The sequence below is a fragment of the Pithys albifrons genome, chromosome 4, assembly GCF_047495875.1.
Source record: "Pithys albifrons albifrons isolate INPA30051 chromosome 4, PitAlb_v1, whole genome shotgun sequence".
NCBI lineage: Eukaryota > Metazoa > Chordata > Aves > Passeriformes > Thamnophilidae > Pithys > Pithys albifrons.
The window spans coordinates 36629423-36917780 of record NC_092461.1 but is presented as its reverse complement, the minus strand read 5'-3'; the positions used below and the strand labels follow the sequence as shown (position 1 = coordinate 36917780).

General features: G+C 39.4%; 2 protein-coding genes across 6 annotated transcripts; one reads left to right on the top strand and one right to left on the bottom strand.

Moving 5' to 3' along the window:
* The first annotated feature begins 178345 nt into the window (after positions 1 to 178345).
* Positions 178346 to 256899, top strand: EFR3A (EFR3 homolog A). 5 transcript variants are annotated; one of them, XM_071553827.1, is made up of 25 exons: positions 178346 to 178420; positions 182988 to 183041; positions 201200 to 201276; positions 203117 to 203244; positions 204577 to 204727; positions 212885 to 213006; positions 216598 to 216747; positions 221160 to 221297; positions 227051 to 227129; positions 228123 to 228258; positions 229481 to 229645; positions 231891 to 232005; positions 233776 to 233827; positions 236635 to 236807; positions 237223 to 237298; positions 239942 to 240103; positions 241322 to 241453; positions 241925 to 241992; positions 243193 to 243320; positions 248382 to 248470; positions 250943 to 250991; positions 252094 to 252197; positions 252708 to 252757; positions 253910 to 254004; positions 255711 to 255801. In XM_071553827.1, exons 2-25 carry the CDS (start codon positions 183032 to 183034, stop codon positions 255713 to 255715), a joined length of 2454 nt encoding a protein of 817 aa, XP_071409928.1. In that variant the 5' UTR covers positions 178346 to 178420; positions 182988 to 183031; the 3' UTR covers positions 255716 to 255801. The 5 variants fall into 5 exon arrangements, with proteins under 5 accessions (XP_071409928.1, XP_071409927.1, XP_071409926.1 ...); XM_071553826.1 differs by having other exon boundaries at positions 221163 to 221297; positions 253910 to 255786; XM_071553825.1 differs by having other exon boundaries at positions 253910 to 255786.
* A 3943-nt stretch (positions 256900 to 260842) lies between these two features.
* Positions 260843 to 286870, bottom strand: OC90 (otoconin 90). Its single transcript, XM_071553034.1, has 15 exons — positions 286828 to 286870; positions 284203 to 284204; positions 283986 to 284055; positions 283709 to 283768; positions 283262 to 283436; positions 279757 to 279869; positions 279135 to 279263; positions 277592 to 277633; positions 277119 to 277175; positions 274759 to 274809; positions 272338 to 272481; positions 271879 to 271977; positions 269793 to 269967; positions 261675 to 261781; positions 260843 to 261153 (listed from the first exon to the last, which is right to left on the bottom strand). The coding sequence occupies exons 1-15, from the start codon at positions 286868 to 286870 to the stop codon at positions 260843 to 260845; spliced, it is 1578 nt and encodes a 525-aa protein (XP_071409135.1).
* Between the last annotated feature and the right edge of the window lie 1488 nt (positions 286871 to 288358).

Here is a 288358-nt window from a genome sequence, read left to right as displayed (position 1 = left end):
GAGGGTCTTGACGACCCCAGACCCAATTCCAGGGGCTTGGACCAGGGGTGGGACTGGGGCTGGACTGAGAAATGTGTAAAGCAATGATTGGAGGGACCTTATTATAAAAGTCATGGAAACAAGAACTAAGACACATGCATGTCATCCTGTATTCCTGTGGGCTGTAGGCCCTGTGTTATTAAAGGACCTTTACTTTTTATCTTACCCTACACTAACGTGGCTTGAAGTCCTGTTTTTCGGGGGAAGGGTCATTCACGGCATCAGCTCACTGCCTATTTTTCTTGCTTCCTTGCCTTCTGGATGCATGTTTACAAGAGCTAATTAGAGTGGACTATGTTATTTACAGTGTTAGACTTTAAAAGTAAAAAGTTTACTGTATAATCTCTTTGCCTCAAGTGTGTTTGAGCAGAGACTACTTTAGAGGACCTGAAAGGAGTCAGCAGGAGCAATCTCAGCAATTATTTTAACACAGTCAAGCATTTCTACCCCCTAAGTGGCAGTATGAAACATTCCTATACTGGTTACCTGATACTGGATTACACTGAGTGGAGATTTCTTTCTGTATGCATTGTATCACTTTGGGCTACAATTTGTTTCAGACCCCTGGGTTTCACATTAAGTTTTCAATATATGTAACATAAGTAACAGAAATCAGAACTAGAAAAGGTCATACGTTTTCTTTCTTGTCCTTTCTATGTACTTCCATTTAAAGTTAAGAACCAACTCCTCTCCCACAGCAACTTTTTTAATTGGTTTGGGGTTTTTGTTTGTTTGGGATTTTTTTATTGTTTTGCTTTGTTTTGTTTGTGGTTTCTTATGATTTCTACCAAGGTTAGTAGGAGCAGAATGAAACCTTCTAAAAGGAGGAAGGAAAAATAAAACCTCTATTTTTTTTTTAGGTACAAATTCAAAAACCTGAAATCCTAATAATTTCTTTGATTAAAAAGAATCCCTGGAGAACATAAACCTATCATCTTCACCAGAGGAACGTTATGTTTAGCAGCCCTAAGATTTCACTCAAGGATCACTTGGCAGTGAAGGGAATCAAGAAATGTTAGAGTCTCATTCTGACCTTCTTTGCAGGCAGATCAATTAGTGCTTCCTGTCATCACCATTCATAGACCTCAGCTGAATCTATTCAATATATGCCAGGCATGACAATGCCATTCATACCAACACCCTAGATGCTGGAGAGTTTTATATTTTCCAGAAAGTTCTTTTATCAAATAATAGCACACATTTTTCATCAGGGCCTTCACACGGAGTCACGGAAACAAGCAAAAGCGTTTGGAAGGATTTGACAATTCTGCTGGCAGTACTGCTACAGCCTCGGTGGAAATCCAGTTGGATGTAATCAATAATAACTGGAAACCTATAAAGCAATTCAGGATATTCCCACTTCCAGCCCACATGCTCAGTCCCAGTTTCAAATTCGACAGATTGTATTCAGCACAGAGAGGAGAATCTGAAGAGCGAGGCAAGAATTAAACAACTTCCCTTCTTCATGCTTCAGTTTGACAATCTAGATTTGTGTTTCAAATGTACTCTTTGCTATGGAGGTTATAGCACAGACTGACATATCTAAGAGAGGGGAAAAAAATCTGCCACCAAGACCATGTAAGAGAGGAAAGCTAGATTTTGATAAATAGGAATTTGCTCATACTTGTGCTTTCAGCACTTTACTAAGGTGAGTTCAGCATCACAAGAGACTGTTTTAGCACGTTCTCACATTCTGCCTGGTGATATTAGGTGTATGTAGGTGGAGGATCAGAAAATTTTGGAAGGTTTTCATTTTGAGCTGTTGTGGAAAGCATTTAAGCCACTTCTGTTTATTATAATTCACATTCTTCTTTTAAGAAGGATTTGCTTTATTTTGCTTGGACTGCTTATATATTAACATATTTGTTGGACTACACAACCAGTTGTGGAGCAGCTTCCAATGTATGTAGTAGTGATTTGTAGCAATAATGTTAATAATTTATTTAGTTTTCCCAGAAGATTTGCTGAGCTTGATAAAGGTAATATTCTGCAGAATATAACCTTACATCTCCAAATCCTGGAAAGCTTACTTTTAAACATGAAATGTGGTATCTGACTGTGCAGAAGAAAATGGGATAAAACAAGAATCACATGCCAAGCTGTGGAAACATTCTCCTTAACAAGTACATTACATATATATAAATATATATATATATATATATATATATATATATATATATATATATACACATACATAATTGGGAAAGAGCTTACAGATACTTTATGCAACACTCTGTACTCAGCAACTGTGAATAAGTGAGAGGGTATCAGAGTCCCTTGCACTGATGTTCTACTAACATTGGAGTGGAGTAGTGATTTCCTTCAAGTATCTGTGAAATGTCTTCTAAGCTTGGACCCAATTTAGTAAAAAGTAACAAAAATAAGTGCTCCTTTGAGGACTGTTCCTCTAACCAATGTGTTCCAAGGACAGTAAGAAAGCAAAAAGCCCGAATCAGGATCAGGTGTCAGATTTGGCCACACCTGGAGCCCCAAACAGACTTTCAGCTCTACTTGAACCATGTAGGAGTTTTCAGATCTTAAGTCCAGGCTCTCGCAGCTTTCTATGTGGACAGTGTTCATTGCCTGTTCCTCAGCCTTGCTTGAGTATGAAAGCAACTACAACTTTCTGCAGCCTCCAAAGCTTCTTCGTCAGAACATTTCTGTGGCTTTTTCCAGTGGCTGTCCAGCTCTGACACAGCCACCGAACATGACACACACTGATTTTGGAAGCAGTGTGAATTACAGCTCCAGTGACAGCCACCCTGTGACTGAAATGCCTTTGCAAGTTAGGGTGCTCAAGGAGTCACAAGCCCGGGAAAAGCACAGCCTGGAGAGAGGGAGCTGTGGTGAGCTGAGAGAGGCAAGGACAACTGAAAAACCTGACAAGAAACATCAAAGAAGAAATATGAAGCTGAGATTTAAAAAGGTAAATTTCAAAGCCATATCCATCTGGCTGCAGTGATTGCACAGAAGAAAAGCAAATTGAGATCAAGATTTTTCCAAGGGGTAATGAGGCATGCAAAGGCACAAGGCATGGCAGGGACATGCTGTCAATTTTTTGGGAGTGTAGGGACCTGCCTGAAGTCCCTGCCTGAGAGGGAGATAAAGAGACTGGGGTAATAAGAGGGTTAAACACACACTTGCATAATTTCACTGTCAACTAATTGTCCTACTCCTTCCGGAATGTCGTTGCCAGAGGTACAGAGATGTACAGTCCCCTGCCCAACAGGAGCAAAGGTAAATGCACATCTCTGAAGTGTGGCTTGTGCCTTGGTGTAAGGGATTAGATCCTCTGCTTCTCAGTATGTCAGCTCTGAACCTAATTTTCCTTAATATGTGAGCTTAAACCACCTTACAGTCCTAACTCAGAGCCACCTCAGAAATTGCAGTCTGTGTCTCCCAGCTTTTACTGAGCTCAGCATTTGAACAGAAAGTTTTGCTTCATATCTAAAACATGTGACTGCTGATGTTGACTCCAAAAGTGGCAACACTGCAGCATCAGCAAAACTTTGCTTTCTTTTGGGATTTTGGGGTCCTTCAGGAAAGAAACCTCTATAAAGATGATGTTTCCATACAAAAAAACATGTTTGTCAGGGTATTCATCTCTTCCCACTGCTGAAGAGCTCTGTATCAAACCTCTAAGCGTGGGAGGCAGCAATTTTAAAATGGGTGAAAAGAGTGCTTATTCTTCAAAATCTGACTATATTACTGTTTGGCATTTTGCTTGATGAAGCTCTAAAGGACAAAATCGAGGTATTCATATATGTTTGGACAATGTCTATCATATGAAGCGTACTGTGAAGAGAGGGGAGGTAGGTAACAGATGGGGATAAGTGATGCCTGCACAAAAAAGAAATTGACTGCAGCAGTATTGAAAGCCAAGAGCTAACAACTGAAAAGACATCTCCAGGAACTGCAGTGAAAGCTGAGCTGTCAGTGATTTAGCACCTGAGTGGCTGTGCTTGGATAGCATGGGCATATGTCCAGTGGAAATGAATTATGGAAGTTCCATTGGGAAAGCTGCAATTTAGTTTATAGTCTCAGGACTACACCTTGCAAGTTTCCCTCATGAGTATACAGAGACAGCCAGCAGCAATGGAAAAGTATTATAACCTTTGCACCTTTTTTTACAGAGGACAATTTTAATTGAATATCAGGAACGCCATGGCAGCTGACCACAGTAATCAATAGGCTGAGACCAGCCCACTTCACCACCGTCTGTTGTGGAGCTGCACACTCATACCAACCTGGTACTTTCTCCTGGTAGATTTGGAGCCTCCTAGTTTTCCTCCTGAGGAGAAAAGACTGCTGCATCTCCTTCTCTGGATTGCACCTAAACAATTCTATGCTGGCCCTACCCTATGAGGTCCTTAGTGCAGGGATTTTTCTTTTACATGTCAAATCATCCCAAATCTCAAAATCAGCTTTTAACAGTCAAAGCCCAAACTCAGGGTAAAGTCTAGCATTCATCCCTCTCAGCATAGTCTACATGAAAGACTTGTATAAGAGAGGATAGGGGCATCTTTAAATACCTCTAAAAGCACAAATGATAACTGGAACCTGAAATGTTAGAAGCAAAAGAAGCTGAGGTATGTAGCTGTCCTTACAATGTGTCAGAGGCTGATTTGATTCAGCCCTGTATATCAAAATCATTTTTAAATGTAAGTTTTCTCCATGCTTTAGTCAGAGATGTTCTGTGCTCCTTTAAAACCCTAAAGCTGTAGTACACATACAAGTGCTTCCTTTTTCAGTAACACTGTTTTTGTGATGCTTGTCACATTTTGCTGAACCCCAGAACCAATGACCACTCTGTGTTCAGGTCTTTTACCATGTAGCGGTCTCCACGCAATTTGAATTCCCTCCACTTAGTCCTCATCTCTACTGAAATGAAGGCAGTGATTCAGTCACAACTTCCAAAAAAAACATCAGTTCACTGAGCCTCAAAAGAAGCTGCAAACCCATTGACCCTTAGAAGCTACCTGGCACTGTGACAACACCTCCTCTCCCCAGTAATATAATATGCACTGGGAATGGATCTGATGGAAATGGGATTTTTTATGTAGTAAGGTTTATAAACATGAGGATTCATGTTTGTTGATTGTGACAATGCAGGATGCCAGTGCTGCAGATAACTGAGTTGCTGAGGATAAAACATCTATTTTTAGATGTTGCTCCTCCTACTGAGGTTTGGAGTTCTTTTTTTTCCCCCCTCATTTTCAGTTCACAAGAGGCAGCTCATTCTGTTTAATCACCATATCAGCAGAGGTAAGAACCCCCATCACCCTTAAGGAATTCTGCTGACTCATTGGGATGGGTGAGGAGGATTGTACAAGCCCAAGGGGAAGCCACAGAGGCAGCCAAACTTAGGGCAGAGTTTAATTGTCTGTTTTTATTTTGCTGTCATTTTTTCCCCCTGCATACACAATGGCATCATGGGGGAAGGGATGTTTTGATACCAACATGAATAGGCTGAAACAGACATTTGAAAAATTGACTTTGATTACAAACCTGTGATATGTTGTTAACTGAGCTTCTGCCTTCATATTTAGGTCCTAAGCTAAAATTAAACCTTCTGATTTTGGTGTTTAGGATCCTGAGACTGAACCAGGCTACCCAGGAGGAGACACAGCATTTAGATAGGGGCTGGAGGTCTATAATTTTCTGCCTTTTGTTCTCTACAGGCTCCTTAGCTGACATTTCTACTTTAGGATAACATTTCCTTAGGAGAAATGGCCTTCTCAGAAATAACTGTGCATTGTTCAATGGCTTTCTTGACCTCATACAAAATTGCTCCTTGTTTGCTGTGTTGGCTGTTGTGCCTCTCAGAGGGAGAAGTTCTGGCTTTATGAATTCATCACTGTTATAGCAAATGGGAAACCTACTGAGACAATGAGAAGCAAATGTTCCAGATATAACTGTACAGACTTGTGTGCATATCTACAAATATGCACACATACTTTTTATACACTTACATACAATTTGTGTATAATTTTTATTCATATTTTAAGTATTGATATTTAATTATATTTTATATAAGTAGGGCTAAGACTACATATAAAAGGTCATAAGCAGATCTCTCAGATGTAAAAAATACCTTATACACCTAGAATACAGCAAAAATAAGTTCTCATGTGGCAGCTATGTGTTTGCCTGATGCCTTTACAAGCATAACTTGAAATGAACACAACAAGCAGCTCACTTTAAAAATGCACATATACAACATTGTTAGCAACCAGACAGACTGGACCACTCTGTCAGCAACGTGTACAGCTGAGCAAACCAACAGCAAGGAGGTGGATATTTTATGGATGACTGAGAGGTTTAGGTCTTGCAGTTGGAGGCACAAAAAATTGAACAGCTATAAAAATGTTTATTTGCTCATGCAATTTTTCTGGTTGCATCTTTCAGAAAAAAGGCACTCAGCTATGGCTGCTCTCATGCATATTTGTCCATCAGTTGCAGGACTAGGAATAGAACAGCTAAAAATGAATCCAGGGAAACACAGGTGACTAGTGGACAAGCCAAGTAGAAAGTAATAGGTTCTGACAGGGATGCCAACAGCTGTCTTCACAGTTACCATAAAGTAATGTGACTTCCCTGCAACTTGCACCATGCTTTTTCTCCTAGTAGTAGTTTCCATGTCAAACCAAAGGAAATGGTCTCTGGACCACTGTTTTCACATTATAATGGTGAAGTAGATGTGGGAAGGTAGTTACTCCCAAACTGCAGGTGAGGGAAGAAGCAGGACTTTCCCTGCTTTTCTGTAGCTCAGCAAGGCACAGGGTACATTCCTGTGCTTACAAACAGGCACTGCCCCTGAGGCATGGACTGAGCAGAGAGAAGCCGGGTGCTGTGGGCTTGTGTAGCTTTATCTTTGTGGAGAAAAGGGTTTCTGAATTACAACCTTTCAAAACATGGCCTGATCCCCTAACCTTGCTGTGCTCCTTTCTATCCTTCCCTTTCATGGCAATGAGGTTCACAAATATTGAGGGCCTTATGTAATTAGTGGGTCATGACAGTCTTCCTCAAGTGCTCCTTTCATCAAAATACACATTTTGCTTAGGCATCAGTCTTTAAAGGAAGGGAGTTTATGCAGTGCTCAAGTGTCAAGTCTGATCGGCTGCAGTGATTTCAAAAGGGCTCTCGGAGTATCCGGGGCAGAAATGAACTTCCACTTCTAAAACTTACTTCCACTAAGTCAACCAGAGTTCAGAGCTCTCTGTTTCCTGCAGGCTGTGCTTAGAAATTTGCAGTGTTGGCCCCTAGTTCTACAGTTTACCTGGGAGCAGGAGGAGGGTTAAACAAGAAGTTCTCAGAAGTTCCATTTATGAATAAAACATTAGAATTTATTCTTCTGCACTCAAAATAAACCAGAAAATTTTACTGTCATCTGGGTAAAATTTTTCTATTAACGTCTTGCTATGTATTCTCTGAAGACTATTTCAATGCACCTATTATAAATATTTATGTGATAAGAAAAACTGTTGGAACTCCTTCAAGTAAATTAGATGAGAATGAGTCCACATATTTCAAAAATAAATGCAGAAAGTAAGTATTCAATCTGTGCTATAATTAAATCATTATATCCAGTGAGCTTAGTGAGAGATGGTTGTAGTGAGAATGGATTAGTATATTGTTATCTGGAGGTGAATCAAAAAATTAGATTACAACTACAAAATAGGAGTTTCAAATGAAAAAACAACACTAAGGTGCAATTGTGAATCTGTCAACAAGGTACCTTATAGATAACCTGGTTCATTTAGAAAACTAGCTTTACACTTGATAAATATAGTTTCCATAAACCTCATGAGAGTCTAGCAATTTAAACTAATACCTTTAAAAAAATTTTGCATAACACACTGAACACAAAAGTTAATGGAACTGTTAACTGTTTAAAAGAACAAAATAAAGATGGTTTGCAAAAAATAATTAAAAAAGCCGTCCTTCCCTGGAAAGCAGGTATGTATGGACTATTTTAAGTAAATTCCATTTTATGTGAGTTTTACCTGTGTCAAATGAAAACTTGCTAGTTTTGTTAGCAGAAAATAGATGACAATAGTCCATAAACCATTCCTCTGAATATTTTTGGTTTTTTCCCCGCTCTCTGTAAATAAAACAAAGATTCAAAGAGCCAAAGCCTGCTTTCAGATGTGGGCGTGCATCTCACTGAAATGTCAGGTAAAGCCAGGTGATCAGATCAGAGCAAAGAATTTAGCACCATGATGAGAGAAACACTCTGAAGAGAAGGCTGGTGGGGGAAACGCTCTCTAGACTTTTTTAAGGGAGTAACATTTAAACCAGAGTTGAAACTGGAAACACATGGAAAATCCTTCCATTTCAAGGAAGAGTTTTCCAGTGATTAACTTTTTTTCCTGATTTTTAAAAAAGTATTTGCTGATCAAGACTAAGCAAACTGTCCCAGAAACAGTTCAAGAAATCTAAACCAACACGAGTGAGGTTAATGTCAATTCTACTCCAGAAAGTAGATGATCTCCTCTCCATGTTGTATTTCCTACATTCCACCACGAAATTCTTTTTCATGCCATCAGCTTCAAACCCCATGGACATGTCAGTGTAAAATTTGTATTTGACTAAGCCTGGTCTGTGATACAATGCTATGGGATTTCCTCTTGCCATTTTTGAATGTCAGACTTGTGTAGCATCAGAAATCTCTTCACTCTGAGGTACTTATGCACACTGCTCAGGTCTCTTCTTAATCATCTCTTTGAGTAAATTCTGGATTGCATTGCTTGAATTACTCCAAAAGGCATTTTCCTTTTATAGTGCTTTCAAAAGTATTTACACACTTCTCTCTCCTCATGGTCCCTCCTAAAGGCAAATTCTAGATCTATCTATCTTAGTTTATTTAACATCACTGTTTAAAGGTGAAATAATTTCATATTTCTGTCTCATATATTAGGAAACTTTCAAAAGATTTCCAGTTCCACAGTCCTCTACTCTCCCAGCGCCTTAGGTTGCCAACACATGTGAAGAGAGCCCCTTATAGAAGGTGACAGCCAAGCACCCACATGAGGTTGATTTGTTGCAAATATGAAGTGCCAGAGACGCTCTTCATGTCAGAAAATGTTTTATGTAGAACAAAGCATAGAAGAATCAAAGAAAACAAAACAATAGCATTGCATAAAGCAAAGGTAAGGTTTGACCTTCAGACTCTCCAAAAAAAGCTCACTGTATTGTTAAAAAAGAAAACCTGCCAGATGGAATCTACCTCTAGTTATTATAAACTTGTTTGGAAGGAAGGAAGGAAGATTCTTTGGAAAACAAACCAAAAATATCCTGGATTAGGAGGTAATATTTCTTTTGTTTCTAGATCTGAAAATGAAATATTCTTTCTCTAAGCAGCCTGATGTGAGTGATGCTTGCTTTACATTTTTATGTCCTGAGTTTTACATGATAATGTAGCAGTTCAGCCAATAGATTGCTTCAGCAAAGACCTTATTGTCTTGACAAACGCCAATCATAGGGCATTAATGTAGGCTATTAATACAAAACCTCTCTCCATCTGTGACTTTGTTCCTCCTTTTGAAGAGCATCTACCATACTGCCCGAGGAGCTCCAGAGTTTTTTGCAATTACAGAAAGCATCATCTGTGATTGTTACAGATTCTTGCAGTGAGACATTTGATGTCAGGTTCATTTTGCCTGATTGCAAGTGTTTGTAATGCAAGTCCACCTGAGTTAGTCACACAGGGACCACTTGGGAGTCAATGTAAGAAATTAGCATTCTTATGCACATCTAACTCATTTCTTTTGTTTGCTGCAGGATAAATGTTGATACCTCTTCACTGACTTCAGATTTTGAGTGGTCAGACTGGTTATCAGAAACTTGTGCCTAGTAGATGGGGGTCATAGCATCCTCATGTTGCCATTTAGCTTTTTATTAACTCAGTAACAGTTTTATTAACTATAAACAGTTCAGATGAACTGTTACCTCATTGTCCTAGCGTGCCTGTCACTGGAGACATCACACTTTGTACTTGCTGACTCTCAGTTTTGAGAACTCCAGGTCAGAGTCACAATGGTTTGGCTTTTTCTGGTATTTCTTGGAGAGCATAAGCACATGCCTATGTGAGCACTTGCTGTTGTCACAGCAGCCACTGCCTTCCATGCCACCTGTGCCTAGGTACGGTGATGAAATGGCCAATACCATTTTTGGCCTGGTCTGACTCTGTTGCCAAGGTCACGTCTCAAGATAGAGATTTAGAAGGCAAAATGCTACTCTTCATGACCATCAAAAGCACATAGGCAGGACAAAATTATGTGAGGACAATAACATGTCACCTTGTTTTCCGCTGGAATAGTCTTAGGGTCTACACTTCTTTGACTTCATACCAAATCTTGCTATAGAGCTAACTTTTGTATCTGTCCCCTAAGATATTGTAGTCTTAGTTTGTTAGGAACACAATATTGCATAAAAGTTGGTTTATTTGCAGTGGCAGAAATTGGTTCTTCTTTGGTCTATGTGGGCATTTTTCTTCCCCCTTAATTATATAGAAATAATATGCCAGTTGAGCAAGGCATTTACTAAGTGCCTTTGCTCTGGCAAGTTCTAATGGCTACACACTAACAAGTCCTACAAATAAAACTGGTTTTCATCCAGGGATGACTGATTGATGGTAGACACTAAACGTTTTCTAGTGGGAGTGTGAAATCAATGAAGACTTTAATCTGATCTGATCTAGAAATTTGTCAAGTTTAGAAGACCCCAAGTGAGCCAAGAATGTAGAAGATGAGAAAAGGAAACAAGAATATGAGAAAAGGAAAAATAAACCTTGGACTCAGAAATCAAAAGTCACCACTCCCAGATTTGAAACAAAGAAGGGAGAGACTGAACTACATATTTAATTTCAACTCCACTGTTTTACTTATTTTCTATGTTTTCTGCAAACTCATGTCTTCAGAGCAGTTAAATACGACAGACTAAAATGACTGAGATGGATGTTGTTGCTTGCCTGCTTTTCTCTTGATGATGGGTAGCTGGGATTACCAGGAGATTACCAGGGGATGCATGGACTGTAAGAAATTCTGAAAATTTCTAAAAGTGGGGGAAATCCTTTGTCCTACAGTGGTGTCTATTTCAGTTCATTTATAAAAAGCACAGATTATTGATGAAGTTAGGGGAAAAATAAAAGACTCTTCCAAAGGTGATTTCACACATTGGAATGGAGAAGTAGCACTGCACTTGAGATATCATCAGTTGAAATTTTGTGAAAACTGTGAGATTAGTGAGTTTAAAAATTATTTAAGAGTCAGTTTGACCCACAAGAGTGTGTACACAGAGCAGAACTTGGAAAGGTTTGTTTGCAGTTTCTTAACATTAAATCTAGGCCAAGCAGCAGAGAGTGATGTTGTGCAAGACATTGGTGTATGGAGGCTGATGACAATGTTTGTAAAAAAACATTAAAAAAAACAAAAACAAACAAAAAAATACCTCAAAACTTCAGCACTAGTAAAGATTTTACTAATGATAAAATTTCTCTTCTCTATTATATTTTAAGGGCTTTGGGGATCACCTTTAGTCTGGATTTTGTTCTAAAATTAAGACTAGGAAATTCTTAGTTTCTGTATATATGAATATCCATCTGTTATCCTCAAATAACCTTTGAACTACTTAGCCAACTTCAATAATGTTAACAGAAATGTAGAAATTCTAATGAAAGTCTTGTGACTTTTATGAAAATAGGTCACCAGACTGAAAGCAGACCCTTGCTAAGTGCTTTAGCTAAGAGAACCTCTGCATCAATATTAGGGCCCAGGGACTTACCCTGAGGGAGAGAAAAGATCTTATAAATCATAGAATCATAAACTCATAGAGTGTGCCAGGTTGGAAGGGACACACAAGGATCATCAAAGTTCTACTTCTGGCCATGCACAGGACCATTCCAAGAGTCACACCATGTGCCTAAGACCTCTGGAAATCTGACAGGCTTGGTGCTGTGACCAGTTTCCTGGGGAGCCTGTACCAGTGCTCAACCACCCTCTGGGTAAAGAATCTAAACCTCCCCTGGCAAAACTTCAGGCCATTCCCTTGGGTCCTGTCACTGGTCACCACAGAGAAATCAGTGCCAGCCCCTCCCTGTCCCCTCAGGAGGAAGTTGTAACTGCAATAAAGTCTCCCCTCAGTCTTTTCTTCTCCAGGCTGAACAGACCAAGTGCCCTCAGACACTCCTTACACGGCTTCCCCTCAAGGGCCTTTACCATCTCTGTTGTCCTCCTTTGGAAACCCTCTAATACCTTAATACCTTTCTTGTATTGTGGTGCCCAAACCCACACACAATGTTCAAGGTGAGGCTGCCCCAGTGCAGAGCAGAACAGGGCAATGCCTTCCTTGACTGGACAGTGATGCTTTGCTTGATGTCCCCCAGGACACAGTTGGCCCTCCTGGCTGCCAGGGCACTGCTGACTCACATTCAACTTGCCATTGACCAGGACACCCAGTTCCATTTCTTTGGCACTGCTTTCCAGCATCTCATTCCTCAGTCTATACAAACACCCGGGGTTGCTCCATCCCAGGTGCAGAATCCAGTACTTCCCCTTGTGAACTTCATATGGTTGGTGATTGCCCTGGTTGGTGATGATTGCCTAGCCCTCTGATCTGTCGAGGTCTTTCTGCAGGGTCTCCCTGCCTTCGAGGGAGAGTCAACAGCTCCTGCTCCCAGTTTTGTGTCATCTGCAAACTTGCTTAGTATCCCTTCCAGTCCTGCATCCAAGTCATTTATGAAGATGTTGAAGAGCACATTTGATCTACCAAGAAATAAGATCTACCCGGAAATAAGCCATACATTTCAAATGGACTTATCAGTTCTGGCACACACAGTGATAGTTCCTTTTCTGGGTTCATCACAGAGGACACTAGGTATGCAAGTCTTAGTCCAGCATGTGCTGGTAAATAACTCTAACTTTTCTCTTTTCCTAACTGTATCTAATTCTTACATTACACTTTTAATTAAAGGTTCATACTCTGCTTAATTCTCTTTTTAGAAGTATCATATAATTTGGTTTACCGTGACATGAATATAATCTTGAGGAGACTAGTTTTGCATTAAAAGAATTTTTTTGGAAGTAGGATGAGACCTGATTATCTGAAATATGTTGTGGATATGATAATCCATTCTCCATGAAAATCAGCAAAAATCCCCCCACCATCTTCCTTGGCCTTAGGATTGGGCCCTCAAAGGATGGTGCACACAACATAAGTCTGTTTTCTGTCTGGTTTTTTGTCATTTGAATTCAGCCAACATGAACTTTTTGTCAGCTTCCAAACTAAGTGACAAGGCTTCATAAATTGTGAACATTTATTTTCTTATTAATTGAAAATGCCACAGTAGAGTTGCCCATCCTCTTCTTGACCTGCTAGTGTGAAAAACCCTAGACCAACACATCTTATTAAAGCTCATCCATTTTCTGTAGCAGCTTTTAAAAAAGACAGTTCAATGTGCCAGCTTTTTGACATTGCTGCTATATAATTTTTGTATTGTATGAACAGGGAAATTTCTGGTAAATTGGATATAACTGTACAACAACATCTATCATACTATACTATGGATTTTAAATAATAATATCTTTCTGTTACAGAGTATGTTCATTGAAAGCTATCTAAATTTCTTTTCAGCCCTGTTTAATTCAGTATCATGTAAATATGTTTGGTAATAAAAGCACAGAGAGATGATTAATGTTTAGATGCTATTGTTCAAATATGAAAGAGACTTGAACTTGCTTTTGACATAATTCCAGATTTAATTTGCATATTGAAATGATTTTCTGAAATTAAAGCAATGTAATTGTCCTTCCATTGGTCCAAGAATAGAATGAAGTAAACATAACATTGAGGGAAATAGCCAAAACGGGAAGCACTTATTGGAAATAAGAATAAGTAAGCTGTGTTGTTTGGGGTATTTCGAGGTTTAGTATGTTTTCTAAAGTTAATTCACTATTATTTCAAAATGTCACCTACTAGCCAGAAGTCTTTATATACCTTATCAAATTTTTTGTCCTTTTTTTTTTTTACCAAGTTCAGTAAAGATGCCCAAGTACTTTGCTAAAAATTAGCAACTTACAAAAAAGTTGTGGTGATACATCCATTACTGATGTATACAAATCTTGTTTTATGAAACAATTCTGAAAGTACACCAACAGGACATAAAACTTGATTGTGAACAAATTTCTCTGAGAAATGTCATTTGCATTCAGGACTATATGATTGCATTTTATATCATCAATAAGGATTCTTCCTATCAAAAATAATTTGTCCTATTTGACTGTAAGCACAATTTTGCTGAAAAGTACAGCCAAAGAACATAAGTAACTTGGACAGTAGTTAAGAATGGAAACAATTAATAGATAAGGGCTTAATGCTTTTTTCACTTAAAAATTTTAATGGAAACTGTAATCTGCTTATACAGACAGATGCTACAGTTTTCATTTTTCCTTTTTTTCCCATAATCTGAAAAGAGATGCTGTACAGTAAGAACTTGCTGAATAGGAAAAAAGTACCAAAATGAATGAAATGGTAGCCAAAAATGGTAGGCACACATGCAACTACTTTACTCCAAAATTATTGTGCTCCGTGAGTAAAATAATGGCTCATTCCAAAATTGTTAACGTATGTTTACTGGAATTAGAACACACAGAACAATAAATTATTTGGTCTACCACTAATCCATTTATATATTTGATATATAATCAACTGACTACAGTCTTCAATTATTTTTTCCAGTTACCATGTCTTTGATCCTGCCCCCAAAAATGTCATAATATGTGTGTCACAGTCTGGCCAAGCATCACTCTGTGTCCAGTGCATTGTTGTGAATGGAGCCAGTTCTCTGGGTATCATGTGCTTCCAAGCTGTTGCTGTTACTAGTGCCACTAGAACACTGTGTAAGATTAGATCATCTTCCTGGCAGTTTTCCATAGAGTATCAACCTTCACATCACCCTACCTAATCATCAGCTCATAACCCTTCTCCATGGTCTCTTGTATATGCTTCTCCAAAGCACCAGTGAGGTCATCAATGGAGCTGCCAAAGGCAAAAGATAGAGAAAAATTAAGATATTAGAGATAATTGGGAAATTTCTTAATTGCAGTCATTTATACTTAAAAGAACTCCTATTAATAATAGAAATGTCAAACTATACATACTCTTTAAGAAACCCTCTCTCCATATCTGATTCTATGTTTAATGGAAGACTTAAGTTTGTCAGTATCCAAACAAATGAGTCTCTCCTCTTGGTTTTCTCTTGCAGTCTTGGACACTCCAGTTGCCTACAGCTTTACCCCTCTTTCCTCAGCTCCACTGAACATAGCACATGAATTTTAGTAGAAGATCTTGCTTTTCATCTCTTGGACGGTGATGGTCAATAAAGCTACTTGATCCCAGATATGGGACTAGAAACTGGAATGGTTTATTGAACATGCGACACACAATTTAAAGGTATTGGGGCCAGGATATGTTAATAAGTAGGATGGATTATGGTAACACATGTCAACTAGGGGATTAAACAAGTTTCAGCTACATTGCACAATTAGTTAATATTTTCTATAACAGAGATTTACATGGGGAGGGAGGAAGAAAACAAACAGTTTCAACATGAATTCATAGCATTCATTTTAAAATCCATCTCTGTCTTGGAGCTGGAGACAGTTTATCAGCATAGTTGAACATCAACAGCCTTGTCTTTAGTGATGGGATTTTGTCTCAGCCTTTGTTGACAATGGCTTACTGCTTAAGTTTGTCAGGCTCTTGCTGCTGGAAGCTGAATTTCAGGTCCCAACATTGGACTTCTCCAAGACTGCCAGTGCAATAACTTGACAATGGACCAGGTGTAAATTGTCCACTTTCTAGAAAAATGAGCTGATTATTACTGGGGGAAAGCAATTTCCTTTTATATCTGTATCTTAACTATCAAGTCTGAATTAACAGTGTGTCCTAGTTTGGCAGCCAGGTCCAGTTTATCACTGTGGGTGTGACCAAAGCTGTGTATTCTAAATCCTCCATGTCATTTCTCATGAACTGTTAACAATGGACCATTTGCAGCAGCTGCCCAGGGCACACCTGACCCCTCAGGATGTAAACTGGGAGTTCAAGAAGCCTGTGAGATAGGAGCTGTGATAACTCCCTCCAGGAAGTCGTTAGCACCCCCACACCCAGCCTGAAGGGGCGTGTCTGCTAATGGGCCATCAATGATTCCAAAAATACCCCATGACTTACAGAGTCAGACCACCCATTGTGGAACTCCCTGGCCTGGGGGAGGTACTGGGCATTCCCACCTGAACCTGAGGGTATATAATCTTGGGGTCTGGAGACTTCTGGGACCACTCGTCAGATCCAGAGGAGGACCAGAACCTCGACAGGACTGTGACCACCACTCTCAGCCAGACTGTGACCGCCATCTGCACCAACAGGGTTTTCCCTTCCTTTTACTTTTGACTCATGGGAACCACGGGGGTTGCTCTCAGCACAGAGGCTAACGAACACCATTCTGTTTGTGCCCCAGGATGCTGGGTTATACCTCTGGGTTTTGTGGGGCAAAACCAATTTCTCTTTGAATCAGAGCATTTATTGTAATATTTTTATTAAATTGTAACTCTGACTTATAATCCCTTTTGTGTTGGGTTCACTCCTCCTGTCGGTTTAAACAAGCACACAGAAAATTTTCCTTCTACAGCCCACTGAGGTGGCTCTGTGGTGACAGCCACCACCAGCAGGTCAGGCATTTCAACTTACCTCTAAGATGAACATGGTGAAACTGTGGAGGGACTTCTCAGAGTCCATGCAATGTTGCTGTTTTCAGTAAGTTGACAAGCACACTCTTTAAACAATTCATCTTCCTTCATCATTTACACATGGTAAATAGTCCAGTTCATTACTTCGTATATACCCACCTCTGCACTTTGACAAGCACTTCTGAAGTTGCAACAGCTAAAAGCTACTGAAACAAAGAGGTAATATTTGTATCAATATATATCTGCATTCCCTGTCTTTTCACGCAAGGAGGAACCCTGCCTGAGATCTGTAACAGAGCTGATTCATTTTTATCTGTTTACTTCTGGATAAGACTGGGACTGAAAGTCCAAGCTAGAATAATAAAACTTTATCTGCCCAAAGAGAAGGAAAATACTGTTATTTTTCAGCAGAATTCTATAGACAATGACATGAAAACGCATGGTGATCATTGCTCTTGTGCAAACTAAATCTTTGACATTTTATCAGTCAGCAGTGTGCTGCGCATATCACATTGTACTGTATTTTAATGACTGCATTTAAGATTAAATGATGGGCTTTTTAAGATTAAAAAGTAGATAAGTTATAGGGTCTATCTTTATTCCTCTCTATAAAAAGAAAATTGGACTAATTACAGCACGAATGTCTCTAACTCAAAGCCCAAGGAAGGAGAAAAACGTATTTGTTTTTATTTTTACTAAAAATTATATAAATGTAATTCATACACAATTCGTGTCTTGTTGCCACAGCCAGAGGAATATAAAAAGGCTTTACTGTATATGAGAAACAGGAATCTTGTACTTTAAAAAGAGACAGTTTAAGAAGACAATGTGTTCTTTTCTCTCACTGTTTAAAGCATTTTATAATGCATATAACATTATAATGCAGCCTAGACTCTGTAAGTGAATCATAAAGTTCTAAAGCAAAATTACATCAATTATACAACAAGGGGAATTTGAGTCTGAACCACACAGACATAACTGAATTGATGTTTTCCAGAACTACGCTTGAGAACTCCCATAAACAAGATTTTTTTTCCTTTTCTGTCTATGAGATCACTAAAAAAAGTTGTAACTAACCAGTGGTGCTTGAACAGCAGCACAGAGATGGAGGATAGGCAGGTCCAGCACTGCCAACTAGTTGGTGTGAGCTCCTGGTTGGAAAAAGGCTCATACTCCTCACAGGAAACCAGCGGAAACAGACTGACATCCTTCCACCAGACAGTCCAAACACTTCCAGAACCTGCAGAAGGCACTTAGTGGCAGGTGAGAGTTTCCAAGTTATATTTAATATATACAAATATAAAGAATATGCTTCTAGTGTCATTCCATTAGGCCACTTCTCTGTGAAAGTGCTTATGTATGAGGATAAATAGCTGCAGAGGATGCAGAGAACATCTTTGAAAGAGATCTAAGATCTTTTTAAAGCTAAGACCCCAGAGTCTCAATTTATAGTACAACTGCCATAATTTACGAAGGCTGCACAACTGGTTTCCAAGCAGCCCTTGGGAAGAAGTAGCTCTCTTTTTCAACAAGAAACTATTGTAATGCCAAATGTAAAACACAGACATAAAACCTGGGACACAAATGAGAACAGAGAGAGACCCAGAATGAACTTCATCATGTGGACTCGTTGCACGTAGAAAAAATCAGGAACCACAGGAGGTGAATGACAACTTTGCAGCACTGAGTACATACCCTTTTCTTGGTGTTGATATTTCTTCTCTGTTCCAAAGCTTCAGGATTCTCCCTCAGCTGCAGATGACCCCAATTTTCACCTTGCTCCAAGGAGAAGGCAAAGTTGTGCTTCACTGGAACTTTCATTTTGGGGACTTCAAAGTCCTTTACGAACACAAAGGAATTTCACCACACATTCTTCTCTGAGGGTGAAACTTATTCCTACGAGTATTTGCTGACTGATTTAGTCAACAGCAACAAACTAGTAGGCAACAGGAAGGTGAGACAAGGGCAGTATTCACTACAAAATGTAACACAAACAACAGACAAATATTCCTCAGGCCTAGGCTGTCATCACAAGTCTTGCATCTAACTTCTTTTTTCTCTATCCTTCAGAAACCAGTTCTTTCTCTGAAAATAGCTGAAGGACTTCAGTATTTCTCTCTCAGGATAAATGGGAAAGGAACACATTGGGAGGCAGTGTTATTATGTGCTCTTTGCTTAGTGGAGAGACTCTCTGCTTCCAGTAGTCTTTCCATTAGACTTGTGGAGACATGCTTATTCAACAATTTATTCATAGTAATCTGAGTACAGCTGTTGAGTTTGCCAATTTACTACTGGTCACAGAGACCTAAACTGTGAACAGGAAAGATACCTACAATGCTTTTCATCTTATTTACAAAACCTGACATTCCTCTAAAGACTACATTGGTCAGGAGCGTGAGTGGGAGAGCTTCAGTATAAGATCTTGGTCTCAAACTGTTGCTATCACCCTCAGTAGGGTTCAAATGGAAAGCAGTAATTACCTTCATTAGCCACACAACTGAGGAATGGGGCTATTTATTTCCAGACATCTAATTATAAAACACTTTGTGCCCCTGTTGTCTAAGAAAATTGTCTACTTTCAGATGAGATGCACCATGAATTATAGTTTTGGTCCACTGTGATAGGAGTCTGTTCTCTGTTATCCTCCTTCTCTCACTTGCCACTAATGCTGGATTGCTTTGCATTACACGCTTATCACTGGTCACTCCTCCATTGCATCCCAGATTGAGTGTGGTTTGTCTAAATGCACACAAATAACAAAGTGCTGATTGATTTGTTGTGTTTTAGAGTAGCTGCTGGGCAGAGATCCATCATAATGGTAAGAAGCACTTAAAGTAAGATCAATGACTAAGTAGACCAAAATCACCTTTCCAATGAAGTGCACGGGAAGCATATGATAAAGTGGACGTGTAAATGTAGGGCCAAATATAGTAAGTATTTTTTTAACTTTATTTTTATTCAGCCAAATCCATTGAGCTTTTTGAAGTAGTAGGTTTTAGCTTACCATCAAATGCCATGTTTCTTTCTTCATCTGATTTAAAAATCACTGTGAGCTTTCATAATAGAAATGTATTTCTTGACAACAGGAAGCAGCCCCCGACTACCACCTGCAACATTCATATTTTTTCATTAAAAAAGGGTTTCTCTAAATAGAAAATATAGCAGACCACAGATACTCTTTTCTGCAGCATTTAATTCCTGCCCATGCAATAGTTCTGCTCAGTAATGTGCAACAAATTTGTGAAAGATGCTCCAGGAAAGCTACCTATTATTGGTGCTACACTGCAAGTACATAGACCAGTCACTGATTTTCAATGAATAGAATATTCCCCTGCAGACTGTGTTGGAGAGATCTCCCTTGTTTCTTTTATTTCAGTTATTCATTCTTCCTCTTCCAACGTGAATGGTAACCCTCTGTGTGTGTGGTATTTTCAGAAACATTAGGAAACTGGCTTTCTTTGCTCTCAGCCTTCAGACTTCCAGAGGGAAGTGTTACTCCGCGGCCTTTTCATCCCTAATGGGTAGAGCAGCACTTCTGTATTCTGCACAGGTGAAACAGAATAATAACCTGTGGGAGAAGGAACAATTTGGTAAAAACTGTGTGAAACAACTGTGCAAGGCTGTTGCTATTACAGTTTTCTTTAGGAGAAACTTTCACTTTCTTGAGCAAAGATGGGTCATACTATCTTCCTGTGCAGCAAAGGTATATCATATTGCTGCCATATGCACCAATTTCATTATAAAGACAGGGAAATTGGAGTGTAAATTGGAAACTGATTACTCACCACCATGCACCATCCCATCTTTGTCAACGTGGCTATTAGTGGCCAGAAGGCAGGCACAAGATCCTGAAAGTAGGAAGTACTAGCACTGTCTTAGGGATTGCTTTTGTTGCTTTGACCTTAAGAGGAAACTTGTTCACCTTTGAACTCTCTGTAAGTATTTTGCCAGCACTGGTTTGTGAATGGGATAGGGGAGTAGAAACTTCATCTGGTGAAACACAAACAATTGACAAACCTTCCCTAAATACTTCCTTGGTGTCATTATCTATTAAAATTTGTGAGGAAATTGCAATACACAAAATGGAGAAGATAATTTCAAAACACATAGCAAAAGTGCTTGTGGAGAACTCTTCTTCTATCCTGTCAAAGCCTTAAGATACACTGGGCATGTGATGCTGAGCTTGTTGCTTCACCCAGCACAGGATCAGCAGATGCAGCATTTTGGACATCAGTAGTGGATTTGTGTGGCAAATGAACTTCTGGGTCTTTTGTGTGTGTAATGCAAATTTTCCACCCATCTAATTCATACTAAATTGTAATAATTTCTCTATTAAGATGAAAGCAGCTGTCTTTGCAATCTGCTGCAATAAGAAGTCAAAGCATGAGCTCTTGACACTCTTTTCAGCTAGGCTGTCTCAAAACAGCAAACATGTTAGGCTGGTAATTGTAGGACATGTGCCAAAGCATCAAATGTAAAGATTCATATGGGCAGCTACTACAGCAATAGCCAATTTGCTCTTCTTTTTAAGGAGTTAGCAAAAGAAGCAGCAGCTTAATGGAAAAAGTAACCAAAAGTGATAAATGTCAGAGCTTCAGCTCTTATATCATAATCCACAGAGGCCAAGGGAGAAGATGTATGAAGTTTGGCTGAAATCTGGCACAACCACATAGCCTTGTACGATGCCACTAGAATTTACTGTTAGAATCCATCAATATTTCTGTCTCCCTAGAATGTGTTTCCTAGCAGAAACTCTTCAAATGAGTCTTGGTGGAATAATTATTTTATAGGAGGTTACAGATAGCACAGACCTTAATATCCTGAACTTTATATCTGAATATATCCATCAACTCTTTCAGTTATTCTGGTCTCATATGTCTCACCTCTCATCGATGGTTCAATTAATTCCGTAAGTTAAGGTTGCCTAAAGCTTATCTGTCACTTTTAAAGCTGTAATTTTTCTCACCTATAATAAAAAACAGATGCACGAATTGAACAAGGATGAGTAGTTAGGGAAATTAGGAATTTACTTTAAAATGGATTAAGAGAGGACAGTTTGGGCAACTTGGAAAAATGAGGACAGAGAAGAAGATGCTTAAGTTTCGAAGTTAATAATAGGGAGTAATGCAAAGTCGAAGAACTGTGTTCTATGAATAAAACTTTCTAAACTGAAAATTAGGATTCTAACAGCAAGGGAGGTTCTGTAAGAAGGTCTCAGATAGTCACGGATATTACAAACTTGAGTTATTTCACTGGAAGAGATTAAAACATGAAAACTTGGAGTGTGATTTGTTCAAGAGGAGATTGTAAGATAGGAAAAGGATGAGATAGGAGCTTGAAAATAAACCATGCAATAACAGGATAAGATAATTTGTTTGGCTTCCTAAAAATGGAATGAAAGGAGACAAAACATGGTGAGTTGGTTATGCTCTGCTCATAGGAGTATTTAATTAGTTCACTGAATCCTTCCTGAGTCTACTGTTGCCTGTAGGCAGTGGAAAGAAATAATAATTTCTTGCTTGTTGTTTAACTTTGCTTTGGGGAGACAGAAAATTGGTTTTCTTCTGAAATGTCAGAGATGTGCTATCAGCAAAAAAGATTCTCCAGACAGTAGTTTGGTGCACCAGTGACAGCCAGACCCCTTCCAAGGTTGTGACAGTGATGTCTCACTCACATGTTCCTGGTTAAACATTACTCTCAGCTTAAGGTTAGAAAAAACGTTCCTTTAACCAGAATCACAACAACCTTAGAGTTTTTTGTCTCCCTCCATGCTTAGGCCATGAACCACTTCATCAAATTCTTTGCCATTTATAGCTGGCATGCAGCTGCAGAGACCTGAGACTATCCTGTTCTTTCAGAGTAGAGCAACAATCTGTGCTTTACGGTGTGCAGAGGGTAGAAACAGCTTGTGTGGAACTCTTGGAAGTTACTGGATATTGCATGGTAACTTGTAGCTGGCTGGGTGGGTCTCAGGTTCCTAGATGGTCTCATCATCTGTAGATCTGCGGACCAAAGTTACTCACCTGCACGAGTTCATTTTGTACAGAAGAAAAAAAATTGTACTCTACATTTTCCATTGTATGAAAGTGAGACCTTGATCAGTCATGTACAGGACAAAAGGTAGGAAGCTTCTTGGTCTTCTGATGATGGATTTATGAGTTTTTTGTATCTTTTTGTGCTTGGTTTATTGCATTTCTACTTCCTTCTTCTTTCATAAAATTTTCTTCTAAAATTACAGGTAAAAATCTCTCTCCTTGTCATTAACAAATCATTATCCACTCTTTGTTGGAGCTAATAAAAAGCAAATAATAAGGGAAGTGATATCTTTCCATTTTTCCAGTTGGTTCCTAATGCCAAACATAAAGTCTCTTGTACAAGAAGAGTATTTGGGTTCATCTCTCTTATCCACTGACTGTGACAGGAAGTCAATACTTTTAGTTTACCTTTGCATCCTAGATATATGAGATAAAATTAAGGCCTAGCAGAATGCATGACTAATTTGCAAAATCCTTTCTCTCCTATGATTTATTGAGAAGTCCATGCCACCCACAGCAAGGTAACAAAAACTTTTGACATATTTTCAGCTTAAAATAGGCACACCCGGACTGACATTTTAGGATGGATAAATTGCCATCTTCTTTCTTAACTATGTGGGGAATGAAAGATGACTATTCCTGAATGGTGAGACTTCTCACTGAAGCCCAAAGTCTGAGCTATTGGATGTCAATCATCAGCTCCTTGCACCTTCTATCTAAAGAGTATAAACTATTCAGGGAAAAGAAACCTTACTGCTTTTGGGTTTCTGGTGAGTCAAGGAGACACCCCAGTGGGGTTTTTTTCATGATCATAATGTCACCCTTCCTTTTGGGCCAGAGCATGAATTGAAATTCAAAGCATTCATGACTTGTGGTTAGATTCTCTCTTTAGCTTTACTGTGCACATCTTTTCTCTGTGCAATGACAAGAAGGTAGGTCTGTGCATACACATAGGCCCTAACGGCCTGTGATACTCAAAACCACAGAACTCTAACATCATATTTTGCAGAGACCTGTTGTTGAGATAAAATCATAGTGATCTAACTTTTTTTTTAAATAAAGTTATAATTAACTCTTATTTTGAATGTAGCCAGCATGACATTTTCACTTAAATAAATCCCATGAGACAGAATGTGTTATATTGAATTAACACCTTTGCAGGCTATGTTCTTTTTAAAGCAAGTACATAGATTAAAAATACTCCAAAGGACCAAATCCTGCCTTTCTTGAATGTGCAATCCGAAATTTTATTTTCCAAGTTTTTCTCTGTGCTAATGATTTTATTTTTATTATTTACTGTGTACAAATGTTTAGTTTTTCATATTCCCTGCCCATGAAGGGAAAAGCCCTCAGTCATTTCAGTGGCTCATCCAACCTCTGTGGCTGCCTTGGCAGGCTCTTTCTTTTGCTGATGTCCATTGCCTCTGTTCTAAGCATCCTGCAAGGGTCAAGCTCTGTGACTGCCAGGCTGCAAGACCATCAGTTGCTTGCAAATTTGTTAGGAACAAAACAAGAATAATATTAGTTCACCTGAATGCCATGTCTGTTATCTCTAGAACTTGGGGTGCTGTACCCTGGTACCTGGGCAAGGGGATACAAGAGAGTCCGGAGGCAATGGAGGAATGGCTTAAAACCCACAGAAAACATCTGTGGTCACTATGGAAATACAACTCTCTTATGTCTTCTACATACTAACAGAAAGTTTCTTTCTGAGATCTTTGAAGAGCTGATCTTTTCCTGCCACTGTAAGGCAGGAGCGGTTTCATTCAGAATATGCAACAATTTCGCTGATACCAATAAAGATGTTTTCCACCCTCTTGTCTTCTGCTATTGTTAAACCATGCTGTTTGCAGCCTGAGTGATGTTGATTTTAAGGTGATGTAATTATGTTTCAGGGAGCACAATCAACCAGACAAAAAACTCATTTGATGCAAGGGTATGCCAAGTATCTGAAACTGTTTTTTCTGGTAGATTATGGAATATTATTCTGTTTCCTTTTCAAAGCATTTGGAATTTTAAAGGTTAAATATGCAGGAAATAAAATATAGTATTTTATGATTTTATTCATTAAAAAGAAACTGGAACCTGCACTTTGCTATAGATTTAACACTGTTACATTTGCTTAGGCATTCTCTGTCATCTTTTCTTCTTTTGATGTTGATTACAAGCAGCTAGAACCAGAATATAATGAAGAATTAAAAGATAAGAGATATGGAAAGTCTGCATATTAAAAGCAAAGCCAAATAGTAAAGAAGCCACAATGGCTGATATAAAGGAAGTGAAGAATATAATTCCTTCTCAACTAGGGAGATAGAAAAATATCCCTGAGGGACTTCCACACAGGAGGAGATAGCGATGTTTACTTCTGATAGGATAAAAATAGCATCTAAGCTGTACTGAAGACAAGAAATTAAGCTGAATTATTTTGAGCAGAACTCAGTGATCTTCTCCACAGTCTCCTGTGGAGTGAGTATTTACTGAGAAAAAAAAGAGACTTAAAGGTCCCAAAAGAAGTTGCAAACTAGCACAGCATCTAAAGATCTTGAGTATTAGCAACCCCACTGACAAATTCTGGGTTGCTACAGTCTCCTGGACCTTTAGCTGTACTAAAGTTAACACACCTAAATGCATACCTGTAAATGGATGAAATGGGAATGAAAGGACAAAGTTAAAGATGAATATTTCAGATGGGGAAAACCAGAGTGACTTAGGTGCTAAAATACTAGATTCAGCTTTCATTTTAGAAGCCCTGGGCTATTCCATTTGGTTTCCTACCACATCCATAGAAAGGCACAGTTTTCCTGTCATTTGTCATCATAGCTACCAGCCCTTGTCTCAGATTCTTTAGAGCACTCACAGGTGTTTAGACATGGAGGGATTCTAAGGACTGAAATATTTGATGAGCTGAATCCCAATGTAGAGCAAAATGGTCCATTGCCACTGTAGGGAGAGAACCTCCTTGGCCCTAGAGGCTCATCTTTGGATGTGGGATTGTAATACTCTGGGTCTCCATGAGGACCTTTCTGCACTTCAGGCACAATTGTTAGCAAAGGGGGAATACGAAAGCTGTGCCTCCACATCTGAAATCACAAGTATAAAGCTGAGGATCCTTCCTGTGTGTTAAGGCATCAGGGAGCCTGTCTAAAACACACTTTTAGTTGCTTTAGAAAGATTTTTTCAGCAGCTGTACAAACTAGCACAAGGTCAATAAAATGGGAAAAAAATATTCATTGTCTGATAGTGACTTTTAAAATATTTTTTGTCGTAAGGTCCAGAGTTAGTATTGAAATAAACTTTTTGAGCAATATGGTTCCTTATTGTTCTCCTTTATCTCTCTCCTTTTTCCATACACTGGGTTTGCTGAGAAAAGACAGCCCTGCAGAGCTTTAATTTCATGCTTGCTGTATATCTGGTGGATTTATCACATTGTAGTGGCAATAGACTCATCTCCAATCAACCTTAGAAACATACCTCTTTTTCTAATCACTGCTATCATTGGGAAAAATATAAATAGACAAAAGATCATGGATCATCTTGTTCTTGATGAAAGGGCCAGAAAGTGGCATTTGTGTTGCTCAGTTGTCCAGCTGCCAGCTGAGTGGCCAATGACTTACTTGCATTTCATCAAACGGTACTAATTTCAATAGTGAAGACAATTATGAGTCTGATAAATCTGGGAAAATGTGAGTAATAAAACTTTAAAAGTCATTTACTCACTGTTACTGGTATTTCTACTTGGCAATTTTCTGCTTCATAAACAGACAAGTCTTTCCAAAAGAACAGCTACTGAACCATAGTACTGTTGTTTTTCGTTTCCACCCTGTATAATGCACTGATCAGACTGTGAAGGTTTGTATGCTGTATTCCATTAGCAATAATCTGTGCCATCCAAATGATTCAATAGCTTCTGTTGTTGCTGTTGTTGAGTGACATTTTTAATCTGAATTTCAAACTAGAAATAACATTTTGAGAGCCTCTTGAGTACATAAAGGATTTCTAGTACGAGTGTCAGAGAAAATAGACTTGATCAGCAGAAACTATTTGCAGAGCTCTGTCAGTCTACAAAATAATGAAAATTTTATTGTAGTCATTGTTTAAACTTCAGAAGTACAGAGCTGCCCTGCCAGTAATATTCAGAACTTGATGGTCCTATAAAGATTTGAATATTTCACCAATATTTGAGAGCTTTCATTAACTTTTGTGTTTCCTTCATTTAAAAAGCTGTACTCTTGCCATGATCCTAATGAACATGTATTTTGAAGTCTCTTTGACTAAACTGAATTTCAAGGTATCATAATCTTTTGGAACTGAATTACTGCCAGCCTATTTTGAGAATTGTTAAACACTTTAAAATGCCATCCAGGAGGATATCAGTCCTTACTGTAGCCATCTGTTTTCAAAGAGATATACCTGGCAAACCAATGATAATGTACTAGAAATAAAACATCACCAGTCTTCCAGGAAAACTTCCATTAAACTTCCATTTTTTAGTCTGAAATTCTTTTAATCTTTTGGCTGATATAAGCAGCTATTTGAGATCTGATTCAAAGACACAATCAGTAGGTGTTCTTGTTTGGATATCCTAGTGAGGGCAGTAATTAGGCTCTGCGCTTTTTATTACTTTTTATGGGTTTTCCAGAATCCACTGAAATTGCTATTAGCAGCTCTGCTAACCATGAGATGGAAACTGCATGTGTCAAATGACTTTCAAATTACTTTTATCTAGGAGAATGGTTTTTAATTTTGTTATTACTTTTTAATATTGTAAGCATGGCAAGAAGATACAGATGAATTTTGAAAGAGAAGTTCCTCAGTGAGGATCAGATTCTCAGAGGTCTTTACCTTAATGCATCCTATGATATCAGAAGTACCTCACCAGTTCCTACTTCTGAAAATCAAGCTGTGTGTGTTCCTATTTTCCAACTTTTGGTTTTATTTGAATGTCCATCTCTTAAAAGCTCAAAATCTTTTGAACTTTAATGAAGAAGACTTGTTTATCAAAGATATTCAGGGCCCTTGTTCCCATTCAAATCATCAAATGAAGTGAATGCAGCTAAAACTTCTGGACAAATCTGGATCCAAGATTCTTACTTTGCTACTTTGGGAGATTAGGTTTTGTTTATTGGTGGGTTTTAATTGATAATAATATGGAAAGATTATTCAATTTTTTTTAAAAGAAGGTTTTCATGATGTCGCAGGTTTGGCCTAGCTTCTTACCAAACCTGGACTGCCCTCTCCCTCCCCCTTGAGTCTCCGTAGCAAAGGAAAAAAACTGAAAAAAAACTGAAAAGAGAAGAACTCAAAAGAAACTGAACTGAATTAAAAAGAAATTATATTTTCCTGACATTTGCAAACACATATATACAATGTGTACACACCACGTGGGACCCCACCCCCAGGGAAAAGGGAGACGGGAAAAAAGGGAAAAAACAAACCAAACAACTTGTTAACCAGAAAAGGGGAAGAAACAAAACCAAACCTAAATAAATGAAACAGACAAATGCAATTAAAGGAGAACAAGCATGAAATGATCTCACCCACGTCCCAGGCCAGGAACACCACAAGAACAGAACAGACCATCCAGGCTTCTCCCACACCCAGCTCCTCGGAAGAAGGAAAACATTAAACTCCTCCTCTGTTACGTGGAAAACACGTGTGGAATACTTGTGATGTCTGCTTCCTTAGTTACACCTAGTTACTGAGGAAGCCATGGGTCAAACCATTACATATGAAATGGACCCATAGCCTACAAAAATGGCTTTCCCCTCCCCTTCTCCCCCAGCCTTCCCCCGTGGATATTTCCTTCAGGGAAAATCCAGCTCTTGCTAAAAGAGAGAGTAGTGAGATGAGTATTGAAAATGCACAAATATTGTTTTAATATGAGATGGTATAGCAGATACACATTTGTAAAGCAGCAATTTCTTACATTTCTGCATAAAGATAAACATGGAAGAGACACAATGACTTTGAGGGTTTGTCAGTTCCTAAAAATAATACAGGAGTCATAAACACAACTTAAAAGCATCCCTCTTCATCTGCCTGACCATTTGCAAATTCCCAAGGGATTTCTGATGATGTTCTGCCCCAAGCTGTTCATCATCATCCTGGTATAAATCAGATCAGCTCATTAGAAAAGGCCCATAATCCAGGGGGGCCACCAAAGTGTAGGATATGATCATTAACTTTGACAGAAATATGAAGCCGGGAAACAGGAATGGAGGTTATTGGAGGCTTTTTGTCAAGAATAGCATATTTGCTGAAAAAGGAAATTTTAGAATCACAGAGAATAAACAGGAATTCTACTCAAATTGGATATGAGATTCTTACAAGAAAAAGGTATTTCTTTTTAAAAAAACCAAAACAAAACATTTTATTTCTACATGTTTTGGTTGAAGCAGTTTGACTTTTCATTTTGAAACACTTTTAAAATGCAGCTTGGCTTTATCTTTTGAAGTATATTAAAAAACAAAAAAAGACTTAGAAATTAAGACATCCTTGAAGTTTTTCCAAAACTGATTTCTTGGGTTTCCTTTATTTGTTTAAAAGAGGAAAACCAAGATTGTTTAATTTTGCAGGATTCTTTTATTTCTCAGCTTCTTCAGTTCATTTGACAAACCAACCTCTTACTCATGAATATCCTGTTCTATGCTGCTGAATGGTAAAAGTTTCCACCTTGATTGCCTATTTTCGGGAAGGCGGTGTCCATGTGGACCAATTCAGATGATGGCAATCCTAGTGCTTGTTCCTGATTTATAACAGTTCATAGAGAGAGAACTGTAATGTTGGGTTTTGGGGTTTTTTTTCTGATTTGATTTGTTTTGGTTTGGTTTAATACTGTTCATTTAGGTAAAATTAACAGTTGCTATTATGACTAAAACTGGAAGGGAAACTGTAAATCACTAGAGCTGAACATATAGCCCTGAATCTTGATCTAAGGTTTCTAATAATAGCTTATGAATGATGCTTAATATTTATAGAATTAAAAGGAATTTAAGTGCCAAACAATTACTCTTTTTTGCATTTCTGGGGTAATAAACTCTTATTTTCCTCTCATCAGAGCAGAGAGAGGAGTTGATAATATGACAGTGGTTAATGAAAAGGTCTTGATAATGAATAATTTACTATTCTTGGAGATGTTTATTAAAATTAAGTCTCACCAAGGATATAACTCTGCAGCCACTTGAGTGAATCAGAAAATGCACTCTGTAAAGTAGTTTCAAAATCTGGCTCAGAGCAAGGAGAACTTTCTTTCTGGATGACAGTTTGTTTTCACATAGCTAAAGGCTGTCATTCATTTTTGTAATGAATTTAATTCAGCTAAACAACACTAACATGATGACAGAAACACGGACAAGATAGCACATCCATCACTGGGAAGGTAAAATTTGCTGAAGAATTCACAAGCCCACAGTAAATATTTCCAACAGTTGTTGCAAATTATTTTGGATCTTTTGTTTACTTAGCACAACACATTCATGAAAAGTGGTTTTGGGAAAAGCTAACTTGCCCTTCACTTTTAAGAAAAAAAGACCCTTGAGAGTCAAGCCTGTTCAAAATATGCTAAACTGGAACTCCAGTTAGGGGCTGAAAACACCAACATGCTTTTGAAAGTGCTTAGTTTGGACAAAAGTGGGGTGAGTGGAGAGCACCCCCATGTGACTGCCAGCCAACAGGGCAGGTATTACCCAGCACTGGGAGCTATTGCTGTGTGCCTGCCCAGGATTGAGAGACTGCAAGCCCATGGAGCCCAAGAAGCAGAGAGGTTGTATGGAGAAAGGGAGAAGCAACCCAGGTGTTGTCTGGCCTTGCAAGTATCAACAGGGACTGAATGCTAGAAGTCAGCTCAGAGCTCAGATACTCACTGTGGGTGTTGGAGGAGGTAACTCTTCAGTGCTTCTGAGTCAGTCACAATCAGTATGTACACCTGTCAAGAAACCACAGCCCAGCTGTTCAGCCTGAAGAGAAGGCTTCAGGGAGACCTCATAGCAGAGTGCCAGTACCTAAAGGGAGATTACAAGAAAGCTGAAGAGGGACTTTTTACAAGGGAACACAGTGATAGGCAAGGGAGAATGACCTAACATAGGGTAGACTTAGATCAGATACCAGGAAGAAATTCTTTACTGTGAGGTTGGTGAGTCAATGGAACAGGTTACACTGAGAAGTTGTGGATGCCTCAAGACTGGAGGTATTCAAGGACAAGCTGGATAGGACTTTAAGGCACATGTCCTAGAGGAAAGTGTCCCTGCCCATGACAGGCGAGTGAACCTAGAGGAGTTTTAAGATGCCTTCCAACCCAAACAATTTCATGATTATGTGATTCTATCTACAAACACTAGTACTGCTGCTTTCTAATCCAACTGCAGGTAGTGATGGTGAACGGGACAGCAACCTGCAAGGATCCTGGTCCTGCTCTGTGAAACAGGTTAAACAGCACTGCTTCTCTGCTCAACAGCCTCTCAAAAGAGTCATATGGCCTAGTCACACTGTTCCTTTTACTCTCATTGTCTGCAACTTGAGTTTGAACAACTTGCTATTTGCTCCATGACTACCTGATCCCTCCCTGCTTTCAGAGAACTATTGTAACCATATTGTGAGCAACCTACTATATTCCTCCTCACCAGCTTCTTTTGAATTATTAACTTTTTTTCAATGCTGAAACAACAATTCTTATCCATTTGAATATGGTCTTTGCTGTTAAATCTCCACCTTTTTTATTTTTTTGTCCCTAAATCACTTCCTTTGCATGATCATGTTGAAAGTTGGGGGTGCAGAAGTCCAGGAGATAAATGAACAATCTTGTATAAAACTGATAGCTCAAGGCCTTTCTGATGTTGTGCAGCTGTACATGCCAACTAAAGTGAGGAGCAGAGGAACAATCATTTAAAGGGATGGATTGGCATCTCACTAAGAGGCCAAAACTGTCCAACTCATGCTTCCTAACCCACACACACCAACATTCACATACTGCAATTTACAGTCTCTTTCCTATTTCTCTAAAACACGTTGCTGTACCATAAACCTGAGTTACTTGCAATTTGCCAGGAAATAAAAAACCTCCAGTAAGATTTATTAATGTCATATGAAGCATCATAAATACTACCAAATTTAACTGTATTTATTTCCTTACCATGTCTGAATCATAATTATTCAGAATTACTTTGCCTTCATTCTTTTAAATTGTATTCCCTTCAGTCACAAGATTTTTGCACTAAAAGTCTCTTGTCTGATCCATTTTCCTATCTTAGGAATTAAAATTCAAAGCATGACCTTAGAGGACTCTAAAATTGCTTCCTGATTTGATCTTTAAATCAACATTCCGTGTTTTTAATCTTCTAGGATACTATCTAGAATAATGCAGCTGTTGAAAACATGTGAATAATATGGGTGTCACTTCCATACTCTTTGACTTGGAAAAGGTTTTGCATTTTAACACAGAAGAGTTCAATCTGTTGCAACTGTAATAGTTGCCAAGAAGCAGGGTGAAAAACCTTCCCTTAGTGTAAGTAAAGAACAGTCTTCTCCCATCTGTCTCACACAGCAACAAAACTGTTGTCCTGTCACTGAACAGGTCTTCAGTAAAGAATGAACAGATGTTAGGTCTGAAATTAAGAGAGCTATTTCATCCCAGGTGAATATACGGCATCTGCTGCAAGTGGAAGACTCTGAGAGATCAGTAACACCACCGCAAACGGAAAATATCTCTATTGTTTTACTCCCCATTACTCTCTCTCACATGCACTGAGACAGGCTCTGAACAACATCTCAAGCAACTAAGAGCTTTGACTAAGTTGGATGTAACGTGGATGCTGGAGTAGCTCCAATGAAAAACGTAGGTAACTCATAGATAGGGCTTACAAATGTGTTCTAAGGTAATGTTATGGGTTCAGCTAGGTGTAGGCCTAAATTTAGGCTTTAGATTTCAGAGTAGGCCTGAGACTATCAGCTGACTTGAGCTGGGCTGGGCCAGCTGACAGCCCACTACTAGTCAATGGTATTCCATGCCATATTCCAACATCATCTCAAAATATAAAAGCTGGTGGTAGGAGTGGCTTCCTTCAAGCTGTGGAGCCAGGAAGACACACTGTGCTGTCCCAGGAGGGACAAGAGGCCCAGGCCCAGCACTGGCTCACCACCACGTTATCTTATGGAAGTAAAATGTTCTTAGTCTTTCTCTCTGCTTGAGTCTGTCCCTCTGGAGACTGAGTTCTCTGGAGTGATTTGCTGCTAAAATAGTGGGATTTGTGTTCGATGGGGAGTGGGGAGTTATTTTTTGTTATTTCTTACTTGTGTGTGTTATATTGTAGATTGCTTTTAGTTTTCTTCTTTCTGTACAAGTATATAAACCTGTTTTGAATTTCCATTTTTTTTTCCTTTCTCCCTTTTCTCAGCAGGAGGAAGAGGGCAGTTTTGACTCTGTATTGGGAAGTTGGCATTTTGCCAGCTCAACCCAATTAACTGGTGGGATTCATGGCAGCACTTAAGAACATCAGGTTCCTTTGCAATTCCAGCAGTGACTCAGGTTTTCTCAAGATAAGAGAGTAGTTAAAACAAACCTAGAACTGTTGAGTACCCTGGCCAAAGATGTTAACCCATAGTATATGCCCCAGGCCCTCATTTTGCTGTGAAGATATCTAGGGTTGGGGATTTTTGTTTGTTGTTTTTTGGGGGGTTTTTTTGGGCAAGAGGGGGGTATTTATTTGTTTTCAACACTCTTTACTGCAAAATATCCACACTTTCTTCTCAAGACAGGTAACACCTTAGACTTGTCCTTCCCCAGGCTGGTACCCTAGCCACTGCCTCCTCCCAAAACCACACAGAGCCCTATTATCTCAACAGTTACCTGGGCTCTTGCAAACACTGTGAGCCAACTACGACTCTTTCAGGCTATCAGAGAGAATTGTTGCACAAAAAACTGCCATGAACCTGAATATCACTGAGCGAGTAAATCAGGTATTCATGCAAGCCAAGTCAGATCTGTACAGCACATATAAAAAGTGAGACCTGGGGGAGAATAAAAACCCATTTGGCACAATGTGTGAGAGATGATATATTCCCATCATCTTAATTAAGAGCTTTTTGAAAAACAAACAGAGGTGTCAAACGGGCCATATCTGATGGTGATGGAGAACTTCAGCTTTCTTTAGGAAAAATTTACAGCAGTATAATCACCCATCAAGTTTTGAAATGTACCATTTTGGGGTTATTCCTTTTTTTTTTTTCCTCAGCCAATTAGAAGGAATTGACTGAGGATCCAAAGGTAAGTGGTAATTTGTGGGAAAGTGACTGAAGAATAACATTCACTACTCTTAGGAAGAGGTGAAAAGAGTCTGTAGAATAAGGCTAGGAAGGAACTTGTTTGCTTGGTATGCACAGAGGTCGGACGATAACTGGGCAAAATAGTCCAGTTCAAAGCAGTCAGCTGTTAGAGATTGTATCACGTCCTAAGAAGTGAACTCCCCTAATGCAAAGGACATGTAGGAAGCAAAGCACAGTGAGAGGTGGTTATGGCTGAATGAAGAGACCTTAAAAGGTTTGAAACTAGCACTATTAAAAAGTTGTACAAATGACTAAGAACGAACATAAATGGATAACATATTGTGAGAAGAAAAAAATAACACCAGAAAAATATACAAAATAAGTTATTCTTAGTAAAGCAAAGAAAAATCTGTATAAATAATTTTGAAGCAAGGGGGGAAAAACAACTAGGAAAACAGAAGTTCATTAGCAGATGGGAAAGAAAATCCTGTCAAAAAGCTAGTGACACGCAGTAGGTTACAGTAATGTTTGCCATCTTTGAAAGGCCTCGTTACAAAAGTGGCATATGACCAAAAGTCAGAGTGAGGTTCAACAGAGCAAAGAAACAGAAAAAAAAGCATTAAGGAATATTTCAGGAAAAAAACTCTCAGCAATTCTTCGGGATTTCACTCTGTGGTACTTACGGGAGTAGCTGGGTGGTCACGTCGTCACTTGTTGGTATCTTTGGTACCACATGAGGGATGGGTGGTAGTGAGAACCAAGGAGAGAAAAACATCTGATCATCTCTAAAAAGAGAAAAGGATCTCACAGAGAAGTTCAGGTGGCTCAGCCTCACTCAGGCTGTTGGAATGAGACTTTAACACATCGTTATTACATAAGCTATAATAATAATAATGTGGCAAGAGCCAGCCAGCATGGAGTTTTCAAAACAAATCAAATCAAACCATTCTAATTTGTTGTTGTGGGAGGAAGGCGAAGGAGGTGCAGATAGTCTATATAATTTGCATTGCAGATAACTTATAAAATTGTATTTTTAAGAGTTTGACATTGTCTCCCTTTATACTCCTATAAAGCAGCAGGAGAAAAGTGTTCTAGATAAAATCATTGTATTTGCGCAAGTGATTGGTGAAAAACACTTGCATTTTACTGGGAGGTAATTTATTATTCCTGTGTGTGGCATTTCAATTAATAAATGCTGTAATCAAGCACATAGTAATGAAATACTAGAATGACCTTCCAGTGAAACAAAATTAAACTGTGCATGTCTTACCTTGCAAATTCGATGTAAGCCAATAAAGCAGCACTGGTGCACAAGGGGTGAGTATGTGGCAGTGTGGCATTAACAGTTGTGTTGTGTGTGGAAAAAGAAAAGGGGTAAATATTCTCCTTGACTTGATGTTTATGAGACTCCAACTGTAGTATTGGAAAACCTCAATGCAGAAAAGGAAAGAGAGGTGTGTTTTTTCAGGAAAGGTTAAGAGACCTTGGCATGTTCATCTAGGAAATGGAAAAATGAAGTAGATGTGGGTTTGCAGAGCTGAATCCACTCTCCTCGCTTTGCCTAATTCAGACTGTATCTATCCTTTTGTTTCTTAAAGGTTAAATTGATACTGATACCACTGTTTTCCCAAGATATTTATTCCAGCTCTCCACTTTTTTTAAGACACTGCATTTTCCCTTAGCCCTCTGATCTTTAGGTTAAACCCCATTTTTCTCTCTTCTCTTATAGGCTTTTTTTAGACCTCTGATCATTCCTTTAGCTCTTCTTTGAGTTCTATGCAATTTCCCTAAGCACAGAGCCCAGCACTGATTATCTTCCTTAATATCTCTCTTTTAAGGAGCTGCCAGTTTTCTTAAATCCTTTTGTGTGCATTGGTGTCCCATAAACCCTAATTTGTCAATTCTCTGACTGGACTGAAGTCTGCTCTCTTGCACTCTACTGTTTTATCTCTTTTTATTGTTCTTTCTTTATAGTCTTAGGATTGCAAAACCTGTCATTTCAATGACTCTCCTAATCTTTTCATTCTTCAGTTATTATTCCTTCTTTATTAGAAAAAGGTCTGGTAAAACCTCTAGGTATTTGTTATTTTAAGTTTCCCTACTCAAAATAAACAAACAAACTCAAATAGCAAACAAACAAAAGAACCCACTACAAAACACAGAACTTCCCACTGTGTTCCAAGGATTGGATGGATGGACTTCTCTTTCCAGAAGATTTCGAGAAAGTGAAAGTTTGCCAGTTTCAACCAGAACAAGCCTTATTTTCTGCAGAATTTCACCAGTTTCTCTTGGAGTTTCATACACCTGGATTTCAGTTTGATGTCCTGTACAAACTTCCCCCTGTGACAGTCACAATATTCTTTTCCTTTCTTAATTACTCAGACATTTTCAGCAGTTCTAACCCACTAGATTTATCTTGTACACATCCAGATATATAAAAATATAACCAGACCATAAGAAATGTGGCTCCTCAAATGTGTAAAGGTTTGGAAATCTGACACAAGCTCTAGCTTGGATGAGTGACTGTGAATAAAGTGAATGCCTCCACCTTTTCCTTAGTTTCTACTCTGTCAATCAGAGTTTTATTTTATTCATCTTTGAATTTTTCATATCTATACATACCTACAGTACTATATATCTATGCTTTTCATATCAACACATCCTATTTGGAAACCCTTCTCCAAGTTTTGGTAACTAGAGCTATCCATCCTTTCTTTCTGCCTGTCACCCATATGATATACTTCATTTTAATCAAAAGGTTAACAGGTAGTCCAGGGCTTGAAGAAGCAGAAATATCCACCATCTTCTAGTATAAGGAGGACAATGATAAATTATTCTGTGTATTTAGTAGAAGGGAACAATAAATATTTCATAGAATCATAGAATGACTAGGTATGAATGGACCTTAAAAATCATCCTGTTGCAGGTCCAACGCCAGTGGCAGGCACACCTTCCACTAGGTCAGGTTGCTCAAAGCCCCACCTAACCTGTCCCCATCCAGGGCTGGGGCATGCACAACTTCTCAGAGCAACCTGTGCCAATGCCTTACCACCCTCACAGTGAAAAACTATTTTCCTAATATATAAGTGTAAACCTACCCTTCTTCAGTTCAAAGTCATTCCCGCTGGTCCTATCACTACATATCCTGTGAAAAATCCCTCCTCACTAGACAAAGTACATATTAGAAAAATTTTCTGTCTCTAAGACACATGAATATAATAATGGAACTTGTGGAATATGCTTCACTAAGAGGTTTAAAAAAAGAGGTTAGACAAATGTCTGTTGGCAGTCATCTAGATTTATTTGAAATATTAATTTTGTTGTGACATATGAATACAGAACTACACAAAGGTCTTGGAGACCATTCCAAAGTGCTGTAAATATAGACATAATTAATGGTTTCATGCCATGCCATCTCAAAAAATAAGCAGCCTGCCTAAAACCAGAAGACATTGCCTCTACAACATAAAAATATTGAAAGAAATAAAGAACCCTTTAACATTTGAAAGAGATTTCACTGTTGTGATAAAGAGATTTCACAAAGGGTAATAAAGAAAATGTGAAATGGCAACACACCAAATAAAATGTTCCTTAGACTATTCACAAGATCCTGATTGAGTTTGAGCTCATTATATAAACAGTACCTTCTGCAGAAGGCAGAGGTCTGCACAGAAAAAACAAGTAAAAGAACATTCTGCTCTTATTAATAACTCTAGAGGGCAAGATCAACATTGTACTGTTCAAACCTCTCAAAGTTTATGGTTAAAGAAAAATGGCTGAAAAAGCATTTCTTTGGCTTATTCAGAATTTCAGTTTCAATATATTGTGAAAAGAAGTTCTAAGACCAGACTATTGTGGATATATGCAAGGTTAGAAATACAGCCTATCCCCACTTCTCTTGTACTTTCCCATCATCACAGCTAACAAATATATATCAGTGTATTACGGCTGATATAAATGACACTCAGGTTACATGATGTCCTATTTTTCTGCACCATTTGAATAGTAAGAATAGGGAGACACCAAAACATTTGGAACTAGATGCAGAGTCAGCATGTATTATAAAACACTTTTTTTTCATCTTCTGGACTTAGAGAAAATGATCCATTAAAGAAGTAGGACTCTGTCAGCTGGTTCAATTTGTCTGAGAACAGGCCTGTTTTCCTTGGCCATTTCTTCTCAAGCCCCTTGATATCAATCTTTACCATCAGATGGATTTCCAGACTGAAAATCAGAAGTCCTGAGTATAAAATCTGAATAGCAACCAGAAAAAATATGCTGTCAACCTTTTCTTTTAGAAACATTTAACAATATTTGTTTTAATTGCCTATCTACAAAATCAAGCTGTTTTACTAACAGCCCTTCAGGATTTAGGATGGAAATCATCATGAGCTGAATTATGGTTACCAGGCAGGAGTTGTGCTTTCAGCTAGAGGGTGAAAGCATAACTCTTCTGGAGCTTTTCTGAAGCTATGAAAATTTGTCTCTGAAACATGGTCCTTTATGACTCACATCTTTAGCCTTTTTGTTCTGTTTTGCTACTTTGCCTTTCTCTCTATTCTGGTGCAGCAATATATCATACAGGCATACAATTAAATGGGCATATGGCATAGATATATGTCAGATGTACTAATGTACAAAAATATTTTATTTATGCAAGTTGGTTATAGAACATCAGCATTGACTTCAGCAGCATTAATATTACTTTACTGTAATGTTGCAAAGGGCATGATTGAACTTGTAGTTCCATAAGACTGAATTCCATCATCAGAAACCCACTTTTAATAGAACCCTTAGGAATACAATGATGATAAATGCACTAGTTAGAAATGCCTGAAAAGAAATTATTTTATTGCCACTTAGCTTAGGGATCCTTTGGGAGAATAAATGGGAAAGATCCAATATTTTTTTCTAAGAGTTATAAAGTATTTTATAGTCTGTTCACAAATAAGGGCCAAAACATTGGGCTTCTCAATGTAAAACTAGTTTTCTATCCAGCCTTTTGCTTTTCAGAGCCAACTTTTCAAACATCTTGTTGATTACATGGAATAATGTGTGCACTAAATAGAATGTTAATGTTGTTTTCTGTGCTTGTGAGAAAGAAATGGTTCCAGACACCTGTCTCATATTCTCCAGACACATTATCTGGAAAATGTTATGATTTGTGGATATGTGCTTAAAGGATGATAAAGAAGCCTTTGGTTAAAAGGTGTTTTAAGTCAGACTTGGCAAAGTAAATGAAGTAGTTATTGTTACATCAGGTAAGGTTGTTTCAGTTTATTTGGGGGAGCTGTTTGTTACGATGCTGTGGGGGATTTTTTTTTAGAGAAACAAGCAAACATGTCATGGCTTTTATTTCTGAGAAGGTGAACATCAACAGCAAAAGACAAAATGAGACTACTGTGTCCTCCCTACATGACAGAGAGCTGCAAATGACTGAGAGTAGCTGAGACACTGGAAATTGCCACAGACACTCACCACGAATGGCAGAAATCTTGGAAATTCCAATAATGTAAGTTTCCTCCAAATAAGAACACAGCAGTTAATACCCACGTACTTGTATCTCTCACTGAGGATGCATTCACCTTCTAGTCCCTTAGCATAGACATTGACCTGATGGAGAAATGTTCAAACTTGTGTTACAGCTTTTGACAGCAATACTACTACTTGAGGAGGTCATCTCTACAGCTACATATCAGGGGTTTTAGTGAGAATAGGGGAATGATAAAGCATGAAAACCCATGATGACTGTGGACGCTCTCCAAAGCAACAGTGGCATCCCATTTCAAACACAGCTGGTGGCTTTGTGTATACCAAGAAGGTCTGAGAAGGCCCCCAGTGAGAATACCTCACTCTTAATGTGGCTGTAAGAACAGTTCAGGTGTCATTCTGAATAAAAATCAACAAATAATATGACAGAGAAAAGTCTCAGGATGAATGTGATATTTCTTTCCTGTTTACTGAATAACTCTGAGTAGATTGTGACCTTGAATGAACCCCCCATTGCTTGAAATATAAGGTATTTATGCAGAAACTGAAAATACTTGTGTTTATAAATTCAGGCTGTGATTTACACTAATGAAACAATTACCTAACTTAGAGTTCTCTTAGAATCATGGGTAGATGTAATAAAGCAGACTACAAATATTTTTCAGCTATATTTTGGCATTTGCAGTAAACAGAGGAGAAACATTTATTTCAAAATGCACCTCACTTTAACTACTCTGCCACTCTTCCCCTTTATCTCTGAATAAAAGAAAGCTGTGTAGGTATTGAATGGAATTTTTTTTTGTTTTCCCCACTGCTGATATTTTATTTATGACATTTCATTTTCATATTGCATCTTGCTTGAATTGAATAGTGTTACAACAAGCTGTACACATTAAACTATTTAGAAAAAGATTCCCACATATTCCAAGTCAATCTATATGATGACAAACTGAATATTAACTAAAAGAACTTATTGATTTTTTGCTAATATAGCACATCACATCACAGATAATCTGAAGTGATCTGATGCATTGTAATAAAATATGAACATTTCAAGGGAGATCAAGAACATTGTCACAAACTGAGGGCAAGAATGTGATTCTTACAACAAGCACTAGCAATTAACATAAGTCCTCAGAGTGCCACAGCAGACATTATCAGTCACATTAGACAGATATTAATTTGGATAAAACTCAGTTCATTTGATCTGATGAAAAGCAAAAAGATATTAAATTGCATTTTGAAGGATTTTCCAAACTAAAAGATGCTACCAACTTAAGGAACAAAAAGAAGCTTCTGAAAGATTAATAAAATAAACAGAAATGGATGAAAACAGCAATCTCAAAACAAGAAAGAATGTTAGAAAGGAATTGCAGGTAAGAAATCTCAAATAGGCAATAGGAAATGTGACATGCAGTAATGGGCCATGGTGGTTAGACAGGCTCACTATTGAACTAAAAAGGATAGTTTTGCTGTTTCTTTTGAGATCAGGGACCAGACTGCTGGTAAGATGGCAGGTGCCCAAGGGCAGCCTTAGAAGAAGCCTCAGGGTGCCTCATAGTCTCAGGACTATTGTGTCCAAACAGCTTGGATTTACGTAGGAAATAAGGACACAAAATGTTTCCTCTTTATGCAGCCCTCCTGAGGCTGCAGTTTGATTGCAGCCTGCTGTGGAGGGTAAGACTGGCCATCAAAGACATATCATATCAGGAAAGACACAAGAGAAGGCACAGCTGGAAGAGAGGAATGGGCAGCGAGAGTTTCCAAAACAAACTAGCCAAGATTAAACTCCACAGAATACTTAGTGTTACACAGTCACAGGCATAGAAGTCCTAAATCTTTGCTTGCAGTCACATGCAACTGATACAAGTTTATTTTATGTGAAAGATACTATTTTAATCCTCATTTGACGTTTAAAATCCATGTGGGAATAAAGATGGAAGCCCAAAATGTTCCTGGAAGCTTGCACTTTTCTTACAAAAAAAAAGAATAGCATATAAAAAACCACATCCAAACCCACTCAAACCAGCAAATTACCTTTATCATTCCCTTCTCATTAAGAATTTTACTTTGCATGAAGCCTAAGGCAGACACCTTAATTCCCTCTCGGTCCAGCACCTCCTGTCGCTCAACTAACAAAGGCCACAGATTTGGGTTTTGGGGTTTTTTTCTGAGAACCTGTCAGTCCTGCAGTCGCTGGCCTGTCCCTCTGCCAGCTGCGCAGCCGGGGGGGGAACAGTGCACAACACACAGAGCCCGGGAATGGCACCGGGATGGCCGTGTAGGAAATGACCAGCTGGTGCTGTTTGTGCTCGGGATGGTAGGATTCGGTCTCACGCCCAGGGACTGTGAGGTCCCACGGCACAGCCGAGCCCCTCAGCCAAGCTCGGGGTGCCAGAGAGAGTCAAAGGCGGCAGTGGGAGAGGAGGAGGGAGTGGAGAGGGAGCAGCAGCAGAGGGACACAGAGGAGGGCAGGAGGGGCTGCGGGCTCGAAGGGGTTTCCCTGCTCCTCGGCAGCCACAGAGAGACTCCGATGGAGAGGTGACCACCCACCCCTGCATCAAGGCGGATATTGCCTGCAGGAACTGCGGCCGTGGAGAGCCCTGACGGGAGCAGCTGTCCCTGAGGCGCTGCATCCCGAGTAGAACGGGGGGAGCAGTCCCATTCCCACCCCTTCGCCCCCGGGGGCGAGAAGCCGGGAGGGGTGAGGGTGGACCTGGGAACAAAGGGTGGGGAGGAAGTGTTTTAATTTTGCCTTTGTTTCTCACTACTTCATTCTATTTTAAATTACATTAAATTAAATTACTTTTCATAGAATAATAGAATGTCCCGAGGCAGAAGGGACCCACAAAGATCATCAAAATCCAACTCCTGGCCGTGCCCAAGGCAGCTCAATAATCACACCATGTGCCCAAGAGCATTGTTTAAATGCTTCTTGAACTCAGCCAGGCTCAGTGTTGTGACCAATTCCCTGGGGAGCCTGCTCCAACACCCACCCACCCTTTGGGTCAAGAACCTTTTTCCTAATGTCCAGTCTAAACCTCCCCTGACAGAACTTCAGCCCATTCCCTGGGGTTCTGTCATTGGTAACCACAGAAAAATCAGTGCCTGCCTCTCCACTTCCCCTCACAAGGAAGTCGTAACTGCAGTGAGGTCTCTTGTCAGCCTCCTCCAGGCTGAACAGACCAAGCGACCTCAGATGCTTCTCACACGGCTTCTCCTTAAGGCACTTGACACTCTTTGTTGCACTCCTTTGGACACTTTCTAATGGCTTTATATCTTTCTTATATTGTGGCTCCTAAAACTGTATTCTTCACTTCCCCCAAATCAGTTTTGCCTATGATGGTAACTGATAAGTGATCCTTCTGTCTCCATCTTTACCCTATTTTCTTCCCTGTCCTGCTGAGAAGGGGGAGGGAGGGAAGGAGAGACTGGGTTGCAATCTGGCTGCTTGCCAAGGTAACCCCACCACAACACTTAATGAAAGCTGAAAGACAAGAAATAGTAGCTGTCTCAGCATAGGCAGAAATGCTGCACCTGCAAATTTTGTAGTTATCCTACTAGCACCAATCATGTAAAACACAAAAATGTAAATTTTCTTATTTTGGATGCTCTCACAGCACACTTTTCCTCTCCTTTTTGATAATAACTCACAAACCTCAAGTATTTTAATTGTGAGGTAAAGTTTGTTGTAAGACTGAAGAAACCTAGCCTAAATAACATTGAAAGGGAAAAGAAAACCCTGCATTCAGGTATTTCTTCTTGATTTTATTCCCTTGCACATATGGAAGCCCACTTAGAAGGGTAGTATTCTTATGAAGTAGGCTGTTGATTAATAAATTTCAAAGCAAAAAAACCCAAAACCACAACACAAAACCCCCAAATAAAATCATCAGTTACTCGGGTAAACTTTCAGTGAACTTATTCTTGTTTAAATATCTGTTTCAATGTCTGTTTTCCTGTAAATAAAGGGCAAACAAAAAAGGAAAGCAAAAAACCAAAACTCAACCCACAACAACCCCAGAAACCAAACCCAGAAAATGCAGAGATAAACAAACAACTAAAGTGCTGCTGATGAAATTCAATGTGTATGATATCCACAGGCATGCATGAGAATCAGTTTATTACAGATTGGCGCTGGATTCTGTCATTTGCTCCCATTCTAATATCCACTGGAAATCATAGCAACGAGATTATTAAATCCTGAGCTAATATCTTAAATGATGTTACAAAAGCAGACTTTAAAGAGTTTTTCTGCACTAGCAAATTGGTTGGGTAGCCTTATTAAATAGCTATTTACCCTGTCTAATATTCATCATTAATATTGTTCTTTATATTTTTTCACCCTATTATTATTACGTTTGCAGTTTAGGTACAAATCCCAGCAATCTTCTACCATATTGCATCTACCATATTGCATCAGTTAGCTTCTCCTAACTCAGCAAAAAGAAGACAGTGTTGTGTGAGTATTACCAAGGCTGTATTTTTTGGGTATTCATAATTTAAATATTGATGGAGAATGCACAAACAGACAGTCTCTATGATGTGGTTACACAATATTTAAGGGAAAAAATCCTAAAAATGGCAAAAAGTAGCAAAGCAGGCCAGAAATGCAGCTCACAAATCCATTTTAGTGTGTATAAGTAATATAATCTTATTTTATTAAAACAAGTGGTTTTCAATAGTCTTGAATTGATACCACTACAGCTCTAAGAGAATGAGTTACTAGTCTGGCTCAGTTGTCATGGAAACAATTATTTCTTTCCATCTGGATAATCTTTATCATTATGGACCTGGAGCCAATTGAAAAAGTGAGTAAACTTCTGTGATTTCTGTAATTAAAAAAAAAAAGGAGGACAAATTGCCTATATCCTACTACACTTAGGTTAATAGAGCAATTGTGCTTACCGAATCACAGAGCAGTTGGGGTTAGAAGGGACCTCTGGCAATCAGCCAGCCCAGTCCCACTGCCCAAGCACATTCACCTAGAGCAGGTTGCGCTGGATCACATCCAGACAGGATTTGAGTATCTTCAGAGAAGGAGACTCCACATCCTCCCTGGACAGCCTGTACCAGTGCTGTGTCCCCCTTGAAGTAAAGATGTTTTCCTCTCCATGTTGGTTTCTCCACCATCTGTGTCTAAAAGTTATAATTTATGCTCTGCCAGAACCTCCTGGACTTTGTGTGCCCTGCCTCTAATTGGAAAAATGGAAGAAAAGATACCTTGGGCACCATTTCTCAGTTGCATCCCCAGGGCTTTACAATCTTCCTAGATTCTGCCCAAGCTCTGCTGGCAATGTCATTCATGCCCACATGTAAGTGTACCAGTGGATAGTAGTCTGTGTTCTTGACAAGCTATGGCATCCCCTCGGCAACATCTCAGACCTTAGCTCCCGGAATGCAGCATAATTTGTGCTGCTCCCTGTCAGGCTGGCAGATGTGTGCCTTGGCTTTAACCCAAGATTAAAAAAATAAAATAAAATTAATGTCTGACTAGCCCTTTACTCCTTGAATGTCTTTTCAGGCACTGATTGTGATATCATGGATCTGCTTAAGTACTGCTCTGAGTTGATGACAAGACTTACTGTAACAGAAAGGTTATCCCTGTTTTAATGAACTATGGTAGCTTTGGCCTTAGTTTTAGCTAGGCCTAGATTAGGCCTTAATTTTTTTTACCTCAGTTTTAATAGACCCAGATAGTGTTACGTAGATTAGAAGAGACAAGTGTTACCCAACTTAAGTTACCAAAGAGATATTTCATATCATCTGATGTCAAACCAGGTATAAAAGCAAGTGAGGAAGGTGCCTTTGTCTCTTTCCCTTCATGGCTGGGTGCTGAGTGGACCTGCTATCACTGTGCTGGGAGCAAATAGCCTCACCACTACTTACAGCTGCTTTAGTTCGAGAAGTAAACGTTTTTTATTGGGGTTTTTTTTCTCCTCTCTTACCAGGTGTCTCTTGGGAGGTGTGTTTTAGGGTGTTTTGTGGCTGGAGTGGTAGAATCTGTATTATTGGGTGAGCAACTAAGTGTAAAGTTATTGTTTCTTTTTACGTTTGTATATGTGAATTATAGTTTGCTTTTAATTTTGCCTTTTTTGTGTAAATTCATATCCCAGTTTCTGTTTCAAGTTTAAATTTTCCAGTTTTCTTCCTCTCTTTTTCACAACAGGAGTGAGGGAGGGAGCTTTGTCATTTTTGTATATACTTGGCATTTTGCCAAGGTTTCAAACCAAAACAGAACTTAGCAGTATATCAAAGGTGACCTGAATCCAGAGAGCCTGTGGAAGCATTTGTTTAAGACATGTTGCATTTTCTTACCAAGAAAAAAGGAGAGAATAACTGGAAAAATGCATAGCTAGATAGGGATAGTATCCAGTAGGAGTCAAAGAATCACAGAATCACAGAGTCGATCTGGTTGGTGGGTCATCTGGTCCAATCTTCCTGCTCAAGCAAGATCATCCTGGAGCACATTGCACAAGTTTCCATTCAGGCAGTTCTTGAATATCTTTAGTGAGGAAGATTCCACAGCCTCTGTGGACGAACTGTTCCAAGCCATGGTCACCTGCACAGCGAGGAATTTCTTCGTCATGTTCAGGTGGAACTTCCTGTGTGCCTGCCCATTGCTTCTTATCCTATTGCTCAGCACCGCCAAGCAGAGCCTGGTCCACCCTCTGACACTCCTCCTTCAAATACTGACAGGTATTGATGAGGTCCCCTCTCAGTTGTCTTTTCTCAAGGCTGAACAGGCCCAGCTCCCTCAGCCTTTCCTCATACAAAAAATGATCCAGTCCCTTAATCATCTTTGTTTCCCTCCTCTGGACCTGCTTCAGGAGGTTCTTGTCTCTCTTGTACTGAGAAGCCCAGAACTGGACACAGCACTCCGGATGTGACCTCACTAGGTCTGACTAGAGGAGCAGGATCACCTCCCTTGACCTGCTAGAAATGCTCCTCCTAATGCGCTCCAAGATACCATTGGCAAAGAAACAAAATTGATATTTATACTCTTGAACTATAACAAGAAACCTTCCTGTATGAGAAAATTCCCACAACTAGCTGGCCATCTCTAGCAGCAACGTTGCCTAAGGCATCAGTGTGTGAGTTGTAACACATCCCACTTGCATAGGGACATTTATTTAGTGATGCAATGAACACAATCTGGAACTCACTGAGTCATCTCATTAAAACTTGTGTTATCACTTTTGCAAGTTGACTAGTGAGACTAGACCTCCACTTCAAAGCTGCAGCATTTTAAATCTTAAAGTGAAACAAATTATGCTTATCTCTATGTAAGATATGACTGTTATGGGCTGACATGTAGGGGATTAAGGAAAAGTGAATGTTATGTTTGTCATTACAGAATGGTATTGCAAAAGTCATTGATTGACCGAGAAGTCTTATCTGGAAATAATTTGATTCAGGGAAATGTTCCTATTAATTTCTTTTGTAAGTCAACCATCTGGATCAATGATTGTCTAATGCAATGTTTGCCTAATTCAACTCTGCTCCAGTAGTACAGCTGCTAATTCTCTGTGCTGCTGGCTAAATATGGATTGGACTTCCCAAAACGGAAGTCAAACACAATTTGGTTTATTTATAAAACAAACAAACAGAATAAAAGGCTGGTAACTGAATAGAATGGCAAGAAGAATTTGTTCTTTAATTATTTCCTAAGCAAATGAAGAGTTACCTGAAGAGGACAGGCACTTGTAGCACACAGGCTTGGAGGGACTTCAATTCCTCTGCTGACTCAAATCTGCAAGACAAATTCAGGTGCTCTTGAGACACTGCAATGTCTTTGCTATCAGCTATCCTCTCTAAAATACCTTGCAAGTGAGCGTTAGATAATCCAGCTGTTTTAATCACATTGGGTTTAGATTTGCAATGAATGAAAAATTGACAAAAATGTAAGAAATTAACATTTTATGGATAAATGTTACACTGTAAGGACAGTAACATAGTATACACAATCATATGCTTATTTTAACTTTGGAAACCAGTAAGAATTATTATTTAATTCAACCAATATAAGGATATGGAAAATATAATTATGAAAAAACTGTTAGATAATAGGTCAACACGATCCAGCAATAAGTTCTTGCAGCCCAAAAAGCCAAACATATCCCGGGCTTCTTTAATAGCAGCATAAGCAGCAGGTCAAGGGAGAGGATTCTCCCCCCCCCACTCCGCTCTCATGAGACCCCACCTAAAGTACTGCATCCAGCTTTGGGGCTCACGACAAAAAAAGGACATGGACCTGTTGCAGTGTGTTCAGAGGAGAGTCACGAATATGATGAGAGACCTGGAGCACCGCCCCTGAGGAAACAGGCTGGGATACAACATATTAAGATGACAAAGATACAGATTCCAATTAGTTTCATTCTGTAAGAAAACTTGTGATGTGGAGTCTGTTTATTGGTGGGAATAGACTGAAAAATGCTTTACCAAACATACTCATCTTTGTTGAAACAGCACAGTCCATCAAATCCACCTAGAAAAACACTGTCATTGTATACATGAATCTGCTTGCTCCAGCTTTTGCTGTGTTAAAATTAAATGTGCTCAGGGAGCAAGCCATATATTTTATGACTTATAACAAAATTCACTACATATCCTGAGATACAAAGTGAAGTTTTGGTTTTGAATGGCTGAGCAGCTGCGTATTGGATGTAGATGCTGTAGACTAGAGTTTAAATGAAAATAGAAGCACTATTTTGAATGCTTCAGAAACAAAATAGGGACACTGGGATACTGTCCTATCTAAATGGCTTACAAACTCAGTGTAAAAAATTGGCTTTGCTGAGAAATGTCATGAAAAAGGCCACTTATTTCCTAGATTTGGTTTTCAGATTCACTACACATTACTGGTATTGAAAGCACAAGAAATGCCGTACTGAATTGTACTAAGATTGCATTGCCCTTATATCTTGTTTCCAACTACACAAGTTTGGGGAAGGTTATAAGAAACTTGCAGCAGCTGAATGTGTGTCATAATAACTTACGGATCAGAATACCATTCAAATATTATCTCAAGGCTGGAAGCAAGAAATTTACTTCCCTCTCAGTCTGTGCTGTAATTGTGATGAATGATGGCTTTTATAGACATAATTGTTACCAGTTCTTTTCTAAATCCTCTTTACTTGCAGCCTAAACAACTGCTTCCTGAAGCAAAGGATTCTATCAGATAATTACAGCAGGAAATGACACTTACTCTCTCTCTGTAGTTTTCAGTTCATCACATATCAACTCCATTTAACATCCTCACATTTGTTTGCTATGAAAAAATGGAAATATAACACCTTGTCTGACCTCTTAAAGATTATACAGTATATGTAGATTTTTTCTTATGACTTAATTTGTTTATTTCTCTTCCATACTAAATTACCCTGTTGTTTTTACTTCTGTAGTTTGATAGTGATTCGAGATTATTGGACCCTTGTTGGCACTTCTCAGGTCCTCTCACTGTGCTACAGTACTCTCTTTAAAATTAGATGAGGAACAGCATAATCCATTCAAAATGAAGTCACTTATTACGTAGCAAAGTAAAAATATTCTCATTCTTTGTTTTCATCTGTATCTTTCATTTTATTTGGTTTTTTTCTGGACCTGAAAGTGAAAGTAAAAAACAACACCTTCTGAATTCTCATTTCAATGTAGCATATAACTAGCTCAGTTTTATTACTGTGTTATATACTACTTTGCAATTAGCAAATAGGCAGCATTTTCTTGATTGCTAAAACAGCTTATTTGAAGTTTTCTAGTTTCTTTCAATCATCTCTTAATTTGACTAACCTGTCAATTTTGTGTCATGTATGAGGCATTCTGTGTTCTTACTAAACAATTCTAAATGAAAGGTTTTCATAGCACTTAATGTAAAGTGCAAGTCCTAGACTTATATTTGATCAGATAATCACCACATTAAAGTGAGATTCATCCCTTCTGTAATTTCAGTGACATAGTTAGTATTTTACTTGGGATGTTTTGAGTGCAACTGTAATGTTATATGTGTTTGCATATAAAATATACTAATAACTGATTTAGGTCCTAGTTTAGGACACCATTTGATATAAACCCAAAGATACTAGTAACTGACATAGATCCTAGTGCAGGGTGCCATTGGAAATGAATGGCTTCTGAGTATTTTCAAATGTCGTGTCAAACAAGGACAAAAAAATTAAGAACTGCTTTGAGTTGCTCAACCCATGCATTACTTTCCTGTCTCTAATCCGGACTGCCAAATTCTTCTTAAACATGAAAAAATGGTGCTACTGGGACAGAGAGATACAACTGCGTCCACCAGAAACAAAAGACAACCAATAATTTTTCTTTCACTTTTCCCATTGCAGACAAAAGTAGTCAATACATATTTGAGAACAAAACAACAGAACTCAAACCTTCCACTGAAATCATTGACAGGATTGCTTCAATGGCTTTTGCTTTGTGTAGAAATTCTTCAAAAGCTTTATGTGTTAATTCTTTAGCACTGATGTTCAGTTCCTTAAAGACATGAGGCAAACATAGTGAAATTCATGTTTTATAAAAGAGCAGATTTTAACCTTGAGATTTGGAAGCTCTTGGAGATTATTTACTGCAAATAAGCATCATAAAACTGCAGCACTTCAGATGGCCAATCACATCATTCAATGTATTTGTGACCAAAGTCTGTACTTTCTCAAATGTCCTGTTTTCACTAAGGCCAAGAAAACAAGAATACAATAGGAACTACCTCTGCTGGAAATCCTCCTCTAAGTGTCACTACTAAGAGCTTTGTGTTTCTAGACAGAGTATGACCAGCAAAGATAAAGAACAAGTCTCTTCCAGCAACTGAAGATCCAAGTACCTGGTCATAGTCAAGGTGACAGAACTCCTTCCAGTCCTTGGTGTAGCTGGGGGTCTGTCCTGGATCTCAGATATACATCTGGGGGAGAGTGGGAGTTTCACTTCTGCAAGGACAGTGTAGCAAGAACTTCTCTGCAGAGAAGAGATGGAAACCAACTCACCAAGATAGGGAAATATAAGTTCATGATGGACACCACTAACCTGCTGATGGGGCTTTAAATAAGGCTCATGGACAAGTGGGACTACAGCCCACAGGCAGAAGACACTTAAGTCTCTTGGGCAGTAACAGAAAGGAGCAACACTGCTGGAAGAAGTCCATCAACTTATGGATTTCTCTGGCCTTGAAGTGCACATACTATAGCTTACATTGCCTGGAACAGTTTAGAGGATCTGGACCCATAGTCCTATTGCTGGTTGCATGGGCATTAGGGAAACATTTCTGACTACAAAACACAGGCTGGGCCTTCCTCTGGATCAGTTTTTCATTATCATTTGCCTCAAATGGCTCATCCTATTTTGTTAGGCTTCTAGAGAGAGCTCCTCACTTCTTTGAACACAGAGATGTGGAAAAGTGGCACCCAAATGATAAAGCCAACACTATATTCCTAGTAAAAGTACAAATCTTTCTGCTAGATAAAATTTTGATACAGGCATTCAGTAGCATCCTGAGCCTTAACCCTATATTTGTTGCCATTTCCTTGGTGCTGTCCCCATTCAGTTCTCTCTCAGCTTGGCCCCTGTGAGCACTATTAACCCTGTTTTAGGAAATCCACTGGCAGGCACAGTTGTTGTGGGGATTCCCTCTGTCTCTTAACCTTTGGAAAAAGAACTATACAGGTTTGTATACCTGCAGTATCACCTCTCTGATTTGTGTAAACAACCTTTCTAACAATACCCAAAATGCCTGATACCAAATGCTGATAACTGAATCAAGCTCTTTCTCTCAATTCATCCCATGTTCAAAAATAAGCTGTTCCAGTCTTACTTTCCTTCATTCTAAACCATCGGTGACCAAACAAACAAGGGAAAAACAGCTTAAACAGTGTTCTGCACAATGTACAGGTTGTGGGATGTGGGTTGGGTTTCTTTTGGCAATGAGTGCAAATAATATTTAAATCCAGATTACTTTTAAAATAAGAATTTTTTTTTCCTTAGGGAATCCGTGATGGGAATCATTATATTAAATTTGAATCTCTAACTGTAGGCATTTAAACCAACACAGGCTCCCTTCATAGAGGAGAGATCTATTTGAGTAGTCCTGAAGGAGAATTTGGTAATTTTATTTATATCCAATGCTAACCTATTGACTCTAGGGAGATCCCAGAATCTTAAACTGGGTGAGGAAACACCATATTGGTATTCTGCACTTGTAACAAAACAGATTTATTTCAGAATTTCTGGACAACTTACAGAGAAGATCTAAAACAATAAGAAAATTTTGTGTATCATTTGGGGTAGCTGCAACTTCTGGAAAATGCTTTCAGTGTATTATCACAGATTTAGCTAAGTTGGAAAGGATGGGGATCTAAATGTTAGATCTCATAAGAATTTAAAGGATGGTGATAAAGGTTCATGTTGAAACATCAGGCTAAAAGGAGTCTGAATACAGAATCAACAATACTGTGGAGCACCTCCACAAAATCGTACATTTATAATTTAGTAAGTTGTTATGGGTTTAGCCAGGTGGGCCTAAATTTAGGTTTTAAAGTTCAGCTAGGCCTAGGATTGTCAGCTGATTTAAGCTGGGCTGAACTAGCTAACAGCTGACTTCTTCCAGCCAATAATATTGTATTCCATACCATACTACATCATCTCAAAGGGTGTAAAATCCAGTGTGTGGGAGTGGCTTAGTTAGTTCCATCATGGCTGCACTAAGAGGAGGACATCTAGCAGCTCCTCTACTATGCTAGGCCCTGCTCCTGTTGCCCGTGCTTGCATTTTGTTTGCATTCAGGGAGGTAGAAATATTTTGTTGTTATACTTTCTCTTTCTTGCTGAGTGTCTTTCGGAGTGCTTATGAACTTAGAGTAATGGGCTTTGTATTAATTGGGGAGTGAGAAGTTATGCCTTGTTATATATATGTAACTTGTGTAAGTGTGTGTTATATTGTAGTTTCCTCTTAATTTTCTCCTTTCTGTATAAATACATGTAGTTAGTTCCAGCATAAACCTGCTTTTAGAAGGTTTTTTTTTTCCCTCTCTCCCTCTTCTCGTCCCTTGGCTCTTTGGCTGGTTGTGGGGGTGAGGAACACTTTTTCTCTGTCCTGACAGTTGGCGTTTTGCCAGCTCAACCCAGGACATAAGTAGAAGGGAATAGGTAATGAAATTTGCGAAGAAGGCCAAGATGAGAGACATTGTTAACACAGCTGAGAATTTTAAAACATGAGATGATCTGGCATTATAATGCAATAGAAGTGGGACCAACTTCAATAGTAGCAAATGCAAGATCAGGTCATTGAGGACTGCTAAATCTGCAGCTACAAACTAAATAAGGCTAGGTGAAAATTACCAAGGAGAAAAAAATTATATCAAATAGATTTTGTAGCAGCAGATTCAACAGGATAATATTTGACATTTTTTCTAGTACCTTTATCTCAAATATCTATGTTTCTTTACCTGTTGTCACACATTTAAGAGCATAAAATACTATGAAACCAAGAAAGCAGCAGGTCTTTTTGTTAGAGAGTGATAGAGAGCAGACATACTAAACATTCAGATCACACTGAGCTAGGTCTATCAGTCAAACAAAAGGGCAAGGAAAGGACATACTTTAGTTGAAGCTTTATGAAAGACTTATGGCTTTCAGTAAAATTCCCCAAAGTTGTTTTCTACAGCATATTTCAAGTACATTCAGAGGTAGATCTGACCTCCACAGGTTTATGATGCTTCCACTTGGCAGCTGATTGGCTCATGATTCTCAGTCTTTTGAGCAGATGGGGAAGACTGTTGCATAGAAAGGTTTTTAATCAAGATATGCCATCATCCATCTTAATCTTCGATAGGCTGATTCAGCTCTTGACTTATGAAGAACATTACTGACAAAAAAAAAAAAGGTTTCTTCAGAATAGACTAGAGGACACTTCCTTTTAAATCAGGTTGTCTACCAAAAAAAAATCACCTTCCAGCAGGGTGAGAAGTGTAATATTCAAAAAGAGTGATTTCTTTGCTAGTACCAGCTTTCAAACATACCAGAAAGGCTTTATGCTTGCTTCTCTTCCAGTAACAGTGATCACAGTGGGTGCCAGAGTTGCTTTAAGTTGTGCAGTTCTTGATCTTATGGAGTCCTTTCCACTCCCCTTCTTATTACAGGAGGGAAGAGCAACAATGGGGGAAGGGAGACAGCAATGATATGATAAGAAATAATCAGATGTGTCAGACCAATGGTATAGCCAACCAAAGAGGAAGGATTTCCACAGTTAAGATCTTGGTTCTACTTGAGAAAAGTAAGTGGCAAAATTTGTCAGTTCAGACTTTATTTTCAAATATTGTCGTGTTTCGCATAAGTTGCAGAAGTCTCTTCAGATTGGATGAACAACTTCACATAAGAATTTTTAAACATCCAGCACACGAATGCCCTTAGGATCCTGTGACACACACAGCTGAAAAACACTTTTCCTCCAGAAAATATTCATCATTTACTTTAGAGCAAAATTTACTGCCAGCTAAGGGAGTGGGATTTGTCTGAACAGGAGCTGGAGTACTTGTGGAGTGTCACAGAGGCTGAAGCATCCACAGCTCCCACCAGCAGCACAGGGACAGCACAGCAAGGGAGGCATTTTTGAATCAGAGTCCATAAAGCCACATGCCACCACCGGAAGCTGCTGAAGACAGAAATGCTTTAACACTTTCTTTATGGAGTAATAAAGATAAACCTGTAAACACATCCCTGTTGGGTATACCTCTGTAGAATTCATGCATTATTGATGGTATAAGAGATAATTTTTATATGGTGTTTATGAACTGCTTTCCTAAATACTTCTCAGTAAATTAAATATACTATTACACAAAAAATATAGACTTTTATAACAGTGTTACCTAGAGAGAAGCAGCTACACTTGAAAAAGCTATGACACAGAACTGAAAGGTTTGTCTCTTTCAGTCTATTCCTTTTGTTTTGAATCTGCAATCTTCATTTTCTTGGAAATCCAACGACTGCTTTTGGGAAGTCCACAAAGAAAGAAAAAGAAAGCCATTCTTTCAGGAAGTCTACAGGCCCAGAGTCTCCTGAGATGGAAATTCCTCAGCCGCTCTGCTGAAAACTGTTTCAGTGGCTGAGCATTCCCTTTATGCAGTGTTTTTTTCCTTATATCTAGGGAAAAATACAATATCTTTGTGTTGCTTCTTGTGCCTATCACTGTGCACCTGCAAGAATACAGCTCCATCTTCAGTGTAATAACTCAAGAGGCAGCTGTAGAAAGTAATAATATCTTCTCTCAGTCTCAGTTTATTAATAAAAACAAATATATTTTATTTCAGGAGATATCCATGAATGAAGTTTAAAGCTTGTGCTCTCTCTTACTAATTTATTATGCCCTTAGTCACAACACTGGTTGTGCACATTATACCAACAAAGTCAATTTTACTGCATGTTTCTACCTGCTGCCCTGGATCCATGACTTGGGTTACTTCACCTCCGATGTGTTTTGTGAAAGTATTCTGCCACCTAAAGGAGATATGTCAGGCAATACCCCCTCAAAATGGTTGGTTATCCTAATTTTAATTTTTTGATTGAAAGATTCAGTTTTCACATTCTGAAACTATTTCTCCCTCAAACAGCTAATCCCTTAATGAATTTATTTCATTTCAGCAGGCTTCATGGCCTTGGCCTCTCAGTACATCATATCCTCATTTGTTAAATGTAAATGCCCTAGAATTAAAACGTTATTTGAGATTTTTGCCAATGACTTCAGAAATTACTGATTTTTTTTCCAGGCCTGGGGCTTCCATTAAAAGTTAACTTCTCTCATAGCATTTAAAACAAACATGTCTATGCCCTTTGGCATTCTCAAAAACTATGGCTTTATCCTTAATTAAAAAATCTAGAATTTCTGAGAGCTTGGCTGAAGGGAAGAGAAAAGGCCAACTTAAAACACTCTGGTCCCTGACCTTGAACATGAATTTAGAGAGGTAAAGATATAGAAAATTCTTCAGTTCCTTCACGTATGAAGTAGTTCATTAAACCAGCTAACTAATAGTAGATCTATTATTCATGCTTCCACCTAATGACCCAAATATACTTTGTATGAATTCTATTGCCAGACTTTCCTTATTCCCAGAAGAAAGCAGTGATATCCAAACTACTGTTTGACGTGAATATCCTCAAAGCCTGAAGTTCAGATGTAGCCCTGAAATAAATGAGTTTTTACTCCCCATATGAGTCCAAATTAAGTGAAAGGATCTGAGAGTTGGAATAGAGAGGGGGATAATTCAACATATATTATCTGACAGCTTTTCCATATTTTTCAATTATTATTGAAAAATAATTTTGTGCTTATTTTCTATCTTCAGATTGGTTGAACTCAACAGTTATTCTTACTGGAATCCATGCACAAAAGAAATGTATTTTTGGATATATTGTGTTACATTCACTGTAGTCTAATATTTATCAATATAATGCTAATTTCTTTTTGTTGATTTTTATAGATTTTCAAAATCACAAGCTTATGTGATTAAAACATTCTCAGGAGGAACGGTTTTTCATTCAACTTGTAGCAAATCATAGATCAGAAGGGGAATTGCATTTAATCAGTATTTTTTTAGAACATTGGAATAACTATTTAGATTTTTGCACTAGGGCATTAGGCAATTACTTACACTGAGATCCAATTTTCATGCTTGCATGGAAATAAAATTAAAACATTCCCTTATTTTTATGTATATTTCAATAATCAGAGATCTAAATAAATCTGTGGAATAGATAAGTGATTGTAAGAATAGTTAGGTGTGTGCAACTCATTCTTTCTTCCAGAATCAATCAACAGTGGTCACATCACCCTTGTGATCCTGGGAGGTACTGCTTTTTCAGTTTCCACATTTTGTCACTATTGTTTTCAACAAGGCAAAATGAATTCATATACCCAAGATATAGGTAAGAAAACCAGTTCATTCCTGCCCAAAAATTTAAGGAAAAAAACCTGACTGTTCAATATTCATAGACACTACAGACACATGTAGCAAACATAATGTCAGGTTTCTGAGTTCCTTCTTCAGCAAAATACTTAGGTTATTTTTGTATTCTCTGGTACATTTTTGCAGAGCAGAGATGAAACTCAGTTTGTATTTTTAAATGATCAAAGCAAAATGTCTACAACAACTTTCAACATTACATTGTTTGAAAGCTTATCAATGCTTTGTATTAGTAAAACCATTCCATGGAGACAAGGCTAAGTTTTTCTTAAAACTTTACCAAAGTTGTTCATTGATTCCTTTAATAATCTATGTTTTGTACATGCTGGTTAATGCTTTCTCTTAAAATTAGGGGAAACTATTCTTCGTACCTATAGCTCTGTTCATTTCATTTTTGTGGTGTCATCCATTTAATATGAAGGGAGTGGCTACTTTTTCCTTTTCTCATTTTTTTTTGCATAAATTCATTTTTTTCAAGGAAAACTAACCAAAACAATTTGCACAACTTCTTTTTTTGGCCATCTTTGTGATGTTGCTTTAAGATTTTTTTGATTATGAAAAGGAGTCAGGCAGGAACATAAAGCAAAGAAGTCAAGATCTTCTTAGAACTGTTTATGTTGTATTGAGTCCCACCAAGAAAATCTGGTGCCTGAGACCAACAGTGTGAGGTTCAACAAGGCCAAGTATCAGGTCCTATACTTGGGTCACAACAACCCTCTGTGGTGTTACAGGCTGGGAGCAGAATGGCTGGAAAACTGCCTGGTGTGAAGGACTTGGAGGTGCAGCTCAATAGGAGCTTGAGCCAGTGTGTTTCCAGGTGACCAAGAAGGCCAATGGCATCCTGGTCTGTATCAGAAATAGTGTGGCCAACAGGACAGGGCAGTGATTGTACCCCTGTACTCAGCACTGATGATGTCATACCTCAAATCCTTTGTCCAGTTTTTGGCCCCTCAAGACAAGAAAGACATTGAGGTGCTGGATAGTGTCCAGAGAAGGGCAATGGAGCTGGGAAGGATCTGGAGCCAAGTCTTATGAGAAGTGGCTGAGGGAGCTGGGGTGTTTAGCCTGGAGAAAAGGAGGCTTAGAGGACACCTTGTCACTTTCTACAACTAGCTGAAAAGAAGTTTGTAGCTGGGTGGGAGTTAGTCTCTTCTCCCACATAAAAAAACTAGGACAAGAGGAAGTGGCCTCAAGTTGTCCCAGGGGAGGTTTAGACTGGATACAAGGAACAATTTCATGGAAAGGTTATCATGCATTGGAGCAGGCTGTCCAGAGAAGTGGTGGAGTCACAATTCCTGGAGATATTCAAGAAATAAGTGGGCATGGCACTTAGTGCCATGGTCTACTTGACAAGGTGGTGTTCAGTCAAGGGTTTGACTTGACGATCTCAGAGGTCTTTTCCAGTCTAATTGATTCTGTGATTCTGTAAAACAGCGAGCCAGAACAATTCTTGCAAGAAGGTGAAAGTACTTGGTAGCAGCACTTCCTTCACACAAACATCCCAAAAGATATTTTGTTGTTTGCACTGAACACAATTTATGTACATTTAAGATATTAACATCAGTTTCATAAACGTCAGCTTAATCTTCAGACTGCTGCTCTCTAAATGAGATAATAAATACTTTTTATACTCAACAACTGCAAAGGATCTTATATAGGCTCCTGAGGAAGTGTCAACAAATATGAAATGCATTTATAATTTGAATCACAGAATCACAGAATATCCAGAGACAGAAGGGCCTCACAAGGAGCACTGTAATACAACTCCTGGCCCTTCACAGGACAGCACAAGAATCACACCAATTTGGTGTTGTACAAATGCTTTTTAAACTCAGACAGGTTTAGTGATGTGACCACTTCCCTGGGGAGCCTGTACCAGTGCCCAGTCACTCACTGGGTGAAGAACCGTTTCCTAATATCCAGCCTAAACCTCCCCTGACAGAACTTCAGGCCATTTCCTCGGGTTCTGTCACAGGTCATCACAGAGAACAGATCAGTGCCTGCCCCTCCTCTTCCCCTCAGGAGGAAGTTGTAACTGCAATGAGGTCTTCCCACAGTCTCCTCTTCTCCAGGCTGAACAGATCAAGTGACCTCAGTGGCTCTTTGTATGCCTTCCCCTCTAGCCCCTTCCCCATCTTAGTAGCCCACCTTTGGACACTTTCTAACAGTTTTATAGCTTTCTTAAGTTGTGGCTCCCAAAACTGTGCACAGCACTTGAGGTGATGCCAGTGCCTCAGCTGAAAGCTGTCCCTAATTGAAAGGCACAGCTTTCTGGGGCAGCCTAAATTCTTTTAGAACATCTGAAAATTGAGGTACTGCTCAATGTCACCATATCAGCTTTCTTTCGGAAGCAAGATTTCTACATTTGCTGCTGAGAATAGTGTAGAGAAATTCTGACAGGAGCAGGTTCATTAGCAGTCAGACAAAGTTGCAGTCTCTGCCTATCATCAGTGTCTTCCTAATGAGGTCTGAAACATTTAGGAACTGAGATTTTTTTTTAATCAATGTTTATCAACGTTAACCGTTAGAAATAAAAAATGTTCAAGTCCCCTTATTTATATTTGGAATCATATATTCATGCAAATGCCTCTTTAAACCCCTTTCTGCATTTACTCTCTGGAGAAATTTTTATAAAACTGCATTCAGTAAGATGCTGAAGCTGAGTGGAAGAGATGTAAGGAAACCAAGCGAAAGAAAACCAAAGCTGACTACCAGAGAACTCTCCCTGTCAGTGAGGGTGAGGATCTGTGAACAAACAGCAAGGAAACAGTGGAAGTTTCATTGCAGATTCTGGTGAAAAGAGGAATGAATGAAACAATGGGGCTGTGGAAAATCACCTTGTATATTGAGTGAGGAATCACTTAGCTCTTTTCTTTTCCTACAGGCCAAGCTCTAATATCTTTTAAAGTAAGTCCCATGCTGTTGTCCATGAGACATGTGCTTGTGTAATGACAGCTGGGTTTTACCTTATGATTTTACAGACCCAATTCACCTTGGGCATAAATGAACATAATTACTGTTGACATCAATGAGGTGAGACCTAGCATAGTGCATGGCTTAATTGGATGATGGGATTTGCATTTCTCATGTATGCAAGCACTGCTCAGTGGCACATAAGTGTGCTTAGAATACTATCAGGCATTAACCTTCAATTTGTGTGTCTAGTGCTTACAGTGTCTAGAATAAATTATTGTACATTCACAACTAAAATTAAAGCCAGCTCAGATACTGATGATTTTTTGTTTATTTGTTTTCAGATTTTTTCAAGGACAAGAAATATTTTTCTGTTGCATGTTCTGTCCTACAGATAGAACAAGCAGCTCTTCTGCCTGTGATATCTAGCAGTACCTTGAAACCTCACAGTCCTCTTCACTTCTACCCTGAATATCACTTATGACTTGAATTCCCTCAAATCCCAGTAGGAGAAATACAAGAAATTTACATTGCTCAGCCTTGAAGTGTGCAGCTTAACTGCATAAATAGAAATATTTGCAAGTCATAGTTGCCAGCTTTACTGGAAGGCACAGCTGCCTGCCTAACCCATCACAGCAGAGACTGCAAGACTCTTTCTACATAAAAAAGAGAAATGTAAAAATAACTATGAGTCTTCTAGCAAAAAAATCTTTGTGGCAGAAAGAGCACAGTGCAGACAAAGAGATGGATAATTGCTCAGGTCACTGCTTTTCTGCTCATTATAAATCAAAGCCAAGAGGAAGCCCTGTCTGGCCTTTCTGTGCAGTCCATGACTATGTTTATTCAGTTTTGTGTCGCCTCTATTCCTTTGCATACAATTCCAGTTATAACACAGCACAGTCCGGGAAGTACAAGGGCAGCAGCAGAAGAGCTCAGCTCCCAGCTAGGATGAAATCATAAAACATTACTTTGCAGCTTTTGCTCTGCCTGCTGGCCCTGGTGAGGGCAGACTGCCCATTCATCTCGTGAGCTGCTGTTGCACAGCTCAGACAAAGCCATGCATGCTGCTCTCATGATATAGCATGTTGGCACATAACTTGGCACATAAAGAAGGGCTGATGACTGTACAGATAGGGAGATCAGCTGAAAGGAAAGACTAATGCAGACTGAGTGTGGGGGTGACAGTGTGTGTGTGGATCTCTTAAGGTCTGAGGTGATTGATGAGTGCATCCTTAAGGATCAGAGAACCACCTGTAGGATGTGGATGCCTTGTAACCAGTAGAATCTTTCCATGTATGTTAGGTGAACTACTGACCAATAGTGTGCTGGTATGTTATATACAGGAGTAGTTAAAAGTGAAGCTATTAATAAAAATAAAGTCCTTTCTCTTTGGTGAGCCTTCTGATCACACTGCAGCCTGAGTTGTCTCTGCCTCCTCAACCGCCGCTAAGCTAATCTACATTACCCCAGTAAAGGGTGACCCCAATAATTGAGCTCAGATTAGCCAGCATATTCTCTCATCTCCTAACAGGACCTTTCTGAGAAGGGACAACAGGTATTAAGTGACCCCTCCATAAGTTTTTCCAACATTATATGTCGAATGAGATCAGGCAGCTCCTGAAAACTGTATTCCTTACAGTCAGTGGCTGGTGGAAGCTGGAGTTGTTTGTCATGACCACAGCATTTTAGTGTCAATTGCTTATCATCACTCTTCTGGATGCTCCTTAGCATCTCTGAGAAATGTGCTTATATGAAACTGTGACCCTTGTTGAGAGAGAAACAAGGGAAATGCAGGAAATATTCCAGGTCCCTGGGCTTCTCAGCTGGGATTGCTTCCCCTATGTCCTGAGTTTGATGGTGATCAGGTTTATGGCAGAGCATCTCTGTGCTGAGCCTGCTACAAGGAGCTGCTGAGAGTCTTAGCTTAGAGAACAGCAGAGTCATGACATTAGGAAATGAGAAGGTTGGGAGTCTTTAGAACCTCACAGAGTTAAGTGATTTGCCCCTGCTCACATGAAAATTTTGGAGCAGAGTTAATGTGATCCAGAACTACTCCATCGTGGTCCACTGTCTCCCAGTGTAACTGTTCTTTGCTCTGGGAGTGCACTGAGGCAGGATAATCTGTTATCCCGATTTCTGGGGCTGTCAGTGCTGGATGGTAACAGTAATAGCAATAGTACAAATGTCATCCTCTGGAACATCCACTTTATTTGTCCACGCAGGAACTGATCTATGAACTGGGGATATAAAATTCTAAGCCTGCTAATTTCAGAGTCATTGTCCTTTGCGGGAGTTGTCTATGTCATTGTACGTCTGCTAAACATAGATAAGAGTGAAATAGTGGATCTATGTCCTAATAATGCAGTTGCCATGGACCTAAATCCCGCAAAATCATATTTTGTTTTCAGTTTAAATAAGTAGTATGAGATGCTTCTGTATCCCAGTAGAGCACAGAAGAGACCAGGTACCCTCACGGGCCCTAAGAAAGAACCCTGTTGCACACTGTTGGCAGCCTGTTACAGATGTGCAGCTCTTATTGAATGGACTGGTGATTTATCATTGAGAGAGAGGTTTGTGGGTCCTGGGTGGGCACTGCCAGTTCTTCTACTGCTATTTCAGAAAATGGTAAGTGACTGAACTCAGTCATGTAATCTGAGACAAAATCAGCAAATGGCAATGACAAAACAGACATGTGAAAGGAGAAACATGAGACCTGTTATAATTCTTTTTATTTCTAGGTATCTCTCTGATACTGCATTTAGTTTTATTTAATAAGGATACATTCATGCTCCAATAAATGAAAATATGTCAGTGCTGTTAAAACATTTCTTTCCCTCTTGTAACAGTTGTGTTTGCCATAACTATTCTTACTCCTTAAGGATGCCAGTTAGATATTTTGATATCCTTACCGTGATGTTTTCTTAATAAGTTTGCAAATAAACTTTCCTTGGAACATTTCATAAAGTTGAATTTACTGCTGTCCTTTCTGTGAAGCCAAATATTCCTGCCAAACCAAACTTTTGCTTGACCACAAAATTCCAACATCTCTTTAATGCTTTTCAGACATTTTAGAGACTGATTCTCTGATGATTTCTCTGTTGTAGACCTGCATTCAGCTCCTGCGTGGTGTTGATATCATTATAGTGTAAACTGAGCAATGACTGTAATCAAAGTTTCAATGTTTTCCCCAGAACATAGCAGGTTGCTACGTGGGTGGCAGCAGGGCAAGGAGAGTCTGCAGGAATGGGGTTTTTTGGGACTTACTGTTGTCAGCAAAGATTTAGCCTGGAGGCTGTATTGACAGAAAAAGCAGCTAAACACAATAAATTGAAGAATGAACTGTATTTTCACAAGCTGCTCTCTGTTGGTCACAGAGAACTTCATGCTAAATATCTGCTGTTATCAGGTCACTGAGCTCGACAGTTCCTTTCTGCAGGTCTTCTTTCAATTACAAATGTCTCCTCTTACAGTAATAAAGTTGAGTTCAATGTCTTTACTGCTTTTGATGTCATTTTAACTCCCAAAGACCTGGATGAATATATTGTTTTTATAACTCAGAATCGATCCATTTGGGATTCACAAGTCACAGAAGTAACAATATTTTGAACAGACTTAGATTCACTGACAAAATAATACCCAGATACTTCATTTATTTAGTGACAGCTCCAACTCTGCAAGGTTATTTCTTTACCAATAACCTGCCAGAGTGTTCCCTGCTAGTTTGAACCTCAGTTTTTAAAAATATATGAAGCACCATGATAGCCTGTTTTAAGTGCTCCACAGTGCTAACAGAAATCTCCCAATTCCTACGTAATGCTGAGAATGTGTTCCAGATTTATGACTAATGACAGAGTGTTTACTTTGTTCAGTATCCAGGATAAAGTTTTCACTCCCTACTTCCAGTCTGTGAGAGCAATGATTGCATTACATGTCAAACATGAAATCAGACCCTCACCTGAATCCAAGACAGTTCAATGGCCATGTTGCACCTCTCAAGCTCTGGCTTTTGTGGATCCATCTCCAACCTGTGCACAGGCACAGGCATATCCATATGCTCAGAGTGCTTTGTGCTGCAGGAGGCTAACTTTACTGCACAGACTGCATAGGCAGTGATTATGCCAGTAAATTAGATGGAGCTGGGGAATGTTCTTGGTCATGGAAATGTGACAGACTGTACTGTGAGACTGTTTAAACAGTCTCTGGTGCAATTTTAGCCTGTGCCTATTAGGAGTTTCCCAAAAGCTCTAGAGCACTGTCTGCAAGTTAAAGCAGTCCAGGGACTATTCCCAGTACACAGTGTGTATGGAATCCCTCTGCTTTGGAGGCTCCAAGGGTTTATTTAAAGGCATGCCTGTTGGCTTCAGTGCCTAGGAATGTTTCTAGGCACATTCAGCTATGTTCAAACATTGCCATAGGGTATCCTTGGTAGACACGAATGAACTACAAAGGACATGTATAGAGCTCTAGACCTTCTGCCCCTGATCCAAACTGGCCATCTCACCCAGGGCTCAGAGAGACAAGGCTTTCTGTCTTCATTGTCTCTTATGGGAAGTGTCCTGGCCAACTGTAAGATCCCTATCAGTTTTGGTAGTGCCTTCTTACAGTTGTGAAAATCATCCCAAAAGCACTTGGTCATAGACACCAATGCAAACAGGACCACTAAGCATTCTGAATTATTAACACTGAACAGGAGGCTTAGTGGTAGATATAAATTATCTGGGCTGGATTTACAACTTCCTGTGCCAGCATCTTGGCATGAAGGTGGGTGAAGTCTCAGTGGCAGCACACCAAACTGAAGCCAAAACAAGAAGGTTCATTGGTGACCAACAGTGTCAACGTGAGTTGGCCAATGTAAATTATTTATCTGATGGCCCTTGTCACAAGGGCTCCAAAGTTCAACAGGTTCCAATGGTTCACGCAAGAGAAAAAAAGTCATCTTAAGGAAACCAGAAGCAGAAACTTTTGATTCATTCTGTCAATTAAATCTAACTTTTAAATCTGTGATATTATCAATTATTTTTACACACCAGGAGATTTCTCTGCTAATCATAGCATCATTTCCCTCTGCCTTACTTATTTTCTCCCTGATTATTTCTAAAGAAAGAAACTACAACATACATAAAAACAAAGTTAAAGCATGCATGCAGATGGTCAGACCTGTCCTGAAGTTAATCTTAGAAGGTAAAAGTGTGAGAATTTCTTCATCACTGCAAGCAATGGAAGGGGAAAAGCAAGTGGCCTGAGTCAAAGTGGAGTTAAACTAATAAAACAATAATGGAGAATCCAGGAGTAAAATGTATGAAATAAGTATAAGGAACTCTAATGAGTGAAAAATATCAAAAGCTATTAAAATGAGGGTACTGGCCTCAGTCTTTCAAGAAGGCCAAGATTATCATATGGGTGTTAAATCAGAAAAGCCAAACCCCATAGGAAAAGAGTAACACAGCAGTGAGCTATTCGCCTGGGAGGCGAAAAGGGGGAACTGTGGAATATGAGGTGGAGCAAACAATGAGGTCATGGTTGTTTGAGGAGTCCCTGTTGAGCAGGTTGGCATCCCTGCAGTGGAGAAGGAAAACAGAGCTCTAATCTGCCCATACCATGTGTCTGCCTTATGTCCTCAGCCAGGGGAACCTGGGGTGCTTTCTTTATCATGGATTGAGGGATACCATGAAGAAGATGGAGAGTGGACCAAGAATCCCAACATCCAATGTCTGAACAATGTGCTGAGTGCAAAGACTGGCATAATGTTACTCAGAGATTCCGGGCAGAACTCATTGCAGTGGGCTGAACTAAACTGTGGTGCCATTTAATTAACATTATTGCAGATAAAATTGGCCTGGTTTTAGCAGGTTGGGTCTTTTAAATCAGCTTTGATTTCCAGTGGGAACAAAAAAGTGGGCAAAGAAAAGTTGTCTATCTAGGCCAAATAAAAGACAAGGTAAAACCTAAATGATGCATTCTCCCTTCTGTTAAATAAGATTTTAGTTAAAAAGTACATACACACTTCTTGATGCATCAAGAGTTGCTCAAGAATAGAAAGTACAGAAGTGCACTGAAGTGAAATCTCTGATTTGAGTTGTTTTTCTACTGCAGGCGATGAGATTTGGAGCTGTGCCATATAATTCAGTGCACAACTACTAAACCTGAGGTATTAGCTCACAGAAACAGAAGCTGGAAAAGACTCAGACTCTGTAGATCTGCCTCAGAAAAAGTCATTACCCATGTTATCAACAACTCCACACCTCAAACCAAACAGAGCCCCAGGGAGCACTGTCATCCAAGACTCATGCACATGCTGAGGAAATTCTTCCAAGAAGTTTCTGAGGGTTTTTTTGTTTGTTTGGTTGGTTGGGGTGACTTTTTGTTTATTTTGTTTTGTTTGTTTGTTGATATGGTTTTGTTTGTTTCAATAAGATTAATCATAGAATGTCCTGAGTTGGAAGGGACCTATAGGGATCATCAAGTCCAACTCCTGGACCTGCAAAGGAAAACCCCAGGATACCGAGTCTTCCTCAAATCCACACTACAGGTGAGCCAGAGTCATGATTTTCCACTGTCTACATCCGACACAAAGGATGGGATTTGGTTGGAGAATAATTTACCTGCCTTTCCAGGCACCTGTGTGCTGCCTGAGTAGTGTCAGTGAAGATGAAGGCTTTAGTGCCAGAGCATAAAATTTCAATACCCTTGGAGATGTCGCAGGCTGTGTTGGTTGGCCTCCAGCTGTTCCTCCAGAAGAGCACAGATCTCCTGAAGATTCAGTATCATATCCAGCTTCTCCAAATAGATGTACCTGTCACCCTCAGGCATTCCAGTTGTCAGCAGACACATGCCATTCTGCACCAAAAGTCTACTTGAAGGAGACCCGAATAGCTTTGTAGACTCCACCAGCTTTAGAGACTGGATCTCCATGGGAGCCTAGGCTCTAGACCATAGACAGGCACATACTGCTCACTTTTTTTCATCAAGAAGTATATGTATGTATGGCCAAACTTTGCGAACAAAGATTTGGGAAGGGCTGTCCCCACGTGGATGTGCCCTTCCAGCCTGCGCGGTGGATTTTAGGTGAGGCTCAGCGTGCGCAGAACTGGCCCCACTGTTTAAGTCCTGAGGTTCATCTGCCACGGCCGAGTGAGCTTGGACTGTGCCAGTGAAGTCCTCAGGACTAAAACCTACAGCACCCGACATTTCCGAGGAGGTCTCCCATCCAAGTACTAATCTGGGGCTGACCCTGCTTAGCTTCCGAGATCTGACAGGATCGGATGTCAGGGAGTGCAGCCGCTTGGTAAGAAAGGAGACTCCTCTCTGTGTGCCTGTGTGGCACAGTTTGCATGTGGGTGTGTGTGGGTGTGTGTGTATCTAAGCATACACACCTCTGACTAAGACTGTGCCTGATGAAATGCTGAAGCCTCTGACCTCTCACTCCAGGCTGCTCAAAGCTGGTGTCTCTCAGGACCAAGTGCAATGTGACTCCTTCCTCTAAACCACTGCAGCTGCAGACATGCAGGTGCAGTTGTACAGCCATTTGTTACAGCTCAAGTTAAAGGCAGGTATTGAGATTGTCATCAAGGTGGCTGTTAATAAAAGGTATTATCCTACAAGTCTAAGGAATATAGAACCAGTACAGGAAACACTGGCTCAGGTCTAAGAGCAAGTCAGTGCAACCTCGTGATACAGACAAAGCAGCAGGTCCTGTCCTTCACCAGAATTAATTACTTCAGACACAGGGACAGTCTGGTTAGTTTATGCTGCTTCCTGGCCTAGAGGTAGTGCTGGCATCTCTGCACCATTCTCCACTGCACGGAGAAGACAATGCCTCTAGTGACCCCACTTGAGGTAAACTAGCTCCAGCAAGGCTATTCACACCAGGATGGAAGAGGAAATCTCGTTAAGATTTGCATCCAGTGAAATGAACGGATGAAACCAGGGTCTGTCTGTATTTGTGGTGCTGCACTTGGTGGCTGTTCCAGCACATCAGCCAGGATGACTTGAGCTTCATCTCACCAGCAGCAGCTCAGGGAATCAGGCAGCAGCACTGCAGCACATCTGTGCTGTGCCAGCTTACAAGTTGACCTCAAACTTAAGAGCTGACAGCAGAGAACTTAAGGTTCTATGGAGCCCCAGGCAGTGTTTACCCATCTTGTTGGGTGTCTTTTCAGTTTGTAAAGAAATCCAAACTGCTATACCCCTCCAGTAGTACCTAATGTATCTGTCCAAGGACTTCTGTCTATACGTACTTCCAAGAGTCATGACTTGCAGGACATGTATAAAAATCTGAAATACACTCCAAGCTAAAAATATTACAAGACAAATCCCTTCTAGGAATTAGAATCCTTCAAAAGATATTTGAAGCAAGCTACTAATTCTCCTGGACATTAATAAACTATTCTTTTTTTTCTCTGCTCAGACAGATTTGGTTTCCTGAAGAAAATCATCCCCCATCTGTCTTTGACTATTAGCTCATATAATGGTTCTGACAGCTGATGGAATTTGTGCCTAGAAGAAGTGCTGACCCTTTCCTGAGAAATGAATAAATCTTTCATTTACCAAACATACTCTATAGAAATAGGATAGCACTCAGTAAAAAGGGAGTGGTCTCCTGGGAAGATAAATAGCTGGTTGTGCTCCTGACAGTAGGAATACAGTTCAGAGAACAACACTTTCATTTATTTCACTTACAATAAAGGGGAAATATTATGATGGAAAGCTGTTTTCTGAAGTGATGTCTGTCTACCTAGGCCTAATCCATTTGGAAAAAAATTCTAAAATGGACAATGGCCCAGATGACATTCATTTGCATTGTAAAACTGGGAACCACACAGTTTCAGAACAAGTAGGACCAGCTTCACTTCCTTTGTGCATTGCACCTATTTGTAATGATTTACATGAGTTTGCTCTGAGTTTTCATCAATTCTAGTGGTCATCATCCCTGAAGCACTATTGCTGACAGAGGCTCAGTACTGAATATTAAACAGCCCAGATATTAAACAATTCTGACTTGGCTTTGTTCTACTTTCTCAGTTTCGTCTAAGGTTTTCCAGATCAACACAAACTGTTTGAACACGTGGATGCTCTCAATCTCTCAGATTCAGAGACAACCATCAAACAAATTTAAGCTTAAGTCAGCTGGGGTCATAATAGCACTCTCAGTTGCAAAAGGGTTTAGATAAGCTCAAAGTCTTGTCTGGTAGCATTCAAGTTTATTTCAAGCATAAGACAATAGTATTGCATTTGAATCAATCTTTTAATAATAATTCATATGTGCTTTGATTTATAAGAAAAACAAACAAAATTTTGCTATTCTGAGGTATAGTTTTGATTTCTCACAAATGTCTCACATGTATTCCCCGTTAGTTATATAAGCACACTTCCTTTTGGTTAATATACCCTTTGCATATTCTTTTTTTTTTGTCTGCATTCCTGTAACATAATTTGAAGGTAAATTAGCCCTGAACTTCACTGTATATAAATCAGTGAAATGAGAGGAATAATAACTATCTATCTTTCACATATACCACACCTGTGTGGTACTGCCAACCGGTTAGGGGGAAAGGATGGCATCCAGAGGGACTTGGGCAGGTTTGAGAGGTGGGACTATGCACACCGCATGAAGTTCTACAAGGACAAGTGCAAGGTCCTGCACCTGGGTCAGGGCAATGCGAAGGACAAGTACAGTCTGGGAGGAGAATGGATCAAGTGCAGCTGTGGGGAGAAGGACTTGGGGGTGTTGGTAGATGGAAAGCTCAAAACGACTCAGCAATGTGCACTTGCAGCCCAGAAAGCCAAACTTGTCTTGGGCTGCATCCAAAGCAGCGTGGGCAGCAGGTTGAGGGAGGTGATTTTGCCCCTCTACTCTGCTCTGGTGAGACCCCACCTGCAGTGCTGCATCCAGCTCTTGGGTCATCAGTACAGGAAGGACATGGAGGACCTGTAAAGACAAAGTGAGAGAGTTGCGCTGTTCAGCCTGGAGAAGAGATGGCTCCAGGGAGACCTTAGAGCACCTCCCAGTACCTAAATGGACTACAAGAGAGACGGAGAGAGACTTTTGACAGTGACATGTAGTGATACAACAAGGCAAATGGCTTTTAACTGAAAGAGGGCAGGATTAGAAAAGATGTTAGGAACAAATTCTTTACTCAGAGGATGGTAAGGCACTAGAACATGTAGCCCAGAGAAGCTGTGGATACCCCATCCCTTGGAAGTGTTCAAGTCCAGGTTAGATGGGGCTTTGAGTAACCCCGTTGGTGGAATGTGTCCCTGTCCATGGCAGGGGGCTTGGAACCAGATGATCTTTAAGGTCCATTGCTGCCCAAATCCCTCTATGATTCTGTCATATATTGCTTAATATTCAGGTTTGATATTAGCAATTATGGTCCCATCCAGTTTTATTTCATCCTCTCCTTTAATCTAGACTTTCAACTAAAACTCCCACTGCTTTCATTAGGAGCATTTCAGTGTGCATGTAAAAAGTAGGGATAATTTTAGAAACGACCTAACTCTCTTCACATTATGCACAATGCACTGAAACTTAATGTCATCCTAAACTGTTAATAAATTCAAGCGATTTCTGAGAATCCCCCTGATTCACAGTTGCTTTCCCAAGCCATCCAGACTAATAATTGAGACACTAAAAGAGTATAGCAGTTTTCTTTAACAAAATCTGATTCTTATAAAAGGATAGCATTTCCTTCAAAAAGTACAGAGAAATCCCATATCTGGTGCAACTCCTGGGAGTTCCTGACAGTTACTTGGGTGATAACTTGTTTTTTCTGAACTTTCTTTTAGTCAGAGAAAATGGCACTCTGAGGTTCACTATTCCTGATGACATTTACCAATTGGTTGATTGTCAGGATACTCGGGCTTGGCTTTTTGGTGGGGTAAGAGGGATATGTAGACATAAGCATCTTCCTGTAGTCCAAAGAGAAGAGACAGAGATTGGAGCTATATGAAATTTGTTACCCCCCAAAAAGGCAAAGAAACATGATATGAAATTTGGAATTGTATTTTTTCAATCTCTGTTTATATTAGAGTTTCTTGCCTTCTAGGCTATATGACAGCCTAGAAGGAGAAGCTAAAACTGGCCTGGTTCCACCTTTGAATTCTATGTGAAACCCATGTAAGTTCACAGTGTGTTGTCTACAGAAGTGGTACCAAAGAAATTGTCCCAGTTATTGCTCCAACAAGGAAGCAGAGAGGAGCAGAACTGCTACTTGCCTCTGTTCCCTGAGGCATCCTCCAGTGTGGTAGCCTCTCAGACAGAAGTCTGGAGTGATAAACAGGACAATCTCTCTGTCAGCATTTTGTTTCCTTTTTTCAGATTACAGAACAGAACACAGGTTAGAGAGGAGAGGAGAAGTACAGAACTAATAGGAAAGTAAATGAGACATGACAGTTAGGGCATGCACTAGATGTGAATGCACAAATCTTATTCCCAGTTGCTTTCCTTTAGGAACATTTTGTCTGAATTGCTTTAGATACTCTGGTATTTCTCAGAGTTGCTTATGCTGTGTTGAGTCCACCTTAGGAAGGTCTGCACAATGTAAAAAATTTAAATAATAATTTTTAATTACTAATGGAACCTTGTGGTTTCCATTTTAAATGTCCATTATTCTGTGACTGCCAATTGCTTCTGTAAATATCTGAGTTTTCATACATCCCTAAATAGCCTGAACTAAATGGACATAGCCTCATTGCCAGCTCCTGTAAATGGGTAGTTAGAAAGTAGTGTGAGATTGTCTCCATAATCACTGTTGTAGGTACAACTTGCTTGGAGGACTTAAATTTTCCTGATGCAGTTCTGTCCATTCCAAATGTCTTTTTTTTTTTAACACTCAGGAGTGCTGGGATTTGTATCAGCAAGAGATGAATGGATGAATGCTGCCGCCTAGAGATTTCCCCTCCTTTCCTCCCTTTGCGTGGGGAACCTCTGTGAGACTGAATTGTTACAACTGATTTTTCTGTTGACTCCTATGGAATTATATCAATGATAGTTTGCGATCAGGGTCCTATATAACAACATTTGCAGGTTTCTTGGTTAGATAATTAATAGCTGAAAGATTCTTTGAGGTTCAGTCTTAATATACTGCTTTGGTATAGAAAAAGATATACATGTCATCTTTTGTTGAACCTCCATTTTTGTCAAGATTTTTTTCAAAATTCTTAATATTTCATTTATTTATATTTTCTCCAGCTTCTGCTTTTTGTTCCTGCTAAAGAACAAACAAACAAAAAACCAAACCAAACCAAGAGAAAAAAACCAAAACCTCCAACAATCTCTGTTGCAATGCAAATCCTTGCAGGACTTCAGCCTGGAAACACTTGCTCGTGTGAGAACTCCCTTCATGCTCAGGTGACTTCAGTGAACATCAGCAGATCTACAGGCAAGGGTATGGATTCCCACATGCAGGCAAGGCACTGTCCTCTCCCTTGTCACAGGCATTGTGCATATTCAGGGATGGTAAACTCATTCTTGCAGTGTCTAGCAGAGTAGCTGGGATCTAGATACTCACTTGAGTTGCTAAGAAACCTAAAGAATGTTATAGTATGCAAGGTTACAAGGCTAATTCTGAAGTTAGACTAATACTGTGTAGCATCCCCATGGCAACCAGGAGTGAAAGGCATGTGAGGTGAAAGTAGAGGGGGAGACAGAATAATAACCAACAATAAATAAACCTTGACAGGGCCTGGTGCAATTATGTTGTCAATGAGTTAAAGAATGCTGCTGCCCTGCTGTAGTTCAGCTGCTCCGCCAGGGAGAGAGCTGCTCCTTGCAGGTGAGGAGGAAATGGTGGATGGCACCTGTAAAGCAAGGCTGTAGTGGCCATCTCTGAAAGGGTTGCTGCTTAAAGGGTCAAATGAAGGAAAGGTGACCTGCACACATGCCATGTAACAAAATACTCTCCTTTATCATTTAATATCCAGAAATAAATTTCCATATCAAATCTAATAATTTTGCCCCTCAAACCTTTAAAGTTCCTGCAGTCCTGATCAGTTTGCTGTGTTGTTTCCTCTAAAGCATAGTCTACATAATTCTGCCAGTACTTATACTATTTTATGTATGTGAATTACATCTAAAGCACAACCTAGGTACAGAAGTCAGTTTGAAAAATCAATTTTCCAATTATTGTCTTACAGCACTGGATTTTATCTGTTCATTTTCATGCTCCCATGTAACCAAGGGACAATGCTCCTGACTGAGGAGTTGTTTCCTGAGATCCTGAAAGTCATGAACAAAGCTCTCCTGAGTGGTTAATAAAAACATCTGCAATGCCTCACTCACAAGGTCTACTCACTTGGGAAAGGTCTGATTTATGGGTTTTTGAACTCAAGTTTATCTGAATGCTTTTGTTGAACTGAATGTTAAACCTGAACACACTGCTTAGACCTAGATAACAATTGTCCTGAGATGTCACCTGAAATCTTCTCAGTTCTCTTCAAAACAAGTCCTTGTGAAGATAACATTGATAAATCATTTGAGGATGGCTCTGTACACTGCAAAAAATACTGAGGTGAATATTCCTTACTCAGCCATCATCATTCATATGCTTCTGAAATTTGGATTTATGCAAACAGTAAACCAAGACTAGTTGACCCTCTCATCTTGACCAGCATAGATACATGTGGATGAAGTTGTATAAACACTACATGCTCTGAAATGAATGAAATGTAATCTGTGAGAGTTATGGGTACTCCTGAGCATCTGAGGCATTGAGACTCCTTTTTTCTGATTGGGAAACAAGGGTTCCACACTACTAAGCACAGTAAAAGACTCTCTTGCAAGTACCTGTTGCAGCATAACATTAGGGCATCTCAGAAATTGAGTTGTTCTGATTAAATGTGGATGCTTCCAGTGCAGGCACCTACATCTGGCCAAATTGCTTTCAATTCTCACTCACAGACTTTACAGGGTGGACCTTTCATGTTAAAGCAGCTGCATACAGTTGGTCAAAAAAAATCACGTCCCTGACTTCACCGACTATACTCACTGTATCTCCACCAAGTGTACTATGAGGGCCCCAAATCCTCTCCTCCCAGAGTTACAGTGTAATTTTTTTCAATGTAGCAATTCAGAAGATATTTAGAAACTGCTCTATTTTCTGCTCTTGAAAATAGAGCATGTAACTACCAAATCCAGATGGGGGTCACCTTGAAAATGTTTAGCCACCTGGAACCTAAGCAGGTTTAATAAGGTTTGCTGCCTTGATTTCATGACATTGGTAGTTTAAAAGAAGAAAAAACTGATCTGTTAATATGACAATTAATTATTTCCTTAAAGTTATACGTTAAGGCTGAGGCATAGCAGTGGTCTGAATTCAGTCTCTGTGAGCCTATGGATGTCAGAGAATCACAGACTAACAGAATGGTTTGGGCAGGAGGGACCTTAAAGATCATCTAGTTCCAGTCTCCCTGCCATGGGCAGGGATGCCACCCTCTAGACCAGGTTGCTCACAGTCCCATCCAATCTGGCCTTGAACACTTCCAGGGAGGGGGCATCCAAAGCTTCTCTGGGCAACCTGTTCCAGTGCCTCACCACCCTCATGGTAAAGAATCTGTTCCTAACATCTAATCAAAATCTCTTCTCTTCCAGTTTGAAACAATTACCCTTTGTCTTGTCACTATCTGTTCATGTAAAAAGTAATTCTTTCTTTTTTTATAAGCCTCGTTTAAGTACTGAAAGGCTGCAATAAGGTCTCCTTGGAGTTTTCTCCATGCTGAATAATTCCAACTGTCTCAGCCTGTCTCAACCTCACAAGAGAGGTGCTCCAGCCCTCTGAGCAACCCCTTGGCCCTCTGATGTCCTACAACTGCTCTGTCTTCTTCCTTACTGTGTTTTTCCCTCTTCAATCCAATGACAGCAATATGACTTCAGTCCACTGGGAAAGCTGTGCTTCCTGACAGAGGAACATTTCACTGGCTCTGGCTGACCTGGAGCTTCATTAAGAGGAGGGAAAAAAACCCAAATTGTGAAAATATTGAGCTCAACTCAAATTTCACAGATTTCAATAAAAGTCTTGCAATGAATTTCAGTGAGCTATGGATCCATGTTTAAGCAATAAAACACTCTGACATTCACATTAGATAGTCCATGGCCCATGATGTCACATGTGGAAGCCCTCTTAATACTATAGGATTAATCTACTCCATGATGGCAGTCGAGTATTTGTTATAACTAGAGAATCAAGGACACATAACTTTTTAATCAACCAGTCTTACCTGCTTCCTCTGAAAGAATTTATATTTTCTATGTTATAATCTACATTTCCCATACTTTCCATTTAACACAATATAATATTAATACTGACTGCTAGAAATGCTTGCAGAAAACAATCATCCATGGTCTTATTATGAAAGGAAAAAATCACTCATGAACTCATTAAAAAAACTAAATAATATTAAAAATTATTTGAATCTGATTATTCAAAAATATTTTTATATATTTGAGTAATTATGCTAAGTAAATAACAACTGACTTTGAGAAGTACCTAATTATACTTGCCAATTATAAATTTAAATCCAGAGAAGCTTCCTTATGATATTACTGCATAATTTCATTAGAATTTCAAGACTTGGGAGGGGCAAAAAAACACCAAAAAAGAAAACAGAAATCCTCAAAACACAACAAAAAAAAAGCACCATGGAACTTGATTCTTGATTTGAAGTGTGAGAAAATAACCCCACGAATTGTACAAGTTTTCAGACAAACCTTACTGCTCCAGGTTGGGATCCTCCAGGACTCATACTAAAGGCTAATAAATGGAGGATTTATTACTTTCTAGGAATGTGCTTTAGAATTTGGTGGAAGACTAGGATGCTACTTTAAAAAGTTAGCTGCAAACTATTTCCAGCATGGAAAATTCATTGCCTGAAGATCTCATATGTGATACACAGAGCTGGTTATTAGGGGAAGAAACAACCTGCTATTTTAAGCCCATGAGGACTGCTATCAAAATAGTTCCAGCCCTTAATTGGCTCTCAGCATTTTAACCTTGCAACGATTTTCTAACTAAAAAAAATTCACTTTTGCTTTGAGTATTTTTTTCCTTTTTAAAATGTTTCCTTTCAACATATTAATTTGTCCAACATAACCACAGGCCATTAGCAGGAAAGATGTCGTTCCCCTGTGGGGTAGTGTCCTCTTCCTTTGCCTTTGCAAGAGACTTTTTACAGATTAATTATCTGCCCATCGTTCTGTTTCCAGTGCACTTTACTGAATCTGGGTTTAAGGGCTATTTTTCTCCGCATTTTTAAAACATTTTCTCCTTAATTTGGAAGCTGCTGCTGTCACAAGCCATTCTTTCACTCAGCTGCAAATCCCAGGTCTGAAATTCATTCTGGCATCTGTTTCCTGAAACCTGAGCAGATGGAAGAGTCCAGTAGGGAGTACTGGTGCCAGCATAAGATACCTTTATCTTTCTGTGGTAAATTTTCTCCAACAGTAAAATTTAGTCCCAGATATACTTGTCAGGAAATCCGCTGTAGTTAAGGGAAGGGTTTTGTGAGTGTACACAGTAGTATGTGTGTCTTGTGGGGACAAGCTAATCTACAAAGCAACTATATTTTCAAATGTAATTATGGCAATATTGAGTCCTATTTTGATAGTCTATATGATCAGGTGTCCTTAGATAGCTCCTGAGCAAGAGGTAGTAGACAAACCATACACATTTTCAGGAAATGTCCAAGTAAAATAGGCAGTTGCTTGGTATGTTTAAGAAGGTAAGGACAACTCAGTGCAAACATATGCAAGGGCACAATATACCCTGTGAAATGGAGGGGGAAGTGGTCAGTATTTTGTATTTCTATGGTCCTTCTTGCCAAGCAAATCAGTAACCCTGAGAAACTCCAGAGAATTATGTACTTTCTCTGCACCAGACACTTGAGTGCTGAATTATGTCTTCTAACACACGACATTTTCTGAAGGTCCCTTTGTGATGATCTTATTCCATACCACTAAAAATGTGGCTCTGGGCTTCTTTAATTCATTAATTCTGAATGTGTATTGTCTAAGAGCCCAATCATGATTCCTTAGTCAGTGAGAGAGACCTGACTGCTGAGATGAGCTGAGTAAAGGGCATCAGTTTTGCATGGAAACAGTTATAGAGGAATAGCAGCTTTAGCTATGTTTAGCTACATTTCAGCTGTTCAAGTTTCTGTGCTTCTTTTGGGTGGAGTACACCACTAGCCTTCACATGTCTTCAATTCTGAATCCCAGGAGTGAAAGGCTTGAGAGGGATCTGCTGAATTGACAAGGGCATGCTCACTTTGAAGTCTCTCAAAAGTATCTTTCTTTTTATGGTTATTGTTCCAATTGTTTAAACAGAAAAAACAATATTGATGTTACAGCACGCACAATATAGCATAAGAAAAGTCAACAAATATATCCTATAAAGCACAATAGCTCCACTTCCCAACTGAGCCATTGACAACACCATTCAAGTCAGGAATCAATTCCCCCATTTATGTATGCCTTGTATTTCTTCTTACCATCTTGCCTTTACAGCTTTCACTGATTTATTCTGTCTTTGTTTTGTAGTGAAATAGACATACAGGACAACTTTTTGTAGACCAAATAACCTTCCAGGCCTCCTGACTCTCCCCCTGGGTCAGGATGCTGCCCAAGACAACTCCTGGAAGTTGAGAGCCCTCACCTTAAATGGATAAGTTATAGCACATTCTGGGTTACCCTTATAAAGGTTAGGAATTCTGAATTCAGTTGTGTAGTTATAGGGGGAGCCCCTTATACTGAGCTGGGCTGTGGACTGAAGGTCAGAAGAGCTCAGGCACAGCAGACATCAGAAGGCTTGATCAGAAAGCTCACAACTTTGAGAGTTTATTCAAGATAGATTGACAGATCTTCATAGCTTATAGTAGAAGTAGATAGTTCCTAGAAGTTCCTATTACATCATCTTACATCCTAGTAGAACTAACCCTCACACAGTAATATCCACACCTGTTATGCATTCTCACGTCCAACATGCTACCACATAATTGGTTAACCAATTCACCTTACATACACAAGCCACCACACATACTCCAGGTAGCTCTGTTTGCTTTAAAGTAGAACTCCAAACAACTTTCCTTAAGGGATGCCCTTACACTCACCCCTACATGTAGTAGAAATTCCATTTGACATCCTGAAACTGTAATCCATCAATATTGGCAGAGCTTTAACTGGTTTTGTAAAATAAATTTCATTTGAATGTATTATTTGGCTCACTTAATTTATGTCTCTGTGACAGAAGACATCAGCAATTTTTAAAAGTAAGATGAATTGACATATTTGACCAGAGAGAGCCCAATGACTAGGGATGTTCTGGAAAAGGGAAAAGTTGTTTACATTATCAAAGAACTAAAAAATATCCCAATTCCATTAAGAGGATTTTGCTATTAAAATAATACCTTATTCAGAGACTCGTTGCATTCCTAGATGAGCAATATACCAGGATTCTGGGAGCTGTGGTCTAGTTCAGCTGTTATGCTGACTTGCTTTGGGAGCTCAGAAAAATCATTAACATTTATGTATAGATAAAAGAAGATTAAAAAGTTTGGTGGAAGCATTAAGATTTCTATACTTCCTTGCAGTGCCCAAGAGAAACATAATGTTCCTATTTTTTGACTGGTCACATTGAGATAATCAGAAGACACTTTATGCCTGGATTTTTCCAGCTATATGCATTTATTCAGGTTATGATAAATTCATCCTTATTAAAAAGTTACATATATGAATAGATTTAAGAAAACAAGGTGTTTCCCTTACACTGTTTGAATAATGAGCGATTTTATGCCCACTGAATTTCATAACTTTTAGCATTGTAAACCAAAGGATGTTATTTTATTATTTTCTAAATGTCGCTTAGAATTTTTGCTTTAAAACTTCATCCAGTACATTATTAAATAAACCATATTCTTTCAAGTTCCGTCTAATAGGAAGATACCATTCCCACACTATCTTTCACTTATCAATCTTCTAGTTCACTTATCCCTGGAAATGTGAAAATATACTTTTTAGAGTCATCCACATAAAGAAAGATGAAAATGACTTCACATAGAACCACATGGAGGAAAAATCTTCAGTGATAGAAATGATTTTTACCTGACTTCAACACTTAAAGTCATGTGAGATGAATTTCACCACAGCTTCTTTCATTTAGTCCATTGCCGTACAGCATGAGCAGCCACCTCAGATGTACCAAAGGCCAGTTTATGCCCTACTAACCTGGTCACCTTCCACAACAAAATTTTACCTTCTGTTGACTTGGGGAGACCATTGGCTATTGTTTACCTGGACAGCAAAGCATTTCACAATCTCCCAGAGTTTCCTTCTGAACAAACTGGCAAGACGCAGACTGGAGATGGTCTGCGAGGTGGGTAGGAAACTGCCTAACAGACCTCACTCAGGGGGTGTAGATAATGGTTTTTACTCAGGATCTCAGCCTGTCACAGCGGGGGTCCTCTGGTTGTGCTCAACATTGTTCAACACCACAAATGATCTGGATCAGGGTTGAAAGCACCCTGATCAAGATTTCTGAGGACAAAAAACTGGATGGTGAGGTGAACACATCAGAAGGAAGGAAGAGTCCTCCCACAGAGAGACTTGGACAGGCTGGAAGAGTGGGTTAGTGAAAACCCTATGAAGTTTAACAAAGGCAAGTGCAAATTCCTGCACCTGGGATGACATAGCCAAAGAGCCCTTTACAGGGTCTGTGTGGATGGGGAGCAGCCTTGCTGAAAGGGCCCTGGGGTTCCTGGTGGACAAGCAGCTGAGAATGAGTCGGCAGTGAAGCTGCTGCAGCAGTGAGGGTAGATGGGATCCTGGGCTGCATTCACAAGGATGGAGATGTAATCCACACAGTCTGTGCTTTCCAGTGCTGGAGTACTGTGTCCAGCAGATAATGAAGATAATCAAAGGGCTAGAGAGCCTGTTCTGTGAGGAAAGTCTGAAGGAGTCAGGTCTTTTCACTGTGGAGAAGAGCTGGCTCAGGGGTGACATCATCACAGTATTCCAATACTTAAAAGGGCAACTAGAAAAAAGATGAAGGCTCTCTCTTCACAAGGAGTCACAAGAAGAGGACAAGGGTCAATGAGGACAACTTGCACTGAGACAGGTTTCATCTTGACATTAGAGGCAAACATTTTACAGTGACAACAATCAACTGCTGAAACAATTTCCTCAGGGATGTGGTAGAGTTCACATCACTGGTGGTCTTCAAGATGTGACTATGTTGTGTGTTAGATGTTCTCTAGGCTTTCTTTTACATGAAAGGTTGGACCTGATGATCTTTTGAGGTCTCTTCCAACCTGGGCTATTCTCTGGTTCTACCATATGGCTTTGCCTCAATCCCTCACAGTGGTGATTTAAAAGAAAATTCTGTCCTACTGTTGTAGAATATATGCATACCTAGCATCTACATCTCAGCTGATGATAAACAGTAATATCCCATGCCTTGACCTTAGATGAAAATCTCATAGCTGTAGGACAGACACAGAAACGCTTAATGAATTTTGCCAGACCATTTTTATAAACTAAGCCAGTGTCTACTTACCTGAGCTGTTTCATTCCATTGGAATAAGGATTGAAATGAAATTTCTGAGGATGGATTAAAACATTTGGCTGAATAAAAGAGGAAGAATCAAATGCCCCTAACTATTCCACATCTGAACAGGCTCTATAGTGTTCATACTAACTGCAAACAAGCAGATATAACTGAGAGACAGATGAAGCAATTGAAAAAATATAGTAATCTTCCAACACAATTTTAATGTAAACAAGAATCCTGTCTTTGTAGAGAGCAGCTGAGTGACTCCCAACAGATATAGGCATGGGCAGACAGAGAATGTAATCTATATGTTGTGTTACAGATAGCTTCTGCAATTTTTACTATTTGAAGCATCATATTGTCCTATGTCTCTGAGTCTCCAGAGTCCCAAGCCTGTTCTTTTTTTTTTTTTAAACAGAAAAAAATTTCTCCTTCATTTAACTCGTGGGATAAGGTCTTAAACTAGCAGTTCTGTGAAGCTGAATTAATTTGTGTCTGTGGAGGACTGTGAAGCACTGTGGGGAGACATCTCAAAACTGCAAAGTAGTTTTGGTGTTACAGTCAAACCCTCAGTGGAGTGATATAGAAAGAATGTCAAGTGTGAACAAATCTGCAGTTTATGAACGACGCAGACATCTACTGACTGTGGTGAGCAATCACGGGGGTCTGCCTCATCCACTCAGCTACAGAAACAGTCACTCAGCAGTAATTGCAGCTTTTCTCCTTGGCAAACAGGTGTGCTAAGCTCTTCTTAAAATTTAAGAAAGAGGGTGGCATGACAAGAGTTTATTGTTTTGGGGCTGACACTTTCCTCTGTTGAATTTCACAGTGTAATGACATACTGTGAAATGATTAAGTGGAAATTAGCATGTTTGCTTCTCCTCCTCCATTTTCATGCTATGAATAAATGTAGTTTCCCAGTTTTGCCTGTTTCTGTGGGTCACTGTTTCCTCAAGGCGTGAAGCAAACTGCTGCAAGGCTTTTTGGCTTTAGGGGGCTTTGATTCGCCTTTCTAGCACAAGGTCATGTACAGCTTTGGCTTTAGTGCTCAGTATCTGCTTCCAAAGCTAGGGTAGAATCTGTGTCTGGATAATACTTGGTCTTTTTTCACAAAAGAAACAACAAACAAGAAAAGATGCTGAAAGAGAAAAATCTGATACAGAAATTGATCAACTGTGAGAAAGACCAAAGACACTGATACCTCACCTACAAACAAGAACACTTTAGCCATTGGGGATGTAAAGGCTTCAAGATATTCATCCCAGAGTGCCTTCGTTCATAAAGAGGCTGATACTAAGCATTTAATTATATAAGCATACCCTGATCTGCCTGATAACCCCTATGCAGATATGACTCTACCAGGCACTGGGGAATTCCAGGGTTAAGTGGCTGCACTCAGAACTGCTCTGGTTTGACCAGCAAGGAGATGAGAAGTATGCAGGAACCTCTCTGTCCACAGCCTTTTGTGTTCACAAGGAAAAGGCTCCTCAGCAACCCTCTTTGGCACCAGTGACTACAATCGTGTGGTCCCCAAGGTCTGGAGACACAACAGCCCACCACATGCTTTCACAGGTTTCATATCAAATAACTGATAACAGCAATTTTATTGTAATCTGGATCAAATTCATTATGTAGATCTCTGCATGAAAACATTCTTATGGTTACATGAGTGAAAAAGAAGTGATAACATGATCTGTAAACACTCTCATATTTACTGAAAGCAGAAAAGAGCATAAGTTGTTCCCTTTAATGAAATCTGTTATTTATCTTACTCTGTGACTGGACATTCTCCTAAACACCACAGGGTAAGGTCAGTGTTCACAGATTCTGTAAGTGGGCTGGAAAGTGCCACTGAACTAATGATTCATTTTCTCTAGCTGCAGAAAATAGACAGAAACAGCAGGTGTTTGGTTTTTTCCTTCTGATGTATCATTTGGGAAGAAATATATGTAGAAAGAAAGAAAATAATGAAAAGAAATTCTTTGGACATGACATGGCAAACTTGTGATAAGCTGACGATGAGCAATCGAAGCATCAAAACTTGCAGAGCAACCACAGTTTACAGAGCAGTTAAAAAGAAAGGCTTTCTTTCACAGTCTTTAGCTACAGAAAATATCATCAGATAGCCCCCTCCCCAAATGATTCTGCCATTCAACTTACAACAGAAAGAATGACAGAAATCCTAGATGAGATGGGATAAAAACAAAGCACAAAGGATTAAGTGACTCATGCAAGATCACTAAGGAAATCTGGCAGAGATGCTGCAGGGTTCCCAAGGTCTATCCTGTTCACATCAGTGCAGAAATGCTAGACATCCAGGCAGGGTTTGGACTTGTTTGGAGATGTTCTGGTAGAATGGGGGTTTTGTTGTAAAATTACCATTTGTTGCAACTTTTCATATGACTATAAGACTTCTCATGAACTTTGGCCAGAAGGGATTCTTCAGCTTCAAAATAGAAATTCAAGTCAAAACCAGAGTATCAGAGCCTTCAGACAGAGGGAAAAAATACTAAATTGCTAATTCAATTAATATTTCACTATTACTAGGATGAGAGAGCTGTAACAGGAGAGTCTAGGACAGCCTGGAGTGTAGGTGTTAGGTGTGAGGGCAGATTTTTATATCAGAGGTTCTTGCATTTAACCATCATCTAGAGACAATTCTAAAGGGCTGTCACTGTTGGTTGCTGTAGCTGATGAGTCAGTTGTATTTTTTTAATGTTTTTGACTTAATATTGTTCTTTAAATGGGAAAAAATTATTGTCATCCTGAAATAACATACAACATTTGTATTTTCACCCCTAAAAAATATTCCCCTGGCAGAGATAGCTGTATCCTATATTTCTTCCCAGGTTTAGTGTTTATATGCTTAGAGTCCTACTGGAAAGGAGGTTCGTTAGGAACAAAAACTGTTTATGGATTTACAAGTTCAGCCTCCTGCATGTTATGACTAAGCCCTGTCAACACACTGTAAAAATGTCAAATTGTAGAATCATAGAATGGTTTGTGTTGGAAGACACCTTAAAGATCATCTAATACAACCCTTTTGCCATAGACAGGGACACGTTCTACTAGACCATGTTGCAAAAAGTCCCATCCAACCTGGCCTTGAACACTTCCAGGGAATGGGGCATCCAAAGCTTCTCTGAACAACTTGTTCCAGTGCCTCACCACAAAGTAATGATTTTCTTCCTAATATCAATCAAAATCGACCCTCTTTAAATCCAGTCAGCTCACTTTAGGCAGTCCATTTTGCAGATGTACTTGCTGTGTACAGCTTCCAGCCCCTCAGCCCTCTGTGCATCTTCCATGCTCCTGCAGAAACCTTGGAAGAGCTGAAATCTTGGATAAATTGTCCTTCTTCTTAAATGTGTTTCTAGGTCATGGTGGTTTATACTGTTTCAGATCTCTAGATGGTAATTGCTTTTCCTAGGTGGAAAAACTTCAGTGCTTAAACCGACAGATGTGTTGTTTGTTGTTGTTGTGGTTGCTGCTACCTTTTGTTTATGAGCTAGGATGCCAAACTTCCAACCTCATTTTTCATGCATTTTCTGCATCATTAAGTGTTTAAATTTCCCGTCCTTGGACGGCTGTTACTTCTCGCTATCAATTCCCTCCAACGTGGCTGTGTTAAAATGCAGAAACTGTTACACAATCACAATAGAAAAAGGCCCAGATGGCATCAATAACTGCTAATATACCCCCATGTTTATGCTCCAGCCTGTGTCTTATAGATGGGGTAAGTGCTAGCTACTGATATTCTGTTTGTGTCATCATTTGCTGAGTTTGTTTTTTTAATTAACCATATGCTCCCAAGAAAACCTTGGAAGCATTTAATGTGCTTCCCCAAAATACATCTGCAATGCACCTTAAAAATGGACAGTGTTTTAAAACATAGCACCTTTTTCTTTTTAAAAAAGAAATGCATCCTATGAATAGAAATTCAACTAATTTCTATTGCTATTTCTTCTCCAATTCTTTTGTAATGAAGAGCCATCAGTTCACATATTTGTTGGTCTCTAAGATGCACAGTCTCTAAAGACATGGTTATGGTATGCACTTTTTTAATCCAAACACCAGAATAATTATCAATATGACAAAAAAAGTTGGAGTCACTTCCACTGTGCAATCTCCTCAGAGTCCTGACTTGTGTATGTTTAGGAAAGCAGTGCAGGATGCAGACTATCAGACACCAACTTTCCGTGCAGTCAATGAAGAAAAGCAGTCACATCTCTGAAATCTGGGATTCATAGTAAACAACTAAATATGCCATCCTAGTTGTGTTTTTCCATCATTCATGCAGTCCCCTTCCATTTGGCAGCCGTAGATAGCAGGTTGCTGGATTTGCCCCATGGTTTCTCCACAGTACTCACTGCGCTCTCTCGCATGTACTCAAAGCAGAGAGGTGACACTCATGGCAAAAGGATTATTTCTGAGGTTTGTGACTACAGGTCATTCTTAGAGGGAAGGGATGGCTTGCCCTGGCAGGAAGAAAAGCAATTTTATGCAGGTTTTACTGAAGTTAGTTTGATTCTAACAAATGGGTTAGAGCAGTCTGGTTTTCATTGTCTTAATGGGGATCTGAAAGTACCCGAGAATCATAGAATATGCTGAGTGGAAGGGACCCACAAGGATCATTGAGTCCAATTCCTGGCCCTGCACAGAAAAGCCCACGAATCACACCATGGGCCTAAGAGGACTGTCCAAACACTTTTTGTACTCTGACAGGCTTGGTGCTGTAACCACTTCCTGGGGAGCCTGTTCCAGTGTGTGTTATTTGCATTTCCCTATGACTTTTAGGGCAGGGTTTGTATTTCCTAGCTCCCCAAAACTTACGTAACTGAATTTGGTGTCCAGCAATGTAACCATTGACACCTTAGCAAGTTTGTTGTCTTCCTATTTTAGTTAATAGAAAACAAGTCCACAGATTCAGTGAAGCATAGAATGAGTCATTTAACCAAACGTAGGTATCTACTTTAGGATTACATGAATCACCCCCTTCATTGATCATCTAGAAACTCAAGACCAACTTTTAAAGATGCTGATGCCACTTTATATTGTCTCATATGGTAACTTAATTAGTGTGCTTTGCCTCCCACCTTAATTTCTTGACTTTTGGAAGAGATCATACAATCAGCCACCCAATTTGTGAGAGATGAAGATAATGAGTTCATGTTTGGATAGCGCTGAGGAAATATTAAATCCTACACGCTGTGCCTTAACGATATACTCTTAGCCCATACTGATGAAGACGTACTGTTTATATACAGAGAGCAAGAGAGCCATAAGCTCTGGTTATGCTGGCAGCCCTTCAGGGTCTCTACATGGCTTTCAACATTAGGTATTTTGTAAATAGTAGGAACATTAGGGCAGATATGTTGGAAAACTTGCCTAAAGTAAAACAGGACATTATCAGCTGAGCTAGGATAGTGATTTTTTGTGTATGGCTCCTGTGACAATTGCTAATCATCAACTGAAATGTAACTGCCTTCAGCAACCTGCAATTCCCTCATTTATTCCTGAGGGAATACAGTTGATTTTTATGTCACATTTTCTATGTTGGCTACTGAATGTCTAAGAAATGCCTTCAAATATTTCAGGATGAAAAGAGATAGATAAATATTATTAATTATCATTGCAAGTAAGGTAATTTGTTCCCAAATTTCTTCAGTGTTCATGTATCTAATGAGTCAGTGTGTTTCATAACTCATCAGCCTTCAGCTAATGTTTTATAACTTTCCTGTGTCAGAGGGAATAACTGATTGTGGTTGTTAAAAGCATGGCTCAGTGCAGAATTATTACTATCGTCTATATATTATACAAATATCTTAAAACAAATCTTGGCTACAGTATTTCATCAAGGCAACTGAGTATGTAAATCAGTAATAGTTGAAATCTCTGGTATCAAGACACCAAAATTGTTCACTTATTCTCCCTGACAAAATTTTCAGCAGCAGATAAATTACCATGTTCTTAAAGGTGGGGTAAGATACTGTAGTCATGAGATAATCTCCGAGGTGATAAAGTCAAATGATAAAACTTTTCATTATAGCCATGTATATAAAATATGACTGGACAGCATATTCCTTTTAGAAGAGTAACACTATGACATACATCTAATCTGTTCAGTAACAGCCTGATTTGCCCTTCTCCTCCCCAAAGTAATCATGAAAATTACAGTCATAAAGGCCAAAGAGCACAATCACATGCTGATTTCATGGAATAAAGACAGGCAATCAGAATGGATTGTACAAACACATCAGCAGTAAAAAGAAAATAAAAAATAAAAACTTTTAAAAAAAAACAAAGGGAAATGTAACTCTATTTCTTACCTGAAAAAAAATGAATAACAAAAGAATTCAAATACTAGTTAAGTGAATCTAGTATTTTTAAGAGGATGAGTCCAATACATAATAAGAAAATAATAGATTAAGGAATATTTCAGTAAATTGTGTTCAACACAACAGTATATTCACCACCCAGTGACAAGTGGTGTTCCTCAAGGGTACTTACTGGGACCAGACCTATTTAATATATTCATGAGTGACATAGTGAGTGGGGCCGAGTGCACCCTCCACAAGCTTACAGACCATCAAGCTGAGCCCTGCAGTTGATTTTTCTTGAGGAAAAAGATGTCATCCAGAGGGACCTCGGCAGGACTGAGGAGTGGGAACATGTGAACATCGTGAAGTTCTACAAGGCCAAGTGCAAGGTTCTGCACCTGGGTCAGAACAATCCCCAACATCAATACAGATGGGACAATGAATGGTTTGAAACCAGCCCTGCAGAAGTGCTGGTGGAATCAAAATTAGACATGAACTGACCAGGAGCACTTGCAGCCCAGAAAGACAACCCCATCCTGGGCTGCACAAAGCAAAGAGTGGCCTGCAGGTCAAGAGAGGTGATTCTGTCTGTCTACTGCACTTCTGTGAGAGCCCAACTGGAGTGCTCTGTCCAGCTGTGAGACCCCAACAGAAGGAGGACATGGACCTGTTGCAGTGAGTTGAGAAGAGGCCATGAAGTTACTCAGAGGGCTGGAGAGAACCTCTACTAAGAGAGTTGAGTTTGCCCAGCCTGAAGGAGAAAAGGATCCAGGGTGGCCTTATTTTGGCCTTTCAATATGCAGAGGAGGCTTATAAGAAAGATCAAGAGAGACTTTTTACCCAGGCCTGTAGTGACAGAACAAGGGGCAATGGTTTTAAACTGATTGCACATAAGGAAGAAATATTTTACAATGAGGATAGCAGGACACTGGAAGAGGTTACCTAGAGAAATTGGGGATATTCCATCATTGGAATGGTTCTAGGTCATGTTGGAATGGAGCTCTGAGCAACCTGATCTACTGAAAGATGTCCTTGACATGAGGATTGGAACTACATGATCTTTGAAGGTCTCTTCCAGTTCAGTCCGCTCTTTGATTATAACATCGATTCCTGCTACAAAATAAATTTTGATTTTTAAATTATCTCCCATGTATTACACATGTAAAACACCAGTCATCATTATTCCACTATGACTAGTAGCAGGGGAATCTGAGTTAGAAATCAGTGGCCAGCTCTGGACACCACACATAACAAATATTTCTGAAAACTTTCAGAGTGCAGAAGATTAAAAAAATACAACCCACAAACAACAAAGAAACAAACAACCAAAACCAACAACAAACAAGATAGGGTATGCATGACCTATGGAAGAGTCAGAAAGATGTGAGTTTATGGGCAAGTATGACAGCAGTCTTCAAATATGCAGAAAACTTGTATTTCATGTTCTCAGTGAAAGAATAAAGGGAAATCAGTAATAATGTGTAGCAAGTATGACTTCAGCTACAGAATGCCATGTATGAAGATGATGGCGTGAAGTGGGCAGTGATCAAGAGACTTCCCACTGCAGTCTCTCAATCACTCGGTGGCTCTAAAAATGCATTAGACAAGGTCAGCAATATCTAAACAAGGAGATTGTCTAAACAGTCACTCAGGCACCCAGAAGCTTACAGCTCTGTTCCCTAAATATATTCTCACTCTCTTGTGTGGAGAGAGAAGAGAGGGCAAGAGCTATCATATGGGCTCTGCTCATAAGAATCTATAACTGGATCCTATATAGATTATCTGACTTAAATGAATGGATCATTTTAACGATATTCTTCTTGCCCTGTTCATAGGGGACCCAATATAGAGGTTGTCAGAGACAGCCTTGTTATGTGAAAAGCACTGAAAAAGGGAGTCTAGATTAGCCTGGGTTTGGAGCATCCTTTCAATTGTTATACAGAGGCTTTTTCTATAGTACAGGGAACAATATAATGAGTGTGTTCTGTCTATAGTTAGGAGTAATCAATTGAAGAAGTTGAATTACTGGAACATTAAAGGCAGGTTTTCATAGACATTACTGTAAATTTGACAACCAGTTGACAACCATTTCCAGTGGTATTGGAAATTTTTTCATGGGATTATATTTATGTTGTTTCAATCAAAGGCCACTGGAGAAAGTATATCTTCAGCTAGTACCCCAGCCCCTGGTTACCCTCCAAGCATTCTGCTCCAACTCAGAGCCAGCCTCTGCCTCCTTGCATCTCCTCTGGAGATTCTACAAGTTGCCATTCATTAGCAGCTTACCCTGCCGGGTGCTGCACCCTCCTCACTAGAGTGCATTCCAGCTCACCCCTGCCCCAGTCCATCTCTCTCTCAGGTCACTTCACTGCCTTTAAGCCCAAACAGATCTAAAACACAGCAATCCTTTTCTTGCTGTCTTCCAGCCTCCAGAAACCAGGGATGCAGAAGTCGCTAATTGTATTTGGCATCTTGCTGGCCTTGAATGGCATTGAGGAAAAGCAAGTGTGATTCAGCTAAAGGCTATGTGGGTTTGTCAGCAGTTACAAAACCCCACTTGGACAGCCCAGGAGTGTGAAATGACACTTCTTTACGAAAATGAGGCCCTTGAGGTTGTTTATTTAGTGACATGTTCATTAAGTGCAGTAGTGCCCAGAAGTTATTTTGGTTTCAAGCCTTTGATCAGAACAAGGTCACTCTCTACATTTGCTTCCTGGTCAGAGGAATTTGTTAATCTTGTAACATTTATGCTGTGTTTTAACAGCCTTGCTTCTTTTGGGGTTGCTTCTAGTGTGACACAGTATTTTGTCTTTGTTTTACTTATGTGAGGTAGATGCATCAGGACAAGCCAGTTGCAGATCTGCAAAAAAGTATTGGTACATATTGGAGATATACATGATTTGGTTCAGTGCCAGCTCCTTGAGAAAGATGGAGATGTATTTTGGAGGGATGTGTGGAAACAGACTATGCAAAGTCCTGTGGAAACAGGTTTTATGAATAATTTTGACACATATCTTCTTAAATTCATTAATTTTTTCAGGTTTCAAATAGGCAAAGAATAGACTGTCACACTAACAGGTCTCAAATTGCCATTCTGAAAAACTCCTTCAAATCTCCTTACTGTGGTATGAGATCCCTATCAGACCCAGCTACTCATTTTATAAAGTATTTATTGATTTTCTGCTGAAGACCAATGCAGCAGTTTCATAACCTCAGTTTTCATTTCTAGCTGAGGAATTCAGAGTGCTTCACACTAACTAATTTAGCTTAGCCTAAAGCAATGAATACCATTAAATATACAGGGCAAGAGATATGCTCAAAGTTCCATCGTGGTTTTCTGACTTGAAGTTACAGCTTTCAAGGGCTGGATGACGTTTAATTACCAAGTAAGGCCTAACCACATGAACTCAGTCGTAAGACAGTTGCAGATCTCAGATGGAAACTTTTAAAAGGCCCTTTAATTTAGATGAAAAGAATGATTGCCCTAATCAAGAGACTGTAGGCACTTCCTAACATAATCATCAGCAGCTGCCAGATCAGGTTGCACTTTCCTGGAACACTCTCCCAGAGTGTTGTTATGAGAAGAGCAGAGAAGCAGAACCTTCCTAAGGAGCACCTCTATTTTGCCTGATTACCCAGTCTGCAATAGCCCACACTAGCATGATCTCTCCAGGTTGGAGTTACAAAGGTATGAAGTAAAAAATACCACCTCCTGAGCAAACCACTCATCTCAAAAGTTAAACCCTTCATGGCAAAATCAGAGTGATTCCAAACAAGTTCAGATCCTAAGGGTGAATTCTTGGACTAAATAAAATCAAGGGAAAATCTACACCACAAATCTACAGCCTATTGAAGTAAACAGGACACTTTCCATGCATTTCAGTAGGGTATGAATAAACTGAGAAAACGAGTCCTTTTAGGTATATAAAAATAAAAGTGCTGAGTAGGAAGACAGCATACCAGACACAACCAGGTGCTTTAGCACAAAGCAACTGCCCAGACTGATGTGTGCTTGGCATAGGTGTCCAAAGCTCTTCCTTGAAATTATATGAAAGGGACAAGGCAGAAATTGAAGTGTTTTGAGTCAGGAAACAAAAAGGAGCTGCTTTCTGCTGAGAAGAGAAAGGAAAACCCGTTGCTGTTTTAAACTGACCCCAGAAAAAGAACTGAGTACTTACTGAAAGATTAAACTTTTAGAAAATTTTCCACTCTCTCTATACATGTCATTTTCTCCTTTGCCTATTGTTTCCATGACCTGGATGAAGACCTGTTTGTTGAGTAATGTCTCTTACCACAGTGATATGGTCCAGAGCCAGATTGTGGTGACAACTCTTTGCACCAAACCTTGTCACAGGCCTATACAATCTCATGGCAATAAACCCCTCCACAGTTGTGTTTCCTGTGCTCATGTCCAGTTACTCATCTCCCATTGCCAGTGAGACATTGCCTGCAATCCCCTTTCATCAGCTTGTGTGGGGTGACAGATGGCAGAGGGTATTACTGCCTGCACAGGGTCAGCAGTGTGCTGGTTTAAAGGCAAACCAGCAGGGGAAATGAACTCACCATGAGAGAGAGATTATAAGTCAGACCTAAAATTTAATAATAATATTACAATAAAAACACTGACACAAAAGGGAAATTGCTTTCAACTCACAAAACCCCAGCAGTATAACCCAGTGTCCTGGGGCACAAACCCAAAGGGATTTGTTTGCCCTTGTGCTGAGACCCCTGTGGCTCCCCCCAGTCCAGAGCAAAAGGAAATGAAAAGCCTGTTGGTGCAGGCGAGGGCTGTGGTCTGGGCGAGAGCGGGGATCTCCTCCTGTTGAGGTACTACTGCTGCTCTGGATCCGACGAGAAGTTTCCAAAGTCTTCTTACCCACCACTTATGTACCCTCAGGGAGGACCCAGTCCCTCCCCCCGGGCGGGGACTCACACAATGGGTGATTAACTCTGGGAGCCAGGGGGTATTGAACTGTTGATGGCCCCTTAGCAGCTCCGCCCCCTCAGGCTGAGTGTGAAGGTGATAATGACTCCCTGGGCAGCTGCTGCTAATGGCCCATTGTCCTTGGGAATGAATAGAGGGGGTAAAATACACAGCTTTGATCACCCCCACACAGTGTCAACTGGTCCCTCCTGCTCAACTAGGGCAAGCAATAAGAAATGCACAGTAACTGTGATGGAGCTGGGCACAGAGCCTACAGGGCAAACAGGGCACTTACCATCTCAGTACAAACCCAGAGCTCATCAGACACCATTTTTCTTGTCCAGGCTAACTGGAGAACATGTCAATGGCCAGAGAGTAAGCAGCCAAACACACAGAGGAAAAACTGCTGAAAAAAACGGAAGGCAGACAAAACTGGCATTTTGAACTGTTTGTACATCCAAACCATAAACCACAATTGTTTCTACTTTGATTTTGGGAAAAGAGCAAGCCAAGAAAATAATTTTTTTTACTAGATTTACCTCTGTCAGTTTACGTGTCATCCACATTCATTCTTCTGTTTTCTCCATCATCACCTTCCTGTCCTCATCTCGCTTGCAAACATTCTCATCTGAGACCTTCTCTTCAGTTATCCATAGGGCACTGACTACTCCACAGCCCAGATTTCTCAAGGACTGAGCATTCATTTAATAGATATTATTAGTCTCACTATGCCCATGAATTCTCAAGTGAGTCTAAAATTTGCACATTTATGGCAAAAAAACAAAATGAACAAAACCCAACTAACCAAACCAAACCAAACAAACCAAACACCCCAAACAAACCAACCAAAACATCCCCCACAATATATCCATAACTTTTCATAGCTCAGAGCTGAAAAAAATGATTACTCCTGGAGTAACATTCTACTGAAGAGGCTGAGAACACGGGAAAGACCAGGGGATCACAAGTAATTGTGTTATAGCAATTTAATGGGCCCCAGTCATCTGCAAAATCACGGTAACTTTTTATATTTATTTTCATATACTACCCCATCTACAGTATGAAATACATTCTCTGCAATCACTATTTGACTTGCTAAGTAGCTACACCACTCACAAATAGCTGTTAATACTCTGAGGATGTTTATTTACAATCAGGTCTCTCTTCATTTAGTATGCATATATGAAAAGCAATAGGAAAACATTGCTAGATGATTCACATTGTTTCTCTCTGCTTTTCATGAGGGCCCTGGTGAATAAAAGAGCAAATTATCAGTAAATTTCCCTTAAGAATTAGAAATTAACTTGTTTCATCTGTGCTTATGGAAGTTTCATTCTCCTTCCTGGAAATATGCAAGTAATTGCTTTTTAGTGTCTATGGAAAGTGAATTTAGAGATGAGGTTTCTAGGTGACAGTATTTGTGCTGGCAATGATTGTGTACATTCAGGAGCAGCTTGAGAAAGAGATGTGCATTACCTGAGTCAGCTGCACAGCTCAGCCTTTGAGTATATAAAATCAGTCTGTAAAGCTAAATATTGGTAAAAATAGTCATTAATTTTCATAGCAAGTTCATTTGAGAAAGTGAGAATCTGTCTTTTTGTATTCTGAACCTGGAAAAAAATGGCTAAATTAACACATTATTCATGTGCACTTGTCTTGAGATCTAATTGCTACCCTCTTTACATATCTTTTATATGCAGAAGGGTCTAATGACTATGAATAAATAATATACCCTTGGGGGAATGATTACATGATTTCAGATTTTACTTCCTTGAGCACAGAAAGAGGTGACAGATTAAACTTTATAGGCTGTCATTGCTCCACTCTGTTTGGGAAAACATTTTAATGACATTTTCCAATGCTCTGGTATCAAAGGCACAGAGAGTTCATGAAAGAAATTTGCTTTGAGATAAGAATTCTTGTAAAGTGCAGTGGCATTTCTGAGAGGGACAAGTCAGATCACATCCAATATCTTGCTTCCTCGGGCCCAAATGAGAGAGGCACTATGGTTTGTCAGGGCTGCACGGGAGTTATGCACAAGTCACAGGTGAGCCACTGCAATATGTCACCTCTTCTGCTCATCTCACCTGTTTTCACCAAGTTACATGGCCTGGCAGTTCCTCTGAAGTTGGTTTGCTTGCTGAATGCTGAATTCCCTGGGCAGTAGTTTATACATGCATATTGAAGGAGAAAGTAATTCTAGAACGATGTTATTGCTCAGGTACCATCATTACAATTTTGTCATTAAAAAATGACTGGCCTATATAATATATATTCAGAAATGGAAATTATATGGTAGACAACCTATCTCCTATTACATCCCAGCAAGGCAGCTTGGCATCTTTTTAAACGGATGCATTAGTATGTGTCAGATTCAGACAGCCACCTGAAATTACTAGCTATGATTAATATAATTAATTATCTACTATTAGGTGCACCCATATTTTGGTATAAACCTTTCAAAAAGTGAGATAATTTGATATATTAGCTGGAAAACATCCAGACAGTTTATATTTAAAATGATTAGGAGGTAATGAGACAAATTTCCTCCTTTCACAAATAATTCTGTAATGAGGTTGTAGAGGAAACAATGAAGTTTAGAAGTAATAAATCAGGGCAATGTTAAAGCTGTGGATAATTGCACTACAAATAGAACTTGGAAAAATTTTCTGGCAAAGAGTTTGCCATCGCTGAGCAATACAGCTGCAATGACTGACCCTATTCACTAACTGAGGGGACAGTCTGATCAAAGGAAAAGGTGATCATTTGCTGGAGATGACACAATATTAACACTGATGCTTTTATTTCTTAAAATGGCTTTTTGTTTCAAAAGTGAATAAGCAATTTGAAAAGGCTATCTGAACTCAAATCGATACCTTTCCTTTGTAATCACTCTTTTCTCTTCATGACACAAAAAGGGAACAAAAAATGCGTTTGTTCAGAAAAGTACTGTCAACTCCAAAATTATATATTATTAACATTTTTGCTTTCTCAAGAAAAAAAAAAAGAAAAATCTAAAATAACTTTGCCCCCTGCACTTTTTTTTAATGTTCAAGTGAACAACAACAATGCTTTGCTCTGCCTTAGGAATGACCCCAATAGAATTTTTTTACACTTTGACACAAAGTGTAAGCTGCATTCTATATTCCAATAAGAAGTATTTTAGGCAGAACAATAGTTTCTTCATCATATTGTAAATTTCACTAGTCTCTGCTGTGCTGCATTGAAAAGACACATTGTAACCTGCCTGTGAAAAAGAGAAGGCAAGTTATGAAGGGATTATTAGATAAATTTGTGCAGGAGATGCACAAAGGTTTTGTCCTTACAAGCAATGTAGTAATGGCAATAAACTTCTATTAATAATCATATGATGACAGAATTAGCTCAAAACACACAATTTTATCACATGAAACAATGCCATGAAAAACAAAACAATACCTCATTTTGTGCTGTCCCAGATGACATGTCCACACTATACAGTACTGTGGGGCAAGGTGCTGGCTCAGGCCTGAAACTTGTTTACAACAAAATATGGCTACTGACAGCACTGATGCTTTTTAGCTGATAGGGATCTTCAGAAAATGTTATAACAGTCATTAGTTTGTGTGCATGTTTATAACTCAGTGCAGGATTAAGAGAATGATAATGTAAAAAGAAAAAACACTCAAAGTTACCCTTTGACAAGATGCAACTAACAAGACAAGAGTGTTTATTTCTTATAGTTTTGAAAGCTGAGGTATGGCCATTATGTATAAAAGACCTTATAACTTCCTCCTGCAAATCCTTTTTGTGCCCAGCCCAGCTGGCAAAGTCCTCTCTGAGGGTTATTGTTCTGACACACAAACACCCAGGATCTCTGAAACAATTCAAAGCCTTCATTAAAGATATATCAATATGCAGGTATATGAACATTTGTCACATGTTGTATCATCAAGCAGTTTTATATCTTCACTTGGGGATTTTGCTGACTCCATCCAAGTTCACAGAAGGTGGAAATGCAGCAATAAATGAGCCCAAGGAAGTGTCTGTAGGATGAAGTTGCAAAGTTCTTCACAATAATTGGAGTCCTCTTCCTTTCTCCTCAACACATAACGAGTAACTATTCTCAACTTTTTAGTATTAGCTTGATCATGAACGGCATCTGCTGTTGCTGTTTCATACAAAACTGTGCTTTCAAACCTTTGCTGTGTTTTGTCAATGCTGCTTGCCACTGCTAAGGCAGGAAAGAACGATTTTATAATGTTCTAGTGGGATGAGCCCCACTATCCCACTGGAATAGCCACCCCTAATGTCTCTACATGCTGAGAATAACAAGTCTGGCTTTTGGTGGCTTACTGTGTGTTAAGGACATTACGTCACTGTGCAATTTAGAATGTCAAAGCATGAGACAGGCTGCTCATCTTAGAACAGGCTATCTGGGGCCACATTATGTAGCAGAGTATCCTGTCTCCAGCAAGAATCAGCAAGTGGATACAAAGGAAGGAGAAGAAGAAAAAGCAGGTAAGCAGTGATTCTTCTCCAGAGTGCTCTGCAAGTATCCAAATCACTTATGATTCACAGACTTTTTGGAGAGCTGCTTTTGCTTTTGGCAGCCTCTATTAGATCTGCATTCCATGAAGTTGCATCTAAACTTGTAGCACCCAGGGCATCCTAAAACAAGGAGTTTCCTGTTCCCACATGGTCCCCCACCAAAGAGCTTGCTGTCACATCACAAGCAGTTCTTTTCCTTCACACTGTCATCAGCAGCTCAAACTTCAAATAAGCCACAGCTCTAAGGAAAGGAAAACAAATTCCAGATGACCGCCTTTTGAAAATCAGAGTGCCCAGATTTAATTATTTTTGTCTCTGTCTACCCCCAATTCATATTCATTCCCAGTTCACCCATACATCTCTTAGGGCTGGGAGACATTTGAATTTTAATTTTCCCAAGGATAATGGACCTATTTCCTAAAGGAGGCTGCCAAAATCTCTCAAACCCCACCAACAGTAGGTTCCTTCTTGCTCTACCAGAAAGGTGCAACTTTATGCAGGACTGGTTCAGCCAAAACTGGGGCCACAATTAGCAGTGGGACTGATTAGCTGCTCCCAGCTGCTCCATATGCAGGCAGCTGCATTCTTCTGATGCCTGCAGCCAGATATGTTTGTTGGTTGACGTTTTTTGCCAGAAAAGACTGACTGATTTTAGAGATGTTTTTCCACCATTTTCTGCTTCTAAATTTGTACCATGATAAATATTTAAGTATAGATCATTTTTTCCTCCTTTGATAAAAAGTAAACTGCAAACTTCCTGTGTATAAGAAACAATGTAGTGATTGAAAATAGTTATAACAGATGACTCATGAGCCTACAGTGGGTTTTGCATCAGCAAATAAAATTGGTCAGGACAGATGGAAAAAAGTGCATTGAAGTTTAACTACCCATATGCATCTTCCAAGCCCTCATTACCAAACCCTTTTCAAATGAAGTCTTTTTCATCATAAATCACTCAGCTAACTTTTGCATTTGCAAATTTTTCTTTAATTAAAAAGCAAAAGAAAAATGGAATCAGCACTCATAGTGACACCTCTTGAGAACAAAGGGCTCTCCAAAATGCAAACAATTAGAGATGTCTAAGCTATATATTCACTCATACAAAAGGTAAAAAATAAAAAAAATAAAAACAGGGAAGGAGTAATTACTGTGTCCACTGAAGGGCTTTCCAGCTTTTACTTATTCACTATTTCTCCCTTATAGCTTTCTATTGAAACTCTTGTAATTCATCAGCAGCTTTTTAACTTAGGGACTCTGTTTCCCGTAGGATTCTAAACATTGCCAGATTGGACCAAAGAGGTCCATTAATATGCTAAGCTATTGTTTGTGTTCTGCTAAGAGTTGCCAGTACTAACTCTTTGAGGCAAATATTGAGTGGGTGAGGATGAATTAAAGGTTGGCTAGAATATTGGAGTATTGTCTGTTTTCTCTTTTAACAACAATTTCTCCTATTTTCTAATATTTGGCAATGGGAAGAAAGGACTCCTTCCCATGAAACAGACACCTTTTCCTTCATAGTCTTTCCTGGATATGTTTCTTCTCTTATCTACTTTTCTGTTCTCCATTATAAAATTCTTTGCATTAGTAAGCCCAGAGAGAACATTTCATCTTTAACAAGCCCTTGAGAAGAAAGTCAAAGAACACATGGGAAACACAATCATAGCGAATTTAAATAATTTGCTCAGGATTGTGTCAATAACAAATTCAAAAATATTTAATGAGAGTGAATTCTTGAATTTCTTTTGCTTGGGCACCAACTGATTTGAAAGAGTATCTAAAGAGCAGCTCTTTTATCTCAACTGAATGAAGCAGCAGGATTTTATTAGCAGGTATATTATTAATTTAACATAGACCCCAAAGGATGATCAAGGAGCTATGTAGAAATGGCTGAAAGGAAACATAGCTTTTCCCAAGGCAATACTAACCAAGGAAATCTGAACTTGCTCCCTTCATGATCACAGATTACTGAGCAGGACTCACACTGCTGTTGCCATTGCCCATGTCCTGAATATATCTTGGTGTTTATGGCATTCACCCAGCAACTTCCCAGGAGAAATCCTTCCTTAGCAAAGACCATTCCCACATACTTAACTGTGATTATATATCAAGTGGATAACCATACTGCCGTGCCTGTGTTGAAGGTGGGTCACTGTGCCAGACCACAGGAGGTGTATAACTGATGAGTGGGTGTCCCTCTTTCATGGACTATTTGTGCATTTCACAAATTGGACAGCTGTTGGTTGTCTCATCACCACCACTATTCTACAGCCTGCTGATCAGTGTGTTTGCTCAGGGTCTGAATCCCTGAGGGCTGCAGGCTACAAACCTCACAGAGATTTCTAAGGAGTTAGAAGTGCAATGAGTACTCAGCTCACCTTGGTACAGAGCACAGAGTGCACTGAACACCATCCCTCTGTGTTTTCTTTGTAGTCAACTATTCTTTGGTATCTTGCTGCAGTGCATTTTTGAGAGTTTTTTACTGGCGAGTTGATAGAATCAAGACATTGCTGTGGACATGCAACCATGAAGGCTATCCCTTTTCTGACCTGGTACAGCGTGGATATTTGGCTCTGTGCCTATAGGACTGTTCTTCATCCAACAGGTAAGGCTATACGCGGGATCTCTGCATGACTAAACCTCCTGCTACATATATATATGCATAGTGTCTTCCTGGAGCCACCCTTCCCTGTCTCTGTCATACCTTAATATTTCTATCACAGTTGTCAATAGGAACCTCCTAGACAATTGTCTGAAGACTTCTCCCCACTTCTGGACTGTCTGTATCTGTGGGTAGAACAGTCAGCCCTACAGGAGGCTTTGTAATATTGTTGTCAAACTGCCCTTGCTCGGTGCCTGTTACACCTCCAAAGTTCCTAGAGGTGACAAAAAAAAATTAGACCTGGAAGGTAAAAGGATGGAACAGACTAAGAATGGGAGTTCAGCAGAACTTGCAGAGTCAAACAAGATGGGTCCCAGGGTATGAGGCCAGGAAATTTACAATCAGGATAGCTGTTGGCTCTGGGCATCAGGCCGATGTTATTATCTTAGACACAGTCAGAGAGGATGAACTCACAGAGTACAAAACCTGCACTGCAAACCACTTATACAGCCCTGCTGTACTAATTCTATTAGTACTGGTTTCCTTTTCAGCCTAAGCAATTGCTGCTTCTGCCTCACATGGCACCTGGAGTTCAAACTCCTCCTTATCTCCCACACAAGACCTGGTCTTTGGTGTCCTGTTCTCTGTTAACAGCCACTCTGGTCGTGCCAGCAAGGCAGGTGTCTTATTTTGTTGTGGATGAATTTATTCCCATATACAATTGATAAAGAGCTCTGGCAAGACATATCTTCAATTATTGAGGCCAATCTCTTAATCTTTTTCTCAGGTTCCATAGCAGCTTACTCTCATAAAGAGCCTGAAAAACTTAATCAGCTGAACAAATAAATCCAGGCTGAGAGGACTGCACCAGTTCAGGCTACTCCTGCTAACAAGGCTCTGGATGAGCACATGGGAAAAGTTTCATAAAATGTCTCTTCTCCCACCAGCTGCTGTCCTGGCTTAAGAGAAAAAAATGTTTTTTCAACTGCCTGCTGCATTCCTTTCTCCCTTCCCTGAGTATCCCTGTTTAACTTTCGAGTCACAACATGAGCAAAGCAAGAAACTGCTCTCTTTATTTTGCCCACAACCTCAGAAGTAGACTCCACACAGAAAACAAATGCATGAGCACACAGACATCTTTAAGCACACACATGAATCCATGTTTTTAGACAAAGGCTTATAAAGAGCTCACATGTGGTTAATATTTTTGTGTAACTGGGCTCAGTACTATGGAAATTAACTCAGGGACTAGGATGTGGAAAACAACCAAATATGGGTTTTATTTTAATTACTAGCACATGTGTCTGAAATCATTGTCCCACAAGGCCATTTTAATGGTAGCTGGGCAAGAGAAATACAAAGTTTTCAATTGGCAGGTGAAATGTTTCAATGGAGATGCTATCCCTCTTAATCATGTAATATTCATGATTTTTGGATTCTCTGGCATCTAGCTTCTGGTGTTTGCTTAGGATAGGATGACATTTCTTCAATCTCTGCCACGCAGGCAATCCAAAAGCACAAAAAGTTACACACATTTGTCATGGGTCAAAATCAGCGCAGTGTGTTCACTCTTCTAAAGGCTTAAACCTGGGGATCCAGGCTAAGTTACAGGGTGGCAGCTGCTTTGTCATAAAATTGGAGTGCTCCGTCTCTGTAAGGTAGAGCTCTAGACTGCCTACTAATTTTAAATAAACATAGAAAATGATATAAAATAGTGATTAAAATCACCCTGTGTCTTAAAATAGGCATGCAGGAACTCTTTATGAGTTCTTCCACTGACATCTTTAGAAAAAAGATTTCTGCCACTCTTCCAAGGACAGATAAGTGCACAGACAGAGAGTCTAACATTAAAGTGTCTCAGCTTTGTTTTGTTATAAATATTGTAATAAAATTCTATTTCAGACTGGATACATTTGCTAAACAAGAATGAGGAACATTGATCTGAGCTACTTAGCTAATCAATAAACTTTTGAATGCTTATCTGGAGACTTGTGATCCTCTCAACTTCAGTTCCATTTCACCAATTACAGTAAGAAAGGTTAAGCTTGGATTTATTTTTATAAGCAACCTGATTAGGAAAAATACCTTTCTTGACTCCTTTTTAGTATTTACAAAGTTCATAAAGCCACCATCTGAGTAACAGGCATCATATTTGCTTCCAAGAACTTCATCTCTTCTTGATGGCTCAGTAAAACAGCATGCTTGAGTGCAGATAACACATTAATTACTATGGAAACTGATAACATTCCTGCATATTTTGCAACACTTTGAAGGCTGCTGTGCTGAGTAGAAGGATGCAGTGTTTCAGTGTGTTTCTACTACACATCCTTGGATCAAGAAGCAGCAGAGGAGGCCCTCAAATTATGGGAAGAAACATCTTAGTATTCTTGGAGGATTTCAATGACCCCAGTAATAGTCTCCAAGGCAGCAGCTCTCGTGCTGGCAGGATGGGCAGTGGAGCACAGAGGGAGTCCCTGAACAGACAGAACCTGAAAGAAGTGGAGAGATTCATCAATCGTGTACAGCTCACGCCACAGCCCCAGGAGACCTGAGTGGAGCCAGTGGTCAAACCCCTCTGCCCATAATAAAATTTCTTAGAAAGCACTGGCAGACAGGAGTGCCCTGGCAGTTGGCAGGCAAGAAGGACACTGTATCTCTGCCAGTATGACCAGGGAGAGTATGAACTCTCAATCTTCACTTACATCAGTGGACTGCAGATAAATTTGGTGAATTCACAATAATGCACTATCCTTGGCCAAATCCAACCAACAGGACAAAGCATAGCAGAGAGATTCCCTTTATTTTTCAAAGATATCCTTGAAATTCAAGCCTTTAAATTTTCCACTTTTCACAAAACTGACTAGTTGAAGCTTTCGTTGACATATTATTTCTTGAAGTTGCTGTAGATGGCAATGTTTTTAATTTTTTTTTATTTCATCCTAAGGTTTTTTCCTATCAAAGCTTATTTCAGTAATAACAAGAAAGAAAAAATGAATTTATAAAAAGGAGTTTTAAATAAAAAGAAGGTAAATGATCAATTCTACTTGGCTCTTCCAGGTCAAAGTGGACAGTGATATCACAGTGATGTTACCTTTGTAAACTTCAGATGAACTTTAAGGAAGACTAATAAATGCATGTGTCCTAGTTCAGCAGGTGGGACCAGTTTATCACTGTGTGGGTGTGACCAAAGCTATGTATTCTACACCCATGAACTGTTAACAATGGACCCTTTGCAGTAGTTGCCCAGGGCACACCTGACTCCTCAGGTTGTGAGCTGGGTGTGAAAGACACCTGTGAGATAGGAGCTGTGATAACTCCCTTCCAGGAAGTTGTTAGCACCTCCACACCGAGCATGAGGTGTCATGACTGCTAATGGGCCATCAATGATCCCAAAATACCCTGACTCACAGAGTGAGATCACCCATTGTGTAATTCCCCACCCTGGGGGAGGTATTGAGTGGTCCCACCTGAACCTGAGGGGGTATAATCTTGGGGGACCAGGATCAGAACCTTGACAGGAGGTGACCACCACTCTCTACCAGAATGTGACCATCATCTGCACCAACAGTTTTCTCACTTCTTTTTACTTTGGTCTCAGGGGGAACCACGTGGGGCTTCGTACAGGGATTAACAAATGCCATTGTTTTTATGCCCCAGGGGGCTGGGTTATACTCTGGGTTTTGTGGGTTAAAACCAATTTCTCTTTGTATCATTGCATTTATTGTAATATTTTGTTGACTGGGAAGAAGAAAATATTAACATTTTAGAAGATAATTCTCCAAAAAGAAATCAAATATTCTGAGTCCTTTAATACTTCAAATAAAACTGCCTTTGCTCAAATATTTTAGACTTTTCCGAAGACAGGAAAAATCCACCATGTCTAACTGTAAGTTTTCTCTTAAGTTGTACTTTAGTCATAGTATATAAAGCCTAAAATTTGCCTTCAGAAAAACAGAAGCTAACCTGAATCATGATAGAAAGGACTATTGACTGAACTTGGGCAAGCAGCCATTGTTCAGTTCTTTTTTCTGCATATATATATTCCAAAATCCAGAGGGATTCCACAAATGTATATTTAAATGTCAGATCTTACTAAAAATCTAAGATCTTTTATATTCAAATTTGTAGGAAAGTAGAAAGCCCATTCTACAGGCAGTAGAATGATTCTGATGTCTATTTTTCTTCTGAGGCAGAACCCAAAATTTCTCCTTTCAAATATTATATTTAGAACTAATAATAATAATGTTTTCTTAAAAAAAAAAAAAAGAAAAAACCCCACAACCAAACAAGAAAACCCAACCACTTTGCTCCAGTTTGCTTTTAATAATTATATATGTATATTTGAAATCAGTTACTGTTAGGTGAAAAAAAATTAAACCTATTCTATTCTGAACGCATCAGGACAGAACATGAAAGATTATGAAAATGCATTCATCTGGGAGTCAGGGAATCTCTCCACAAAAATATATTTCTCCAAAATACTGGAATACAGCCATTTTATAATGGTAAATTGCTTCTGCTGATGATATCCAAACTGACTGCAGTTCCTGTCTGTGATGAACTGCTTGCTCAGTTTGCTTATCTCCTTTGTACTCGCAGTCTTCTTTGCAATATGCAGCGTGTCGGAATGATTCAGAAAGTGTCTCTTCCCACCTTATGCTTAAAAGCCCAGTATAAAAATACCCATTAAACCCCCTATAATATTAATCTCTTGTTTCTGATCTGAATCCTAAAAGATATAAAGAGGAAAGATATAATTTACCCATCGTCTTGCTTCAAACTAGGGTTAATTAAATGTAATCATATATAAATCAAGAACCATTTGTCATTTTTTTCTCAAAAATATCCAGTGATTGAGATACCAGAACTCTTTAGCCAACCTGTTTTCTACTTTGTGATTCACTTATTGCACTGTTATAAAGTTTTAAAGTGTGTGTGATTTTAAATACTGGAAATTTCTCTTGTTTGGAGTTTAAACCCCATAGGTCTTCCTTCTGTTGATCCCAATCATGTCAGCAAGTAGATTGTTACATATTCTTCAAACTGCCTTGTTACACATTGAAAACAGTTACAGTGTTTTCAGCCAGTCTTCTCCTTTCACAGCCAAGTAGCTGTTATTTATTCAGTTATTCCTTGCAAGTCATGGTTTCTAGATCTCTGCTTATCATAGCTAGGTTGTCATCATCATGTTAATCTACTGCTTTCTAGGTGCTGAAACCCACACTTTGTGCTTCAAAATACATGTTCCAGGTAGTTTCTTTCAAGTGTCCAACACAGTATCAACACAATACTTTGTAGCTGTTGTTCCTTGGAGTTTTTTCCTGTCTGTGTTTTTTGGGGATTTGGTTTTTTTTGGTTGGTGAGGAATTTTGAGGGGGCAACATTTTTTGGGTTGTTGGGTTTTGTAGTGGGAGGGCTGTTGGGGATTTGTTTTCATTTGTTTGTTTGTTTGTTTGTTTTAACAGCATGATATTGTTGCATCTTATTAATGCCATCAAATTAGTGAAAGTGGTTTTTCCCTATCTTCAAAATCGCTGAATTCCTCTGAAATTTGTGCATTGTTCTGAAAGAGATGTATGCTTCAAAATCACATCACTTGATCTGATATGACATAGCATCTAAAATCAAATATCTCTGCCTATAGCATTCTCATTTTTGCTCCTCCAAGTGCATTTGTATTTGCAGTTTTTCTGCTTTGAAAGAAAAATACAATACACTGAGAAAGAAACTGCCCTAAAACCTTACTAGAAATGCACAAAGCTGCAAATTGATCTGAAAGCAAAGCAAGCACAGACCAAAAGTATTATACCAAACAGTTTTAATGAAGGATGGATTTATTTGTGTGAAAAGAAAAAAATTAACCTCAGGTTGCTATTAGAAACCTCACTCTAAATTACTAGAGATAGAATTTTTTCCTAGTGTTTCAACAGCTTGGGTGATTGACCACTGGAGCAACATGGTAAGCACCATGGAGGTTCCTTCCTCATGAAAACATATTCAAGTGAGATTAAATTTTGTATTTCTCATTAAAATTATAACTGTATTTTAAATTATAATAATAATAATAATTGTGGCAATCTTCCAGGCAGCACTGGGCTGCAGCCATGGCGAGATTACTGCAGTCTCTTTTCTGGCCTTTTTTTCCACCATGGAAAAGACACTGGAGAGATCCCAGTCTTTGAGGGAGCTACTTTGAGGAACTGTTATCAGATTCCAGTGATCAACTTGATTTACAAATACCTCACCTTTAATGAAAAGGCAGGTTGTGCTAAGAAAAAGGAAAAACTACTTCATTTCTCAGCTCAGCCTGGCTTCCCACTCTTACCTTTACCTGCCTTTTAAAGTAAGTAATTAACACAGGGAAGGGAGATAGTCTGTTTCTCTGTGTAGGGATGAAGAATTTAAAGCTTTGGCCTTGCCGGTGCATCACTGTGCTAATGTAATATCATGTCTGTAGCACAGGCAGGAACACAGCCTTGTGTAAACTTACCTGACAACATCACGGATTACAGGAGCTGATCCAAAATGAAACCCTCCCAGCAGCTGCCTTGTCTCATCCTTCCTGTAGCACAAGCACTGCCCAAATCTCTACAGGTTTGAACAAATAATTCAACCCCAAACCTGGAAAACTCCCCTTTCCACCATGTAACCAGAATAAATGAGGAGTGTTTTAGAGAGGCTTCTCATTTCAGTTTTTTCTGTTTCAGCTGCGGTTTGATATTATATGGTTCATTTCACCAGCACATCAAAGGAAGAACATGGCACCTGAGAGAGAAAGGTTGCTCAGCTCTCCTGGGGCAAGTATGTCCCTTGTCTCACCAGGGAACAGCATCACCATCTGTTCAGCAGTGCCAGGTCTCTCCCCAACTCATTCATTCACAAGCAGAGCATTAATGTTGCCAGAACCTATGTGTAAAAGGCTGGGAAAAAATGGAAAATCAATAAATCAATCCCCACTCTGCTGACACATGCACTGGATAGGCTTTAATGCAGGGACTGCCCCTCTGCAGGACCCTGGTCTCACAGAGTGTGCAGGAGTGATTTGTAGAGAGCATTCCCTGCTTTGTTGGGGAGCAGGATGGGGAGAAGTGGTTGAAAATTTAGACAGGGGAAGAGTGATGAGTGTCACGTGAAAGGGAGGAGGGAGACAGAAATGCAAAGATTTCTAGTCTTAACTCTATTACTAAAAGTTATTAGCTATAAGCGCCCTTGGAGTAATTAAAGCTTTATGAACCCAGCACTGCTGGACTCTGGACAGAACACAGGCTAGAAAGATTTTTGACTCCCCTATGAGGACCACACTTAAGCCAGGGAGAAATTATTAGCAATAAGCGCTTCTAGACAATCAGAGCCTTATGTCCCCAACACTGTCTGCTGACTAACAGAAAGCACACAGGTTGGAAGGGTTTCTGACCTCTAATATGAAGCCACACTTCAGCCAGAAAAGAACTTCCCCCACTACAGCTCCCAAAATAACATTTATTAATACAAATATGACAGTTATTGTGGGTTCTGCTTTGCCAGTGATAACGTTTAGCTGCAAGATTGTATTTAATTGATAAAAAAAGACCCCACAAGAAACCAGCAGAAAACACATTTTACAGAGGCAAACACACTAAACTCGTCACAATACAGCAACGTATCCCATTTTCACAACAGACAGAAACTAGCAACAAAGAACTACTAACTAAAAACACAGCTGCTTAGAACACTTATCTAGACACTCTCTCAATAACATAGGACAATAAAATATCTTGCACACCACTCTCTCTGTAACACAAAAAAAAAGAAAGAACAGAGATGCTTTTTATCAACACACATGTTGTAAAAGAAACTGCACATTGAAAGTAAAGCAAGTTACTGTAGCTGCAAAACAGAGCTGGTCTTATAAAGTAAGAATAGCAAAAAGCAATAGCCAATATAAAGTAGCAAAGTGTAAAGCAAGTTACTGTTAATAGTATTAAGGTAGCAAAACACAGTTAGTAAAGAATATACTTATGAAGTAAGAATCAAAAGTAGCTATTAGCATAAGATGTAAGATAGAATGTATAAAGGAATAAGCTTTGTAAGAAAGTAAAGTTAAGAAAGTAAAGTATAGACAAATAGAAAGCACATGGTCTTCTCACCCCTACATTGTTCCAGGAGGCAGGAGGAGACAGGACAAGCTGCAGCAGTTACCCTCAGAGAGACACTGGTATTTCTCCCTCCTTGCTGGAGTTTAAACTCCACACTTTTTATACCTTTTTTTTCCTTCATGTGGTTTTGTGACTAATAGTCAATCTGTTGGGGGGGTGATGCAGATGCCTGAGTCGAGGTGGCTCCTAGAGTGGTTATAGAAGATATCACAAAGGGAGGCCATGTCATTCCTTAAACAACACTCCAACCTTAATCTTGTTAATCTTATCAGTTTGAAAGCCTTTGTCCTCGGCCAGGAGCATCCCTGCAGGGGACTGAGGCGTCTCCCTCAACCCGTCAGGGCTCATCATGGGCCATCACCCCAGAGATGAGGAAGCCAAAAACTGCCCCAGAAAGCTGGATTTGAGTTCCATGTCTTCACAGCAGCACAGCAAGATGTAAGTACTTCACCCAAACAGTTCTTTGGGAGGTAGTGGATGAATTGCAGCTTACCTGAAAACTCAGAGCAGACTTTTTGTCCATGGGAAATGTGCTGCTGGCAGGCAAAGAGACAGGCAAAGGCAAAAGCTCTGAAAAACCAGGGATCAACCATGTCACTGCAGATATCCCAAAATTACCCTGTGTTATTACCTGCAGTTCTCTCTGCTTTTGCACTGTCAGAGGGAATTGTGCCTTAATCTCTCAAAGGTCCACGAAGACTTTTATTAATATTTGTGAAATACTCATGTAATCTGAACAAAGAGGGACAGAAATATACTGAAGAAAATTATGCAGGGGCAGGTTTTGACTGATATTCTTTACATAAGGTTGACACTGGGCATTCAGGAATATGACTAATGTAAAATATTAAAATAACTGCTATGCTAATGAAAACTTGCAAGGGACTAAAGCAACAGAGACAGGACGGACCTTCACACAGACTAGCCCACCTTGAAATAGGTGCATCAATGATGCCAATTTACAGCAGTGACACGACGGAATAATCTCTTTTACAGGAACCTGGATGAGAGATGAGTTTTACATTGGGGAGAAATGAATATGCACAAAACTGCTGACCACGTTAGGTATAATCTGGCTCTGGAAGTAAATTTGCAAGGATTTGTTGCCTTGCAGGCAGATATTGCCTCTGCTCATCCTTTTGCCAGGCAGTGGGAGATGATTAAAAAAGTTTCAGAGCTCTGAGTAAAGAATTGTCCCCAAGCTCTTCAGCAGGACAAGAGGAAATTACTGACCCTCAAAGATCTCTGAGTGCTTGAAGATGATAGAGTCCTGATGTGGAGGGGGGCATTTGTAACCTGGCTGTCCCAAATGAGGAGCACAGGGCAGGGTGTAAGTCAATCTCAGCTCCAGGGGCAAGGAGTGAGTCAATCATAGCTCCTGAGCATCCTGCCCACTCCATGGTGACATTACCATTCCTGTCAGCATTTTGCAGCTGCACAGGGACAACTGTCAAGAATGACAATTTTTAAGCCCAGCTGCAAGGAAAAGCTTTTGTTTTGTAAACACAATAATCAGGTGTGTCAGATGTGATATTTTCCTTGGCACTTCCAGTTCACAGAAAATTCTGAGTATTCCTGTCCATTTCAGCCTAATTAAGACTGAATATATTTCTTAGGTGAAATTTCTAAAAAACTGGGGATGCTTCTTGTTCACTAGTTATACCAGGCAGTAGCAGGGAAATTTAAAAACAAATAAAACCAAAAAAACCCCATCACAAACAAACAAAAAATAAAAAGAGTAATTTTCTTCTTTTGAAGCAATGCAGCAGGGAAACCTAAGGGAATCACATCATTCTCATTCTGCTACATGTAAAAGATCATCACAAGAGATCATAACATCATTGGAAGCCAGAGACATGCAACAGCTCCAGCACTCTTAACCTTCCTGAAAGAACTGTGAAAGCTGGAGTGCCACAGGAATGGGAGATGCATTTACAGAGCATACGCTTTGCAGAGACTGAGTAGCAAGATGTGGGAAGAAGCAAGGAAGAGTCAAGACAGAACATCACTGTCCTCCAGCCATTATAGGGAAGAGAGTGTCAAATTGATTAGACATGAAGTGGCATCTCTGGTTTAGATTTTCTTAGGGTCAAGTCCAGAAATATCATCCAGGTGGATTTAAAATTTCCTTACCATTCCCTCAGACTGCAGAGGTTCCTTTCAAATATGCTGGCCAGGCTGGGCATTTTCCTCTGTAATGCTCTAGGTTAGTAGCTATCAAAGATGGGAAATTAACTGAGTCTATTAATTTTTCAGGTCTGCCTGTGGCTGCTAATTTTCATCCTCTAGAAAGGAAATACCTTGTTATTTTATCAAACTGTTATGGCTCCAGACAGCTTATATGTATATACAACATATATCCAGGCAATGAGCCTGATAATATGCACAAAGAAACAAGTATAATCTACAAAACCAGCTGAAAAAAACAGGTGTTGAAAAATGTCATGCCTCAGACTAACTGGTCTATGTTTATTAATTAATATGAAATACAATAAGCAATTGCATAGAATGTAGAATCCTTTTCTGTTTTGCTTCTTAATTAGTATAATAAAATGTTAACTATGAAAGAAATTTACTTTCCAGCCTTATTACACTGGAATTTTCCACTGCTGGGTTGAACACCAAGAAAGAAAAAACTGTGTTGTAATTCTGCAATGATCTACGTCCTAAATAATTCAGAAGGGAAGTTCACTGTATGCCTGCAACTCTGATTACAGTGAAAGACAGTGGTACTAGACTGCCCCCTGATTAAAAGCATCTGCAGCACCTTATTTGTAATTAGGAACCTGAAAAAACAGTGCAGGAAAATGTGTAAGTGTTCTTCAAATATCACAGAAAATGCTGAGGCTGTCGAGTGATAAATTACCAGACCTGTAATTCAATCTCAGCTTTCTAATGATCTCATCGATCAATCATACTACATGGCTGCAGTTCATGATATCATCTGAACCCCCTCTATTGAGTTATGGCTTTGCTATAAATCCCACATTATCCATTATCCTTACATTGAATATACTCTACCTTATTATAGTAGCACTCAACTGCACTGCCAGACTTAAGGGGCTATTGGTTTTCCAATTCGAAATTCTGACTTTCAAAGGATTACAGGTCAGCTATGAGAATATACTCTGAGTTGAACATCTCTGCGTGACCTTAGGAAGAGTAGGATGGAATTGTGATTTAACTGTTAGCCTTGGCCTGACAAAGAGCTTGTACAAATCCTTGCTCACACAAGCTATACACACAGCTTTGCCTAAGTCATCTGTGCAGCTGAAGTGCTGAAGGGTGTGGCTCCATCACCTGGTAGATAAGAGAGCAGAGGAGCCTGAACCTGCTCTTGGGATTGGTGAGCAACATCCACGCAGGGCTGAGTTAATTATCTGGGGTGAGCATCCTCTAACCTAATGGGGAAGGTGCCTAATAAGGCACCCTTGCTGCAAAAGCAGCCTCACTGTGCCTGTCTTTCTATGGGAAGGAGGAGATTAATGGGGCTCTTCATGTCTTCTTTGGGAAAAAGGTATGCTGGTATTAACAGTCCTTTTGCAGAGGGTGAGTAAAACACCATGGTATTTACAGTGCAGTGGCCCCTCTTGCAAGCACTTCACCACTGTGCTGCATTTGACACGTGAAATGCAATTAGTATAGGAGGGCAAAAAAAGTGGTTCTTTGTGCTTTGGTGTTCACCTACATGATGCCAAAAATGGGACTGTGTACTCCAAATGGGCCTAAACTGAAGCATAGCTAAAGAGAGCTCTGTTATGTCTGCAGGACAGCAGGGGCGCTGCCTAGGGAAAGGGCTTATGAAGCTCATTGCTTCCTCCCTGCCAGAAGGCACCTGTGGCCTCACTCCAAAGCATCCAGTTTCTCACCAACACTGAAAGCAGCAGTGGGTGAGCTCTTGACTCCTCAGGTATCCACAGTGCTAAATGAGAGATGTGTTGACGTTACACATTAATGTCAGGGAGCAGCAGGAGTGGGGCTGCTCCTGGTTTCATTCATGCCAAGAGACCGTGCACAGGCAGAGACTGTGCCTTCAGCAGCAGGGCACAGACCCCCAGCTTCAGAGTGGGGCTGGACTAGTGTCCCTAACCCTAACCAGAAGCCCCAGACAAGATGAGGTGATGATTCGGGTCCAGGGTCCACCAGAGTGTATTCAGAAATAGCAGGACATGTGGCTGGTGGCAAACTACTTTGTCCCTTGTTCCCTTCTGCCCCATGAATACCACCAGTCTCACTTTCTAACCAATTGCAACACAAGAACTTGGCCACAGGACCTTCTCCTTTCCCTCCTGTCCCAGGTCACCTGTTCTGCTCTTGTTGTTGGTCCCATAGTTGAAGGTAAATGTGTGTATGAACATGTCGAGGACACGCTAGAGTATTGAGTCAACCCACTGAGCCAAGAGTACGGATTCAATTCACATGTTTCCTTCTGGTGGATTTGAATGAGGCCCCATCTTCAAACCAGAAGACTGAGATCACATGGGCTGTATTGAAATGGCTTGCCATGCTTTCTGTGCAACCCAATATCCATCTGAACTGTCTCTGCACTTCAACAGAAAAGCATGCTACATTTTTTCCCAAAGCATAGTGATTAACTAAACTTGTCTTAGTTCCTCTAAAAGCCATTTTTCTATTTTTAGAGCATATAATTCTGGTATTGTGACATTTCAAAGTTAGTGACAGTTTTGGGGTAGTGTGCTCTGATGTGTCAAGGTGAATTTTCAGTGAGCAAATCAATGACATTTCAAAAAATTCTCACCAAAATACTTAAAAAATCCCAGCCAGAAATAAATTTTTAACTGGCATCCTTATTCCAGTCATGAAAAGCTTAGCCTCATCTGCAGAATGACTTAGGTGCCAGCCTCTGTACATGGGATCAATAAAAAAAGATGTAGAAAGAAAATCAAAATGACCTGTTCAGTGTTTTTCATAGAACAATATGTGGATGACAAACAGATTCAATGGATGTACATATATTTTTTTCCCATAGCAGTAGCCATTAATTTCCTTTCAATCTCTGTTGTAGTTTGGGATTATTATGTAAATTCTCTCCCCTGCCACTAACTGCCCATGCCAGCAGTTAACAAAAGAAGTAGTTAACTGCTGATCACTTGGATGGGGGCAGGTTTGTCTCTTTTGTTTTTTTGGGGACATCTTTTTTTTTCTTACCTCGGCAGAACGGGAATGGTGGTGGCCGAGGAGGGAAGCCGCTCTGCTGGCTACTGCTGGGGCTTCTGTCTGAGACGCTGGTTTTTTCTCCTCGCCGTGGCTGTTTCTCCCGGTTCCTGCATCTGGGATCCTGGCCTCTGTTGCAGTCTGACCACCGCCTGCACTGACCACCGCCTGCACCGTCACAGCCTGCCCGCCCCGGCCAGGACAGTGACCCGAGAGAGAGAGAGGTGTGCAGCTGCTTTTGCAGGACACGTGGTGGTTCCCCATTTTCAGCTTTCTTTTTCCTTCATCTGGGACAAGAGACACAGAGTTCATCTGAGAGCTAACCACTCTTCTGTCTCGCTGGAGAGGGACTGGGAATTACTGGGAACTCACTCTGCAGCCAGCCGGACTGTGACATTTGACACTGCTTAAGTATAACTTTCCTCCTGGAGGAAAACCTGCGGTTTGTTTGGTTTTTTTCTTTCTCTTGTGGTGTTGGGGAAGTGGGTTGCACTAGTCTGTTTACATATATATATATATATATCAGTTATCCTTCTGGTATTAAAATTCTTTTTCTTAAATTTGATAAAGAGTGGTGTGATTATTGTGGAGGAGGCCCCTCCCCTGCTTGTGGGTAAACATTTTGGTTTTTTCCCCTCAAACCAAGACAATCTCAAAGTGCTCATTTAATTAAAAAGTAATCCTTTGCTATTAAAGATAATTTATGATTGCTAGTAAAAACTCTGCATTTTATCCTGTTTTTAGAATCATCATAATTGTGTATCCCACCACCTGCTGTAAGCAGACAGGATATGAGTGAATTACCTGCTCACCTTTACTGTCCAGCTGGGTCATCCTTCCCAGTTTCCTTCCCCAAAGACATCATTAGTAAAATTCTCAGAACTCTGCTAAGTGTTGAGGTCAGACTGGATGGTTCTGTGTATTTTGTTTTCAGTCACTTGCATCACATCAATCTACTTTTAGTAAAGAAAAAACTCAACACATTGTGTACTCATTTGTATGTGCTGTCTCTAGTGGAAAAATGTGATAAGGTGGGAAGGAGAGAACAACGTTTTATTTCCAGAGTCAGTTGATGTCACTGCTAATTGAAAGAAACATCATTAGTTTCTCTCCCCTGTAAGCTCCCCTGTAAGCTAGGTGCATTTGATAATATGGAAGGGGCGGGGGGAAGAAGAAAAAGCTAAAGCTGTTTACATGAATCACCCCCTCAGACACAACTTTTCTTTAAGGACACATTCCAAAAGCCATTAATCTGCATCAACTACTGCAAACTGGTGCAAACCTGAGAAGTTTCCAGCTTTCTTCCAGCATCCAGTGTGAATGGTGGTCATTAATGTTCCAGTTAAAGGGATTCAGCTCCAATGATTACACATGTTAATTTAGATGTCCACCTCTAGAGATGAGATTCAGTGGCTACAGCAGAGGCTAGGGACATTTGGGATGCCCCAGCAGATCCCACCTGGACTCCATGTGTTGGTCCAGAAGGGCACAGGTCACCCACAGATCTACCAGCCCTGTGTGGTTACCTGACATGCAGTAGTTTAGATAGCTGGAGAAGGCCTTAGGTCTTCAGTGACCATCATGGGACCTGAAATGTCTGACTCACATGAGCATGTGAATTTAGGCATCTGAATTCATTAGTCATGAGCTGAAGCCCTTCCCAAGTTTCTGACTGAGCTCTGGAGAAACCATTCCTAATGCAGTGTACACAATTCTCTTCAGTTAGTCTTAGGACAGATAAAATAATCCTCATTTGCAGTCTCCAGTGATGGAAGCAGGATGTCATAAGCAGGCTGGTGCTATCTCCAAGAAAGCAAAAATGCTAAAGGGTGAAGGCTGGGCAAGGTTAGAGTCTGGAAGGCATTTCATTCTTACATATGACATTGCTGAGTTAGTTCAGCACAATGCAAAGAAACAGAAAGTTCTCTCAATACTTCTGATTACAAATTCATTTGAAGGCAGGAAAACACTCACAATGTACAAGGCATGATGTTAGCAACAAACAAGCTTTGCAACCTGACATAGGGCAGAAATAGTTTTACAGACCTTCTACATTGCATTTCTTCCCTGACAAAGCCATTAAAAAGAAAAGCTTCTTAGTGATCTATACAATACAGGAATAAACTGAAATGTGTGTTTTACCAAACAGGCCCAGTAGTACTTGAGTTGAACTGCCTCTAAGGACAAAAAGAGATGCTATACTCTTCTGGACCTGTGTAGTCACACCAACTAATGCAAATGCACTATGACAGCCAGACATCCTTAATCACCGTCACAAAAAGCTGTCACTGCCACATATTTATCCCCTGCTGACAAGACAGATTCAGATCCTCTGGTTACTGAATCCATTGCATAGTCTGCTTCAGCAAGATAACAAAAACGCCAGCGGGAAGTGTGAAAGATGCTGCCCCAATTATCCATCCACTGTCACACACAGGATAATTGTTGCTCCTCTGAGACTCAGGCTTGCTAGGGAGAGGAGAAGGGACACCAGACAGCTTCCTTTTGGATCTGTGCTGAAATTCAGATTAATGGCCATACCAAGGAAAATTATACGTGAAGGACCCAGTGTGTCTGTTTTATTATTCATGAATATAGATTAAAGAATTTAAGTAGTCCATAAATAGATATTTGGACTAATACTTCTCCTCATAATAGATTACATAACTTGCTGTTAGGAAGCAAACTATAAAGATTATTAAAAGCCTGAAAGCAGATAGCTCCATCCCTAACATTTTTGGTCAATTGTATAAGTGCTTATCAAAGCTGGAAGATTATGAAGGTATTCACACAGACAGATATTTGGCAACCATTAGACAGCACATGAAGCAAAGATCCATGACTCCTTCCTTAGCAGCATGAGCAGATAGATAAATATGTCAGAAATCTGCATTTTGTGATCACAGCACATTTCCTCTAGAGATTCCTGGTGTTACAAACCACAGACTTGTGTTTCAGTCCAGATCACATGAGCCTAATCTAGGCTGTACTATTAGACCTATGAATGAGGTTATCTCACCTTTCATTCTCTACAAGTCAAGACACCAGTGTCACTTGCTTGTTTAGGCTTCTCCTAGCAACCTGGGAGAGGACCATGTGGGGCAATTAATTCTTTCTCGTTTAGGATGGGTTATCTCATACCCATGTCACCACAGTGCACCTTAGAGCAGCAACTGTGATCCCTTCCAGCTAAGTCAGTAATTCACACTTCTCTTCAAAGAACAGCCTGTATAAGTTTAGAAGACAAATGCAAAAACTTGTCTAGTTATAAGATTAATGGCTAGGAACAAGCATAGTTGTTATGCAATTTGTTAAATATCTGGCCTGGAGTATTTCATTGGGAACTGGGTATTTAAGGATGATCATCCTGGTGAAGCTTTAGAAGCACAAAGATACTCCAGAGGAAAATCTTTACTTTTGCATATGCAACTACACAGTTATTGTCATATTTGATGCCCAATTATGTGTAAAAATCTTACTCAGAGTGCAATAAGAAAAACCTGGCATGTGCTTTGCTCTCAGTCGCTCTTCACTCAAACAGAGCTCAACAATTGGAGAATCATAAATATGTGGAGGATGGTTTGACCTACTTAGCTCCAGAGACTGACTGAAACATAGACAAATGAAATAAAAGAGAAACAATAGCTCTTGCAAGTGTAGCTGAAATCATAGGGTTTGTAGCAGTGTGGCTTCCAGGGGTTGCCATGGTGATTCTACAGCGAACTGCAATAGTTATAGGTGTAGATAAGGTTACAAACTTCATTCTATACCTTTGGATTCTCATACCTTTGCCTTACAAATACTTTCACTGAATCAGGCATGTACAGTTCATTGTGAAGTCATTATTCTGAATCTGTTTGCAACTATGTTCCATTTGCACAGAACTTGAAATTAAAGCAAAGCTCACCTGCAGGATGAAGTTTTTATGATTGTATAAATCCAGCTGGTTATTTCATTTTTTTAGAAGTTAAATAAGATTTGCTTGAGCTATTTTCCAGCTGGATTAAAGGAGCTGGAAAACATTGTTTTGCTTTGGAAAAAAAAAAAGTCAGGTAAACCTATAAACAACTTGAACAAACACCTGATTTTAAAAGGCACAATTATAATATTGTATAAGTATAGGATTGCAACTTTAACTTGTGCATGTATTTTCTAAATTAGGTGTCAGAGCCTGTAAATGTCACTTGCATATTCAGTTATTAATACTGAATACTCCGATCTCATCGAATTCACAGCTGCATACCTTTGCCCTAAAATGCATAAGAACCATTCCCAAAACCACAAATACCTAATGAAAACAAAGAACCAGAGGCAAAGCAATGCAAGAGTCACATGTACTTCAGAGCACAAAAAGCTCCTTTGTGTACATCTATTCTATTGTTTTTATTGTCACAGTACCTGCCACCTTAGTTATAGATGAAATAAAAAACTAATCCATCAAAAGTCAATACCTGTAGCATCAAACATGGGAATGCAGTAGATTTGTTTGACTAATGGAGCTTCCCTGCTCTGTTTTTCACAGCCTCCTTATTACATGTCCCTATGCAGTGTCCCAGGGGTTGACACTGCACACCCCTACCTCTGGTGAGATTACTGCTATCAGATGGTCTTTGAGGAACCTGCCATCACATATTAGCAAACCCAGACATGTGCTGTCACTTGACTGAAGGAAAACCACTCTCTCATGGTCCCGGGAAAATTGTCTTATTACAGTGATAACTGAATCTACTCAAGGAGAGGAACTATCCAACTGCAGTTTAGTGTTTTCTTTACTGCTTTCTTTCAATGCAATTTGAGGGAAAGGGAAAATTAAAAAAACCTGAGAGATCATAGCAGATGTAGTTAAAAGAGTCCAGAATAGCCTGATTAGATTATCACAAAAATACAGAGCACCAAGTGCTGAAAATACCCAGTGGTGGTTTGATAACCTGACCTGCTTAGAATTATTTGAAGATGGGTTTCCTCAAAATATGGGTTTAAGTCACAGCACAGTACCAGTACAGACTATTGGAATCCCAAGGACTGACAAAGTGGCTCCTCAGGGAGCTTGGTTCCTTCCACCCACCCTCAGTCAGACCATCTAGAATCTGCCTTTGTTTCTATATAGAAAGCACAGCTCTGTGCTTTGCAGTCTTCCTGATGATTGAAACAACTAATCGTAACTAAACCAGATTGCACTGATAGGGAATTTTTAAGGGCCCCATGCTCAGTATTTTACTTTCCCAGACTCTGTGCTGAAATTTGCTCAACTTTCATTGTTCAAATGTTTTTCCAGCTTATAAAATGTGGAGATAGGCAAATGTGAAGTAACAGGTAAGAAAATTTACTACTCCAAATTTCCAAAGGGAAAGGGAAAGGGGAAGGGGAAGGGGAAAGGAAAGGGAAAGGGAAAGGGAAAGGGAAAGGGAAAGGGAAAGGGAAAGGGAAAGGGAAAGGGAAAGGGAAAGGGGAAGGGGAAGGAGAAGGGGAAGGGGAAGGGGAAGGGGAAGGGGAAAGGGAAAGGGGAAGGGGAAAGGAAAGGGAAAGGGGAAGGGGAAGGGAAAGAAGGGGGCAGCAGAGGAAAAAAGGACAATAGGTGACACTTCCATCCTGTCAGAAATACTTTTTCATACTGGGATGCAGGTGGTAGGCATGTGCCAAACTCTGAATACAACTGTCTACAAGAAAACCAAGAGCCTAGTTCATTGACTTTCAGATCTGAATGCAGTAGGGACACCACAGACTGGAAATTTGATCCTTTTCCTGATATGGATGCTATAACATTCCGGTACCAATGACATTTCAGGACTACTTTAAAGCTATACAATCAGTATTTTTTTCTTGAAAGTGAATTTTGCATCATGCATTTTTTAATTAATGAAATTCATTTTCACATATTTACATGTTCAGCAAAGAATGAAATTGAGTTTTAAGAAAGATAATAACTTTACAGAGCTATTCATCACATGGTGCTGGCACCAGCCACCATATTATACTTTCATGGATCTTGACAATAAAAAGCTCAACGATCAGAGTACACTATATGAGTGTGGTATCCTGGACTGACTTACATCCTTATGGACAGAGACCTGACTGTCTGATCTGTGCATGTAATTGATTTCTTGGAAGTTCACAATTGTTTGTAACAGAAATTGAATGATATTGAGCTATTTAATTTGTTTTTTCAAGTGTCTTGGAGCAAATTCATTCTGGCTTGTGACAGACTCTTATGTGTATAGGTTTTGTAATATGCAGGGCATTCACATTAAGAGCATGTACAATGCTTGGCAACATATCACTGTTCTTTGCCTCGAATTTCCAGTCTCTTCTTTCCCAGCTTACCCGGCCCTAACTGAACCCAGTCTCAGCTCTGGCCAGAGCTGACTTAGCTTTAAATGCATCTTTACACTTCTCTCTTTGGCTGCCAGCCAAGCTCAACTTATATAAGGAGAGATGCTACTCTTGTTGTATGTAGTCCTTTGCAGAGAGATGAGTCAGTGAGTCCCTTGTTTTGTGGTTCACTTGTAAAAATTTTGTATAAAAAGAAGATTTTCCTCATTACTTCTGCAAACGGACATCAAACTGACTTTTAATTTCTCTTTAGCTGATTGACCATGACTGCTCTTGCCCCAGTGAAAATTGGGAGTGCATGCTACATTCAATGGTTTCAGGCACCTCATTTCTTTTCCTGAAGCTCCAACCCAGTGAAGCAATCAAGTGGATATCTGGATTTGATTTAGAGTTCACTCCAGGCACACACACAGGCAGGAGGCCCACACTGAGGCTGTAGCAAGAGTAACTGTAATGGAAGCTGAAATAGAGACTGGTTCCTCGGCCCAAGGAGCCAAGGCCCCTGGCTTGGAACTAATCCATGTCATGCCAAACCACAAATGAACCTCTGTAAATCTCATCCATCACAGTGGCCCTTTCCTCCACAAGAACCCAGACAGCAGGGGCTGAGGGATTTCTGCATAGGAAGTCTGTGGCTGCAGAGCATTAGGGAAGCATTAGAGAGGTTATTTGGTCACACACGTGAATTGGTTCTTTACAAGCTGGACAAAAATTCCTCATCTAGGTGATCCCTCAAATCTGACATGGTTATGATTGCTTCATTGCTAAAAAAAAAAAAGGTCAGATTAATTCTTGGTGTAATCCTTGTGGTGAAGCACATGCAATCCAAGAATGACTTTAGCCCTAATCCTTTGCTAGTGGTTAATGCTTTACACCAAAGGCAATGATGTTATTTGCATTTCCAAAAAGTGAAGAATGGCCTTACTAGTGTCCAATTCAAATATACACTATTGGAAGTACATAAAATGCTTAGTCCTATGAAACTAGGCTTTGGGCACTTTCTCAACACCAAGGACAGAAATGAGTAGAATTGCCAGCAGTTCTCAGTAAATGGAATATTTATGATGTAATGAATTTGGTTATCTCTATACTTTTTCAAAGGAAATATTATAGATCATAATCCAATCTATAGCTAATGTCCATGCATATGATTATGGTTTTCTTTGTTTTCATCAATTAAAAATTATTTCTGCCTCTCTCTGCCTTATCTGGTTCTCCCTTTCATGCTAAAGTTTTCTGCCCTTTCAGTAGAAGCAAGCAAATAATTGATCCGGCATTCAGCACAACTGAGAGCATGAAAACCTTCAGGAAGAGACTGAAAGACCAAAAACCTCTTCCCTTGGCTGCTCCTAGATCTGTTATGTTTAATATTACAGACATAATAAACAACTTTTATGCTATACTTTTCTAAGAAGAAAAGCTGCGGGTACTGCAGGGCAAAACATCTTGTAAGGAAGGAACATTAGGAGCTGAGAGAATTGACAACTCATGTCAGTTTATGTACATCAGTAGTAAAACCATTTATTCACCAATCTGCTATTTTGTTCAGGCTGAAATTAATTTTCTTTCTGAATATCCCAAGCTTTGTTGCTTCTAATCTTTGGTTAGAGCATGGAGCTGATAACACTGACATTGTGGTTTCAGTCCCCACATGGGCCATTCACTTAAGAGCTGGACTCAATGATCCTTGTAGGTCCCTTCCAACTCAAAATATTCTGTCATATATTCAGTGATATATCCTGTGATACTCCCTAGTGCTGGTTGTGCACATCTGAAAAAGGCCTTAATTTTCTCTTGGAAGGGCTGTTAACTTTGTCTCATTTTTAGTTTTTCTTGGCTAAGGCAAGTCACCTACTGATTATATGTTTTTGGACAGTAATGAAAAGTAGACCTGAATGAATCATGGAGTTGAGACTCTTCCATGAATCATAGTGTTTTAACTAAGAATGAGTCATGCTACGATGGAAACAGCTGTACTGAGTCCCACCAGTTTCTTTGTCAAAAGAACTCTCAGGAAGAGCATGTCATCATGTTGTTCCCTCCTGGCAGGGGCTTGGAGCTTTGGGCAGCATGGCCATGGCTGGTCCTGCTATGGCTTCAGAGGAGGAGCAGCAGAACAGGGCATTTCCACCTCTGACAGTGTAAAACTGCTGGAAGAAACTATTCAGAATATTTACTGGATGCAGTTCCTTTTATGGCATCTAAGAAGGAATCCTGAGAGCTGCAATTTCCTGAAGGCCATATCAGCTCAGTTTCCTGCAGCAGACTCAACCCCTATCAACATTTTTGGAATGCTGGACATCCCTACTTGATTCTGACCAGAGATGCCCTGTATGCTGGATTATTTTCTCTTAACAGCTTTGCATGGTTCAAGCAGTGAAAAAGAGACTGAAAGCTTTCTGATAAGGTCTGCTAGGTATTCATTTTCCCTCAACCCCTCTCCTTCACCATAAGCAAGGCACATTGCAGATGGATCCCAACTAGCTGCAGTTATCCACCCTGTCTGTCTGGACATGGGCAACACACAATGCAGACCAAAGAAAGGCTTTTCATCCCATTTGTGCCTTCTGAAAAGACCCCAGCAGTGAACCACAGAGCCCAGTTCAATGGGCTTTGCCATAATATGGAAATGGATGCCATTAACCTTTTGGAGACAAGCTGTAGTCTTTAAACACACTTGCCCTGAACCAAACTCCAGGGTTTTCTAAAGGGACAAAGGCCATCATATGATTCTAAATGGAAATTTCCATTTAATCAGATAGTGATTTTCAGACATTATTTCAGATTTTTCATTGCTGTAGAATGAGGTTGGAATGATGCTTATCCAACTGATTTAATTCCAGTGCTCAATCGGCCTGGCCCAGGGACCAGCTATGTTCAGAATGAACTCTATGAACACATTCTTTTTATGTCATGGAAAAGACTGCCCTCCCCTCACTGTTTCCCCTGACTTGATCAAACAGTACAAATAGAGGTGCTTTCCATGTCAGTGATTGGAATGGGATAACTAATGACTCAAAGGAAGACAGAATATCTCACTAGATGTATTTGTTGTATATCCTGATAGAGTCATGACACTATGACAATGAACCAGTTGGAAGTCAATCTCTCCCTTTTGCAAGCTTGGTAACAATTAAATTTTTTTAGTTATAGTTTATTTAACATTATTATCTCAAAATCTTCTCATATGACATTTCCTTTCATTGCAAAATATGACATTATCATAATGCTGTGAGTAGTCTCTGTTTTTTGACTGAATCAGCCCATTGCCTAGGTAACCATAGCAATCAAAAGAGCCAACTTCTGCACAAGGACTGCATAACATTTCATATTTTTGCATAGACTTAGCAAGGAGAAACATTCAGAGAAGGCCATATAGCATGCTGATCACTCTTGTTTAGTCCAATACCATGTGCATGTGCATAGAACCACTAAAATCTGGAGTATAAGCCTTCCTGTAAATGACTGATGAAATATGCGTATATTCTCTCTGCCTTTCTGAGCTTTCACTTTGGTATGGTAAGAAACAACCTGTTTCAATAAGATGTCTTTTCTGAATCTGTTTGAGATAGACCCACAATTAATTCTTCCATTTTTGTCTCTGCAGCTCATCCTTGCATCTTGTAGGCTTCTGATAATCAGTCCTGTCATTCCTCACTGAACTCAGTCCAGAATCAGATGCAATTGAAGGGACATTTGGCCAAGGAGCTTCTGTTTTAAGCCTGTGAAAAGAGCAATGTCTCTAAGCTGCTTTTTGCAGCTTGTATCCATTCTACTTGTTGGCCTTTGCAACCTGTGAGCAGCTTGATCCAAAGGTTGTTTTAGCCGTATTACCAGCTGCTCTCTGATATTGCTCTGCTCTCTGATATTGATTTATATGTCAGTGGCAATCATGTTTCTTCAATCTCTGCAAGCTGCAAACCTTAAAACAAATGGTCAAAGTCAGCCAGCGCTGCATCTTAGTATTGAAAGTTGTTATAAGTAAAACTTTAAGAAGTTTTGTTTTAAAATTCTTCTGCCTTTCCAAATTATTCTGCTTTCCATGCAGGTACAGTAGCTTGAATGCCTTTTCTGACCTTTCAATAACAGCATTGTTTTTTGTGTAAGCCACACCATTCTTGATTCTAGTTTTGTAAATCAGTGTTCAGAGCAATAACTCCAGGAAAAGGGCTGAACCAAACTTGCCACTGCAACCTTCACCCACAAGAAAAGCACTGGTCTAAAAGCAACTCGAAGAGTCAGAAAACCATAGTGTCATAGAAGTAAAGAAGAAATCAAGAAGCCTTGTAGTTCCCTGCCATGTAGCTGGAAGTCTCATAATGCTGACATCATTTGTGACAGATGGAAGAGATTTGTAATCTCATCCTAAAACCTTTTGGAGAGCTTAACTATACTACTCAATATTTCTCCTAAAGTCTAATCTAAATGTCCCTTACTATAATGTAAGATAATCTTTCTTGTCTATACCTAGGAAATACATTCTATTTCCCACTGAAACTGGAACACCTAGATGTTTTATGTGTTTCACAGACCTTTCCAGAATTTCCCTCTAACATCAGTCTTCTCCAAAACAGGATGAGTGCACAAAGTGTATCTGCTCTTCCCAGGTCTCCCCCAGCACCTCTTGAGAAAATCTTATCTTAACATTTGCTGCTCCTTGTACATCTGAGCCATTAATTTGTGAAGTTAATCATACATCTTCACTGCCATGGTTATTTCTCCCTGATCTACTTAGAGTTAGACATATTTGCTCAATAGGATAAACAATATCAACAGACCTATATGAGGTGTGGGAACTGTGTAGCTGAGTCTTGGGAGACTTGTGGTCTCTTTCCCAAGTTGCAGCAATGAACCAAGGATGTGTTGCTGCTATCAATTCCTATCCTGTAACACCATGGATGATGCTGTAGGTATCTTCATATGTAATTATAAGGTGCCTTGCTCAGTTCTTCAAGTAACCCTGAAATTCCTATTTTTAAATCTTCAGTCATTCAGACAACCTCAAAACTGGTTTCAATTGTCTTCATGGATTCATCCAGCAGAAAGGAGCAGGCAATGAAATCCTGCTTTTATGGCAACAGCATTCAGAATAAGTAGTGTAATCAACTTGAGGACTTTCTACCCTTCTAATACACCATAAAGTAGATCCCAGTTTGTACACAGGTAGGAATAAATAAAATAGGCTCATTCATGGACCCTAAGGCCAAGCAGCACAGCACTGCTGGATAAACTCCCCATCACCACCAGATGAAAAAGAGAGTGGCATCACATAAGGTGCCAATTGACACAGATCCATGGTGTGATCATGCCAGAATGATGACCAGGAAGCGTTTGTGATAGGTGGCTGGTACAGACCACACCGTGCCCTAGTCTGCACTAATGATCAGACATAACAACTCCTGGCCATTACTTCAGCTAATCCCAGCCTCTGAATAACACATTTGCTTAGATGCAGCTGCTAAGACCTTCAGGTCCAGCACAGACTATCAAGGAGTGCTGCATCATGTGCAGAAATTTTTGATCAGTGAAATATGTTACAGCACTTGAGCTTAAATATCTCCTTATGTAATCTGAACAAAGGAAAATAAGGTAAAAGATAAAACATCTATAAAAGCCTGGCTGAACCAGAAGGTCAAAACTGCTTGTTATGTTACAAAAGACTTGAAATATACACCAGCTAAATCAATTTTCCAAACCCACTCACTCTTCTCATCCCCTGAAGAAGTTTGTAGATAGTTAAATTTAGCTGCAGGAAATTCTCTTGCAGACTAGTCTTCATGATTAAATAAAGTTATTCTTTGATTAGGAGTGCAGAAAAAAAATTAGAATGAGTATCACCAGAGTAAAAATGGAAACACAAGTTAGATTGTGAAATGAGTCATCTGGCAGAAGTATGTAAACTAAAAGCAACAGGAAACCCAGAATAGCTCTTTGTGACCAAAAAAACATTGTAATGACTAAAATCTATCTGTGCAACTATCAGAGTAAACTACAAGAGATTTGACACACTTTGGCTCGTATGTGCACATTTTTGTAAGCTTTAGAGAGATTTTGAAAAAAAAAAAAAACAAACTAAAATTTCCAGATTTTCTGCAAAATTGTAACAATATCCAAAGACTACAAAATAAAAAAAGGAAACTTTCATTATTTACTTATAACAAAGCCACTACAGATCAGAGCACAGCCAATATTTTGTTATGATTTAGCAAGTTATTTCCTCTTCAGATAAAATCCACTGTATGAAATTATAACAGATATGATTTTTACAGTGGTTAAAAACCCTTTAGCTATTCACCTTCATGAAATGAGCTTCTTCACTGACTGCTTGACAGGTATGGGCAATTGATAGATCACTGAGGAAATGCCACCCAGGCAGACACCGTATGTCAGAAGATGCACTAATTTCTGCCCTCAGTGCCTGGTTTATCTCTCCTGTCACATGCAAATGTTGGCAATCCTCGATGGAAATTGTTTATCTTCATAAAATTATGTAACTTTCTATAAATTTAGCATGTTCAACACATAAACAAGTGTCTGAACCAGTGCATGGCTAATACAACCCCACCATATGCTCTCTTTTAAAAGCAGGCTGTACAGCTGTAGATGCTTGTGTAACACTAAGCACAACATCCACATTGCTTTGTCATGACATCTTTATTTCACGTTTTTGGAAATATTGAGCTTCCAAGTTACTAGAGACCCCTCATTTTGCCACTGCTTTGGATTGTTCCTGATCCATTAAATCACTACAGATTACAAACAGACAATATCAATATTAAGTATGTCTGCTCCCAATTTAAAATGTAAAAGAAAAAACCACAAAAAAAACAGCCTCCCAGTTGTGTGTTCCTAAATTTTCCCACTAAACTGGTACTCTATAATAATTTCCCTTCATTTAAGATAAGTAATTTCCATATCCATTTGGAGACTCCAGAGATCTTTGTTGATGCAATTTCAAAGACTGACATTCTACAGTATGGAACTATGCTTCTTCTTTGCTTTTCAGTCCATAGCATTTCATTCTCCATAAGAAAGAAAACTTTCTTCTAACTGACATATATCTGATCTTAGAAAAAAATATAGCTTACAATCCACTAGGAGAGAGAAATCATCAACCAAATCAGTTCTGAGTGTTGTCATTTTTAGCAGAAAACAAGTTGATACTTTTTATTTTCCCTCTGGAGGCTGATGCACATGAAAGATGAATTAGTTCAATAAAAACTTCAGTGGAGAAAACTTGTTCCTTGGCTCAAATGCAAGACCTTGGGGTTTTAAAAGCCCATAATAAAATTCTGTGGATAGCTTAAGTGAGAAAAGTTATCAAAGAATAATCGAAATTTAGGGAAAAACCCCACCCCTCATGCCCCTTTAACTAATATCCAAGTTTTTTCTAAGAGTGTAATTTAGGAACTTTGGGGTTTTTTTAATATGTTTGAAGCAGTAGTATAAGTGCACCTCCCCACTCCCTGGCTGGCAGCAAGGCTTATCTGTGCCAGTCTCTTGGTAATCTTCACTTTGCAACATGTCTGTGATTTAGCTTGTACAGATAAAATTAAATTCTTCAGAGCATGTGCTGCCAAGGGCCTGAATGAGTCTAAAACTTGATAATATGATAGCGCAGATTCATCTCTGACCTGCAGCTGATATCAGCAGATCTAGTTTTGATTCCCATGCCTGAAGGTGAGGCCATTAGTCACAGGTATTGTGTTTTTGGTTCCCCTGGTTAATAATGGAAGTTATCAAGCTGCCTGTCTGTGTGTGCCTGTGAAAAATTAGGGTCTGCTTTGGAAAACCTGGTGCCCTGCAAGACCCTTGTGTGACAGCACCATGCACAGAGATCATGGGAGGTCAGTGGAGCTCTGGGATGTGCAAAGGAGGAAAGGGAAGAAGACTATAATTAACCTTCAATAACAAGGAAAAAATTCAGTGTTTGTGAGCGGTTTTATTTTTGAAATTCAGCTTCTCTCCTTAGGAGAACTTTAGCCCCACCTTCTAAAATGTTTGTGACTGACAACTGTGGGGAGGGAAAGGAGTGTGAAAAGTTGAGGTATTCAGCAATCTAAATGTTGCTTTCAAAATGTGTTCATTGTAGTTTTTCTCTTCTGATATTGGTGAACATATATTTTAACACTCACATAGGCTAAAGTTTATGAATATAACACAGAGTAGTCTCAATTCACTGGAAAACACAAAAATGTAGAGGTCTCTTCCATCTTTTGGTTCTATGAAATATTAAGAATCTCAGAAAGGTCTGCTCATGTTCACACGTAGAATCCAAACTAGAATAAAGCCTGCAGGTAACAGCCCTGAGATTTGGTCCTGGAGTTAGTTCTCACTTCTTTGTCCTTGACAGCTTCAGTGAAGAAAGACCCATTCCCAGGGAAGACTTAGTTGAAGATGTAGGGTTATAAAAAATACTAAATATTATATCTGGCATTGATCTTGGGATACATGAGGCGCAGGGTGTGCCTGAGGATGACAGACTATTGCCTTGTTTTTTGTGCTTTGAAGAATATCTGATGCTTTCTTCCAAGTCCAGCCCAGCATGTCCACCCAGAGCCTGGTGTAAGGCTCCTGGGGAGTGAACATGGTTCTCAAGACCTAAAATATTCTGTCAAAGATTTCCTTTTATCCCACCTAAGAGCCTATAATTACTGTCTCTCGTAAACTTCAGTGATGAAGTGCTTCCTCCCACCTGATGCTAAACATTATCTTCATCTCAGCCTCAGCATCCTTGTATCTCTCTTCTGATTCATGAACTTTCAGATGCTGTTTCAGTAGGCATAAAGAGGCGGTGCTAATATTTTTTTCTTAGTAAAGAATTAAGGCTTTGAAAAAACAGTGCATTGTGTGATACAAATTATTTTCATGATTTTTGACAGACAGTAAGGGAATTTCTTCACTACTTTCACTTGCTTTATTACAGTTCCTGAGACACCAATAGGTCCTGGAAGTTGGGAACTGACACATTCTCTGTGAACCTTGAAAGAAGTCCCATTTCAGGAGGAAAAGGAAATCTGAATATTAAAAAATGCATAACATATATAATATATATGATATATATTATTTCTCATTATAAAATCAGGACTTTTATAAGAAGTTCAGTGATCTGAAGACCCTTCTATAAAGAAAAAACATTCATTACTGCTGTCAAGAAAAGTTGAAATACTTGACTCTGGGACTTTATATCAATCAATTTACTATAAGTCTGGTATTTTAAATCTATGGGAATATTGTTAAGGGCAAGATTTTATCTTGCTCAAGTGAGATTCTCCAAAAGGATGCTGTTTCAGCCACTCACCTTGATTAACCTTGTCATGAAAAATATCTCTTAATGTATATCCTAAAGCTTTCCATTCATAGTTTCAGGCCACTGCTTCTTATCACATCATCCTCTGAGAATTATCTTCTTTATATTTATTGTTACCCTGAACCTATATATAAACTATCCTTCCTGAGTCTTCATTGTAATAGATGATATAAATTCAGGTCCCTCCATGTCCCCACTGAGATTTTTTTCTCTAATACTTTTATCTCTTTTGTCACTATTTGTATCTCTTTGCTTCTCTGCTGCCGTCCTAAATGCTGCCATTCTTTTGCTGAAAAAAAATCTATTTTTAACCAACAACAGAAAAAATAAGAAGGGATTTTTTTTAAACTCTCACTTTTTCCTTCACAAAGTCAGAAAGAGTAAAGGTAAAATTCTCTAGTTCCATTTTCTACCTGTGGTTGCTCCTGTCTTTTGACCACCAGGTACTATCATAAATTGCCCAAGACTTATGGAGCTTATAACACTAGTTGCTCTCTATAGCAGCTCTGTTTCATGCTCGTTAAGTTTGCCTTTCCAGAACATTTCTTCTGGGACAGTAGTAGAGAATTTAACAACCACAAAAACCACTGTGGGAGAAATTGAATAGTCCAAGGACACTCTTTTCAGCATATCCTTCAGAGATATGTCCAGAAAACGTCTGTAGTATCTTTACATTTCTGTCATCAAAGATGAAAGTGTGTCTGCATATAAAAAAATCAAGTGTTCTCTGCAAAGCCACTTTTTCCCACATCCAAATATGCAAATGTCTACAATGAGAAGCAGATGGACAATGTTTTCTAACATTTCCAATAGAGGTTTAGTTCCTCAAGACTCTTGGATAAATTAATAAATATTGGGGTTTGGTTTGGCTTGTTTGGGGGTTTTTTGTATGTGTTTTCATTGTTCTACTTGGCAGGATGAATATCTTTGAGACTTTTTCTCTTACACTTTGTATTTTGATGTGAACTTGTTCACTAGCTTTGCCAGTATTTTTGTATCCTAGTACAGTTAAGCCTCCCCATGGAAACACTGATATCTGTAATCTTTGTTCTTACCAAATAGTAATGGTTCCTTGGCAATATGATAAATATCAGAGGTACCCAGTTTCCATTGCTATTTTCCTCTGCAGTCCAGATAACTACAGTGTTAAGTATACATATTTTTATGGGGGGTTTTGTTTTTGTTTGTTTGTTTGCTTTTTTAACTGGAAATTCTTTAGGAGAACTTTTGCTGCTTCTGAGACCCCACTGTCTGCTGGGGCCAGGAATCTGCTATTACACCAGGATTTGGGGTTTTTCTTCTCTTCTGTTGTCAGAGGGGAACATGTGGATGTGAAACATGGGGGGAACAAGAAGTACCAAAAAATTTATCTGCAAATCTTGTGCTATTCTTTGCTTCCAACTTCTTAAATCCATAAGAATAATCAATTTCTTATGGTTTATTCATGTTCATGCTAAGTTCAGAAAGAAAGAGAAAGACTGAAAAAAACCTGTTTCTTCTTCACAATCCATAATTCTTTCTCTCCCTGGAGTACTGAGCAGGCTCCACAATGTATAACATTACACAGTGTACTTTATTTACTGTATTCACCTCCAGTAACTATCAATTCATCTGCAGAATTCACAAGTGGAAGGCACATAAAATTGTCATAATGATAAATAAATAATAAATAATCATGAGATGAGTGGTAAATACATATCTACATATCCCTTGACTATGAAGCCTGTATACAATACTAAAATTGAGGACGGATTTCAAGCTTGGAGAATCATAGAATCATAGAAAACTGACTTTGGATTTTTATTATATTTTAGGTATTAGTTTGTCTCATTATCACAAGTACACACTTCACAGTGGTGAATCATGGAATCATAGAATAGGTTGAATTGGAAGGGACCTTAAAGTTCCCAAAACCCTCCCACTAGACCAGGTTGCTCCATCTAACTTGGCCTTGAACATTTTCAGGGATGTGGTAGCCACAGTTTCTCTAGTCAACTTATTCCAGGGAATCTTTCCACAATACCTGTGTGATACAGTAAAATAGTATGAAAAATGTGTAGCAGTGGGGAGAGAAATGAGGTTAAAACACCTGTAGGCAGACCCTGGTTCAGGACTGCTAAAAGTAAGCCTTTAGCTCCTTTTAGTAGGGTGCTTAGATCTTCAAACATTTTGCAGTTGTCTAATACTGTGCTTTATCTGTTGCATTTCTAATACTGAGCCGGAATGTACAGTTGGCTGACTGTCATTAATATATCCTTAATCAGCCTTGATCCTGATTTGAAATAAACCACATGAGTTGAGCAGCATTCCCCTGCAGCACTCACCATCATTCATTATATCTCCAGGAACAAATACTAATTACTATGAAAAAAGAAAATGAAATAGTTTGATCTTTCCTATGGTATGTTGTGGTTAACCCTAGCAGAAGTTAGAGGCAATTTTGTCTAACAAGAAGACAACAGAACTTCTTTACTGTGCTGGAACAGATTCCCCAGAGAGGTTATGCAGTTTCTTCCTCACTAGAGATACTTCAGAATCTCTGGACACAATCCTGTGTCATGTACTCTGTGATGACGCTGGTTGAGCAGGGAGGTTGGACCAGATGTCCAACTGTGGTGCCTTCCAAACTCACCCATTCTGTGATTCTGTGGTTCTGTGATTCTGGAAATACACTCAAGGTGAGGAGATGTGCTTTGCTATGTGTTGTACAACACCTGACTCACTGAGGCCCTCAGTGGTTTTGAAAATGTCCGGATGAACAGACACACAAAACACTGAAATTGTATCATTTACTGACTACCTGTGATCCAGCCATCAATATTCCATCTCAGGAGCCCAGACATGACAGTGAGCACAGAGGAGTTACCTTTATCTTTTCTCTCTCTGACTTTCTTTGATGTGTCCTAGTTAAGGATACGCCAGTTTGTACAAACTTATATTCTTATAGATAAAAGAAATCTTCTCCTTAATCTTGGCACTCTCTGTTGTCCTGGGAACTTTGGTTGATATAAAATGTTTCATTAACTCTCCCCATATGTACAGAGACAGTGAACTTCCCAGAAGCACTTTTACTTTTTAGGTTTTAAGGCATTTTGTGATGCATTTCACAGCAGGCAAAAATAAAACAAATTCAAGAACTCCATTTTTGTTAAAACTATGGCTGCAGGAAAGTAACAAGTTTGCTTATTTTAATTTTGTTCACAGTCCTCAGTAAAGGGTTGGTTCAGATACTGCTCAATAGTCAGGAAGATGCTGTAGAAACGAGCATTGCCTGTGTAGCCTCAAGAAAGTAAATGCCTTCATGCTTTGTTCTGATTTGGATTTGAACCAAATGGCTTCACAGGGAAAACAGTGCTGTCTTCTGCCAGGGAAGGCTGCAAACAAACACCATGGTTGAAATTCATCTGAGTAGAGAGAAAGATAATCTCCATGAATGCACCCTTCTGAAAGCCTTGTACACAATAAGAGTAATAATTGCACCCTTCTCTCTCATTTCTGAATGTCTTTCTTCATTCTTGGAAATATTAATTATGAGGGTAGATTTGATTGTGCCTCTAAGTGTATTCCAGTTCCTTACTGATGATTTTTGATTTTTGACTTGAAGGACATGAATTCTGTACGACTTCATGGTGGATTGTGATCCTTACTGTTTTATACACCCATAGCCACAACAAACAGGTCACCTGATGGGAATAACTACCCTGTCAGTTGTGTTCTCACAGCTCAAGAACCCAGAGAGACTACAGTGTTGGACAAGGAACCACTGCTATGCACTGCACAAAGGTAAAGGGTGGGAGGATGATCCCATTGACCCCACAAATCTCCACGACCACTTGGCCTGGGTGAATGCGACTTCCCCATTAATTAGTTAATGGCTGGTAGGAGCTCAGAGAAAAGATCTGTCACAACTTTGTAAGCACTGTTAATTTTTTCCAAAGACATAATTCTAATCTGGGTTTCAATAGTCCCACATTGAAAGAGAGGTCCAGATTTACATCAGTATTCAAGACCTAAAAATCCACCATCTACCATACATTCTATTGAGTGAGAAAATAGGCTGATTGGCATTTCTATTACTACATTCTCCATGCATTGATGAAAAAATCCAACATAGGTGTTGTTCATAGGATAGCATGATGGTAAAACACACTGGAGCTTCTCCAGGAGCACTCTTACGGAAAAAGAAAATGGGTATAGAAAGCAAAAAGCTTTAGTTTTGCAGAATGCTATTTTAGGTTTGCTCCAGAATGTCATTACTATATCACAAATGTGAGCTGGCAAGCATCTGCTTCTTAGCAGAAAATTGAAGAATTTTGTTGGAGCTATGGATAGTTTAATATCTGTGAGAAATCAGCTACAGGAGGTAGGGAAGAAGGAAAAAATTGCTATAGATCTCATGCAGAGAAGCAGGATTGGCTGTGCCTGCTTAGAATTCAGAACAGAAGTTCTGCATTTGTACTAACATCAGGAGCTTTGAGACATCACACCTCAGCAGTCAAATTTTGTTCCACAGCATAGGAATTTAGCCATCTAAATATTAAGCTAAATTTGGTCACCATTGTGAAACTTGACCCCCTACTTTCCCTTTTTGTTTCCTTTGAGAAGAACAAAATACAACCAATTAGCCTCCTACTAAAGGGATCACATGAACATGTCTGGATCAAAAAAACATGGGTCAACCTTAAAAAGCTAAATTAACGCAACTGTGGCAACAAGTCAAATGAATAGAATAGTGTTTGACAGGCTGAACTGGAAAAAGGCAGCTAGTGCCAGCACAGGAGAGCTATTCTGTTTTAGTAAAGTCTTAGATTACATAATAAGAAAGCATATATAGAGAGAAAAGCAAAGGCAACCACAGAACCAGCATAAATAAGAGATCAGTTAACCATTTCACATTTAAAAGATCTCATCCAAATGACTATGATACATTGAAAGCCAGCAGTCTATGCCTTGTGTTAATCTCTAATAAAAATAACTACAAAGAGCTGAATCTGATTTGGGAACAAAACTGTCCTTTACCTTCCTTATATTTGCATCCTTTGCCCATGCTTAGTGTCCAGATCACAGATCGAGTGTGACCTTTGTACTGCAGAGTTAGAAGGCTCCTAGAATGGCTCCCAGAGCCTTTTCTTCTTCAGGCTGAACAGCCCCCAACTTCTGTCTTCATAGGAAAGTTGCTTCAGCCCTGGGATCATCTTCGTGACATCCTCTGGACTCCCTCCAACAGCACCAAATCCAGTACTCAAGCCTGTCAAGATGACATCCCTCTGAATGACACCCCTTTCCTTCAGCACATCAAATGGACCACACAGCTTGGTGTAGTTGGCACCTTGCTGAGGGTGCAATCAGTCACTCAATCCCACTGACCATGTTGCTAACAAAGATATTAAACAGCAATGGTCCCAGAAATGTGAAATGCATATACAATTCGTTGTAGCTATAACTGAATTCCTTTCTTCACTGCAAAGTGGTTTGTTTGGGGATTTTTTAATTCCAGTTTTTGGTGTAGTTCACAATTTGAAAATAACGCATTTTTTTTTTAACTGTCAGACTGACAACGGAAACAAAAATGTGAATGTTCACATCTAACTGAATTGATGTGCATCAGTATTCTCTTGCTGAAGTCAAATTATAACTGCAGTAAGAGATTTGTAAATACAGGAGCATTTTGGGACTGGGATTTGCTGTTTTATACAGTACTTAGAGAACTGTCTATCTGAGCCTCCTGAAAATGTCCTTTCTTTGTGGAAGAAAAATCCTTTTAACAGAGGAAACATGCAAACAAATGAGTCTGGGGAGGTCACTGGTGTTATTCTGTTTCTGCAGAGTTAGTTGATGACAAAAGCCAACAAGAATGAATTGTTCATACGTAAACTTTTGCTGATGGGCAGAAGCTGATGCCTGTTTATCCTCTTGGGCATCAGATTCCTTTGCAGGTTCAATCTTTCTCATAAAGCAGTTTCTCACTAAAGGAGGAAGGAAACAATTGGGAGTTTCTGATGATGCAGAAAAGCAGGTATGTGATTGTATCCTGGACTTTGAGCTATTTCACAGAAAAGAGGAGCTTGCTGCTTATCTTTGACAAGAACTGTGGGCTCACAGGGGGCCCTAGGCACGCGATTCCCAGCACAATTTCAAAAGGAGTTGTAAAAGTCAGACCAAGCCCATGAGAATATGTGCAGATTGCTCCCATTTTACAGTGCCAGGCAGTGGTGCAGATTACTGCAGGCATATCCTGTTTCAGAGGTTTGGACCACAGCAGGATTGTCCCTGTGAGGGTCTCGGATCACAGACATCCTCTGTCTCCTCACTAGTGGTGGTAGCCAAGACATCTTCAGAATGACCCACGGTGCTCTGGAAAGGCCACTGACAGAGGCTCCACACGGCAGTCTGGGCTCTGGCCCCAGCTGTCCAGACCAAGGACACCAACAAAATTGCACTCTGGCTTTTTCAGCCCTGGTTTCCAGGCTCCCTTCCCATAGAAACAGGGAATGTGCATTGTGGGAGGGGATAGAGTGTGGGTTGTCCCTGCCCTTGTCAACAGCGAGGCAGTAAATTAATTTTCCTCAAGTCAGGTTTGTCTGCAATGGTAATTGGCAGGGATCTCCCTGTCTTCATCTCAACCCATAAGCTTTTTTATCCTAATTTTTCTCATCAGTTTGAACTGGGGAGTGAGCACCTTAAGGGGTGTTTGGCTGTTACCAGGGCTAACCCACCACAACACTTAGGGAACTGAGGGAAGGGACTTACATGTCCTTACACGCAGCTGAGATGTGGCCAGGAAATTAACTGGAACTGAAGAGACCATAAATACAAGTTGCCTCCACACTTTAAAAACCCAGCAGTAGGAGAGATACATTTCAAAATGCCCATGAAAATAATGAACAGCCTTTTCATATTCACTTTGAGAAGATTCCTGATGATCATTCAAGTAGGTGCTCTTTCATCAAAAACACACTCCTAATTCCCTCTATTCCCAGAGCTAGCAGGGTGATTCATTTTTTATACCAGATCTTCATTCAGAAGACACCAATTAAATGTTGAAAAATCTGTGTCTAGAACCTCATGGAGTTTCTCCTGTCCTCAGCTTCTTGTGGGATGTCAGAGCACTGGGGGATCTTGCTCAATGTTTTCAAGAACCAAGTCACCAGATGCAGGGGCTTCTGTGCCATGTTTTGGGATTAAGTAGAAAATTCCCTGAAGGGAAGAAGACTTGGAGATATTTTTAAGGTAAGAAATGAAATAAACTTCACCTGTGCCTTTAGAAATGACTCCACCTGGGCCTTTCAAGCTTATGTTACATGTTTCATTTCATTACTGATTTGATTTCAAAAGCTGATATTTCTCCTCAGTAATTTTCTAATGTGGCCTCCATTGCTCTCCCCTCATCAAATATTTCACATTTTGGGCACCTTGGGCAGAAGATTATTCCACCAAGGGCTGGCAACTTGGAGCGTTCCCAGGATGGCATTGCTCTTGCCCACGCCTGGCACATCGCTTAGCAACACTGAAGAACATTCATTACACATCCGATTATTTATGTTTCATGCTTCACATGTTGATGTTCTCTCCTGTCTCCAAGCTCCTCAGATGGAATTGCTGGTTAGATGCTCCAATAGTGATGGACAAACACAAGCCCCTGTGTTGACCATGCAAATTAAACAGGTAAATTATTTCATCTGGTGCAAGAACCTGTCAGCTTTTCCTGCTCCTTGTTATGGAAAGTTCCAGCGCCTGGTTAATATCAAATATATCCTCATTGTTTAAGCAATGTTATATTCACAGATGCAGGAATTACAGTAAAGATGTTCCTAACCTCTAAAGCTGATAATGATTCACCCAAAGTGTTTTTTAACACAGCGAAGCATCCCATTTTTTACAAGGTCATGCCTTCATTGCCCTCTTGGCACATTCCAAAGGTGTTCCTTGTCCTTTGGTGTCCCTCTGTTTCATTGGTACAACTGTACCTCCATACTGGTCTTACTCACATGGACTTCTTTCAAGGAGGCCAGCTGACTGGGAAAGACTGGAAATGACTGGTAAGAAGGGGGCACAAGTGGCTAAATGTGACCAACCCCCTCACAAAAGCAACTGCTATCAAGGTTTTTTTCATATGTTTGCTCTTCTAACTTTTCTACATCAAAAAGCCCAGACTGGCACCAGAACAAAAAAAAAAATTCAGAATTTTCTCTCTGAGGGGCTTCATGTTCTAAATACATGATTTTGTTTACAGTTGTCTAGAGAGGAGCTCAAGAGTTCAATATAGATTCAGAATAGAAATTTACCCTCCTACCCCCAAATAAATGGGGTTTGTGCAGAAGAGAGAAAGGAAATGCTGTTTAATAACCAGCTGAATTTTTCCACAATGAATTCAAATGTCTAGCAAGGATAAAAGCTATATGCATTGAATATAAAAAGATATGAAAACATAGGGGAAAATATCAATGATTGTTGTCTGATTAGATGGGCTAGATTCACAGAGGTGTGTGAAACCCCTTTTTCAGTCTCATTTTGTTTAGCATCTCTCAGATTTCACTTTGTGATTTGGGGCTTCTTTGTGATTTTACAGAACTATTTCTGGAAACAGCTGAGCTACGTTCTGGGAATCAATCCCAGCAACTGAGCATGAAAAATAAACTATGACCATACATCTGATGCACTATTTCCATTTTCCTTATGCATTTGACTGAAAGAAGACAAAAAAGAACATCTTGTGAAAAATTTTATGTGAATTTAAGTAAGCCATCTCTAGAATAAATATACAAAATTGAACACTGTGACTTTAGTACAACAAATCAATTTGAACCTTCATGTAAGTGGAAATTATTTCTATATGAAGTCAGACCCTATTTCTGGGTAGAATTACGTACCTCATGGAGAAGAAATAAACATATTAATTTAAGAGAAAGATATTAAGTACAGACGGGAAAATAGAAAAATTCATATTAAAATCATATAAATTACTGACACTTATATACAAAATTTGCTCATATAAAAAATGTGTCAGTTACTTTACTGCCATTACAAAATAAATTAAAGCACAACTGTGGCAAAAAATCTATCATGAGTCTAAGGAAGCTCAATCTCTCCCAGTGTTAAATGTCATGAATCAGACTTTATGCATACAAGGTGTTTCATATTTTTTAAAGGAATTGCAGTCAGTTTTGTCAATGCTTCTTTCTAAGCTGTCAAGACACATCTAACTGAAATGGCTTCAGGATGTAGATAAAGTTTCTAGTAGTTTGGGTGATCCTTTGAAAGAATCAATGGATTTGAAAGTGAACAATTGATCGCTAAGAGAAAAATAAGTGTACAAGAGATGTTTCCCTGTATCTAACTCTTCATGGCTGAATACTGTAACCCATCCAGCAAACCTCCTCAACAAAACTCTAACTAACAGTAATATCCTACTCAGGACATGAAGTAAATGTGGAGAAAACAACGTGGACTTATATTCAGACCTACAGGTTGGCCACAGAAGTGTTTGAGACCAGCCTTGCAGAGAAGGACTTGGCGGTGATGGTTGAAAAACTCAGCATGTCCTAGCAATGTGGACTCAGAGCCCAGGAAGCCAAACGTGTCCTGGGCTGCACCAAAATCTGTGCAGGCAGCTGGGTGAGGGAGGCGATTCTGTCCATCTCCTCTGCTCTGGTGAGACCCCACCAGAAGTGCTGCATCCAGCTTTGTGCCCTCTGCATAAGAAGGACATGAAACTGGTGCAGAAAATTCAGAGGAGGACTGCAAAATTGCTAAGAGGACTGGAGCACCTCTCCTATGAAGACAGGCTGAGAAACTTGGGGCTGTTCAGCCTGGTGAAGAGAAGGTTGTGTGGAGACATTATAACAACTTACCAGTACCTGAAGGAGCCTACTGGGAAGCCAGAGACAGTCCCTTCATCAGGAACTATAGTGATTGGACAAGGAGTAATAAGTTTAAACTGGAAGAGAAGAAATTTAAGTTAAATATATGGAAGAAATTCTTTACTGAGAGATTGGTGAGGCACTGGAACAGGTTGCCCAGAGAAGTTGTGGCTGCCTCAACTCTGGCAGTGTTCAGGGCCAGGTTGGGTGGGGCTTTGAGCAACCTGGTCTATTGGGAGGTCTATCTGTCCATGGCAGGGGGGTTGGAACTCGATGTTCTTTAAGGTCGCTTCCAATCCAGGCCATTCTAGGATTCTGTGATTCTACATATCAGTTAATGTCACTGTTTTTCTTTCTATCACTGTGTGCAGATAGGGATGAGTGGACCAAAGACAACACTTATATTCAAAACCCATTTGCTTAGGTAAAGGGGCAGCTCACTCACTCTCATGTGAAGCTGAGGAGTGAGGATCAACCCCAAGTGATGCAATACATGTATGGGAGAAAGCCCAGACTCCCTGTCTGTAGCAGTGGCCCCAATGAGTGATGGTGGCTCTGTTTTGTCAATGTGTTGCCCACTGGTGGGGTGGGGAAGTCCAAGTGTCTGTTTGAGCAGCACCACCACCAGTGTGAGGTATTTCTTCCTAAGGGATTGTGCCCATCAGCTCCTCAATGAGATACAGCTGCCCTTGTTCAAGACTCATGGCAAAGACTGAACAGAGCATCAGATTGAGTAATCCATACACTAAATTGTTCTGTTCAGCAGGTTGTGTAGTTCCCTGACCAATTACAAGAGAAGCCACCTGACTACTTAAACAAGTTGGGACTACTATGTCCTTTGGAACCCAAAGCCTTTGCTCTCAGTTGTGCTTTGATGTGTGAGCATCTGTCTTGAAATCATAGCCATTCATTCACACCACACAGGGTACATCCTGGCCATTTTTACTTTAACAACTGAGTCAGAAGTCCCATAGTAGTTACAGAGTTCATAAATGTTACATACCAATCATGAACTAACAGCCACACACCAGCTGTAACCAGGAGCAGTTCACATCAGGAAAAGAGGGTAAGAACAGGACATATTCCAAATTTCTGGTGCAAGCTCAGTGAGCTTGAAAATCTCAGTGAGTTTGAAAATCTCAGTTCCCTTATGTGTCTGGCCACTGCCAGCATTTTATTTTTCAGGACAGAAGCTTTCCAAGGCCAAAGGTATTCAAAGTCTTGATTTTCACATATAACTTAGGCTGCTGGAGACTACCACTGACAGCAAAAAACATGTGCAAGCTATCAGTAAAGTGAGTGTGCAGAGATTTTAAGTCAAATGGGGACCACTGGTGGTAAGAAAATGCAGGTCCAGGTGGTACAATCTTCAGGAAACCTTCTGTTCCTTCAGTTCTCCCAGCCAAATATTTTAAAGCACCTGATAAATGCTTACTGGTGAAGAAATGTTCTTTCCTTCAGAAGACTGCAGAAAGAGCAGATTGTTCTTAAGACTCATTGTCTCTGCTTTTTTTTTTTTTCCAGGAGAATTTCAAATATCTGCTGACACCCTCAGGCAGAAAGGCAGATTCTCTTATAATTTGAAAAGCATATGTTTCTCTATCTCTCTTTTTCACAAAACCCTAAGCCAAAAAAAAGCCTTATCCAAAGCAGCTCAGGAGGGGGTGTTTCCTCATTTTATTCAACTCACCTGCAAAAAAATATCTAAAAATAGCTCATCTGAAATATCTGGTGCTCAGTGCTGAACATAACAGGCCACAGTTCCTGTTATGAAAAACCTATAACAGAAGTCTGGAATATGATGTATTTGCTCCTTTACACTCGGTTCTCCAGAACTTTGTATGTTTCTTCAACTTCTTCTTTCACTTAGACAGTAAATATTCTCAAGGTGAGAAGAGCTCAGGAGACCCAGAGCAGGCTTCTGGAACTGCTGAAAGCCAAGCAGTAGGTTTCATTTCCTCCAGAAGTAAGAGAAGACCAAGAAGCAAAGAGGCAGAATGGCTCCATGTTCAAACAGCAGCAATAGGGCTACTCTGTGCCTGTAGTCCTGGTCCTGGCCCTGGGAGCCATAATGGTGTGACTATATCATGGTGGTGACACCCAGAGTCCTGTCCTCAGCCTCCTGCTACTTACATTGTTCTTTCTAAAGTGCCAGCTCTGTAAGATTAGGTGGGAATTTATGTACATGGTTAAAAATAATTTTCTTCACTTGCAAAGTTAAAAAGAAAAAAACAGGATGGGAAAAAAGCTATTTATTCCAGTCTCATTATCTTAAATTGGCTTCCTCCTTCTTGGGTGAGAAATTTTGCATTTCTGAAACTTGTTTGAACCTTCAGCATTCTTATTTCCATGCTCTTCACTGATTAAAGGAAACAACAGGGACACTGCAGTTCTGATACAGATCTTCCATGCCATGACATTTTCTGGTAGAGAGGATTTTTCCAGGTAATGAAACTATCTGTTACTGTACACCAAGAAGTTTTCAGTTTTCTTGTTATCCTGATTAAATAGGAATTAATCCAATAATCCAGATGTACTGGATTACCCCTTCCATGTTATCACTGCAGAAGACAATTTGTAAAGGTCCTTTTTAGAAACCACAAAACCACAAAGTAAACATTTTTCTTTCTATCCCTGTTTAACATATGTCTCTTAACACTTGCTCTGGGTTGGAAATGAATTGCAAGGGTAGCATCTTGCTCTAAGGAGTAAGTGCCAAGTTGCCATGTGCAAATATCTCCCATCGATGATATAATGCAATAGCACAAACACAGACTTCAACAGTGAAGGGCACACAGATGGTGATAAGAGGATTGTTACAGGACAGCAGTGTAGGAATCTGAAATCCAGCTTACAGCAAAAAAGAGCTAGAAATCTTAAACAGCAAGCCTTGGTCAACAAAGGCTGAGAGAAATTCCGTCACCAAGAACACAGGAGGCTTGGTAATGCTCAACTTGAAGATAAGCTGTCTCCTGCCTTAACATAAGAAAAGAGTCTAGAATGAATGTTATCAGATTGTGTTGTAATCCCCTGCTGTCTTCCCTCCATAAATTCCTGAAATTACCATAACCCTTCCTACCTATTAGCATGTGTCTCCCTGAAACCTTAAAAAGTGGTCAAGTGTTCAATAAAGTATTCCAGTTTTGTTCCCCATGCTGGGATTGTGTAGTTTTTGACCGTCTCACAGCAGGAAAAAGACCACCTTTCCTTTTTCTTCTGGAAGAGGTTTGATTCCTCAGAAGTGAAGAAAAAATGAAATGTGAGCTCAGGAGAATCATGAAAGGGTTTCTGAAATGGAGTTAAACCACTGTGGGCCAGATAAGACTAGACAGAGGGAAATTCCAGTGCAGAAATTACAAACAGACTGTGAAAGTGTTTCTACAGACTGAAAACTTGCAAACAGTCTGCTTGATCTTCTCATCTCCTCCTTCAGGTTTCCAAAGGTTCTTTGTGGGGGTTTCTTGTTTGTGGAATTTTTTTCCAAGTGACAACCAGATTTTAACAGATACCCTCTCATAACCAATCTTCTTCTCCTTTCTTGCCCACACAAACCCCCCTCTTCCCCATCTGTGAGGAACAGCCAAGAGACAAGTCATCACAAGCGTCTCAGCACCTTGACCTAGTACAACAGGTGGCACAGGAAAACAATAAAAAACAGAAGGAGAAACCTCAGACATTTGGGGAATAGAGAGCTGAGGTGATTTGCTCAATGGAGTAACTCACCTGGGATTAGCCCATGGCACTTCCTCATGGGAAGATGTGCTTTTAGGGAACTGAACTATCTCCATTTGCTAGAACTGGTGTAGCTGCTCCATGTGTTACCTGTTATCAGCTTTGAGACAGATCAATCATAAATGCATGAGTCAGAACCCCTTTGCTGAGCTGTGATTTGCATCAAGTCCTTTGTCAGTACAGCAGCTACAACAAAGATGACTGAGATTTCATGGGAACATAAGTGAGAATCAATTTGGAAAGAAGGACAGCTGAATGTGTGAATGGGAAGAGGGATATGACTGGGAGGACCAGGATTTTGGGCATCATTAAGTATCTGCATGAAGTACAAATGCAATCTTCCCTATTGCCAGGGAAGCATTCAAAGTCAGACAGAATGACAAGGGCAACTAAGTCCCTGCAGCTCTCACTGAAGTGATCCATTGGACTTCATGAACAGACAGTTGATAAAAACTACTCAAGGAGGAAACATGATTAAAAGATTATGTCTGAGTTACAATTAGAGGTAGCATTTTGCATTGGTCTGAAGAATTTTGCAGCGGTACAAAATTCAGGCTATTTTGCAGCCAGTAACGAAATATGGGATCAGCAGGATAAAAGAAATATGGGAGCATTGTAAGGGGAAGCCCTGAGGGAAGGTGCAGCAGTGCAAAGTATTTCTTGACAACATCCAAGAAATAACTAAACTGAAAAGCAGTAGTACGTTTGTCAGAAGGGTTCATTTGCACAGAGAACTACTTTCAAAACTTGTGCTCCTTTTAGCTAAAGTGTTTCTTTGACTCTCTTAAGTTCAGAGTGAGGGGTGGGGGTTGAAGAGAGGAATCTAGCTCACAGGAAGGAGAGAAAAGGAAGAGTAAAATCAATGCTGTAAAGTTAAACCAAAATCCAAAATCAGGTTGAATGGTTAATAAATGCAAGTAGCTCAACTGGGGTGATGCATATTGAAAACTGGAAATCACATTGAATGAGTGAGTAATCAAGAAAGTATGAAAGAGAAACATACTGGAACATAGTAAAGGCACAATTAAACTTGATATAAGTACAGTGTTTTTCATGAAGATACATCCAGTGCAAATGCGACCCATAACTGGAAAATATGATTTGGTACCTCATTCTTTTTTCTACTGAAAACATTTCTGTTGTTCTCATTTTTTGTATAAACAGCTGTTTGCACTAATATCTCTAGTTTTATACAGCCAGATTTAATCCATTAACTTCCCTCCAAGTTCTCCCAAAGCCCAAGGTGAAAACAGCAGTGCTGCACAAAGTACCATTCCCAATTACCTCAGCTCAAGGGCTCAGGGTATCAGTGGACACAGGACCAAGCAGCAGTGACCATGGGCAGGTTTATGAACGGGCACCAGCAGAAGTGAAAGCCTAGAAACCAACCTTCAAATGGGTACAGGAAAAAAACAAGGAGAAGTTTGCTGTATTTGAACAGTTTGGTCAACAGGTCTGCACCCAATTGTTCTGTGTTGCAGAGAGGGAACCTCACAGCAGGAAAGGTTTTGAATTTATGCTAAACGTGGGAGCCAGGTATGTTGTACCTGAATGCAAGGATCTGGTCATGATGTTCTGTGATGCACATGATCTGAATGAGGTTTCTAAGTGAAGTTTCATTTGTTCTAACCTATGAAACCATAAAGAGAATGGGTTGAGAGAGGTGTGTAAGGAAGTTGTAGCTCTTTCCATTAACATCAGCTGGAGCACACATTCTGCACTACATTATGGAGAGGACACACTGCTATGGAGCTAAAGTCTTCCTTCTTCCTGCTCCTGGTTAAAATGCTTTGGACAATCCCAGCCTGAGAAATTGCCTCTGCACTCTCCTTGGACATTGCAGCATGACATTCAAGGAATGCGAAACTACTTTTTTTCTTTAGCAATCATGCTAAAAGCACTTAATTTAAGTGTAGGTCAAGACAAGGTAAACAGACTGAATGGTTCTGTTAAATAAGGATTATTTTTTCAGAAAGTTATACAAAATCTGCCTTTCATTCTGCTTTTTAACAGTATAAAAAACTCTCAGACAAATAAATAGAGGGCTAAACCACACTTCTGCTACAACTGGAGATTCCTGAACCTAATATGATCAGGGGTTTTGTTTGTTTGTTTCATAGAGCCTGGTTCTTTCTTAGCTGTGGTTTATAGTCTGTGACAGTAGAAGCAGCTTTCAATCAGTTTTAAAAGTGTTTGGCTTGAAGGAGAAGAGATGGGATGTGCTTTGGTGCAAGAGACAATTAGATACCTCAATAAAGGCTCTGGGACACAGAGACTGCCGGTTTTTGCAAGAGGTCTGGGTTTTATCAGACTATGTGCTGTGGACTTGCTATCTTCAATAAAATCAGACTTGGTTCCTATTTTTTTTTTAGAGTGTTTCTTAGGAAAATCTGCCCCCTAAAAAAAGATACAGGGTAAAAAAGAAATGACTTACCAAATTTCAGGAAAAAAAGAATATATTTTCCTTCTTCAGAGCTCAATACTAGTGGATTGGGGGTTTGTTTTTATTTTTTAAATCTACCCTATAGTGGCACATTTTCAAACTCAGTTCTGACCTTGGGTACTGGCCAGGGTCTCAAAGCCATAAGATTTCCAAGACATGAAGAAAGATACCATATAGTGATACAAGAGAAAGGATAATTAAGAAACATGTAACTTGTTGCCTTTTTTTTTTTTACTGAAAAAACGAGACAAGAAAGGTATCTGATGGCTCTGCATGAATTTTTAAAATTTCAGTAATAGAAAAGAGAAAGGTGACTCTCATTGCTCATGGTGTGGTTTGTAGCAAGGGTTATGCCCTGGGATTTTCTTTCTAAGCGAGAGTCATACGAAACAAGGGAAAATAAGCTTCAGTCTGATGCTAGTAAACAGATCCATAAATGTGCACATTGCTTCCAAAGCAAGGTGGATCAGACAAAAAAATATTGCTGTTGTTGAAAACAGATTAGAGGCTTCCCTAGGGAAAATGGAGTAGAAGGACTGGACAAACCTTGATGGGCTGAGGAGCCTTTACTCATTCCCCTAATGACTATATAGTTTTTCCTCATAAGACATTAAAGTGCACTGCTGAAATTATGTGGTTTCAAGGTCTGAAAGGTGCTATTATTCTTTTCTCAGTAAACCTAGTAGTAAGTAGATAGACTCAAAGACACCTGCCTGAAATAAAGTGTTCTTTAACACATTACACAGGACACTCTGAAGAGTTTACTTTATAAAATGGTGGAAAATTGTAGAATCACTGCCCACATAACCAAAAAAAAAAAAAGAAAAAAGAAAAAGAAAAAAGGAAACCCCTCAGCATGATGTGCAAAGTCTCCAAGAGCAAACAGCAAAACAAGAATTTTCTTTCTTGCTTTTTTTTTTTTAAGTTTATTCTCTCTTATATAACTCCCACACCAGTAAACCAGCTCTGAAAATGAATCAGCAGTCTTTCCTCCCTTAGCAAAGGAGTGATGTGCGGAGCAGGTTCTCCTTTCTCATGTATAGTTAGGAAGTGCATTTGTTTTTCTTCCTTTTATACTAAGCATACAGCTCTCTGTCCTCACCAGGAGGAAAACAAACAAAAAACCCAATCAAAACAAACAACGGAAAAAAACCCAAACTGAAAGCCAATGAAGTCAAAATTTGATTCGCTATTAATAAATGAGGGCATCAGAGTCTGTAAAAAGAAGAGGTTTGGGGATGTGTATGGAGAAATAAGTCCCTTAAGTGCAAACCTAAAAATTCCATAGAACTTTTTTTTTATCCAGATTCTGGAAAGAGGCTTTATTAAATGATTTACTCTCACTTTAGACACAGCTCTTACCTTGGCAGAATCTGGCTGGAAGCTGTTTGCAGCCTGCTGCTAAAAACACAGCCTCGTGTCAAAGCAGGGGTGCAGGAAGAAAGGATGAGTAGACCCAGCTTTGTCTGGGTCAAACTCAGTTTTGTCTTGGCATTTGGAAGTGATTTACTTTGTTCAGCATGGGCTTTCTGCATCAATACAGTTAGTGCAACACTGCACTGGGCAGGACACCATCAGGTTTGGTAGCAACATGAAGAACTCAGTGAGTGGAGAGCTGTGAGTGGCTGACAATTTGCTGTGGACCTTCTCCTTTTGGTCCTGAACTGGTGATATCTCCAATATTGCCTAAAGCCAAACAAATCCTGCAACTGCCATCCTGCTTTGTTACTCTGGGTCTGAAAATTTTTCTCACATGCTCCTTTGCTAGAGAATAACCCAGTTTATCTTCCTAATCTTCAAAGATCTCCAGTTATTTCTGCCCTACCTGTCATTCTTAACAGCAAGAAGCTAGGTTGGCTCCTTCCTTTGTTCTTTAGGTGTTAATTGCTCCTTCCTGCCCTAAAATTCCTTTCTGACACCTTTTCTGTGTGTGTGAGAGAGATAATTTTAAAAGTTTTAAGCTTATCAGCTTGTCTGCACCTCAGCCTTACCTCAAAACCCACTTCAGCTGAAAGCACCAACTGCCATGAGGAAACAGCTTAACAGCTGGTGCACTGCCACCAAACCTCTTGACTGAGAATTAAGAGCACAGTAATTTTTGTGAAAGCTTCCCATTACTCTCTTTACCTCAGACGTTTCCACTACTGCTTGCTATTCATTTACGTTTTCTGTTACAATTTCTCTGAAAACTCAGGCAATTCTTGATGCCTGAAGCTCAAGCCCACTGTGCAGAAGGATGAGACCTGGCCAACAGTCAGTCTGCATGGCATGCAAAAGAGGGAAGGGATTTTTACATTTTGGGCTGTTAGTCTAAAGCTGTGGACTCTGGCACTGAAAAACTTAACAGTTCATAACTGTCACATCCTTGATGTCTACAGCCTTTATCCTACTAGATATAGAATTTGGAATATGAATATACTAACATATCAGCATATTTGTAGCCTAGCCATGTGGAGGTGGTGTTTGTTTTTTGCCTCCCAGCCTGATCCTCCACAGCCTCTCCACTGTAGAGCCTGAAAACAAAAGGCAGCTTAGTCAGTTTTCCCACATAAGCAGCTCATCTTTGAAGAGATGCAAAGAGGCTTTCACAGCTGTTAAAAAAGCAATGCCAGGACATTTATATACCTTTCTTCTAAATTATCTCTGGGTTGCAAAAGGGCTATATAGTATATCCACAAGATTATGGTGTGCTGCATCTGCCTGGGAAATTACAATTTTGTAGGTTCCTTCTGAACTGTACTTTAAAATATCAAAGATCTCGCAATTCCTCTTACTGTTCTTAAAACTCAGCTTGCTATTTCTTAATCTTCCCGCTAGCTACCACCCACCTTCCTGCCTGCTGTTCAAAAACTGGTCTGCATTGATGGGGGCAGAGGCTGAGCAGAGCCTGTGGAGGCAGGGGCTAAATGAGATCACTTTGGTGCTGGGCCGGTCTCAGATTGAGGGGAAGGAATAGCTCTGTGAGTGGTGTGCAGTCCCCTACTCCTGCAGCCCTCCCCCTTTTGTACCCGATGCACGTGGGCTGTGGAGCTGCAGGGCACAGAGTAAATCCTCCATGCCAGTCTGAGGCAGAGGAGTTGGTGACAGTGAGTGTTCCTGAAGACCAGCCAGCAAGAGCAGTCCATCCCTTTCTCAAAGGCATGGGTGGCTACACTGAGAGCTTCTTCTCACCACTTCTGGCTGCCCACCCTGGCTGTAAGCAGGGCCTGTTAGAAATTATCACATTGTGTACGAGGGTATGTGCCAGACATGGTGACCCTCACATGGTGCCTTTTGTCATCTGAGGAGGACACAGGAAACCTGAGATAAGGGAGAACTGTGGAAATGGCAGCTCCCCTGGGCAAAAGAAAGCTGAGGGTTTGGGGAAGCTTGTAGTTTCATAAGGGTGAGGTGGTGAGATGTTGTAATAGTTGATCTTAAAATGTTTTGTACTGTGGTGCTGCTTGATAGAGGAATAATTCCCAACTTCCTTGAGAAACGTTCTTATCTTTCTCATTCCACACACCCTCCAGAGTGCCCACCCAAGCGGTCACAGTTCTGTCTATTGAGGCAGATGTTTCTTTGGACAGTGGTCAGATGGGCAAGGGAGTAGTTGCATTTCTGCCAGGCAATAGGACAGTGACAATGTAAAGATCTCACCAGCTCTTTAAAATATACTGATCCTCTTGTAATCTATTCTTATTCACTGCTTTTGGGGAGAGTTGCAATGTCATCTTTATACATCTCAATTTTCTATATATAAAGCAGGAATAATTATTTCTTCTTTCCTTCCTTCATTATGAAGATCAACTTTGTAGTCTAAGTTGCTGGGGTTTACAGTACTATAGCCATACAGATACTAGAAAACAGACACAGGTCCATCATATGTTAATAGGGATTTTATTTTACCTTTCAGCTATCAATGATGCCATTGACTACAGGTGCACTAGGAACCCTTAGAAAATCTCACTGGTCTCCTTGATACCATGTTTTATCCATTGTTTTGCCACCATCTCAGAAGCTGAGTGGTAGCTATAAAAAAAGATAAAGAGCTGTGTTTCATTAGAGATCCAAGCTTAGAGACTCAGAGAAGCTTTATGTCGGAGGAGACCAGACTGATGAGGAATTCACCAAGTGGCAGATATATTACAAACGCTGGGTAGACGAAGATGCGGAGGTCCAAGACCCCGGGGAGCGCATGCAGTGGCTGGATCGGGACCATGGGGGCTTTTGGATGGACACTTCCCCAGTTTAAATGTTATACCCTTAATGTGGCTACCCTGGTTATTTTTCCCTTAGTCGTTCCTTATCCAAGTTTCCTCTTCCCACAAAACCCTCCGGGTTGCAGCCCCCTGTCCTGGCGCACCCCGGCCATGAGGGCGGTTGTCGGCAGGGCCACCCAGGAGGCGCCGCTGGAGCCTGGGTGGGGGCTTTCCCTGCCTCAGAGTGCCGGAAGCCCTAAGGTAGAATTTCCCTGCCCACCTCATTCTCCTATTGGTTCTTTTGCCGCTCCTCCCCTCCCTTCTTCCCTTCGTTTGCATGCACCCAATGAAGTGCGTTACTCCGCCCCATCTCCGCCCCGTCTTCGCCCCTCTTCCCCGCCCACATCCGGGGAATTCCCATGCTCTCCTTAAAAGCTAGCACGTGCCATTAAAACTGGCTTTTTCTCGTGGACTCTCGGCTTCTGTGGACTCCTTCTGTTGGGGGTGGTCGCCGGGCTGAGAGTGGGAGGAGCCAACCTAAGCTTCTAAGGGGCCTGATCCTAGGGAGCCCTGCTGGCCGCTTTCCTAGCCTTGCTCCTGGAAGCAAAAACCTCTCCACTGTATCAGTGGGCCTTTTACAATCCACTGATAGCTTTACAGACAGGACAGCACCTACTGTTACTAGAAAGGTTCATCTTACCTACCCAACACTAACTACTAAGCTCTCTCTAAACAAATGTCAGCACCTCCCTCAGCAGCAGCCATTCAGTCTACTTTTTCAGGCCCTAGAACAGGCACCAGGGAGCACCAAGTGTATCTTTCCTGCCAATGCTAACGTTTCAAATATTTGTGCTATTCTGCACGTAGTTTTAATATCACTTATTGTGGCAATAGTGTTGCTAATGAACAAAAAGCTTCATGACTCTTGTGCAATGACCTGTATTAAGTGTAAAAATATGCAATTTCTGCATGTGAAAGACAGACAGTTTTCTTCTTCAACAAAAGTTGCAAACTGCACATCTTGTTAATGCAAGTAACCAGACTCATGAGAGTTGTCTCACTAATGTGAAGGGAACAGCTCATGGAAGTACATTTGTTCATATTTTATTTGCTCTGTTTCACACTTCTTCGGGTGTTGTTATTGTCTAGTTCTTCAGAATTGCATGTTTTAAACCGAAGCTATAGCACAGATTTTAGTTATGCTAGTCCCAGTTCAATCTGCATTTGTTATAATTTTACTGAGGACTTGCGAGTACTTGCTGGTTGGAGGTTCAAAACCAACTCATAATTTGCTGCTCACCAAAGTCATTGGCAAGGACGTGCTCTGAACCTCCTTCCCTCCTTTGCCCCAACACCTACCTCTGACTATAAAACTACATTGAGTTCAATTTGTGGCAGCTGTTAAATTTCACTGTGGATATTCAGTGATTGCTGACAAGATGCAACCATCATGTAGCAATTCCAACAGCTACAGAATTGGGCCATTAGACATTTCAGTGATGAATAATGCTGCTGGCTGTCAGGGTCCAGATAGCCTTGAAATGAAGGGTATCCACAGCAGAATGATTGGAAGCTGAAAACTTAAGAACATGTTCCTTTGTTTTGAGATGTATTTGAAAATACAATTCAGTATGTGCTAAATTAATTATCACAGGCATGGATCAGATAGTTGGTACAGGAAAAAGAATCCACGTGCCATGTGCCTGTTTCTGCTCAAATGTGTTGGTAATTAGTTTAAATATATCTGTTACATCTGTTGATTTTTTGGTTCTACTTTTGAATAATAATTCAATCTGCATCATTATTTAAAAAATAATTTAGCTTTATACTGCAGACTAATTTATTATAAAACTGTAAATAAACCAAAACTAAGACTGTCCAAGTCCCAGGACTGTAACAACATAAATGAACAGGGATGGATAACTCATTTTAACAGACACATGAAATGTTATTTAAGCTGGCAACCTGCTGAGTTTCTTCATTATATCAGAAGCAACCTTTAAGATTATGTAACAGCTGTAAATATAGCACTGAAGTAATTCATGTTTAAAAGAGTCTTGACGGAAGCACTGTCTTTCTTAATTATTCAGCTATCAAACTTAGAGAGGCTTTGTTATCCAGCAGCAGCAGACTTCTGCCCTCCAGTGTAATTCTCACTTTTGCTGAGCATCCAGTAAAACCCGTTTGAAAAAAAAAGGGAATTTATTGCCTTTTCCATTATACACATAATTTTTTACTCTGTCTCATACCTGATTGACTTTTTGTTCTTAAACACTCAACTAAGTGCTGTGTCAGAGCCCAGTTGCCCATAGAGACCTTAGATCTGCAGCTTTGTCCCTATTTAGGGTCACTCTGAAGCACCTGGTACTGTGTAATCAAACACACAGGTGCTTTCCTGAGCTGGCAAGAGCTAAATATGTCCATACCCAAGTGATCTTCACCTTGTTGGCCAGATCAGCTTTGAAAATGTTCCCTTTCATTCTGTTCTAGGAGAACTGTGTTTCTGCAGTACTAAAACACTTCACAGGCTCAGATTAATTTCAGAGTGGTTTTAGTTAAACCCTTTGTGCCCTAATGTGTGGACACTCTCTTTCTCTGTGCATCTCACACATTATTAGAGCTACACCAAAACCACAAAGCTTGGTGAAAAGTCTAACCAGGACCATACCAAGCCAGTTCTGTGAGCTGACTGTCAGGGATTTGCAGGTTGGGGGATGAAGCTTTGGATTTGATGTTTAACCCCCCAAGCTATTGAAACACACTAAGAGGACTGTCTTCCCTGCATGTCCTCCTGCCTGAGTGAGGAAGGAGCCAGAGGACACTGCTCTCCCTTGAGGACTGGTTGTCATCAAAATCCTCTCTCCAGGTGTGTCTCTAAGAGTACAAATATTATTTTGCCTTTAAACAGCAAATTATGCTCTTTTTGTTTGTTGGTTTGGGGTTTTTTTTTTCACATAGTCAAAATTGGTGCACTAGTCATGATAAGGATCATTTAAGTGGAATGAGGTTGGAGCGTAAGGTTAACACCTTAAGTCAAATTATACATTATACTGTTAGCTTTCTGAACTGTAGCATATATTTTAAAACCATAGCAAAAGTCTGGCTGATCTCAGTAGTTTGGGATTTAACTTGTAAAATCAAAATGGATTCAATATTTTAGAAACATAATAACTCTAGCAATTAATATCATAATAAAGCCAAAATTTGTCCAAGGAATGAAGGTGAATAAAAAGAGAAACATTCAGAACATAAGGAGTAATGAGAATCAAGTATGTTTAAGAACAATCTTTAGGTTGTCATATCCCTGAGGACCACTGGGGAACTGGTCTCATGTAATTGAGTGGAAATGCCATCTTTCCTGAAATAGATAGTCTTAAAAAAATATTTGTTTTGAAAAACCCATTTTCTGGGAAGGAACTAGAGCAGAAAAAGATTTTCACCTTAAATCTTTGTAAACAGCCATACTTTAAGAACTGAGTCTAAATATAAAAGCACATTTGCAGACAGTATGATCTTGGGTGAATATTTATTTATCTTCACATAATGGACTAGACTTTTCAGGAAGTATGCCCATAAACTTTACTTCTAAAACTACTGAAAATTTTATATGAGTTTGATACTAGAGGGATTCATATTTCTATTAACTTTTCAGGAGCGCAGAATATTTTCCCAATAGATATCTGATATTCTTGTCTTGGTTGCTTTAAAGAAAATACTTTCCTCCAATGTTTAAGAATGCAGATTAGGGAATAACTGCTTTTTTGAGGATAGAAAGAAGCTTGCATCTGGTTTCTATAAATGTAGGACAAAACCAGCAAGAAATCCAACTTACTGCAATCTCAGCTGCATGCTATTTAGTTTGTCAGATTCACAGAAAAACAAATGACATTCTGGCTAATGGATCTATCTTTTCTATAGATGTGAATAATTTAAACAGAAATATCAGGCGGCTGCAGTTATGTTGCATGGATTCCATGTAATTTTCAAAATCTCATAGTGTGGAAGTACCTAATTTGATGGGAGATGGATTGCCAGCTCATTAGTTAGGAACAGGTCTAGAATACTTTGACCCTTAGCAAAATTACATTGTCAGTTTTGGGTCTATCAAAGATGTATCTAACTCTGTTATTCTTTCAGTTATGGAATCACTACTTCCCACTGCTTCATGAAAGCAGAAATAATCTACCTAAAATATTCTCCTCTGCCAAGGTTTTAATTTTGTTTCCATGCAAATAATGCATGTGCACAGACACAAGTGCTACTGTCATTAACTGGGAATAAACCTGGAGCTTTCAGCTCTGAAAGTACAGATCCACGCAATTTGAGCAAAAGAAGGAGTTCTGTCACATACTATTAAATAAAAGGCTGTTACCATAGGGAGAGTAAATCTGCATTCATTAAACACTGTTTATAATACTAAATGTGGAGGTGCCAGCAGACACTGTGGAGTCCTCATCTCATCAGTTTTGAAGGGTAGGAATTAAGCATGGCACGAAGACAGATTGCATGTAGCTTTGCTTGCAAGCACATCTACCTCACTGTTGCTTTCTCTGGGTGTGCTGCAGTCATTTGCTACCATAGCTGGTTATCCCAAACAGACCACACTGCAAGTGGCAACTGCAAATGAAATAATTAAAGTCATCTCTGCTTTCTGAATGTTAAGAGGCTAATTGTTCTACAGACACTTAATGAATGCCTGTACCTTTTTCCCGTGTGAAGTAGTGACTTAAATGCTGCACATGTGCCTCAAATAATCCAGTTAGAGAAACTACACGCTGCAGAGGGAAACTACATGCTGCAGAGGGAAAAGCAAAAAAATATTTTTTTCTCAAGTCTTAGAGTGATGAAATCTCGATTGCAGGGTAAGGCTGTCTTGAAATGCCTGAGAAATAACCCACTGCATTGATATTCTGTCAGAGCTTTTCACTGCTGAAGATACAGAAGCAAAACAAATAAATCCCTTCATTAAGGAGCAAGCACACATCAATACAGTGCACGATGTTTGCAAGGTCAACTCCATGCTCTTTATAGGCAGGTCTGTTTATAACTGCTGTGTTCAAACCATAACCCACTGCCAATTCCCTATGTATTGACAGCAGTTACTATCACACTGAAACCAAAATAATAAATTGCACCAAATTGCACCATTCTTCAAAAAGAAACCTGTATTCTTCAGGGTTAACTCTGCAGAAAAGGCAAGTTATGTCAGCATGGAGGCAGACATTCAGACATACTCTGGAAAAGATTTGAAGATCATTTGGACTCTAGGAGGAGAAGAGTCCAGAAGTCACACTGATTTTTCCATCACTCTTTTCAAACAATCTCCATTTCATTAATTGTCATTCATGTTTTCTGTACATTTCATTGTATTCTTCTGTGCCTAAACTTGAAGAATCTCTTTATCATAACTTTTTAAGATCTCACTGCTCAGTTCTTTCCCTTTTTTAAGACGTGCAAAATGGGTAAAATTGAAGTGTTGTGCTTCTCAAAGATGAGTGGATCTTCTACCACATTTTGCATAACTGTATCACAGAGCACATTCACTCTGTGAACATACAGACTAAAACATGTGTGCAGCACTCTATAGCTGACCACACACTCACTCATTACCTTCCTCATCACCCTCGTCAGGAGGCTGAATGATGTTCCCTCATCAGAGGTGTCCATTTCAAGGGAAGGGGACACAACAGTGGGTTTTAGGGTCCCCAGTGACTCAAGAAGGCAGACAATCCTTCTGCTAGGACACTGATAAGCAGGTTATGGGAATCAGCCTTAAGCCCTGAACCCTCCTGTGCACACTTTCAAATCAAGGAGAGAATAAATTGTTCAGGTAGAGAACAGATATTTAGGCTGTGGCTACTTATAGTTTGAAGGAGAGAAAGATATTTTCCTCTGTTGATGCCAATAAGGTTGAGTAACTTTATTCTTTTTTTTTAATGGAAAATAGAAGCTGTTTTGAAATGCTACCCTCATGCTTGGGGTTATACCTGCTGAGGAGCAGTCACGACCAGCCAACTGCAACACATTAACTGGGAAGGGCAAAGTGGACAAAACCATCAACCTCTGCTGTACAGAAGAACTCAGTGTATACCTCACCACTCTTCCTGTTTCATTAAATTAAACTTAATCAAATCAAATCACTTCTGAGGTTTGGATGGTAGAAATGTGCACAACAGAGATCTCTCTGTGCTTTAAATTCTGCATGAAGTGTGGATAAGAGGGACTGTGCCTTTGCAGCTCAGTTTCATTGATGTATGAGCTAGTATTCATGTCAGATTTTCTTTTAAAGATACTTGAATGACTCTATTTTTAGATTTTACTGTGATGTTACTTCATCAGCTATTGCATGCATAATGCATCATCAGCAACAAAAATTTTAATCATAGCATAATTCAGCCAAAAGATGCTATGAGAAATCAAAGTCCAAATTGGTTTGCTTTGAGACTTGAGTAAATGGATTTTGACTTTTAATTCCTAGATTCAGAGAGGCTCTCAGGGGTGCTCCCCAGATGGGTAGCTGATTGGCGAATGTGTGTTGCAAGGCCCCTCATGTTCAGTCCCAAAACCTGAAACATCACATTTCAATCTGAAAGTAAGTTTTACCTTTACAGATTTTGCTTAAAAGAAATCAAGACCAGAATTTGGTTCTCTCATTTAAATAATTTGGTTCTCTCATTTAAATAATTTAGTAAACGTAGTGCTCCTGATTGATGGTAGAAAACCACTTGCTGATCATTCACAAATTCCAGACCAATGAAGAATCTGCAAAGTAATTTCAATTCAGTACCCCATGACCCAGCAAGTAAACCCTTCACAGGCACAGGAGACTCCAATTCTTCCAGTTTAATTTCCAGCAGCAAAGAAAGAGTAATTGCCTGGGGCTGTGCCCTGTTATTAATGTGTTAAGGAAATAGAATTTAAATCAGACACCTTACACAAGTGCAAAGAGAACTGAAACAGGATTAACAGACTATTTTTTTCAGCTAGGAAAGCTTTTTACTCATTGTTGCTGGTTTTGTTATGGACAATCCATTTAATCTAGTTCAACAGTTTAAAAAAGAGGGTCAAATATGTTATTTGTGGGGTTAGATTTGGGGGGAGGGCATATTCCTTTTCCTTGCAGGTCACACGGATGTGACAGCACCAGCCATTTCAGGTAGACAAGGCTGGACTGTGCATGCAGATCTCTGCTCCTTGTTTCCCACTTTCTGGGAAACAGAGGCAGGATCAGTTCATGGCATGCTCCATACACAGACACTCTGGGCTTAAAAGAAAATTCTCAAGGGATAAGGCAGCTCTTGCTGCCTAAATAACTGCAGTAGGTTGGATGGATAAGCCAGACCTAGGGAGCAGGTCAGCAGCTGGATCTCTCCAATCCCAATGGGACAGATGTAGAATAAAGGTATCATTTAATTGGAGGACAGCAGGAATACTTTTTCCTGACCACCATGACATGGTGTTTTACCTTTTGCAGGGAAAAGTTTTCTCCTCCACGCCTCTGCAATCTAGAGAAGCATTTTGTAATTCTCTGTTTCATGGTTCCATCACATTTATCTTCAAGTTATCTTTTTCCTTTGATTAGGCCTTTTATTTCTCTCTCCCCTGGGTTATTCACCTCTATTTCCATAGAACATAATTGAGCTGCTGAATATTCATAATTAGTCCCTGGAGTCACATAAAGATATCCAGAGCATGATAAAACTCTCCTTGGGTATGTTTTGGTTAGATTAGAGCCAAAATACTAAATGTAACTGGGAGATGCAATATGTCCCCTTAGTTTTGAAAGAATTGGAGAGGGAACAATTATCCTTTCCTAAGAAAAAGGGGGGAAAGAAAGAGAGTTGAACAGTGAGAAGGAAGGAGGAAGGAGGAAGAAAGCATCCAGGAAGCAAGCAAGAAGGGGAAAGACTACAGTCCAGACACTGTGATGTGAAATCCTCTCCACCATCATGTTTACTGAGGGTATTGCATCACTGCTTGGTAACGATGTCACAACATACAGATTTTCAAAGCAGCAGGGATAAAAATTCAAGCAACTAACCTTTTCCTCAGTCAAGCATACCTGCCAGAAACAAGCCCCACTGTGCGAGCACAGGTGTAACAGTGCTAGCAATGCTTCAGATGGTCTAACTATTAACGGGAGAGGAGATTACATGTGCCCTAGCACAACACTGAGACATTACTTCCCTAGTTAAAGGCATGGTTCCATTCCCTAGGGATCCCAGCCCCACTAGGGCATGAACCTGCAGCAAGGGAAGGCTGTGAGCAGCCTGCCACCCTGCTTGCTTTGAGCCCTGCACCAGCAGGCTGATTTCCCCAGGCTGGGTATGGAGGCAGCAGGGAAAGCAACATTCCCAGAGGGCAGTTCAGAGCATCTGGAAGTCTCATCCTCAGCACCAACTGTTTGCTTCATCCGTGATGAATTCCCCATCTGATATTGCAGCTTATAAGCTAAACAAACAGATCAGAAAAACATGTCAATTTGGAAATCAAACCAATATCTTTTTTCCTTAATAAAATTATCTGCATGAAAGAGGGATTTGAACAGGTTTGGATTTGTCAGCCAAGTGCTATGTTTGGCTGTAGTAAATACTCCTGATATTCTCATTTCCCAGGATTTCAGTTTGACCTTTTTATACTTTGCACTATACAAAATATTCCCCCATGACTATGATTGGGACGTTCACACAGATCTGTGTTCAGGGCTATAATGAATATTTAAAAGTGTGAGCAAGAGTGAATGAAAGGCTCTAGCTTTTCTGGGAATGTAGATGGACATATTCCTATATAGGATACACCTGGACCAAAGTCTTCTCAAGCACCAAGTAAAACTGAACCTGGTGTTTGTCTCCACTCTAAATTGATGTTGCTTACACCATTGCAACCTTCTGGTGTCTTTGCCCTGGCCCTGGCCCTCAGTACAGACCATTTATCCTCCAGGATCCGTGCAGTCAGCCAGTGTGTTACAAGTGCTACACTTATGTTAAACTCACCATGAGGGTTTGCAAGCAGTTTCTCACATTTGTATGTACAAATCCCCGTGTTGAACCTTTGTGCTGACAAGGACACCAGACATGCAGCATTTACATCCCAACAGGCAACGACGGGATGTATCCCCATGATCATCCCTCTCTACATACCCAAAGCGACTTCCAGCACTTCCATGTTGCCTGTAATGCTAAATGCAAAAAAAAAAAAAAGCTCAGGACACATTTTCAGTTACCCCCCTCCTCACCCCCCACCTAGATTTGTGTTATAGAAGTGATATAAATTGTGAAGCAGTGCCTTACGGATGATGATCTGTCTAAATGACACTTTCTTTGCTGCCTTAGGGAGTTTTAAGAAACAATATATTTTAATGAGTCACTGCAATGACTTAAAATCAAGTCAGAAAGAAAAGCCTTCTCTAAAGGGCTACTTTTCGTTGGGAACATGAGATATTATCCAGGAAGTATCAAATACTTGTTGCTCATGCAATGATTCTTTACAAAACTATGTTAGAGGAAAATACAAACACTGGCCCAAGATAATCATTGTTATTCTTATATTTGGAATTGCAAAAGAAAATAATTTTCATTCAGAATAATTTTCACTTCTTTACTATGTATGTTCATAATCTTTCTTTCAAAACAAGCAAAATTAAAATTACTAAATGTCTAGAACAAGTTTCCTGAAAGTTGACAGTGGCCATGGGCTAGTGCTGCTTGGCTTAAAATCTGATCCTTCATTTCATCATTGGTTTAACTCTGGCTGGTCTCAATATGACATCATTAATGTCATGACAGAATTAATGTAATTAATTTAACAAGGTTATTATAAAATTATTTTTTAAATTATATGTTTTCCATAAAGTAAGTATATGTACTGCTAAGCTTGCAAAAGACTAAGGGGAAAAGCCAAGCAGGCAGGAAAAGAGCAACACATTGGCCCATAGGAAGGACTGAGGAGAAGGAAAGGAAAGGATAAGATACAACAACCCACTTTACTGGGAGATATCCCAGTAATCAACTACTGAGACCAAGGGACATGTTCTTTATGACAGGGACCTTCTCCTCGCAGGGACAGTCAGCAAGTAGGAAGAGGATATCCCAAATTTAAGTCATATAAAAATTAATGCAGTTTACATGTTCTGAGGAACCCTTTTAGATGTAACTGTGTCTCTCCAAGTCTTCTGTAGCAAGCTTAATGAAAGAAGCTTCTCAGATTAAGGATATAAGGAATTAAATACCTAAAACTGCATGATCAAAAATCCATCATAACTATCCTACTACTTGTTTAACTACTTGATAACTATCCTTTTATCTGTAATTTTGCTGGCCAGAAGTGGAGGTGCCCAGAGCCAGACACAGAACCATAGCAGGGACCTTAAAGGATCATCTAGGAAGTCTTTAAGGAAACAAAGCACAGAATTTCCCTCAATGTTTTTTCTATTTCTGTCCTAGACTAGGCATCACTATTTGCTGAAATTAAAATTAAATGGAGGAAAAAGAAAAAAAAAAAGAACTTTATTTTTTCAATTTTCATTACGAACATTTTGCAGAGATCAAATAAGAGGACACAAATGTTACATAAGGAAGCAAGGAAAGCATTTGACTCATTTGTGTACAAAGGCACCGGAAGGGAGAACACAAATTAGGATTCCCTCTTAACTTAGCAGGAAACCATTTTTCACTTTGAAACATTTGCCAGTGATCCTAAACAGATGTAAATTTACTTATTTTATGGAAAAATTAGATCAGTTTGGTCTTTATTTCCAAATAATCCATGTTAAAATTTATGATAGCATAGAAAAAGACTATTGATTAGAAAAAAAAAGAAAAAGAAAAAAAGAAAAAAATTGAGACATCCAGGGAAAATGAAGTATTATATGAAACATAACTTTGTTCTTTTAAAAAGATAATGAAACACAGAATATTTTTTGAGTCTATGCCTGGTAGTCACAAGAAATAGACCATTAAAAAGTATTGAAGGTGTTAAGGAAGTAAACAATAAATGGACAAAAAGAGCAAGTCCTGAAACTTAAAAATTGGAATTACTCACAAGCATCAAATCTCTGAATGAGTTATAATTAGTTCCATAATCAGGAAAGATGCAGATTCCCCCAAACACTTTGGTCAGGAAAGGATGGTTCTATCACTTCAACTGATAACACAGATGGACCCAGGGAGTATTTATTTGTTCATGATAAGCACCCAAACATGCAGCACTCAGTGTTGATGTTTCAGAAGGTGTCACTATGGAGCTGGATCAGATCTTCCCAGAGTGCTGAGGAAAAAGAGCAATCTGGAACAGTGACTAGACTTACAGAGCTTCTGAGCCAAAAAAGCTTCATGTCTGCCATGAAGAATGTTAGGAAAGTATGGAAAAATTTAGCAAAAGCACAGAAACTCAAGCTCCAGTGATTTCTCATCATTAAAAGCCATGTAATCACTAATTTATTAGCTAAATGTAGAAGTTCGAGTCTCAACATCCCAGTTATGTTCCAGTTTGGATAATTACACTCTGCATAGCTAAACCTCCTCTCCTGGATAAGTGGACATCATCTATGTGCTGCCCTTTCCCTGGCCTTCTTTAGCACACTTGCTTTCCAGCTTTCCTTTTCTGTTTCTATCCCTTGTTTTGAATTTCTTTCCCCCTGTATGGGTTATCTTGAGTCTTTTTCCATGCTGAGTTTTATTTTGTTATTTTCAGCTCGGCTCTGAATGAGTTAGATGATGCTCATGCTGCAGAGCATTGCCAATCTTGTCATGCCATCTGTTTCAAAAATTAGAGAAGAAGCTGAATCCCATAATGGGATGAAATAACTCTACTTTGTTCTGGGAGTTTTCTTCATGGGTTATGTTTTTTGTTCACTTGTTGATAACTCCATCCTTTATGGCCCAGTAATTTAAATACCATTATGTTCTCTGCCATTATACCTTCCTGAAAGCTTCATTTTGCCTAAGACTGCTGGCACTGGATACAATTCAATTTATTTTGCACTTCCAAACACAAAAGTCTTTACAGGTTTTCTAAAAACTCAAGGACTAATGAAGAACAATGTGTTTTATGAGGTGATAACTGGGTGGCCCTTCTACCAGTATTTAAGGTCATATAGGTTTCTACATTACCACCTAAAACAATGCAATTTAAGAATTTTATTATTCCTCTTTAAAAATGCCTGTGATTTTTGCTTAAGCTGAGCTTTACTCAGGTTCTTTTGTGCGTTGAGTTGCTCCTGCCTTAGATTTGGAGGATTTCTGAAGAGTCAGTGAGCATTTGCCCATCTACCCCTTTGGCAAACAAATGGAAAGCAACCTGAAAGAGGTCCAAGAGAAAGATATGGCTACAGGAAGGAGCAAGCATTGTTTCTCATGTGTGCACAGCTGAGCATAAGCTTGTTACACTCCATCTTTCTGCTCCTCCCAGCAAACTGTCAGCAAAGGTGAGTGTGTCGGTCTGAAATAAGCAGACATGATGAGGATTTTTTTTCAAAGGCATGTATAACACAATCAAAACATGTATTTTCTCCTAATATAGTCTCATATATGTATGGGGGGGAGGGGTTTATCAGGATTAATTTATTAATTTCATTGTTTTCTAGTGTCTGATTTAACCTCATTCCTCCAGAGGATGGTATTTTTCTCACCTGAGGGACAACAAGGCAGAGAGCAGAGCTTACAGAATCCTTCATGTCACAGGCTTTTTAAAGAGTACAGCAGTGGAAGGGGATTCAAGACAAGCTAAACAATTCAACAGTTGGATGAAGCTCACGTAGCAACTGCTGACAGATTTCTCTGTTTCAAGCCCAGCCGCAAACAGCTGTTGATGGGGAGTATCACAGCCCTGTAGTCCTTACTCTGTGCTAACCAGGTTTATCTTCAGCACTTTAGGCTTTCTTCCTTCAGTTGAATTTTTCTCCTGCTGGACTTGCTGGAGCTGTTCTGGAAAACAGCAGTAATTTAAGTCTAGAAGTATGTACCAGAACACAAAGCACAGCTAGAAATAAGTGAGTAGTAGGGGTCTATGGTGTCTCTCAAGCACATAAACCACCTGCAGCTACGTGCCCTGCAAAACACTCATGCTGAGCAGTCCCTTAGCCCATCACCTTTGGACAGATGTGAATGTCTTCCCTGGAGCTCGGTAGTGGACAAAAAGTCACTAATCAGTTCTTACTTCCCTGCTTTCTCTTTACATCATGCAGAGAAAACAGAGATTATAAAGTCATGAGCATGGATCCATTTTACAGGAGACAAGGAAACTTGCAGGAGTAACAATGGCAACCTTTTATGGCATCATCTTCCTTTGTAAAGCACTGTCATCGATTCAAAGAACAAGGTGTAAAAAACAGGATTACAAATATTAATGTCTGTTAGAAAGGATTAGATTACAGCTCCAATTCAAGAAATGGTTTTTCAGATTGGATCATTTTTAATAAAATGCTCATTCTTCTTTCATCTGATCTCATCTCCTCAGCCTTGAAGTCTTACTTTTCATAGGGAAACTTCTTGTTTCTGTGGGTCTTTTGATTGCATAAGGACTGAAAATGTTCACAAGATTCGAGTTACTTTTAATTTTTTATAATCTTTCAGATTAATTATTTATGTGCACTTTTTAGAAACTTTCAGGTTTAGTGTTATTAATTTAATGCATCTTTTCTTCTCCAGATCCTTTTGATAGTGCACTTATATGCAGCTCAATTCAATCAGTAAGGAAACTTCATTTTTTCATTCTAATTAGCCATCACTTTTTTTAATAGCCTACAAAATAAAAGTGACAAAGTGATTTATTTTTCTGAGACAATGACTAAAATTTTGGTACATATAGCACTCTTTACATCTAAGGTGTAAATAAGTAACTGGCACTTTAGCACACAACAAGACTGCAATGTCAAGGATCACATATAAAGAATTTGAGTTCCTGTAGTGTTATCTGTTTTGGTATGAAAATGTGATTATACCACAGATTTTATGCTACCTAAAAGGACCCATTTACCTTTTTCCACAGTAGGTTCTGTACTGAGAGAAAATATTTTTTTAATTCTGTTCCTTAAGTGAAAGTCAGGATAGAGTTCAGGGTTCTAAAAAATCTGCTGCCATGAGGACTTTCTCAGAAAAAATAATGTTATTATGAGGATCTAGTCAGCCAGGATGTTGACTAGTTTAAGCATCCAGTCCTCAAAGTTCTGAGCTCATGTTTTTTTGGGAAAGAAATGAGCCATGCAGAAAATCAATTTTCTTCTGATTCTGCACATTTTGGATTATTTATAAATACTGCCTCATCACTGAGGGCTTTTTTTTTTTGTTTTATCCAAGATGGATAACTAATTTGAGAGTGTGTGAGAGCAGAAATTTCCCGAAAATACTGATTCATGCCAGTCAGTCTGTGAAAACATCTGTTAACCTTTGCTTGCCAAACCGCTCTCCATCATCTTCCAACAGTCCTGGCTCTCTGGGGAGGTCCCAGATGATTGGAGGTTGGCCAATGTCACCCCAATCCACAAAAAGGGCTGCAAGCAGGACCCTGGCAACTACAGGCCTGTCAGCCTGACCTCCGTGCCTGGCAGGGTTATGGAGCAGTTCATCCTGAGTGCAATCACACACCACCTTCAGGGTGGACAAGGGATTAGACCCAGCCAGCATGGGTTTAGGAGGAGCAGGTCCTGTCTGACCAACCTGATCTCTTTTTACGATCAGGTGACCCACCTGGTGGATGAGGGGAAGGCTGTGGATGTGGTCTATCTGCACTTCAGCAAGGCCTTTGACACTGTCTCCCATAATATACTCCTGGAAAAGCTGGTAGCCCATGGCCTGGACAAGTGTACCCTCTCCTGGATTAAGAGCTGGCTGAAGGGTCGGGCCCAGAGAGTGCTGGTGAATGAAGCTGCATCCAGCTGGCGGCCGGTCACCAGTGGTGTTCCCCAGGGGCTGTATTGGGTCCAGTCCTGTTTAACATCTTTATTGATGATTTAGATGAGGGGATTTAGTCCATCATCAGCAAATTTGCTGATGACACCAAGTTGGGAGGGAGTGTTGACCTGCTGGAAGGCAGGAGGGCTCTGCAGAGGGGTCTGAATAGACTTGAGAGATGGGCTGATTGCAATGGGATGAAGTTCAATAAGGCCAAGTGCCGGGTCCTGCACTTTGGCCACAACAACCCCCTGCAGCGCTACAGGCTGGGCACAGAGTAGCTGGAAAGCAGCCAGGCAGAAAGGGACCTTGGAGTACTAATTGACAGGAAGCTCAACATGAGCCAACAGTGTGCCCAGGTGGCCAAGAAGGCCAAGGGGATCCTGGCCTGTATCAAAAATAGTGTGGCCAGCAGGACCAGGGAAGTGATCCTTCCCCTGGACTCTGCGTTGGTGAGGCCACACCTTGAGTATTGTGTTCAGTTCTGGGCCCCTCAGTTCAGAAAGGGGTGCTGGAGAGGGTCCAGAGAAGAGCAACAAGGCTGGTGAAGGGACTGGAGCACAAGCCCTATGGGGAGAGGCTGAGGGAGCTGGGGTTGTTTAGCCTGGAGAAGAGGAGGCTCAGAGGTGACCTCATCACTGTCTAGAACTACCTGAAGGGAAGTTCTAGCCAGGTGGGGGCTGGTCTCTTCTCCCAGGCACTCAGCAATAGGACAAGGGGGCACGGGCTTAAGCTCTGCCAGGGGAAATTTAAGTTGGATATCAGAAAAAAATTCTTTACAGAGTGAGTAATCAGGCATTGGAATGGGCTGCCCGGAGAGGTGGTGGATTCACCATCCCTGGAGATTTTTAAACGCAGATTGGACGTGGCGCTGAGTGCCATGATCTAGTAAATGGACTAGAGTTGGACCAAGGGTTGGACTCGATGATCTTGGAGGTCTTTTCCAACCCAATCGATTCTATGATTCTATGACTCTATAAAAATATTTCTGCAATCTGACTGTGTAAAATACATCCTAATGTAATGTAGGAACTCAGCATCAGTGTCTTAGCTTATCTCTAGAAATTCTCAAGTTAATAGCTATATTTATAACTGAATTATATTCTGAATCCTAGCAATGGCAAGGGACATTGGATATGAACTGAGCCATGTTGTTATTCTAGTGAGATACTGTCTTGCTAAAGGAGGAACAGAACTGGGTCAGCCCGAGCAAAGGCAGAATCTATGCCAGGGAGAGGGTTACTGCTATCCCTTAAGCATTTTTGAAATTTCAGTTTTCTTCCTTGTGGGCAAAACGCTGGGGATTCATTGTGTGAAATGCAAATATTGCAAGTCCAGTGACTCTTGCTTTTTGCCTCCCAGTTCTAAAGGTACCTCACAGCTTGCAGGCACAGTCTCCTCTCTCCTGTCTGTCCCCTTTCCCTTCCTCCCATCAAACAACAGTCCTTGAGGAGTGGAAGAAACACCGTGGAGAACAGCCTTGAAGCCTCCCTGGTGCCTGAGACCTGCTGATGGAACCAAAGGCTTTTGCAGGATCAGTGGAAGTGGGTAATAAAAAATGGTACAATGTTCCCTTCATCCTTTATGTTCCTCTCACTCCAGCTTCATCTTGCTTGGATTCTCTCCAGTGACAAAAGTTATCTGAATAATCTGCAGTGCTACAACATCTAATGTAACTCTGAAGGGTGAGTCAGTGTATTACAAATGAGGAATTGTGCACCATTTGTCATAGCTATTCAGATGACCTATTCACTTCAGCAGGTTTAACAATGCATCTATAACAATTTATTTTATAAACATGTAAGTATATAATGCAAGATTTGTTAGCACATCCCTCACTATGCTAAATCAGATTGAAACTCAAGGAGACTTAACATGTTAAGAGAAAAGCTGTGTAATGAGAAGCCTTTTTCAGTTGCTCATAACTGTGAATTCGCAGACACAGTAGAGCAACCTGGGTGACATCAGTTACTGCCCTCAATTCTCTCCCCAGCCTCATCACCACATATCACCTAAAGAGCGTGAGTGTTCAGCTGAGATTTCCATTTCTTATGGGAGTCTCCTGAAGTGTTTGGTGTTGCCCCTCAACAAGGCATGGGATGGGAATGTGAGTAGGTTACCTTTCCAGACAGCCATCACAGTTGGAGACATAGCTGAGAGGAAGTGCTGTGCTACGATAACATTCAGGGAGCAGCACAGAGAAATTATTCCTAGTCCTGAAGTACTCCACCAACCTTTTCCTCATCTCCAGCACCCTATCTTGTCACTGCCTTAATGTCACCCAGTTACAGTTTAGTTAATGATATCACAGTAATCTATCCTCAGAATCAAAGAAAGGACCTTTTCAAGCTATGCTGATCAGAATCATTATTTATTGAGCATTTCAAACATACAGAATTATGGGAAAATACTCTTACAGATGGACAGGCAGTCACACAAATCTATTTCTAATGAATGCTATAGGAGAATAAAAGCAACCTCATACAAAAAAACCACAAACCCCAACCATTTCCATCTGCTTTGAACAGTCATTTTAAAACTGCTAAACACAAGCCCAAGAGGCTGAAGGTGAGAGGCTGCTGGAGTCCTTAGGTTTCTCAGTCTTCTTTGGGAAGTAAGATTAAGGTTGAAGTCAAGGATAAGTCAAACAGTTAGGGGTTTTTCTTCAATGTAGACCACTTCTCTCTGGAATGGGACTGATAGGGAAGTCTCTTGTTCAGGCACAGCACCATAGCTGGGAGGGAAGAGAGGTTTATGCAAGCCTGTTCCTCTAGAAAGGTCAAATAAGGAGACAAAATCTTGCCTTCAAGAAGGTTTTATTATGCGACAGCAATGCTTTCTACCTGTCTTTTGAAAGAGTTTACAAGAGTACAGGGAATATTAAAGTATCTTTTGAACCAATAATAAGTAGAGGCAACATGAAAGTGAGTAATTGCATCAGAAGTTTGCAATCAATGACAAACCTCTGTCTTAAGGCAGGAGGAAAAGATGTAGGACAGGTTAATATTTTGCATTGTAGACAATACCAAAAATCAAAGAATGTCCTTAGTTTGCCTTTAATCTTGTCATTAAACATTTTTTTGTTAATATCATAAAAATGTGTTTCACTTGGTCCCCTTTCACTTAAGAATCAAGTGCACAAGCACTAGTTGTAAACTAAGGCCTATTCTCTGCACCTTTTGTAAATACAAGGAAAGCAACACTGGGTCTGTAGAAAGATGATGTCTGAGACCACAGCCCACTTGTGTGGGATCAGAACATGCTTAGATTGCCTGACAGAAGTCAGATCAAATATTCAAAGCAATGAATTCTTTGGATACTATCCAAAATGAGCTCCTGCATTTGGTGATAAAAGAATTGCCAGTGTAAATCACACTAAAGATGGGATAAACTGCAAATGCTATGTTAATAAATCTGGTAGGTGACACACATCAACAATGAGCAGTGACAAGCAAACACTTTATCCTGTGCTTGTAGAGGCTAAAGCTGGACTGATTTATGTGCAAGTGTATCAGTAATTACAAGACATCTGAAGATGTACAGAAAATGACTAAAACAGGTATGAACTACACAATGGGGCAGTATTTTTTGTTGTAGCCATGGGTTTCTCTTCAGTACACATTTTGATAGTTGTGGTTTGTTTTAAGTAACTGATTTCGTAAAATTATTTGCATATAAGAAGAAAGTAAATGTTTGATTAGGCCTAATTGATTTTCTATTAGGAACATTCTTCTTTTACTCTAGAACATAGATAACGAGATTCATTAACTATGACATGAAAGGCCAGATGAGTGCAACTTCCATTCTGTCAAGCCCTATTCCTTGTGAAACTGGCTTTTCTGTTTTCAAAAACCATAAGGATATAGTACTGTGACCCAAAATTACTCATACTGATGCAACACATGATGGAATTATTTTTCAATTGCAGAATGAATGTCATCACAGCTTCCGGAAAGCTATCCTGGTGCACAGAAAAGGGGAGGAGGGAAGGAATGAGGAAGGGAAATTGGCAAACCTGACAGATATGTTTGCAGAACTGATTTAAGCTCCAAAGATTTGAATAATGTCTGTAAAAGGCAAACAAATGAAAAAATCAATTGCATCACACTTAGGCTTTATTATGCACAATCACCAAGGGAGTGCTCATGTGATAAATTAAAATACCATTCTTGTTGTCTTGGCCACAAAATCACTATTAACAAGTCTTTCTGGAACACGAAAAATTTTAATAAGGTCCTGAAGAAGAACCTTTAGCTTCAGATGACCTATATTTGTCTTCACAGGCTTTTGCACGTCATATGTTTGCTATTGAAGTCCATTTTGTCTTGGAACCACAAGTTCTAGTGATGCATAGTGAACACTGCACATTTGCAGTAAAAGTATAGCACACAGTAAAAGATTTCCCACTTACACACTGTTTTCATCAGCTCATTCTATGCACTAATCTGAACAGCAAAACTGTGTTAGTGGGAGGAAAGAAATGACTGCTATTAGAGTGTAACACTCCAATCCTGGAGATGTGGGGGGATGTGGACTTGTGACTGAGTATTACTTTAAAATATATCTATGAGGTTCTTTAATACCCTGAGATAGTGCCAAGACAATAAGCCAGGGACTTGTTCCCCAGAAATAACTTTATTAACTTTGGGGAGAAAATAAAGCTCAAAAAGGGCACTACAGAAGCTAGACAAAGTGTTCCACCACAATACCAATCCAGCACAACACAAATCAAAATCCAATCAGTTCACAACACTTAAGTCAAAATCCAACCCCTCCAGCTCCATGCCACCCAAAGCATCAAGAAGAGAGCAAAGAAAGAGAAGCAGAGGGAACAAGGAGAGAGAGAAAGAGGGAGATGTAGATCCTATAGCTAGCACTGGATACCTTGTGGCAGACCAGCTCTCACAGGTCTGGGTGGCAGGGCTGTGACACGTGGCACTCCTATGCCTTTGGTTGTATCTGCTCTGGTCCCCATGGCCAACCCAGTGGCCACTCTGGGGTTCCAGGCCATGGTGAGGGGCACTGTTGTCACTGTCCCTGCCAATCTGAGCTGGGGCAGAGGCTCTAGGAGGTGTGGGGAGTCACAGTTTTCCTAGGCTGTTTGTGACTGACAGCCACTCAAGACCTTCCCGCTGTGGGGTCCAGGGCCCTGCCATGACCGATACAACACCACCCCACCTCAGTGAGGTTCAACCCATCCCTGCCCCCTCCACACATACACATACCCACCACAAGGTGGTTCTGACCCAATAATTACTGATTGTGTGTCTAATACAGAGCAATTCAGTTATGCTTCCATATATTAAAAGTAAGAAAACTACATGATATTGCAATAGTTACAACAGGATAACTACTTCTAGGAGTCTTTTGAGATAAAGGTGAGTATTTGCATTTACTTAGTTTCATACTTCTGAAGAATTAAAACATTGTAAATAAAAGTTAAAAGTCTGTCCATACAAAAGAAATTCATGTGACAGGCAAGGAATGGTGCTTCCAAGAGCCACACTTATTTGCTTTCCTTTCCATACCAACAGGTTGTAAACAATACTCTGTAAAGAAAGCAAAGAGTTATTCACCTTTTTCTGGTCTCCATGCAAAAACATCATGAGGAATTCTAACCAAAAAACTCAGATACTTTAAGAATGGGATGCAGCTGGCAGCTGCCTTTTACTCTCTGACCCATTTACAGTTTAAATGTCTATATAACCATGTGCAAGGCTCCCTATGAATGATTGGAAGGCAAGTAGCTGGGAAGAGATACTTGCAGAGTCTGTATTTGTATCCAGTTTCTTTGGATAAAAGGCATTATTGTAGAATCATAGCATGGTTTAGGTTGTAAAGGGACCTTCAAGATTGACCAGTTCCAACCCCCCTGCCACAGGCAAGGACACCATCCACTAGACCAGGTTGCTCAAAGTCCTGTCCAGACTGGTCTTGAAGGGATGGGGCATCCACAGCTTCCCTGGGCAACCCATTCCAGTGCCTCACCACTCACAGTAAAGAATTTTTTCCTAATATCTAATCTAAGACTATGGTCTTTCAATTTGAACCCATTCCTCCTTATCCTGTCACATGCTCTTGTAAATGATCTTGCCCCTGCAAGTTCCTGTAAGTTCCCTGCAGGTACAGGTATAACTCATTTATATATTCAGATATATTAAACACATCACTCACAATTAAGACATGAGTGCTACCAATACTGCATCATATTTTTCATGTTTTTTGGGGGTTCATGAGTGAAAGATCATATAGAAAATAAAAAATTTCCTCCTTGAAAACTCAGAAATTATAATTCAGTAAAATTCAGAAACAAAAATTAGCAAACCTAAGGTTTGTGTTTAGTTCTGTTCGCATTTGCACTGCAGTAACTTGTTGTTCTGCTAAAGTCATGGAATATCTGTCAGCAGGAACATGGTTTATTTATATTTAGTCTTAGACTATGGACAAAGCATCTCCAACATTATGCTATAAAGGATGAAAAAAATTAACTGCTGTTATTGCTGCAGGAGTTGGGAACTAAGTTTGAGGATCAGACCCAGCAATTCCCTTCATCAATGACACTTTACTGGGAGAAAGGAGTCACATTAGTATCTTAACTCAATTAGAGCTTTTGTTTGCTTCTTTTATGTTCTCCTATACTGTGAGGATTTGAATTTGGAAAACTAAAAATACCTACAGGCTCTCTTGTTTCAGAAACTTTGAAGTAGAAACCAGCTCAAGATTGCAAAATAAAGTTTTTGTTCCTCAGAAATGATGACTTGTTGTTATTTCTGAAACAAGTCGTATCTTCTACAGGCTATTTCAAAAGTAAAGCAAATATCTCTTTCATGCTTTCTTTAGAAGGCCAATTATGAAACCAGCAGAAAATAGAACCAATTGGAATACATAAGCAATTTAGACACACTTGTTTAATCTCAGTAATTATCTATTCACAGAGGCAGGATTGGCTAGAAAGGGCTATAGATATTTTTCTATTTAAAACTTTAGAGTTTTCTGAGATGTGTTAAACACAGGATAAATGTCATATCTCTCCATCTGTCAAAATCACACAAAAACAAAGGACAGAATATGGTCAAGCAACACATAATACTTCTATGCAGCAGTCACAGCAGATGAAGAACTCTGAGCTAAATTTTGTGAATTCACATATATACAAATCTTGTTTATTTCAGTGAACTTCCTTCTGTAAGGCAAAGTGATGTCAGAAATCAACCCAGTCAGTGATTTTCTGAACAGCATTTGTTGAAGCACTTTTACAAGTCAGCAGTGTTGAGAATCTGCATCTTAACACTGTGTCCTCTTCACATTTTTTGTGTGTTTTGGGTTTTTTTACTCTGATTCCATATTGTTTAAATACATATTCAGTTCTTCACTCTTTCATTGGGCATCCCAATTAGCTGGGAAAAGTCAGATGCATTTGAGAATCTCACCTGTTCCCAGGGAGCAGTGATAACCTTCAGGGGATTAAGAAATGCTTGGCAGGACATGGCACTTGGCTGTGCAAGTTCTAGATCACTTTGGGCAAAATTAATAAATTCCAGTGCCTAAAGAAAAAGCATATGAATGACAGACCACATCAGGCGGCTTTACCAACAGCAGTAACCTCGTTGTGGAAATGCTACCCTTCCTGTCTGCCAACTTTGTAATCAGTTTTGGCCCTAACGAATTTTGTCTTGAGGGTGATACCTGATGTGAACCCTTAATGAAGGACATATGCCTTAGGGAGTCAGGTTGGAAGTACAAGGACCAGCTGGCACACCTGAGAGCAAAGCTGAAACTGGTTTCAGATTTTGATAGTCACAAATGTCATGTCAGGGCACGACCTCCTCCCAAGCTGCTGAATCCAACACAAACTAGATAAAGCAACACCTTTACCACAGTTTTCTATTTATGAACTTGGCATATTGATATAATTAAATACATGAAAAAGGAGAGAGGAGAGGGAGATGGAGCTAAGAGGAAGAGAGGGGAGGAGAGGGGAAGAGAGAGCAGGGAAGGCGAGGGGAGGAGAGGAGAGAGGAAGGAAGACAAGAGGAGAGCAGAGAAAAGGAGGGGAGGAGAGGAGAGGCAAAATTCAGCTTGGTGGCAGTGGCAATGTGGGCAGCAAGTGGGAAAAAGGAAAGCTGGCAGGAGGTGACTGAAGAAAAACATGAGAAATTCATGCAAGGGCTGGTAAGACCAAGAGGCTGTGAGGTAAGCAGGGCAGTCTGGGAGGGAGCTTTAGGAAGGAATACTGAGTGGTGCCAGCATGACTCTGGGAGACTGAGGTACAGTAGGGCACAGGGGCTTCACCTCCACCTACTCTTCTCCTCTACCACCATCTCCTATACTTAGTCTCCCTCCTCTTGCTCTAATTCCCCTGAACTATGGGTCTCCTCACCTCTCCCATACCCGCAAACCCTATCTTGCCCTTAGCAATTTTTTCCCAATTTTTCAAGGAAAGAAGCAACAACATCAACCTCTTTCCACATATGGTAATACAGAAGGATTAGCAAAGGAGATGAACTTTATACCTAGGAGGCAGGACTGGAGGGAAACAAATTGAGATACTGGAAATTAGTGAATAGGCCTTGACAGTGATTGCTTCTGAAAGGGGCCATTTGGTACAGCAGTAGCAATTGTTCTTCTAGACAAATACCCCAGAAAAAAAACTCCAACAAGTTCTCTGCATTGCAAACTCTGTATCCCAGACCTTAATCTTTCTGTGCCTCCGTTCAAATGAGGTAAAGGTGTCTTATGTACTCATCTCAAAAAGGTTCTGTATAATGCAAATTTACATGTACATTTTGTGAGGAACTCAGATAAGTATTGACAAACACTAAGGCAAAAGTTCACAAGGAAATTAAGTGATAAAAGCAAAATCTGAAGAGGTAACAAATGTTCCACTGGGGCACACACTGAGCAGCGATGAGCAAACAAATTAGAGAATAGCTTCTCATTTCGTAAACAGTAATTGCTATGTACCTAAAACATGGCAGAAGTCCAAGTGGAAGCAAGTGCATATATATGATCAGGTACTCGCAGTGCAAAACTCTGTGCTCGAGTCTGAGGGAGGAAATTAAGTAGTCACACGCCACCTCCTGGCGTTTCTTAAACAGAGCTCAGTGACTTCTTTATGTATTACCCACATTGTAACTTGGCACGAACATGCAAATCTAACGTATGTGCCAAACTATGACTGGACAAAATAGAAAAAAAACACGTTACATCTATATTGTCGTTTTCAAAATGAAATCTCCTGGGAGTTTTACTCCATGTAGAATGATTTAAAAATTTATCTAAATGACAGAAGAGGTTAAAACATTACAAACCATTATAAACCAGCTAAACAAAAACTTATGGAGTCACCTGCAGTTGGGGCATATCTAGAATGATGTGAACTGATCCAAGACATTCATTATCTACCCCTAACCTCAGTATTTCCAGTTAACTGGTACTTTTTACAAAGATCAGGTACCAGCAGAGGGGCAGTAGGATTACTGTGCCTTGGAGTCTGTTCCTAGCTTAGGTGAGAGGATGTTGTAGTGAACATAGATGACCCCATGCATTTCATCCAAGAGGGATTACCAGGCTGTGCTCTCCTAATGCCACTCTGTATTTCCCAGTGTCAGTGACTCCTCTTCACAGTTCTGGTCACTTCGGTGTTTCAGGCTTTTGTCCCAGACTGGGTCTTCTTGCCAAACAGACACTACTTCCTGTAACAGGGTAAAGAAAACTGAAAAATGTTTTTGAATAGGAAGGGATGAGTATTCTACTTAACTTCAATATTCTTTAAATACTTTGTATTTTACCTTTCTACCACAATTTTATGTCCATTTTTCCAAAACACATTTCTGCCAAATTGTTTTGTATATTTTCATCACGATCTCATCCACCCGCTGGTACTTTTAGTATCCCCCCCACAGTCCCTCACTGCCATCTGGGGAAAAAGAAGCACATGTAGGGCCTGGCTTGGTGTTGTATCTGCTGCTGGTTGTGCCCGCAGCTCATATGCATACCATGGCCATGCCAGCAAAAATTGCTGCGCCATGTGAGGCTATTTTCTCTGAGGTCACTAATTCAGTTCACTTTTGACAAGCATTGTACAGATTTGAACAAAACCTCCAGGTCAGTTTTACTTTTGAGAAATCAGTTTTCTCTGTGTTTATTGTGGCTAAAATTGGCCAAATTATTAATTCTCAAATTATTAGAGACTGGCCAGTGTGATTGCAAAAGCCTTAGAAACCAAGGGAAAAATTAACAAAAAAATAAATGTTATGGGACATAATGAGCATTATTTGTTATCAGTATTTTAAATGACACAGAATAAATAGTATGTGCAGCAAAAGCAAAGATTCTTGGAGCACAGTCGTTCTTTTCTAGAGGGTTGTAATTGATTCTCAAAAAAAAAATAATTAGCCAAGACTGAAAATGGAAGAGAATAATTAGATTCTAATTTTGGATTTTATGGTAATAAAAAAAATGTAAGAGAATGCTTCAAGTGAAGATATACAGAATATGCCAAGGTACATCAGCAGCTCAGTGGAATGGAGTAGGAACTTGACTAATACATAAAGTCACTGATTTGGATCATGAAAAACTGCAGTGGGATCAACTGGGACCCATGCACATGTCTTTACAGACAACATTTCAGGAAATCTGAGTTTCACATTCTGTGTGTGAGGCATCCCATTGCCACCCACGATGGTCTGGTGAAAGCCCTGTACTTCATTCCCCTTCTGTCTCCAGTTGGACAAGTAGGCTACCTTTTAATAACAGACATCATTTTAATATGAAATTTTAATTCCTTTTACTTTATAGAAACGCTGCCTGTCCTAAAAATAAAATCTATCAGAATTGCTCTGATCTGCCAGAAAAATCATCATTATAGACGCTTCTGACACCAGATGAAAGAATGGAATGTAATCCAACAGAATAAGAATGTCTCTTCTGTTTGAATAATTTTGTTGTAAAGCATCTTTAAGACAATAATAAAACATCTGTGAATCATAAACTATTGTTTGATATCACACACATACAAGTGTGTAGATTTGAGAACTCCTCTTACACATTTGAGGATTCTGTAATACTGATCACTCTAATTTTGATATGGAATTTACTCTCCAGGTATATATGGCCACACTTCTGAAAAGTATTTTGGGGATTTTGGCTACAATTTCAAAATTCTTGCTCTGAGACATCTGCAAGACACTAACTTTCCTGACAGTGGCTGCTCAGCACTTCCTGGGAATTTCTAAAAAAATGTAGTCATTCCAATCTATTTTTGCTGCCCCTCTGACAGCTGTCTTCGTAGTGAGCAGAGATGTCACTGAGAGCTATTGCTTGAGATGAGACTGGGAAAAAAAGATGTTAACCAGGAACTGCTGGATGGTTTGGGGGGCAGAATTGGCATGAACTCTTTGATCTGCTTTTCACGGCTGGTTAATATCGTCAGTTTACATCCACCATGGCTCCTGACAAAATGAACAATGACAGAGCAAAAGTGCTAACACAGACCCTGAGGATTTGATCTCTGCAGTCTAACAATGCTTGGTAGAAACATCTTCTATCGTCAACTGCATTTGGATTGTATAAAATGTAATTATCACCCATTTACAGAATCAACCATAAAAATATAAGGTTGGAAAATACACCAACATATATGAATTTAAAAAATTATTATTTATTTGATGACTGCTTATATAGGTAAAATATATTGCACTGTGAGTGCCCTTTTTTTAACTGGTGACTGACCAAGCTCTGGACTCATTGCTATGAAAACTCCTGTTTTCTCACTATTGAAAGCCAAAATTAATGGCATAATAGATTGTAATTGCTCATCAATTGAAATATTAATGCTGACCAATCCAGCCTCTACTCATTACTCTTAATGAGTACTGTACATTTCCTTATCTCTTTTTCTCTACCTCTGTTTGAAACTTAACTGTATAAAGGTAATATTAACTTTCTGCCATTCCGGCATTATTTTGTTGATAAGGTACATTAAAACCTTCAGGTTTTTTAAATTTTTATTTTTGTTTAAAACTCCTTGAAGAGCTCATTCTCTTAGACCAGGTAAGGCTAACTAATAATTTTTTATACCCTTTTGAACTGAACCTCCATAAGCATTTAAAATTAAGGTACTTCTTGCTGCTTGCTGCAGACGCTGAACATCTGATTGTACTTTCAGGTGAATTAGCAATACAATTAGAAAACAGAGAACTGCTGCTGCCAAATTACTCATGCAATTCACATTTTATTATTGGCCTCAGAACAGGATATTTCTATCTCACACTTTAGATACTATTAGAGTGAAAGCTCTAAAAGCTCTGCTAATGTAATGATCACAGAATCAGAGAATGGGTCAGGTTGGGACCACAGTGGGTCATCTGGTCCAACCTTCCTGCTCAAGCACATGGCATAGGGTTGTGGTCAGACAGTTCTTCAATATCTCCAGTGAGGGAGAGACTCCACAGCCTCTCTGGGCAACCTGTTCCAGCGCACAGTCACTCATAATTCATATGGAACTTCCTGTGCATCAGTTTCTGTCCATTGCTTCTTGTCCTATTGCTTGGCACAACCGAGGGGAGCCTGATTCCATCATCTTGACACCCTCCTCTCAGATACTGACAGACACTGATGTCCTCTCTGAGTTTTCTCTTCCGAGGCTGAACAGGCCCAGCTCCCTCAGCCTTCCCTCGAAAGAGAGAAGTTCCAGTCCCTTAATTCTCTCTGCTGCCCTCTGTTGGACCCGCTCCAAAATGATGACCATCACTTTTTTAAAGAAAGGTAAAGGCAGATCACTCGGGCCATGGCATTTTATGTATATGGGGATCAACAGGTGTATGAACTGTTGCTCCAGAAGATTTAGGAGATGTTCAAGCAAAACTGGCCAGTTCACTTAGACGGGCTTGGGATAAGGGGGAGTAAAATGAGAGAGTTCGGATGCAAATTAGCCATGCAGCAATATTCTTGTACACAATTCAACATTTTCTTAATCTTACTAGGTAGTCTGATTGTAATTTTTCATGTGGTCAAAGGATCAGGTCCATCTTTCATTGACAGTAAATGAAAAATTGGTGTTGGACAGAAAGGTGGCTGGATACTTTTCTGATGTCTTCAGTAAACAAAAAATTCTTGTATTTCACAACTACATTTCCTACCCATTATATAACACATAAGGAAGCTCAAAGAGATCAACACAAACATATTCTTAAACTACAGCTGTTTCCTCTGTGTTGAAATTGAATTAGGAAAAGAGTTGTTTTAAATAACAGCACTACAATTATGCTAAGGGCTTTACTGACTTTTACTGAATATTAGATACCACATAGTTTATGTAATAATGTCATAAAAGAGGTCTGCTTTAAAACATACTAGCAAACCTCTATCCCAACACTGTATTTATTTTGTGATTTGAGATTTATAAGGCTACTCCATATTCACAGATGCTTGTAACACAATAAAAATAGAGGAAAATATTTTTAAAAGCCCCAGAGAATAAAAGGTATTTGTCACATAAACAGAAACTAATGTTATGCAACTGAAATTTTGGTTTTAAACCATTTTAGAGAACTCAGTATGTTACTCACAGTGTTACATTTGTATCTGTGACTGATGGCCGAATGAACACCATCCTGGCTCGCTACGTGTCATATTCAGACAACTAGTTGGATTTAGTAGCTGCACTATTTACCAGCATTTTGCCAAAACCCTATGGCTTGACAAGTACATTGGAGCCTGCACGCCCTTATGCACAGCAAATGGAAACATGAGACAAATAGTTGGAATGAAACACTTCAATAATGAGAGCAGACTGCCTAAAGCTGAGGGATGGAAGAATGACCTTTGAACTAAAGCTGTATCTGATGCGAGTTAAGACCATGATAATTCATTTGTATTTTTGGCTGATGATAAAAAAAATTAAAACTTTTCTCTGGGTTTCCAAAAATAATGAGGAGGATTATTATCACCAGCTGTACTTAAAGGACAAAGGACAAATGTAGCTCCACAGAATATCTCAGTGCTGACTGTTGTTGGCAGAAACATTAATAAATTGTGTGCTAATTCCAACATGTTCTGCTTTGCAGGCAGTGAGTTAATAGGCATAATGAGTGTGACTGTTCACTGTATGATACCACTTTCGTCATGTTTGGCCCCAAGAGTTCAAAACCATAATCTGTACTTCAGAAATCGTAATACATGAATAAGAAGGAACTTTAGTTTCTTTCTTTCACACCCTCAGTTGCACCCACATGTGATAGTCTGGCCAATTTTCACGAATTAACATGTTTTGGATACTGCTGAAAACTGTGAGACATGTAGACATCTCACCTCCTCATTTTCACCTTGTTAGGGATTATTTTCAAGGAACACAAGTGAGAAATACTGGTCCTGCTTCTACTATTGTTGAAAGAAAATAAATTGAAAAAAGGCAAGAAAATAAAAAACTAGTCTTTAACAAATGCAGCATAAGCAGACCTGAAGTCAGTAAAATATATAAACTCAAATGGACTGGTCCCCCTAACCTGGCAGTTGGATTGACATGCCTTCCTTCAGAAGGAACTGCTACAACAGAAAAGGGGCTGTTGGGAGCTATAGGCTGGATTGATGGGCTGAGGTGAAGTGCTGGGTCCTGCTCTTGGGTCACAACAACCCTGCAGTGCTATAGGCTGGGGAAACCCAGGAGGAAAGGACCTGGGTATGCTGATCAACAGTGGCAGAACATTTGTCTGTGTGTGCCCAGGTGACCAAGAAGGCCAATGGCATCCTGGCCTCTGTCAGGAAAAGTGTGACCAGCAGAACCAGGGCAGTGATTGTCCCCCTGTGCTCAGCACTAGTGAGGCCACACCTTGAATACTGTGTCCAGTTTTGGGCTCCTCATGACAAGAAAGACATTGAGGTGCTGGAGTATATCCAGAGAAGGGCAGTGGAGCCAGGGAAGACTCTGGAGCACAAGTCTGATAAGAAGCAACTGAGAGAGCTGAGGGTGTTTATCCTGGACAAAAGGAGGCTCAGTTGTGACCTTATCATTACCTACAACTCCCTGAAAGGAGGTTGTAGCCAGGTGAGGGGGCAGACTCTTCTCCCTGGTAACAAAAGACAGGACAAGAGGAAATGGCCTCAAGCTGTGCCAGGGGAGGTTCAGGTTGGTCACCAGGGAGAATATCTTCACTGAAATTGTGGCCAACCTTTGGAATGGACTGCCCAGAGCAGTGGTGGAATCACCATCACTGGAAGTGTGCAAGAAATGCCTGGACGTGGCACTCAGATCCATTGTTTAGTTGCCAAGGTAGAGATGGCTCAGAGGTTGGACTTGATGATTTTGGAGGTCTCCTCCAACCGCAAATTCCTATTCTGTGAAACAAACTTTTCAGATCTCCTCTCGCCTGTCCAGAAAACCAGGCATCAAAGGCATCAGATTTGGAAGCCAGCAGGATTATTTCCAGGGGAACAGACCAAGAGATTGTGCTTTGGGTTTCACACGATCCTCACTGGGGTTTGGCATCACGGCCCGGAGCTGAGTTTGAGCTCTGGTTCTGCGGAGCCCTCAAGGACGGCTCGTCCTCTCCTTCCCCTTCCTTCAGTACATGGCTGACGGGGGCCAGCGCAGACGCGGCCCGGTCCTGCGGCCCAGATCCGATGGATAACATCAGACATTCCTGCCCGGACGCGGATCCCGCCACAGCCACCGAGTCCCGGCGCGGGGGTCGGACACGTGACTCGGGAGCGCTGCCTCCAGGGCCAGTGCCGCAAGGGCTGCTGGGAGTTCTGGTCCGCCGCGGTGGCCTCTGCCCGCACGCCCCGCTCATGGCGCTGCTCAGCCGGCCCCTTGCCTGGGGCTGTTCCCTCAGGCCATGCCGGGACACGCCCTCCGTCCGCAGAGAGCCTTCGGCGTTCCCTCCGTGCGGAAGCGATGGACGGAGAAGGGCACGGCATGGCTTTCGACCGAACTACAACTCCCGGCGTGCCCTGCGCACCAACAAACTCAAGAAGGGGTGGGGGAAGATGGCGGCTGCGGAGCGGGGTTGGAGTGGCGGCTGAGGTGAGTCTGGGCTGTTTCGGGAGCGCTCGCGGTACCCGCGTTCCCTCTCACAGCCGCCTCCTCTTCCCGATCTTCCGTTTCCTTTCCCTATCTCACGCTCCGGACCGAGGAGGACGTGCCAGAGGGGCGGGCGCTGAGGGGGCGGCGGGAGGCTCGGGCCGCCCGGCTGCGGCGGGAGGAGAATCCTCAGGCCATCGCGTCATCCCGGACCGGCAGCTCGGGGTGTCCCTCTGGTCCCGGTGGGAATGCTGACTGTCTGCCCCCAGAACGGGCTGCTCCTCCTCACAGAAGCTGTCCCGGCGGGATCCCCCACCTTTCCCGGGGCGGGCCGTGGCTTTGGGATTTCTCTCAACAGGTTTTCCTCAAATGGACGTTAACACAGCGAGGCATTGACCGAACGCAGTGAATTTACAGACAGGCGACACTGAGCTTTCGTAGCTTCGTCGTCTGCTTTAAAGTCAATTGTGAGCCACGGAGCCCTTTAGCTAACTGGGGTGAAGGTTTACAGATCCTGGTATTGAGAACTAATTGTAGTACAACGCCTCTCTCTGAAGGTACTTTGAGCTGATCCATAAGGAAGAAAGGATACCGGCATGGAGAGATCTCTGCTCTGTTGTAGAACTTGTGGGAAAGCCTCTAACTTAGAACCAGAGTTTTAGTGCCTATATCAACACCAAGTTTGCTAGCCCAGATGTTATACTTTTCAAAGCTACACCAAATGTTTGCTGTGCAAATCGAGTAGGTAAGCTAAACGCAGAGTTAACAGCAAAGGCTTTGAGATTTTATAGGTAGTTGCTTCCTGAAGCATTTGTCATTTACTCTTAATAATTTGAAATGTTTTCTCAAGTAACTTCAGGGCATCTTGCTGGAAGACTCTGTGTGGATGCTCTTAAACATATGGTAAAATTTCTCTGAGAAATCTGTGCTTTGGAGTTAAAACCTTGATTGTAGTGCCCTGATATGCCTAGAGGCTTATCCATAGGTTTTATTTAAGCCTTTTAATAAGCTTTTAGTATTTGTCTAAAAGAATTGTGCTAGAATGCGATTAATTTCAGCTTCAGGAAAAAACTCATGAAAATGGGAATTAGACTACAGTTTGTAATTAAGCAACTGTTCTAAAGCTAAATATTTAAGTTTGGCATCCTATTATGGAAATATTTGTGGCTAATGATGAACAGTAACTACTCCTGATGCAGAATAAGCGAATGAAAAAATTTCATATTACATGCAAGTTGAAGGAGGCATCAATCAGGCTTGGCAATCAAACTTCAAGTATACTGAAAGGGGATTGCACTTCTAATTATGAAATCTAAATTAAAAAGAGGACAGGTTAGAAACTGCTTTGGTTGGTATCAGTGACTTTTGATTGCCCAGTCAAACTCTGCAAGGAGTAATTCTTGTAAAGGCATTGTGCAATTTTTAAACAACTTTGGAGATACTTATTTAAGTAGAGGCAGATCTTGTTTTCTGTAGTTGCATTTTCTCTCAGGGAGGTACAGGGTAGTCTCATTAATTGGACTTGTGCATGACTTTGCTTCTCCACCTGAGAAAGTTAATTGAAATAAAGTCAGATACTTTTACAGCATTGCACTGTGTGGTGTAAATCCATCTTATATTGCATTTTTTTGGTTCTGTTAGTTGGAGTTGGAGCCTGATTTGTCTATATTTAGAAATGAGTATGTGATTTATTACTCTTGCATTGCATTGGCCATTTGCCTACCTTCAAACCTAAAAGCATTAATTAATTTTTCAAATAGGAAATATGAGTGGGGAACCAAGTGATGTAAAGTCTTAACGTGCAGTTGATTTTTAATTTTCCAGTTCATGCCTGCCTAGCTTGGATTGCATGACTGTAAGAGGTGCTTAAACCTCCACTCTTCTTTGGTTTAAGTTGAAAAAATTAATAGGTGCCCAGATGACAACTTCATTTTGAAGACTTAAAATCAAATTAAACATTTATAATGTTACATAATAGAATAACATAGTAGAGGACTTAGTAGAAGATAGTACAAAAACTTAGGTATGCTGATTTCTCTTTATTTGCCTGTAGCAAAAAGTTATATATAATTTTTCCATTTTAGGTTTTTAAAGAGTTCCATTGTTTCAGGGCAGACAGGAGAAAGATTTCACTCTTCTGTTTGGCTGTCAGTACCATTTGTGCAATCTTGTAATAATAATAAGTAGTTCATGCTAACTAACCCAGGTTAGTTAATGAAAATAAAGTCAGTAACTTGAACAAAGTGTATTTTCATTCTTATTCTGAATTGACATTGTGTTTCTTTACACTAGCCTAATTGTGTAGAATCTTCTCTAAATTGAAAGTTTTTGTTCACAAAAATGAGTCTTGTGTGTCATGCAAGTGTTGATTGGCCTTTTAAGGTAGATTCACTATCGTTGCATTTTGATTATAATTTTATTTAGAATTATTGTTATATTTTTAGGAAAATAAAAAAAAGTTTAGTCCTCCACAGAAAAGTAGACGTCATTCTATTTACCTTTTTGATATCCAGGAGCAAGTTCCTTTGGTGCTGGAAACACTGTATAGATATATAACATCCTTAAGTTGCTTCTTGGTGGTCTGTCAAATGTCACAAAATGATGTGGGATGTGTTAAAACAGTGTTAGACTATTTAGTAAACTAAATGATCTCTTTTAATTGGAACCCTCTCGCAATGTAAAATTTTAATTCAGTGACAAACAACTGAGCAGACTCATGGGGGAAGCTTCTTGGTTTCATAGAATCATAGAATGGATTGGGTTGGAAAAGACCTCCGAGATCATCAAGTCCAACTCTTGGTCCAACTCCAGTCCCTCTGTCTCAGTTTAAAAACCTCCAGGGAAGGTGAATCCACCCCCTCTCTGGGCAGCCCATTCCAATGCCTGATTACTCTGTAAAGAACATTTTTCTGATATCCAACTTAAATCTCCCTTGGCAGAGCTTAAGCCCGTGGCCCCTTGTCCTATTGCTGAGTGCCTGGGAGAAGTTTAGTTTAGATTTGTTCTGCTGTAACAGATAACACGTTTAATGCATCCGTGCATTAAACTTTGCCCAGATGACACAGTGACTGAAGGCTTTATGTGGAGGAAATCAGGTAGTCCATTCTGCATGTAGAAGCCAGCTACCTCCATTTTAGTTCTGTTTACAGAACTAAATTTTTAGTTCTGTTACAGATCCTAAAATGATTAAAAATTGAGTGAATTATTTAAAAAAATAATCAAGTATCTTTTGTATGTACACTTGTCTTAGTTGCTTATACAACTTTTCTAGTAATTTCTGTGTCAATATCTTCTAAAGTGAGTTTACTGCTGGCAACTGCAGTCATTTCCTGATGGTTGGTGATGTCAGTAAAATGTTCTGAGTCTCTGGCACCTGACTCAAACTCTCACCAGGTCCTTTGCATTTTTATGTTCTAATGTGTCAGCAAACCTGTCTTCTGTAATCTCTCTGCTAAGTTCTACACTCTGAATGAGAGGTCTTGCTTTTCCATGTGTCTGTTGAACATCACAGTCCACAGCATGTTTCCTTTTGTAAAATTACGGTGCTTCTCACTGTCCTTGGAGAGGGAATATACGGCTTTCTAATAGGATGGGATGTTTTAAATAAGTTCCTTTGAAGTATTATTTTTAATGACAGTTGCTGTCAGCAAATTGCAACCTTTGATTAAAATACATGTGCAATGAGAATAAAGTTTATTTTTAGCAACAATAAGCATTGCTTTAATGTGTGGTTGACCATAAAATGTTTATTTCACATTAGCATGTTAGCAATCTCTGCAATTAAAATTTTTTGGTATGCATGTACATACAATTATTAGTTTAATATAATTTATGGATTTTTTATTTTATTATTGAAGCAGCAATGCACAATGTCTTTAACTGAGATTTTGTTTTTATTTGTGGAAAGGCACATTTGCAAGGAGGTTGCATTTGGCAGTCAGTAAAACGCAAATGCACGGCTTTAATGCAGAAAAATCTTCAAGTTATTTTCATTTCAATGGTAATTAATTAAACGGTAAATTAGGCTACTTTTATCCCTATAATAGATTGCTGTAACTTCAGTTAATTGTATAAATATATTTACTTGCATTAAAAATCCTTTGGTCAGCTGTTCTTTATGGTAGTTTGCACTCTGATATACAAAAATCTGCCTTTTTTTGATACTAGGAGAGGAATGCCCTGGAAAGCGCCACAGGTTTTTCAGCATCAAAAGAATCCTCTCACAGGCATTTTAGCAGGAAGTGATGTGATTTACCTCTGAAGAGGAAGTGTCCTGTGAGGCTGTACAGGATTTAGCATCCTAAACAGGGGCAGTTGGAAAGGTCATCCCAATGCACACAGAGAAATGTTTACTCCGGCATCAAAGGCAAGAACAGAACGGCTGCATTTCGAGCACTGGAAAAACCTACATGTAGTCTGGTCAGATAAAATGATGTCTGGGTTTCTGTGATAACAGCCTCTTTAGTGCTGGAGCTGAAGAATGGCTCGTTCTGCATAAGTTACTCTGCATATTTGGATGTAAATTGTCTAAAGCTGTTGTCTTGACTTTGTTTGTTTGTTTTCTTTATAGTTTATTATATTTTTGCAAAATTGAAGACAGATCCCTGATTAACAATGCCTGGCAGTAAGTATTCTTACCTTAAGTACATTAAGATATTATTTAGAGATGTTTATTTTTAAGATATTTTCTTTGGGGTTTAAAAATTCTTGCAAAATTAAAATGGAAAAGGAAACATTTTACTTGCTGTCCTTTTTTGAAAGTTTAAGATCTCAGTATTATCTGCTCTCTGTAAAACTCCGTATATTTTTCAAAGAATGCAATATGGGCTCTGCATTTTCCTTTTCAGTCAGAAGTCCATGGTTAAGATTGATGAATTTTGTGATTTAAAGTATGTTCTGTAACAGTTGTATTCAAACAATAAAAAATATTCAGATATAGCTATAATCCTATCTTTGGAAAATGGGAACTTGTGTTTATAGAAGATAGAATCACTATTTAGGATAAAAAGTGATAAGGCTTAAAATTTCTAACATTCAAAGTTTAAGTGAGATTTTTGAGGCAGATGTTTCTAAGAATCAAATTATTACTTGTAAGAGTAGCAAATTTGCTAAGACAAATGCTCAAGTTATGAAATGTGTTATAATACTGTTAATTTAAATGTGGTTTTTTAGGGTTTTTTTTTTCTGTTTTCTTCATGATCTCTAGTAAGATAACTAACATCAGTCTTTGGATGAAACAGTCTGCTTTATGCAGAGGATAAAGAAGTATTCCTAAAGTTACAGTGCCAGTCATATTGTGTGCACTTTGATTATGTAGATTCTTAATGAATTTCATAGATGTTTAATTTCATGAGGAAATACTTGAGCGCTTTTTTTTTGCAGTGATTTTTAATAAGCTGAGTACTAGAACTGTCTAGAGCAATTCCGTGTTGTGTTGTTTGAATACTTGTCATATAAAATATTTTACTGTAAGTATTTAGGTGTCTTCTGATTTTGGGTAAAAATTGAATTAATTGAAATAACTTATTCACATAGACAGGGGTTTTTGTAACAGACTAATGTGTGTGTTGTATCATGTGTGTACATGAGAAGCTGCTGGTGTCAGTTGTGCCGAGTGGGGTCCAGGTTTGTAGCACAGGGAGCTGCTGATGAGCTTCAGCCTCAGAGCTCGGGGCTGCTGAGGCCTCTGCCACGGTACCCACAGCTGCTGGGAAGGAGTGTGGGGGGAGTTTGAAGCAATAAAACTGTAAAAGTAATATTTTTCTTCTTCTAAACTGGGTATTCTATGTTGAGGGTCGTTAATACTAATGCATGTAGAGTGTCCATTTCTACAGCAGATGGAACTTAAAGGAGACCAAAACAACCGATTGCAAGTGTTTATCTGCAGCGAAACAACCAGAGCTTCACAGCCACATATTTATCTTTGTGTGTAATAATGAGTTGAAGTGCACAGGTGAAGGGAGGGGATCTTAATAAGAGGTGCATGTGTGTATTTCAGTTTTTATGAAATAACAGTACTTCCTTAATAGTTGACTTCCAAAAGTGATGGTGGTGAAAAAGTGTGATTAGATTCTAAAGCAAAGAAATCTTTTTGTGGCTGGTTGTACTTTTTATCACTAGAGATAGAGCCTTCAGGAATTCAGCTTTGTTACTTGTGGAAGAAAAGCTTTTGCCTGCTAATTTAGCTTCTCTAGAGGTTCCATAGCTTCGTTTTCAGAGCATTTTGATGGAATGGGCTGCTGCTATTTAGTGTTACTTTGAAATCTTAAAGTATTTGTCCTTGAAATGTGAAAAACTCAGTTGTTTCAAAAGGCTGGTTTTTAAATTTTTTTCTTTCACATATAGTTCTCTCATCCCACGCATGAAGCAGCGCATTGAATATATTTTGGAATAAAATGTGAAAAAAGCTGTTTTTTCATAAATGTTTTTCATAAATGTTTTCTGTCATGCTAGAATGAGTTCTTTATAGATGAAGTAGAAAAATAATATCTAGTTAACAAAAAAGTTTGATGAAATTCTTGGGTCATACTGAGCACCTCCCCCATCCACTGTTGTCCTGCTTGCTCTCCTGAGACTTTATATCAGTTCCTGCTGGTAATTTTACCCCTTTTTTTGCAGTACGTTAGTTAGGGAGTGTGTAGGTCTAAAGGCAATATCAGGAGAGGCTGAAATACTGGTATTACATAAAGACATAATAAGAGGACTTAATTAGTGTTTCTGGAGACTTTAACTATTCCTAGTGACATTTTAGAAGTCAGTCTTTAAGTTACTGTGCATGAAACATTCACAGGACAGTGTGCTTTTATCTCCTTTGATATTAACTGTGATAAAAATAGGCATGCAGCCAGAACTGGGATGTGAGTGGAGAGGGGGAGAGATCAATAGCTGTAGTTAGCCAGAGGTAATGCTCTTCTTTCTTAGCTCAGTCATGGGTGCTGCTCTCTGCACGAGTTGTTTGTTAGGTATTCAGATTATGAAATTTTCTATTGATGTTTCTGTTTAGTGATCCCATTTAGAAATGTGGGAATTTTGTGCTGCATTGAGTCCTTAATGAAATAATATTAAGGTCATAGTCTCAATGCAGTGATAGCACAAATAGAAAATGTTCAGTCTGCTCTCCTAATCCTTAGATGTAAAGTGCTTGGCTTGAGTAGCCATGGCATGGCATTTGTGTGGTCACCTCCTGTGCAGTGGAGGTGTGATGCTCTGTCCCTGCTGCAGCACTTGTATCAACCTTGCCAAGATGTGGTTTTTCCCTATATTCTTGATGTAGAACTTTATGTTATGAATTTCTATTGTGCAAGTAACATGGGCTTTGATGGGGAGATATCTTACAAACATGGTGGCTTCAGCTGAAATGCAGATTTTGAAATGTTGAGAAAGCAAGTGTGTTTTCTCATTGCTATTATAATACCGTGCAAGTAGAGCAATTTGAGCCACACCTATTTTATTAACTGTTTAAGCTGTGCCTTATCACAAAGCAGCTCTGGATTAAAAGATCAGTTAGTGCTTTTATTTCAAAACAAATCCAAAGAAATTATAACCAGGTAACCCTTACAGTACAGGCAGTATGTGGCTTTTCATTTGCTTCACAAGTGCTCTCAATTTTCCTGTTCAATACTTTGTGGAGATAATTTCATTTTACATACCTCTGTCATGGAACATGAGTGGTTTTGGTTAGGTTTTTTCTTGGCTGCATTTGGATTGAAATGTTACAAATGCTTCTGTTAAGGGAAAAAAAAGCAATAGCTAAGTCATATATCAAAACATTTGTTTAAGACTCTATTCGTTTTGAACATTATGTTCCGGATATTCACACTTAATCAGATGCTTGAAACTCAGCTTGGTAGATAATGAGGGTTTTTTTCAGAAATAGCTAACCTACTTATTGGCTGTGTTCCCTGACTTCAATTAAACGTTCAACTTAAAGGCAGATTTTATTCTAAAGTGAAATTGCTTGAACTAGAAGAGTTAGGTGTGATACAGGTGAGAGCACCTGACTATCAGAATGTATTTTACTTGAGGTATCTCTGCGTGTGATTTTTTTTCCTGATTCTTTTCTCTAATGGCTTGTGCCATTAATGTTACTTAATTCTATCTTTGCTTTTCAAGGTTTTGTTAATAATAATTGTTATGTTAAACTGTTTTTATGTACTTGCTATCAAGTCCTTATGACCGACTCAAACATGTAAATTAAGAGAGCAAATAAATAAAAATAAGGATTTTGTCAAATGTAATTTTCCCACATCCTTCCCTTGAATTGCTGATGTGAAATTTAGTAGTATGAACACCTCCTATGCTATTCTGTTGAATATTTTCCAGTTGGAAAGAGACCACTCTGATTTAAGAGGTGCATGTATCAGTTATGTGGAAAGTATTCCATGATTTGGGTTGTTGTTGGTTACAGTCAAGTGGCTGTTTCAGTAACTTCAGAGTGCGGCTCCAAGGAGGCTCAGTGCAGATTGGTTCTACTTAAACTGCACAGCCTTTTGTCTCCTTGGCCTTCCAGACACCATGTGGCTCTTGCCAATTTTCTGTGCAGAGGCAGCTGCTCTGACAGCAGGTGGAGTGTCCTGGTGGCTTTGCTGGTTTGTGCCAGGTGAAAGTAAATAGAACAACTGAACAGTGCTTATTATTTTCTGCATTCATGGATGTTCCTCCTTTCAGTTCTGTTACTTCATAGTCTTTAAACAAACGACCCACCCCTCTGCCCAAACCAAAAATACACATCAAACCTTTAAAATTACAATTTTCTATGTGAATAGAGCTTCTTTGCCAAGTGTAGCAGAGAAAACAGCACTTGAAATGGAATTTGAAATGAGTGAATTCTTAACTTGCATTTAACATTTCTAATGCATTTTACGAGGCAGATAATTTCCTTATTTTGGGTTTCTCCCCTCACAAAAATTTTGGGAAATCCATTTATTTGTGGTTTGCAATTCTAGTTTTTCCTGTATATATAGTAAGTATTAATACAATTGTCAATGGAAAGGGAAGATTTATCTCCCTGTGAAATACAGTTCTGAAATACCCATGGTGGCTGGAAATGTGTTCCTGTATGTGTTTCATGGGCTAGTCATTCTACTGTTTTTACTGACAATTAAACTATAGTTTCTTAATAATAACTGACTGTCTCCATTCTTTCCGTTCAATATACTTTTTCCTCATCTGGAGTATGTTTCTCTTACAGTTTTTACACTTTAAAACCCTAAATGGAACCTTCCATTTAATAAAAAAAAATTATATTTGTTCTAATTTATTTTATAAGCAGAAATCCTATTAATTTTCTAGCTGCCTTGTTCACTACTTGCGATTAAGGTTAAATAGATTATAATTCTGTAACATTTTCATATTTTGGCTATTACAGAAGAGTTACATCAAGAGGTATCTGAAATTATTGTCTGCAGCTCGATTCTATTGTCTTAGGATGAGAAACAGCAGTGCTGTATCATGTCCTTTTCAACTACTAACCTGAGGACCCAGGAACTTGAAAAACAGCTGCCAAGGGAATATCATCATTTGGACTTGCTTTGGCAGTTTGCCATTTGCTACACCTAGGCCAGAAAAGGAAAATAACTGTATTTCAGGATATCTGTAACTATTATGATACTGTGGACACAGAATATATAATGGATTCTTTGCATAATATTATACAAGAAATGCTTTCAATATGTAAACAGATACAGAATTTTTTGCTTTTAGATGACTGTCTTTTACACACTGAGAAAGAAAAAAAGTAACTGCTTTAAATGTGTCCTTTGATTAAGCAAAGAGCAAAAACAAAACAGGACCTTGCAGCTGGAAAAGTGTCACACTTTATACATCCATTTATTTAACTCATGCTACCTAAAGCAACTTTGTATGCCAATGAATCAGTTGCTTCCATATTCTTTAATGAATCTACTTTGGATTTCTTTGACAAGTGCTCCTTTTGTAGTTTTGTGTTACTGTTATTTCTGCACACATCATCCTAACCCCTTTGGGAAAGGTAATGTTGAGGAGCAGTTCCATAAAAAGCAAACCCACGCTTATTAAGACATGGCACATTATCATAATTCGTTCTTCCATTTTTTCCATTTGTTTTGGAACATATATTAGTATAGCCAAGAAATGAACAATTTTGTTTCATCCATTCTTTGTCAAAATCTGAAGAATTTATTTTATCAGCTGTTGTTATTTCATCGTTGCTAAGCTTTGCAAATGAAGATTCTGGAAGGGCTCTCCCCACGTGGGTGTGTCCTTCGAGCCTGCACAGTGGATTTTTTAGGTGAGGCACTGTGTGCAGAACTGGCCCCACCCTTTAACTCCTGAGGTTCATCTGCCACGGCCGAGTGAGCTTGGACGGGGACAGTGAAGTTCTCGGGACCGTCACAGCACCCGCTATTGCCAGGAGGTCTCTCATCCAAGGACTAACTGGGGCTGACCCTGTTGAGCTTCCGAGATCTGACGGGATCAGGTGTCAGGGTGGCATTTAACTGCCTTGTGATGTTGTTGTTATTTACATGTGCACAATCTGGGCATATAACAGAAAATCAAATGCTTTAGAGATGAACTCCATTCAGTCCCCTTCAAAGCCTTTATGTGCTTTTAAACTATACATGGACAGTTCACCAAATGTTAAAAATGTAGCCTAATAGTTTCCTCAGGTTTTATTAAAATATGGCTATCGTTGTTATTTACAGAAATCGCTTTGCAACTGTCAGTTGGTTAACCTTCATGTGCAGCCTTGTTTGCTATTGATTTTTTAGTCATGGGGCGAAAGGGTAAGAAGGCTCATGCTGATTATGCATGCAAGTGTCCTATTTTTTTGTGCATGACAGCAAAATAAAATTGATTTTTTGAGTGGGAGGTAAGATTTCCATTATGTGATTAAACACATATCTCTGGAAAAGCCAGGATGAACTGCTTTTAAAAGTATTTTAGCCTTCCCTTTCCTTCATATATGGACTTTGCTTCCCACCATCAGGAACTATGAACTTCAGTGGCTCTCTTGAGAATCAGGTGGAAGGGTACCTGTGTTTACCTTTCTTGCCTTTCAAAGAGTGCTCTTGTATGTCTAGAAAGTAATATCATTTAAGATTAATTCATACAGGAATTAGACAGGAATTAATAGAAGGGTGGGGTAGGTAGATGAATGAGACTCTTCTAAGTCTGCCAAGAGTTCCAGAAGTGTTTGGACAATGCTGTCAGGCACCTGGTGTGATTCTTGGGGGGCTGTCTTGTGTAGGGCCAGGAGTTGGACTTGATGGTCCTTGCTGGGCCCCTTCCTACTCAGAGTACTCTACGATTTGTGATTCCTCATCTAACAACTTGTAGACTCCAAGAGTTCAAAAAATAGTTGTTGCCCTGTATAACTCAGTCTCTTCTCCATGTCCAACTTGAGATCTGTTAAAGGTCTCAGTCCTTTCAATTTTCAAGAAGAGCACAATTGTGATTCTAAATTGTATCTGGACCTGTTACTGTATTTTGCTGATTACGGTCTGTACTTTGGCCTGAAATGGGCACCCTGAGTCTTTAATTGTGGTTTGAGAGTGCTTAGTAAGAGAATGAGTAAGGAATTTCAACCTAACACTTACAGATACAATTATACTAAATAAGTTCTCATTTCTGATACTTTTGTAAAGCTGTTAATAGGTAAGGAAATATGTGTAGATAAAGGTTACTCTCTTAGAACTACAGAAGTGCACCAACAAATACAGAATAATTTATGGTAATAAAACAGATTTTCCTCTGTTCACTGAACTAGAATATAACTGTCTAATGATTAGAAAAAGACTTTAGGATGCTGATACTCTACTTAGGAACTTCATATGTACTAAAATATGAATAGTTATTAAATTATAATTGGTGTGTGTCTCACATGATTGAACTAGCAGAGTCCTCTGGTCATATAATAAATGCATTGCAAGCTGAATTCAAGACTTTCTGTGTGCGTGTGGTGTTTTTTTTAAAATGGGTTTGTGATTTGTTATTGACATTAGTTTAGATGTGAGCTTGAAGTTCTTCAGAACCAACAAAACGTAATTTTCGCAAATTGAATCTGATGTTGGAATTGCAGTGTGCTGAGAAGCGCTGGTTGTGGGCACAATCTCCTGTGTGCCCACAGGTGTCCTATCTGGTTTCTACAGAAAGCTGGAAGAAAACAGTATTTACTGATAAACAAGATGTGTTTATAAAACTACTTCTTTGTGTATAAATACAAAGCTGTCTGTCTCCTAGACTGAACAGTTCAGTTGGGTGGGAAACAGAAGTTGTGGCAGTAAAGAGACATGGCCTTTGGGTGCTGAAAGTGCACAGAAGAGCAGTCCACTGTTTCTGTGTTCCTTGTGTGCTCTCTGACTCACTACAGGAGGGGAGAAGCTGCTTTTAAGTTACCTGAGACATGGATTCTAGGTAGTAGTATGTTCTACCCTTAAATCTCACTGTTTGGGAGAGAAGACAGTTCCGAACCTTTTACAGCTGTTTTTCAGTTCTTGTAGGAACCTGATCCAAGGTGAAGCACTTCTTAGAACTAACGGGAAACTTAATAACTATGAGGATATTTTATAATTCAGATTAACCTAGAAGGAGGATTTTTTTAGTGAAACTTGTGTTTTTCATATCTGTGTTTAAAACTGTTAATATTGAAAAGTTGTTGCATAAACGTCTGTTTGTTGGTTTGTTCAAAAGCTGTTTTTCTATGAGGGCAGGATGAACTAGGTAAAGCTGTCTGCAGAGAAGGGAAAGCGTGTGAAATGGAGTGTATTGGCAGCTCCAAGGATGTGGCCTTGTAATATCATAGAATCATAGAATGGATTGGGTTGGAAAAGACCTCCGAGATCATCAAGTCCAACTCTTGGTCCAACTCCAGTCCCTTTACCAGATCATGGCACTCAGTGCCATGTCCAATCTCAGTTTAAAAATCTCCAGGGATGAAGAATCCACCACCTCTCTGGGCAGCCCATTCCAATGCCTCTCTCTAAAGAATTCTTTTATGATATCCAACTTAAATTTTCCCTGGCAGAGCTTGAGCCCATGCCCCCTTGTCCTTTTGCTGAGTGCCTGGGAGAAGAGACCAACTCCCACCTGGCATGAACTTCCCTTCAGGTAGTTCTAGACAGTGATGAGATCACCTCTAAGCCTCCTCTTCTCCAGACTAAACAGCCCAGCTCGCTCGGCCTCTCCCCACAGGACTTGTGCTCCAGTCCCTTCACCAGCCTTGTAGCTCTTCTCTTGACCCGCTCCAGCCCCTCAATATCTTTCCTGAACTGAGGGGCCCAGAACTGAACACAGTACTCAAGGTGTGGCCTCACCAATGCAGAGTACAGGGGAAGGATCACTTCCCTGGTCCTGCTGGCCACACTATTTTTGATACAGGCCAGGATCCCCTTGGCCTTCTTGGCCACCTGGGTACACTGTTGGCTCATGTTGAGCTTCCTGTCAGTTAGTACCCCAAGGTCCCTTTCTGTCTGGCTGCTCTCCAGCCACTCTGTGCCCAGCCTGTAGCGCTGCAGGGGGTTGTTGTGGCCAAAGTGCAGGACCCGGCACTTGGCCTTATTGACCTTCATCCCATGGAACTTCATCATATGGAACGAGATTTTTTTGAATTTTTGATTTCTCATTCTTTTAATGGAAATGTGTATGTTTCCATGTCCAAATTGCAATATCTCATGTTTTGTAAGTGCCTTCTGGGAAAATCAAACAGGTAGGAGTAGACACAGAGTACTTAATTGAAGATTGGTAGTAACTTAAACAAGAATCTGAGTTCTTAAGCCTAAGTATCATCTGTGAGACTGTTTTTCAAAGTAACATTACAACATTTTTGTTTAGCATTTTATTTTTCGTTAATAATACAGTTTGAACACTTTGGTTGCTGAGCAGGAACAGGTGTTTTGTCATGTTTTGATCCCTGTGTATGTGCCTTGGGAGAATTGCTGTGCTCTTTTTTCTCAGCATAGATACCACAGTATGGTTCTAGACTCAGAAATGCTTTTATCTATTCTTTCTGATGTTGCTTTCTATGTACAGTTTGTATGTGTGGGGGACATAAAATTTATATAATGTGGTATTGAGCTACTTGAGAACAGAACATTTTAATTAGAAAATGTTTTTCAAAATCTGTGTGTATGTACTGAAGTTTGTAGCTGAGTGTGCTGATGCAAAGGTAAAACTTGATTTTGAAGCTCTGGCCATGCTTATGTTGGCTTTGGGATGTTTTAGTTGAAAAAATCATGCTTCTTTACATTTAGATTTTTTTATTGCACAAAATTCCAGGTGTTTATCATCCTGAGAAGACTTGAAAGACTTGAAAGCTGTGAGATGTTGCCTTTCCTTTAGCCCCTGCTTAATAGACTGTCAACATACCATGTCCTAATGTTCCCCCAGGGTCGTATGCAGACCTGTGCTCTTGTCCCAGCTCCCTATTGATACCCCTCTCATCCTCTGAATGCACAGGTATACAAGGGATGTTCCTTTAAATGCAACAGCTTAATCCACATGAGTTTCTGTAGCAAAATAGAGGTGTTAAAACAGAAAAATAATTTTCTTCCTTGCTGGGAAAGAGGGCTGTGTCCAGTAATCTGAGGAAATGGAATGGGATGGGATGGGAAATGTGGAAAATCTAGTTTAGAAATTTTAGAACTAGAACTGGGCTTGGGTGGAGCGGCACAGAGGAAGTCCCCATCAGCTCTCTGCTCACGACCCACTTCTGGCCACCCTGGAGATAGGCCAAGTGTTGCTTCTTTGACTTACCTTTCAAGCATGCCTTCCATAGTGTCTTTCCTGTCCTTCAAACACAGTGTCTTTCTCAATCCTGAGGTGCACCACCCTCTTTTGTAGAATGGTCTTCAGTATTACATGTTGCTCCTTACCTTCAAGAAAGTGTGAACAAGGTAGTAGGAGAGGTTGAGGTGTTGCAGACCCTCTCCTCAGTGGAACTCAGGGAAGACTGTAAAGCAAATTAGTTGGCCCTTGAATTCCTATAGAAGTTACAGCACACTGTCACCTGCAACTGTCCTCTGCAGCTGAGAAGTGTTAAAGGATAGAACATTCTGAAAATGGCACATCTGGGTTAGAGAATAGGTTAGGGTCAAAGTGAAGCCAAACTTTGAACAGGATGGTCTGTCTGGTACTGGGAGGTTTCTTCTATGTCAGGATCATCCCTCTGCTGGGGAGACTCCGTTTACCTCTACCCATGGATCTTGGGGTGGGCAGGGCATTTGGACAGACAGAGATAGATGAAAATATTTGTGTTAAGTAGCAGGAGTAGAAAGAGGTTGCTGTGATATTGTCAATCCTCCTTTACTTTTTTATTCTGAATTATATAGTAGGTGAAGAATGCTCTCCTGGCTCAGTGTGTTACTGGATGTGCACAGTAGGGGTTCTGTCAGAGTTATGAGTCTGCTCCGTGCTCTGCTACTTGCCTGGATGGAGGAATAATGCCAGTTCATGTGCTTCAGAGAATAAATACACAAAGCACGGTGAGCCTCTGCTTCCCTCCCATTCTCCTTTAGTTCAGTAGTTTGCTTACCTCCCCATTTTTCAGGTTTATGAAGCACCTTCTTATGAAATCAGTATTTGTTTAGAAATAGGAGTGTGATGACACAAAACTTTTGGGTTTGTTTGTTCTTTTCTTTTTCTCTAATGAGTTTATCACCTAGAACTCATTTCTTGGCTGAAAACCAAATACTGAAAGCAGGAATGAAAGTTGGACTTTGCCTGGTTTTTTTTAACTGTGAACAGGTTATCAGTACCAGGTGTGATGAAGAGGGTTGAAGAAGATTTATGTAGATGTGTCTTTCCAGTCTCCTGATGTCAGAGGGACAAAATTTCCTTTTTATACTGCTTCAGTGCTGAGAAGTAAATGACCTTGGCCAGCTTAATAGAAAGATAAGTAAGGAATAACAAGCAAAACTCATAATGTCATAAAGCGTCTTTCACTGGAATCAAATTAATTTTAGGTAATTTTGATGCTGTATTAAAGATAGAGAGTGCTGGTACTATCGTCAGAGTAGGAAAAGAGGAGGTGGTGTTAAGCAGAACAGAAATGAGCAAGTAAAGCAAAGTTATTACTATGTGAAAACAAGAAAGGTGGGAGAAAGAAGAGATCGTATGGAAACCCTGCAGGTGGTGGAATTTGTGTAAAAGAATGCAACTAGAGAATTTGATGTAATGGAAAGCTTATTTTTAATGGATTAGAAGTCTTTAAAAGGCACTGTCCCAAAGATAATATTTTTCCTAGGTATTTGTTTAAATTGTTATTTCTTCTATAAAGAATTCTTTATTGAAGAATCTTAGTGGTGAGTGTTATTTGACTAGCTTGGGGTTTTTCGTTTCTTATTAGTGACTTCACATGCGTTGTAATTTCTTGCTTTCACATGTTTATACTCAAATTAGTTTTACTTGCTTTTCACTGTAGCATTCTGTGCATCTCTCCAGGCTGATTACATGCAGTGCTACAGATTTGGAGAAGGCTGGCTGGAAAGCTGGTAAAAAAAGACCTGGGGGCATTGTTCAACAGCAGCAGAACATGAGCCAGTGTGTTGCCCCGGTGACCAAGAAGGCCAATGACATCCTGGCCTGTATCAGGAAAAGTATGACCAGCAGGACCAGGGCAGTGATGGTCCTCGGCACTGGTGAGGCAGCACCTTGAGTGCTGTGTCCAGTTTTGGGCCCATCATGACAAGAAAGACATTGAGGTGCTGGAGAGTGTCCAGAGAAGGGCAACAGAGCTGGGGAAGGGTGTGGAGTACAGTTCTTATAAGGAGCAGCTGAGGCAGCTGGGATTGTTTATCCTGGAGAAAAGGAAGCTCAGGGGAGTCCTCATCACTCTATGACTTGCTGGAACGTGGTCGTAGTGAGGTTGGGTTTGGTCTCTTCTCTGAGGTAATGAGTGACAGCATGAAAAGAAATGACCTCAAGTTGCATCAGGGAATGTTTATATTGAATATTAAGAAAAAATTCTTCACGGAAAGGTGGTCAGGCATTGGAATGGGCTGCTCAGGGAAGTGGTGTCATTACAATCCCTGAAAGTGTTCAAAAAACATGTGGATGTGGCACTTCAGGACATGATTTAATGGTGAACCTGGTGGTTGTACTGGGTTGACTGTTCAACTTCATGATCTTAGACATCTTTTCCAACCTTAAAGATTCTGCGATTTCAGTATAGAAAAACACATCTTGAAGTCATATCACACCAGAATTGGTTTGATAATTAGCTTTACTGTAAGAATAAATTCTAGGGTGAAGGTTGGGTGGTTTTTTCATCTGTTTCATATTAACCCTAGCACCAAAATATTTTTTAAAATAAATGTAAAATTGCCAAGCCTACATATGGATGAATTTTCCCCGTTAGCTGTTACTGAGGTTTTGCTGTCATGGAGGTCAGAAGTTCACATCAAGATGAATATCATGTTCTCAAGACTAAAATTTCATCTGCATGTTGGACATTATTTTTGGTGTGTTTTGGTGGAGAGAGAGGCTGGAAACCAGGTGTGTGGAAGTCAGTTGGCACCCCAGTGGGAGGAGGAGAGTCTCACCCAGGCATGAGACTTCATCCTGTCTAAATGATGAGTCTGCTGTTCCCTCTGGGCATGCATTGCAGGGGCATTGCAAGGGTTGATGAGCCCATCCTTACAGCAGTTGTTCTTTTTATAGCGGATTGAAAAATATTTTTAATTATCTCCCTTATATGGCTGGAATAATTTCCTTGTTCTAAAATATCTGATCTCTTTTTCATAGTGGAAGGAGAGTGCCCTTGAAAATCTTTTTTAGTTCTGAATTAAATGCATCAACTGATATTAACAGTTCAAAACTAACCAGGTATAGTACGTGTTATTTTATGTACTTTCCCATGGATGTTTGAGAGAAATCTATTTTTGTTTATTTTTCTCACCTCAGATACAGAAAAATAAATAAAATGAAGGTTTAGTGTATAGAAGTCAAGTAAATTTTTACATAGTTATGTTTAAATACATTGAGGAGACAAAGAGGGAAATGATGTGACAGTTTTAAACTTAATGGGCAGAAGTTAGTGGTTTGTGTATAAAGCCTCTTTGAAGGTTTTGTTGTCCTGTAACCTTTCTGTGAGCAACAAGGGAGCACAAATATTGAGACAAATTAATTTGAATTAGAACTTTTTTGTAATGTTGCATTTTTCTAATTTACACTGTAGTATTCCACTTATTAAACTATGTGGTGACAGTTTCAGTGCAGCTCAGTGAAATTCATTAGCAGTAAACATTAGTTTATTAGCCCTAATCTCTTAAGTCTAGAATTGGTATGGCATTGTCATTTAGTAGAAGTTATTAGCTGTTTTTTTATTAAAACTTCTGATTTCCAGGCGTAAAAATGCCTGTATGAAAATCCTCTATTTGTCTTGGCCAAGTGGATGTAATGTAGGAAATGAAACAATAAAGTCCTGAAAATTAATAGGAAGCAAGAAAGTAACTTCAGAATTGCTTAACTCAGAAATGGTTTTCTACCTGATGTATGATAATCTTTGGGAGTACAGATGTTAACGATTTAAGTTCTGTAATCCTTGCTTCTTAAACTTGGAAGTATTGTTAGAGATAATGTTAATTTCATTAACTTTCAAGTGTTTCTTCTTTTTAGTCAGTACTCTGCTGTAAGTACATTTCTTTCTGTCCATTCTCCAGGAGGATCAAGTGAGTAGGTTTTGCTAAAATATTTATCACTCTGCCGTGATATGTGAGCTGACTGAGCATAGTTTTATCTGAAACTAAAGGGATTTTTTTACTTCTAGTCACAGAAACAATGAACTGCATGGTCCAGGAAAGTGGAACTAATGAAACTATTTCCACTCAGATTCATGCAAGGAACTGTGAATCACACACTGACAATGCACCTTTTATTCTTTTCTCTTCTCTTATGCCTGGCCTTGTTAACAGAATTTGATACTGAAATTTTTCACGTGTTTGGTGGCTTTATGTAGATGTCACAGAGCTGATCAGATAAGCTTCCAGTGCTGCAGAGCCCTCCCGGGAAGTAACTGCTGCCATGGGAGTGTGAGAGAGCAAATTTCTGAGGAAGGAGAGTTCCCAGGGAATGAAATCATATCCAGGATGAGGCAGTATGTGCAAGTTCCAACTGTTGAGCAAGAAAAAGGCTATGATTATAATTCTGCTTTTGAACCAAGACCGTGTATGTGTTTGGGTAGGTGAAATTACTGTTTTCTGAGAGCGGGGACTGTGTTGCTGCTGCTGTGTAGAATAAATGTGTGCCAAAAGATGTGCGTGGTACAGCTGGTAAATGTGTACAGTCTGAATAGGACTCCTTTAGCAGAGAGAACATGCAGGTTTTAACTTGGAAAGTCCCTCTATTGGAGAAGTAAACAATAAATACTTTTAAAACCTTTTACATTGACTCATACGTAACAATGTGAACTTCTGTACAGCTACTGCTTAAATCTTTATGGTTATTTATATACAGTGATGTCTGCAAGGGCAAGGCAATTAAAATGCAAATTTTGCCTGACACTGAAAAAGAATTATCATAGGATTTTTCCTCAAAAAACCCGCATAAAATGGAAAAGATTCTTTTTACCTGATGCAGTAACTGCTTTTATAGACCTACAAATCAGCTTATTTGTGTGAAATTAATGGGTTTATTTGGATAAATTTTTATCTAGGTTAAATTGTTGTCCAAGAAGTAGAGAATCCATTTTCAGTTGATCAGCTTCTGCAACACTCATCTTTCCTGGTCTATTTAGTAAAATATTCTCAAATTTTATGGGTTATTTTTAAGTTCTGTTTATTTTTAATGCATGTTTTTACAACTTGATTTTTGTGAGATTTTGTTTTGTTGTCTTTTTTTTAATATTCATACATTCTTTAAACCTGTTCCTGCCATTTTATTAATCTTTCACTGTTATATCAAAATGATACAACTGAGCAATGATTAATAGTTTTTCCAGAGAATCTGTGTTACAGCTGTTAATTGTTGTGGATTTGCTTTTGGTTTTCATTTTTTTCCTGTGCGTTGGAGTGCCTGTCAGTTTTATTTCTGATAGTTTTCTGCTTTATATTGCCCTACTCGAAATCTTTGGAATCTGAAAGCCTTGATGGACTAAGTCTCATTTTCTGATACTTGAATGTTCTGTTTAATTTGGGAAGTTCTTTTAATGGTATTACCATCCCTATTAATTTTAGGTTTATACTTTGATGACAGAGAATTTTTGACAAGTTTGCATTTTATTACCAAGTGAACTGCTTTATAATTGCATATGTAGCAAAGTAAAGACACTACTGAAAATCTAAGATGAGGAGAAAATTTGAAATCTTATGCAGTATACTTACTGCCAGGCCTTTTTTTGTGTCAAACTTCACAAAATTTAAAGAGCAGTATTTCAACAATATTGAGTTTCCATTAACTGAAACCATCTGGTAAGGCTACCAGAATGTGTTGGTTCTGTTATCTGATATTTTTTATCCATCTTGAAGTCGAGTAACTGTATCCAGGTTTTATGTTAAATTTATGTAATTAACACAGGTTTAAAACCCCATTTTAAGATTTAAATTGTGGTTCTTTGCAAAGATTTTCTTCTTGTCACTTAAAAAAGCAGAAACTAATTATGAAAGTATTTTTACTTGCCTCTGTCTTGCATGCAATGTTTCAGAAGATTTTGCTGTTCCTGTTATATTTTAGATAGTTGTATCAAAATATTATTTTACAGTTATTGTAAGAATATTTTGCTACAATTAATAGTCATCAAACATACTGTTTACTCTGGATCAAAGTAGGAAGACCACGTACAAAGGGTGTTGAGCCAGGTGCAGAGTTGCATACCTAACTCAAGAAATAATTAACATTATTAGGTCTTGTGTTGGTGGATTTTGATGGTCCTTCTGGAATTTCCCAGTAGGGAGTGACATACAAGACACTAATAAAGCACTCCTTTCTTATCATGATTTTACTTACTTTTAAAATGTTGCATAGCATTGCTCTTGCTAGAATGTTTTTGTAGAACTGTCTGAATTATTTCTATTTTAAGTCAAGTAGGTTTTTAATCTCTTTCAATACCTACATTTCCCAGTGGCATATGAAAGAACTTTGATTTCAGCTACTTCTTACCTGCAGCTTTTATGTAAATGTGTATTTTTACATTGGTTAGACCTTGGTGAGTAGGACAGGTCAGCAGGATTCATATGAAGAACTTGACAGTAGTAACAAAGTAGTATTTAACACAAAAATTCTCAACGTTCCAGTTATTTATTTCTTGAGTGCTCTTTGTTTTCGTAGTTATATTTTGAAGTCCTAAGTCAGTATTGATCTTAGTGGGCGTACAGGACTCTTAATTCATGAGCTGTGGAGAATTCAAGACCACTGGGGAGAACTTAAGGTTAATGCATGGTTTTAAAATCATAGATCTCTTTGATAATTGGTTTTGTTTAAATAAATTGCAAGCATTAAGCTGTCAGAGTATGAGCAGAATACATTTTTTGTCCAAAAGACCAACAGTGTCAGTAAACAGGTGGAATAGAGGGAGAGTGTCTGCTCCTGTAGTGTCTTGTAATAAAAGAAAGTAGAGCAAGTGAAGTTTTTGTCATAAATCTCCCACATGTTCTGATAAATGTTAAAAATAACTAAGGTTACTTAAATATCTTAAGTAAAGGAATACGAGTCTTGGTGTGTTTGTCTAATTCTTCTTCGCAGCCTGGAAAAGTTGCAGATAAATTGTGATCATCAAAGTATCTACCAATATACCCTTCATTGTTTTGCAGGGTTTTTTTAGGGAAGTGTTCCATGTTTTTTGGGGGGTATGTAAATGGATACTTTTAATAAGGTATCTGTAAGGGATTAAGCTACTCTGAATCCTTCAGGAGTTGAGACTTGAAAGGCTGGAAAGCCACTGATCTGTACATACACTTGATACATTATTGAGTGTGTTTTTTTAACTTAAGTGGCTCTTGTGCATCAGACATGTGTTAATCTGAGGCCTTTACCAGTGAGTTAGTCTGATATGTCCACTGAAACATTTAAAATCTGATTTGTCAAAAAAATAAAAAAAAGGCAATAAATCTACACTGATAAAACAGTTGAACAGAAATATAGAAACTTTTTACTTGAGCTGAGTTTTAACTTAATTCCAGAGTTCTAGTAGTCCTGAGTGCTAACTGGAATCCCAAGCAATGCTTTGTAGGTTTGTTACCTTTTTAGAGCAGGCAGTATGACTTTTAAAATTCATAAAATTGAAGTTACATGCATTGTTCTGTTTACATGACTGCAGGATTAGTAGTAGAGTAAAAATGAGATTTAAAAAATTCCTTTTTTGACTTCAGGAAACTGTCTTTTCACCAATTCCCAGTTAAAGGAAGGATTAAGGATAAGGGATAAGGAGGGCAGTGCTTGTTTTGTATAATCATGGTTTATATTGGCTCATGTGGGTGCCTGTAAAACAGAAGATTTCGTAGTTGATTTTTTTTTAGAGGAATGAACATAATGCACATTTTGATGTTCTGAAACGATCATTGAGAATGAAAGATCAACTAAAGTAGCTGTGGTTTTAAAATGACTAAATTTTAAAATGATTTTTCTGCTAAGCGTGCCTGGATTACAGGTGCATTTCTGGTACCCAAGTTTCTTGCATATTTTCTCCCATATGATGGTACTTTTGCTTATTTGACTTACTTGTGCTTATTTTCAGTAACATTGGTTTTGCTTTATTGCTGACAGTGACGAGGAGCTGAATTCAGTATATCTCCTTCCTCCATGCTTGTCAGCCTGTCCCTTCAAATGACTCCCTCAAACTGCATTCTAAATCCCGTTGTGTAATTCCCTCTGCAGGAGTTTGCTGTTGCTGTGCCGCGCTGCGACCTCGCTACAAGCGTCTGGTGGATAACATCTTTCCTGAAGATCCAAAAGTGAGTGATGACGTTAACATTTTAAGGGGCTGGTGTTTGAAAATTTTTGGTTGTAACTAATGCTTTAGCAATTTTTTAATTTTATTTTATTTTTAATTTTCTCTTTTAACATGTTACAGTAAATTCTTTAGTGCTTTAGCACTTCATCGCTTTAACAGATGTCAGGAGAATAATTTACCTGGAAAGGGACATATACAGATCATCTGGTTTAATTTCTCAAATAGGGCTGTGTATTGAAGAATAAAACTAGTATGTTTTGCTCAGAGAAACAGATTTAATTCAACAAGGTATTCTGCTGCAGAGGTATCACTTAACTTCATAACTAATTAGAACCACAAACACTTGTTTTGTTATGATTGCTCATGTGAACATTTCCTGGTTTTCTACAGGATTTGAATGTTTTATTACTCTTGATTTATTGACAGTGAATATTTTTATATTTTTATATTTCTGCTAGACTGTTGTGACCCAAAAGTATTTTTTGGTGGTGTTTTTAAATTCTTCAGCTTCTCATGTCCAGTTTTCTCTTTTTTTTCACCGGAACAGTCTTGGAGCCATATTAAGGCCTAACTCTTATGCTCTGTTACATATTTTAATAACTTCTGTGTTACCATTCGATAATGCCTTTTTCTATGCATAATCATGACAGTTCAGACTGATCAAGAGCTTATGTTTCTGCTGCTGTATTTTTTTTATATGCGTCACCAATTTTTTCATCTTTTGTTACAGCATAAGTAAGCAGAATAGTCAGTATTTATGTGGTATTTGGCTTCTGTATTACAAAGTGTGGGGGGTTTTCTTTAAAACGTGTTGTTACTGATTGTTAGTTACTGTGTAAGTGCATGTTACTGGCTTTAAAGGAAGTGTTTTCTGTGTATATAGTGTATTGCGTGCATGTAACTGTATGCCATTATGGGTTTATGTGTTCCTATCTACTCTTCGGATACATGTGTTGAAACATCTGGAATTGCTAGAATTTTACTGTTATAGCTTATATCTCAGGAGCTCTAAGTTGGCACTTCTTAGTCTTTGCTTTGGTTAATACTCATCGCTCAGTGCAGGACACAGGCCATTCCATGGTGTTTCACGGTGTTGCAGGCCTTCTCCAAAGCATGAGAAGACTTGCTTGAAAAAATGCATTCATTAATAATGAATATTTTAAAAGCTTTTAAGTAATTTATTTGAATAGGAGAATGTTTTTTTGAACTTCTAAGGGAAAGAAAAAGATAAAAAGAAAAAAGCTTATCCTGGTTACCTGGTAGTTACGATTATAAAATCTCATCTGAGCAGATCCATGTTACAGTTCGTGTTGGATGGAACTAATTTGTTAATCTTTGATCTTACTCTAACAAATATCATTCAGGTAGCCTTTATTAAAGATGTGATACTAAAAAAATAAGATATTTAAACCGCAATCTAAGATATTTAAAATACAATCTTATTTGTGTATAGCATCAAAATTATGCATCAAATATACTTTTGGGGGGAGTAGGAAAAGAAAAAAAATTACATTGTGCCAGGGAAAATATGTGTTTTAGAACTGGTGACATCTCTCTCTAAATACCTTCTTTTAGAATATCCATTCCCACACCAAAAAAAAGGTGAAGGAAAATAGTTGCTTCATTTCCTTAAAAAATATTTGACATCATTTTATTAATTGGCTGATTTTTGCAGCTGAGCTAATGGCAGTTTTGCTCAAAAGGTTTTTTTTTTTGAGTAGGTTATTTCCACCTGTAAGGCTCAAATCTTTAAATGTTGAGTAGATGAAAGGAAAAAGACTTTAAAAGCTTTACATGTTCTATGAACTTTTTTATTTTACGTTTTGTGTTTCTTTTTTTAGGATGGTCTTGTTAAAGCTGACATGGAGAAATTGACTTTTTATGCAGTTTCTGCACCAGAAAAGCTGGATCGAATTGGGGCTTACCTGGCGGAGAGACTGACCAGGGATGTCGTCCGACATCGCTATGGGTGAGGAGAGAAGTCACAGCAGTGAAAATAAATGCTAATATGTCATGGGATTTCATCATGTTTGTTCTGATCAAGTTTGGGAGGCAAGACAGACTCAGTGCCTTTGTGGTCTCTTAACCTTGTCTGCCTGCCAGGTGCCCACCCAGCTGCTCTCACTCCTCCTACTCAGCCAGACTGGGGAGAAAAAAATGCAAAGCTCATGGTTTGAGATCAGGATAGGGAAATAATTTGGTACCATCGTGGGCAAAACAGACTTAACTGGGGTAAGATCAATTTAGTTACTGGAATTACCAACAGAGTAGGTTAGTGAGAAAAGAAAACAAATGAAAAATGAAAACATTTTTCCTCCAGCCCTCTTTCTTCCCAGGCTCAACTTCACTGCAAACTCCTTTACCTCTGTCCCTCACAAGCAGTGCAGAAGGGGAATGGGGATTCTTGGTTAGCTCATAATATCTTGTCTCTCCTGCTCCCTCTTCCTCACATTTCCCCTGCTCCAGCATGGACTGTCCCATGGAGACAATTGTTCAAGATCTATTCTAGCATGGGTTCTTTCCACAGGGTGCAGTCCTACAGGAACAGGCTTCTCTAGTGTGGGTCCCCCGTGGGGTCTTGGGTCCTGCCAGAAAAGCTGCCACTTCGTGGGCTTCTCTCCATGGGCTCTGCCAGGAGCCTGTTCCAGCAGGGTTTTTCCGTGGGCAGCAGCTTCTTCCGGGACACATCCACCATCCTCCATGGCCTGCACCGTGGAGATCTAGTTACCTGTGGGCACTGCCACTGTCCATGAGGGGCTCAGTTTTGGGAACTGGTGGGTCCATCTTGGAGCTGGCTGGAGCTCTGTCTGACATAGGGGCAGCTCCTGGTGTCTTCTCATAGCAACCACCCCTGCAGGCCCCTTGCTGCCAAAACCTTGCTGTGTAAGGCCAATATACCCTTGAAAGTCAGTCAGGATATAGGCAAGCAGCAATATCTCTTTTCAGCCCTTTTGGCTAAATCATATTTAAGTGGGAAATGTTGAGTCTAAGAAGTGGCAGGAGTTGGAAAAGAAAGGCAACATTCATCACAGACCATCATTTTTTGGCCTTCATGAGGTCCAAAGATATTTTTGTAACGTTATAGAAAGGATAAATGCCAACACTCAATTCGTCACTTCCCCTACCCAAAAAGAAAAACTATGGATGTCAGAAATAGCATTAAGTTTAATTAGTACAGTAGGAAATATGTGCATTCCATTCTTTTCTAATTTTTGTGGTAATAAGCATCTAAATGAAGAACTAATTGAGTTAATGATAAATGCAGTACCTCTTTATGTGAGTCTCTCTAATTAATTTTCAGTTATGTTTTAATTGCCATGGAGGCATTGGACCAACTTCTGATGGCTTGCCATTCTCAAAGCATAAAACCATTTGTGGAAAGTTTCCTTCATATGGTGGCCAAGCTTCTGGAATCAGGCGAACCAAAGCTGCAAGTCCTTGGAACTAATTCTGTGAGTAAGCTCAGACACTGAATCAAATCAGAGTAAACCTTTGCATGGGATGGTGGTTTCAAAAGTCACAAAGTGTCTGCCAGTTCACATGAATTCAGGAGATTCTGTCGGTAGCAGGGTGTACCATTTGGCCTGAACACGAAGCAGATGCCAGCTGAGGGCAGATAAAGTGTCTCCTTTCAGCATCTCAAATTCTTTTCATGTCTGGGCTCATTCCCTGCAGAAATAACTTCTGTAGGAAACAGGAAAGCTGTTCTGTGAGTTCATAATTTGAGTCTTTAAGCAACCCTCCTGGAGCCAGTGTCTAGGTGAGACAGTGTCTCCTGCAACACGAGCAATGGTGTGAGGAGGACACAACATCCTTCTCCACAGCAAGATTCCTGTTAGCTGAAAAGCAGCGTTCAGTATTAACACCTCACCATCTTATTAGCTTACATATTTCAGGACTCAGATCCATGCTTGAAGGGCATAACTAAAAGTGTAAAAATGAAGATTTGGAGATTTAGTTTTCTAAATAGAGTGATGGGTACAATCAGGGTTATAGTTCTGTCATACTTCCCTTCTAACCATTGTATTTCCCAGCTGGTAAAATAGGAATCTTATAAATTCCATGATTTTGATGAGGACTGTTTTCACTTGGAGTGATTTCTTTTAGACGAGTACAGAGTAGTGCTTGCGTTTTACACATTACCACTGTTAATGCTGGGGGGGTTCTTTATGGATTCAGTAAAACTTTTGCACTTTCCTGTGGGCTTGGTTCCCAGTTGGGAGTGGCAGTTCAGAGAGATAGGAGAATGTAGTAAAATGATGCTGCTCTGCAATAGAATTTCTTATGACAGAATGCAGAGGGTTTTGTGGGGTAGGTGTCCCCTTGTGTCCCAAACTAACAGGGCAGGTTTACTGAGGGTAATGAGATATATAGCTCATTAAACAGGTAAAATTTATCTATCTAATCTAATCTATCTATCTTAAGCAATATTTCTGCTTCTTTTGATTTGTTTGTGTAATAATGCCTGGGCTAGATCTCTTAGGGAAATAGCTTTGGAACCTATTTCCTGAGCTGCCAAATGGCAAGATGTACGTTGCTTTCTAGTTGTTTAAAGTCCTTGGTGGCAAACAGTTACTGCTTCCACTTTGATGTACAAGACACTTTGAAATGCTTGTTCTTGCACAGAACTCCACGCTAGGGTAATCTGTTTGATATTCCTCTTAGTTCCTAAGGAAGTCTTTTATGAGCACAGGAGAGTAATGGACTTCCTGAACTAGGAGATAATTTGTGTTTGCTTTTTGTAAAACTCAGAAACAAAAAATAATTAAGTTTTCCTAAATAAGGTGTGAGTTTCTGTGAGAAAAGTGAATCTCTGTGGTTCTTCAAAAGTATTCAAAAGCTAATTTTAGCCTAACTCCACTAATTTCCCTAGGTGCCTTCTGTAGTTAATGAAGACAAAAGATAGAGTCTTTTGTGTTGACTCAAGGAGCAAAGTGTGTTGACACTGACAGCTTGTCTGTTACCAAGGACACTGACCTGGGTTCTTAAATTTCATTAGAGATTGAGAAAGTTTGCTTTCACATTCACCTTTTTTTCTCTCCTCCAGAAATAAATAAACAAACAAAAAAAACCCCAACAATAATAGGTGATAGAGGGACTGAATAATTTTTCACATGCTTTAGTTATTCTGATGTACTATTTTAGAGGGGAAACTGGTATTGTCTAGAACAAAAGACTGAATCGTAAAGTAAATGTCTTTAAGTGGGTAAAAAATGAGGCAGCCTTTGGAAAACTTTCATTAATATTTTTAGGTTAAACTCAGTTTAAGACCCCTACAAATTTATGGCCTGCTTGCACTTACAAAGATGCAGACTATGATTGGGGCTATAAGTAGATCTTGGATTATTTTCCATCCCAGAGCTTCACTGGGATACAAAGGCAGTGATGTCTTTGAATTAAGATTCAAATCTCCTTACTTGATCTGTAGAGTTTTTCAGCCTCACAAACAGATTTTGCATCAGCTGTCAGAACTCTTGTGATTGCTCAGAAGTCAGAGTTTCAAATTAAACAAATCTGTGTACTGGATGTATCTGAGTAGTTTAAAGGCTTGGAAAGATCTGGAAGCTCCCACTGTCTTCTAAAAGTGTTTTGCTGACTTCCAAATACCTGATTTTGGATGCAAAACTTATTCTGCTTGGTACTCTATGTCTTAGAAAAAAAAATGAAAACTTTCACTCTGTTGTTCATCCTCCTAAATTATTTTTGGAATTTTAATTTCATTTTTAAAGTTGACTTATAAAAAGTAAAACTAGAGATTTCTGTTTTAGACAAATGTTTGGCTTTTATTTAGGTACTTTTAAACCTGATTTTCAGATTACATGTAGTTAATTCCTATGACTTTTTATACGTTGTGTATGTAAGTTATGTTAGCTTATTTCTTACAGGAGTGATGACTTTTTTTAAATAACATAATTGTAAATCTATTTCTATAGGCAGATACTTAGAAACAGGAGACATTCAAGAGTGGGTATGTTAAATAGTAGTTTGGGGGTTTTTTACGTAGACCAGATTTCAAATTGACAGTGTCTATGAGGTTCAAAATGGCTTTTTCTATCATGGATGATATTTTTATTAACCATGTGCTAGGATAGCATATGCTGGTGAGGAAACTGAAAAAACACGGTGGGAAGAGTGAGATTTCCTTGGCTCAAGTGTTAGAGGATCTGAAGGCTGATTGCAACAAGGTTTCCCTTAGTAATTTATGAAGATTCTGAATTTCTCTCTCTAATTTTCTTGCAGAATTTCAGTAACCAAGTATTATGTAAAATATCTCCCTCTCTCATTTACATATAACTAAATGTATTGCTTAGGTCCATAGTAGTGTCTTACTAGGATAGAAGTGAAAAGCTTTAAGTCTTTGAACTCATGGTCAGAATTTTTGAGGACAAGAGATCCAACTTATATCTATTACCTAGGATCAATTTATATCTATTTTTAATTTAATGCACAATTTTTAAAAAGTATCCAGAAAATTTCTTTAGTGAGCAGCTGATCAAAACCAATGGGATACATAATTAAGTAAGACTTTCATCTTAACCATATTTACAAAACTCAATTGAATGTGGAACATTTTCAGCTAATTTGGAATGCTGCTGCAGTGATTTCTTTGTATTTTGACAGTAAAATACTGCAGTTTTGTCTGAAAAACAGCAGATATATCTAGAACCCAGTATCAGTACATTTTAAATTATTTACCATAGATGGTTTCTTTAGTTGATAGGGTGCTTCATTTTCTAAGGGCAATTTCTCTTTGGGAGCAGTGAAATAATGATCCCATCACTGACAGTGCTGGGCTTCCTGTGCATGGCAAGGGGACTGTTGTTGCTGATTGTCATCATTTGTTATTTAAAGGAAGGCAAACAGTATCCCAGATGGAAAAGTGACCAATCAGTGCCTGAGACAAAAGCAAGACATATATATTTGTAAATGTTGACTTACAAAAGCAGTTGGTTTGGGCAGAATTGAAGTGCATGTATATGTAAAAATGGTATAAAATATCAAGACTATGAGATTAAGAAATGTCAAAATTAATATTCCTAGTAGGGTTATTACTTGTTTGCCTTGTGTGCAGCGTGCTAATCTGGAAATGTGTGATGGAAGTTTATCTTTACTGCATGATGATGCTTTCATTCCATGTACCAATACAGAATTATGTCCTAGTGGTGATTTAATACACAATGGAACTATTCCATCTCTGGGATCTCTGCTCTGTTGTTTTAACGGGAGTTAAAGCACAGAGAGACAGAATTACACAAAGCACTCCTTCTCATCCTATGGATTATTAAATTATCTTACAAATTCTGTCTGCATGCACTAGAATTTGAGAGTCCTTTTAGAGTCACCCACTTAAGTGTTGCTTTCTCCCCCTCGTACTTGTGCTCTCTGGTTTTGCAGTTCAGTAGCCACACTAATGTGACCCTGGGAGCCAACACACCATTGCTGACTTTGTTATACAACTCTCCATGTGGTGTTCAGGATAATTTTCATCCAAGTGGCACAGACTAATATAGAATATGAAATTATCCATCCCATTCCAATAAAAGTGGAAGTGACCATCAGGTGACCTTTAACTAATAATAACTAAATCACTAATTTCTATTGCTGAGGAACTTGTGATTATTTGTTTTGATAATTTTAATACTGCATTTCTGATGTTAATGTATGAGTCCAGCATTTTAAACTTTTCTCCTTAGAAAAGTTGAAGTGCTTGTCCTTCTGGCATTGGTTTGGTGAAGTGCATCTGTACATTCACACTTCTCATTAAGGCTGTAGTGTGTGTGGTTTGTAAGAGTCTTATGTTTATAGGATACCGTGTCTTCCAGTGTAATAGTTTCATAATAATGAAATACAGTACATTGGTCTACAAAAGGTGATACCTCTCAATATCAGCACCCTCTTTCCCCATTTGAAGCAAAAGAAAATTGCAGGCTGTAGAAGGCAGGTTGGCGAGCTCAAATATGAAAAAAATACTGCTCAGATCCAGCCGACTGTTCTTACAGGGAGATACTTTACTGTAACTCAAATATGATGCATGGTGATTCTTCTTGAAAAAAACTGACTTTAAAGACATCCAGGGACCATTAAAAGTCACTAATGTTCTTGCTACCTAATAGTGATAAAGCAACATAAATACACAGAAGAAATTTTGTCCTTAGGAATTTAATTTGAGAACTTGCATTATTTACTTACAGCACTTGCACAGTCTCTCTCCCTGGTAATATGATCCAACTTTCTCGACTCAGTCTGAAACAAACATCTGAGTAGATAATATGTTTACTCTTTACTTTGTGATAGATTTATATGTTTTCATACTGATTGAAATGTATTGGTTTCACAATTAATGTAAATAAGATATTACCAATACAAATTCTTTACCACCTGTATTATAAAATACAGAAGATGCTTGTACTGGGAAAACTTCTATAAGTTACCATTGAGTGCTTGCAAGCACTTAACCATGACTGAATGACATATTTACATCTATTAAAGTTTTGTAAGTAAATCCAAGGCAAGTGCTTGGACTTTTGTAAGAATGTTGTCCTTTTTTTAGGTTGAATAATTTTTATATTTGAAGTATGTTTGAAAATATGTGCTTAGGAGTAAAACATTCTTCGTTTAGCAACAATAACAAGAGCAGCACTGCAAAGCAAAGTATAGACTAATATGTACTGTAAAAACTTGACATTTCTATGATGAAATGGAATTGTACACTTTACTGGATGACAATGCACAGTTTAAAACTCTTACTACAGTCAGATTTCCTGTGGCCTAAATGTTCAGTCATCTGTATGGTAATCCTGGAATGTGCTTCAGAAATGCTGTGTGTTCAGTGGGTGAAATTGTTTTGTTACAGACATGAGGATATAAAAAAACTCTGTCCCTTCTGGACATTTCACTGTGCATGCCAGTTGGAGAGATGTGACTTTGGGGTCCTTTCTTCCCTGCTACACAGCTGCACCACAGTGTAGGAGAAGGGAGTTCCTGGCACTTTCTGGCATAAGTTCATCTTTTATTCTTACAAAGCAGTTTCATGGTACAATAAATCTTTCTGCTAGCAAAGCAATTCCTAGAGTTAAGTTTTCATGTTGGCAGATCCTGTCACTCAAATAATTTTGTATTTAAATAATATTAGTTAATAATAATATTACATGCTGATATTAAATGCTACATGAGTTAATACTCCCATTCTCACAGTGACTCCCATAGGGCTCTATTTTCTTCAAACTTTTTGTTTCCATTCTTTTATATGCTTTTATGGAACTTTGGTGTGTGAATCAGTTGTAGACTTGAACATTGGAGTGTCTGGAAAATACTGAGATCATATTTTTGGGGTTTTTTTTAACCCTTGGTCATTATGCCTTGTCAAGTTTAAGTACTAATTAAATTCTAGTCTTTAAAAATCTTTGAAAATCTATTTATGTTTTGATATTAACAATTATGTGAAATAAACCAGGGAGACATAAGACATATAAAGTGTTTTCCAGGGTCACTTGGGAAGGAAGCGATCGTTTTTAGAAATTACTGTATGGAAGAAAACATATGGATGCTGTTTGTGGATTGGCTTCCAGTCTGTGGCAGGAGACCATACAGAACTGGATTTTGACTTTTTGACTTTTGTCACTTTCTTACCACTTGAAATACAGGATATTCCCAACAGAAGAACGTGTGAGATAGACTTGGATTATACAATCTTCCTCCATTTTCAGTAACAGCTGCGAATATACTTTTACAAACTGTATAATTTTCAGTTGTGCCTGTAGCTTTTAGTGGGTGAACTGGATTGTGCAGCTGAAAGGGATAAGTGTTCTAGATAAAACAGAAAAGAAAGACTAAACAAAACAGTAGGAAAAATGGTGGGATCTTTTTCTGAAATACACAGCTTTCTCTTTTAGCTTGGAAACCTCATAAGCTCCACAAATCAGTGTGCTGGAGATTATGCTAAAGTGCTTTGGGCTTTTCTAGATGCGTGTGGGTATTGTGCTGATAAAAGCAGGTTCTGCATCATGAAAAGTAAAGTATAAAAGAAATGCCTCAGCTTGTGCTTAGGAATTGGTAATAGTAACACTGGGGTGGGTAAAAGCAGGGGGTTCTTAATGGGGCATCACTCTGCTTCAGGGCAGAAGCAGCACTATGTTCAACCTTTCCTGGTAACATTTCATTTTCCTTTTTTCTTTCCTCTGTAGTCTGTTCTTAGAACTGTCTGTCAGTGGTGGAGAATCCAAAAGGTCTTCAGGTAGTCTTCTCACTTTAAAAAGGAGGGGTTTCTAATGTCTAACTTAGATAGGCTTTGCTTCAGTGTAATCCCATTAGTACTTTCCTATTACCATTGGACAGAGAGAACCATTTATTTCTTTTCTTTAGATAGCTTTCTTCTGTACATTGTAAGACTGATATCTTCTAGGCAGCTCTAGACTAGGTAATGTCTTCCAGTCTTTTTTAACAGGTGTTTATCTAAAGCTTTGTTCATCCCTTTAGTAATTGAAGGACTGTATCAGTTAATCACCATCTTCAGCTGTGTTGTTTCAGCTGGATGCAGCACTTCATGGAAGGGCTTATTAGGCCAATTTAGATGGCAAAAGTTTCTTCATGGGTGTCATGAGCAGTACAGATGTATCACAGGACATTGGTTTGCTTCTCATACTATTATAACAGCATTGACCAAGTTCCTTTTCTGCATTCAGCTATTTCTGGCTTGCATTTTTACAACTTTTTTTAAAGTTTTGCAATCTCTGTTGCTAGATTGCTTCTTTGATTTTTCAGATCCTATTTCTATTTTGTCAAGAATCAGGCATCAAGTGTGCCTGCAACTCTGGCCATCTTAGTGTTCTTTGCAAATTTCATGAGCCCACTCTGTCATCTGAGACTCCAGTGAAACTCAAATTCCACTGTATTTCAGATAGGCCCCTCCAGAGGGTTCACTCAATACATTTTCGTACTTTCATGATTTACAAGTGTTTCCATATTTTTTTCCAAACTTTTCCACCTACGTTATGGGGAGTGTTCTTTTAACAGTGTTTTTCTAGTTTCCCTTTGAGAATTTTGTGTATTTTTTTGTCAACAGCATTACTGAAGTTTTGACAGATGCTGCTTCACCTGGATTCACAAAATTTATTTCCTTGTCATAGGAATAAGATGGATTGATGTGATTTGTTCTTGACAAACCAGTGTTGACTTTCACATACCCCTTCAATACTTTGTAGATGTTTGCAAATTGGTTTTTTTTAAATGTCTTTCTGTGAATGGATTTAAAGTTGACTAGGTAAATGATAGATGTGATGGTCCCCAGGGTGTTTTCCAACCTAAATGATTCTACCAATTGATAATACTCACTGTTCAAGTGTTAGATATTTCCATATTGTATAGTATGTTATATTTCATGTAGTTGCATCCTTTAATCACTGTCTGAATGATGTTTAGTGGAAAGACCTCAAAAAAACCCCCCTCCAATTCAAATTTTTATTCTCTGAAATTTTAAGGTGTTGTCAAATCTGCATTCTTACTTTTAACGCAATTGGCTTATGTTGCTTCTTAAATTAAGCTTAGTGCTTGTTATTCTATTTGGGGAAATTGGTATTAAAAGCTTTTTTTAAATGTATTTCATTTTCCAGTTTGTCAAATTTGCCAACATTGAGGAAGACACACCTTCCTATCACAGACGCTACGACTTCTTTGTGTCTCGGTTCAGTGCCATGTGTCATTCATGTGACCCCGATCCAGAAATACAAACCGAGTAAGTGTCATTTGATACCAACTACAGAAAACTGCCTTGACACATTAATATGTCTGTAATACAGCTTTTTTTAGGATATTTAGTGGAGTAGTTCATTCCATAGGAAGAAAATAAAAGTCTTTTTAAATAACACTGCTTATTGCAAATATTAGGTAGGTAGAACTCCCAGAATATTTGGGTTTTGCCTGAATAGTGCCTCTCAGACTGTGTGGCTTCTCTCCAGAAAGGCACCACTTACTACTGTAAATGTGCGAGTTCATAACTTACTTGAGAAATTAATGGGACTACTTATATGAACAGCAAAAGCGTATTTTGAGTCTGCTGCTTGAGAATTACTCATTAAAATTGAATTGTCTTAAATGTCTGAAGTATGCTGACATGTGTGAAACTGAAATGCCTCCAGGAACGAGAATTGCAAATTTTTCCATTCTTATGTAAGTGCCGCAGTTTGTTTTCCTGTGGCTCCCCCTGGTGGATGTGTCTTTCACGGGAAATGTTTATTCAGTGTTTAACTCCTGAGCAGTTTGGAAAACGTAAGGCTTTTCAGATTATATTATTTACATCTCTGTGGTACTCATCTTTTCTATTTCTATGCATTAAATTGTTTATCCATCTATGACAAGTCCATGTGCTGAGCATTTATTCAACCCATCAGGTGTACTATAGTTACATTAGCTGCAGGGCATAAGGCTTTTTCTGAAAATTTGCAGCTTCAAAAATCTGTAAAATGTATTTTCAAAATGAATGAATACTGTCTACACTGATTAGGAGGAGGAGGAAACCCCAAACATAAACCCAAAAATTAATTCCTCCTTCTTTTTTGTAATTTGCTGCCTTCTTATTTGTTGCCCTAGTGCTCTGGACAGGGTTCTGCTGTAAATTCTGAAAGGGTCAGGATTAAATCTGCCTGCTTTCTCTGTACCATTGCCCCTGCCCCCACCCACTTCCCTTAGGAAGATTATTCCAGTGAATGGGTTTACAGAATGACCCCATCAGTTTTTAAGGACTTGTACTCAGGGATCAAAGGGTAAAGGGGATGGAAACTTCTCAAAGTGGTGTCAGCAGCGAAGCCAGTGTATCATGTAACTTACCTCATAATTTAGACTTCAGGGACAGTATATTTACCTGAAGCTGGTGATTCCAGTAGTATTAATAAAGGGATTTTGAGCTTTTGGAGAATTTGCCTTTTTAGGCTTAGTGAATCTAAACCGGAAATGTTCAACTACTTATTGATTGTAAAACATTTCATAAGAGGTTCAGATATGAAGTTCAACTGAGGATTTTTAGCATTCCTTTCTCCTTTATTGCCTTTTGCAAATGAGAGGTAATATTAGTAATTAACTAGAATATGGAATAAATTAAGAGACTAGGTCAACCCTGATTCATGTATCAAGTATGATAAGGATATCTCAAAGTAAAATGTTTCAAAATGTGATTGCTGTAGGAGTAAAGAGAACTGTGCTAACCTTTTGCTCTCCAGATTGGCAGCCTGCACTGTTATCTGTGCTTCAGTTTGCCCTGTTGATGTAGGGAGGAATTCCATCCTAGTGATATAATACTGTACATGACCTTAAATTAAATGTAATCCCCTCTTTACTACCTATCTGAGCCTTTTCTAGAGGAGTGAAACCTCTCTTCTGCGATGAAATTTGATGCTGCATTTTCCTCAGTTCTTCAACCCACACTTTTCAGCCTCTTGTACAATAGTAAGAACATAAAATTAGTGCTAGTGACACTCCAATACACAAAACTGTAGCCTTTTTTCAGTGTGTGTCACTTTTTTTTTTTAATCAGGGTGACCAAATGTATAGCAATATGGCTTTTTCCGCATCATCCTAGGCAGTTTAAATGTATCTCTTTCTGTCTCGTTCAAAAGAGATCTTTATGAGCAGCACTCATTTTTGGAATTGGCATGGCAAATTTATAGGTACTGAGGTAATTCAGCAATCATCTGTGACTGCAGAGGGCATTTTTAAAGGCTGGTGTCACAACCAGTCAATACCATTGATGGGGAATAGGGGGTCATTCAGCTGATCCTAAACCAGACATCTGGAGTCACTTCTCAGCTGCATAGCTTGAGGTTCCACTGAACTGACTGGCTGGAATGGGAGCTTGAACCTCTCCTACAGGATATGGTTGTTGTCAGGTAACATGGACTTCTGAATCTGAAATGGAATCTTCTCAGTAAGTGAAATTTTCCTTTCAGCAGAGGAGGTCAGTGTTACTATTTAATACATTTAAAGCCACACTATCAGTAAAACTTGACTTCCTTGAGAACTAATAAGTAAAAAATTTTCAGTGACATATTTTTGAAAGCTCAGTGTTCTAAATGTTTGTCTTAGATCATTCATATTGAAAACTTAACATAGGGTACTGCACTGTAGTTGTAGTACAGCAATATCAATATCAAGCACTTTTTTAGCTGTTTGTACATCCCTTTTCTTACCTGCTTTGCTTGTAATTCTATTAAAACTTATCTCAAAAGGTCTAGAATGAATATGGATCCAGTACCAATGCACATGGTTTTGTTCAGAAATAGCTAAAATATAGGAGGCTGCAGATTTAAGTATTTACAAGTTGAAATCTAAACAAAATTATTAATTATATTTTGGTCACCTCTGTGTGGTTCATCTTACAAATGTTTTAACGTAGCACATTTGTCTGAGCAAGGCCTGGTTACATATTGCTCATACAGACATCAAGTTGTAAAAAATCAGGAATGGATTTTGATAGAAATAATTTCAAATTTTAGTGAACTTGTGCATTTGTACCACCCTCAGGAAGTCAAATTCTATTCCTACCATTTGTTACAATGGATAATTTGTTATTACCACCTCAAAAAAAGAATATTTTGATACTCATTTCATTGCACAGATTCTCCTGCAATCTATTTTTGTTTAACAAAATAATAAAAACAGCTGGAAGTAAGGCCAAGTCTTTTTATGAAATATTTTTTTCTTTTTATTATTTCATTGTTGTTGGTTAGTTCTCAGTTGATTTCATTTGAACAGTTTTAGGATAAAAGTGGTGGTTCTATTTGTGCATCAGACTTAAGTTGACCAAATTATCCTTTGCCCTCCATCTTATGAACCTTTAATAAACCTTTAGAGATCTTTTATGATTAATCCATAGCCTTAATTACAACTTTTAAGGACTTCATCACATGGCTTTGCTAGATGTTACTGCAGCAATACTGAGGTAGCTTCACAGCATTTTTCCTGGCACTGGAATAGGCTGAGATTGCAGAAAATTTCAACTGCTGGGCAGTAAATTGGGTAGAGTTGGTGGGTTTTCTCCGCGTGACTTTTGTCAGAGATGATATACACGGTCTGAGTCTTCATTGATCAGTGTCAGCTTCATCCGTACAAGTCATCTTCTGTTCAGTTGATGTCTTGGCAGGTTCCTTTTGGGCTTTAAAGGTGTTCAGAGAAAACATGAGCAACCTTAATGAATTGGTCAGTTTTCCCAATTGCTGCTTGCGAGAACCTACTGGAATTCCACCCTGCGTAATTACTACTGCCAAGTAGGTAAAGAGCCATATGGGAGGTGCTTTGTTTCTCATTCTCAGTAGTTCCTTTTTGCCTTCCTTAGGATCCGAATTGCTGGAATCAGGGGCATTCAGGGAGTGGTTCGAAAAACAGTTAATGATGAACTTCGAGCAACTATATGGGAACCACAGCACATGGACAAGATAGTACCATCATTACTGTTCAACATGCAGAAGATAGAAGATATTGACAGGTAATTTTATTCCTTGTCACTGGCATATTTTTAAGCAATATCTAGGCTTACTTTTTATGGTGGATGTCTTTTTCTCTTCTTTTTAGTGTAAACAACAATTAACCTTTACTGGCTGTTGAAACTGATAGCATAACTCTGCATGATGACTCAATGTTTCTTGTCTCAATGTCTTTTCAATCACTTTTTTTTCACTTGTTCTAGATTCTGTTGGACTAAAAGTTGTTCCAGAAATTATGTATCCATTTTGGGACTTGATAAAAATTATAAAACTGTGTTTTATAACATTAGGTGCAGAGATGATTAAGTATGGGCTTTTAGGTGACTCAGATGATTTTACTGCTTATATTTGTTAAAAATCAAGGGTTTAATTCCCATTAGCCATTCGTAACAACTGTCTGTCCTGGCTGCAACAGTACTTAAAGAAAGGATTTAAAGTTTATTTATATGTAGAAACCCTTCTTGGTTTCTTTTTTTTTTTTTGTTTTCAGTGACTCCTAGGCATAGTACCTGCCAGGTATGCAAAAAGATCTTCAAATATATCTCTCCAATAATTAAAGTTGAGGAGATGCTAGTCACCTTACAATTGAAAAGGCACTTTTTTTGGTCCATGTCTGTATTTGTGGTTAAATATTCTGCTGGTGTAAAAGCTGTTTATTGGTAACACTGTGAAATTTCTGTAAAACCAACTTCAACTGTGCAAGCAAGCTTAAATATTGGTTCTATGCCCAACCCTAGCTGCTTCAAAACTTGCTTGGCAAGAGGCTCAGCAACCTTTCTGTAACAACACACTTTTCATGCTTTCACTCACCTTTCTGTCAGGTTTCACTTTTTGTTTCATCTTTGGTGGCATTTATTCTTCTTCTCTTATTTCTGACTCCCAGTACCTGTCTATTCTCTAAAGCAATTTTTCAGGCAAAATGACTAAAATAATAGTTGTCTGTCTATGCTTTTTCTATTTACTGCATATAACTGAAGGCCCACGCAATATATACAGAAATACCTACCTGAAATTTACCTCAAAGAGTGATCTGAGTAAGAGACAAAGGTTTCTGAAACTGCTGTTTGAACAAGGAGAGCCTGGTTTGCCTTTGCTTGCTCTTAGAGGGCTTCTGGCTGCAGGTGGGCCCTTTCCTTTGTTAGTCTTTGCAGTGGCCTCAGGTTTACACTTTCCTTCATATAGCAAAATAAATTAAGTACTGATAGAAAAGCTGACTGAAGTAGGATTTGGATTAACCACTTAAAGCAGATGAGTTTATATGTCCTGCAGGGCTGATTTTTGTCATCTGTTGAGCAATGCAGTAGTGGTGGTAGAAAAACAAATCCGTCAGAAAGAAACTGTTACTTAAATATCTGAACTGCTTCTTTGAATCTTGTTCTATAATGCACATTCAACAGAAAAAAAGGACTAAAGATTTTCTAAGTGGTGAATAGGGGCCTTACGTGATGTGCATATGACAGAAAAGCTGAAAACAGTATTTGTAAATCGTTGATCTACTGGCTTCAAATGGTGTTACAGGAAATTTCTCATCTTGTTTTATGTGTGACTTCATATTTGTGGAGCACTAACAGAGACATCTTGAAGAGCAGGAGTAAGAAGCATATTGTTCTGGCAGATGGAATCAAAGCACTATTTGAGAAAGAGCAGAAATTCCAGAAAATACCCCCAACTTAAGTCCTTAGAAAAGAACCATTTTTGTTTAAAGCTGAATTAAATGTAGATAAAACTTACCTTAAAGATCAGTGTAATTTGAACTTGTGGAACCTGAATAGCTTAATTGAAGATTCTTCCGAGTACACATCAGAGGAGACACTTTTTGGAGTTAAGAATTAACTTTTTAAACAACATTTCAAATGGATAATTGTATGTTTGAATGCCATTATTTGTTCATATACCTGAATACACAGTCTGGTTATGTGTCTATCAGACATCTATGTCTATTTATGTGCATCTCTAAAATGGGGAAGGAATTTATGAAATTGGTAATTCACTGGCTAAACACGCCAACCTTATTTTAGATAGAAGGAAGCTCTAGTACTTGTTGTAAACTTGACTTCAAATCCTTCTAGTAAATCTATAATGTTCATACAAATTCTGGTTTAGAGGTAGGTTATACTGCATTTCTTTCTCAGCGTTAGTGAATCTTAGTCAAACAATCCTGTAGCTACTCTGCTGATAAGTAGTGGTTAAGTCTAACTTTACATATCCTGTATTTTTTTTTTGTCAATCTTGGTTTTGTTGTATTAAAGAAGTCTCATGCTTGAGAATCTGACTTGCCCTAAGCCTGTGATGTTTCCTCTGGGAAACTGCTGAACTTCAACACGTCACCCTTGGCAGTTCCCTGTTGCCACTTCTTCTGATACAAATTTAACCACAACAAAGTGAGTAGAGTAGCAGATGGGAGTAGCTGTTGCCCATTTCAGTGCAAAGCACATTTTCAGCCCTCTGGACCCCTGTGGTAGTTCAAAAAGTCTAGATGCAGAGGAATACTAGTATTTTCTTTAGTGTTGAAGTTGGATTTGTAAAAAACAAGTCAGTAAAACACATGAGTATGATTTACTCATTTGAATTTAGAAACTCAGAGGCTGTACCAAGCTTTCCTCTAAAACTAAAGAGAGTAGTTTTATATTCTTTGTTTTTCATCTGATAATGCCCAGGAACACTTAGTGAGAAATACTTTTACGTAGGTGCTGTTCAAAATAACGTGTGATTCCTACAGACAACGCAAGATAATTTTGAATGTTCTGATGCAATCAAAGAGTAAAGTTTTATACTAGGAAGGCTGGATTGCAGTTTCATCCTTCGACCTAATCTAAAACAAGACTCAAAGCAGAGCTGAGAAGTCACTTTCTGTAGTTTTGCATATTTGCACTTAAAATGTAACTTATTTTTACTGCATTTTAACTGGAATTCTTCCAGACAGCCTAGCTCTGTGTGTTCTGCAGTCTGTTTTCTTTTTCTTCCCCACCCACCTGCCTTTGCAGTGCTGTTGTGTTTTAGGGACTCAGCCAAACAGCAATGGGAATGACATCCCTACACCGTCGTTTGTACCTTCTCTGTGTTGAGAAGGATCCGCATCTCCCTAGATCAGAGTCTAGGCAGTTCGGGGGGAAAACAGGGAGAATGAGTGGCACAGCAGTTGGATAAAGCTGGAGTTCAGTGGTACTCATGGTGGATTATATACAAATTTTCATGCCTTTTAAAATTCTAATCATGGTGCATTTGTGAAACTGTTTCTCCTTACTTATATAACAGGGTGCCTGAGGCTCTTCTGTTATTAAAATCTCACAAGCTGGCAGTGTTATGGTAAATTTTGAAACACCAATGTAACCACCGGCAACAGGATTTTTATATTGCTGCTTTTAGACTTCAGTAGTATTGAAACACTAAAAAATCTTTTGCTGTCAGAAGATATATTACAATTATGATGTCAATATACTCATTTGGCTAGTGGTATTTCAGTTTGCAGCTTTTTATAATGCTCTAAAGCTGAGCTTTTATGATGCTGAAGAGTAAACCTTTAAAGCTGCTGCTCCTGGTGAGCACTTCTAAACATATTTAACCTACAAGCTTGCACTGCAGAACTGGAATTTTGTTTAATGATTTAGTGTACTGATTTCTGCAGTTTAAAATAAATCTAATGCATAGATGCATAATGTTAATGTAGGTGAATGAGTCCTCGCTTAAGTTTCTATAATGTGTTTAAACCGCCTGTAGGTACAGTGCGTCTTGGTAAGTAATGGAGGTACCTTAAGGGGAACTGTTTGCTTTCTTTCGGAAACTGTTTTCACCCCAACACCTCCAGCTTGGCTGAGGGGCTCAGCTGTGCCTTGTCCCTTGTCATGATAGAACACACTCAGAAGGTGACCAACTTCTGCACCATGTAGTTAAAGGTAACTGAGTGGGTGATAATGTTCTAATTAGTTCAATCAGGCTTTTTTTTTCCTCAACTCACAAACCATCTGTTTATGTAAATGTACCAGAGTTTCATGTAACACTCACCCACACAGTATGGATTCAGAAGTGGGCAGGTGAATGAGATCATTAATCTGAACAAAATTACTAAGATTCTGCATAACTTTTTTCACGGTTTCACAGCCTTTGCTCATCACTGGCAACAGATTTGTCAAAATGGGAAGGGTAGCAAGGTAACTCAGTATTAGCAGCCTTTGGTTTTGCCATATAAATATTTACTATTACAGTGGTTAGTACTGAGTGGACAGAGAATGATATATAGTCCAGCTATAAGGGAATAAAATATTTTAGTCAGAATTCTGATTTGATGCATATTTGAAATGCAATACTTGCTTGCATCAAGAGTGTGGCTCATGAATGTTGTAGTACCAGGGGTGGGTGCAGTAAGGAAGATGAACATTAATCAGTAGTATAATCAATATACTTTGTCTTATTTCAGCAGAATAGGCCCTCCATCGTCTCCTACAGGAGGAGAGAAAGAGGAAAATCCTGCTCTGCTGGCCGAGAATTGTTTCAGGGAACTACTGGGACGAGCAACCTATGGAAATATGAATAATGCTGTCAGACCAGTTTTTGCGTAAGTTGAAAATGCACGGAAGGTCTTAACAGATTTTCTTTATTTCATGCTCTTAATTCAGTTGTATTAAATTTCTTCCTTCTTTTCAACCCATATGATTCCATTCATGTTTCTTCCAATAATTCCCCCACTTCTAATCTCACCTTTTTGTTGCTTATATGTTAGTAGTTACAGAAGAAACTTATTTTAGGAGGGAATACAGTGGTTTGGGTGGGTTGTTGCCTCAGCTAGCCTTTTTTTTTTTTCAACATGAATCTGTTTATTCAAGATACTAATTTCCCATAGATGAGCGTTGCAATCTGTAGAGAGACAAACCAAGTAAAACACAAACAGCACAAAGGAATAGTGTGCCCCATAAAGTTACAATTTATACTTTCTTAAAGTTTTTTTCCAAGACCTGTTTTGATATTCTGTGAGGAATATCTTTAGCAGTGCATTTAGTAGTGAATGGCAGATGTGCACACAGTGTGCACATTATGCACACACACACTACAAATTATACCTGATGTATTAACTATCACAGAATCACAGAATAGTTAGGGTTGCAAGGGACCTCTGGAGTTCATCTAGTCCAACCTCCCTGCCAAGTCAGGTCCAGTATTCTTTCAGTTGTCTGCATTGCCTGAGTTGGTCCCTAAAAATATGTTCTGAGAAAAGCTACCAGCATTGAGATGAGTTAAACGTTCTTTCACCTCTGTAGAATGTTTGACATGGCAGATGCTTATCTAAGCAAATGGATCTGGTGGAGGCAGAACAGCAGAGCGGAGGCTTGTGGTATACAAGGAGGTTTTTCAGGCTCAGTGTCCGAGTGGAGACCAGTGACAGTTTGTGCTCCCCAGGAACTGGTGCTGGGGCTGGCGCTGTTTAACATCTTTGTCGATGATATGGACAGTGGGATTGAGTGCACCCTCGGGTAAATTGTCCAACAACAGTAAACTGTGTCATACATTCAACACTCTGGAGGGAGGGAATGGCATCCAGAGGGACCTGGACAGGCAGTTGGGGCAATTCCCAGAATCAATACAGGCTGGGCGATGAAGGGATTGAGAGCAACCCTGAGGAGAAGGATTTGGGTGTGTTTGCTGCTGAAAGGCCAAATATAACCTGGGAATGTGTTCTCAAAGCCTGGAAAGCCCTGGGCTGCATCACAAGCAGTGTGGACAGCAGGTAGAGGGAGAGGATTCTCCCCATCTACTCTGCTCTCGTGAGACCCCACTTGGAGTGCTGTGTCCAGCTCTGGGGTCCCCCAGCATTAAAAAGACATAGACCTGTTGAAGCAAGTCTGGAGGGGGCCCCAAAGATGATCTGAGAGCTGGAGAACCTCTCCTGTGAAAAAGACTGGGAGAGTTGAGGTTGTTCAACCTGGAGAAGAGAAGGCTCTGGGAAGATCTTAGAGCTCTTTCCATGCCTAAAGGGGGCTGCAAGAGCTGGAGAGGGACTTTTGACAAGGGCTTGTAGTGATAGGACATGAGGACATGGCTTTAACCTAAAAGAGGGTAGATCTAAATTAGGTGTTAGGAAGAAATTCTTCACTCTGATGGAGATGAAGTACTGGGACAGGTTTCCCAGAGAAGTTGTGGATGCTCCATCCCTGAAAGTGCTGAAGGCCAGGTTGGATGGGGCTTTGAGCAACCTGGCCTAGTGAAAGGTGTCCCGTCCCATGGCAGACAGGTTGGGAACTAGGTGATCTTTATAGTCCCTTCCCACTCAACCCATTCTGTGATTCTATGAAAGTTTGCATCTTCTCAACGTAATTCTTTGTAGAAAGCTCTGCACTTTCAAACCCAGGCTTTTCCTGGTGATAAGCAGAGCTGCTTGCTCCCTGTAGATTTTTCAAGATACGCTTATGTTACAGGAATACGTTCTTTTAGATGGCCTACTTCTTCCCACAAAGATTAAGTATTTTATTCATACATTGAAAGACTTTTAGGGTACCCAAAGCCATTTTCAAGTTACTGCTGTTAAGAACAGAAATTACAAAGAAAGGTACAGTTGGTATTGAGGGCAGAACTTTTGTAGCCCCTTGCTTTTCTGTAAAAAGGTTTAAACACAAAGAACTGTGCTATTCTCTTATTTTCCATCTGAACCTGTTATACCAACCTGACAGGATTTTAAATGTTGCAAAGTTGAGTGTTTTATTAAAAAATATTCTCTCCTAGATTTAAAATTTGCATTCCTCCAAAATACCTGCCACCAAAGTGAATATTTGCATGCCAAAAATCTGGATGGACTATTTGGAACTGTAATTGCAGCTGCTTTCTTAGCACTTTTAAATTTTTTTATGGGTTTTATTTCAAAACTTTATCATTATTTGCAGTTATTTCTTTCTTTTGAATCATTTTAGCATCAGAGAAGTTTCCTACCAATAATTCCTGATAACCTAGACTACAGTTAGTGCTTGGTTTGGGATTTGAGGAAGTGTCAGACCTGCTTTTCTTGTGGTAAAGCCTGATATATTCAAAGTGTGTGCACATCAATGTGCCACATGCTGCACTGAAATCAGTAGAGGCCAGGTACTCAGAATATATTAGTTCTTCTATGAACAGACAACCTTTGTGGTCACTGTTTTTGTATTCCTTTTTGAGGAAAAATTGCCAAATGTGTCTATTTAGAAACTAGTGCTGTAAAGGTTTAGTATTTTTGAAGAACAAGAGATGCAGAAAATGCAATTTCAAGCTGTTCTTCCTAAACAAAAAGGGAGTGTTCTATCTAATCAGCTTCACTTTGTGAGTAAGCAGAACAGGTAGAATGAAAGTTTGAGATAGTGAGTCCATTGCACTTTATCGGTTTGAAAAACCTGACTTAGCTTATGATTAGAAAACCATTTCTCCTAACAACTTTCAACAATTTAAGAAAACTCTGGAGAAATAGATAAGGCCTTTTATGTTAACACTGGAGGTGCAGGTTCAGTTCCCCACGTGAAGACTCACTTCATGTGGCATTGGAATATCGGATAACATGCTATCACTGTCCTGCAAAACTGAGAAAATAGTGCTACTTGCATCATGAGACTGAGTGTATTCAATGACTGAGGGATTTAACTATAATGAAGATGGTAAAAATCTGAAGTCAGTCTCCTGGTACAGGTTTGGATTGACCTTAATTCTCCCTGCCTTTGGTAGAAAATGTCCATCATTGTGTCAATGTGTAGCTGGAAACTCTCAGATAATAATTTTTAATGAAATCTGACAGATCAATCAGGCAAATTGCTTAATGAAAAAAAAAATTTTACATTAACATTACCTGAAAAGAATTTCTATATTGTATCAACAGTCAGAAGGTATTTTGAATTACTTAGCATGAATTTGCAGTGGTGAATAGATTAGGCAGATTCAGAGAGATCCAGAAATCTAGTGAATGTGAAAAACTTCCCAAGTGCAACAACTGTTTGCCTTACTTTGTTTTCATTCTTGTCAGTTATCACATCATCTGTGCAAGGGTTTTGAATATTAACAGAGTGGTGTTTAATATTCTTCCAGCAAACATGTTGCATGAGCAGATTATTTTATATATTCCCATACATACATGCCTTAATTATGCTTTCAGGTTCTCAGGATCAGTTCATTGTCTTGTACTTTAAGGATTGCTTGCATGTGTGACAGCAAGAGGGAGGTGAAGGGTCATTAGTGGCACACTCTCTAATTTTCATGATGGGTTCTGCGGTTCCTTTGCAATCTTACTTAGATACTCTTTATTATAAGAAGCATAATTTGGAAAAAAAGAAAAAAAAAGGAGTCAAATCACTTGATTTTAATGGAAGTAAACACGCTATGCTCTTTTACAAAAACAAAACTACACTGTGTTATCATCAGTAAATATATCACCTTCAGTTATCTAATACTGCTGTTCGTAGGAAAATTCCAGTATACAGAGCATGCTGCCCACTGAGCTGTTACACAAAGCTTTAACCTGGGCTGTCACCTTCCCCCTGCTGTCATCCCATCAGTCCACCTACCTGAAGCAACTAATACTTGGCCTTTCTGGAAAAAGAAAACTGCATGTCTTGTTTTGAGAGGAATTTTTTTTTTACATAATGCGAGATGCAGTTGACCATAATCTGCCTGAATGCGTCTTTGGGTCAGATAAATAGGAATTGTCAAGGGTAACAGAGAAGACATGCTGCCCTGAAAGATTAAGGGATCAGTTCCAATAAGGAGAAGATAGTGGAGAGTATGATTTTCTGTTTCATGAGAGAAAAATAAGTTAGCTGAAATAAGCTATCACGTACAAGAAATGATGGACTGTACTGGAACAATATTAGGGAGGAAGAAGACATGAATAAATACATTACAAGCCACTAAGCCTTGAAGGATTTGAAGAGGTAATTTTGTTTCTTTTTCTACCCCAAGGCAGGATTAAATATACCTGTGCATTTCCAATGTGTACAAGAAAGGCAGCTATCCTGAGCAGGCGGCCAAGTTTGATATTTAGTAATGCAAATCTGTTATCTTGACAGGCCTTTAAAATCAGACCTTTAAAATTCCTGAAATTGTTTCCTGTAGGGATTTCTATTAAAGGTATGTAATGTGTCAAAATGGCAGGACTTTTGTCTTAATCTCTGCAATGGACTGCAAGACCATTTAGGGCACAGGAGAGGGTGGCTTTGTGTCAGCTGGTTTAATCAGCCTTGAAGGAGACAGCGGGTCACAGTGCTGGAAGCAGCTGCCCAGTGAGTGAATTGAGACCTTGGTATTCGGCAGAGGAAGTTAAAGCATCCAGTCAGTCCTCCTGAGGTCACAGTACTGACCCCTTTCACCTGTAGGCTTTTGAGCATGTTGTTTGAAGCATTTTTATGTCTTTCCTAAGTTCTTTGAAAAGGGACAGGGCAGAAATAATTCTGTAGCTGATACCTGTTTAGAAACACAACCAAAATTCCATTTCTGTTAGAAAGGTTTTTTGTTGGTTTGGCTTGTTTGTTTGTTGGTGAATTTGTTGGGTTTGTTTTGTTGGGTTTTTTTTAAACCTAAGTCATACCAATTAAAATGCATGCAAAATTACTTTTTTGTCAATCATCTAGATTGAAAAATGCAGTTATTTTTGTCATGCTTTTTCAGATACTCAGATCTGCTTTTTGCAAAAATTTGTGTGCCCTATTCGTAGCACTAAGAGCCTAAGCAGAATTTCTTCCCATTTAAAGAGAAACTGAAGCATTTATTGTTCAGATTCTGTTTTGATATTTCATGCAGAAAGTGTTGAAATGCTTCAGAGTGTAAAAGGTGTATGCACAAAGAGTAGCTCTTACATATTTTGTTTATGAAACCACCATGAAAACAAAAATAGTTCTTAGAGTCTTTATTCTGGATGGAACATTTAGCCCTTGTTATTTTCTTTGTGGTTCAAATCAAATTGTTTCTCTTCTGTAGCATAGAAGTTTGTCACAGTGTCACAGCAGTCCTTCAGTGTATCCCTTTCATGTAAATGAACATCTACTGTCACAGCCATTTTTATACATGCACTTTGTGTGGAAACAGCATATTCTTAACTGCATATCTGATGTGATGAGGTTCCTTAATTTCTGGAACTAGAAGATCAGGAATTTCTGTTTCAGCCACATGTATTGTGATCACATCCTAACCTTGAAAATAAATATTTTTCTGAAGTTATAGATATCTCGCCTAGTTAATAAGACATTGTTCAGAAGTTTTATATAAGTAAATAATCCCTTTGTGGTGAATCTTGACAAAACTCTAAAATACCATTTATTGTATCTGTGGCATGACGTTATTTCAGATCTCTTTAATTTTTGCTTACAGGCACTTAGACCATCATAAACTATGGGATCCTAATGAATTTGCTGTCTCCTGCTTTAAAATCATCATGTATTCTATACAGGTAAGACTTTCTTCAGGGTTTTTTTACTTGCATGTGTGCTTTGAGCACATGAGACAGGTTTAAATGTTCACCTTACCATGATAGTGGCAGACAGTAGATGAAATCAAAGAATCCAAAAGATCCCTTTCCATCACTCCAATGAAAGGCAGTGCAGAGGTCCTCCAGAACAAGAAGTGGGATAGCTCTACTGATCTGACATTGTGCTTGACAAATAAGTCTCTCAAGTTGGTCGTTTCTCTGTGCCAGTACAGCTATGCTGCTTTTACAGCCCAAGAAACCAGCTTCACATGCTATGCTGAGGATTTTTACTAGTGAGCAGCCTGTATTATGGCCTTAAGCTGAAGGAGAAATTAGATATTAGGAAGAAATTCTTTGCTGTGAGTGTGGTGAGGTTCCAAACAGGTTACCCAAAGAAGTTTCAGATGCTCCATCCCTGGAAATGTTCCAGACCAAGCTGGATGGATCTCTGAGTAACCCAGTCTAGTGAAAAGTTCCCTGCCCATGGCAAGGGAGTTGGAACTACATGATCTTTAAGATCCCTTCCACCCCAAACCTTTCTATTTTTCTGTAATTGGGATAAACAGGATCAAAGTCTGATTCTTGGATTGTTTTAAAAGAGACATACAAAAGATCAAATAATTTCAGGTTTGTAGAGAAAAGCTGAGTTTTCTCAGCATTTATGTCAGTGGTGCTGAAGTCCTTGAACTGCAGATAGCTCAGTAAAGGACCACCTCATGCTTTTCTGTTCTGTAGATGTTCCTGGATATTTTACGACTGTAAGCTTTTGTGTACTGGGCTGAATGGACCTGTGTAGCTTCATATGTCACAGTAGTTCTTTTAATCTGTATTTAGTTATGAATTGATAAAAATTTTGATAAATTTCTGAACAAAAATGTTGCAGAATGACAAATGATTTTGACTATAGCTGAGCAGTGTATGAGTTTATTCTTCTTAAAGTTGCAGATGAAACTTTTCTGTCTGTTTTTTTAATAGGCACAATATTCCCATCATGTCATACAAGAAATCCTTGGGCACCTTGATGTCCGCAAAAGGGACTCACCACGAGTTCGTGCTGGCATTATTCAGGTTCTTTTGGAAGCAGTTGCAATAGCAGCTAAAGGATCAATAGGTAAGTTGTATTAAATTGAAGGCATCAGGTCAAAGGATAGATGTGCAGAGTGGTGCTCATTTTTGCTTTGGTTTCAGACCGATTGAAAGCATTCATTTTGAGAAGGTTTTGTATTTATTAATTTTTCCTTCTTTGTGCTGATAAAATGCTTGAAATCTTGCTTGGTTTACAATTACTCTAATGTACTTACTTAGTTGTTTGACTGTTCTGTAACCCTTTGCACTGAAAAAATTGTGAAGGGCAGGAATTGCTGTTTGATAAGAAGTCACAAAGTCTGAGAGAACTGTGTATGACTGCAGAATGTCAGGAACATTGTCACTCTGTGGTACAGCTGCTGTGACCTGAGTGGTAATGTAGAGTTGAGTAGAATGATCTTTTGAGAAATTTTACCTTAGTAACTGTGGAGCAGCTGAAACAAGGTCAACTATGCTATTTAAGCTTAGTATAGTTCCTTGAAATAAGAGTAGTTAGGAAAATACATATGCACGTGCTCTTCTCCTGCTTTTTTTTTTTTGTCTCCTGCTGAAATATTATTGCTCTGCTTCATTAGTTTGAGTCTGAGTCTGTCCTTTGTAAAAGACCCACTTGCATACACAGACCTATGAAGTCTTTTACTGTATAATGGAAAGAGTTCATTATTTGATCCAGTATATAGAACTGGATTTTAGTAGCAGGTTGAAATAACTGAAGTTCAGGAGCAAGTACCTGCAGTTTAACCCACTGTTGATGCTTAATTTCAGCCACCACTCCTATTTATTATCTGAAACTTGCATGGTGGGTTGACTCTGGCCGACAGCTGTTTGCTCACTCCCCTTTGCCATAGGACAGAGACAGTGTAGAAAGGTGAGAAGTCTCGTGGATCAAGATAAAGAAAATGTAATGTGTGGAGCAAAAGCTGCATGCACAAGGGAAAATAAGTTACCTCCATCCTGGCAAGATCCAGTACAGTTGATGGTAATGGATTATGCAGACATACCTGATTGTGTTTCCTGATTCCACGTTGTTTTGGGTTAGCAGAGTAGGCCTAAATTTCCAAAATCTCACGGTGTAGGCACATTTCAACACTTTACCCCTAGGCCATATGCCTCAAACACTGAATTTCACTTTGGGTTTTTTATGCTTACTCTGACTTCTTGTGAAAAGACATTGAAAAGGTCAGTTTTCATTTTCCTAAGACATTTTTCCCTTGACAGATGCAATCACTGTTATTTGTTGTTTCCAGGCCCAACAGTTCTGGAGGTTTTTAATACCTTGTTGAAGCACTTGCGCATCAGCGTGGACTTTGAGCTGGGAGACAGGCGCAGCTCAGCTGGGAGTGCCGCTTTCAGCACAAGCTCCAAGGAAAGCGATGAGAGGATTGTCCAGAATGCAATTATTCAAACAATTGGTGAGTAATGACAGTAACACAGACTCACTTAGAACCCCTCCTGTTTTTCCCCTTCCTTAATGAGATGGTACTGGACAAGCTTGAATCCAAAAAAAATAATACCACGTGTGGTACCTCTGATTGCATTTGTCTCATTCTCAGGCTTACTTTATGTGTTTGTCTTTTGAAAGGCTGGTTCTTTTAAATGCTAATCAAGCAGATATGAAAGAAGCATAATGAAAATTAAAAATGCTGGTAGACTGAAAGTAAATTTTAGCTATATAAATATATGGTCCTTGAAATATATAACTATATCCCTACCTTTGGTACAGAACTTATATTAGTCCTTTTATGGAAATCATATTGCAAACAATCATACTCAGTAATATATGTTTTAGTAAGTGCTACTTGAGAATTCGTAGAAATAAATGTTAAACATAGTAGCAACTATGACACCTAATGGCTGTTTGTGCTACCACAACCTAAGTGAAGTACTTTAAAGGACAGCACTGAAATAGGAGTAAGAAATTCTGTAAATGATTTTGTTAGAATAGCCTCTCTCCTTTTCTCAGATTTTCTCTTTATGGGAGTGCATATATATTGCCATGCATTTATAATATGTATCCCTTTTCTTAAAGAAGAAGGGGCAATGTAACTTACATGTAAATTAGACTAATCTGTACCTTTGTTTATGCCTTGAAGCTTTCTAGAAGAGTAGCGAGTAAGTAGTAGATTATTTCTCACCATTGCAGTGAAACTCCAAGTTAAAATGTTAACCCTCCCCCCCCAAAAAAAAAGTTGGAAACTCCACAACCCAACTTTTAAAAATAAAACTTCTTTCACTGTCCAGATGCTTATTGAACTCTGTCAGGCATGGTGTTGTCAACACTTCCCTGAGGAGCGTGTTCCAGTGACCAGCCACCCATGCAGTGAAGAACCTGTATTGATCTGAGCTTACTCTGATGCAGCTTTGTTCATTTCCTCATGTCCTATCACTGGTCAACAGAGAGAGGAGATCAGGGACTCCCCTTCCCTGCCCTCCTTGCGAAAGATGTAGGTGCAATGAGGGCATCTGTCAGCCTTCTCTTCTCCAAGTTGAACAAGCCAAGTGACCTCAGCTGCTCTTCATTAGTCTTACCCTCAACAACCTTCACCATCTTGGTCACCCTCCTCTGAACAGCCTCTAATAGTTTGATGTGCTTATACTGAGGCACCCAAAACTACACATGGAGTACAGGTGAGGCCGCCCCAGCACAGAGCAGAGAGGGACAATCCCCTCCCTCGCCCGGCTGGTGAAGCTTTGCCTGATGCCCTCCCCCCAGGACACAATTGGACTTCCTGGCTGCCAGGGCACTGCTGACTCATATTCAACTTGCCATTGACCAGGACCCCAGATCTCTCCATGAGGAATGTTGTGTATAACCGTGCTATCTCTGTTCCCCTCCCCAGGTGAAGCTGTGGCCATGGTGCCATAAGAGCAGGGCCCAGCCTGTAGCTGCCACTGGGGTGGCAGTGTGTTCCCACTAGAGCTTTGCCTGGGCAGCTGCCTCACTTGTGGTGGGAATGGAGCTTAGAGAGGCCAGAGCCTTCTGTAGGTAGAAACCATTCCTCCCTGGTTGAGCTGGCAGAGCTACAGCACCCTCGTGGTGTGCCAACAGGTGCTAGCAGTCCCTAAAGGATTCTTTAAGGCAGGGGAGGGATGCATGCCTGGCCTTTCTCCTGGCCCTGCTCAGGCCCCTTCAGCTGTTGTGGCACTGGCCATGGGTTCCTGATGGGTCTTTCTGCTCGCCTGAGGTTCTGGTTCAGGAAACCCTTCTGTGCACCTCTCTGGAGCTGAGCGTTCTGCTTCCCATTGGGAGCTACTCACATCATCAGTCCCAAAATACACCAATAGTCATATAACACTTGCATGTCTCTGGGATTTCTGTCCCCTCACTTGTAACATTTATTACCATAAAAACCACTTTCAGTTCCTCACTAGTTACAAATTAACAGATGATACATACTTAATTTTTAAATCATATATTTAGAGGAGGATAAAATTAGAAAGTTTTAGGATTCAAAGTTGGCAGCAAATTTCATTAAAAGACTCTCTGAAGCCATTCAGGAGAAATGAACATGTGAGATTATGCCCTAAAACAAATCTTAGTTTTATTCTCATCTATTGTGGCCTTTTTAATATATTCCATGTATTTATAAGGGTTTTCTTATAAAGAGAAAGCTTTATTTCTCTTTTCTTCTGTGATTTCATTCTATTTCTATTTAGGATTTTTTGGAAGCAATCTCCCAGATTACCAGAGATCAGAAATTATGATGTTCATTATGGGCAAAGTACCTGTTTTGGGGACAACTTCACAGTCATTGGATACCAGTCACCTTGGGTTTGTATATCTGACTTTTCTAAATTTCTAAATAAAATTTAGATTTTAGGTTCCTGATAAAGTGTGAAGTGAAAAACATTAAGAAAAGTGAAATGCAAATTCTCACTCATTAAGGACTATGTTAATTACTATGTAGAACCAAAACAATCACAGTGTCAGCAATGTGCAATCAACCTATAGATGTGATACTGATAGAAAATACCTGATTGGAATCAAACTTACTTTGCACTGAAACATTTCTTCTCTCCACATCTGTAGAAATGTTTCCAAAGGTATCTAATGAATTTTGGTTAATTCCATAATTTCTTACCACATGTGTTTTGGGAAATGAGGGAAATAGAACTATGACTATATTTTTGCAAACAGCTGAATAATTTTTAAAGGTTTTATGTGTTTAGTTCATTCTGTACAAACTGGCTTCAGATTAACAAGTCAACTGCAGAAATTCCAGTGAGTTTGTTTTGGATTTTCTCTGTTTATTTAGAAATAGGAAAAAGCTATATGTGGGCAGATTTCTGTAACAAATCCATGATTAGGAGTCACCATACACTGAAGTAATTTTTTCCCTGTAATGTGAATAAATGTGTTGCAAAGACTACACTTCTTTAGTAGGGAGAAAGTCACTGAAAAGGTTGCAGCTGTTCTTTCCAGATGTGCATGCACTCTTTGCATCACATAACTCATCCCCTCTCCTGGCTGCTTGGTAGCTTGTCGTACCATACTGTGTCCCTGCAACATGGGATGCTATTCCAGAGAAGATAGAAATCCATCTGTGCTAGGCAGCTATCACTCATTAAGAAGGTATTTGCGGGACAAGTCCATTCAAAGTTCTGTACTTAGATTAACAGTTGGGGGTGGTGGTGTGATGTTTAACTATACATTTTCCTTTTATGGAATTCTCTGTGTACACGTGCTTGAGTAGTATGTTAGTACAGTGTACATATGTCATTCTGAACAAAATACGAGTTCTGACTCCTGATACAGTCTTGGATTTCTTGAAATTTTGTTCTCTGCTGCACAAGACATTTGAATGGTAAAATAGCCAGGATTATAATCTATGTGCGCAGAAGTTTCCACTATTTTGTAGGTGCTGACTTCTGTGAAGAGGCTTCTCTTTCTTTGTGATACTGATAGAGAAAGTGGTTTGTACCATTTTTACTTTTCTGAAAGTGTCTCTTGGAATAGAGCAGTTTATTCCAATTATCTCATAAAGTCTTTCAAGAATAGTGACTATATATCATTAACTGTTTGGCTTCTTTTAGTACCAGCAGAAGGAAAATGAAAACAGATGTTCCATATACCTTCCTGTGATATGAAAACTGATAGGTCTTTTGGTTTTCCTTACTGATTTTGTGGGTAGCTTTTTTCCAGTCTCAAGGTTCTGGGGTCTGACTTAAATAAGTTGTGTCCTCGTTTCTTAAAAGATTCACTTACATTTTAATTCAGAAGAAATTCTGAGTGCTGATGCTTGTAAAAATAAATTCAAGCTTGTAGTGGTTGAACATTTTAGATACAAAGAGATTTCTGAGTGAAACAGATTTAGATCTGCTTTACGTAGTACAATTTACTGTTTTCTTCAACTGCCTGTGCTCCAGTTTTTAAGTCTTCCTGTAAATGTCTCTTTCAAAAACGTTTAGTTGTTGCACCTCAGTTGGAGATATTTGGCCTTTATTTATGATCATCCAGCATCCTTTCCAAGACTGCTGTATTCACTTGTCAAAAATGCATGCAAAAAACCCTAATTTGCAACTTTCTTTTTTCCAATTGCAGAGATTTGGGAACTAGAAGGATTCAGATCATGTTATTGAGATCTTTACTTATGGTAAGCCTTATGTGCTCAATATACTACGTTATAAACACACAGTGTTTCACTTTATGTTTACACATATAAGTACAGTATAACAACTCTGAATTGTGAAATTAAACATACTTTCCTATTACATAGATCTGTAATTCTACTGTGTAAAATTCTGAAAGCATTTTCCCAACTTACATTGCAAACAGCTCAAGAAATATTCCTCTATCTCTTACAGTACTTTAGTGAATTTCAGCTATAATTGAATCTGCAGATCCAAAACAACATCATAGAGTAGGCTGAGTTCTGCCAGCAATACTGGCAATGTCAAAGTGAAATCACTTTTGTCTCTGAGCCCAGAAAAGCAGTAATTAGTAGAATGGCAAATATTTTTAAAACCGTAGGAATAGATGCCTGTCTCCAAGCCCTTAAAGCCTTAGACATGATTTTTCTTTCCTTCCTAGTATATCCCAAGTTTCTTGTAAGGTACGATTGAATGTTTTACCCCAAATACATTTTTCAACTGTAAACCTTCAAAGACTATTTCTGGAAATAGACACAGATGGTAAGAATCAGCAAGTGATAGTAAAGGAGGCTCTTTCCAGTAGAATCCTGGCCTGTTTTGTTGCAGAAGCTGAAAACTGTTTAGTTACTGAAGTAGGGGAGAAAACATAAAGAATGATTTCATGCCTAAAGCAGAAGAATGCCTTCCTGGAAAATGAACTTTTATCCCTGCATGAAATTTGTGTGTGGTATTAGGCAAATTGGTTAAACAGTTCTTTTGTCCAAAACTGGAATCCTGGGCTGTGGTTTGTGGAAGACTTGAGCATTTACAGTTGCAATTTAAGGATAGAAAACTTGTTAGAAAGGACTTCAGTTGGTCATTTTGCACGTTGTCTCCAGTAAAGATAGACTCAGGTATGTCTAAACTGTTCTGGCGACGTTCGCCTCACCAGTCTGAAACTTCTGTTTAAGTCAGTAAGAACTGTTCTAATGATCTGGGGCACTGCATAGCCTAAGCATGCTTTAGGGGATCTAGGTTGTGCACGTGGAAGTAATTTAACATTTTGGACACTGAATTTCAGTTTTCATTCTCTTTTAGAATATGGAAGTAAAATTCCATTGTGGCACAAAGGTGTGAAAGTGAATGTTCTGATGCTTAATGCTCAGACATTGATCAATATTTTGGAAAAAATATGAGCCTTGTACATAATGTATTCATTACACAAGAATAATATTTCATAAGATAATTAGTCTGTTGTCATGCATACACACAGGCAGACAAGTTAATGTTGTATAGACAGTTGAAATCTGGCACTGCATTAAAAGTGTGCACTTATATTTACAGCCTTGCTGCTCCAAATATTAGTCTTTTTCCATTGTCAAAATGATTGATTAGTTACCTTCATGTACCCTTGTGCTCCTCTGCTAGCCACTTTCCTTTGAACCTCTTCAGTTTTGCTGTAGGTACTGTACTCCTCACATGTGGTTTAACCCCAGCAGGCACCAGGGACCACCCCATCACTCTCTTACACTGCCCCAGAGGGATGAGAGAATCATAACAGTACCAGTGAAAAAAGTGAGTTGAGATGAAGACAGTTTAGTAAGTAAAAGGAAAGCAAGAGAAACAAAAGCAAAGAAAACCAAGTAATAATGAAATAAAACAAAACCCCCACCCAAAACCCAGTTGCTCACAACAAGCCAAGTGATACCCAGCCAGTCTCTGAGCAGCCGCAGCCCTTGCAAACTGCCTCTTCATTTGTTGCTGAGCATGACACATTTTAGTGTGGTATATCCCTTTTTAAGTGTGCAAGCTCTGCCCAGCAGTAAGTAAATCAACCCTCTATTATCAGCACTGTTTTGGTCACAAATCCAGGGCACAGCAGCATATGTGCTACTATGAAGAAAATTACCTATCCCAAGCAAAACCAGTACAGCAGAGTTCAAATGTAGAAGCTGCAGGGGTATGGAATATGTATAATAAAAATACAATTATTATGTAAGTCTTAGATAAAAATATTGCTGGTTTTATTATAATTAAATTTTTAATAATTTTTCTGTCCTTATCATCAACACCTTATACTTAGCAGTTTCTGAATCTATTTTGGGTTTGAGATTTTAATATTCTGATACTCTCCATTTTAAAGGACAGTAACTTTTAAACATTTCTGACTGCTGTAAACATTCAGCTAATTCATATTTGAATTGGCAAGTAGAAGTTTACTTTTCTGTATGTGAACCTACACAGTGTGCTTTAATTAAAAGTAATTGAATGAGACTAGTCAGAGTTAGTTTAAAAAAAAGGAAAGAAACATCATGGTACCAGATTTCTAAGAAGGTGATGTTTGCTGCTTGCATTATGTTTTGCAATAAAGTAGCGTCCATAAATGTTTAAGGTATATATCTAGACACTGATTTCTCTTTTTTAATACAGATGAGCTTACTCAGCAGCATATGTGAAAAGCTCATGGCCTGAAATGGAAAAATCTCTATTGTAATTATTACTATCTTCATTTTATGCCCTGCAACGTTCATAGGCCATTAAAAAAAATTCATAAATCATATTTTTGTTTTTTCTTCTGGGTGTGTTGGTAAAGGAAAAGTCTTGAGAAATACCACTTTTCATGGATGAAGTAGTTAATTTGAAAAATGTGTGTTGAAGTCCTTCCAAATTCATAGTGAGGTCAATAATTTTTCACATTAAAACAATACGTCGATTTGTATCCACTTTTCAGATGCCAAAGCAAGCCCACTAAAAAATGAGAGTGACAACTGCAATTAATGCTTACAGTGCAATAATGACACACATTAATTTTACTTCTGGCAATGAACAGGTGACTTCAGGATACAAAGCCACAACGATAAATAATGCGCTTCCTCCCCCGTTCCTGGACCCATTACTGTCTCCTTCACTCATGGAAGACTCTGAGCTAAGGCAGCTGGTCCTGGAAATCCTGCATAACCTCATTGATCGGCATGACAACAGAGCGAAGCTCAGAGGGATACGGTAAAGCTTTTTGTTTGCTTTGGCCTACTTGAATTTCTGCTTCAATACCTGAATGATAAGTACTGTTGATATTTAAATACTTTTCCTAATTTGCAATTTTTAATTTACTGTTTTCATAAATGCACAGTACTTAGTGTCTTTTATTGATGGCAGGTGTTTTATGGGTAAGTCTCAGTGCTGTTACCTTAAATAACCATTTCAAATATCTGCTACTTTAGCTGTGGAAGACAGAATATATTATTTTATGGAGAGAAAAAAAATACGGAGTTGTCATAATTTTGTTTATTGTTCTCCCTCTTCAACTGATATAATTAAAATGGAAATTGCATCATGATTTGTTTGAATAGTTTCTATATTTCACATCCTCTTCATTTTCAACTTTTTTTTGTAAAATGATAATTTTTTACTTTTGTAGAATAATACCAGATGTTTCTGATCTAAAGATAAAACGAGACAAGATTTCAAGGCAAGACGTGAGCTTCATGAAAAAGGTAATAGAATGGAACATCACTTTTGTATCTAGAAATAAGATCGAGTAACTGAACCAGTTGTTTTCTTCTACAGTTGTGTTTTTGAAACAAGTTGCAAAGATCAGTACCAAATTATTTTAATCAAATTACAGCAATTTCAATGTTGAGGTGCTCTAGATACTTGAAAGATGTTTCCATGGAATGGAATTTTCATGTATGTCTTCAGTGAAAACCCTTGCATATGTGAAATTAGAACAGTGTATGTCTACACCATGGTTCTGAAAAGACCTCTCTGTAGTTAGATCCCTGTGCAGCATTTAATTTTTGCTCAGTAGTAATTTAATTTTTCATTTGTATGGCTTTTATTTAATTTTTCATTTGTATGGCTTTTATTTTGTTATATTTTTAGATAATTTTGTATTTAAATATCTTTTTTAAAAGCCATGGTACAGGACTTCTTGTTTTAGGTCAAGATGTCGCAGAAATTTGAAGGAAAAATGCATCTTCTTAAAAGATTGTTTTCACAGGACTTTGCATCAGTTGACTTCTGGGTATATTGGGTTCTAAAGAAAAGCAGGGGGGTTTTTTTAGATGATACTTACATAGAGTGAAATAACTTACTTAAAATAAACACCTTGTTTTCTATGTGGGAAAAACTCATATAGTTATTAATGTGCTCTGTCATTTCTGACTGGTTTATCTGTGTAGGTGTGTTTGTAAAAATACTGAAGTAGGCTAAAATAGCACATTTGTAGTAATATTCACGTTAGAGTTATGCAGCATTCAAGTAACATTGCAAGATAAATATTCCTGCTAGATTAGTCCAGTTAATATTCTTTGTGGTGCATATACACCTGGTTTGATTTGTACAAATATAAAAATACTCCAACGTTGGCAGTTATTAGTAATGTGTCTTTGAAAAAGTGAATTAAATTTTAATTAATGCATTTAAAGCAGTTTAATTTAAAAATTTAATTTAAAAAAGCAGTTGAATTTAAAGTTGTATTTACTGATTTTGCTAGATGGATGGAAATTGTAGTTGTCAAGCTAAATATTTGAATTGTTAATAGTTTTCTGAAAAAAGAAGGCAGAAGGGAAAGAGATTATCTGAAATGGTCAAAAAAGATTATACAGTCTTCTAAAAATTTTATTAACCCTGAGGTATGAAGTCATTCAATAATTATCTATGCGATGCTGTTTCAGGTGCATATCATAAATATAATGTTACTTACTTGCTGTAGATGTGTATGTTGCCAGTTACTCTTGCCAGATTCTTTGCATAATCAAAGGAGAGGGCTGAAACATCCCCAGAACTCCACTAAGATCTCTATGACCTTCTAGGTTTGTTTAATGTTAGGTGGGGATCCTAAGGCAATTGTGTGTCATACCTAAAGTTAGGTGGAACTGAAATAGACACAGGCACAAAACTCTTCATCTCAGACTACTTTCTCAGTTTATGTTTCTATCCTTTCTTTGAACAGGAATACTGAACTTAAATTTTCTTATATTGAGAAAATCCTCATAATCATTTATTTTCCTATTTCAGTGCAATTTTTTATCCATGGTATGAATAATTTCATTAATTTTATTTTCCAAATATACTGGGTCTAAACAGCTAACCTTTGCTTATTTTGTAGTAACTTCTGTGCTTTGCTAATAGCTCTGTATCCGTCTTTTCTAAATACAACTATATATTTAATTTTAGAAGTAACAAAAAGGCCAGTATCTTGATTATTTCTTAAGTATGTCCTGTTCAAAAAACAAATGTTAAAAATTTTTGAGTTTTCTTACTCTTTCTAGAGTTGAACTAATACTTCCAGACATACAGAATTAGTCTTTAGATCTTGAAAATTAACTGTTTCAGCTGATACAGACTTGTATCCCCTCACACATTAAGAATGGTGGAGTGGTACTGAGTTTTCTGTTACATTCAATACCTCCTGCTTATTCTGCCTTTTTGTGTTTGCAATTTTTTTGTGTGTATTGAGGTAATAGTTTCTTTACAAAGTTTTGGTTCTTCATAGCGTCATGAGGAAAATCACTTTTAAAGCTGAGAGTCTTTCTTTAGATAACCTCTGTTCTTCACTAGAGCTGTAGCCTCCCTGCACACACTGGTAAATGAGCCCTATTCACCTTCTGAAACACCTTCTAGAAATGTTTTTTCGTTATTTGCTGGTCAGGGGTACCTGCTTAATGAACAAATTTGATGTCTTCACAGGGATAACACTTTAAGCTTCTCAGTTACTTGAATGTTCTTGAGAATGCTTCAAGATTATGTTTTGATTTCTTTTCATAAATGGACAAATATTTTCTTTTAGTATTTCAACAGGAAATGAGTGCCAGCATCTGACTACAGTGCAGTATTTGTGCAATTCTCTGTATTATCTTCCCTGTTTGTACATTTCTGCATAAATTAGAACAGTACTGTGTTTATAAAGAACATGTTGTTAGGAGCTAGTGGTATTATTGATTAATTGTGTGTATGTAAGTGTTCCTAAGTATTTTATCCTTTTTTATTATTTTAATTTTCTATTTAAATTGATCTAACATTTACATTGGCCCTGCTTGGAGTAGAAAGTTGGACTAGAAGACCTTTAAATATCCTTTCTAACCTAAATTATTCTGTTATTTTAATACTGATTTTCCCTTTTATGTCTTTTTTAGCATGGTCAGCAGTTGTACAGACACATTTACTTAGGCTGCAAAGAAGAAGACAATGTTCAAAAAAACTTCGAACTGCTGTTTACATCTCTAGCTCTTACCACAATTGAACTGGCCAATGAAGAAGTGGTTATTGACCTCATTCGATTGGCTATTGCCTTGCAGGTATGAGGCTGAGTTGGTGTTGGGTTCATTGCTTGACAATTTATATTTGTAATTGGACATGTGGGTAACTTGTTTTCTTTGTATATTGATAATCAAACTAGAAATCTCATCATCTGGTCCAAACTTGATTGATCCACTAAGGAAGTACACTTTGTATATGCCACTTATTAATGGGGAAGCTCCAGCTAAGCAGTTTTGTAACAAGTTTCTATCATTGTATGCTGCTGTTCAGAAAAAGTAGCAATGTGGAAATTTCTTGAACCATTTCCTAGAATCACTGATACTCATTAGCAGATTTTCCTATAACCTGTGATCTTGTGTCAGTGTTCTGTATAAAATACATGGACTGTCCTCATCTTGGATGAAAGCTTTTGTAAAATTGATTGCTTGGAGATACTTTTCAAACTAGTCTATTTAATCTTATCTTAGACTAAAATTCTTTTAGTGTGTTGATAGGCTTTATTCCTTAGCATTTTGTTAAAAGGATCAAACATTATCTCCTACTTTCATACAGACTTCAGGGAAACTAACTTATTAAGTTTATCTTTGTTGAATTTAAAGCATTAAAAGCAATAAAGTAATGCTAACATGTGCCTTGGAAATCTGATGAAATCAGGCCTTGTATTCAAAGTTCACTCTGTCATTAACCTTATTCCCAAATGTGCACCTGCATTATGAAACCTCTGAAATGAAATGTGCATCCTTAATTATCAAATATGTCACTGAGCCAAATCCTTACTTGATGAAAATGACATTAGGAGATTTACTAGAGCAAAAATAATGCAGTCTGAATAAACATAGAAATGCTAATAAGGATTAAGTAATTCTCTTTATGGTTCTGTATCTGTGACTCATGCAGGTGATCTTTGTTACTGCAATTTCTACTTCTCTTCAAAAATTGTTTTGATCAGTAGGTGGTAAGGACATGAGACTACCAGTCATTAACCTGCACTTCCTTTCTCAGAAACAGAATTTTGAGTTGAGGAAATTTATTTTTCATCATAATGGTTGAATATTTAAGCTCTCTAACTTCAGATCAATATATTCCACTTTAAGGAGTGAGCTAAAAGACTATGATTTTAAGATGAGTGGTATCAAATGCTGAGTAATAGCACATAGTCATCATACGTCAGCTAGTGGTATTAATAATTTTGGCTTTCATATATTCAGGACTGCCTGTAAACTTTGGAAAGCATAATGCTATCCCTTGTATTTCAGGACATTGCTATCATCAATGAGGATAATCTGCCAATATTTAATCGTTGTGGTGTCATGGCATTGGTTGCAGCCTATCTAAACTTTCTGAGTCAGATGATTGCAGTTCCTGCCTTTTGTCAGCATGTCAGCAAGGTAAGAGACAGTTAAATAATTCAAGTCATTTATAACAGTACACATTCTACTGTAAAATGGGTAAGTAACTGGAGTCAAGTAATTGCTTGTGGTATTATCCTCCCATATTTGTGTCCACTGACATTGTTCTTGATTTTCAGTCTCTGATGGCATTACTTGCTGACTCTTAAAGTTATAAACAGAATAGTCTTCTCTCAAAGTATTGTATTATTTTGTTCATGTTACCATATATAATGGGCTAAATTGTCATCTGGTATAAGACTTTACAGTCTTAGTGGCTTTGGTAAAACAGTACTGGCATTTGCAAGACCATGAGAACCAGATTTTTAGTCCAAAAGGTGAGTGCCACAGTCTCTTTCTCTGGTAAAAAGAAATTCTAAAGGCCTCATTTGTGAAGGTAGTGAAGGTTATTTTTTGAAGAAAACAGCTATGAAACTACTCTATTTGTACGATTTGTTTTGGGTTTTTCAGGTAATTGAAACCAGGAGCGTGGAAGCATCTTATTTTCTACCAGAAACAATTTTCAAGGACAAATGCAAGTAAGGAAATATAAAATGTGAACGAATGGACAGTAAAGTGCCTCTTTTAATGTTAAAATTCAGACATAATTAAAATATGTTACATGTGAAAAATAATTCTGGGGTTTAATAGTGTACAGCCTAGGCAGAAGAAACCTAAGCATTAAAAGTATGTGCATGTATAGTAAAAACAATAAATTGGCTTTCAGACATTTTTATTGTAGTCAGAGGCACTTACATCTGCACAGTGTGATGCTTGGTGTGCATACTAACACAGCCAAATGCATTTTCCCTAAATCACAGAATGGGTGAGTTTGGAAGGGATCTCTGGAGATCACCTGGTCCCTGCTTAGGCAGTGTCACCTAGAGCAGACTGTCCAGGACTACATCCAGATTGCTTTGGAGTATCTCCACGGGTGGAAACTCCACAACCTCTGGAAAACCTGTGGCAGTGTTTGGTCACTCTAGCAGTAAAGAAATGTTGCCTGATGTTCAGACAGAGCCTCTGTATTTCATTTTGTGCCATTGCCTCTCGTTCTGTCACAGAGCAGCACTGACAAGCACATGGCTCTGTGGCCTTTCCACGCTCCCTCCCTTAGGGTGGTTGTACAAACTGACCTTCATTTCTCCATGCTGAACTGTCCCAGCTCTCTCTGTCTGTCTTCATTGGAGATGCTCCAGTCCCTCAATCCACCTTAGTGGCCCCTTGTTGAACTCCCTAAAGTCCATACCTCACCTGCTCTGGCAAGTGCAGCATTTGACACAGTAGTCCAGGTGTGGCCTTGCCAGAGCTGAGTAGACAAGTAGGATTTCCTCCCTCAATCTGCTGACTCTGCTCCTCCTGATACAGCCCAGGATACCTCAGTCTTCATTGCCACAAGGGCACACTGCTGGCAAATGGCAATTACTATTGCTGTCAATTAATTAATGTTAATAGTACTCTGCAGGTTTGTTTTTTTTATTTAACAGAGACTGTATTCTATCAACATGTAGTGGAATAGGTGAGGAACATATTTCAGATAGCCAGTAAGTGTTAAGGTAATTTAAAACAATTGGACTAATTTTATGAGGATATTCATTCCTAAAAAACTGAGCAAGCTTTGTTTCTGTCAAATCATTACCATGGACCCTTTCTTGTTGCTCGCAGACATCGGAAAGATACTTTACATAACCAACAAATACCTCTTTGTAGACAGTAACTTCAAATGTATATTTTGACAGTCTTCCAAAATCCCTAGAGAAGCATGAAAAGGATTTATTCTTCCTGACGAACAAGATTGCAGAATCACTAGGAGGCAGTGGATACAGTGTGGAAAGATTGTCAGTTCCATATGTACCCCAGGTAACAGGTAAGTGGTGATAAGTAGCAACACCACTAAGTAATAGTTATTAAAAATGCTTTCTTAGTGTGTTGTGTGCCAATGAAATGTAATGTGACTGCTTGGCAGCTAAACCTAATCAGATCATTTTGACTTGTCAAGCTACTGAATGAAACTAAGAAGTTTCAACTATTTGTCCTATTAAGTTTTTCTTTTTCCTTAAAGAAAGGAAGTGGGGCAGAAAGGCCTTTAACTCACTTTGGCTCTTTTTAATGAAATCTTTGCTTTCAAAAGACTACCTATGTTAAGTTCATGCAGAAAATGAGGAAGGAATATACAAGTCAGCACATTTTATCCTTTTTATGTAAACACTCAATGAAAAATATTCCATCCTTTTGCTGTGTGGTCATGTGCCAAGTTGAGTTATTTGCCGTTATTAAATTCTATATAAGCAGATGCTAATTTAATCAAGAATGGGATGTTTTCCTCCATTAGATACCTCTGCAAGCTTAGTGTCTGGGAACAGTGGAAATTAAGTCTGCCTGAGGAAGTTGTTTTGCGAGAGTTCCTGCTGTGTAGGCTGTGCGAACTGTGTGTGAGGGACTAGCTGCTATGTGGCATTTGTGTGCTTTTGGCTTTTAGTATGTCTTCAACAGCCAATTGAGCAACTTATTGAAAAAAATTTTTTGAGGAATTGTTTTCTTAACCATGCTTGTTTTGTGGCTCTCGGTAACTGGTTGCTATTGTAACAGACTGTGGGACACCTCAGCTTGAAGCATGGCCTTTTTAAAGTACCTGGCACAAAAATATGGTTTCTCAGTTCTGTAGTTCATGCATAGAAAAAACCATAGTGTGCAGGGACAGTGAATGCCAAATCTGTCCCTCTTGCAGTCTGATCCAGAGAAATGGCTGCCTGCTCTTGAGTGTCTTTTTTAGTAGTTGCTATGGGAGCAAACGAGTTCTCAAAAAAGTGTTGTCTCCATATAGTATTGCCCCATATCTACCAAGGACACCAGTAATATATTCTGACACAGCTACAATGTCTGTGTTTTCTATTGCTGGTTGTCTTCTAAAAAGGATAATATTCCTACACTTGACAGGTTACTTCTTCTCACATCCAGAAAAACAATTAGTGTTATATTTTAGTATTGGCAGAAGAGGTAGGCAGCAAGTAAGGAAATGTTACTGGCTTTGAGTGAATGAGAATGGAATGAGGAAGATAGCCTGGTTTGAAATTTATGTTAAGCCTCTTCTAGAAACTGAGATGCATTTGTGCCCAAATGACCTTGTTCACGTTTTCTTGGACACTCTACTAAAAACGCATTCCTACACAGGGAGATAGGAAAGTTCTGACAGCAGATTAAGTAGTTTAGCTGCAAGTCTGGGATTATGTGTCTCTGCAGGTGATGAGAAATTGCCATATTTAATCCTAAATCTTAGCATATGTGTGTCAGATGGGTTTGGAGTTTCTTGTAAGGAGCAGTAACCAAAACTTGCTCCTTGTCTGTTACCATAGCTAATTAAGAACATCAATCTCTAATTCTGTGGAATATTGAGCTTTCAGGGTTTGTATTTAACTAACTCAGGACCAAATTAATATTTTGGAATTCCCAAGCTTTTCATTTTTTGCTGCAATGAATGTTTCATTTCTGCTATTAATATTATAATGCTGGAATGTAGTGTTTCAAAAGAGATCATCAAATTAATACTTTTTTGTATATTCCTGTGAAATTAGGGTTGAAACCAAAAAGCCAGTAAATATTTCATCCTCATTATTTCTGGTATTTCCAAATATGAGTGACATAATGTTTACCAATGACTGATAGGCATAATTTTGTCATCCTATCTTTGTTTCATATTTTGATACTTCTTGTCAGTTTGAAGGACTTTGGTATCTGCAAACTTTTTTGGCCTTTTTCTCTTCCATACTTGGGGGAGGGAGAAAACTGATAATTTAAATGTACTTTCAATCTTTTTCGTTTTGGTCTATGAATATATATTTTTTTTAATTCAGCTCTTATTCCATCAGGCAAAAAACCTCATAAATGCAAACACAAGTCAAAAGGTAAAATATGAGTTTTAGGTCAGCCTGCTCTCCTGCTGCCTGTGGTGTCGTTATAGGATGTGCAGAGTCAAAAATTGCTTTTAGAAAGCCTTTAGATCTTTAGGCCAGAAACTGTGTTGTACTTGATGTACTTAGTGTTTCCTTATGTTTTTTTTTTGTTTATCTCCTTGATATACTTGTAGCAATGTTAGCTGCTGCAAGGTTTGCCTTTGTGTTTACTCCTGATTTGAAACTCTACAATAGCATCTTCCTATTTTCTTTTCCTGAGTAGGCAGTAGGGCTCTAGGTATCATTTTTGTGATGATACTAATTACATCTTTCAGTGACATGGCAAGAACTTGTAGAAAGTTGGAAGCAGCTTTGAGTTGTTCAAAGAATGAAGATTCACCTTATTCACTGGCTGTTCAGGATAAAGCTCCATTAGCAGAACATGTGTATGTGCGTGTGTTCTGTCTGCATCCCACCAGGACTGTGCTTAGACACTGTTGTGGGGCGATGGACAGTTAAGACTAGAAATCTTTGCATTTCTGTCTCCCTCTTCCCTTTCACGTGACAACTGTCTACCCACCAGCTCTCTCCTGGTTCCCAGTCTCCCCAGCCACTGACACCAGAGCATGTGAGTCCTTTCAGTCCCACAGCCCCAGTCCGGCTGCAAGTACAGACCCCCTTGCACACTGTGATGCCCACGTGCATGGCTATGGGTCCCAGTCAAACCCCCAGGCTCCTTGGTCTTCTGACAGATAACTTGGGCTTCCTTGTCCCTTGAGGGTCCTGGCCCTCAGAGACATACACAGAGCCAGACACAGAGGGTCACCTCTCACTCTCAGGCCACTTGGCCTACTCACCTGCTTGCCCAGCTTGATATTCCCTCATGATCCCGTGGGAATCATCATACTATGCACCTTTGCTTGCTCCAGACCCACCAGGCCTCTGCCCTGTGCTCAGACCCCCATGCACACAGCTGCTCAAAGAACAGAGTCACTCACCCAGGAAAAGAGGGATCTTAAAGATCATCCTGTTCCAAACTACCCCCACCCATGGGCAGGGCCACCTTCCACTAGCCCAGGTTGGTCAAAGCCCCAACCAGCCTGGCCTTGAACAATTCCAGGGATCAGGCAGCCACAGAAGCAACCTGTTCCAGCGCCTTACCACCCTCACAGTCAAGAATTTATTCCTAATACTTAATCTAAATCTACCTTCTTTCAGTTCAAAGCCGTTCCCCCTGTGCTATTCCTACATGCCCTTGTGAACAGTGGTCAGTCAGTGAGGTGGATGCAGAGAGCTGTTCCCGTTGCCCATGGTGTGGGTACCACCCCCCAGGCCATGGAGCCAAGGCTCGTGCAACAACCCTGACAGGGGCCAGGGCACTGAGTAGTGGGGCTCCACCACTGTCCTCATACATCTGAGCTCCTTTGTGTGTGTGGAGATGAGCTTTGTATCATATAGGAGAAAAAATAGAAATTTTCACAATTTTTTACTCAATAGGTTGAAATTGGAGACAAATGGGTATTAGTCAAGTATAGTGATGCATCCATTACAAAAATGAATTCTATCCCAAGTAGCCCCAAAAATGTATTTTGTCGTGATTGTGTGTCAAATACAGAGAGAGCAGCCAGATGGCAGCAGAGATGTAGTTTTGTCTTGTGTTTTCTCTTGAGGGCTGAGGTGCTTTCCTCAGACTATGTATTGGGTCATGTACCAGAGAGCCATCAGGGATGAAAAATTAAGTAAATCCTTCAGAGCACCACTTCAAATGCTCAGGGTCTCTGAAAACCTGGCAAGTATAGGTAGAATTCAGGTGTTTTTCACTAATCTTGTTCTTTCACTGCCTCTTGATCTTAAAATGACCTTTCATCTATACAACTTCTGAAAGTTATTTCTTGATTTTTAAAAGCTGAGGATGTTCAGCTCTGCTCGAATGAGTTCTGTTTGTTCAAGGTCAATATTTGCATAGCAAAAGCACTTTGCTAGAAGTGGTTTAAACAAAGCTTACAGAAGAACCAGCATAAATTACCTTCTGGTGGGGGAGTTTTAAATGCTTCTCCCTATCTTAGTATGAGGTGCCTGTAGATGCTACTGTGTCCAGTGTAGGTCATCAAATAATAGTAGCCAGGTCCAAATGGCTCGATCTCACCTAAAATCTACAATGTGACACGGCAATTCATGATTTTATAAATGAGATACGTGAAAATCAGGCCACTCCAGTCTCCATTTGCTAGAGCACCCTCATGACATGTCTTAAAATGCATTTTAAGTGTTTATTAAAATATTATGTTAGTATATTAAATGTTAAAAATGAGAAAAAATTATTGATGCACTGCCTCAGGAATGCAGTCACAGAAGGAAAATCCAACTAATGGATTGTTCGATCATAATCTGCTTATGCATTAATGAAATTGTTATGCTTCTTTTAGTATCAGCACAGTTGGTCTTATTCTGACAACTTTTTTAGGCCAGCTGGACCCGCTAAAATCTGTGTAGGAAGTGAGAAATGGAGAGAATTCTTTTCACCCAGTAGATTTTTAGACTCACTGAATATGGTACTTGTAGCAACAAGAATAAGGAAGGATTGTTGTTCATTTCCATTCAGAAATCTATTTCTTCTGTCAATGAGTCATCTTCCAAGAAGCCCTTTTCTGTTTCAGAATACCTTCAAATTAAGACCTTAATATTTAAATTTCACAACCAAGAAAATAAATTCAAGCTTTTGTAAAGGACTCTACAGCTATATATCATCATGTGCTATGTTATTTATTATGCATTTGAGTAAGAGCTCATCTCATTTCTTAAAATTCTGGGCTTTCAAGGGAAAGTTGGCAAAATCTGGAATGAAAGGGAAAAGATTATTTTCCTTCATGTTTAGTAATTTAGAACTGTAACATTTTTTCACAATTCAAATGATAAAACAGGAAATCATGGGTTAAATAGGCATATGGAAACAAATTTGCATTTGATAGGTAGAAATTTGATTGATAATGTTTCCAGTGTTACACAAAAAGTGAGAGAAGTTGCTTTTATTCTACTAGATGAGGACAGACTCTCCAGAAGGAAAAGCATTGTGGACACGGTTTCTCTTCAGGTGGATATTCTGCCTGGCAACAACACAGAGGATAAGGTATGAAAATCGCAGAATATTGTTAAGCTGCATCTTGAGGGGGAGAGGGGGAATTCAAGTGAAGTTCTCCCAGAAAGTCTAACAGCTGATTATTCTAGAAATGTAAATACTTTGGGAGTTCAATTTATTTACGTTGTGTGTTTGCAGAAATGTGTTGTCAGAGACACTGGTGCTGATTTTCCTGTATAAAAATGTCAAGTATTTTAGCACCGTAGTTTCTTACAGGTAGTGCCGTTGCATATGGGGTAGCAATACATTTACATTTTATCTGAAATGTTTTATTTGCATTTTGATGGAACCAATAAATTCATGTATCTGTATCCCTGCATTTTTTGAAGTATTTGAGAAACTTGTTCATCAACATGAGCCTGCAAGATGTAAGACTAGTGGGAGACGTGCTGTGTGTCTGAGAGGGACAGGTAAAGACTAGACAGGCTCTGTGCACCATGGTGTTACAGCATCACTGTGCCCTCCAGAACACCTTGGAACGCAGCACTTCAAAGTCATGGGAAGGATAAAGTAGCAGAAAAAGTTCATTTGCAGGGTATAGGAGCTGATGCTAATTGTCCCTTAGGAAGGCTGCATTGTAATTAAAATTATCACACATCTTTTGACACTTCATTTGAACTATTTGTGAAAATAAATTCCTAATTCTGAATCTTTTTCAAGGTTCTCTTGATTTTTATTAACCAGATTTCTGCTGGCTGCAGTGGAGATTAGCTGTTGAAATTGAAGTGCTTGTACCTCAGATGAGGTACAGATGATTCTTACCTTTGGCCTCTCAAAGCACAAACTACCTAGAGACATGAAGCAGAATGTGTGGACTTAGTCAAGCTGAGCGTTAGTTAAAAATTCAATATTAAGCTGTTGCAAAGGAGCAAGCTTCATTTTAGACAGAAGTGACGTATGTTTAGCATGATTATTATTTGTTTCTGCTTTGTGGTGATGATAGCTCAGATGATATTTTGTGTTCACTTCTTTTGTGCTTTAGGAATGATACAGATAAAATTTCAACAGAAATCAAGAAGAAGTGTTAAAGAAATAAGGGAGACAATCAGATCTCTAGCTTTCTGAAGAAAATTTCCATTTCAGATTTCAAATTACTATGCAGATATTATGTCAAGCATTGATATACAGACATTTTTTGAAGTAGGTGTAATGGTTGTAGATAAAATCATCTTTTTTTTGGTTTCTCAGTTTACTGTGGTCTGAATGTGGTCCAGTGTCTTGGATTATTAATTACTTACTACCTTTTAAATTAAGAATTTTATTAATTAGAAACACAGGAAGCCAAGTATTCCTCCCTTACTTGCTTTATGATGTTTGTTTACAAGACAGAGGAAAAACCAGTATTTTCCAGTTTGCTGACTGTACCTTCATAGCTGTGTATGAAATCTGGTTCTCTTGCTTTGTAGATTAGTAATTATAACAATCCATAACTGTCAGCAGAACTAAACTGCAAAAAATAAGAAAAAAGCATAAGGCTTTACGATTGAGAGGATTACCTTCTTAATTAATGGAAATTTTAGGATTAATGATTAATTCACGAAATGTGAATGGTATGACAGGTGATTATCTCAGAACCTGAGTACTCCTTGATCTCTAGCCATATCCACAAATAATTGACATAAAGGGTGTTTCATTCTTTCTTAATCTTTTATATATTCAGAGGTAGAGAGTACAATGCTCACATAGTAAAATCTGTTCGAAAACTGTCCTTTACAGCTCCATCTCCTGGAATAAGTCTCAAGTAAAAAGGAAGCTGCTACTTCTGCTGGCTTTTCCTACTACAGTAGCTCAAGCCAATTAATTAAAAAATTGAAAGAATTCAGGGTCTTCTGAATTGGATGAAGTAAGATAAGATAATCTCTTATCTTAAATCATATTAGACCTTTCTAAACAATTAGTGTTTATAAGGAAAAATAAAAATGCTGCCTATTTACATGTTTGAAGGATTAAAAGGAGGCAGTTCAAGCCAAGGAACCATGTTATATTCAGGTCAACACTGTTCTGCCATGTAAGCATTCTTCCCTAATATCATCACGGTGGTTTCACTGTAAATATATTTACTGTTACGGAAACTCTAGGTCTATAACAAATTGAAACATAAAAGATCCATGATCTGGAGCTCAGAGAAATGTTCATGCATCTTTGATAATTTTGCAGCCCCAAACAATTCCTAAAGAAGGACACCTACAGGAAATGGATATTCTTATTACTAGATGAACAAATTTTCTCAGTGCATCAGACATAGCTTGTTATGAAGAGCCCCTTAACTCCAGTGTTTATGACATAAGCACCAAATTACTTGGAGCCCATAATGGTATGAAGTTAGACAAAAGCAATAACCATTTTCCACTCTACACTCCACTGCCATCTCTGGCCATTTTGGCCTTCTATATTTTTCAAATTCCTTATTTTTGAAACCTTTTATGTTATATATGATGTTTAAGGAGTTTTATTTATGTTTAGGTTGATAATACTGAAGAAATCACCTTCGAAGCTTTAAAGAAAGCCATTGGTAAGATTTATTACAGTTGTGTTTATTCAGAATAGTCCTTGATTACCATGGAATTGCTAGAGAAAAATGAGTGGCCAGAATAACATAATGAAAATATTACATTTGTTTCTCTTCTCTGTTTGCTAGTAAATTTTTTTAAAACTTCTGTTATTTCTAAATTTCTGAAATTAAACCCTTCCTAATGTTAGTGAATTAATTTTCCAAAGTTAATGGCACTGAATAAAAAGCATCTGAAAATGCCTGTCATCTATTAAATTTGCCTTATAGGCTAAGCTGTAAATAACATGAGATTTTCAAGTTGTATGAGTGACTATTTAAAAGACAGTTTAAATATTTTTTACATATTAAGATTTTAAGGTCTTCAATGCATTCAGTACATAGGTGTTAAGGTACACATTGTGGACTTCAAAACCACTCAGATTATTTAAAAGAACATTTTTCTAACAAATTACTCAACTACAAGAACAAAGAATTACTCAGATTCCTTATTTCATATCACTGTAAGTAATTACTAATTAATGCTGTCTAGTCCACCAAAATCCTGTCCCAAATGTGGAATAAACATTGATGTTTTAAACAATAGACACTGACATTTTAAACAATAATTTATTCTGAGAGTTTTCCAAATGTGCCTAATCCCCAATGTATTTAAATTAATTAGATGCTGGAAAGTTCCATCTGCTTGTAGGTTTACTCAGGCTATGCAGGTTGAACTTGCTTTTCCCAAATTGTAATAGATGATTCTGGCCACCTGTCAGGATGATACTGGGAAGGAGGATACTTCCTTCTTTTCTCTTGAATCTGAACCTGTGTTCAGTAAGTGAGAAGTGTAGGCTTGAGTCCAGGCAATAAAGCAAAAGGGAGTCTGGATGTACTCAAAAGTAAAGCACATAGTACGAAAGGGGCTAAACAGGCTCCTCAAAGCAGCTCTGTGGAACTGGATCTGCATTTTGATTTAGAAGCAGTGCCAGATGACAGCTCACTTGAGAATGGTGGTATCAGTTCAAGCACTGTGTTCTGCAGTGCACATACGAAGGTTTATATCACTTACATTTGATAGGCAAAGATTGATTTGTCTTAATTTTTTTATTACTCTTTTAAGATAACAATGGACTTGAAGAACAGGAAAAGGAAAAAAGGCGTCTTGTGATTGAAAAGTTCCAAAAAGCGCCATTTGAAGAAATCGCTGCACAGTGTGAAACCAAAGTGAGTTTCTGGGAAATGTTATACAGCACTGAAGATACTCATGTAAGCACTAATGGGAATATTCTGGCTGCAGGTGATTTATGTTGTGTCACTGCTGCAGTTACTTCTAAAGAAGTTCAGTTCTTTGTTTTGTCTTCACCGTTATCAATTACTATCTTTGAAATCCACATTCACAGTCCATTCCTATTGTATTCTAGGATAACTGAAGCAGTATTTACCGTTACATATTTTAAATAACTAAATGTATTCCAGGTTTGTTAAACTCCTGTCTGCAACAGCAGAATTTGCTATATGATTCTTGGCACTCCAGGACAGGCTAACTCAATCTCAAATGTGTCTTCAAGGCTTAGAATCCTTGCAGTGGTGAGAAAAGAAACTGGGACAGGAATTGCTGCCTAGATTTGCATCTGGTGATGCAAAACACACTCACTGAGTATGGCCTGGCAAATTCGTTGTAGTTCAGTTCAATATATAGGAGTTAATAATGGAATTTTAACTTTCTTTCTCTAGGCAAACTTGCTTCATGACAGACTTGCACAGATACTGGAACTCACCATTCGGTAAGGCTTTATGCAGGAAGAGTATCGTGAGTGAAAAAAGAGTTATTAAGCTATTGTGGCTACTTTTGATGGGTTATATCACAGTGTTCTTAAACAAATGTTATAGGGAGAAAATAGTGGCCTTTAACTGAGTGCTGTGGTTGAACCCTGGTACGCATTTCACCCCTATGTAGAGAATTGGAAAGGCAGAAATGGGAAAACCTATGGGTTGAGGTAAAAACAGTTTAGTATGTAAAGCAGAAGTCACACGTGCCAGCAAAGCAAAAAAAGCCCAATTCATTCAATTCCCATGGGCAGGCAGGCATTCAGCTGTCTCCTGGGAAAGACAAATGCCATTTCTCTGAATGTTCCTCCTTTCCTATTTCTTTCCTGAAAGTTGTTATTGCTGAGCATGGCACCACATAGTCTGGGATATCCCATGGGTCAGACAGAATCAGCTGTCCCATCTATGTCCCTTCCCAGCTTCTTACCCACCTCCAGCCTACACACTGTCACAGCAGCATGAGAGGTTAAAAAGTCCTTGACTCTGTGTAAGCACTGCTCAGCCATAGAATAACATCCCTGTGTTATCAACACTGTTTCCAGCACAAATGTAAAACACAGCCCAATATGAGCTGCCATGAAAAAAATGAACTCAGTGTAGCCAACAACAGTACACTGAAAAAGAGTACTCTTCATCACTTTGATTTTCTTACTATTTTGAATCTCTTTCGTAGTGGAGGCTATGCAGAAACCATGTCATAGCATCTTACAGGATTTCTGTGTCTATCAGTAGTGTTCTTGAATGCTGTTGTTTTCCCATAGCTGCATCTGTTTGAGAATGTAATTAGATACTGAGCACCCAAAATAGCACATGACATTATTATAGAGAGTTGTGCACATCCATTGTGCAGGATAAATAGTATTTATTAGCAGTAAAATGCATTTCCATAATTCTGTAACATCAGTAAAGCTGATGATACAGATGAGAATACAAAAATCCCCAGGGTATGGTAATTTCATTAGAATTTCAGGACTAGGGTAAAATACTGTTGGTTGAGGGTGGGGGGATAGTTTACTCTTGTTTCTCAGCTATTAGTGTGTAAAGTTTTTTTATAAAAAAGCAATCCATATAATTATAAATTACATGTATTGATTGTGCTTCTCACACAGTCCTCCGCCCAGCCCTTCAGGAACGATGACAGTTACTGCTGGACATGCTCATTACCATTCTGTTCCAGTCTATGAGATGAAGTTTCCAGATCTTTGTGTGTATTAAGTGTCTTCTGATGTCTGCTGGACATTATTTAGAGTAGAGTACAATAGAAAGAACAAGTTGAGTTTTCAAATTTTATTGTTTATTGTATCTAAACTAACTAATATAACAATGAACATAAGCCAAATACAGATTACTTTAGCCAAATTCATGAGACTGTCTTGAATTGTTTCCTTCTGCAATATATTTTAAGTTAGGCTTTTCACAGATCACGTTGCTTCATTTTCATGTTTGAGTAAGTGTAAAAGTCAGATATAAAACTTGTCTTGCCATACAGATGATTATTTCAGTTACTTTAGGAATTTGTATTACTGCAGATTCCTTTAATTTTAGTTACTGTAACTGAAGAACCTGTTAAAGCTTATTTTTTCCTTTTTTCTTTTTTTTTTTCTCATCACATCAGTTCTCTGTCTAACTAGAATACTTTTGCCTTGCTTCATCTCATTAAATGTAACCAGTGGAGCACTACCTTAGCTCCCTTTTGTTCATGCTGTCATAGCTAGTCAACTTGTTTGGTTTGGAATATGTGGAAAAACCCCAATACCTTACATGTGTTCACGCACAGTGAATGAATTAATGGAGACTTGTTAAGTTTTTTTTTGATGCATCACATAACATGCTTTTTAGATAGATATGCCCAGTATACATCCTGTGTTTCTTGGTAAAAGTTTAATGCTTTGCATAAGAGAGGAGAAATCTCCTCTTGAAGCACGGAATTGTGCAATATGTTTCATGTCTTAAAGTGTATGGTTTACAGACTGTACTTTTGAAAACACAGTAGTATTTTACTGTCTGCTTTAGTATAAATACATGAGAGATATATTTCGTATAGAAGAAAAACTGAGGGCATTTTAAATAATAGTCACTGAAATTATATTCTATGAGGCATTTCTCTATAGTTTAGTATAGCTTTTTAGTGATATTTTAGAAATGAAAAGAAAATGGATGAAACCATTTAAAGATCAAGAATTTTTCACATATATTTTCAAGCAAAAGCATTTTTAGAGATGCATCTCTGTGTTTGTTTTTGTTTCATTTCTCAAACGTTTAAGTAACTTTCATAGGTTTATGTATCTGAGCATACTATTCAAATGTAAATCAAGAAAACTGATACAGGAAATCATTAACATTTGATGATAATTGCCTAGGCTGTTTGTATGTCTCACTAAATTCTGCAGGCAAAAAAAGAAAAAAGAAAAACAGCATTCATTGATGCCATGAATAGTAAGTTTGAAGTCCCTTAATCTCTGTAAATCTGACTGAAGCAGCACAAATATGAATGAATGCTCTCAAAAATATATAATAAATGTAGGCATTTAATTTAGCCAGTGGTTTGCAAAAACAGTGATCAGGCCATGGACAAAGTGACCAAACTTCAGTTAGCCCTGCTTTGAGCAGGAGCTTGGTCTAGATGACTTTCAGAAGTCCTAACCTAAATTAATCTTTGATTGCGTAACTCTAAGAACTGAAGGGTTATCAGCCCAGCTAATTTGCTGACTGTTTGAAGCATTTGCAAACCCACTAAAAAGGATTTTTACTTTTTTGAGCTGTAGTATGGTATTCTACTGGACTATTTTTAAAAGCCTGATGTGACATAACATGAGAGAAATACCAGCTACTTAAACCTATGAGATGACATGCTGAGTCTTTCAGAAGGCATTCACAAAGCTCAAAAGGTAATTGAGACCTTCTTTTCAGTTTAACAGTGCAATCACAGCTGTTAGTGGATGACGAAACAGCCCCTTATCTACAGCATTCCGTTGCGATTTTTACTGCTGCAGCGTATCAGCCTGATCAGACCACAGTCTACACATAAATAGGACTCTAGCCTTTTAGTTTTCACTTTTTTTTCCTTTTTTTTTTAAGGTAAGACTAATAGCTTTTTGGCCTATATAAAGAGTGTAATTTTAAAAAAAGTAAATCTAATCTAGGGATAAAATGTAAAACACTTAACCCACACTGTCATTTTTTAAGAAAATCACTCTGCACTTTTGTACAAAAAGTCTTAAGAAATAAAGAATGTACTTCTGTTTCCACTCATGCAGTATGAAGACTGTGCTGTAAATACAGGATTGTTTCTGTGATTGAATTCTATTGCATGAATGCTGCATGTGAAAATAACTAGATTCAGCATTTCATTTTTTGTTCTTTTTATGAAGCATTTTTCATTTATGCTAATGGTAGGTTTCCAGTGCTCAAATGAGCTTTGCTTGGTAAATGCAGATATTGTGCAGGTGTTGTGCAGGTATTTTGCAGGGAATAAAGATCTTGAAACGCTCTGTTCAGGTGACATTTCATTTCTTCCTTTCTGGAAATTCAGGGAGTCTGTAAGTTGGTGATTGGTTCACTCTGGCCTTTCTAGATATGTGAGAAATGGAAGAGACTGTAAAATGTATTGTTTTGGTAGCTATTGTTAAATGTAGCTAATGAATGAAACCAAAAGAATTAAGACTGCTGTGTTGTACAGTATGAAGCTGCTATGTTTCACTTCCCTGTGTTCTTCAGACAAGTTGCAGAACTTTAAAAGCTCCTCATGCAAAGTGGTCGTGTGTTTATCTGCAACATGTTGAGCACTGTCTTAATGGTTAGAAATTGATATCCAGCTGTTTAAGTGTATTCCAGCTGTTACTTTGGGTTCTCTTTCCCATTATGTTATTTTGAATAAAATACAGCTTTTGATAGTGAGTCACTTTAAGGTAAATTAAATCTGTGGTAATTTCAAAATATAGAAATAGGCTGTTGTCCAAAATCAGAGTAGGGCTAATTTGTCTCTTGTTCCGATGGTCATATATTCTGTACTGTATGTAATGAACCAGTTTCAATTAGTGTAAGAACACACTGTGCAATCTATATTTAAGCAATAAAATAAACCAAAATTTAAAATTAATATTTTCTGAAGTGTCAGTTAATTTGTACTCTTCACAGTTAAGATGTCAGTTACATCCTTTTTAACGTTTAAAATAGACTGCATTTTCCGACTGTTGTTTTGCAAATGTTAACAGCATTGCAGCATTATTAAACTGCGACATTTATTTGCTGTTAAACAGTTGCTATTACCAAGACCACCAGAATTTGAGAATGCAATGCTACAAAAATAATTTCCTAATAGCCAGTAAGCTTTAAGAAGATAAATAAACTTTGATTTTCAGGCCTACCTCCCTGGTTAAAATACTTATTTGGTTTGTAGTATCAATTCTAGTCACTTGGTACGACTGTGATTTTTCTTCGCTTTGTTTTGGGCTTGAAGTGACAGGTGACTCAGAACTTACCTACTGCTTCTTCTTCTCCTTGAGCCCTGTCCTTACACAGTCTGGGAGACCTGGCTGATGGGAAGACACAGAGATTAAGACTCTGTGCTGGGAGATTTTCAAAACCCAACTGGATACAGCCTTGAAGTATCAAGTGTGGCCTCGTAATTTTGGAGCAGAACCTGTATCATCTCTGAGGTCCCTTTGAGCACCTCAGCTGTGTGTCTGCTCTGCAAAACCACCCACCTCCAGCAGGTGGCCCACATTTTGGAACACACTGCCCAGGGAAGTGGTGGAGTCACCATCCCTGAGGGTGTCCAAGAACAAGTGGATGTGGCACTCAGTGCTCTGGTCTAGTTGACAAGATGGTGGTTGGTCACAGATTAGACTCCATGATCTCAGAGCTATTTTCCAACCTAAATCATTCTGTGGTTCTCTGAATTGAGCAACAGATGTTATCTGGCTGGACTTGTGCAAAGCATTTAACACTGTCCCACATGACTTCCTTGTCTATAACTGGAGAGACATGGATTTGACTGATGGCCCACTTTGTTGGGTAAGGAATTGGCAGGATGGTTGCATTCAATGACTTGATGTCCAGATGGAGACTAGTGGCATCCTTGGGGTCAGTATTGGAACTGGCACTTTTTAACGTCTTTGTCAGTGACATGGACACTGGGATTTGAGTGTACCCCTCAGCAAATGGTCCAATGACACCAAACTGTGTGGTGTGGTCAACACTCTGGAGGGAAGGAATGCCATCCACAGGGACCTGGACAGCCATGAGACGTGGGGCTGTGAGAACCTCATGAAGTTCAACAAGGCCAAAGTGCAAGGGCCTACACCTGGGTTAGGACAATCCCAAACACACATACAGACTAGGAGGAGAATGGAACAAGTGCATCCCTGGTGAGAAGAACTTAGGGCTGTTGGTGGATGAAAAGTTCAATATGTCTTGGCAACGTGCACTTGCAGACCAGAAAGCCAAACGTGTCCTGGGCTGTATCAAAAGCAGCATGGGCAGTGGGTCAGGAGAGAGGATTCTTCTCCTCCATTTTTGTAAGACCCCACCTGGGGTACTGCATCAAACTCTGAGGCCCGCAAAACAAGAAAAACATTGACCTGTTGGAACAAGTCCACAGGAGGCCACTGAGTTGATTAGAGGGCTAGAGCACCTCTGCTGTGGAGTCACAGTTGGAACTGTTCACTTTGGAGCAGAGAATGCTCTGGGGAGATGTTATAGCACCTTCCAGTACCTAAAGGTGAGTTGGGGAGGGACTTCTGACAAGAGCATGCAGTGATAGGACAAGGAGGAATGGATTTAAATGGAAGGAGGGCAGGTCTAGATTTAGGCATGAGGAGGATCGAGGCCAGATTGGATCATCTTTAAAGGTTCTTTTCCAGCCCAGACCATTGATACCAACTCAAACCTGTGATTCTCTGATGACATCGAAGAGGGACAGAAGTGGCAGCCGCTGCAGTTGTCAGACAAACACAGGTCACCTGTTAAAAGCTACTTTCTGGATACAAGGGAAGTGTCTGTCTGACAGATTTGGCTTCTTTACAGTGTTTAGTTTATTTGATAGACCAAAGTAATGACTCACAGATTTAATGATACTGAGTGTTTTTCAAAGTTCATGTTTTCCTAAGTTACGTCTAGTCATTTATGAGATCATGTTCCCAAATCTCTATCAACTCACAGACAAAGAATTCAATGCTTAAAAAATTTAAATAAGTAAATTAGTATTGAAATAGGAAGCATTTTTTTAAATTAGGAATTAATAAATTAGTTGTATGCTTTTAGGAAACAGCTAGGCTTCAGCAAGCTGTGCCCCAAATCTGTGAAAAATATGGTGTAAAGTGACTGAGAATGAGAGGAGAAAGAAAGCTATGCTAAATGTCTCTTCTTGATCTGCTTGTCATTTTTTTATTTGAGAACTGATCTCTGAGAATAAATGCAGTCAATCATAACTAGATTATTTAAGACTTCCTGAAATAAGAGATACTGGAAAAAGAGCCCAAAGGAATTAATGACAACATTGGCTGAATAACAGCATATTCATATTGTAATTTCTCTGTTATTTTATCGATTCAAGTGATCCATCCCTATCTCTGCAATCAGAAAAATTGTTGAGTGAATATGTGCATGTGTTATTTGCATAACCATGAAGGTAATACTAGTTTCTAATAATTAGCAGAAAGGCATGGGTTTTTATTTTACAGTGCAGTGTTCAGAGCAGCAGCACTGCTCTCGTCAGAAATGAGCTGGTGTTATACTTACTCAGCAGTGCACTTCATGCACTTGTTTAAAGGCCAGTTCTTCCCATTTTAGCTCATCTCACTTTTTCATTGTCATCTTTATTTATAAATGCTGTGAAATGTTTTCATCCCTATGATAAAAGGCTGATGAAAGTTCCAGTGTAATGCAGATCTCATCCTCAGCATAGGACAAAAATCGGCATTTTGCAGTTGCAGTGTTTTGCAGTCCTCAGATGTCCTCTTTCTGTACAGCATAAGGAGGAGAGTTAATTAAAATCTTGTCTGCAGATAGAATTGCTCACATTACTTAGCTGTTCTGCCTTTTCTTAAAAAAAAGTCTTTCTATTCTGTTTTTTTCACTAGTGCTGATTGTGTAGCCACTGGAATCCAGTGGGATTCATGTAAGTAAACACCTTTGGCAGTTTATTTTTGAGGTTTGTGTAAGGAAAAATACTGAGAGGGGAATAGCACCAACTAGAGGTTTCTGCAATATAAACAGGTCATAAAGAACATTCACTGGCATTTTCACCTGCAGTCCTTGCTCCGTTTAGTTTGCACAAGCTCAGATGCTGGGGTTTAGTTAGCTGCTGCATCATCTGGAAGAACACAGACAGCATCCCTGTATTCAGCATGAGGATACATTCCCTAACCAGCTATTCCAAAGTGCTGAAGTCTCTTGGTCTCCTGTGGAGTACACGTTGTGACTTCATCAACCCCACATAGAGGAGCAAGAATAAGTAATAGTCTGAGGGCCATACCAAGCTGGGAAATTTCCTACTGATATCCTTAACTTGGGCCCCAGGAAGGCAAGAGACTTCCCTAAGAGGAGAGTGTCCAGCATTTTGGACCTTCTGTTCCCTTCAGAAGGGAGTCACACACAGGTATAAACAGGAATGAAAAAAGGAACTAATTTTCATGTAATTACTTGAGTTTGATTGCTGCTAAGCTCAGTAAAGGAAGAACATCTGCAAAAGGAGTTGGAGTAGTTGCAGATTGGTTTAATTAAAAACATGAAATACGTAGCCACCAGATCCAGCCTGAACCAAGCACACAGTTAACAAAAATCAGTCTCTGATCAGAACAGTTTTTACATAGAAATCAAGTGAAATTTTACAGAACACTGTCAAATAATTATTTAATGTAATATCTGACCTAGGCAGATGGTCTGTAGTGCTGACCTCCCTATGGCCAGGAGCTAATACAGCCTAACAGCTAATACCTCATCTATGATTACATCATTTGTGTGCTCTGTAAGGCAGCCTGTAGAGGGTGAGGAGAAGCAAGGTACAGAGTGGCTGACTGCAAAAGGCTCCATACTGCTGGTTATCTGCTTCCACGTTCCACAGTTCTGGAGTTCCCAACGGAGCGATGTGTCCCTCTCTTTGCTCTTCTTAATACTCTCCGCAGTCGACCTTCCTCCTCGCTGCTCTCCTCGGAGCTGGAAACCCCTGTGCCTATGTCTGTGCTTACTGGAGGCCTTCCATAAGGGTCACTGTGACAGGAGGCTTTCTCCTGCTGGCACCCTTGCCCGTGTAGCAGCTTCAGGCTCTCATTGAAGAAGGCAGAAGCCATGCACTCGGCTGCCGCCGTATCGCAAGCACACAATAGTTTCTCACATACACTCCAACCAATGCCTTAAAAAGAAGTTTCAGAATTAACATTTGAAAGCAGTTAAAACTAGTCAATGTGTATTTTGTCACTGGTAGATGAGCTTTTGAAAATAAAATTTTCAAATCTGCCTTGAATTTTAGTCTCCAAATTCACCTTTAAGTGTCTAAATACAAGCCTGACACCAAGGTGCTGGGCAGCAGGATATCCCACTGGCTTTGGCTGAATTTGTGAATATAAAGACGCAAACAACTGACTCCTGTCTGCAATTACAAGATGTCTGAATGTAATTTTCTCAACTTGACCTGGTCACATCTGAATGTAATTTTCTCATCTTGACCAGGTCACATCATACACAGTAGTGTAAACCCATTGTCTCAATAAGGGAAAAAGCTCTAGTTTAAAGTAAACATCCCTAACTTTTTGTAAGCTAAATATTTCTGTCTCCATACTCAGCCCTAGCAGCTCTCAGTCATGGTGGCCTTCAGTCTGTCATGCTGATAACACTGTCATAAGGACATGAGAGTTTTGTCTAATACAAACTTACATTTTGGCATATGATCAATACATAAAACTTCAGATCTCGAACTTCTTTCTGCTTGACATCCAAGTTTCTTAACTTGTTCCACACAACACTGATGGGAGAAGCAGCATCTAAAACAACCAGTAAATGTAAAGGGAAAATACTTACTCTTCCTGCATCCCAGAGCACTCACAATTATTTGTGTGTCTTTATTTTCAATGCCCATTAAATCTGAGAAATTTTAGTTTTCATACCATGGATTTTTTTTTTCTCTAAAGAAGAAAACCCAAACTATTCCTATTTACTTCCTATACTTCCTCCTACTTTCTCTTCCTCCTCCATAATTCCATGGTTGTCTTTTGTTTACTCATGCTGTTGCTTTTTAGGGGGGTGTCCTAGTTCAGCTGGAGGGACCAGCTAACCCTGTGTGGTGGTGATCAAAGCTGTGTATTCCACCCCCTCTATTCATTCCCCAAGGACAATGGGCCATTAGCAGCAGCTGCCCAGGGAGCCATTATCACTTCACACCCAGCCTGAGGGGGGCGGAGCTGCTAATGGGCCATCAACAGCTCAACAACCCCTGGCTCCCAGAGTTAATCACCCATTGTGTGAGTCCCCGCCCAGGGGGAGGGACTGAGTGCTCCCTGACGGTACATAAGTGGTGGGTAAGAAGACCTCAGGACCTTCTCGTCGGATCCAGAGCAGCAGCAGGACCTCGACAGCAGGAGATCACCGCTCTCGCCCAGACCACAGCCCTCGCCTGCACCAACAGGTTTTTCTTTTCCTTTTGCTCTGGACTTGGGGGAGCCACAGGGGTCTCAGCACAAGGGCAAACAAACCCCCTTGGGTTTGTGCCCCAGGACACTGGGTTATACTGCTGGGGTATTGTGAGTTGAAAGCAATTTCCCTTGTGTATCAGTGTTGTTATTGTAATATTATTATTAAATTTTAGCTCTGACTTATAATCTCTCTCGTGGTGAGTTCATTTCCCCCTGCTGGTTCACCTTCAAACCAGCACATCTTTTGGCGCCCAACGTGGGGCCACGAGAGAGAAGTCAGAACTACAATTTCATTTTGTGTATTTGGGTACAGAAACTCCCTGACTACCATGTTGCTTGATGTATTCATGTGGATGGTGTATCTGGGCCTGTTCATATTTCGACACATGGGGAACCATGTGCCTGTTTTGATGCTCTCTTTAATACCAGGGAGAAGGATCAAAATTGCTTTATTAATATACTATGTTTATGTTGTCATAACATCAGAAGCAATGAATCTCATTGTGAATGTATGTTCAGTCTGGTCTGCCTGTCCTGGTTTGGGTTGTTACCTCTGGGGTCTCATTAAAAATAGCACCCAGACTGTGGGGAAAACAGGCGGAGATGGTTACTTCCACCTTTTCACCTCTGCTACAACAATCATTGAAAATATTGAGCTTCCTTTTGATGTTAGGGACAGCATAATCCTGCTGTTAGTGTTGCTTTGTCTCCTCTGTACTGTATACACCATGTTTAGGGTCAGAACTGGGCTCTCTAAGGAGACTTGCTGGAGGCCTGCCCTGGGAGTGGATGATGTTGAGTGGCACGGGAAGTGGGAAGATATGGGCCAGTATTTGGAGACCTTCTCTCCTCAAATGATCTGGAAATTCACCCCGGAACAACTGCAGGACCCTGCCAAAATGCTAAGCTATGTGAAAGGAAGATGCTCTGGTAGTCCCAGAGATGTGCAGCTCACAGCAACCTGCTGGGCCCTGGCCACTGCCTACCGCACACTGCTTGGTGTGGTACAGCATCATCAGGAGGAGGAGAAAAGGAGCAAATCCACAGGCACCATGTCCACCCAGACCATGACTGAGCCAGAGAGGAAGAGAGATACATCAACTAGCGCCATGTCCACCCAGACCATGACTGAGCCAGAGAGGAAGAGAGATACATCAACTAGCGCCATGTCCACCCAGACCATGACTGAGCCAGAGAGGAAGAGAGATACATCAACTAGCGCCATGTCCACCCAGACCATGACTGAGCCAGAGAGGAAGAGAGATACATCAACTAGCGCCATGTCCACCCAGACCATGACTGAGCCAGAGAGGAAGAGAGATACATCAACTAGCGCCATGTCCACCCAGACCATGACTGAGCCAGAGAGGAAGAGAGATACATCAACTAGCGCCATGTCCACCCAGACCATGACTGAGCCAGAGAGGAAGAGAGATACATCAACTAGCGCCATGTCCACCCAGACCATGACTGAGCCAGAGAGGAAGAGAGATACATCAACCAGCACCATGTCCACACAAACCATGGAGGAGCCAGAAGGACAACAGAAACCGATAGCAGTTGCCCCTGTCCAGAAAAGAAAATCAAAGACCAAATCAGTTCGTATAGTGCATGACGAGGAAGAGTCAGGACCTTCATCTCAAGCAGAAGAAATGGAGCCAGAAATAATCACCCGGTCCCTATCCCTGGGAGAGCTGCGTGAGCTCCGGAGAGAGTTCACACGACAGGCAAATGAGTCCATCTTGACCTGGCTACTTCGAATCTGGGATGCTGCAGCCAATGATACAATTCTAGATGGGAGTGAGGCAAGGCAGCTGGGATCCCTGTCTCGAGATGTTGTCATTGATCAGGGCATTGGAAAGAGACAGGAAACTCTCAGCCTCTGGCGGCGACTGTTGTCAAGCGTGAGGGAGAGATATCTTTGTAAGGAGGACCTCCACGTACAGCAAGGACAGTGGAACACGATGGAACAAGGTATCCGGTGCTTAAGGGAATTAGCCATACTGGAGATAATCTTTTCAGAGGATGAGAGATTCCCTAAAAGTCCAGATGGTGTCCAGTGCACATCCCAGATGTGGTTAAAATTTGCACGACTTGGGCCAGAAATGTATTCTCGCTACCTTGCAACATTGCAGTGGAGAGAGGGAGAAGACAAGGTGGGTGCACTGGTCAGCAAACTCAGGATTTATGAAGACACTGTCACTGCTCCATTACGAGCCCATGTCTCAGCTGTGGAAACAAAACTGGCTGAACTGGAAGAGAAGATTAAGGAAGGACTCTTCCATATCTCTCCAGAACAAACAAGAGTCTCCGCCATCAGAAGCAGGCGTCTTCCAGCTAAGGAGAAAGGGTACACTCCACGCGGCAATCTGTGGTTTTACCTCCATGAGCATGGAGAAGATATGAGGAAGTGGGATGGGAAACCCACCTCTTCCTTAGCAGCTCGGGTACGTGAATTGCAAAGAGGCACAACTAACACAGGGAATCCTTCAAGGTTGAAGGCTGCTCCGGTCTCTCGTGGGCAAGGCTCCAGACAGTATAGGAATGATGATGTTATGCCCGATCCTCTTGAAGGAACCTCCCGGTCATATTCACAGGGAGAGCGCAGTGAATACCATGACCAGAACTAGGGGGGCCCTGCCTCTAGCCAGGTAGAGGAGAGGGACAATCGGGTTTATTGGACTGTGTGGATTCGGTGGCCTGGCTCATCAGACCCACAGAAATACAAAGCTTTAGTGGACACTGGCGCACAATGCACGTTGATGCCATCAGGATACGTCGGGGCAGAATCCATCTCTATTTCTGGGGTAACAGGGGGATCCCAACAGCTGACTGTACTGGAAGCTGAAGTCAGCTTGACTGGCAAGGAATGGCATAGACACCCCATTGTGACTGGTCCAGAAGCCCCATGTATCCTTGGCATAGACTACCTGAGGAATGGATATTTCAAAGACCCAAAGGGACTGCGTTGGGCCTTTGGCATAGCTGCTGTGGAGACAGAGGAAATCAGACAGCTGAGCACCTTGCCTGGCCTCTCAGAGGACCCTTCTGCTGTAGGACTGCTGAAAGTTGAAGAACAATTGGTACCGCTGGCCAGAGCCACAGTGCACCGTCGGCAATACCGCACTGACCGAGACTCTGTGACCCCCATACACAAGATGATTCGTGAGCTGGAGAGCCAAGGGGTGGTCAGCAAGACTCACTCACCCTTTAATAGCCCCATATGGCCAGTACGAAAGTCCAGTGGAGAGTGGAGGCTGACGGTGGATTACCGTGGTCTCAATGAGGTCACACCCCCCCTGAGTGCCGCTGTGCCGGACATGCTGGAGCTTCAGTATGAGCTGGAGTCCAAGGCAGCCAAGTGGTATGCCACCATCGACATTGCCAATGCCTTTTTCTCCATTCCGTTGGCAGCAGAGTGCAGGCCGCAGTTTGCTTTCACCTGGAAGGGGGTGCAGTACACCTGGAATCGACTGCCCCAGGGGTGGAAACACAGTCCCACCATTTGCCATGGACTGATCCAGACTGCATTGGAAAAGGGTGAGGCTCCAGAACATCTACAGTACATCGATGACATCATTGTATGGGGGAACACAGCAGGGGAGGTTTATGAGAAAGGAAAGAAGATAATCCAGATTCTCCTAAGAGCTGGTTTTGCCATTAAACGAAGTAAGGTCAAGGGACCTGCTCAGGAAATTCACTTCCTAGGAGTGAAGTGGCAAGACGGGCGTCGTCAGATTCCAACAGAGGTGATCAACAAAATAGCAGCTATGTCCCCACCGACCAGCAAGAAGGAAACTCAGGCTTTCCTAGGCGCCGTGGGCTTTTGGAGGATGCATATCCCTGAGTACAGTCAGATTGTAAGCCCTCTCTACCTTGTGACACGGAAGAAAAATGATTTCCAGTGGGGCCCTGAACAACAACAAGCCTTTGAGCAGATTAAACAGGAGATTACCCATGCAGTAGCCCTTGGGCCAGTCAGGACAGGACAGGATGTGAAGAATGTGCTCTACACTGCAGCCGGGGAGAATGGCCCATCCTGGAGCCTCTGGCAGAAAGTACCTGGGGAGACTCGAGGACGACCGCTGGGATTCTGGAGTCGGGGATACAAAGGATCTGAGGCCAGCTACACCCCAACTGAGAAAGAGATCCTGGCAGCGTATGAAGGAGTTCGAGCTGCCTCAGAAGTGATTGGCACTGAGGCACAGCTCATCCTGGCACCCCGACTACCAGTGTTGGGCTGGATGTTCAAAGGAAAAGCTCCTTCTACCCATCACGCCACTGATGCCACATGGAGTAAGTGGATCGCTCTGATCATGCAGCGAACCCGGATAGGGAATCCTAATCGCCCTGGGATTTTGGAAATCATCACCAACTGGCCGGAAGGTGAGAGTTTCGGATTGTCCTCTGAAGAAGAAGAGGAGCAGGTGACACGAGCTGAGGAGGCCCCACCATATAACCAGCTACCAGAAGAGGAGAAGCGATATGCTCTCTTCACAGATGGCTCCTGCCGCATTGTAGGGACAAGCCGGAAATGGAAAGCAGCTGTATGGAGTCCTACACGTCGAGTTGCAGAAGCGACTGAAGGACAAGGTGGATCAAGTCAGGTCGCAGAGCTGAAAGCTGTTCAGCTGGCTTTGGATATCGCCGAACGAGAGAAGTGGCCAAGACTCTACCTTTACACTGACTCGTGGATGGTGGCCAATGCTCTGTGGGGATGGCTGGAGCGCTGGAGAAAGGCCGGTTGGCAGCGCAAAGGGAAACCCATCTGGGCGGCTGAGATGTGGCAGGACATCGCTGCCCGGGTAGAGAAGCTGAGTGTGAAGGTCCGTCACGTAGATGCTCATGTACCCAAGAGCCGGGCTAATGAGGAGCATCGTAACAACGAGCAGGTGGATCGAGCTGCCAGGATTGAAGTCTCTCAGGTAGATCTGGATTGGCAGCATAAAGGTGAATTGTTTCTAGCCCGATGGGCCCATGATGCTTCTGGTCATCAAGGCAGAGATGCAACATACAGATGGGCTCGTGACCGAGGGGTGGATCTAACCATGGACAGTGTCTCACAGGTTATCCATGACTGTGACACATGTGCTGCCATCAAGCAGGCCAAGCGGGTGAAGCCTCTATGGTATGGTGGACGGTGGTCGAAATACAGGTATGGGGAAGCCTGGCAAGTTGACTACATCACACTTCCCCAAACACGCCAAGGCAAGCGCTACGTGCTGACCATGGTAGAGGCAACCACTGGATGGCTGGAGACATACCCCGTATCTCACGCCACTGCCCGGAATACCATCCTGGGCCTTGAGAAACAAGTCCTGTGGAGACACGGCACCCCAGAGAGAATAGAGTCTGACAACGGCACCCACTTCAAGAACAGCCTCATAGACACCTGGGCCAGAGAGCACGGCATTGAGTGGGTGTATCATATCCCCTACCATGCTCCAGCTGCCGGGAAAGTTGAGCGATGTAATGGACTGCTGAAAACAACCTTGAAAGCGTTGGGTGGGGGAACTTTCAAACACTGGGAGCTGCATTTGGCAAAGGCCACCTGATTGGTCAACACCCGGGGCTCCATCAATCGAGCTGGCCCTGCCCAATCAGAACTCTTGAATACTGTAGATGGAGATAAAGTCCCTGTGGTCCATATGAGAGGTATGTTAGGAAAGACTGTTTGGGTTAGTCCCACCTCAAACAAAGGCAAACCCATCCGAGGGATTGTCTTTGCTCAAGGACCTGGTTGCACTTGGTGGGTAATGCAAAAAGATGGAGAAACACGTTGTGTACCACAAGGGGACCTAATTTTGAGCGAGAAGAGTTTGTAATGTTTCATTGTATACATGTGTATATATATGTATAGGTAAAAAGGGGGTTAATTTGGGAATGACTAGATGGAGTGGAATAAGGGGTGGATAATGTCCTAGTTCAGCTGGAGGGACCAGCTAACCCTGTGTGGTGGTGATCAAAGCTGTGTATTCCACCCCCTCTATTCATTCCCCAAGGACAATGGGCCATTAGCAGCAGCTGCCCAGGGAGCCATTATCACTTCACACCCAGCCTGAGGGGGGCGGAGCTGCTAATGGGCCATCAACAGCTCAACAACCCCTGGCTCCCAGAGTTAATCACCCATTGTGTGAGTCCCCGCCCAGGGGGAGGGACTGAGTGCTCCCTGACGGTACATAAGTGGTGGGTAAGAAGACCTCAGGACCTTCTCGTCGGATCCAGAGCAGCAGCAGGACCTCGACAGCAGGAGATCACCGCTCTCGCCCAGACCACAGCCCTCGCCTGCACCAACAGGTTTTTCTTTTCCTTTTGCTCTGGACTTGGGGGAGCCACAGGGGTCTCAGCACAAGGGCAAACAAACCCCCTTGGGTTTGTGCCCCAGGACACTGGGTTATACTGCTGGGGTATTGTGAGTTGAAAGCAATTTCCCTTGTGTATCAGTGTTGTTATTGTAATATTATTATTAAATTTTAGCTCTGACTTATAATCTCTCTCGTGGTGAGTTCATTTCCCCCTGCTGGTTCACCTTCAAACCAGCACAGGGGGGTTGTTTTAATTTTAGGGCACATAATTACAATTGTAACCATGACCTAATCTGCCATGAGAAGTGTCTTCAAGTGTTCAGATCTTGGCTGAAAATGTGAAAACTGCATCATAATAGCCAGATCACTAACCTTCATCTAGACTAATTTTTCATGCATAGGCAGCTTATTTGTGTGCAAGTGAGGCAAAAATTGTGTACTGTATACCAGGTACTATATTTAGACCCCATGTGCCCAAACTATTATGACCATTCACAGAGGCTTGTCAAGGTTTTTTCTTTGGTCAAGATTTTTCATTGTAAACACAACACCCGCAGAGGAGATTTCTTCACTTTGGTTGAATTCTCTGCATTGTTTCTTGTTGACAGCCCTGCCATGACAGCACACAGTTGGCCATGGAAGGGCTCTGGGCTGCAGCTCCAGGAGGACTTAGTTCCAGCTCTTCTCTTTTCTGAAGGACAGTGCAGTGTGGGTGTTGTTTAATCTTCATAAATCACTTTCCAAACAACCTCTTAGCCAAGTTTCACTCGCCCTTTTAATATACTCTTCTTTCTGCTCTGCTTACCTCCCATCATTCTCCTTTCTTATTTTAATTGAATTAGTAAGTCCTCTCCAAAGCATTGATGCAACAGTAGAATGTGGTTTAGTGACGTTAGAGTATTTCATGTGTTACTTAAGTGGATTTTTTTCCCCAAAATGTGACCTGACTACTGATGCACAGCTATACAATGCCTAACAAAAGATGTACTGCTCTTTTTTTGGTCCATGGGCATCCCAATAATCCCCACAGTTAATGGCAAATACAGAAAAGTCCGTACCTGTCCAGTGCATCAGTAGGATGACCTCTTCCCTCTTGGCCACAATAACAACCATAAGACTCAAATTCCTCTGGGCACCGCTCAGTTAAACAGAACAGCATTTCTCCAAGCTGGGGCAGCTCCCTCTTCACTCTTCCACTTCCTCCCCCTTGCAGGAAGGTTAAGCGCTCACACACTATAAAGCAAAGTTGTTATTTGGCACATCATGTTTTCACTGGTTGAGTCTCTCTTGTGATGACAGGAGTGTTTTGAGAGCTATCAGAAACTTTGAAAGACAACACTTTATGTAAATTACTCCTCCAGTCCAAGAATTATGGCTCTTAGAATACTGCTGAGCAAGACAGCAGAAGGGCAGGCAAATATTTGAAGGGGACAGAGATCCCTATGAAAACATAATTTCAAGTCAAATTGGATTGCAATGAGAACACTTTGCAGTCCTTTGTAATCCTTCATAGCTAATTTTTTCCTCTGGAATATTCAAACCTAGTTGAGTATTCAGCGGCTTCAGTCTTGGCTAATTCAGTAAATACAGTCATAACCTCTTGTGCTTGCACAGTGACTGCTGGGCAAAGACTATGTCATGCTGGAGCAAACAATTTTTTTGTTTGTTTTCATTTGAAATATAGTTCAATTCAATCTATAACGCCCCTAGTCCATATGTAGGAATGATTTGTTGTAACAACTACTGTGCTGGCAGTAGTTTTGGCATCACCATGTCCAAATTCTAATGCCTCTGTGGCTCCCCCCAGTCAAGAAGAACTGATATTGTGGGAATTATTCCTAAGATTTGAGAGAACACAGCAGTGCTCCCTATCAGGAAAAGATGTCAATGGCTTCTCTTTTGAGACTTCACCAGGAAAACTGACAGGGCTGATGGCTGGATTGCAAGAGAGACAGGGAGGCATTCTGTTCCCTCTGCATTCTCCTTGCTCCCATCAGTAACCCTGTTTTCCTTTCTGTAGATCTAGACTGACTCCCTGCTTCTTCCAGGGACAAACCTGGATTACTCTCTCCAGTAGGAAATACTGCCCAAGTACCTGTTTGGGTCTTCACTCACATTAAGTCACTGAGAATGAACCACAGGTTCGTGGATTGATCTAAGCTCTCTAAAAGCTGATATTTTACAGTGAAATTTTCCAGTTTGGTGGAAAGTTGGTTTGATTTCCATAACTGATCTTTTCCAGTTCTGGGTCTGCTTCCCTCCATTGGGAAGCCTAATGAGATGTATGGGACAGTCCATGAGTGTGAATTTGCAGTAGTGCCAGGTCTGAAATGTTTTGGAATCTCTGTGATCTCTGAGCAGACATGGGAACAGAATTAGAAATGGTGAGAAAAAACTGACTCTGGTAAGACTGGCAGAAGGTCAGAGTGAGGAGCAGGGAAGTTCCTGTTTCTTCTGCTGTTTGTAAAACAAAGTAACTTAAAGGCAAGATTAAATTACTGTGTACAAACAAAAGCAAGGGGGAACATTCACTGAGCTCATTTTCGATTTGGCACTGTATGAAAAATGTATTTATAACCCAATAATAAGTAGGTTTTTAAGTGCTACTGATAGCATGTTGGAAGAAAAGATTAAACTGGTGGAAGCTTTTGCAGATGTCTACATCTCCTGTTTGTAGGCAGTTAAATACCTCCCTGACATCCGATCCCGTCAGATCTCGGAAGCTAAGCAGGGTCAGCCCCGGATTAGTACATGGATGGGAGACCTCCTGGGAAATGCTGGGTGCTGTAGGTTCTAGTCCTGAGGACTTCAATGTCACTGTCCAAGCCCGCTTGGCCGTGGCAGATGAACCTCAGGACTTAAACGGTGAGGCCAGTTCTGCACACGCTGAGCCTCACCTAAAAAATCCACTGTGCAGGCTGGAAGGGCACACCCACGTGGGGACAGCCCTTCCCAAATCTTTGTTTGCGAAGCCGAGCCAAACAACACAACACATATCTCCTATTCTTATAAATGCCAATACATCTGTGTTTATCTAACTGGTTTAGAATAGCTATAATCTCTATATGTAATATATAACTACTTCTAATATAGAGGTAGTTGAATATTTTATCAGAGATAATGAGGAAATAACCCCTTATTTACCTTTTCCTGCAGGCTCATTGGGTGCCCTGTCAGACAGTCCCAGTTCCTGAGCTATTGCAGAGGAAGTTACACTCAGGCCACCTATTGTAGGGCTTGTTTCTGGAGGAGACAGATGCATAAATTAGACTTGTGAAGGTAGAATAAATTCTTCTTTCGGTAAAGTGTCCAAAATTGCATATTCTGAGCCATAATCAACAGGCAGCCTTCTAAAATTTGTTAATTCATAGTGGGAGGCTGTTCATTAAAGGTTAATTAAGCTTTCCTGGTCAGGTGACAGTGAGCTGCCCTTTCCAGAGCACTCAGTCGTGTGCACCCCACCTTCTATGTAACCTGTCCAGATTTAGGGAGAATATAGTGTTATTCTACCTGTCCATGAGAAATGCTGACTCCTTAGATAGCTGTAAGCAGGAATAGGGGAGTGCTGTAAATTAGAACAGGTGCTATTCATTTTTTGCTTGCCTTTTTCTTTTGTCCTTGCAGATGTGCCTGCAGAAATCTCAGTGGGGACAATTTTGACTTCCATTGAGTTAATATCTGTTGGGAATGAGGCTGGGGAGGGGGTTATCTCTTCCACTGGGACCACAGCTGCCATAAATCCATCTTCTTCTGAGTAAGCAGAAACAGGAAAGCAGAAGAAGACACAGAAAATAAACAGCAAGATTTTAATTTTAGATAGCAGATCAGAGTAATATCCTCAGGCAGAACCAGTGTGAATTGATGGTCACAGAGAAAAAAACATTCAAAAGGAAAATTGGAAATGTAAAGAGTATCCACACTGGTCATTTTTTCACATCTCTTGCCTTTCAGAAGAAAGGACTGTAGTTAACTATGACCAGTTTAACTGCTGATTGTTTTTTTTTAAATCTATCTATGTGTATTGAGAAAAAGAGCAGTGCCAGTTGCTGAAAATCATGTTGGTTGCTGCTTAGTCAGCTGTACTGAGAGATAAAGTGCAGGTGAGATGTCATGAGATGTCATTTTCTGAGTAAATTGCTTAAGAAAAAGTGTCTGTTCACTTGAAAGTTCCAAAACTGAGAGCAAAATTAGTGAAAGCAGAAAATTATTTGAGTGATGCAGAGCTGGGTGACTGAAGGGTTTACTGGATTGTAAACACGAGGAAATACCAAAGGAAAACTGATACAAATAAATACATTGCTTTAAGGAGATTCTTTATCTTAAGATTAAATTGGTATTTACTTTAAGATTATCTGTAAGTTTATTGTTGAACAGCAATGTTTTGTTATATTTGTGGCTACTTAGCATTTTTTTCTTTCTTTTTAAACCTTTTTTTTTGCCAGCTAACTTGTAAATGAAAATGCTGTTATCAAATGGTTTCATTTTTTCTAAATGCCAATATGAAGAATGTGGCATTTCACAAACTAAATACTTTGAAAACACTAGTGAGCTTGAGTTCCCGTATTTTAAAATATTTTCTTTTGAATATTTGGCTGAAATTATTAATTGGACTAAACCCAAATTCATTAAACTTGCCCCTTTGATGTTCTGGTTTTAGTATGTGTTGAAAATAACCTGTCACAGCATAAGAGACTAGATTAAAAGAACTGAAAGTACTGCTAAGAACACAACAAAGCCTATGAAAGGTGACAGAAAGGGATCAAGACTCACACACTAGTTTTGATAGCTCAACAAATTGCTCTTTTTATGCCACTTTTTTGCCTCTGGTGTGTTGAAATGAAAGCTATTCCTGATAGATGTAGAAAGTAAAACCAGAGTTTGGAAAATTCTGCACTTAGCTAAGAATAAATATTATAAATAACCTCCCAGGAGCCATGCACACGTGGAACACAAAACACAGATTGTCTGATACATTAAAGTTAATGGAGGAAAACATTTAGTGTTTTTGACCAGTGTTTAGTACAGCAATGCCAAATATCTACACTGGGGTGGGAGACAAGGAAATTGTTCAGACAGTGTAACCAGAGTCAAAACAGGACTACTTTCTACTCTCCATATGCAGTGTTACTTGACATTTTTCTGGTGCATTTCATCCTGCCTGGATAATCCTTTCTACACACAAAGGGCCACAGAAAAGTTCCAAGACTACCAAGGTGCTCCATTTTCAGTTTTACCTGCTGGTATGGCTGTGCTTGAAGCACAAACACCTGTGAAAGCTGAAACAGGTTTTAGACTGGTAAAGAATTTTATGAAATTATCTATAATAGAGGAGGCGGCAAAATCAAAGTGAACCCGTCTGGCAGCAGATGCTACGAATGTAATTTATAGCAGCAACCATTATATTGGAAAATCTTATGTGAAGAGGTTTTCAAATACTTAGATGAGGAGTGCAAATGAGTGGCTGGAGGCAAGGAACAGCTCATGCTTCTCAGTCTGGTTTTATTGTTTCTGTATCTGCTATCTGACCTTGATCTAAATTTGATTCTCTGGCAGCCCTGTTGTCACCATGTGCAGGGTTTTAACTGTGATGTTTTTAGATGAAGAATCACTGTGTCAGACAAATAAAGAGGAAAGCTGAGAATCACTGACCTTTTTTTGAGAGGTTGAGGGAAACAGGAGCTGTACCCCTGTGGTCCCTTGGAGTAACTGCAAAAAACCAGAGGCATCATGGTAGTGACAAGCCTGCTGAATTTCTGCTGTGCATTTCTGGAGTGACTTGTACAGACAGCATTATAAAGCTTAATCAAACATCACTATTAGCCTGGTTTTATAAAGAGGATAATTAGGAGAAAGGAAGTGTTTTGCTGAAGGATGTGTGAGTCAGCAGAAGTGGGAGATATTATCCAGAAATCCTGTGCTGCAGATTTTTGACTGTGACACCATGGAGCTTCATAAATAAAAATTCATCTTCACCTGAAGGCAAGACTGCCAAATTTTTCAACAAAAGTTTAATCAGACTCTTACCTCTGGCTTTGGAAGTCGTTGAGACCATTTCACTGGGCTCAAAAGAAATCACTGTTGAAGACAGAAAATGTAAACTCAGAAAAGAAGTTGCCAGCACAGACTCGTATGAATAGTTGCTGAGCAGAGATTTTTCTGAAACAGAAAGACTCAGGCATGTCATGGATAGAGATTTGCCCATTTTTCTCAGTGGTGTATTGATTGTTGTAGACAAAGTGATATTGATAAAATAATCTCATTGCTGCATGCAAATAACATATGTTGCACTAACATAGGATTCTAAGTTTCTATGAAAGAAGCAGTATAAATACGACTGAAGAGGGAAATTCAATATTAAGTCCATCTGACACACAAATAGACTAAACAGGATTAGGTCTGAAATCCCACTGTTGTGCACAGAAGGAAGCCACATTCCTTGTGTTTGCCTGTACTGAAAGTCAGGTATGGATGGGTGGCTATAAGGCCAAACACCTCCCTAACCTCCTTTATTTCTTACCCGATAAACTGACTTTCATTGATCAGCTACCTTTTTATAAATTATAAGCATGGCTATCAAATGATCCAAAAAGTCATCTTTGCATCTTTTTGTGTGTTGTTAGGACTTTGGGATATGAGGAAGAATGCCTTTGCCTCTGAATGAGTTTCTGAGTGCTGCTTAGCCTTGGTTTAATGCAGCTTCCACAATTGTCAAAGCTGAACCTCCTTTGGGCTTGAATGGGGAGAGGTTAAACAGTAAGTGATTATCCAAGTGTTTTCTTTAAGGTCTGACTAGGTATTTCATCTGTGTTATGTTTTCAGCTTTCTAAAATTCTTAATACAAACTTTTATCCCTTTGGTAATGTTTTGAGCCTTGTGTTGGACTATGCCTCTTTAGAGAGCACAGGTAATTGTTTTTCAGGAAGTAAGAGATTGATACAGGTGTGTCAATACAGGTGCTCCCACTCTTTCAGGAGTTCTCCATTTCTATTACCAAGCTTCCCAGAAGCAGTTAGAAAAACATAGACCAACATTGGAGCTGTTGCTAGGTGAAAATAACAAATATCTGGTAAAAATCAACTTTGATACTACAGAAGAGATACGAGGGAACAACCAGCACTTACACTCAGCATAAAGCCTTTTCAGGCATACACTTGTGCTTGTAATGTTTTCTAAAAATAATAGAAAAAAACCCCTTAAAAGTTGGAAGCATGGTCTCTCTCAAAAAAAAATCTGTATGATTTTCATTATTCCAGATTAACACTTAGGGCAAAGACTCAGAGGGGCACACTACACCTTGAAACCAGGGTCTTCAGTTCTCAAAAAATGCAACTTCCCACCTCTCCCCAGGCAGCCAGGTCTAGTGGAAGGTGTCCCTGCCAGCAGCAGGGGGATTGAAACTAGATGATCTTCAAGGTCCTTTCCAACCCAAACCATTCAGTGGTTTTCTGAGTTAAGCAGTGGCTCGGTTGCACCCGTCCAGTGCACAGTGCTCATGTGCTTGGCAGAGACAGGGTCTCTGAACATGGCAGTGGGCTTTGCTTGTGATGGAACCCCATAGCAAGAGTTCAGCAGTTAAATGGCAAGGGCTGGCCCAAGACCAGTCTCCTTCTCTATTTCATACCTGAATGCCTTGTCCCTCTCTTACTGGGTGTGCCCTCACAGAGCTACTGAGGGCTTTGGGTGACTTCTGTCCCTGGCCTCTTGTGTTGCCCTGCTCACCATGCAGGCAGGAAAGAATAGTTTTCTCATACTGCAGCCATGAAGTTTTGCAAGCATCATCCACTCCTCAATAAAACCACTGACTGTGGCAGAAAAAGAATTAAGAAACTCACAAGAACCACTTGGTCTTGTGATTTAGAGACTCACCCAGGAGGCACCAGAATGAGATTTTAAGACTTTAACCTGGATCTCTGTATTACAAGTAAATAAAACACCAAATTGCTAACTCATTGACATAAACCATGCTCAGTCTTTCCTCATGCTACTGCTTGATCTTGCGGAATTAAACATCTCTTTAAAGACAAGAAATATGCAATTGGCTGCAGATCCAGTGGTTGGCACCCACACAGCAGGTCTCTTCCAAACAGGTCACCTGCTCCAACCTGTGTTCCCAGGGGAAAAAAAGGCTGTTTTGATGAAAACAGGTTTTGTTGTAGAGTGCTCATTCTCAGCCCTTGGAAAACTTACTGTAAACACTGGTCAAACACATCACATGCACAAATTGAAAAATTGCACCTTCACATTCAATCTTGAATTCAGTCACCAGAACATTTTATCTGCTTTTGCATCAGTCCTTTTAGAAGGGCAGAAAGAAAGCAAACAGCTTGCATTCTTTCAGCTTTTGGGAGCTGAAAACAGGACTTCTTGCACTCTAAGTTGCAAACCTTCTTCCACAGATGCAGTCACAGCCCGTGTTTCATCAGGCCTATGATGAATGAACTCTGCAAAAAGAAAAGCATTCTTACTCCAGAGACTCAAGGCTTAGGATGCTCCCTAGCCTGGATCTTGGCATGACATGATCAGAGTAGTCAGAAGGGAATTTTTTCTAAATATTATTATTATTGCACTTTTTGTACAGTTATGGTATGATTTAAATATAGAAAATATAAACCTAATTATTAATAATTACAGTAACAGTATTAAAATTCAGCTTTAGTACTTATTCCATGTTATGAAATTCTACTCAGCAAAAACAGTATAATAATAATAAAAAAATCCTAAACAGTTTCAACCTAAAAAAGAGGAATTGGCAAACAATCAGCATTCTTTAAATTCCCATTTCAGCAGCTTATTTTTCTGAGTATAAGTTGGTCTCAATTTAATACAATCCAGACAAAGGATTACAGAGATGACTTACCCTCTGTGTGACGTGTTGTCAGCTCTCTCTTGCTGGTTGTTTCTGAAAAAAAGAAAGATCTCTCATAAAGTGTGAGAAGGGGATTTGTCACTATTTGATCTAAATAGTACAAATCAGGAGTTGTTGAATGCATTCCTATTGAAACAAAAATTTAGTCAAACACAGGCCCATTTAACTCACTTTTTTCTCTGTACTAAAGGATCTATGAATACCCTTTTCCTATAAATTTGTCAGACAGGGTAATTTTTTTTCCCAGTCAGAACTGGATAAAACTGCTACACAGAAAGATAATAATATGGGTGAACACTAATAAAAATGTTACATTCAAAGACTTTTTTTTTCCTATTAAGAAATATAATCAGAGACCTAAAATTAGTGGAAGTATCCAGTGAGCTAAAATTGCATGCATCTTTATCAGCACTGGTAAAACCAGCATGATTTTCCTGTTAGCACCTAACAATTTCCCCTTTATTTGTGGTGTGTTGGAACTACCATACTGTATATTAGGGCCATCTGATCCCAGTGAAAGATTACTGTCTTAAAAAGTTCCAACTTGGCTTTGAGTCAAACTTTCCTGCGGCATTTTCTCCTCCCTTGACCTGTTCAGGAGGGAATGTACACATCCAGAGCATGATATAGATGTGTATGTCTGTCCTTAGCACTTAGGTCTGTGACTGTGAGCCAAAGGACTAGAAAGCAACATTGCTTTTTCACATCTCCCTCACCTTGGGAGTCTGAAGGTCCTCCCCCTGCCATGCTCCAATTGCAATCCATACGAATGAAGTTTTTAATCCAGCCCTGCTCCCACAGGACAGGTATTGGGGTCTTGCAAGGTTGTACTTTCAGCTACAGAGCACAGATCAGGGTGTGACAATGGAGACAAACATTCCCTTCATCTTTAGCAGGGATTTTTCCTTCCAAAATTGAAACCAAGTAAACTGAACAGAGTAGGCCTAAACTGAACAGACTTTTGCTTTTCCGGTTAGTTTTTGCAGGGTTCAGGGAAAGGTTTGGCTAGCAATATTTCTAGCATTCCTACTAGGGACCACATTACAAGTATCACTTGTTCCTACCAGCTGGAAAATGCCTCACAAGGCTGACAGAAGACTCCTGAAGAAAAAATTTCTTCATGTCTGACTGGAACTTCACTGTTCTAGTTGTGTATCTTGCCTCTTGTCCTGTCCCTGTGCATCTCCAGGAAGAGTCTGGCACCAATTTCTCAACACACCCCACTAGGCACTGAGGATAGCAAAAAGATCTCCCCTGAGCCTCCTCCTCTTTCACCACGGGCTCCAGCCCCCTCCACATCTCTGTAACCTCTCCTGGCCCTACTCCAGGACAGCAATTAGTCTGCTGCCTTCTTCTCTCCTGGTATTCATTTGAATAGCAGTAAATGAGCTGGACACATGGAAATAAGAGCAGGACAGACCACCAGGTTTATGGCAGGAGAGCACTCAGCAACTGCTTCGTTCTTTTTGGGTCAGATTTGGTGCCAGCAGACAAACTGGCAGGAGGAGGTAGTGGATCAGATCCTTATTATTACCTGTAACTGGAGACAGACAAAAGGAGACATCCAGACCATTCAGGGAAGAGTTAATATGTGCATTCACAAGGCATTCAATGGCATCTTTGTCGCAGGTGCAGAGGAACTGTTCACAGGGATCCCCAGACTCTGAAAATGAAACAAAAATCCAAACAAGGCACTATTGAAATATCTTTTCTATCTCCTGCTTTTTTCTCCCTGTAAGGTTGGTGCCTGTACTCATTAGTGCAAACCTATTTATACTGAGCTTCTCCATGCTAAACACTGTCAAGTTTCATAGTCCAGCACTGGTTTTGAAACACAAACCACTGAAGTCTGGCACAGCTGGCAATAAATTATTGCCTCTCTGGTTCATATATAAAAATCAAGACTTGATGCCTCAAAAGATAATTGTTTTTCAGGTCTCTCCTCAGCATCTGCTGCATTTCTGACATGTGGCGACATCTTAAGCAATGATTAGTGGTCCTGCAAAAGTCAGGGAAACCTCTGGAAGAGGCTGCCTGTTAGAGGAGCCCTGGCGGCTTCTGCTTAATTTGTCTACAGCTTTTGGTAGATAGACCAGAACACACTTGTGGTCATGGTGAGGCTCTGCTGTTAAGCTCTTGTGATAGGTTAATCTCACCACAGGTCAGGGTTTCAGTAGAGCAGCTGACATCTGTAGAAATCTTTGATGGGTCCCACGTGCACTCCATCTCCAATGCTTCCTCGTAACATCTGCGGTGCTGGAAACAGCATCTTAAAGAATGAAACAGCAGAGAGGTCTCACAATTTAGTGTCAGTTCAAGGTCAGATTGTAACGCTGTCATGTTGCTCTTACACCAAAATGCAAAAGATGCCAAAGGAGAAAAGGTCCATGTTGTGATTCCTAGACACAAGAAAGGCTGAGTTGGATAAATATATCTGGATGAAGAACTGAGTTGTGGGAGCAGTTCTGCATGCTGTGAGTGACCATACATTTCTGTCCTGCTGTTGTGCCTGAGTTCTTACAAGGGCTCCATAGGCAGTATAAATAAGAAGTCCACTACCTGTGCTCAAATACTTTCCCCCAGCTCTGTCAGGTCACTGACAAACAGTGCCCCATAGCTCAGGCCTAGAGGTCCTGGATCGAGTTCTGCCCCAGCCATTCTCACTGCAGTTTTGGAGGGCACCACTGAACCTGGCACTCATGGAAGGTTAATGGTTCTGCAATGCCTGTATAACTACATGCAGTGTTATTCTCTCTTTATTTTACTTCTATGCAACAATTATAATTAAAATGGACCATTTAGAAATGAAAATGGGTCACAAAATATTTTTCTCACAGTGGAGTGAAGCTCCTTTCTCCTACCACCACACAACACAGGCAGTCAGAAACCTTGTGTTTTCCTACACACCTGCTGTCCTGCAAAACTCAAATGCCTGTACGGCCATTGTAGCTGTGAATAGCAATGAAAAGCCAGCTAAAACAACAAGGTCTTCATCAATCTGCTCCTCTCTTCAGCTGTTTGTACAGATAAATCATCTGCTTTTCTGTAATAGCATCATCTGTCTCCATTGAAATCAGCTGTACTGAAACACCAGTAAAACACTCAGTCATCATTTACCCCACATAAAATTGCTCTATAGATTAAAGAGGAGCCTCCTGTTAGATTTATATTGAAATACCCCCCTTTTAGAGAAATGGACTCGGAGCACGAGCCTGTTATTCAATTGCCCCTGGTCTGGCCCATGCCAAATGCAAAGACAATGTGAACACCCTCACCCAGCAGCTGCTGGCAGGAAGGGGGAATCTGTGATCACAGTGTAGAGTTACCTTTAGTTAAGCTCATGTGGGATTTTTGTTAAAGGCACAATGAATATGTTATTACATATCACCCACAGCCCTGCACATGCATTGAGGCACTGGTGGACAGTAGCACTTCTGCAGTGATCAAGGCACAGAGCAAACACCTGTCCCTTGCCAGGCTCCCTTCTACGCTACAGGTGCACTTTCTCACTTCCTATATTTAGAAAGCATTTAATATTTATCACTGACTATATTAATAAAGAATTATTACAATATTTAATTTGTCCTCACAACCAGAGGAGTCTAAGTAATGTACCTAACAAAGGTGAGGTCACAAGACATGCAGTAGAGGCCCTGATGACTCCTCTGCACCACAAGTTCTGTTGTGCCTTGTTTCAGAGATGGGGCTGAAGTCCATCAGGAACAGTTTTTTAGTGACCTGGCTGATGACATGTCTCAACACAGTCCTGTCTCTACCTGAGGTCTAGTGAGGTGTTAGCATCTAAATGCTCCTCTAGCTGCATAATTAGTCTCATACACACTCCCTGCAGTTCTTGTTTGTTTAGAGCATCACAATTACATCAACACTTACTGCAACAGTTAATCTGAACATTTACCTACTTTCCCCTTGCAAGCAGGAGATTGTAAGACATGGATTGTCCTTTGGGCATGCTTCTCCTTCACATGGACTATGGAAGTAAACTAGGCTCCTAATTTAGATATGACGATTAGCTGCTCTGGAAAATGTGAAAATGTTGGTCTTACAGGCACTAAGGCACTTTCTAATGCTTTAAAAACCTGCAGTGAGGTGTTCAGCCCTTTCCTATGAAACAGAAATATCAGGGACAAAACCCAAGGTTTGCAAGGTTTCTAAGAAATAAGTTAGTGAAAAAAATTGCAACACTGGGAACTGTCTCTGGGAAAAACATGTAACAGCCACTAATTTGGAGGCTCTCTTGAACCAAGAGCACATCTGTGTCAGTGGCAAAGCAATATCCAGTCCCCATTTGCTTCACGTGGCAGTGGGATTTTCGTGCTGCTAAGAAAACCTCACCCTGGGACTGCAAACCAATTTGTAAACAAACTGACTGTGGAAGTTTCTCAGGACAAACCTGCTGATAGATGGTTCTGCAGTTTCTGGTTTTATGCTGCTCTGCATTAAAATAAAGCTGAGTAAAGCAAAAGCCCCTGTGCTCAGTTCTTTGGGTATCAATCCATTGAACTGACTCGAGCTCTTGTTTCAGGATGTCATCATAATTGTTCAGAAAACCTTTCACAGAGAACTTTCATGGCTTTTTTCCAGTAGCAGAGTTAAATCTCCATTTTCCCAGACATCCCATGCTGGAAAGTGGGTGGGTTAATTTCCATCTAGCTATAGGCATTAGCCTTCTCTGAGCCACTGTTGTCTTCACTCAGGGAACTAATACATTACATTGTTGGAAAAACCTTTTTTCTACATAGACATATGTATCTTGATTCTCTTTGAATTTCCTTTCAAACTCCTTGCTGACATAAATGAACAATCATTCGATTGTCCTGGCCTAAGATTATATTTTTTTCTCACTAGTCCAGTCAGGGGCTGGGGCAGTGCCCCTCCAAAGCACAGAGTGGAGTTTGGATGGGGTTTCTCCTAGTGCCTGATACTGGAAAGAGACATTGAGCTACCTTGCTCTTCCCTGGCCTTGATGCTCCCGTGTCTTACAACCTCGTCATGTACACAGGTACTCAGGGCAAGATCTACTTAACCTCCTAATGCCACCTAAAGTCATATTTAGCTGTAACCAGTTTCTACTGATCTTTATATCCCACTCAGTTGCCAACATTTTTATTAGAGTCCACTATGAACTTACATTGCTTGTTTATTGCACAGCCCCCAGTACCAACAGTTAGGTAAAAGCGCAAACCCACCAAACTGCTCAGATTAAAGCCCTCCCAGTCTCCTTAGGAACAGGCCTCCAGTTTTTGTCACTGATTCACATGTGCAAGAGAATTCCCCTGTGCAAAGGAAAGAATGAGGATTTGTTCATAGAGGTCTGTTTCCAAGCCATGCTTAAGGCCACTGGTGTGGGTTGTTGGCCCAGCAAAAAGACAGTGCTCACCAGAAGGCAGGAATAACACAGGACAGGGTTGATACACTGCAGTTGAAGTTATCTTTTTGTGGGTCATATCAGACATTTCAATGGCAAGTGAGTGATGACTAAATTAAATAGAGCCAGATGATGTGGGTCTTATTTACTCCCCAAAAAAATCTATTTTTTTTACAACTGTCTTTAAATCATTTATACACATGTTATGCTTTGGACAAATCAGGGCATTTAGAGCCAGTCAGGGCAGAAAAGGACATCTCATGGATCCGACTTACTCGTCAGCTTCATCCACAGGGAGCCCCTCCATCTCAAACCGGCAAGAGCAACCGTAGTCTTCAAAATCCCTGGGACAAAACCCAGTAACACATTTCATCTTGTTCACAAAGTTGAGAAGGGCAGGGAAGTTAGTGAAGATCGACTGTAACCATGTGAAGTGGGAACCCAGGCAGTCTGGAAAGAGAGCAGCCATAAAACACGTGGTACATGGAGGCGAGCCAGGAATGGGTGACACCTGAGTGACATTTGCATGAACATGGAGCCTAAACAAGGTAGTAACACAGGGACATTGAGCAATGTTTGGCACTCAGCAGTGTTAATTATTATAGTAGTCTTTAGGGAAATCCACAGCTTCAAAAATCCCTGTTTCTTCTCAGTAAATTTACAAAAGCAAACTCCACAAGATTTCTATTTAGTTAGCAAGTACAACTGGAACACATACTTACCAAAAAATAATGCAACACTTTCCACATTTTGAAAGACTCCGTTGAAGAGCGTGGCATTGTCTAAGTGAAAAAAATAAACAAACCACACTTGTTTTTAAAACATTAAATGACAATAACTTTCCCCAGACTGCCCTGGTCTTATTTCAGTTGTTAAACCATTTTGAGATGAGTTCCTAGCTATTTGCTCACAGCATGTTCCCCTGCAATGCTTCTGGAGTATGAGGGATTCCCCACTGCCATGCAATGATGCAGAAAGTAAAGCTTAAACCATTCTTACTCAGGATTCTCTCAGGTGTGTTAAGAAGCTCTGGCAAGAATGCTGGCGGCTTCAGTTCTTGGCCACCTACCTCAGCAAACAAAGTGGAGAAGAAAAAGGTTTAAAGATAAAAAAACAAGCAAACAAACAAAACCCTAATCAAACAAACAAAAAACCTAAACTAATAAGCCAGGGACATATATTTCATTCTGAAACATACACTGCAGGCATTTTGAACACCTTCCTGCACTGACAAGCTGATTTATCAAAGTGATTGTTCAGCTCCATCTGCACCAAGGAAGGCTTAGAAGCATAGTGGAAAGTCACATCCATGTCATCTCAAAACCCAGTTTCTATTAGACAGGTATTGCTGCTGAGGTTGTGCTATTTCTTGTTTTTCTGTGCTCATCTGAACATTAGCCTTTCCTGGGATAAACCAATAGAATTATATAAAATTGTATCAGTGCCCAGCTATGTCCCAAATGTTTCTACTCTGTAACCCTGTGATCTTATTTGGAGCAGGGTTATTTGAAGACAAGTGGTTTGGGTTTTTTGAGTCCTTTTTGGCTATTATCTTATTGCTTTATTGCCTTTCTTCTTATCACTCTTTATTTATAAAGTTAATTATCTCTTTTTCCTTTTGAAGATATATTTGGTATAATTTTAGCACTTTCACTTTTTCTGTTTGCCAAGTCCTTAATTAGAGTGAAATCTAATACTTTTTCTCTCCCTTCCCATTTTTTGAACCTGTTCTTTTCCTCTGCATGATTTTAGAAGAGAGTGTGTTACTTTCGATTTATTAAACTTGGCTTCTTTAAAAAAACATATTAAGTAAAGGGTATTTACTGTCTCAAGAATCTAAAAACTGAAAACAGAAAAAAATCCACACTGTTAAATTTATGGTATATCTTATGTCTCAGAATAACTGGCATTAAGAAAGATGTCCTTTTTCTCTATAAAAGATTCTGGGAAAGAGCTGACAGTTCTCTTGCTCCTCTATTTTCCTGCAATAAATATAGGTGGAAGAAAGTAAAGCAGAGTAGTGGGCTTTTTAGGTTTAAGGTTTAACTGTCATTATGAAGAACAATATTTCTAATTGTCACTAAGTCAAAATGAATGAACCGATGTTTGCTGCCAAGATTGGTTACTTTTGTTTAAATTGCGGAGGGAGGAACAAAGAGAAAATACTTTCTGGATTAATAATCCTCTTTTATTCTTTTGGTATTATGTATTTGGAGCTACTGGTCCTATGTCATTCCCTGTACAGCCAGAGAAAGATTGCACTTCAAAAATCAATCCTTTAAATCTCAGAAGACCCTGAGGATGTCAACTTCTCTTGCCTTTCTCTAAAATCTGCTAAAACACTTGGCACATGTTCTGAGGAGACTGTTGTGATACATCAGCTCTTGTACTTTCCTGTTGTATGTGTTATCCATGGATTTCTTTCAACATTCAGCTATATGTAAAATTGTTTCTGGACTGCATCTGTGACTTTCCTAGTCTGACAAGGGCTTTCTGAAGTGTTACCTGAAAAAAGCCCATCAAAAAACCTCAGTGCACCTCCAGTTGTTTTTTTTGCATCTGTATCTCATTAAAATGTCATAATACAGGGCATGGGTATGGTCATTATAATCCTTGGGGAGCAAAAAATTCGATTGTGCCAGAAAAATTCAGGGTGCAGCAAACACAATCTGTTTGATTTATTCAAGGTAAATCACATTAGCTCCTTTCAAAGATGCTGCTTCATGCACAGATATTTGCTTCAGTCTCAAAGCGGTGATCAGCAGAACAGATCCCATACAAGTCTAAATCAATTATCCTTTCCAAACTTAACATGGTAATATTTTAAATCTTTGTGCTCAGATTGCACAGCCTTTTAAGGTTTCCTCATTCTCTTTCAAATGTTATGTCAGAAAAATTTATGAGTGTCCAGATATTTCTGAGTGCACTCTCAATATATAAAAAATGCCTTTTTTTTAAAAATGAATCAGTGATGCAGGTATTTTAGCATTCTCTGTCACTGCAGTGGGAAATGTGAATATTCTCTCCATATAGTGGAGTCAATATATTCAATATCAATATCGATGTATTTTAGCCCATATGGGGTTTTTGTGTTACATCTCTTTATTTTTTGAATTCCAAGGCAAGCAACCCCTCAGAAGAGAGGCAGCTGGTGAAGGTGAAGTAGGTTGGTGCAGAGTTGGACTATGCTGAGGTCCTGAGCTGTTTTTCCCTTTTAGAAATAGCCCTGTGGATTGACCAGAAATGGTGTTAGACCTTATAAGAGTTCTTGTCTTCACTTGCATACCACAACTCTTACTGACATTCTTACACAGTGCTGGGACTGCAGAAATTTTATATGTTTGCCCATCCCTGTCTCTGGGAAGTTCATTCAATCATGACAATAAAATGTAAATAGTTACATAAAAAAAAAATCCTATTAATAGTAAAACTCGAAAGAGGAGCTTTAGCTGAACATGGGCTATATTTCAGTATGCACTGGGTAATGTGGAGAATTAAGACAATGCACTTGTATTTAATGAGTAGAATCTCTTTATAGTAACCTGTAATTTTTGGAGTCTAAAAGAATTAAATAACTATCAAGTGCTAACAAAGGGAAGTTGAAAATTTTTTTGTTTTATTTTTAACCCCACTAAATATCTTTTGCTCCACTAGAACTCCTGAGAAAATTATTTTTATAAGTACTTCATGAATAAACCTATTTAGGGGCATTGGGTGTTGAATAGCAAGGTTTGAGGGAAGAGAAGGCATGTTTCTAAAGGATTGTTTCCAAATGCATTTACTTAAAATAGTATTTTGACATAATGTCAAGTAATCATAAAAATACATTGCCACTTACCACTGTACACCACCATGGACATAGACATCAGCAGAATTACAATCATTTTTTTGTTTAATCCAAAACCAAGAAAAAAGTCACACAGCAGACTGGTGTGCCTGTTAAGTAACATATTAGGTAGAATGTTATCTCTTGAATCTGCGAGTGGGAAGACAGCTTAGGAAATCATTCTTCTGTAGACTGGATATATTTCTGCTTGATACAATCCATTTTTTGCCCTTATCATAGCAAATGCACATATTGCAGCAATGATGAGCCTTATGTATCCTTCAAATTTTACCAGTATCCTCTATAAATCTGCCTAACAATATTTATTTCGATATTGCTTTATGTGAGTCAACAGACTCTTTGAACGTGCCACATAGCAATAAAATGACACAATTGAATATTCTTTTGTTTTGCAAACAGTTTTTATGTCTTTCTTGATCTAACAGGATGTTTAAATAATTCTTTTTATATTTAAATGCAGATACTATGAAGCACAGTGTTTAAATGAAAAGATATTCTGGGATTACTTCTATTGACTCCAGTTAATCTTCAATCCATTATATTATTTTGTTTCATATCACAAAAAACTGTCCCACTTTGTTGTCAAGCACTTATTCTAATCTATGTTGAGACTGATCTAATGTATCATAAGTTTTCCTAATAACAGACATGATGTCTGAAGATCTTCAGGTTCTGGGTGTGCTTGTCCTTACAGAAGTATGTGTAAAGAATTCTGAAACTGAAAGTATTGCACTAGTATTCATTAATGGAAGATAAGTGATTGGATTTTAATTACAGTCACAGGTGGCTCTAAATTTAGAATGATTTTCCAAGTAAGTCAGGCATCGAGCCTTTTGCAGACAAATAAATGAATATTTATAGATCAGTTTTCAAATATAAATATTTATGTATTTATGTACCTACTGGTGATTATCTGCTTCTCTAAGGTCAAATATTGCATTCATTTCTATTGTAAAATCTTACCATATTCCATAAGGAAGTGAGGTTATAAATCTAATAGCTCTAAATAATTGTAGCCTATTATCCCAAATTTCTTACCTATACTTTAGTCTACAACTGCACAGGCACAAATAGCTTATTCTACACCATTTTATTCCTGATTCCCATATTATAGAATACATCCAGAAAGGCTTACCTTGAGGGATATTATTCAAAAGCAGTTGGATGGAGGACAAATGGATTTCAACAAAGTCAGTACTAAGTTATTTATACCCACTTGTACATAGGCCTCACCCATGTGATCACTTCCTTTATCAAACCCACTTCAACATTTATTAATTAATTCTTCCATGAGATTCCTTAGAGTCATTATACCCACGGTGTATTTAGTAATATGGCTCCAGCCATGTAAAGGATCCATACTAAGAAGTCTGTTTTGCAGGTGCATTCCCTTTCCCTAATACTCCTGGCTGTAATTAAATAACAACCATCCCATTGTTATTAATCACTCACAGAATCTCTTGGGCATGTGAATATGGCTTTAATAGCTTAGCAAGAGGTAGTGTTCAGTGATGAAAGATGAGTG

Coding starts and splice junctions, on each gene's coding strand:
- EFR3A (XM_071553825.1), top strand. Junction 221,298..227,050: donor GCTGTCAGACCAGTTTTTGC/GTAAGTTGAAAA, acceptor TTTTGCTTACAG/GCACTTAGACCATCATAAAC. Junction 227,130..228,122: donor TCATCATGTATTCTATACAG/GTAAGACTTTCT, acceptor TTTTTTTAATAG/GCACAATATTCCCATCATGT.
- OC90 (XM_071553034.1), bottom strand. CDS start 286,870: ATGATTGTAATTCTGCTGATGTCTATGTCCATGGTGGTGTACA. Junction 279,870..283,261: donor CCTGTGGATGAAGCTGACGA/GTAAGTCGGATC, acceptor TCATTCTTTAAG/ATGCTGTTTCCAGCACCGCA. Junction 272,482..274,758: donor AACGACTTCCAAAGCCAGAG/GTAAGAGTCTGA, acceptor CTTACTCAGAAG/AAGATGGATTTATGGCAGCT.